Here is a 229,459-nt window from a genome sequence, read left to right on the forward strand (position 1 = left end):
CGGTCAATTTTTAAAAAACTATCAAAATAATGTCATTATTATTTTATATTTGTTACATTTTGCTATTCCTACAATATTTTACTAAAAACTCTTTGAATTATGACAAATATCTTTATATATTTACTAACTTGGCTATCGCCAAAACATATTGATTTGGTACAGCATACAATCTAATAATTTAATTAAAATTAGATTTTTTTGTGACGATCTACATCGAGCTTGCAAAGCAAGCTAACAAGACAAACAATATTGGACAAATATATGTGACATGTTCGTCTGATAAAATGTTGGTAGGAGGAATTGAATTCTTAAGTCACGACCACTTACTTCAACAAGTGTATGTATTTGAGTGAATTCATCTCTCAAATACATATCAATATCAACTACTAACTATAGTATTAGTATTATATTTCAAAAATTCATTGGACTGAATAAAGTGATGCTTGAAAAAATAAAATAATCAAGAAAATGGATGAAGAAATGGTTATTCATCTTTCATTCTTTAACTTTTTTTAAAAAAAAGGAATCATTTTTATTCTTTCGAAAACTTTTGTCACGATCGGACTGAAAGATAACAACGAGAAAATTCAATACATCTTTGTATGTCACTTTTCCTAAAGTTGTTTTGGCCAATTATGATAAATTGATACCTTATCTTGAAGGGTGAAAACGTCTCGGATCCATTTATTTATTTAATTTAAGCTATAAAAATATCTAAAACGTCATTTAATTTTTAAAAATAAAAAGATCTAAAAATTTAAACCATTCTTTATTGCAAAATTCAGTGAAAATGGGGATATACGGGGAATAAAAAAGGAAAAAGTGCATGCAGCGACTTGACGCCAAAAGATCCAAAACGACTTTAAAAGTAGAGTATCCATGTTGGTTGACGGCGGTGGCAATTATATAATATAAAACTAAAACAAAAACTTATATAAGATAATCTCACGGATCGTATTTTGTGAGGCGAATATCTTATTTAGGTCATCCATGAAAAATTATGACTTTTTATGTTAAGAGTATTACTTTTTATTGTAAATATCGGTAGGGTTTACCCATCTCACAAATAAAGATTCGTGAGATCGTCTCACATAAGACATATTCTAAAACTAATGAGTTATGCATAAAATAACGACCATTCTTTATTATTTAATAAGCACTTGCCCTTTTTTCTATAATATAATACGTGAATATTACATATGATATTAGGCAAAAACTTGTGTGAGACGGTCTCACGGGTCATATTTTGTGAGACGGATCTTTATTTGGATAATTCATGAAAAAGTATTGCTTTTTATGCTAAGAGTATTACTTTTTATGGTGAATATGGGTAGGGTTGACCCGTCTCACAGATTGAGATCCGTGAGACGGTCTCACATGAGACCTACTCATGATATTAACATAATATAGTTATACTTTTAAAGTATTTTGATATAAATGTTATTTAAATGATTTTATAGTATACTTTAAAGTATTTGATATAATGTTCATTAATGTTAGAAAATGTTCCTAAATACCACATTTTTTTACACAATTGTTCATCACAAATCAAATGTTAATTTCATTAATGAAAAAATATGCATTTATATAACAATTTTATCTTTATATAATATTAATATTACACTTTTTTTGTTTTTTTTTAAATTTCAACACACACTTTTATTTATTTTATTTTTTATTTCAACCATTCAAATATTAATTTAGTCTCTTCATAATTTGTCAAATTTCACTTTAGTCAATCGATAATGATAAAAAAAATTGTAGACACATACATTGTATGTGCAGAATAACTAGTATAAAATGAAAGTGATACGACCCGGACGAGACATAAGTTGAAACAACGTTTTTGAAGCAGGATACGATGAATAAACAACTCAAATGAAAAACGTGATATTTTGAAGAAAAAAACTACGACCCATTACTAATCCACTTTGTGGTTGGCCCATGGACGTTGGCACCAACTAGTCCTCTTTATAAATTATATAAAAAAACTCAATTCTGAGAAAATTGAGCTTGTGTCACCTAAAAATTATTAACCACCATCGAGCCTAAAATAATAATAATAAAAAAAACCGATTCGAGTCCAAATTGATTAGAAATTGGCATGTGAAAGAGAGAAGGGTGCAACAAAATGGCCAAAATCATGTATACCTTCCTCCAATTTCCTAATCAAAGCACCATTTTTCATCTCAAAATAACTATTAGAAAGCATGATATTGGATGATGAATTGGACAATAATTATAGGTTTGGTAAAGGCATAATTTACCATATTTTTTTTTTTTTACTTTTAAAGTTATTTCCTATAAATTCTCGAAATTGACATCACAAAATCTTGTGAAATCATGCATTTTAAACCAAACTGGGTCCGGTGGTCCTGTGCATTATCAACCATCGAGTAATAGGATGGCAGTATTAGCGTGCGAATTGTACTTGATTGTCACACTCCAACCTGTGTGATGCATCCATGCCCACTCACTCACTCACCCCATTCAATTTACCATATGATTCATCCCACCCAAAAAAAAAAAAGAAATAATTTTGCTGTACTCTTTTGTTTTCCGGTGACATCATCCATCTACTAAAAAAACAATATTTTCTCTGACGAATCTGTTGAAAAGATTTTCTGGACATAGTTTATTTTACTAACGTGGTTTACAGGCTGCTACGATAAGCCTGAAGTTAACCCAATATACACCAAAAAATAACACCTTCGAGTTTAATCGTCATTAAAAATAATATAAACATAATGTCGGATTAAACATTTGTCATTTTACTAAATATTATAACTCATAATACATTCGAAATTTTATTTAAACTACAATGTTTATACAGTCAAACATACTAAATGGTTGTAAAATTTAGGGTGGCTCCCTATCTGAATTTGATGTGTTGCATTCGTACTCATCCATTGATTCAGACAATTATTGAAAATAGGACAGAGCTACAATATATTCATTATTGAAAATAAGACAGAACGATACAATAGTAATACAACATATCCAATTGAGATGATAATGATAATTCACAGTAAAATAATAATTCACAGTAAAATATGTGGAATCAACGAGATGATCAATTGAATATGTTATGTTAAAACATGAAAATGTTATACGAGATATAGAGTGAGTTTCATGTGAGGCCGTATCACGGATCATTATCTGTTAGACGGGTCAGCCATACCCATATTCACAATAAAAATAATACTCTTTGCTTATAAAGTAATAATTTTTAATGGGTGTCTTAAATAAAGATCCGTCTCACAAATAAAACCCCGAGACCGTCTCACACAAGTTTTTGTCCCAGATATAACATAGACTTGACTCAAAAGCAGTATATATACATGATTGATTATTGTAGTGATGTAAAAACCCAAATCATATTAAAAAGTTTATATCTATATTTTCAATAAACAGAATAAATAAGGTATGCTGGTCTCACTCACTACACCTTGATTTCTACAATCAATTCAAACACTATGATGTTAAGCTCTCAAATATACTGTAAACCAAAGTTTTCGAATGAAATTTTTTTTCTGAGTGGAAGAAAATAAAATGTAAAAAGATTTGGTATACGAACTCTCAAAAAAAATATGTGCATCTTTATGTTATTGAATTTACTTATTATTATTTTTTTATAGTCATCATTGAAGCATTTTATGTGTTATCTAAAATACTAAAATGCTGTATTATTTTTTTATAAAATGATTCAACCAACCCATTTTCTATTATTTTAATTTGCATTATTTTCAGATTATTTCCAAAAAATTTAATTAACTTTTAGAAGATTATTTTGAGTGTTTCTGATTGATTTAGAACCAGATTCATTGTAATCTCTCCGTGCTCGGTTTAATTAAGGGTGAAATGAGTCGAGCTACTCGTGAGTAGCTCGAGTATTTTATGAGTTTTCTCGAATAGCTCGCGAGCAACTTGAATATATATATATATATATATATATATATATATATATATATATATATATATATGTGTGTGTGTGTGTGTGTGTGTGTGTGTGTTAAAAAATATATATTTAATCATATTTTTTTTTGTAAATTATAAATTTATTGTACATATATTTATTAATTGTTTTTAAAAATTAAAGAAATCATTTATAAAAAATTGAAAGCGAGTTTTTGAAGCTCGAGTAACTCGATATATTATCGAGTGGATCTCAAAAATTGCTACCTGATCGAATCCAGTTGAACTCAAGCTCGAGTCATCGAATATATTTCGAATATGTTTGATAGCGTCATTGGGTTCAACTATGAATATTTTAAGAACGACTTATTGTAATCTTTAAATTTTTTAAAACTTTGTCCTTCCTATAAAAACATTTTCGAGCTTAACAAACTAGTGCTTTGATATTAGATCGGTAATCATATATACAATTTTTTTGAAATATGTTTTTTTGTGACGGTCTCACGAATCTTTATCTGTGAGACGAGTCAACTCTACTGATATTCACAATAAAAAGTAATACTCTTAGTATTAAAAGTAATACTTTTTCATAGATGACCCAAATAAGAGATTTGTCTCACAAAATACGATTCGTAAGACCGTCTCATACAAACTTTTACAATTTTTTAGTGGTTTATTGTTCTTTGATCTAAAATTTGTTCTATTTAGAATGGAAATGGGTCACCAAATTAATAATATAAAAATTTAGTCCGTGTATGTTTAAATGGGCCGGATGAGGGGTCCAATTAGTAAAGCCCATTTTGCTGACCCATCCGAGGGACTGTTGCCGTCTTAACTGTAAACCTGGGTTTTCCTCTTCCTCTCGTCAAATCTCCAAACTTAGCCCGGTCGTTCTCCTGAGCTGTTATTGAATTTATTTTTAGTTTCTCCCATCTCTCCTCTTTCTTGATTTGTTCGTTGTGTATTGAGCTGGAGAAAGCTGAGGGGAAGAAGAGTTGCATTCCTTGTTTCAACTAGTGGGTCGGTATGCTTCCTTCTTTTCCTCTCTTTTTCATTTCTTATCCTTCAATTTCTGATATGGATTTATCTTTCCTGTTTAATGCCGTTTTCGTGTCGCCTACTTTGGTTTTCGTTTTTTTTTTCTATAAAGTTCAAGGTGTCTGCTTTTGTTTTCTTTTCATTTTTCTGGGAAATTCGGAACTATTCAGAAAACGATTGGATTTTTTTGGATTTAGAATATATCTTTTTGTTTTGGTTGATAGATACAGATTTTATGGGAATAATAGAATTTACTGCAGAAGTTTTAAATTGATTTGACGTTTAGATTTTGAGTGCCCGCTTTTCCAAATTATTAATGTACTAAAGACTGTTTGAGAGGTACAGTAAAGAATTTAAACCACTCCATGTTAACTGTTTTTTGCATTCGAATTACCGTGCGTCAGGAGTTGTCCAAATATATCCAAATACTTCGGAATCACTTTACAATTTTACGTGGTGCAATGATGTGGAATAAATGTCAAGATCTTTGTGCTTTGTGCTAGGTTCTGTTCCTGCCTAGAAGGCTTTAACTATTGAAATATTAAATTTTTCGCAATAATTTTCTGAGGAGATCTTATCACCGATGTGTTATAAAACATAGGCTTATTGGATTGGAAACGACAAATTCTTGGAATGAAATATTTCTAACCCACTTCTGAAGCTTTCGTTTCTTGATCTCAAACATATAAAAATGTGCTTTGATATTATGCAGCTAAAGGGTTTTTTTTTAAGGAAACCACTGTGCATTTCAATTGACTTTTACTGGGGTTTTCTTTTAAACTCACACGAACTTCGCACTTCTTTGAAATTGGAGACAGATTCGAAGGTCCTTTTTTGCAGCTGTTATTTATTACCTCGCTTGTCAAAATTTCAAGCAGGCTCTTTCAGTTTATAAAAGATTACGATAGCCGTAAAAAAAATAGTCTTTTTCTATGTTAAAGGTTGTTATTCGGTTGTAAAGTTGATACGTTCATATTATTCTGTGGGTACATTTATACCTACCAGATTCAATCTATGAATGCCGTTTTTACTCTATGGCGAACTTTTTCCTCCGCATCTCAGCTCAGACAAGAAAATGTTTTAACCTTTTGTTCGTATGTGGTTTGTATGTCTAGTGAGAAGTTTACATATTTTACCTATCTATCATTTGTTTTTATGGGACCTGTGTTCGTAGATTTTCATACCAAATCACACTGAAGCAAGCAGAACATCTATTATTGACAGGATTGCTCCGTAGTTCCTGAGAGTTATATATATATATATTTTTGTAGAACTTCTGTTTCTAAGTTATCACTTGTTTTTATCGAAATCATCTTTATTACCATCATAAGCATAAGGAGGCTATATTGTAGGAAATTTAAATGAGTTTATGCTATTATGTGTTAATTTCAAGAGATAATTTGTGGGGATATTCATATCCTAAAATGCTTTTGAGGTTGCAGACAGCTTTTTTTCTCACTGGAATATCTATAATTAACATTTTCTGGAATATCTATAAATAAGATCGATGCATCACGACATTCAGACCATGCATGGTGTTTATTTAATGTTACAGCTTTCAATTTACGTGCATATGAAGGATTAAAACAGACAGGAAAGAGTATTGGTGTGAGCAAGTACTTGGAGATTTTTGCGTAACAGGTGTAATAAATTATGTGTATTTGAGAAATGCTCAGGCAAGGAATTTATATATTGTTATGAACAACGTCAAACAACAAAATTATTCTTCTATGTGTAATATTGACTGTCAAATATGCACTTTCTTTTACAGAGATATATTAGATTTGTATTAAATTATTTGCTCTTAATGCTTGATTGGTATTGCAGGTGCCTTTATATCTTAGTTTTTTGGGAACCAAATTGGAATCTGGAATTGTGTGAGTTTACTTGAAGGCTGGAGCTGTGGCTACCAGTAAAGCTGCTATTTTGGGGTGGAGTACCGAGCAATTGACTCATCGTGGTCTTATATGTGCAACTATTTTGTTATACATTTTTCTTCTCCTTTGCATTTTAGTACTGGACCGCTGCCTATACATGTACTTAACCTACCTGATGAGCTTTATCTGATGGTCTTTATAGTCGCACATATTGTTCTCCGGCGACATCCACAATCCTACTTCTTGAACTGTGTGCAGTCTGATATTGAGCAGTGTTAAAATATCTACAGGAATCCTTCTCTTGTTAGCAAATACTCGATATGGTTTTGTAGCTAAGAATTTTAAAGGGTGAAAAGATGGCCTTTTATAATGAGGAAGAACAGACTGCGGATTACCTTTTCAAGATTGTTTTGATTGGTGATTCAGCTGTTGGGAAATCAAACTTGCTTGCTAGATTTGCCAGGGATGAGTTTTACTCTAATTCAAAATCCACCATTGGAGTGGAATTTCAGACTCAGAAGATGATAATCAATGGGAAAGAAGTTAAAGCACAGATTTGGGACACGGCCGGTCAGGAGCGATTTAGGGCCGTTACATCTGCCTATTATAGAGGGGCAGTCGGAGCGCTTCTGGTCTATGACATTAGCAGACGCCAGACCTTCGAAAGCATTGGCAGATGGCTTAATGAACTTCATAGTAAACAATGCAGCCTTTAGGACTTCATTTTTGTTTTTGTTTTGTGCGTTGGTATTGTTAGAGATATACTTTATTGACATGCGTACTTATTGGAGTTATATATATTTTTTTAACAGCCCATTCGGACATGAACGTGGTGACTATATTAGTTGGCAATAAATCTGATCTTAAAGATGCCCGGGAGGTGAAAACTGCTGAAGGCAAGTCCTTGGCTGAGACGCAGGGTCTGTTCTTCATAGAAACTTCAGCTCTAGACTCCTCCAATGTATCTTCTGCCTTTCAGATGGTGGTAAAAGAGATCTATAACATTTTAAGTAGGAAAGTAATTCAATCTCAAGAACTCAAACATAAAGAAACTGGCCGGATAGGAAATGGGAAAACATTGGTCATACGGGCAGATGGGGATCGAGAAACAGATGGACAACATAAAAAGAGTTGGTGTTGTTCATCATGATTCATTCTGCAAGGAACACGATCCATTGTTGTCAGAAGCGAGCTGTCATTTCTCGAAAGCCCTTTTCTCATTATCTTAAGACTGCAACTCTACTTGTTTTAATGTTAAAACTGTCACCCGAGTTTACTTTTGTAACTCGAATATCAAGGCCAGAAATAGAAGGGAAAAAACAAATCTGTTTTTCCCTGGAAATTGTAAATGACTTGAAGTGGTTTGAATTTTATTAGTAATGTGAGTGGGTATTCCTTCGATGTATTCTACACTTCCATTTTGTGGTGTTAATAATACTCCGTGTTTTGCTCTGAGTTGGGAACTTGGGCCACTTTAGGTTCTGCTGTCTGGTCCAATTATCTTTGGGCTTTCTGGTTTCTTGCAAAAGCATTTGACTCCCGTATTTTTCACTCATAAGTGATAACTGATAATATCCTAGCATACGGGTATGACACAAATAATATGGAGATAAGTAATATTTTTAATAATAAAATATATATAAAAATGATACTTAATATAATGTTTGATTTGATTTAATTCGAAATAATGTGATATTATTGTTTTGTTTTTTTGAAAATATTAATAATATTATTTATTAAGAAAAATAATGTAATTTTAATTTAATGACTTAATTGATGTAAGATAAATAGTTGATAAATTGTTAAATAATATGATAATAAATCAACATGAGATTAGATTGAATAAATATACGAATAAGAATAGAGCGAACCAAACTTAACTAAAAAAATTAACAAAGAAATTGCTCCACGGTGGGTCCCACTATCTGATTGTTTTCTTCCCTCCATCCAACCCTAAACCTTAGCGGGCCTTCAATGTCCGAAAACCCTCCTCCTGTAAAACCCCATTTCCCAAAAATTTTTCATTCAAAACATATGCAGAGCATTTCATTAATTCATATATGCTGAAGATATCAAAAATGAAATCACTTCTTACACTCAGCCCATCACTCTTCAAGCCTCCCGGGGCCACTTCCTCGCCTTTTCCCCTTTTTTTCCACTCTCAACGATCTATTTTTCATTGCAAGATTCAACCTTTGGAGAATCCCATTTCTTTTCACACGCATTTTGTGGTAAATTCTCTTGCAAATTATTCAAAACCCTCAAATTTTAGTCAAAGTCGAGATTTTTGCTCCGAAGGAAGGGCCCCTGGAGAGATTCACGTGATCGTGGGACCAATGTTTGCCGGAAAAACTACCACTCTTCTTAAAAGAATGAAGTCCGAGAGCAGTAAGGGCAGGTTGACAATTTTTTTAAAATTTTTAATTAGTTCGTTTTGTAGTTGATCGAACTTAGTAACGCACGTTTGTTGCGTGTGTTCCGAAATTTACTAATTTAAGGTTGGGATTGATGTCCCAAGTGCACCTTTTAAGTTTGACTTTTCAATATGTATAGTGGGCTAGATTAAGTCTGCTCATGTGTGGGGTGCTTAGATGAGATTAATGTACTCCTTATTTTGAGATTTAATACAATATTTAAGAATGATCTTTAAAGTCTTATACTTGTGGTGTTTTCGTATGCAAAAGGTATGCTATCTACAACTTGATACCAAAGTTTCTTACCTCTTTATAGGTCTGTGTACAATGCACGACTTAGGTTGTTGCTTGATTTATATCCAACAGGTCATATTTGTCTATGATTCTTGTCGGCATATTTTGGGGTATGCTTCAAGAGGTGGGCAATTGAGTTTACATCCCATGATTGCAGGATATATGCGATTGAGTTTTTGTTGCAGGATAAGATAATGTGGTTTGAAGAATCTTGTGAACATGTCTTTGCAGAATCGCCATGTCTTGGAAAGTTGAGCATTTACACCCTTGAAATTGCCCCTACTGTTGGATATTACCTTTTCAATAGTGTTGAAGCTATTTCTAATTTGGCTTAGGATTACCGATTGCTCAATCAAGGTTTTGAGTTGCAATTTTCATGAAAGAAATAAGTTTGAGACCCCTAGCGAATACTATCAAACCTCGAGATGTTATCGATAAATCATTAAATCTGCTTCTTGATTGCACCTCACTGTTGTTGTGCTAACCCAGTAACTATGCTTTGTCTCAAGCTGCATTATTCTATTACCTTTTCTATGTGTGTATATTATAGGTGTTGGATTCCTCCATAAGAGCAGTGGCCTTTGTGGTGATGCACGTGCAACCCGCAAGAGAAATTCATGCTTAACTATTGGAACTAAACTGACTTTGTGTCATAAATTTTGCCAGATATTTGTTGGTGCTTTATTTGTACTTGTGATGATTTTGCAGAAATGTAGCAATAATAAAATCAAACACGGATACTAGGTATGAGCTAGATTCTATTGTGACACATGATGGAGAAAAGTTGCCATGCTTGCCATTAGCTGTTCTATCGTCATTAAGAGAAAAGCTAGGCGCTGAAGCCTATGAAAAAGTACTCTCTCATTTCTGATTCTTATGTTTCATTTAGTTATGTGAACCATTTGCGTTAAGTTGAATATGTGTAGCAGTTGAATCATTTAATATTTACACCAAATTTTAGGTAAGTTTTTCATCATATGCTCTAATAGTTTTTCAATGATACATCAGCTGGAGGTGATTGGCATTGATGAAGCTCAATTTTTTGAAGATCTACACGATTTCTGTAGCAAAGCTGCTGACCATGATGGGAAGACGGTAATAGTTGCTGGATTGGATGGCGACTATTTGAGGTGCACTTTATTTTTCACGTCCTCACATGATCTTATCCTTTGTTTTAACTTCTGATATTTGTCGAAATTTGTATTTTTTTGGGCTTTGGCAGAAGGAGCTTTGGTCAAGTTCTGGATATAATTCCCATTGCTGACTCCGTGACAAAGCTTACTGCCCGATGTGAGGTATGTGGTAATCGTGCCCTGTTTACTCTGAGGAAGACAGACGAGACTAAAACCAAACTTATTGCTGGGGCTGAAGTGTATATGCCTGTGTGTCGCAATCACTACGTGAGTGGACAAGTCGCAAAAGAAGCTACAAGGGCTGTTCTTGACTCCCAAAACGCGCAGTTCACTTCAGTGATCTAGGACCCGCCTCTGATTTTTGTGGTGGAATCTGGGATCGTACATTTTGTCTGAATCGACTATCAAGGTTGATTTTGCCGTAAAGGTGTGATCATTCGTCAAAATCTTGGTCTCATAATGTATAAACGCTTGAAAGTTATCCTAGTATTGATATATTAAAGATATTTGTAACAATAGCAGCTTTACAAGTGAAAATTCTCTAAACAAGAAATCTAAACTTATTATCTCTAGTGTTTTTTAACCTTCTAAAACGATAAATAAATCATCTCCAAGCAGATGATGTTGACATAGCTCTGTTCTTCCACCCGAGAAACAGAGCACCGTCTGCTTCTGCAACTCTGTAATTTGGGCTATAATCTTTCAACATCTCCTTAACAGCGCCATTAACTGATGAACTCAATGGAATTGGAGAAAATCCGGCCATCATAAGTCTCTGTCTCCACTTACCAAAAAGCTCGTGCCTTTCGACCCGATCAGCACCCTCACAAGCTAGTATATTGACTACGTCCCTTGCCACACAGTTTTCCTCAGCTCTAATCCGCTGACGATCATCCTTAGTATGTGCTGCATTTATGGACTCAAACATGGCCATATAATAATCTAGGGTTTCACAAAAACGTTGGAAGAATCTTGAAGTGTTTGTGTTGGATTCTTGTTCGACTATGGTGACAACCTTTGGTGACAAGCTCTTCACAAGTCTAAGTAGGCGGTCTCTATGATTAGCTGTGCTCACACTCTCATCTGGCATGTGGTGTAGTATGTAAGGGAAATTCACGGCCAAAGCTTCTCCAGGTCGAAAGTCAAGATTTTCAAGATGGACTTCACATCCCGACATAGCTGCGCCATGGAATTCGAATGGTACTCCGCACGAATCCGCCAGTTTTGCTAGCTTCTGGCCAACAAGCTCAAGTCCTCCACCACGAGCATGAGCAGACTGGGAATCATCAACACCTGTGATGCGGATATATGATGGCCTGCCTGGACGGCGTGAAAGGGCCTGAATCATGGCCATCCACTGACTACCCTGAGCAATCTGAAAGTCGATTATGTGGATTCGGTCCTCATTTTCCATAGCTTCCTTGATCGTGACATTGGCAGACGTATAAGCGAATTTCCAGTATGGGCATATTTCATAAAGCACAGACATGTAAGACATTAATTCGGAGCTTGTAGGTTCTTCACACTTTAGCTTCTTGTATATTATGCTCCCAGAGGACAATAATCTTGCCCTGGTCCCTTCTAGCATGTATGCACCTAATCTTTGCAAAGGGTCACCCGATACAGAAACCCTTTTTTCCAGTATGTCCATTAGAGCTTCAGCAGCTGATATTGCAACACTTTGATCAGACAATGAGGCTGTATCAGTTTCTGACACTGTTTCAGCACAGGAAATGAGCAATTGTTTCAGGTCCATTTGGGGGGCCATCTCAAGAATTCTGTCGTACCTAGTGAAAAAAGAAGGTTGTGAGGTAACACCATTGAAGGAGCCACTATCCTCGAAATCTGATTCGGGCCCCAACAGTTCATTCCTCAAAACCCACAGAGCTTGCATCAACTTGTTTTCGTCATCAACACCAGATGACCCACTAAAGGGTGATCCATAAGTATTCTCAGATGAGTAATGAAGATCAGAAAAGTGAGAGTTCGATAACTGGGGAGAAAAAGTGCTCATATTGGAGGAGACACTAACAGCTGAAGGTGAATTGTAGATGGCAGCATAATTGGTTGCTGGTGTAGATTCGAGTGTGAAAAAGTTTTCAGCGTCAGCTTGAAATGAAACAACGGTGTCTTGGCTTTTAATATCCCGGGAGGTTTGCATCTCAAGAGACAGAATCAGTACTGTTACCTCAATTAAACGGATATAGTGAATCTATACTATGACAAATACAGCTCCCGAAAGTTGCCACCTTTATGTTTGAATACGAGGAGCAACAAATCTGCCATGGAGAAAACATAGGATCAGAGATTTTCAAGTTAAGACACCAAGAGGCAGGTTTTAAAAATGACCGATTATATGAAATCACAACCTTCAAAAAAGAAAAGGCAACCGTATAACTCTTGTATTCATATTTTCACATGTACAGGCATACATAGGGCCGGCTATATTTTCTATTGTACCTCCCTCCGTTTGCAAAATAAAATCTTCGACAAGACTCTGTGCCACGTCTCTCTAACGAAAAGTCAACCTAGGTTCGGCCAACACCTTTGAACAAACATGATCCTACCATGGATAAATCAGAGTATATTTTTCATTAAATAAACTTACTAATTGCCTTGTACGGAAGGTAAACTCATTAAAAACAATAATGACACAAATGGGAAAGTTAGAAGAAAATTTAGGTCTTGGATGCCAATTAAGAGACACTATCCATCAAGAAAAACAACGTATTTAACCAACAAAATCCCATAATGGCAAAGATAATAAATGAAACCAAGACATAACGTAAAAATTGACAAAACAAAGAGATCTTCGAAGTCAAAAAGCTGATACAAAATGTATAATCAAGCATTAATCACGCACCAATAATGAAACTAATTAATTCAAGAAATCACGAGATTGGGTCCGCTAATCTTACCTTCGATGGACAAATTGTGCTGAGATTTTGTGAATTTTCTTTCAGACAGAAACCGACATACGAAGGGGGAGACGGGCGGAAGGAGCTTATAAAATTATCGACGAAAGCAACTAATGAATTTTATTAGAATAGAAACTTCCGGTGTATACAAACCAGTTAATGACCCTTCATTTATGAGTTCACTACGTAAATGCCACTGCTAAAACCTACAGGACAAAAACTTGTGTGAGACGGTCTCACGGATCATATTTGTGAGACGGATCTCTTATTTGGGTCACCCATAAAAAAATATTATTTTTTATGCTAAGAGTATTACTTTTTATTGTGAATATGGGTAGGGTTGACCCGTCTCACGGATTCTGACCCGTGAGACGGTCTCACATGAGACTCACTCAACCTGCAGACCCCACCCTTCGCATTCTTTCTTCGTGTGTTCCTCTTCGACGACTATGCATCGTATGATATGAATGGATTTTCCGCAACTGAAACCACGGTGTCTTTCTTCAACTAATATTAGTGTATCTACGCACGCATTATATATATGTAAAATATTTTTATAATTTATTTGATTTATATTTAAATAAAATTAAATATAATTATAAAAAATAGTGAAAGATTACATTGTAATTTTGATATATGAATTAAAAAAATAAATAAATAAAAATCATATCCTAAATAGGAATAGAACCTACAAACTTGATTATTAAGAACTAAAGACTCAATCCGTTGAGCTACATATACTTATATTAAAATTTTCACACTACATTAATATGTATAGTTATTATAACAGACCATAACATCAAAAGTTAATTACTTTATATGTCCCAAATTTAATAAATAATACAGAAGATAGCATAGATGTTAGGTTCTGAAGCAAATTATAAAATAAAATTGTATTCGACTCAAAAGCTTAGAGCTCGACATCCGTGTAAATTATCACATCAGTAAACATATATTTAAGTATACTAAAAATCATTATCTTTTACTAATTAATGTATTTACCTTATTTCTTGGATTAACATAAAAGTAAATCAAATAATATTTATATTGACTACTCATATAAAATTTATTTATTGTATAAAAAGACAGTAATAAAATGTCAAACTAGAATTAAAATTCGACACTTGAATTTCAAGTTAAAAAAACAACAATATAATTATATTTTACTAAATTGTCTTGATTATGCTTGTAATTTTAAAGAATTAATAATTATTAATTTATGACATTAATGAGATCATTGATTTATATAAGAATCTATAGAAAAATTATAATTTTATTAATTAATCAAATTATTAATTTTACAAATTGATCAATTGAGATTGAGAAAAATATATTAATTTATAGATGTTTTAATGTATAAATATAATATCCAAGTACGAATAAGAATTAGAAATCATAATATTATTATTAGAATAATAATAATATAATTAAAATGTTGAAAGTCGTTAAATAATAATTTGGTATTAGTCGTGTTATCGGGATAAAGGAAAGCGCATAAAGAAACATGTCGGAACATTTCCCTCACACTACAAAATAATAGAGCTTCTTTCTTGAATCTTTACAGTTCTTACTGGAATTTAGGGTTCACGAGAGATACCCGAAACTTCTTTGTTGCGCTACTCTATGCTACGCTACAAACTTATTTCTTGTGGTTTCCTTTGAAATGATTGGTTCCCATGAAGACTCGATGTATTTTTAGATCAATTACGCTCGCTTCACAGTTTCGTTTTACGGTGTAAAATTTGTCTGCTTGATCCTTGAAATGGGTCGTTCTCGTGGAAATTTTCATTCTGAAGAAGATCCAAGTCAAAGGTTAGCTTTTTTTTTGGGGTATTATCTTGCTGTTGCCTATGCTAATGGGTGCATAATATCTTTGGTGTTTTTATCATCTGCTAAGATTTATTGCTTTAACTGTCAGCTTTGATGTTTTGTTGTTTGTTTGAGTTATACGGGGATATAGTTTATTTGATTGAATGGTCCTTTGTGCAATGCCACAAATGACGAAGTTAATTTCTTTGTATTGGGATATGGTTTTGTGACTGTGTTTTTTGAAATATAAAGTTCGAAGCATTGTCAGGAATATTTTGTTTTGCACAAAAAATGAATGTGTCGTTCTGCTGTCTAACTAATTAATATCGCTCCTGATTTTCTGCATTATGTGATGCGATGAGGTTTATCCTTTTTCCAATATATCAAGTGGAACTGTGTCTTAGTATTTTTCTATCACTATTCCTTTTTTTTTTTATGTACGGTTTAATCAGTATACTTCTCTTCGATTCTTCAAATACTCGGTGCTTTTTCGCAGATCAAGGAGAAAAAAGAGCGCATCAAGTGGAGAAAACATAGAATCTCTTGCTGCTGGTAGATTGTCTTCTTTAGTATGTTTCTCGTTGAGTAGTTCACTGTGGCTATCTTTGAATGTGATGTGTTAAAAGAGAATTGAGTGAAATGGATCTGGTGGCCATTTATTAGTCTTTTGCCTTCCATGTTTAGCATCTTGTCTTGGCTATATCACTCAGTTAATGATTTGCAATGTTAGGTGACATATATATTTTTGCAGTTAATCATCTTATAGGAGTCCACAATACGTATTTTGGGTCGATGACTAGAAAGTATATTATTGTAGATGACTTTGGAGTTAGGTTTTGTTTTGTGTGATATTTATACAATTTATGTTATATGACGTGCATATGATGTATTAAACTTGTTTATATCCTGCTTTTAATTCTTGAATGCTCAGGTCCGGGTACAAGTGAAGGAAAAAGGGCTTTATACCATTGTAACTATTGTAACAAAGATATTACTGGGAGAATTCGTATAAAATGTGGTGTATGTTCTGATTTTGACCTATGCATTGAGTGTTTCTCAGTAGGAGCCGAGGTTCATCCACACAAAAGTGGTCATCGGTATCGGGTTATGGTCAGTTCCTCATCTGATTTTTTTTTCTATTTTTAACACAAAGCATTCTATATTTTGAAATTGAGGTTACTTTCTTTTGTCATAGATGGTTTTATTAACTCTATTCTGTAAGTACATAGTTTTTATTTCAATGTGCCAACGCTGATAATGCAGTGTATATTTTGGTGCATATTTACTGTGTCGTTTAAAGTTTCTGCTGGACAAACTGCCTACAACATAACACGAGAAGAGTGTAATATATCTTAAATCAGTTTGTTTTTCAGTATGGATATGCTTGTGTTTTTTTCTATCCATTGATTGTTTTCCTTATGATTTTATTTGTTACTGCTGAGTGATGTAGCTGCTCACATTGCTGATGGTCTTTAAAGTGTAATTTTAACAGGACATATTATCCTTTCCTCTCATATGTCCAGAATGGAATGCCGATGAAGAAATGCTACTTCTGGAGGTGATCTGTTATTTCTTTTAGTGTTTATCAGACCCTTTATATGTAAAGTCACACCTTTTCTCTTGAAAATCTTAGCTTTGTTTTTTGCCTCATTAAATGTTCCTTAACCAGGGGATTGAGATGTATGGCATGTGTAACTGGGCAGAAGTTGCAGAGCATGTTGGGACAAAGACGAAGGAAGCATGTATAGAACATTATAGGAATGCTTATCTAAACTCGCCTCACTTTCCTATACCGGTATGATTTCTTACATAATTAAGTTGCTTCTAAGAAGTGTTTTTCCTTCAAGCAGTGCTACAAGATATACATTTATTTCCTCAGGACATGACACATGTAGTGGGTAAAAATAGAAATGAACTCCTTGCTATGGCTAAAGGGCATCTTGATGACAAAAGAGGTCGGTGATATGGGTAGTCCTCTACTTTTCTTCGCATTTTCTCCTTGTTTTTCTTTCTAGCATCGATTAGTCAGGTTTGAGTCCGTCATTCGTATATTTAGCTATTAGGATAGGAAATCGTGTAACACTGAAATACTATGTAATTTGCTTATGTTTTTTGAAACCTACTTGGTGGATTTTGTTTGGATGCAATTCGGTAAAAGCTTGAAAATTTTGTAGACAGGCGAAGGTTAAGTAGGCAGTTGTGTAAGCATTCTTTGTTTAACTTTTGTATGGAATTTTTAAATGATGGAAAGTATGGTAATTATCAGTGTAATGTTTTAAGGATGTGTCAAACTTGTGTTAGGAAGTCTATTCACTACTCGTAGGAGAATTCAACAATTTCTTTCATTGTATGTTAGATCCCCTCTAGGTGGCCGTAAGTTAATATTGTCTCCCATGCATCACATCATTCTCAATTGAGATGCTTTTCTAACAATATAGACTAATAATTTACTTGGATTTCTTTTCCAGGGGAACTTCAGCTAAAGGAGGAATCTCTGTTCTCTCCCTCGAGAGTCAAGTATATTCATCATTTTCTAAAAAATGTTTCAATTATCTTTAAGCACTTCTAATCATCTATACAAATTTTAGAGTTGAAGATTCATACAAAAGCGGTCCTTCAGGTCGTTTACCTTCCACCTCCATGGCAGGTAATTAGAATTATGTTTTAACTGGCAACCAAGGGGCAAATTGTCTTCTTCTTCCTCATTGCAGAAGATTTTCTGAAACTATTAATATAGAAAATTTTACCGGAGCGAAAGTTAAGGCATCCAACATGGCCCACATCAAGGATCAGGGTGATCTTTTAAAAATGGAGGGTGAGTGGCGTGTTATAGTTTTATTATTAGTTCCAATTTCTGGGAAAATTTGCGTTTCTTTCTAATATTCCTGCAGATCATATGTCAGGGAGGAGTTTTGGTGGGAACAAACCAAAATCAGCAAAGATCGAGGCCCCATCTTTACCGGATTCAGGTGGTTATAATGCAAAAAGACAAGAGTTTGATCCTGAATATGATAATGACGCGGAACAAATGTTGGCTGATATGGAATTCAAGGAAACTGATACTGAAGAGGAGCGTGAGTTGAAACTGCGAGTGCTTCGTATATATTCAAAGAGGTATTGTTCGTCATACTTAAAATACCAGAGTTTTTGGCTATCTATACTCTTTTCTAAGCTTTATGAGTGAAATCCACCAATTTGGCTTACCTCATATGGTTAGTGTCTCCCTAGTCACTAGAGATTACTTTTCAGTTTCTTTATGCTGCAATGTTGCATATATTCCCTTACTAATTATGTTTGATAAATTCATCGATTGCTTACAATAAGCTTACGTATCTAATATTCTCGAGTTGATTACTGAGATTAATCTTTGCAGACTTGATGAGCGAAAACGAAGGAAGGATTTCATTCTGGATAGGAACATACTCCATCCTAGTCCATTTCGTAAGGAATTATCTCAAGAAGAGAAGGATTTATGCTGGCGATATGATGTATTCATGCGCTTCCATTCCAAGGAGGAGCATGAAGAACTTCTAAAAACTGTTGTGTCAGAATACAGGATTCTAAAACGAATTCAAGAACTTAAGGTATATCCTATATTCTGAAATGTAAGTCGCTAGCTTTGTTAAATAATGCAAAATACGAGGAATTTTATAAATTATGTTCCAACTCATTGTGGTGTGTTCCAAGGATAAGATTTTTGCATGTGACATCCTAGAGACATTTGATGGACATTGTTTGATGTGCTTCAGAATAGTGGAAGGATAATGACGTAATAAAGTTTTTCAATGGTAGACTATCATTAATCACCTTGCTTAGGTTATTTAGTTGAAATTATGTAATCTTGATAGATTTTAGATTTAGTGAACATATTACATTATTAACTTTTGGAAATGTGTATTCAGGAAGCAAGAGCTGCTGGTTGTCGTTCTTCAGCCGAAGCTGACAGATATCTTGAGCAAAAAAGGCGTGACACTGAAGATGGTGCTAGCCTGAAAGAAAGTTATCAGGCTGGACCAAGCAGCCAGGAAAGTCTGAGTATACCTGTTTCCTCAGATTCATTTGGTGCATATTCGAACACACCATCGGCCGTCCAAGCTAACTCAACTCAGACTGACATGGACATCGTTTCGTTTTCTGCTGCAAATTGTTTATCTGAGTCTGTAAGTCTTTCTTTTGCTGTGATAGAAAAGCAATTTGTCATTGAGCTAGCATGGAGTGTTACGAATTTTTATTAGACTTTTTGAGATTAAAAGATCGATGAATATCTTGAAGTTGGAAATATTGTCGGGGAGAAATCCTTGTTATCCTTGGTCTGCATACTGGAATTGAACTACAGCATTTTTGGTGTTATACGATTTAAAAGATCGGGGTTGTATTGTGTCATAATCTGCTACATGTTTTGGTACTATGGCCGTTGTTAGATACGGTAGTCGGCGAAAGAGAGAGTCATGTGTTTGATTTTCATAAATTACAACTTTAGTAATTAGTGGGAGGGGATTGTTGAGAAATAAAATGGCCTCTATTTTCCTGTATGTATTTATGGGACAAAATGATCATAACTTGGTGTTTGGACTAACGTTGGATTTTAAAAACTGAGTTGCACCACCAACTATAGCTTATACAGTATGGCGATGTGTAGTAGGTTTTACTGAGTTATTAATACGAGGCTGCAAGTCACAATTGATTAAGAAGACCGAAAAGTTGCACAACAAGAGTCTTGCGGCCAAAGTTGGGGAATAACCTTTTACAAGTGTATTTGAGTGTAATCAAATGCACTTGTAGAGGTTTTTATTTTTGTTAAAAGTTTGACCAATGTTTTTTTGTTAAATCAGAGTTGTGGTTTAACCGTGGGTTTATCCATATAATTTTATGCATCGACAGGAGAAACAACTGTGCCACGAGATCAGGTTAGCGCCACCTGATTTTCTTAAACTTCAGGCGGAAATGACCATACAGTTTATGATTGGCAATTTATCCAACAAATCCGATGCTTACTCGTTCTTTCAAGTTGATCGAACCAAAATTGACAGAGTATATGATCTGCTTTTGAAGAAGGGATTGGTTCTGCAATGATATTTCCAGCGACAAGATCAATATATGCTCCAGCTATTGATGTTTTTACAACATGTGATGGTCTATGTCAGGTATCGCCAGGCTAAAAACTTAGGGTTGAATCTGTATTCTTTTACATGCTGTAGGAGAAGCAGCTTAGCAGAAATTCATCATTGCCGTTTCCGTTGATTATAAGGGATGGAAAGAAGAATATTTTTGAAGCTTAATATGCATGAGCTCCTTGCAGACGACTGTGAAGAAGATTGGCAATGTGTTATGTTTTCAAAGGGTGTAGATTGTTTGTACAAATCTTCTATTCTATGAACGGCTCACTTATTTCTTGCTTGGTATACAAAGGTGAATTTCACATGTTACGTTCACTGTACACGTACATGATGTGTAATTTAGTTACGTACGTGAATACTAGAATATTATTTGAAACGAGAGATTGAGTGAGATTTCAATGGATTTGTATCTCTTGTTAATGGATATCCTGAATCAAGATTAGGTTGTACACTTCATGTTCAATTTCTCCAAGAATCCAACAACTCAATAAATCTGTATATTTCCAAGATCAACATCGAGAATATCATGCAAAGTGAAGAAAATTTTGAGAACCGGAAGAAAACCCCATTAAATTACTCGTCATACACTGGAAGCGGTGTGTCTACATCAATGATAGTTTGTCTTTTGCGCAGGTTGTACATCTCATATTGATTGGGCTACGATATTGAAGAATGCGAAGTCCAAAATTGTAGGCCCATTTGTTGCTAGAAGATAAGGCAAGCAAAAAAACAAAGTTCAAATCCTCCGCACCAACACGGCAACACCACCCGTTTATCAATCTGCTTTCTTTCCAAACCTCAATTAACCTTAAAAGAAGCAGACGAAGATGAACACTTTGAGGCTTCAACTCCACTTCATGCACTCAAATCTCCACAATCTGACCATAAATTCCCCAAGAATCATCCACAAAAAAGCCAAGTTCAACCCCATTACGTCTTTACCATCAACTGTAAATCAAAGAACTGGAAGAAAATCAAACCATGATGACAGAACCCTCGTTAATCTTGCTTCTCTCAAGTCCAAAATTCACCCAAGAAATGAACTTTCTGCAGTGACCTCAAAAGGGCGTTCAAGAATCGTGTTCTTTGGAGCAATGTCTTTAGGGCTTGCAGTTTTGTTAATGGGTTTTGACGATCATCAAAAGGCATTTGCTTTGGGTCCAGAAGGACCATTGATGGAAGAATTTTGGGACAACATGAGGAGATATGGACTGTTTGTTTTGACAGTAAGTACTGGTGCTATTTACACTCTTTTGCAGCCTATAGTGGAGCTGCTGAAGAATCCCATCTCTGCTATTCTTATACTGGCAATAATTGGTGGAGGCTTTTTCATTGTTTCTCAGGTGGTGTCAGCTATGGTTGGTTTGAGCGATTTTTCATATGATTATAATTATTAGTTGTGAAATTGCAGAGTACACTTAAATGTTTTTTTATTTAATAATATTTTCCAAAGGAGACAATTTCTATTTTCGAGTTTTTAGCAATCAGGATGGATCTAGGTGGTAATCTACATCTCTATCTTTAGATATTAGCAATGCAGACGTATTCAAGAATTAAAAGAGGACTTGAGCATACAAATAACTAATAAAGTTAAGGAATAAGGAGGAAAGCTCCTCCGGTGCAAGTAAAGAAATTACAGTAGGAAGATTATGTATTGAACTTTGAAGAGTACTAGAACACTATGCCTTTAAACACTGCTCTGCTTCCCCGGGATTACCTTCTGGCTATCATCTCTTGCCATTTTCCACCAAAACTATCTCCTGTTTTTGCATAGAAATGGTTGGGTTCTTTGAATATCTAGTCCTTTGCCACGAAACAATATCATTTCATTTGATCAAACCTAAGGGTCGTGATATGGTGAAGTAAACATGTCTCTATCTTTTCTGTTCCAAATAAACCAACGGACAAGGATAGGAAACATATCATCTGATGTAGTTCTTATGAACGAAGGAGGAAGAAAGTGTCAATTGTTAAAACCTATACATAGGGTGTGTTTTGTTGAGTGGATTAGATAAGGATAGATTAATAGTCAAATATTTATCGTTAAAATTTTAAGATGTTTTAATAATCATTTTGACCCGATTTAAGATCCAATTTTATTAATCAAATAGTTATCTATAAAATTAGATCTTAAACCAGGTCAAAATGATTATTAAAACAACTTAAAATTTTAACGATAAATATTTGACTATTAATCCATCCTTATTTAATTCACTCAATCAAACACATCCACAACAGATAAGGATAGGAAACGCATCACTGACACGCTTCAACTCTTATCGGCTGTTGGATAGAATATGCTCACCGTACCAACTATTTCGGGATCATGATCGCTTGGGAACCTTAACATACATTTTTCTTGCGAATGAAATGACTTTATAGAAACTTGCCACAAACATATAACAACTACTATTTCGGGATAATGATCGCTTGGAACCTTAACATACATTTTATTTACATTTTTTATTTCTCTAATATACAAATAAATCAGATTTTAAAATTATTGGATTAAGCCGGCATTAGTGTGAGGAATACTGTGATGAGTAACTTTTTAAAAGTTCCGGTGCGTCGTATTGTTGATGTTGTGTCGCTTGATCAGGTTGACTAGGTGACCGTAAAAAAATGTCATCAGATTTTATCGGGTAATAATGTCTTTACTAGGATATGATCGACAATAGGAAAATGAAGGGTTGTGTGGGTTGACAATTTAGTGGCCCGCCAAAATAGCGAGTTGCAAAAGCACTAACAGATTGATTCACATCTCTCCGCGTTAGCATAACAGTCCGACTCATTAACACCGTAGTATGTGCATTCTGCGCTAACACAAATATAAAGAAATTAACAACTATAATTTTTAATCTAATAGTAAGCGCTTGATCCTACAATAATTATTCAATTAATAAACGATCACAATTAACTTGATAAATCATATTGCAAATTTTAAAAATATTAAAATAAATTCTATGTTTATCTTAAAATAAACGTCTATTTTAATCATACGTTTGCATCTAATTTCTCAATTACAACACAATATTTTTCAATACATCGACATATCATGAAATGAGTAGGAAAACATGTATTTATCCTAGTCGTTAATTTTCTAAAAAATCACTTGCGATTTTTCTATTAAAGCTGATCTATTAAAGCTGATCTGTTGATATCGATCATTCAGGAATGCTAACAAAAGCTGATCTGTTGAATCCTGAATAGGTTATATATTTAGAAGGAGAAATGCCTCAGCCTTTTCTCTTCTGCCATAGATTTGTGCTTTGGACATCACTAAGAAAGAAAATACATTTCAGATTTTGAAAATTTGATAATTCTTTTAGTTCATAAAGCTTTTGGCTTGTACGCTAGCAATATCCCGTAGGAAATTTATGCCTCCACAATCCATTCTAGGATGATTTAAAATTGATAACTAATACTGGTTTCAACAGCTCATATACCTTATATTGCATTCAATAACAATACAAAACTTCCCTCTGGTAGCAGATTCAGAATAAATTTAGGGAAATGAGTTTGAGAAACACTTTATACCATTGTGATGCCTTGTGTCAAAAGATACCGTTATGATGCCTGTCTAAAGATCCCCGCTGATTTAATGGCAGTATGGCACCAGCTTAAAAGAATTTCATCTAAGCAGCAGCTACCTCGTGGGAACGCCTGGACTCCAACCATAATGTTGCAGCGATCTTTGTCGTCAAAAACCAGCCAGCCTTGTCGGGCGCCTCATGAAATGGAGCATTAAGTTCCTTCAAGTGCGACTCAAAAACACCAGCTAGGCCTTTTTCGGAAAATTTATGTTTCCCATGCCCTGTGTTAATACCGAGCAAAGATGGTAATTCCTCGCCATTTTCGAGAGCTTTGGACAAGTCATTCATCCATATATGGAGTGCCGTCAAAGCTGCCCCTGGAGAAAGGCTTTTCAGATGCAAAGACCATTGTGTTGGAGTTCTAGACATTATATCAGTGTATATTTCAAGTGTAAGCCCAAGGTCTAACAACTCGCAAGCCCTCTCCAACTGGTTTAGATTGACACAAAGATCAATCAAGCAATTGCAATAAGCTTTTTTGACATCACTGCCAATTGAATTAAAGAGCTCACCAGCATCTTTCTTGAAGATTTCTCCTTTAATATCCTCTCCATTAACGAGGGGTTTGACAACATCACTGAGCTTGGGATTAGCCTTCTCAATGCAACCGGTCAGCTTACTGAGTTCTTCTTTCGGGGCTTGATTTATGACATTAAGAAGACACCCACAAAACCTCTCATCAGGAGTTATTTTTGACTCTAACAGCCGATCAAATGTGCGCACAACATCATCTATAAGGCCAGCTTTTCCATAACACTGGATAAGTGAAGTTAAGACAAAGATATTAGGCTCAAATCCACCTTCCAACATTTCAGTCAACGTAGCCTCAGCCTCTTTAACTTGCCCACTGCAAGAATATATGGTGATCATGGAGGCAAATGTCCAACTGTCTGGAGTGCATGTCCCTGAACTTTTCATATCCTTGAAAATCTCCAAAGCTTCATCAGTCAATCCTACATCAGCACAAGTTGACAAAAGAATATTATATAAAATAACAGTCAACTCCAATTGCTTTTCCTTCATCTCTCTATACACTGCAAGTGCATCTTCACCGTATCGAGCTTTGCCATATGCCCGAATTAGTGCAGCATAAGTACCCCAAGTAGGCTCAATCCCTTTACTCAGCATCTCCCGACAGATACTTTTTGCCTGCCACGGCCTCTTGGCTCTCCCCATTGCATCCAACAAAGTGTTATAAACAGTTGCATTAGGTCTAACCCCCAAAGCCTTCATCTCCTCGTACAAATTCAAGCACCCATCAAAATTCCCTGAAGACCCATAGATCCGAATCAAAGTAGAGAAAGTTATGGCATCAAGACGCCATTTCTCACTCCTTGCCCGATCATACAAACTTAGAGCGACATCCACGTTCCCTGCTCTCCCATAAGCATCTATCATCACCGAGTAAGTGACATAATCAGGCTCACACCCAAAAGATGGCATCTTTTCAAACCACTCAACAGCCTCATCAGGTAAATTACAATGTCTAGCACAACTGATTATGGTGGAAAAAGTAACATTGTCTGGCTTGATCCCCCTCTCCAGCATCTGACCAAACAATTTTTCAGCTCCATTCAAATCCCTACACTTCCTAAATATTTTCAACGCCACGTTATACAAAACAACCCGCCCACTAATTTTATATCTTTCTTGAAAATAATTAAGAACCAGAGATGCAATTTCGGTATTCGACATATTATTTAACACAATCACGGCATCCTGTTCGACAATCTTGTCTCCTAGAGTACCTAAAACACTCAATATATCCCCTTCAACTGATCCACAAGAATCCAAGGACTCCGCAACTTTCACTAACGAAGCGTACCTGAAATCAGAAGATTTCTTCCTCAATTTCGAAGCTCTGGGGCTCTTCGGGTTGACCCAGACGTTAGGATTCGATGAAGATATGGCCTTTTCATCTGGGCTGTGAGCATCTCTTGAGTTAATGGCGACTGTCTGTTCTTGCAAAGAAACATGGGTGACGCTAAAGAAAGGCTTCGGGGAGTGAAATTTGAGAGTTTTTGGTGGTGGTCTGAGTTGAAGCAGACTTGGAGTGGAGATAAAGGGGAAGAAGAGATGGATTTCGTGGTACACTGAAGCAGATGTCGGAGCACTGAGAATGTACGCCATTGTTGCTCTGCTCCTCTTTTTCACAGTGTTGGCGGTTGTGTGTGTGTGAGTGCCGAGGTTTTGGATTTTGTTAGCTTATCAAGTCGTGTTTGAGAGACCAAAATAGCCCTTCACAAATATCTATATTTCCTCCAGGCTCTTTTGGAGCTCGAATCTTTGCGTGTGTTGTGTTGTAATTAAAATAAAATATATTTTTTGAAATATATGTTTTAAAATATTAAACGATTGATGAGTAATATATTAACTATTTTAGGATCGTAGTTAATTCGATTAAGTTAACATTATTTATGAAAATTATAATTAGTATAATTTAGAAATGTGAAGACACGAGATTCCATGTACATAAAGTCATGTACAAGCTTTTTACTTGCAATTTTCGAAAATTTGAAGAGAGAATTAAATGAATGATTGATCAAGCTGCAATAAGCTCATTTAGCCAACTTTCAAAATTCATTCAGCCATAATTTCGAAATTTAAACACCTTGACACATATTTCTTGAAATTTGAAAGGTTAATTTAAATACATCATTAGACCAATTGTTGGGTTCACTCGACTCTACCTCTGCGGACACTGCCCGCAAGTGTCGATCCAACGGCTCGGATTTTTCCGAGTCATTTTTTTTTACATAGAAGTGGGCCCAAATCACTCATGTGGAGTGATCTGGGCCGTTCATTGACTGTGCAGGCACTGTCTGCACGAGCAGGTTGAAACAATTCCAATTGTTGCAACATTTCATATCAATTTTGTAATAGCTCATTCATGACTGATAATGACATTAAAATGAGCTGTGACAACCTTAAAATCATGCCTATTAAGCTGGTCTTAGTCCCCGATAAATACCCCAATAATTGAGAAGAAAAATCACACCAACATATCACTCAAACATTGGTATTTTTGAGCGAGAAGAGCAGCAGATTTCGTGCCCCTTTTCTGATCAATTTCGAAGCACTTCAGTGGCTGAAGTTCTGTCCAAGAACCGGGCAAAGAGCCGTTGTCAAAGGCCAAGTAGATACTGCAGCTTTTGAGCATCGAATTCTACACAAGTCCGATAGTTCAAAATCCTTAGTGCTCGACCATTCCAGCAACTTCCAGCCACGTTTAATTCCACAGAAGAGTAAGTGGGCATTCATGTATGTTTTAAAATAACGATGTTTCTGTTCTCAAAAACTCAATCGTAGACTACTCGTTTTGTGTCATCTGATTTCGTATATGTTTCATTCTACGTGATTACTTTTTTATGCTATAAAATCTTGAAAATGCACTGTTATGATTTGAATTAAAAGTGGTTAGGAAATTTCTGAAGCATGATAAGATAAGACTATGTTGCGGTGAGTTATAATAACCGATATATGGTTCGCTCTTTAGAAGAGTAACAATTATGGACTGATCAATATACCATGGATAAAGAAATTAATGACAATGTTTTGTATGAGTTTATGCTTCAGTTATGATATATTTTGATGTCTTCTTTCGAATTCTGTTTGTCTCATGTCTTTAGCATGTTGGGACATGTTCTGCGACATGTCACCTTTGAATTCATATTATATGTATATTTCGATAATCTTGTGTACTATTGGTCTTTACATGCTGAGTGTTTCTCCAAACATTCACCCCCTTTCTTCATTCCCCAAATAAGGAAGAAGATCAATTGGAAGATGATGAATAACACATATGTTGGGGTTTGTGATTTTAGTTTTACGTTATCGTTTTTGTATTTATGTCATGTACTGCAAAAACAATCCTAATTTATGTAATATATTGGCTTTTGCTTGTTCTATGTACTTTATGATTTGTTGTTTCGCGATTTTAAATTGTTAAACTAATGTCGAAGACGTGTCTTAGTTTTGGACGTGACAAGGAAAGAAAAGGCCAAACAATTGTTAAATAACTTTAGCCCAAAAATCAGCCACGCTTTCAAATCCATAATCCATTTGGAAAATCTATAGATAGAGTAGTCATCTCCATAATCAAGGTAGATCATCATTTTATGCTCTAAAAACTCTTTAGTTTGTTGAGTATATATTTTGAGGTGATTGTTGATTTGAGCGACAAAAGATTTTTCTCGATATCTTTTAACATCTCTAAAGTGATTTGTACCGCATAGGACAATTACATAGTTTAATTGTAGAACCACCGAAAGATTGACCGTCCACTTGTCACGTCCTGAGTCTGGGCTCACACATGCGTTACTGCACAATGAGCCCTTATAGCAACTACTTCGTATTCGTTACGTTTTACGAAAATGATTAACCCAAGTTGTTATAGAAATCCATTATAAGCCATTATAAACTCATTTTAAATATTTAATTTTTAAGATGTTGGACAAATGTATTACACCACTTGATTGATTACTTGGATCCACTAATTTCGGATAACATATTTGGTTACGACATCAATGATCGAATGATTTTTTAGATCAATAAAAATTAAATTTAAAATAATTATTTTACGTTGAAATGCGATACTGTGATTTATCGGAAAAATAATAATTAATATTTCAATCTAATTTGTTTACTCAATGTGAAGATGGAAGAATATATAAATTGGGGTCGTATATTAATTTACGTTAGCCTCTTGGGCCCAATTATATATAGTACGTAACCAAATGAAATCCACCAACATGAATGGTAAATTGTCGGATTTCCAACAGAAATTCATGGGCTGGACTCTTTAAGCCCAAAATTTGAAACCCGATTCCTATAAATTCAACTTAATGAAATATATGTTTCTCCTATAAACTATCTATTCTAGGCTCTCCATGTAACACATTTGATTGCATTTTTTTAGCATTGTTATAATTGAGTTTCGAACTCGAAATTATTTGATGAATTTTTTTTAATCACCGGTATTCAGAGATTATTTCCAAGGGATGTCTTCTTAAATTTCACAGCGAACAATTGATACTTACATTACAAAAATATTCTAGCACACTACATGCTAGCTCTATATCAGTTGTTCCTCGTTTCGTCATTGGATTGAAAGATTTGAAACTAAAAGTTTAAAAATTTTCAAACCTAAGATTTAAATTTATTGTCGATGACTTATATTTAATCTGACATCAATGTTTCAAATTTGTAACAAGTTCTAGTGCCAGAGATCCAATTTGTAACAAACTTCTCCACCAATTTAGAAACAATATTTTTAAAAAAAACTATCACGTGTTTGAATATTTTTAATCTCATAAATAAAGATTTAACTTGTTATAATTCCATAACGATGAGCATTGGCAAGGATATGAATCTGATTGAAATATTATTTTAATATTGAAACTTGGACATAACTCAACCATAAAAGCTAGTTCGATAGTGGAGAATTATCCACTCCATATATACAATTCTCAAACACTTTATATAACCAATGCAAGACATCTAACAATATATAATCACCATTACTAAGAACCTATGAATTAAACATTCTCGATCTTCGGAATCGAACATCAATTGCAACGATTCGATAAACGGCTCATTGTGTTGTGATAGCTCGCCAACCGAAACTACATCCTTGAATTTGTTATCTTGGAATATCTTGGGTTCTCACCAGAAACGTACGTAATCTAAGTTAAAATCAAAGATGATGCGTACAATTATTGTTGCATCGATCGTTTTCAAACATCCAATTATAACGTGTGCCCCCCACAGTTCCACTTTAGAAATGCACATACATAAACATAGCTCAGAAAAAATGTGGGGATGGAGCAAGTAGCCGCCACTCACTGCGCTGTCTTTGTTCCATGCGTTTGTCGCTGCCATCCTGACATATTCGATCACGACTTTCATGCAAGTCTTACGCTTAGTGGTGAAGGCAGCCAGGTGGGTCTATTTGCTGCCTGCCAACTACATATTTTTGTTGTAAAACTTACTTACTTTATTTGTATGACGAACATGTTCAGTTTATTCACAAACTGATAGAGTATAGACTGAATACATGCATCGAATGGATAGAACCAAAACTCGCGAAATTCGAGTCGATTTAATCAAAATTGTAGGAAGCTGCATTCAACTTCCAAAAGGTAAAACTACAATTAGCTCGGCCAGCGTTCACCATCGATAGATAAGTTGATGACTGAATCGAATGGATAGGATCACTCTTTAAATCCCCTTTTTCATTATATTTTCTACTGATTCGGGTCAACTTGAGCACTGTTGCCTGAACTCGGCAAAACTCGAAGTGGTTTGGATTTCTGTCAACAAAAGCTAGCTAGTGGTATTTTGATATGAAATTAAAGTAGTTGTATTTCATATGTAGTGAAGTAGCGTTGACAATTCTCAAGTGTAGGATAAACATTAAACAGCAGCTTTATTCTGATTGGTACCCACCAACTGAAAAGTTGGGTTCACAATGTTTAGCACAATTGGTGGGGGGGTCTATTCTGTTGTCGACTAGTCAGATTCCGGACAGATTCTTATCAGATTTTGATCAACTGGTGCAGCTCTGGCTCCTCTTCTTTCACACCAATATGTTATTGAAGTGTTTCTTTCTTGCTGAATTTTAGTATTTGGAATTTGGATTATCAACTCGTCATGTAAATTTTTCTATGTTGTAGATGAAACATCATAGATTAACAACCGTTTTTCAGTGAACAGGAGACATGAACAGCTGTTTAATCAGGAACAATATCCATGCATTGTAATACACATGTTTGCTCATTTAACAGACATTGCAATTTATTGCGGTCAATAAATTCTTTATCTACTTGGTGAACCTTGAGCACCTGGACCACCCAGGAGATCATATCAGGTCATATCCATCCCATCATGTCAAAATCTTTACAGAAAAAGTAGACTTCTCTGCTCAGATAGATTGTCGACCCAAACTCACACATCATCAGTAAATTTATTGAAAATCATAGTCTCAATTTCAAAAGGTCGTATAATCAAGAGCCTAGACTAAGATTCGTTTGATAGCCAATGTACGAACGGTCAGCCCATTTTTTCTTCTAAAAAGGGCATTAAGAACAAACTATGCTGTTTAAATGAAACACACTTGCGGCACGTACTTGTCGTCAGAACTAACGGTCCCGTCTATGTTGTAATAGGCGAACGCTATGGTCCCCCGGTGACGGTGTCAAGGGTCCGTCAGTACCCTGATTGAAACCCGATATACGTGTCGGGTCCTACGTGGGTTGGTACGTGCGACTGCGGTCCAAAAGTGTGTCAGGTCCGGACCACTTGTGGCGCACACACGCCCAAAAGTAGAAGGCCAAAAAGCACAAACTTTTTGCATTTTGGTTATCCCCTATTACTTAGTCCAACGTATTCCACTTTTCTTCCCATGTAATCATGACTTAATTGGCTAATTGCTGCAAAGGAAAATGATAACCAGAAGTTATATTATTGTCAAAATAAATATTCAATATACATAGGGATTATATACTTTAATCAAGCTCCAAAATTACACAAAGTATTAAAATATATATCATTTTTATTGTCTATAAATCTCTCAGTCGGATCTGGTATTTAAAAACTTGCCAAGTGTTGGTTTCTTTATTCACAAAATTTGAATCCCAACACTTGTTTAATAGAAATCGATAGGTAAATAACTTTCGAATTTCACTTCGAGTCACCGATAATCTTGGTGTTGTTAATTTGAGATGAAGTTGAATTCACTTGTGCAATTCTTTTCTTTGCTATAATTCTCTATATATTGATATATATTATATGAACTGATGCCATGAATTTTTTTTTTGGAAAGTGAAAGAAAAGTGTTTTACCTTGCAAAACACAATATTTTTCTGATTTTTTTTTGACATGATTTAGCATAAGAATTTTATTTTTCTAGAATATTGAATTTTTTATATTTTAAATTTGATCTTTAATATTAAAAGAATTTGTTTTCTAATGATGTACTATTTTCTTATCTTGTAGAAATTTAAATAATCATATCTAGATCAACACAAGTCTATATATATTAAAGAATAATTGATGCTCCAAAAGATAAGCAAGATGAGCGAGATAAAAGATAACAAAGATAAAGCTCGGGAGAATTTTCTGAAGAATTCAAAAAGACAAATCTTTGTTGTTTCACTGTATTGTCGTGATGTTTTGGAGACGTTACACGTACAAAATGTTGATTGAAGAATTGTTTTGATGCGTCTTTGAATTTCGGTCACGCATATTTGCATTTTCGTGTTTTGTTTATTTTTGCTTCTTTACTTGTTAAGAAAAATAATTTTTTGTTTCTTCACTAGTATTGGTTTTATAAACTCGATTTCTTTTTACTGATTATCTTATCCTGAAATAGCACACTAATATGTTTACTTGTGCGTGATCTATGTGTTATTTTTAATTAAAGTTATTTATTTGTGTGTTATATTATGTCACTGCATGTTAACACAAGGTATTACATCATTCGAAACAATACTTATATATGATACACACAATCTTTACCGTTATGCTCATAAAAGTTCTTTCAGAAAGATATATATATATATATATATATAATATATATATATATACAATTACCATTAAAATTGTACAACTTATAGATTTGAAATCACCTTGAATTTTACCATCCAAGCAATACTTCATCGATTCAATCACAAAATATAATAATAGAGTATAACATAATATTAGTCCGAATTAATCCTTCCCTCTTGAGTTCTATTGGTGATTAGTACGGATTAAACTAAGGCAAAAACTCGTGTGAGACGGTCTCACGGGTCGTATTTGTGAGACAGATCTCTTATTTTGATATCCATGAAAAAGTATTACTTTTTATGCTAAGAGTATTACTTTTTATTGTGAATATCCGTAGGGTTAACCCGTCTCACAGATTAAGATCCAAAAGACGATCTCACATGAGACTCACTCTTAAAATAAAGGTAGGTTTGGGGGACCAAACAAAATAGGTTATGTTTGGTTTGTTATTGAAAACAAAATCAATTATTATTATTTTATTTTTCATCGTATTTTTCATAATTATTTCACACTAATTTTATATATTTCGAAATTGACTACTCTCTACCGAGCTATCTATCTCATAATTAAAATGTTGATTAAAAAAATTATATTTATTAACTTACTCAATAAAACTTAACACTTTGTTTTTTATATCCTAATAAAAAGATATAACATAACCTTATTTTAAATTAAATAAAGGCCAATTAATAAAGTGGAGATTAAAGAAATGAAAATAAAGTGGAGATTTAAGAAGAAATATAATGATATCTTCGAAATTGAAATATAAAAAAAATCTGGGGCGTCCCAACTTTTTTTTACAGGTTAAAAGCTGTCAAACAACCTATTTTGACAGCTTATAAACTGTTTGCAATTTATTTTATCAAACAAATTACGAGAGCTTATAAACTTTAAACCACCTTATAAGTTATTTTTTTAGAACTTATAAGTTCGACCAAACATCCTCTTAGTAATTTGATTATAAATAATATGCTAATTCTATTAAGTTGAATCAATTTTCATTTTTGTTTTCAAAATTATATATTTTGTATTTTAAAGAATATTTTAATTATATTCATTTTGAAAGATTGTAGTTGATTTTATCTGTTTTGATAGAAAGTAAAAAATAATAATTGATAAAATATTTATTATTATTATTATTTTTTATTTAGGGAAATAAACTACAAAACAAAAAAGTGACCAAACAAGCCGCTAGCGTTTAATCAAAGAATGGCACCTTGCTAGCTAATAGTTATTCTTCTTCTTCTTCCATACTATATATATATAGGTAAGTCACCCACACGAAGCAACAACAAATGTATTATCGTAGAGCAATAAATCATTACTTGCAAGTTTAAGCTCTCACAAACAGTAGAGTAATGGTATCCAACTCCGCCACCACCAAATCCGCCGCCAACGGCGAGGAGGCGGCCGAAGATAGATGCTCCGTGGAGGAGGTGGCGCTGGTGGTGCCGGAAACCGACGACCCGACGCTCCCCGTTATGACATTCCGTGCATGGGTCCTTGGGATAGCCTTGTGCACGATCTTGATTTTCTTCAACACATTCTTCATATACAGGACGCAACCCTTGACTATCTCCGCTATTCTCATGCAAATATTGGCGCTGCCCCTCGGCAAGTTCATGGCGGCGATGCTGCCGAAGAGGACTTTCACGGTGTTCGGGAGGTGGAGCTTCAGTCTTAACCCGGGACCATTTAACATAAAGGAGCACGTGATTATAACGGTAATGGCCAATTGCGGGGTGTCGTATGGCGGCGGCGATGCGTACTCGATTGGTGCCATAACTGTGATGAAGACTTACTATAAGCAGAACTTGAATTTTCTATGCGCTCTTTTAATTGTCTTGACAACTCAGGTACGTACGCAAGTGTGTTGAAATATTTTGCTCGAGAGGTTCTTTAAATGTTTTTCTTTACTACTTATGGCTCCGATCTTGTTCTTGGCGTCTCTTTCTTCTCATTATGTAAAATTTCGGGTAAAAAATCGAATACCTGCTATAAGAAAATGGGTCTAAATCTCTGTCATTTTGAATAATTGATAAAGCTTTGGACTTTTTTCTCATTGTGACTTGAATCCAAGATCTGAAGTCCTAGTAAAGCTTTGCAGTTTACCCTCTAATTCGTTGATCGCAGATAGTGGGATATGGATGGGCTGGAATGTTGAGGAAATACTTGGTGGATCCAGTTGAGATGTGGTGGCCATCTAATCTTGCTCAAGTTTCTCTCTTTAGGTTTGCTTTTGTCTTTAGATTTTTTTGGCTAAGTGTTTCATTGTGATGCATGATTTAATGCTGTTATTTGGTTCGATCCCCAATGCATTCCCAAAAATGATTCAAACTTTATATGCAACTTTTCTTGATAAAATAATAAAATTTTTGTGGATCATGCATATGAAATTTTTGTTTTTAGAAAAACTAGATACAAAATTTTAATTAGAGGCCTGATCAAGACCTCATCAAACTGTAAGACGACGCTGAGTATCATCTTTGTTGAACCAAGTTCAGTGGACGAATGGACGATATTCCCTTTGAAAAGTATGATTAATGAATGGAAAATCAGTTCCAAATTCTCCAACTGTTACATTCCAAAAATAATGCTTATAGTGAAGATTACTCGTCAACTAGTTCACTTTTTACGTAGCAATCCACAAAGAATCAAATACTAGTTGTGCTGAAAAATTGTGTTGTCACGTAACCTTTTGCAGGGCACTTCACGAAAAGGAACCCAAGTCAACAGACATGACAAGAATGAAATTTTTCCTCATATTCATGGCTGCCAGTTTTACCTATTACTTATTCCCCGGATACCTGTTCCAAATTTTAACCTTTTTCTCTTGGGTATGTTGGGTGTGGCCTCATAGTATCACAGCCCAGCAAATCGGTTCGGGATACCATGGTCTTGGTGTCGGTGCCTTCACTCTTGACTGGGCTGGCATTTCTGCTTACCATGGCAGCCCTTTGGTGACACCCTTTTATTCGATTCTGAATGTTATGGTCGGATTCGTCATGTTTATATACATCATCGTCCCTGTATGCTACTGGAAGTTCAATACTTTTGATGCTCGGAAATTCCCCATCTTTTCAAACCAGCTGTTTACTTCTAGTGGACAGAAATATGATACTACCAAGATTTTAACCCCACAGTATGAGCTTAATGTTGCTGCTTATGATAACTATAGCAAACTCTACCTTAGCCCGCTTTTCGCCCTCTCCATTGGATCAGGGTTCGCAAGGTTTACAGCAACTCTCACTCATGTGGCCTTGTTCCATGGCAGGTTAGCTACTTCGGAAATTTACTCTTATCAAGTTCAGAAACGAAAGGAACTAACTTAAAAACGTTGAAGCAGATTTATGTTTAAATATGGTAGTGAAAAAATATATTCTTTATCTTTTTAAGAAAGATGGTAAGCAAAAAAGTGAAAATCATATTTTCTGGTTTTTTTATTTTTGTTTTTCTCAAGTGCTTTCGGAAAATCCCAAAGCACTTGATATCATTTGAAACTCATTCAAAAGCCATTCTTGATGTATATTGTGTAGTGATATATGGAGGCAGAGTAAATCTGCTGTAAAGAACATTAAACTAGATATACATTCGAGATTGATGAAAAGATACAAGCAAGTTCCTCAATGGTGGTACCTGGTTTTATTAGTCGGAAGCATGGCGTTGTCCCTGATGATGTCCTTTGTGTGGAAAGATGACGTGCAGATTCCATGGTGGGGGTTGATACTTGCATTCTGTTTAGCTTGGGTCGTAACTCTTCCGATTGGAGTCATTCAAGCCACCACCAACCAGGTAATAAACGACTCGTTTTTCCCTATAAATCGTAACCTTGTTTTTGGAGGAAGTCGAATTCATACTTTTAGTGAAAAACCATGCAGCAACCTGGGTATGACATAATCGCGCAGTTCATAATTGGCTTCATACTCCCAGGAAAACCAATAGCGAACCTTCTTTTCAAGATTTACGGGAGAATCAGCACAATACACGCTCTGTCTTTCCTAGCCGATCTCAAACTCGGGCACTACATGAAAATCCCACCTCGATGCATGTATACAGCTCAGGTTTACACACCAGAACTCATTTCATTTCTCGAATGTGAAATAATTTATTTCTTTCATAACAAAGTTTCCTCTTTTTCCAGCTGGTGGGAACACTAGTTTCTGGTGTAGTGAACCTTGGAGTCGCGTGGTGGATGATGGAAAGCATCGAGAACATCTGTGACGTTGAGGCTTTACATCCTGAGAGCCCCTGGACGTGTCCCAAATTTCGAGTCACATTTGATGCATCCGTCATCTGGGGTCTCATAGGACCGGAAAGACTATTCGGAGCAGGAGGAATGTACCGAAACTTGGTCTGGTTGTTCCTCATAGGAGCTCTGTTGCCACTTCCTATTTGGATACTGAGTAGAATTTTCCCCGAAAAGAAATGGATTCCCTTGATCAACATACCTGTTATATCTTACGGGTTCGCTGGAATGCCACCAGCAACTCCCACAAATATAGCTAGCTGGATTCTGACCGGAACCATATTCAACTACTTTGTGTTCAAGTACAGGAAAGAATGGTGGCAGAAGTATAATTACGTGTTATCTGCTGCATTGGATGCCGGAACAGCTTTCATGGGTGTTCTGTTGTTCTTTGCCCTGCAGAATGAGGGAAAGATTGTGAAATGGTGGGGATCGAGTCCAGACCATTGCCCTTTGGCTACATGTCCCACTGCACCGGGGATCGTAGTTAAAGGGTGCCCAGTTTTTAGATAAAAAAAAAGGCTTCAGATTATAAGTTTTTTACGAAGATGCAACTAAAGTTCTGTGTCTGCGGCCGGCACACATTTGACGTGAAAGATGAAGGAGATACTAAAACTTCTTGTACAAAAGCTCGACTCGGTTTTGAATAATTGTGGTTCAGCATATCTCAAATCTAAAAACCTTTTTTTTTTTCAGCAGCTACTTACAATATTCTAGAACTATGATGAGTTACTGATAAGATAAGAAAAGCAAATGCATTTGTGAACAAATATACGTAGCGTTCTATTTGAGATTCATGTGGATACATGCACATCAGTAAGAATAGTACATTATTCGATGATGATTTCTATTACAAGTTCCTGTAATATGGATCTTGAGTACTAGGATGAAACTGCGTTGAGTTGCTGTCTCGGACAATGTATTGTTCATTTTGACACTGATTGGTTTGGTTGATTAGATAGGTAGACATGGTTCAATCAACAATCAACACATACACCAAACACTACATGAATTATGACAAGCAATTGCACTATGAAAACCTTTTGTATCCATCATAATAAAAAGGTGATTGATTGGTTATCATTGTAATATTTTGCTTATTTGGAGAGAAGTTAGGGGAGATTGAAAGATAACGTTCGATTGTTTAGGTGAATTTATATTTGATGAATTTCAAATTTAATTTATATTGATATAATGATAATTTTATTAAACCTAAATTTATACTTATTTTCGAGCTAATAAAATAAAATATATATTTTGTTTACTCACATTTTTATTTTAATCTAAACATATAGATATCACTGAACATATCATATTGAGAATATTTGTCATTGATATTCATCTATATTTCGCTTGAAGTCCGTTATATGATAGTATGTTATGTTTTGAATATTTTTGGATACCTTGACTTGGTCTGGCTTAGGTGACATCGAGAGTAGAGTCATATTATCAAACACGGTCCACTGGAGCCTGTGTTAAAAAACGGCTTGTGATTGGTTTACCCGGGCCGTCGCAAGTTCTTGTTATCCATTTCTATAAGTAGCAGGCCCCTTATATTTTACCCTCCCCTCCGAAATTGTTCGCCTCATTTGTATTCACCTTGAGACAATATAACAAACAGGTGATGACTCCTTGCTTATCGAATTCCTTACTGCATTTTTTTTCCCTCGCAACGTACTCTGTTTGATTCGTTGTTTTACCAGTTGAATTCAATATCCGTAGCTTTATTTATCGGGATGATCGTGTGTGCATTCTCGAAATTCACGCACACACATTTTCTTCTTCTTTATGTGTGTCTTGGTGTAGTATACTTGCTTAAATTAGTACAAGGCTGCGACCTTGTTAGTTCCTCCAATTTTGAGTGTGGAACGAACATATTTGAGGTGTTTTACAGCTTCATATCGCATGAAAGGGCGGATTTTATGTTAAGAATTACCATAAGTATGCATTGGGCTTATACTGCGGATATGTTTTTCTGTGCCAGAATTTTCTGGCAGCCTTGCACCAGTAGTAGTGCTTTAGTTGAACTCCTCGATTGATCTTCATGGAGGCATACTGATGAACATAGGTGACCGACAATTTCTCGGTTGGGAACAAATCTAGCAAGCGGACTAGGTCAAGTTATAATAAATGGAAGATGAGTCCAAGTATCGATCCCAGAGAGACTAATATTTAATTACTAGAATTTTTATCACTTAACTTAAGCTAGACGAAATAAATAAAAGATGATATGTGGATTATTAATCTAAGCTTTAAATAAAATAATTGCAATTAAAAACGACGGATTCATATATCAAGGAGGGATTCAAATTCAAATAAATAACTAAGACACACAACGGTACCAAACTCTACTATGTTGACACATGTTAAAATCCAATTAATTATTTAATTTTTGACAATCACGGTGAAATCCCCAATTTTATTTATTAAACGATTCCTCGAGTTAATAAACCTATTTAAGTCTAACAGTCCAATTATTTCTAATTGAATTTAATTAGATTTAAATGCATTAAATCTTCGTGGAATTTCAGTTTTCACCTAAAACCGCACACTGAAACCGAATACTATTTCTAGTCAGTTTAACCATGTGTTGATGATGTCTTTGTTGCTATATTTAATCAATCATCTTCCGAGTCGTGATTAATCAACATACATGTAAATAGTTGATCAGGCTATTAACAAGAAATATTAAACTAACATCAATCAATAATTAAAATCAAGAAAAATAATATAATGAAAATAAAACAAATATCAAATAAAGTATTGTTTGGTCCTATTGTGGTCTTAGCCTAAAGAAAATTATTCCATGAATTCAAAAGAAAAGTGAGAACACATATTTAAGTTCATAGAAGAAAACAAAATAAAGAATGAGTGGAAGGAATTCTCAGTGATTTGTAGTGTGTGTGAGGGATTCCTCGCTGGTTTTGCCTTCCTTCTTCCTCCCTTCTTTTCCTTCTTCCGCGTTGTTCTGCTATTCCTTTGTTCTGCACTTCCGTTCCCTCTCCTTCCTTCTCTGTCTCTCTCTTCTGCACGCTTCTCTCCTCTCTCTTCCTTCTCCCTGGTGTTCTTCTTCCGTGTGGTATTCTGTTCTCTTTCTTTCTCTCTCCTCTGCCTCCTTTTCTGTACGCTTCTCTCCTCTGCCTCTCTCTTCCGCGTTGATATTTTCTCTTTTGTGCGCCTCCTTTTCTGTACGCTTCTCTCCTCTGCCTCTCTCTTCCGCGCTGATATTTTCTCTTTTGTGCGCCTCCTTGGTGTTCTTCTTCCGTGTGGTATTCTGTTCTCTTTCTTTCTCTCTCCTCTGCCTCCTTTTCTTTTATCCTTGCTCAATGGGCCTCCTTCTTTCTTTCCTTCTAAGCCCATGTCAAGCTTAACCCTTGTAAATAAGATTGTAGATTTTATTTTCAAATATGAGACTCAATCTTTATCAAAACTTCAATAATATCAAGATAATAAAATATAAGAATATTTTATTTCTTTTCCTTTGGTATTTTCTTTCTTTGGAGTCTTGTAAATTTATTTTATTTCCAAATTTAATCATTGTTCCTCTTTTATTTAAATCTACAATTATTAATTCAATTAAGCATATAATTAGGGATAAAAAGCCTAGATAAGCACAAATAAAATCCCTAAAAATCTCTATAAGATTTGGGCTTATCAATCCCCCCACACTTAGCCTTTGTTCGTCCTCGAACAAATCAGAGAATAAAAATATTATGAAGGAATACTCAATGATTTACCACAACAAATGACACAATCAACACTTTTCAACCTACCAAATTCCGTCACACTCAATCAAAAGATCACACGTCGAAAATCATAAAATTCACTTTCGTTGCAACTTTAAAACTCAAGCATTCACTAGAAAAGATCAAGATAATGAGACGTGTGTAGTGTGGAAGTCAAAACTCATATTCCTCAAAGGTGTTTTAGTTCAAGGAATGCTCATATTTTCTGGATTTTTTTTTCAAAGAAACTCTCCATAAGCTTATATTTCATATCTTTCTCCACTAAATGTTGGAGGAATATGACCCGGTCAATAGGTCTTTTCAAGCTTATAATGTTAGGCCACGGCTCACGGCTACAATAAAGGTAGGGAGATTCAAAATGAGAGAAAATAAACAATTATTCCTTCAGCGCATTCCTTCATCTCTTATTTTCCTCCTCATTGAATTTCATCATTCCTCCATCTTTTTTTCATCTTCCTTCTACTTTTGTTCATATTCCCCCATATTTTTTTCTCTTCCTTCATATTTGTTCAATCATCAACGACATTCTGTTTTAGGTTTTTCAATCATCACATCATACAACATTCTTCCATCTTTTCTTTTTTCATTACATATATTTTTTTCATCAATCCCCTTCACTTTATTCATGATTTTTTTCAAACTCCTCCAACTTTTTCTTATCAAATATCAACACATGGGAGTTATTAAAAATTTTTAAAGAGCTAAAGGGGTTTATTTCTCTCAAAATTAAGGTAGAGGAATAGTGTATATGCTAAATTGGGTAGTTGATGTGGGATTTTGAAAGAATACGAATGGGGGCTAATTGTATGTCTTTGACACACTCCATTCGATTTATTAGGCTCAAAAGGGGATACTAGGGGTATGAATGATGCATTTGGTAGGCTCGAAAGGCTCAAACGGTCCAAAAATCGCCTAAATCATCCCTAAGTCATTCTCCTCCGTATTTTCGCCTCGAAAGATAATCAGACAAGTTCTAGATTGTTTCTTTTCTTTCTCTTTTTTTTTTCGATTTTTTCTTTTCTTTTTTTTTTTCATGAGCTCTCCTTTTACCAATTCACGATTAATTCATATAAGTATGACCTAAAGTGCATAGATTATGTCTCAAAATATGATACAAAACTAGTTTGTGCTCAAATCCTTCGGCTACAACTACAGCTCATCTCAATCAATTATAGGTGTGATTCAATCTCTCGAGTGATCAAAAATCTAGAAAATCAATTAGTGTGTCATGTAATCACAAGTGCGGTTTCTCAAAGAATAACCAAAGAAAAAAAAAAATTTCATGCTCGAGGATTAAACATTTAAGCACATGCTAAGTGTTGTGAAACCAAATACAAATTCCCCCCCACACTTATATTTACACTGTCCTCAGTGTAATGCTATTCAAAAAGAATATAAAAGTTGGATGTAGAATAGTGAGAGAGCACTTCCCTGACAGTGTTGCTTTCAATTCCATGGAGTGCTACATGGGGATGGTAGAATTCCTCAGTGCTGGAAATCTTTTATTTCAACAGTTTAGCTTTTCCAAAGTCTAAGGCATCTTACTTCATTCCAATATTCCCTACACACACCAAAATCACAGAGAATTAAACTAACAGACTGAAAAAGTAAAAAAAAATTAATAATAAAATAAAATAAAACGAAATAAAATAAAATAATTCACTGGGTTGCCTCCCAGCAAGCGCTAAATTGATTGTCTATAGCTAGATAATGGAGAAGCAGCCTTCAAATAGCGGCTTCCGCCCATAGTAAGTATCATACGATATTACATATGGGTCTTGATTATGTGTGCCCTCAAGCTTGGCATGATATTGACATTGTAAGCTCGTCGCTCCAACAACACTTGGCAAAAATTGATTATTAGGGGAAGAACAATCCAATCCATGATAAAGCTCGTAAAGGATGTAATATTCTTGAGTTTGCGTTGATGGAAATAAAGAATCTGCTGGTGGAATATATGTTAAGACCATATATGAGTTCAAATCCTTCGACTTGTGTTCTTCTAAATCCTCCAACTTCACTTCTGCCTCATCTTTGCGTATGGATTCCTCGAAGAATTCTTCTTCCTTCAGCTCAAATACTTGTGGAAGATCAGATTCAGATGAAATTTCTACATGATTTGAATCACTCTCCAAACCTTTATTGTTTGAGTTGTCATCATTCACCCATACCTGATTGGTCATTAATTGATCGACAAAAATCGCTTCGTCCTCTTGGTTGATTTCGGACACTGGTTGCATTAGAAGCTCAATCTGTTCATCGATGAAACACAAAGAGTTGACCATCTTCTTCCACTGGGCTATGATTTCATCTAAATGTGCACTACGCTCTTCTTGTTGCTCAAATGGTTGGTTTACAAAATCGGGGCAAAATTGTGGAGGATATTGGTGACTCCAACCCTGCAGTGAAGGATCACAATGCCAGTGGTAGTCGAAATCTGCCATATCATTCAACAAGTGCATCGCACTGCTGTATTCTCTATCAAATAAGTGACTACCAGTTGCCAATGCTCCATAATTTACCCAACTTCTTGTTGCCTCCTCCAAACCAAAATAGAAAATTTGAATAAGAGTGTAGTTTGACGAATCGTGAAACCGAAAGTTGTTTGCAAGATCATTGAATCTCCCCCAAGCAGCATAGAATGGTTCCGAGTACTGTTGTGCAAAATTCGTGAACACTCCTCGATGATCCATCTTGAAGTACCTCGCAATAAAATAAAAATAAATCAAATAAAATAGAAAAAAAATTCAAAAAATGTCTAGTATCAAATAAGTAATTTATTCGAATATTAAATAAATTAGTCCCCGGCAACGGCGCCAAAAACTTGACCGACAATTTCGGTTGGGAACAAATCTAGCAAGCGGACTAGGTCAAGTTATAATAAATGGAAGATGAGTCCAAGTATCGATCCCACAGAGACTAATATTTAATTACTAGAATTTTTATCACTTAACTTAAGCTAGACGAAATAAATAAAAAGATGATATGTGGATTATTAATCTAAGCTTTAAATAAAATAATTGCAATTAAAAACGACGGATTCATATATCAAGGAGGGATTCAAATTCAAATAAATAACTAAGACACACAACGGTACCAAACTCTACTATGTTGACACATGTTAAAATCCAATTAATTATTTAATTTTTGACAATCACGGTGAAATCCCCAATTTTATTTATTAAACGATTCCTCGAGTTAATAAACCTATTTAAGTCTAACAGTCCAATTATTTCTAATTGAATTTAATTAGATTTAAATGCATTAAATCTTCGTGGAATTTCAGTTTTCACCTAAAACCGCACACTGAAACCGAATACTATTTCTAGTCAGTTTAACCATGTGTTGATGATGTCTTTGTTGCTATATTTAATCAATCATCTTCCGAGTCGTGATTAATCAACATACATGTAAATAGTTGATCAGGCTATTAACAAGAAATATTAAACTAACATCAATCAATAATTAAAATCAAGAAAAATAATATAATGAAAATAAAACAAATATCAAATAAAGTATTGTTTGGTCCTATTGTGGTCTTAGCCTAAAGAAAATTATTCCATGAATTCAAAAGAAAAGTGAGAACACATATTTAAGTTCATAGAAGAAAACAAAATAAAGAATGAGTGGAAGGAATTCTCAGTGATTTGTAGTGTGTGTGAGGGATTCCTCGCTGGTTTTGCCTTCCTTCTTCCTCCCTTCTTTTCCTTCTTCCGCGTTGTTCTGCTATTCCTTTGTTCTGCACTTCCGTTCCCTCTCCTTCCTTCTTTGTCTCTCTCTTCTGCACGCTTCTCTCCTCTCTCTTCCTTCTCCCTGGTGTTCTTCTTCCGTGTGGTATTCTGTTCTCTTTCTTTCTCTCTCCTCTGCCTCCTTTTCTGTACGCTTCTCTCCTCTGCCTCTCTCTTCCGCGCTGATATTTTCTCTTTTGTGCGCCTCCTTTTCTGTACGCTTCTCTCCTCTGCCTCCTTTTCTTTTATCCTTGCTCAATGGGCCTCCTTCTTTCTTTCCTTCTAAGCCCATGTCAAGCTTAACCCTTGTAAATAAGATTGTAGATTTTATTTTCAAATATGAGACTCAATCTTTATCAAAACTTCAATAATATCAAGATAATAAAATATAAGAATATTTTATTTATTTTCCTTTGGTATTTTCTTTCTTTGGAGTCTTGTAAATTTATTTTATTTCCAAATTTAATCATTGTTCCTCTTTTATTTAAATCTACAATTATTAATTCAATTAAGCATATAATTAGGGATAAAAAGCCTAGATAAGCACAAATAAAATCCCTAAAAATCTCTATAAGATTTGGGCTTATCAATAGGAATGATTTTATGCTTCATGAATTCGATGCTCTGGATTTCTTGTCAAGTGAAAGGCTGGGACATAGTTTTCCTTGTATTGAAATATGTGTGTGTGGAACGGATATTTTCTTGCATAAATGTTTCTTTTTTTAACATAAAAAAGGTTCATTGGAAGAAATTTAAAAAGTTTGGATCGATCCTGGATTATAACCATTTCTTACCATTTTGTGCCATATTAGCCATTTTCCTCGGAGCTTTCTTTCTTCTTTTTTTTTTTCCTTTTTTTGCTTAAGCCATCCACAAACCTTATTTGCCGTTGTTTAGCATAATTTTTTTAGCTTCACTGATCTTTTTACAGGTAAAAAATTCAAAATTTGCGTGGTTTGATCCATCCTTGTTTATTCTAGGAGATCATTAGGAAGAAGAAAGCCATGTGCTCATTAATGCTATACTAGCATTATTATATGAGCTTTACTGTATTTTTTTCTCCTTTTGTGCTTAGGCTATTCATGAATTTAATGTACTGTTCTTTCAAACAGATTTGAGTATCTAGTTTTTCACCAATTTTTTTGACAGCATGCTAAATTTGCGTAATGCTATCTTGAGTCATGTGAAAATTGGGGTCTATTCAAATCGGCGTTCGAATGGAGAATATCTGTATGGCATGTGTAGGCATGTGCAACTGCTCCGTAACCACAGCACTGACCAAGATCAGCTGATCAATCGTGTTATTGGGTTGGTAAAGAAATTTGACAAAATTGATGAAGCTAAGGTAATAAGCAACACATTATTTCTTGTGCTGCTATTATTTTCCTCTAAGGATTAATAATCCAACTAGAAGTACCCTTTATGACATGCTGAACCTAAATTTTGTGAGTGCATGTTTCGAATGATAGGAAAATGAGTAACATACTCTTCATATCACACTTCGCAGGTCACAGAAACGGCAGATTTTCAAAAGGATTTGAGCCTCGACAGTCTGGATAGAGTTGAACTTGTTATGGCTATTGAGGAAGAATTCTCTGTTGAAATACCTGATGCAGAAGCTGATAAGCTTAATTGCTGTGCTGATGTTGCGAAATATATTACTTCTTGTCCCAGTGAGAAAGTTTCGGAGACTTCTTAATTGTACTTACTGGGCAAGTGATATCCAAGCTACGTGTGTTTCTTTGTGTGCTATATTGTCATTGTTGCCGATTCAATGGTTTTTTTCCTTTTTATTGTGTGTGTTTTATTCACAAAATTGAAATGAATTTAATCTTACTTGTAGTTATAGTATATTTGCACACTGGATTTTTGTGTTTGTTGAGAAGTTCCACTAGTGTATCTTATATTCAACCAAACCAACCACACTGTACATCAGTTCTCTCTCTCTCTCTCTCTCTCTCTCTCTCTCTCTCTCTCTCTCTCTCTCTCTCCTCTCCATCTCTCTCCTCTCTCTCCTCTCTCTCCTCTCTCCTCCTCTCTCTCGTCTCTCATCTCTCTCTCTCTCTCTCTCTCTCTCTCCCCATTTCAGGTACACAGCTTGTCATCCTACTTAAAACAACCCTTTGAAGCTTGTAATTCTCTACAACTAAAGTGTCGTCTGCACGAGCCGTGGAATATCTCAATAGGCTCCAACTTTGTATCTTGCTTTCGTTATTCGTCCCCTTCGATGTTTTGAACATCAGTGTATGTTATGTGTCGTATAAGTACGGATACCTTCACCTACGGATATAAGTTTTATTCCTTTGTGTTTCCCTGTAAAAGCTTGTCTGCAGGAAGAACTCTTTGGGAGATGAACGGCTTTAACAAAACATACTTTTTCCAAATTCGGAATTGCATGGAGAATAGATGGAAGATTGATTTGGAATTCTCCATATTTATCTGTGCTACCTTTGGCCATTGTTTTCTTTGTTTTCCTCCCGCTTGTACCACAGAAAACAGCCACTGAAGCACCTGCAACAAATATTAACTCAAGGTTTGTTGTTGTTATATTCCTTTGTGTAATCTCATACTTGAGTTACATAATCTTGGGTGACACACATAAGGTGAAGCCTGTCCATGAGTTTTTCTTTTTAAATTTAAGTTGAGGAAGTGATTCGTTACACTTGAGTCACTGAGACTTAGTTTTAAATTTGGATTATTGTACTAGATGATCTATAAGCTATCGATGTTTGTGTCAATTGAGTCTCGAACCCGAGCTGTTTTAAAATAAATTAAAATAAACTAAAACTTGAAAAGTTGTCACTTGTCGATCACAAGGTTTGGTAGCTTAACGCTCCATATAGAAACCATACTTGCACGTTATTCTTTTGATTAACTTGTTGATGCTTAATTTAAAATAGTATCAACCTAGTAATTATGAAATACTGGAACTGTAATAACGCCAAATGGTTTGGAAATATGACGCCAATAGTTTCGTAGACATATATTTTTTTAAAGATTCTTATCATATCTCGTTTGCTTGAAAAACTAAAAGATCTAACAATAATTAAAATAGAAGATTCGAAATACTTCTGATCAATATCATCAATCCTTTCCCACGATCCCTATTCCCTACTCCTAAAATACTAGTTTTTTTTTTTTTTTTTGAAATATGGTTAGGTAATCTCAAAATATTTGTAAGATTAAATGTAAGCCTTTTTCCTGTATTGATTGAAATGCATTTATTTAGGATAAATGGTTTAATATAATTAGTGAGATACCCTTTTTCATAATTAATTTAGTTTATATTTAAATGAGAATCGTACCATAATTATGAAAAAATACCAAGAGACTCAACCGAAATTTTGAAATAATAAATTCTAAAAAAGGATAAAACAAATAAAAAGGGAGTTGTTCGATAAAATGAATCAACTAAAAGTTGAACCTATTGACTTACTTCTTAGGAAATCTTACATTCTCACTCTATCCACTTAGCTAAGCTACATGCATTTTGTATTAAAAACTTGACACTCTATTAATAATACGTTGGTGTAAGAGTAATTTTAGAATATTAAAAAAAACCCACCGAAACTATATATTCACCATCTCCCTTTATTAATAATATCTGATAATATAGATATAGTAACTTATAAAAACAAAAAGGAAAGAAAATACATGAGGTATTAGCTTCGTAGGATTTGCTTGTCAACTCGGGTGAGGCGTTTTGGAGAAAAGATCAATACAAAATAAAACTACACATGCAGAAATAGTTGAGATTGAAGAATAAACTAACTAACCCGAGACTGGATTTGGATGGACAGAAGTTCTGGGATTTGCAGCTGTGCTTTCATGGCAAAGAAGTTTGCCACTGATCACAACAGTAGAGAGCTTCTCTTCTCCATAACCAGCCCAGTTAATGTTATAATTTGTTCAATATAATTAAATAAGATAAAAAGGTAAAATCCTGATTTCATAACTGCCACATGCAGTTTGTAATTTTCAGTTTTTTAAAATCAAACAACGTGTCTTTTGGCATGTAATTTTTTGGAAGAGATGTCATCAATTCATTGTGGCTTTTGGAGGTGGCTTCTCGGTGACTACAAATAATGCATGTGATTGTGAAAACAATACAAGAATCACAACCTATTTTGAAACCCATTATTTCAACTCAATACACAATTCCAAGTTCTAAATATTTTCTATTGTTACTTGTAGAAAATATTGCAAAGGCTTGTCATATCCCAAAAACTATTTGTCAGATTCCTCAAGTAACATTGAGAAGGGACAAATATAGTTTTTTAGAAAACGTATTCCTACGTGTTTCAAGTCTTCGATCATTTGATTATTTGTTCGTCGGTTTTCGGGATCGCTCTCTACAAGTATTTTCTCAACAATCTAAAAACTATATTTTGTTGCAATCTGAAATTCGTGAAGATGGAGAGTGGAACAAACATGGCAACATTGAAGTTTATGAATCAAGACATGGTCAAACTTGATAGGTTTGATGGTACGAATTTTACGAGATGGCAAGACAAGCTTAAATTTCTACTTACAGCAATGAAGATCTTCTATATTCTGGATCCAAATTTGGAAGAAATTCCAGCACCTACCGATGGAGAAAATAAAGAACTAAGGGCTAAAAGAGAGAAAAGGCAAGAAGATGATTTGATGTGTCGCGGTCATATTTTAAATGCTTTGTCCGATCGTCTTTACGATCTCTACACAAACACCACGTCTGCTAAGGAAATATGGCAAGCATTAGAAAACAAGTATAAAGCGGAAGAAGAAGGTACAAAGAAATTTTTAATTTCAAAGTACATTGATTTTAAATTTCTTGATGATAAACCATTGTTGCCTCAAGTACATGAACTGCAAGTTATTGTTAACAAAATGAGGGCTGTTGAGATCGAGTTACCGGAATCCTTTCAAGTGGGTGCAATCATTGCAAAATTGCCATCTACGTGGAAAAGTTACCGGAAAAGGATTCTTCATAGTTCTGAAAATTTTTCCTTGGAACAAATACAAAAGCATATGCGTATTGAGGAAGAATCCATGACAAGAGATAAGAATGAAAATTCTTATGAAGGCACATCTAAAGCCAACGTCATAAATCAGCCTACAAAATTCAACAATAACAATAAAAGGATAGGAAATCCATTTGGTCCGAAAAAATCCATAGATAAACTCAAAAGGAAGTCCAAGGGAGCATGCTTTGTTTGTGGAAAATCCGGGCATTATGCTCGAGATTGCAGGTTTAAAAAGAAACCAAGTGATAAAGAGGCAAAGGTTAACTCCGTGGAAATGAACAACATTGTGGCAACTATAAGTCATGTTAATGTTGTTCAAGGAAAAGTTCTAGGTTGGTGGTATGACACATGTGCTACAGTCCATGTTGCATATGATAAGTCATTGTTCAAAAATTATCAAGAAATTGAAGATGGACAAAGATTCAAATGGGAAATGAAGGGCGTTCCAAAGTTGTTGGTAAAGGAAGTGCAGTTTTAAACTTTACGTCAGGAAAAACAATAACTTTGATAAATGTTCTTCACGTTCCGGACATGAATCGAAATCTAGTGAGTGGTGAACTTCTTAGCAAAGAAAAGATTAAGGCTGTATATGAGTCTGGAAAATTGACTCTTTCAATGTCTAATAATTTTGTTGGGAAAGGATTTTCTTGTGATGGGATGGTCAAATTATGTACTAGTGACAATGAAATAAATAAATGTATTTCTTCTGCTTACATGATTGACTCTATTTCTTTATGGCATAGTAGATTAGCACATATAGGAAAATCTACAATGAACAGAATGGTTAAATGTGGCCTTATATCTTGTGATTTAAATAAATTTAAAAAATGTGAAATTTGTGTTAAATGCAAGATGACTAAGAAACCATTTCAAAATGTTGAAAGAAATACTCAAACTCTAGATCTTGTTCATTCGGATATTTGTGAACTAAATGGAATGTTAACAAGAGGAGGAAATAAATATTTTATAACCTTTATAGATGATTGTTCGAGGTACACTTTTGTTTATTTAATAAAACATAAGGATGAACCTTTAACATGTTTAAAGTATATAAAGCTTTAGTAGAAAACCAACTTAATAAAAAGATTAAAATACTTAGGAGTGATAGAGGTGGTGAATATTTCTCAAACGAATTTAATTTATTTTGTGAAGAAAATGGAATTTTGCATCAATGTTCCGCACCTCGAACTCCCGAACAAAATGGTTTGGCGGAAAGAAAAAATCGAACATTTGTAGAAATGATAAATTCTATGATTTTAAATGCAAAATTGCCATTTATGTTATGGGGAGAAGCATTGCTAGCTGCATGTCATATTGTGAATCGAATTCCTCTAAAAAAGAATAATATATCACCTTATGAGATATGAAAAAGAAGAAAACCAAATATAAGTTACTTAAGGGTGTGGGGGTGTCTTGCTTATTGCAAAAACACCAACCCAACGAGGACTAAATTAGGTCCAAGAGGAATTAAATGTGCATTTGTTGGATATGCTACAAATAGTAAAGCATATAGACTTCTAGATTTAGAATCTAACGTTATAATAGAATCTAGGGATGTTGAATTTTTTGAAGATTCACTCACTGTGGAAGATAGTACTAAATTAGTTCTATACAATAAATCTCAAGAGAAGATTGTAGATGGATCATAAAATGAAAAATCTACTAAGGTTATTGAAAAAACCTTTGAACCTAGAAAAAGCAAAAGAACAAGGAAAATAAAATATATAGATCCTAATGAGATTGATTCTCAATTAATATCTCTGTGCTTGGTAGAAGGAAGTAGAAAAGAAGTAGTGAGAACAATCCCAATTGTATTACAGATTGAAAGTGATCCTATGACATATAAGGAAGCTATGTCTTCAAGAGATTCTAGTTTTTGGAAAGATGCTGTAGATGACGAAATGAATTCTATTTTATCAAATCACACTTGGGAACTTGTTGATTTACCTTATGGTTCTATGCCTATTGGTTGTAAGTGGGTGTTTAGAAGAAAATATCATAGTGATGGAACACTTCTAACATTCAAAGCTAGACTAGTAGCTAAAGGGTATAAACAACAAGAAGGAATCGATTATTTTGACACATATGCTCCTGTTGCCAGAATTACAACCATAAGAATTTTATTTGCATTAGCCTCTATTCATGATTTAATAGTACATCAAATGGATGTAAAAACGGCATTTCTTAATGGTGATCTCGATGAGGAGGTATACATGGAACAACCTGAAGGTTTTGTTCTACCAAGAAATGAGAAGAAAGTATGCAAATTATTGAAATCCTTATATGGTTTGAAGCAAGCCCCAAAACAATGGCATGCAAAATTTGATAATAGTATTATTTCAAATGGTTTTGTTCACAATACTGTTGATAAATGTCTTTATCATAAATGTTTTGAAAATTGCATCATATTTATTTGTCTCTATGTTGATGATTTGTTAATAGTAAGTAATAACATGAAAGGCATATTTGAAACAAAGAGGTTTCTATCTTCGATATTCAAAATGAAGGATCTTGGACAAGTGGATGTTATACTTGGGATTAAAGTTACAAGAAACAGTGGGGGTTATGAACTAAACCAAGCACATTATATTGAGAAAATGCTTGATAAGTTCAAACATTTGAATATCAAAGAAGCTAGTACTCCAATTGATCCAAGCATCAAACTAATCAAAAATAATGGAAGGACAGTGGCACAACTTGAGTATGCAAGTGCAATTGGTAGCCTAATATATGCATTGCAATGTACAAGGCCAGACATTGCTTTTGCGGTTAGTAAATTGAGTAGGTTTACCAATAATCCAAATAGTGATCATTGGAAGGCTATTGGAAGAGTTTTTGGTTATTTAAAGAAAACCAAGAACCTTGGATTGCACTATTCAAAATTTCCTGCTATATTAGAAGGATATACAGATGCTAGTTGGATATCGAGTGTTGGAGACAATAAATCTACCTCTGGGTGGGTGTTTACTCTTGGAGGAGGTGCAATATCTTGGAAATCCAAGAAACAAACTTGCATAACACATTCCACCATGGAGTCAGAATTTATTGCATTAGCCGAAGCAGGAAAAGAGGCAGAATGGTTACGCGATCTTTTGTGCGAAATACCTTTGACTTTAAAAACTATTGGTTCAATATCAATATTATGTGATAGTCAAGCCACTCTTGCAAGGGCATATAATGAGATATACAATGGAAAATCTAGGCATATAAGCCTAAGACATACTTATGTGAGAAAATTAATTAAAAGTGGAATTATTTCTCTCACATACGTGAAATCTAGTGAAAATCTAGCAGATCCTTTTACTAAACCTCTTACAAGAGAATTAGTAAAATCTACATCGAGGAAGATGCACTACAAGAAATTTGATCAATAATGACAAAAAAATAATGAGGGTACACAAAAGTGGTCATTACAAGAGTTTTTTTAATAAAAAAATCGCTAAATATAGCGACGGATTAATCACCGTCGCTATATTTAGCGACGGTGTTATCAAAACCGTCGCATCTATAAACATTAGCGACGGTAAATTAACACCGTCGCAAATATAGCGACGGTGTTTCAAAGCGGTCGCTAAATATAGCGACGGTTTTTCAAAGCTGTCACTAAATATAGCGACGGTTTGACTTTAATCTGTCGCAAAATTTAAATTAGCGACAGTCGAATAATAACCATCGCTAAAATGAGCGACGTTTTTTAAATTTGCGACAATATTTTGTCAAACCGTTGCTACTAGCGACGGTTTAATCAAAAACCGTCGCACCATTTCTATAAATACCGCCATTTCCCTCTACAACACTTCACAACACTTAAAAATTTTCTTTCTCACACAAATTTACCTCTTCACAAAACACTTAAAATTTTTCTCTATTACACAATTTTACCATATCACTTTAATTTTTTTCACCACTTAATAACACTTAAAATTTTTTACTTTTACATAATTTTACTACTTAACAATACTTAAAATTTTTCTTTTTTACAAAATTTTAGTTTCTATTTTTTGTTTTATTAGATTTATTAAATTAATAAAATTATTATTTTTTATTTTACGAAACAAATTAGCGACGGATAACATAAACAAAACCGTTGCGAAAATTAGCGACGGTCTTCAAAGGTAATCGTCGCTAAAATTAGCGACGGATTATAAAACTGTCGCTTATTTGGCGACGGATTAGAAATCCGTCGCTACCTTTAGTGACGGGACATCATTCCCCTCATTAATTACCTTTACCTACGAGGGCAATAACGACGGTCCACGACGGGAAATTTCCCGTCATTAAAAGTATTTAATGACGGGATTTGATTATGTAGTGATGATATTTCCCGTCACTAAAGGTCCATTTTCTTGTAGTGATGGGATTAAAACTCCTTGATTGAAATAAATTACCAATAATGGCAACCCTACCAAATATTATTATTTGAATAATATAAGGTTCAAAGGGTAAGAACAAATTATTGATTGTGAAAGTATGCAGTATTTTATTAAAAGTGACCCATCTTTGATGAAAAGGTACTGGATGTTACAGTTAGATGGTTGAACATAAATTGTTCTTAATAAGATTCAGTTCAAGAAACAAGTATCTCAATGTAACATAGATACTGGAAGAATCTTACCTATATGAACTTAAAGATGGTGCCGTCTTAAAAGGAAGTTGAGAGTTGCTTTCTGAAAAGTTCATAGAATGGATGAGTGCAAGGCCTATAAAAGCACTGAGCAAGAAACTGGAACTTGTGAAAATGAGTGTTTATGTGTGATTAATTCACCGATATTGTAATAAGAAATTGTGATTCAAAGCTATTAAGCTATCATTAATTTTACATTTGTATTGTGATTTTTTCACTAAGGTGTGATTCAAATCGAAAGATATCATACTGTATTAATAAACACCGAGTATGAGTTGGATGCTAAATTATTTTGAACAAGTGGGGGATTGTTATAATTTGTTCAATATAATTAAATAAGATAAAAAGATAAAATCTTGATTTCATAACTGCCACATGCAGTTTGTAATTTTCAGTTTTTTAAAATCAAACAACGTGTCTTTTGGCATGTAATTTTTTGGAAGAGATGTCATCAATTCATTGTGGCTTTTGGAGGTGGTTTCTCGGTGACTACAAATAATGCATGTGATTGTGAAAACAATACAAGAATCACAACCTATTTTGAAACCCATTATTTCAACTCAATACACAATTCCAAGTTCTAAATATTTTCTATTGTTACTTGTAGAAAATATTGCAAAGGCTTGTCATATCCCAAAAACTATTTGTCAGATTCCTCAAGTAACATTGAGAAGGGACAAATATAGTTTTTTAGAAAACGTATTCCTACGTGTTTCAAGTCTTCGATCATTTGATTATTTGTTCGTCGGTTTTCGGGATCGCTCTCTACAAGTATTTTCTCAACAGTTAACCAACAGTTCATCGACTTCTGTACGCATTCTTCTGGCTGATATCACCGGAGTTTCGATCAGAATCATGAATAAAACAAATGTTGAGAATACCATTGCCGACGTCTTCATGAATCCGTCTGTGTTGTATATAAGCAAAGATGATAATGAAGTGAAAATGAAGTCGAAGCTACTACGTTTTGGGTTGTATATGTACGCAAGGGACGTCATTCCAAATTACGATCTTGTCCTCGATATATATGTTTCTTGATTGAAGACACTTAAGTTTAAGAGAGGGTCTCATGTGAGATCGTCTCACGGATCCTGATCCATGAAACCGAACAACCATACCAAAATTCACAATAAAAAACAATATTTTTGCATTAAAAATAATATTTTTTCATGGATGACCAAAATAAGAGATCTGTCTCACAAATATGATCCGTGAGACCGTCTCACATAAATTTTTGCCTAAGTTTAACTATGGCTTCTCAGTCAGGTTCTTCCATTAGGACCACAAATCTTTAAAATTCTCATGTTGGGATGCTTTGCACTCAACGACGCCTAAGTTGGAAGTTGAGAAATGGAAGGCTAACTGCTTAGGTTGGTGGCCTAATACCCTTATCGAATAAGCCTCGTTTTGTTAAGTAAGCTAAATTTAAAGAACGTCATTTCTTTGGGTAAACAAGCAAATATACAAGTATATTTTTTGTAAGTCAAGCCTGTCCCAACTATTCGTGTAATTTATTTAAAATTAAAATTTTTATTATCAATTTGAAATGAAAAAGTACAACATAGGAAAAAATTCACAATTGCATATAATTAAAAACAATATTTAAATTAAACATTATGAAATATATAGAATATTAATTCACGGATTTGTGTTATATTACGATTTTTATAAATTTTAAATTACATTTTTTATAATTTCATACTTTTATTATTTTGTTCTTCATCTACAATAATTTATTGGTTTTTTTTTGTTATCACAACCTATGAATGCATGATGTATGCGATAATAGTTTTAAATATCACTATTTGACGTGAAATATGAAATATTAGTTAATTGCATATCTTTGTTCAATATAACATTTTATTCTATATAATTACATTTTCCTCAAATTATATAAAAGATTACAGTTATAAATTATTATTATTACTTTTGACGTAATCGCGAATATTCTAAAGATCAATAAAATTGTTGTTTCTCTTAACTATCATATTTTACTTTGTGAATTCCTCTCTATGATGCTTAACTAACTTAATTATCATAAACGCATGGAGTTGGTAAATGTTATCTATGAATAGAAGTTCATAACAATCTCGTAGAAAAATTTAAACCGTCGACTCTGTAAGAGATCATGACAATAAAATTTAGCCCATGAATACCTCACCACCCAAGAGGTGGGTTTAGGACTTCCATTTGATACGAAATCTTGGAACCTGATCAACTCCTAAGTACCACATGTTAAGCATCATGCCATTGCCCATGAACCAATAATAAACAAAAATCATAACAAGTCCTAGCGGCAATATAAAAAAATATAACAAGTCATAGCAAAAAGTCATATCGACTATAAAAAATGCAACAAATCAATTTAGAAAGTCATAGCAACTATAAAAAAAACAAATAGACCAATTAAGAATATTATTTCTTCAACAAAATAATTGATCGACCTAAAGCAAAGTAACAATTTCCAAACTATCAATGTATTAGGCTACTCAATCGATGTCATCTTTTAAGTCCTGCGATGGGTTGGAAGCCCAACTTTATTAATTATTAAGTTAAGCCCAATTTTATTCATAGCATTAAAGCACAAGATATTAGAGCACAACCACTACGCACTCCTAAATTTATAAATAGATGATGAATATCCTCAATATTCAAGATACGCTATCTCATTTTTCAATTTGATCTACAACTTTTAAATGAAATCAATGAACTGTCTACTTATCTGAATATCGGAGTATTTACGTCGGACAACTTTCGACATCCATAACATATGTTTGTGATGTAAGGGATACCCATATATGACTATCTGAATCCATTTATGGGTTAGCTTCTATGAATACTTGAATCTGTTTACGAGTCAGACGTCTACACCTATATAGACACGTTTACAAGCTAGTCGTCTACGACTGGTTGGATCCGTTCACAAGCCAGTCGTCTAAGAAAATCTGGATTCATTCGCGAGCCAATCGGCTATCACTACCTGGACCTATTTACGATGCCACTAAATATTGCTATTTAGTAAACTTATTTGTAAAATTTATTTATTTTACAATGAATTTTTAGTCCAAGTGAATTATAACAAAGTTATATAAATTGGAACTAGGGGGTCCAATTTATTTAAATGTTATACATCAATTAACTCGCGTTGGATGGGGCGATTTGGAGTCGAGGATAAGTAATTCATTTTGGATTATTATATATAATCTCTCACTGTCGGATAATCGATTGCTGTTTATTAAATAACGACATTGACCTTGGACAACTTCGTTTGGTCCGAGATTCTCGTAGCTATGCGAATATTCCCTTTACAGTGAAATTTGATTTTAAGGAAAATAATAAATATATTTGCCAAATCGGCAAAGTACCTTACTTTATAGAAACTTGATTGATTTATTTATTTATTTTAAATTCATATGCATACAAATGTTGAAAATTTTCAATTTGGATATCTCTACAAGTACAAATGAAATGTTTCTCATTAATAATGATAGAATCAATGCTATCATGTTGTATAGTGGCTCGGGTTCGAGCCTTCCTCATCTTATAGTTTAGAAATTATATAAAAAAAAGAAAATCAATACTATCATGATTCATTCGAAAGTCAAAAGACTAGCAGTTTACGACCGACTAAAACTAAAAAAGCAAGCGTTTTAGTTGTTGGGAAAGACTCTCGAACCAATTTTCTTAGTTGTTCAAACACACTTTCTCAATTTTTGAATTGAGATCCAAATATAACAATAAAATAAAAGATTGTCATAAAAAAAAAATAGTTTGGATAGTATGATATGACGAGCCTGTATTAAGAGGTCGGAGTTTTAATCTCTCTGCTTCTATCATCCAAGTTTTGAGTATGTCACACTGAATAAAGTGTAATTTTACTTGGTCAACATGGATTGTAGTTATTGTGTTGATCTTTTGGATTTATTTAAGGCGCACAAAATATTAGAGCCGTGATTTTTTGTATTAAAAAAAATAAAAAGATACTTTTATTTAAAAGACAAGATTACATCACTCATGACGTTGAAAAATGAATTCATGTCTCTTTACTTTTAATAAGCTATAATAGTGGTTCGGAAAAGTCAAGGTGGGGAGGAGAAAATCCAAATCATATTCACCATTTTTCCAGCTTTTCAACGATGTTCTTTCTCCCACTGTTCACAACTTGAAAAGGAACCCCCTCAAAGTACACTCCATCAGATCGACGTAGATTCTGTGTATATATTTATATATTTCTGAAGATCATAAAATGAAGTCGAACCTGATCACGATAGGCGGCAGTGGAAATTCAGGAGTGTCTGATGATGGGTCGAGAGCCCACTACGACGATCGCTTGGAGAATTTCAGCGGCGGTGGAGTGAGCGAGATTGAAGAGGACTTTTCAATTGATATTAGCAGCAACAGACAGATGAATAATCTTGTCACCATTAAGGAAGAAACCGAGGGAAGCTTGTTTTCCTTCGATTTTCATGGGGGCGGCGATGATTCTGTGTATGTGGCGGTGTGGAAACAGAACGAAGAAGCCAGCATGGATGCGTTGACTTGGGCGATGAAGAATACTGTCATCACCTCTTCTACTGTTGTTTTCCTCATTCATGTCTTCCCCGAGACCAAGTTCATTCCTTCTCCATGTAAGAATCTACGGAACACGTAAGGTATATAAATAAATTCCAAATGTGATTTTCTTTTTTCATTTTAACGATCGTTTGTTGGTAGTGGGGAAGCTTTCAGTGAGTCAAGTGAACCCAGAACAGAAGGAGAATTACATGGCCCAAGAAAGAGGCAAAAGAAGAGAATTCCTTCAAAAGTTTCTTAATGTCTGTCCGACCTCGCAGTCTCAGGTACGGATGAACGAATTTGATTTGGTTAAGGATTTAGTTACGTGGGTATTGAACCAGTTCTTAAAATATACATCGTCTTTTTTTTGTTAAAATTTTTTGAATCTCTTTTAGAATATCACAAGTTTCTTGAATTGTATGCTTAACAAAGTGCGTCAATGGAAAATACGTAGGTTAAAGTGGACACCATACTTATTGAAAGTGACATGGAGGCAAAAGCAATACTGGATCTTATTCCCATTCTTTACATTAAAAAGCTTGTGCTAGGTGCCACCAAATCCAATGTAAGGTACAAAAGGCATGCCACAGGATTCAACCACTAATTAATTCGCATTTATACTAAACAAGCAATACTGGTTTCCGGACGTTTTCTAAAATCTTGTACGACTTGTGGGAATTTTAGGAAGATCAAGTCTGGGAGAGGTAATGGAGTGATTGATCAAATACTGCACAACACACCCGAATTTTGCGATGTCAAGATCATATGTGAGGGGAAGGAAATGGCTGAGTTGATGGAGTCGTCTCCTTTATCTCCATCTCCTTCACCCCGATCGATTGACGCGACTCCCAAACTTGTGCAAGATCAACGGAAAACGGAAAATGATTTGTTTGGTTGCGGATGCTTTAAGGTTCGAGAATAAATCTCAATTACACTTCTGTTGCATTACCTTTTTCGAAGTTTTATACCAAATAACAATGTTCACTCCCTTTTGCGCCACTGTACATGAAGCATTTACATATTGTTTTCATCTTTTCTGAAAAATCATTCTGTTTTTATGCAACTTCTGGCTAAATATTTTTTTTTCAATATTTAAAATCCCGATATTAAAATTAAATGATTCGCATTTTGATGACATTAAAGTTTTTCATCAAAAAACATAATTGAGAAGCATACTAATACTAATATTAATACTAATAAATAATAATAATCATCATCATACATATTTCATGTTGCCCCTTTCAATATTAAACTACTACTCAAGAAAACCAAGTTCCGGAATATAGGACAAAAACCTGAGTTTTGGCAGTGATATTTTCCAGTGAGCAACAAAACGAGAAACCACAATGGAATCACACTACCAATGTCTGGCTCACTTGTTAAATGTCACCAGCAAAAAAACATACAGAGACTACAAATAAAATTTGCTCCTACCAAGTCTTCAATTCAACAACTTGCTCAAGAAATAAAGGAAAAATTTATACATAAAGAGTGGCCTGGCCACATGTTTTCTCCACCCCATGCTTCTCAAGCTACAAACGCCACACAATTTTTCAACATCGAGCCCATTTCGAAGGTCACCTTGCAACCACAATGTCGAATAGAAGGCCTCAAAGGAGTAAGAACACTCCTCGAATGATATTTTTTTTATTGTCTCCGTTGTGCAACCTTTCCGCCGAATTCCCAACTTGATCGCCACTTTCCATGATAATAAAAAATAATAGCTCCCCACAGTTTAACTTCCGGCGATACAGATGTCAACTAGAAGAAATCAAATTCAAGATACTTGTCACTTTTCTGATTCTTATCAGCAGCAGCATGACCTGCCTTTTCGGTGGTTGATGCTCCTGGAAGACGCAGTCTGTCAAAGTCAACAGGCTTTGGTATTTCAGGAGGGGTGGCACAACGTATCAAAGCCCAGTTAACTCCTTCAAAGAAAGGGTGCTGCTTTATCTCTGTCGCTCCTCGTTTATATGCCAACCGATGCTGAGGCTCTTTCACGAGTAACCCTCGAATCAGATCCCTAGCAGCGAAACTGACAACAGGAGATTCTGGGAATCGAAGAGGCTGTCCGACGACATTGAACAATGTTGCTCGATTACCTGATCCTTTAAATGGGGTTTTACCGAACAAAAGCTCATAAATAAAGATCCCAAAAGTCCACCAATCCACAGCACTACCATGGCCTTCACCTTTGATGATCTCTGGTGCAAGATACTCATGAGTTCCAACAAACGACATTGATCGAGCATTGGTTGGTTCAGCAATCAGCTCGGGTAATGGGCTAACTTGGTTCCCGATTTCATTTCTGGGTTTTCTATCTTTCTCGGATTTGCTTGAAAAGAGTCGAGGACCAAAGCATGTTGTTGGGACGACACATGATGGCTGGATGCAGGATGGTCCGATGCATGCTGGTTGGGCACAGTACACAGGATTTTTCCGCTGGGGATCTGAGTCAGAGGACGTCTTAACCAAAGTAGGGCTAACAGCACATCGAAGAGAGAGATCAAAATCTGACAGCATTATATGTCCATCGTCCCTGACAAGGACATTTTCGGGCTTAAGGTCACGATAGACAATCCCAAGCATGTGTAGATACTCTAGTGAGAGCAAGATTTCTGCGACATAAAATCTGCCAGAAAGAGAATGACAGAAAAAAATAAATTGTTAGGCGCACTCGCTTTTATATAAAATAACCTCAATCAACATCTAAGGCTCGAGTTCTGCCCTAGTTTCAAGGAAACAGCTTGTGAAACTAAACAATCCAGAAAAAGATAACTTGTATAACAGAACACAACTGTCTTCACAAACACCACACAGGACATCACTATAGACTGCTAAAAATGCTTATTAGTCGCAACACTAGAATGTTTGATACTAGCTGCACTCCATAAAAAAGAGCTTCAACTAAAATTAAACATAGTATAATCAATAAGATAGCAGTCTTCAAAAGGTGGTGGGGAGGAAAGAGTGGCAGAGGGGGCCAACCTAAAACCCCAAAATTTGGAGGAACAAAACTCCACTCAAGAAAATTTAAGATAGAGGGGTCCCTATTAGCCCTTCTCTGACTCAACTATTGTCCCTCCCCTGTAATCTATATAGTTGAGATAATTTGCATAGAGGTTTAACCCGAAAAGTATTCTGAATTTGTCCAATCCAGTACTCAGATATTTTGCCAACAAATCTTTGCCAAATTTTAACAAAGACATAGGGAAGTTGGAAATAACAACAGATTAGGAAGAGCAATGTGCAGACAAAGAGTCGCTCCTCATGCAAGAAGGTGATATAAATGTATAAGTCCCCGTGCAAAACGCTTTATATGGTAGAGATTCCATAAATAAGTAAAGACTACTCAAAGCATTTGATATTTTTTACTTCATTCTTAAATACTATCCACAGCTGTCTTACTTCACTGCTTGCTCAGAGAAATATTTTCCGGGTTGCCTCTGTCTGAGAGTGTGCAGGTCTCCTCCAGGGCAGAACTCCATAACCAAACAAGAAAATTTATCGGTCTCGAAATGGTTATATAAAGTCGGAAGGAAGGGATGGTCCAGGCACTGCAATATCTCTCTTTCTGTCTGAGCTCGAAGAAGTTTCTTACAACCAGCAAGAGATGTTTTATCCATAACTTTCATTGCAAAGTAACTTTTGGTCCCGCTCAACTCTGCCAAGTAAACACTTCCAATATCTCCACAACCTAATCTTTTCAGGAGCCTGAAATGGCTCAAGCCTAACACGCTGTCTCTGGCACGAACTGCTTGGATGGCTTCCCATTGTAAATCATTTGCTTTATGTGGCTTACTGATACTATTCCTAAAGCTGCTATATGTGCTCTCATCGCTCACATCACTACCCGTGCTTCCTCGGCAAATGCTACTCTTTCCACTCTCTGCCAATCGGCCAGATCACTTATTTTGCCACTTCCGCTGGTTTTTTTTCCAAACATTGAACCGTTCTTTACACTTCCCTGTTCGGATTTCTTCTCTTGATTAACAGAAGTTTCGAACGAGCTTTGTATCTCATTAGCCTCAAGATTTACAATTGTTGACACTTGCTCCGATTCAACAAAAGAAATGTTCGAATCAGAGTTAACATATGACAAATGCAAAGATCCATTGAAATCGATCGGCAATGTCTTTGATTTGCCAGTTTGTATTGGGACTGGCTTAATTACGACACCTGAATCTGCTGATTGTTCAGGATTAAAAGGCTCGGAGTTGCTTAATTTATTTGATTCACTCGCATGGTGGATATCAATAATTTTTTGTTGGAATTCCATGGGAGCTCTAGCATCATGTTTTGAGGCCATGTCACAATCACAAATTTTCTAAAAGTAGATTCAACAAAGATTTTCCACAGTTGCGTCAATAGCTATAATCCCCTTGATTAAACACCGAAAAACTTTGCCTCCACCCACTCCAGAAAACCACAAGCCTGTCAAATATTGATTCAATAGTTTAAAAAACATCATAAAACAGCTTTATTCATGCTTTCTAAGATAGACAAATATGTTCGTTCAAGTACTAGTAGAACAATGAGAAGGAATAAAGATTTCCAAGGCAAAAAAAAACAACAAATTCGCAAAACTCAAATTCTGATCTTACCGAAAAACAGAAAAAATGAACAATCAAAACTTATAGATCAGATTATTCACGTTCACTGAGTTGCAACAATTTACCAATTTTAAAACAATCAGAAAACAAAAAATCATGAGAGCCAAATTCTAACCTCAGGGACCACATCCTCACATCCATAGGACCACATCCTCACATCCATACCTCCCAGACAAACTCAAAAGCTCCAAAACAAAGCAGTACACAGCTTTATCAAACATCAAATGAAGAGAAAATAAGAAAAATAACAATAATAAAAGCTTGAAAAAAATAGAGAGTGAAGGCGCAAGTAGACAATACTAGTCAATCACACAACTCCACAGTCAATAAAGACACACTCTTTTTTTTCCCAGGAAAGAGGCTTTTCCAAATTTTTAAATCAAGCCCACTTCCAGAAAACCTGAAAAGATGGAACCGGACCACCACAAAAAGTAAAGAGGCACTGAATCAAGGTCAGCTGCTGAAAATGCAGAATGCAATTAATAACAACAATTAACAGTAGCCCTTCCCATATAAATCAGATCCCCGTCGTAGAATCGGAATTGAAAGGAAAATCCCAACTCACATCCGGAATCACATAGATATTTTCATAAAATACACAGATTCTTGGAGAAAAAAAGGGCCAAAACCCATAAAGTATAGAACTTGGAAAAAGAAAAAGCACCTAAATTTGCAATGATCGGAAGCTGAAGGCTCTAAAGCTTTGGCAGTGAAAAGGGATGTTGTAGAGGGAAAAGAATCCGCCCCCATTGCACTGTATCTAATTGTTGGCTTTGTACCTGTGACAGTACAAAAAAGGGGAAATTGGATCAGTTTAGTTAATTAATTAACATGCTTCAGAATAATAAACTATTTATTAGGCTTTCAATTTTTACATGGCAAAAACTTGTGTGAGACGGTCTCACGGGTCGTATTTGTGAGACGGATCATTTATTTGGATCATCCATGAAAAAGTATTACTTTTTATGCTAAAAGTATTACTTTTTATTGTAATATGGGTAGGGTTGACCCGTCTCACGGATTATAACCCGTGAGACGGTCTCACATGAGACTCGCTCTTTTTACAAATTCAATCCCATTTGACAAAGAATACGCAATGTCTCTATAAATATTAAACCATCCATTTCAATTATTTTTTTCCTCAAACATATATTTCAATTTCTACAATGTTCTTGTTTTCTCCTAATGTTATCATATTAACTTAAGTTTTGGAAAATGTGAAACCATTTTGAATGAATTAAACAAGAACAAAACAAGAAATTTGTTTTTATTTTCTTAATCTTTCTGAAAAAGTAAATAATTTTATATATTTTGTAGGGGTGGTAGATTCGGTATTTAAAAAAATTATTTGTCAAGTGCAATATCGAATTTTTCGGTTTTTATTTTTGCATTTTGTAAAAATAATTTTCAATTGGGATTTCAAAAAAGGTATAAGTTAAAAAAAAATTGGTTGTTTGGAGAATACAGCCCATTTTCTATTTTTTTTTATATTTATAAATAGGACCTTTGTTGTATTGTGTATTTACTTATCTGTTTATTTTTCTAGTTTAAATAAATAATATCCTTTTCCTGCGAAAATATTTTTGGGGAATACTTTTTTAGAGGATTTTTAAATTTTAAAAATGTTTGTAAGACGGCCTCACGTATGAAGACGGATTAACAATTTTCATATTTACAGTAAAAAATAATATTTTTGACATAAAAAGTAATGTTTTTGAATTGTGGCCTAAATAAAATATTTTTCTCACAAAATTGACTCGTGAGACCGTCTGACAAGAATTTTTGTGTTAATATTAATATCTTTTATTTTTACTTGAATTAAAATTAAAGTTAAAAGGTAATAACTGTTTGAACTTTGATCAGATAAGTAAGCTGCTTAACTACTTTCAATTGTGAATAAAATAATTGTTCTAACTTTTAAATGAGATTTTAATAAGTGTTTATTTAGAATATGAAAAGACAAATTTATTTATTTCTATAGTTATTTTTCTCGGATTGATTATATATATTTCCCATAATATTTGTAAAAATAATAATAATTTCAAAAATATTCGTCAAATTTTGAAAAGAATGTATACATTCACTAATGTTTGTATATATTTAAATTTGCACTCGCTAACTTCAAAAATTACAAAAATCAACTATCGATGTGTATCCATCTTACAATTATCCCCTTAATATGAGAAGATATTTATAAAATAAATAAAAAAGTAATGATATATATATATATATATAATAAATTTATAATTCTTATAATATAAAAAAATCAATATTATCGTATGTTTTTATATTTTAAACTCCATAGTATGTATATGTGAATTTTAAAATCAGTTGGAACTATTGTAATTTTATTATTATTATAATTATAATTATTAAAGTATACCAACCAACTTCTAAATATAACTTTATTGAGGGAATTTGTTTCCTGAAACAACATTTAAATATTTCAATCATATTTTCATCTATATTTTTAAATTCAATAATATGTTTATCAATATTTTTAAATTTTTAGATGATGACATTAATCCTAATAAATAATTTGAAACTATAAATATGAGGAAAAAAAAATTTAGATAATTATTCCAACTATATAAACATATAACACGTGCAAAATGCCATGTTCGTGAGCTCATGCATATGCTCATTTATAGACTCGCGAACTCGAACTGACCCGCTTATGTGATACGTGAGCTCGAGCTCAAGATCGGCTTGTTTACTATTTGTATCATGTTAATTTAACATTATTTTATAGAGTTACATTATTGGCTTGAGCTCAATTTAATCTTTAACGAGCTCGAATCAAGTTCAAACTCGAACTCTATTGTAATCAGTTCAAAAACAAGGTCTCTTGACAAGCCGAGTTCGAGTCAAACTTATTTAACATGATAAACGAGTTGAGTTATTCATTAACCTAATAATTTCAAAATAATCAGAACTCATATCTCATGATAAAACTCGAATCGAGCATGAACCTATATAAAATTTAAACAAATCGATCTCGAATCTCATATTTTCACGTCAACTTAAATTCTTTTACTACCATACAAAATTCAAAATTGTACTAGTTTTTATATTATTATAAAAAAGAAATAGATATACATGATTCTCTCCAATCAATTTCCCAGAGACCGTAGAAGTTGGAACACACGTCACTTCCATCCCTACGTGTTGGGCAAACCCAGAAAACGTTGAATATGAACATTACAATAAAAATTAGGACATTTCTAGTAAACATAATACAGCAATAGCTTATCTATATACATAAAAAAAAAAAAAAAATGAATGAAATCCAAAATTTTTTATGCCTATTACTCTAATTATTATTAAAATACAAATACAGAATAACCCAAATATGCCACAATAATCAAGTACGGCCATGCAAATGAAATAGATGGGCTGCTGTTACTGTGCCCGTGGCCTCCGGCAACACCACCTCCTACAACTCCCCTTGCTCCTCCACCCCTTCTGCCGCGAGCGGTCTCGGATGTGAGGAGTAGACAGATCATGATTGTGAACACGAGTATGGATTTCACTGTTTTCTGCATATTCTTGATTTCAGAACGTACAGTTCCAAGATCGATTCGTCGGGTTTAATGTCTGATGGATTTTTTGGAATGCAAATTCAGAAGTTGGCGATCGGTATTTATAGAATGGTGGAACGGTCCTAATTCTTACCCAGAAGCATCTTCGAATGTGTGTGTATTGAAAAATAAAGACCCAGTGTCGAAAAAAATAATAATAAAAAAAGAAAGAAATAGACGTCTGGTTATCAATACGTGTGGTTTGTGATATTTCTCTATACGTCAATAATTGGATGTCGTCAAAATTGAACAGACTGGGAAAACGTCAATTAAGTGTTTTTTAATTCACCAAGATCAAATTAAGTTTGAGTAGTAGTTTTGTTATTTTCTCAAAAGTTAAAAAAATTTTGTTGCTAAGTTTTATATAATTATAGTTTTGATTATGTACTTTCAAATCAGTAAAATTTAATAAATATTAAAATTCAACAAACCTCGTAGTTCAGTTCATCGTAATTATCAGAAGACCTTTCGTCTACCTTATGAAGATTTCATGATCTAGTCAAAACATGTCAAATGATATTATCTTCCCTGAAAATGTATTTTAAGACCGTGTGAGCTCACTAAAAATCATCCATTAGGCCATCTCCAGTAGCTTTTCTTGACGCCAAAATAGAGTAGTGCTACAGTGGTGCACCAAATTTGGTGCAACACTGTAGCAATAGCGTTGGGTTTTTTCTTTTTTTTTAAAAATTTTTGTAATTGTTTTTTATTTTAATTTTACTTAAACATTAAATATTATATAATTAGTTTTATAATCTAATTTAATTCTAAAAATGTATTATTTCAAACAATTAATTTTAAAAAAGTGATTTTTAAAAAACTTGGATATTTTAATTTAATACATAATTCATAAAGATAATATTATTATGTTAATAAATAATTTGTGATAAATTAGTTTTAGTATTTAAAATAGTATAAAATATGTCAAGAATATCTTAATTATGTAATTATAAAATAGTATGATAAATTTGTGATATTTTAATTGTTGTGTTTATAAATATTTTGTGAAATAAATTATTTGTTGTTAATAAACTAGAAACGAATCATGCTTTCTAATATTATAAGCACTTTAAATAAAATATAAAAAATTTGATGGCAGAAAAATGTTTTTTTTTTGAGATTTCAGATGTAATTGACATCTTTCAAATATAATATAATAAAATATAATATTAACTAATGTTGGGAGCTTGTTGAAATGTTGATTCTGTGGTTTCATATATTAATTTGCGAATCATTTTGAAGAATTAAATTATTATTATTATTAAAATGTATTTCCACTCAGAAATTCTTTTTTTAAAAAAATTAATTTTAAAAGAACTTTTAAATTAATGTTGTGTAACTTGTAAATTTCAGTTAATCTATAAAGCAAGTGTGTTTTTGGTATTAAATTATTTTTTTTGTAACTAGTATGTTTTTGGTTTTTTGTACGGTTATCCGTCGATTTTCGGTTTAATCTATTAGTTCGTAATTTTTTATTATCTAATTTTTTTTTATGCAAGTGTAAACATGACATCGAACATACCAGCAGATAATTACTTGGGAATAATTTTGAAGATTTCTACTAAATCAAACAATTTAGTTTATATATCATTTAACGTTAAAATAACAAATAAATCGAACTTATTCAACATAAAAACTTTACTGAATCAAAAGTCAAAGTCAAAGTTTGACTCAAAGTCAAGGTCAAGCACACGGCTTGAGGAGTTAGTCCAAGTTCATGTTGCAAATAATTACTTGGGAAATAAAAAATCCATCAACTTTATTCATTGGAGTCTTTAGCCAAAGAGGTAGATAGATGAATTGAGTGTGTCTCATGTAAGACCGTCTCATATTTTTTAATTTATGTTATTGGTCAATCTTATCGATATTCACAGTAAAAAGTAATACTCTTAATATAAAAAGTAATACTCTAACATGGATGATCCAAATAAGAGATCAGTCTCACAAATATGACTCGTGAGACCGTCTCACAAAAATTTTTTCCAGATGAATTTGGGGGGTAAAGTGAAACTTCCCCCTCAATTTTTTTTTTTTTTAAATTGACCCAACAAATAAAATTTAAATAAGATAAAAAATTAAGAATAAAATATTTTTTTTAAAAGGGTGAGATTAGAAAAAATGCTATGCACAATACTTACAAAAGCTTGAAATCAAGAAAAAAGAGAAGCCCTAAATCAAATTTCTCCATCTCTATTCTCAAATTCTAGGAGTTGCAATTGCAATACAATCTTTCATCTATGTAATTGCTTTTTTGGTGGCTTTTTATTGCACCAAATTAAAATTTATTCTTATGATAATCTTTTGGCTTGTTGAAATATTATATTTATATATAAAAGTATGTTCTTCTGTGACTCAAAGGATAATAATATTTTGTACATCCCAAATCGAATTAAATCAATAATTCTTGAACCCTGATAAATTAGCAAAACGACTAATCTAATTATTAAAATAAAGTGTAACCCAAATATGCCACAATTAAGTACGGCCATGCAAATGAAATAGCCGGGCTTCTGTTACTGCCACCGCCGCCGCCGCCGCCGCCGCCGCCCTCCAGCCACACCACCAGCGCGGCCACCTCTACTACTTGAGCCGCCACTGCTGATACTGCCACTGCCTTTGCTTCCGCTAGAACCCCCTGTTGTGCCACCCTTTGCTGCACCTCCTCCCCCGCTGCTGCCGCCACCTCCACCTCCACCTCCGCCGCTAGGAGGAGCGACTACGGATGTGAGGAGGAGACAGATGATTGTTAACACATATATAAACTTTACGACGCTACGCATGTTCTTGATCTCAGAACGTCCTCCACCTTCAAGATCGAGTTGTTGGCTCTCTGATCCGATGATCTTTGATTACAAAAATAGAATAAGCCGAGCGTATTAATTTATAGAATGAATGATCCCAAAATCATGCATCTCGGGAAATATGAAAAATGAAACGTCTGTCTAATTTAATTCCTGTATTTAAAAATCAAGTCAGCTTAGGCAAAAATAAACGTTTATATAGTCAAAAGTTAAGATTATACATTTTGATTTAGGGAACGAATCACTATCACACAGTTTCCTAACGCGGATATCTGACTTTATCAATAGCTGGCGTGACAAAATTAATGTTTTTTAATGAATATTTATCGATCAAAACACAACTCAATAATTTATGAAGTGTTTATTCAATCTACTTCTAACTACGATCCGTTAAATTGATAAAAATATTGAAGACTTCTTAGTTGGAAAATATTTAAATGCGAAACTAGAAAGGAAAGTGGCTCAGTCGAAATTAATTATTATTCTAAAAAAATAGTAAGTTTTGATAGGGATGTGTCCAACCTACCGTGCTTGATTTGGCAAGTGTTGCATGTGGTTCTAAAGAAACAAAAAAGTAAAAGGAAAATATTGTTCCCGTGAAAATCATGTTAACAAATCGACAAATAATGTAACAGTCGATTGCATGCAACCTAGAAATTGCATGGAAATGGCAGATTGTTTATTGAAGTCAATGCTCCAAAGAAAGTACACCGAGTAGAGGGGCTTCGAAAAGTCCAACGCTGTTTTCTCATTAACCACGAATCCAGAGGCGGATTTAGTGTAGGACGAACGGGGGCCAAAAATTTTAAAAATTTTTTTAGTATATATTAATTTTTTTAAACTAAATATATAAACAGATATATATATATGTGGCCCCCCCTAAAATGAAAGATACGTCCATGTATCTCAGTGGCTAAAGCCAATTATAACAATTGCTCCACCCGATTTCGAAACCTGATCACTACAAAAAAACGGACACCATAGCGACGGTTTTGTTAAAACCGTCGTTTTCGGCGACGATTTGGTTAACCCCGTCGCAATATAGCGACGGGTTTGCAAAAACCGTCGCCGCTCAAGATCGGTGACGGTTCTTGTCAAAACCGTCGGTATATAGCGACGGTTCTTAATAAAACCGTCGCTATTTTTCTATATATACCGCCCTTGTCGAACATTTTCTTAAACGATTTCGTCCATATCAGGTAGTTGTTATACTCTTATCAATTTTTTCGGAGTATCGATTTTTTTTATTTTGTACTGACATTGTTTCGTATTTATCTCGTAGATTTGCTCGTCGATGTGATCTTCCATCTGGTTCTTCGTGGGCTGTATTGCTGTAATTAATTAGTTTGTTCCATCTTTTAATATTTTGTTCTTTGTTTTATTGCTGTAATTAATTAGTTTGTAATTTGTTCCACCTGTTTCCAGATTGATTTCCTCACTATTTCCAGTCATCGGCAAAGCTCCCCGGCGTCTTCTTCGGCGAGCCACCGTCCCGGGTCAGGTAACAACTGGATTCAGCTGCGTTTTTGATAATTATTGCTGGAAATAATTGACAGTACTCACTTATTTTCAGAAAGAAGGTAATTCTACATCCTCTTGAACTTATGGATTATTGAATTCATGTTTGATTTATGAGATTTTATTGTGTTATGATGTTAGTTGATTTAAACGCTCAGATTTTATTTATTGTTTCAGGTGTAGTTTTTTTTTCATAAATAGGAAAATCTGGTACAATTGATAAATTCTTTAAGAGGAAGATACCAAATCAATTAGATTCACCCAACTCTACAGCTCAGTCCATAGCCTCGGATGATAATCTTCCACCTGAGGTTGAGTCTCAAAAGTTTAAAAAGGTTGAAAATACCGGGGTTGATCTTAACTTGTTAGAGCGTGATCCAGGATTGCGTCGACAAATATGGTAATACTCTCCCAATGAGCAAGAGGAAATTCGTCGAACTTATCTAAATCTGAAAGCATTTCAGCCAATACTTTCAGAATACCCACTAAACAAAAACAGTCTTCATCCTCGCAGGTTTCAATCGTCCTGGTATGAGCTTGTTCCTTGGTTAGAGTATTCCCTAGAAAAAGATAAAGCTTTCTGCTTTCCATGCTTTATCTTTAACAAGCCATCTGGATGTCCGAAGCAAACTACATTTACAGTTGATGGATTTGATAATTGGAAGAAGGTTCGAAGTGGAAAAACATGCTCTTTCCAATGCCATATTGGAAAAGATAATGTATCATCACCTCATCGTATTGCAGAAAAGGCATGTGATGATTTAATGAACCAACCTCGATGTGAGAACCGAAAACTTGTATATAATTAAATATTGTAGGGAAATTTTAGCACAAGATTTTATCATTAGAATAATATTTGTATATGGGAAATAGTTGTTGGAAAATCTTTTGTTAAGTCAATAATATTACACCAAGGCATGTAAATTTCGAAATTGAGTAAGGAATATACAAGATTTGGGATATCACACAAATTAAAGAATTTAGGCATGATATGGCAAGGGGATTTCGAAAAAACCATCCTAGATTAAATGCCAAATGGTGAGGGTTAGATATTGGGAAGGTAATCATCAAACTTGTACCAAAACCGTTGGATCTAGCCACCATATTTTTTCAAGCCAAATCAAGGGCCATGAGATCAAGAAATCTCACAACTTAGGTAGATGGATTTTCGAAAAATGGCAAGGATATGATAGCCAAAATTGAGAGATTTGAACCAAAATTAGGCATGATTGGGCTACCATATTGAGCTCCACCCTTCTCTCCTATAAATACCACATCAAAGCCTAGCATTCCCTACACTAAAAACTCGAAAAATCCCTTGCTGAATTTCGAAAATTTCAGCAGCAATCCTAGCAAAAACTCTGCCCGAAAATCGTCCCGAAGTTAGTCTAGAAATCGAACCGAAGCGCTGCCCGGACAAGGAGCGAGGAGCGATCTAAATTCCAAAGCCAAGCAGTCACGTTTCTTTAGCAATCAAATACTGTAAGTGGGCTTATTTTTAAACTTAAATTTCGAATCTAAGGTATGCATGTTTTTTGATTTTTACAAGAAAAATAAACAGTCGAGCGCAATCTTCTTTCTACTCATTTTCTTGTATTGTCATACGATTTTAAACGCACTGTGAGGAGTCAACCGTATATGGGTGGGAATCCCAACCAAGACGTACCCTTACGCGGTGGGGGATATAACCGCTATACGGCCTCGCCCCCTTAGAGGAGTAAAAATTAGGGACTGACGTCAGTAAACCATAGAAGGTCGATAAATTGCAGTGCTTGATATGTGTTTATGCATGGGTTACGAAAATTTTATGCAAGTCATGTGGTATTTTCGAAAGCATACATGTTGTCTTTATTGTGCTCGATATTTCCTCCACTTGCTGAGTATTCCCCAAATACTCACCCCCCTTACGACCCTCCCCAGATAAAAACGAGGAACATGTTGAAGAAGAAGAATCCGAGCAGTTTTGGGAATAGTGAACATTCAAGAACTTGGATTAGTTTAAGTTATTTTATTTCAGTGTTTACGTTTCCGCATTTAAAACTCTGTCGTCTTATTTATTTCGGTGATTGTAAAGACAATTGTTACATTTTCAGATTATGATATATAAACTGGTTTCGGTTTAAAATGTACTACGAAAGGCTTGTTGTTTTCAATTGTGTGATTGTCAACGACGCCGGTGTCCATCCCGAGTTTCGGGGCGTGACATTTAAGTGGTATCAGAGCTGCCAGGTTCATAATCCGAGTGGGAAAAAAATTCGAATTTCAAATAAAAAAAAAAAAATTCGGAAATTTTCGGATTTTCGGCCAAACAGCGCCTTAGCGCGCTGCTGCGTTTTTCGCCGATTCCGGCCGTGTCCGGTAGTATTTGTTTCGATCTCCGTCCTGTTCTAGCATTTTCTCGACGAAACGAACAAAAGCCCTCATTCAATTTCAGATTTCGTATTCAGGTAAAGCCGAAATTTCAGATCTAAGAATCTAGGAATAAACCCTAAAACGCCGAAAATATTTTCGTCCCATTGCCCTACCAATCCTACTCCGATTTTAAATTAATTTTACCCAAACGATACGCAATCCATGGGTAACGTTTAGCATCAATCAATTTTGGAATCTGATCAAGAAATCAAAAACGCCCAATTTCGAGGGAGTGGACCGATTTTGAGCGAGTTCCGGCCAAATTAGGCTGTTTTCCGACCGATTCTGGTCATTCCGTCACCGGTTCCGTGACCCTTACCCCGTCGCCGACATACGCCTCTGCTCCGACCGTACTCCGGCGAGTCAACACGGCGAGTCAACTCGGCCGAGTCAACGAGTCAACCCGCCAGCATGTGTTCTTCAAATTTTTTTGTAGAAAACTCCGAATTCGGTTCCGTCAACTGATCTGAAATCCTCTCGATATACCCTTCGAATCCATATGTTCTTATCTAAACTTTTCATTTTTGGAAAATATCTCGAAAAATCTCTTTCAACGCGTTCTCGCAGTGCTTATCGGAGTTTTATGGAATTTTAGTAAGGAAACAATTAGTATTGACCTATATTATTGGGATTGTATTTGTCTGAGATAAGTTGACTTAAGCTTCTGACTTAAGGTGAAATATTTGATTTGGGGACAATAAATTATTTATGGGAAGAAAAAAAACTAGTATGTGAAAATCTGAGATTAAGAGTTATAATGAGTTTTGGATATTCCAATATAGAATTTGATTTTGGGTCGATAGTTAACTATGTGGGCATTATGTTTGGGTTAGTAAAAATGTTAAGCGCTAACTTTAAATATGTAGGACATTGGAAGATTTTGTGAGAAAATATCATCAGGTTAAGGAATTTATATTATTTTGGGATAACAAGCAGGTTACGACCTTACGTAAATAAAATAAGTTATGAGATATTGATGGGTATCAAGGAAAGTATAGTACAGTAAGTTTCGACTTTTATGGTACTAAGAATGATTCAAAGAGAATGACATTCAATTAACTCATTTGTATTAGAGCATGATAGGCTCATGATCTTGATGAAAGTAAGATTTAGTAAAAGAATAATTATTTAAGGTAACGACTAGGTTATAATTTTTGGGATTTAAGTCAATAAACTATAGATTGATACTGAGTTAAGTTTCAATATTCTATATGTGTTTTAAGTTTTGAGATAGTAATCGGGTTAATTTAAAGATAAGATAAAATTAGTATCAATTCGTATATATTCAGTGCCGACTTGATTCAAATCACTTCGGTAGATTCGACGTCATCCTAAGGATGAACTGATTAGCTAAGAACCGTGCAATAGTAGATGGCCAGAGTAAGAATGTCAAACTCTGAACCCCGAACCAAGAAGAAATCAGGTACCATGGTGATAGCAAGGAACATAAATACATTATTTTCTGTGACCCAGACTTGGAAGCCATACTATTGGGAGAAGAAGTTTACCTAGCAATGGTAAATAAAGTGCAAGAAAGAGAGGAGCGGAAGTTGGAAGATATTTCAGTAATACGAAAATTTTCGGACGTTTTTTTTTTCTAGAAAGGCTTCTTGGAATGTTCTCGGACTAAGAAGTAGAGTTTGAGATAAATTTGGTACCAGTGATGCATTAATCTCCAATAAACTGTACCGAATGGCTCCAGATGAACTCAAGGAGCTAAAATAATAACTCCAATAGTTGTTAGACAAAAAATGGATTAAGCCAAATGCATCTCTTTAAGGAGCCCCGGTACTATTTGTAAAGAAGCATTATTAAAGTATGAGATTGTGTATAGATTATAGAGAACTCTATAAGATCACAATCAAGATAAATATATTTTTCCAATCATAGACGGTCTTTTCGATCAACTTAAAGGAGATACAGTCTTCTCCAAGCTTGACCTGAGGACATGCTGTCATCGGCTAAAGGTCAGAGCAGAAGACACCCCAATGTCAGCATTCAGAATAAGGTCATGTAGGATCGAAATCAAGAGAAGGAGTGTCAGTGGATCCAAGGAAGGTAGAGGCGATTACGGAGTGGCCGAGACTGAAGAACGCCACCGATAGCAGAAGCTTCTTGGATTGGCAGGTTACTACCGGAAGTTTGTCGAAAGGTTTTCCTCGATAGCCGTGCCACTGACGAAGCTCACACAGAAGAATTCAAAATTTATCGGGGATGACGGTTGTGAGAAGAGTTCCAGACATTGAAAGAGAAACTCGTATCTACGCCAGTGTTGATCCTACCCGTAGAAAATAAAGATTTCACTATCTACAGTGACGCATCTAAGGATGGTTTAGGATGCGTACTCATGCAGGAGGGAAGAGTGATTGCCTACGCATCAAGGCAGTTGAAACCGCACGAGCAGAACTACCCTACTCAGGATCTCTAGTTGGCAGCAGTGATTTTGCTTTGAACATTTGAAGACGCTTTCTCAACTATGCCAAGTGTGAAATATTCACAGACCACCAAGCCTCAAGTATTTGTTCATTCAAAAAGAATTAAAAATGAGGCAAGAAGGTGGATAGAGTTATTCAAGGACTCTGAGTTGACAATAAGCTACCACGCCAGCAAGACAAATAAGGTTGTCGATGCTTTAAGTCGGAAAAAAAAACATGGGTAAGATAACCATAGCATCACTATCCGTGCAACCATGTCTTCGAGAAACAGCCAAGTTAAATTAGAATCGAGACATAACACTAGAGAAGTTCAAGAACAAGCTAAGGAAATAAATTCGTCAGAATTTCAAGTGGATCCAGACGGAATCCTAGGGATGAGAGGACGATTGTGTGTGCCAGGCATCGACAATATTCGATAAGAAGTGATGTAAGAGACGCATAAGTCAACATCCCAAATCTATACCGTCAGTACAAAGATGTATAGGGATTTGAAAGAAATTTTCTGGCGAAGAAGGATGAAAATAGACGTCGCCGAGTTTATATTTAAGTGACAAGTATGCCAACAAGTGAAAGTCGAGCATAAATGACTGGAAGGACTACTGCGACCGTTAGAATCCTAGAATGGAAATGAGAACATATTTCCATGGATTTCGTTGTATAATTGTCAAAGTCAATATAGAGTCATGACGGGATACGTATAATCGCAGATAGACTCATAAAATATGTGTACTTTCTACTCGTCCAAAGGAATTATAATATTGACAAGTTGACTACTCTATACTTGGATAACATTATGCGGCTACATGGAGTGCCAACAATCATAATGTCTGATATATATCCAAGATTTGTGTCACGTTTGTGGTAGAGCTTTCAAGAAGCCATGAGAACAAAAGTCACTCTTAATACGGCTTGTCGCCCTTAAAATGATGGTCAAACAGAGAGAATGATTCAAATCCTAGAGGGTTTGATAAGGGCATGTGTCATATACTTCAGTAGTAATTGAAGTGAACATATACCCCTGATAGAATTCGCCTACAATAACAATTATCACGTCAATATTGTGATGACTCCATTTGAAGCCTTTACGGAGGGAAGTGTCGATCACCACTTTACTGGGATGAAGTGGGAGAGAAAGCCTTAGTGGGACCCGAGCTAGTACAAATGACTGTGGACAAAGTTAAAATTGTCCGAGAGAAGCTCAAGACCGACATAAGAGCTGGGCAGATCTTAAAAGAAGGTCGGTAGAGTTCAACGTGGGCGAGAAGGCTTATGTGAAAGTCTCGCCTATGAGAGGAGTTATCCGATTAAGTAAGGCCGGGAAGCTGAACCCTCGATATGTTGGACCCTTTGAAATCTGGGAAAAAGTGGGCACGCTAGCATGCAGGCTAGCACTGCCACCAAACATGTCAAGAATCCACAACGTGTTCCACGTGTCCCAACTAAGGAGGTACATTCCAGACCCAAGTCACGTTTTAGAAGTAGAACCACTCTTGACCGAAGGAAACTTGGGAGAAGGACTGAAATACGAATAAGTTCCTATCAGAATCGTGGACACCAAGAAACAAGTCCTCAGGCGACGCATCATTCCCTATGTCAAAGTATAGTGGTCCAACCACACAGAGCGGGAAGCAACTTGGGAAGTTGAAGAAAAGATCCGTAAGGAATATCCCTACCTATTTCCAGACCAAGCCAACTCAAGTTTCGAGGACGAAACTTCTCATAAGGAGGGAGGGATGTGAGAACCGAAAACTTGTATATAATTAAATATTGTAGGGAAATTTTAGCACAAGATTTTATCATTAGAATAATATTTGTATATGGGAAATAGTTGTTGGAAAATCTTTTGTTAAGTCAATAATATTACACCAAGGCATGTAAATTTCGAAATTGAGTAAGGAATATACAAGATTTGGGATATCACACAAATTAAAGAATTTAGGCATGATATGGCAAGGGGATTTCGAAAAAACCATCCTAGATTAAATGCCAAATTGGTGAGGGTTAGATATTGGGGAGGTAATCATCAAACTTGTACCAAAACCGTTGGATCTAGCCACCATATTTTTTCAAGCCAAATCAAGGGCCATGAGATCAAGAAATCTCACAACTTAGGTAGATGGATTTTCGAAAAATGGCAAGGATATGAGAACCAAAATTGAGAGATTTGAACCAAAATTAGGCATGATTGGGCTACCATATTGAGCTCCACCCTTCTCTCCTATAAATACCACATCAAAGCCTAGCATTCCCTACACTAAAAACTCGAAAAATCCCTTGCTGAATTTCGAAAATTTCAGCAGCAATCCTAGCAAAAACTCTGCCCGAAAATCGTCCCGAAGTTAGTCTAGAAATCGAACCGAAGCGCTGCCCGGACAAGGAGCGAGGAGCGATCTAAATTCCAAAGCCAAGCAGTCACGTTTCTTTAGCAATCAAATACTGTAAGTGGGCTTATTTTTAAACTTAAATTTCGAATCTAAGGTATGCATGTTTTTCGATTTTTACAAGAAAAATAAACAGTCGAGCGCAATCTTCTTTCTACTCATTTTCTTGTATTGTCATACGATTTTAAACGCACTGTGAGGAGTCAACCGTATATGGGTGGGAATCCCAACCAAGACGTACCCTTACGCGGTGGGGGATATAACCGCTATACGGCCTCGCCCCCTTAGAGGAGTAAAAATTAGGGACTGACGTCAGTAAACCATAGAAGGTCGATAAATTGCAGTGCTTGATATGTGTTTATGCATGGGTTACGAAAATTTTATGCAAGTCATGTGGTATTTTCGAAAGCATACATGTTGTCTTTATTGTGCTCGATATTTCCCCCACTTGCTGAGTATTCCCCAAATACTCACCCCCCTTACGACCCTTCCCAGATAAAAACGAGGAACATGTTGAAGAAGAAGAATCCGAGCAGTTTTGGGAATAGTGAACATTCAAGAACTTGGATTAGTTTAAGTAATTTTATTTCAGTGTTTACGTTTCCGCATTTAAAACTCTGTCGTCTTATTTATTTCGGTGATTGTAAAGACAATTGTTACATTTTCAGATTATGATATATAAACTGGTTTCGGTTTAAACTGTACTACGAAAGGCTTGTTGTTTTCAATTGTGTGATTGTCAACGACACCGGTGTCCATCCCGAGTTTCGGGGCGTGACACTCGACATATACAAAGATTTTTCGACAAAGTTAGCTCAGAAACAGTTGCAAGAAATCGTCTTCGGTTGAAAGTTGGTATACATGTAGTTCGGTTGCTTGCACTTCAAGGCGTTCCTTTTCGAGGTCATGATGAGAGCTCTAATTCATCTAATCGTGGAAATTTTCTTGAATTTCTTGATATTGTGGCCTTGTATAATGATGAACTTTCATGTGCAATAGAGAAAGCCCCGAAAAATGCCAAGTACACATGCCATGATATTCAAAAGCAAATACTTCACATGTTCTCAATCCGAATGAAAAATATAATTCGTGAAGAAATTGCAGGGAGCAAGTATTGCATAGTCGTCGATGAAGCTCGTGATGAGTCGAAAAGAGAACAATTGTCTATAGTGTTGAGGTTTGTGGACAGAGATGGATGCATACAAGAACGTTTTTTTGGGCTTGTTCATGTGTCAGATACGACAGCTTTGACATTAAAGAATGCTATATATTCTTCTTTGGCACATTACAATTTGGATGTTCAAAATATTAGAGGTCAAGGTTATGATGGTGCTAGCAATATGAGGGGTGAGTTCAATGGATTGCAAGCTTCGATTTTGAAAGATTGTAAGTCGGCTTATTATGTTCATTGCTTTGCCCATAGACTGCAGTTGGCTCTTGTTGGAGCAGCAAAAAATGTAACTCTCATTCATCAGTTTTTCAATAAATTAACTTTCATAGTTAATATTGTTGGTGCTTCGTGCAAGCGTAATGATGAATTGAAGGAAGCTCACACAGATGACATTGCTCACTTGATTTCTATTAATGAACTTGAGACAGGGCGTGGACTTAATCAGTTGTGCACTATACAACGGGCAGCTGACACGCGTTGGAGTTCTCATTTTAGATCTGTGTCGAGCTTGATCAAGATGTTTAGTGCATCATGTACGGTATTGCTCAAAGTTATGGAAGATGGGCTTCCTTCCCAACGAGCAGATGCAACATCTGTTTATGATGAAATAACTTCATTTGATTTTGTATTCATCTTGCATCTTATGAGAGAAATTATGGAGATCACAGATGTTCTTTGTCAGACATTGCAACGTAAGTCTCAAGACATTTTGAATGCAATGGAGCTAGTGTCATCTACAAAAAAATTACTTCAAGAGCTAAGGGATGACAAATGGGATGATTAGCTTGAAAAAGTGAAGTTTTTTGCGTGGCTCGTAATATTGATGTTCCTGATTTTAGTGCTCAATATGTTGATAGGCGAGGTAGAGCTCGTCGTCATCAAGGCAATTTCACCATTGAGCATCATTATCGGGTAGACTTATTTTATGCTACGATAGATTCACAAATGCAAGAAATTAATGTGCGTTTTAATGAAGATGCGGTGGAGTTACTTATGCTTAGTTCTGTCTTAAATCCTCAAAATGCATGTGACTCATTGAGATATCTGGATATATGCAAATTGGTTGAAAAGTTTTATCCACAAGATTTTACTAGTGACGAAAAAGAGCGACTAGAGATGCAGTTGAAGCATTATGAGCATAATGTAGTTATAGGGCTATACTACAAAAGTCTTTCAACTCTTTCTGAGTTGTGTCAATGGTTGGTGAAGACTAAAAAAGCTGATATATACGACCTTGTTTTTAGAGTGATCGTGCTTGTGTTGACTCTTCCAGTTTCTACAGCTACTACAGAACGATCATTCTCAGCTATGAATATCGTCAAAACTCGGCTTCGGAGCAAAATGGAGGATGCTTTTCTCTCGGATGCATTGATGATATTTATTGAAAGAGAAATTGCTAAAAATATTTGTATTGATACTATCATTGAAGATTTTGAAAACTTTAAGGAACGTCGAATTCCTTTTAGTTAGAAATACTTTTGTTAAAAAACATACGGTTGATGTTTTGTTCAATATAACCCGTAGAATTTTTGTCTTTTCCATTCTAAATTTTTGTTTGTCTTTTGTAAGCGGCCTCCCAATGTCAAAATCCTAGATCCGCCCCTGCACGAATCTAAACGCCAATTACCATGAAGTTTGAAGATTTAATTCTGTTGTATTCTCTACTCAAGAATCCAGACTTTGACTTGACCTGTTCTTCAATCGCAAGCGACCCAACTACTCCACAATACAGTGCAGTTTCTCTCGAGTTCTTACGGTTCTTTTCCGAGTGATCGGCTCTGTTTTCGTTGTCCAAAGATTTCAACTTTGTGGTTTATTTGTAAATTCTGTATGTGAGTTGTTGTACCCAAATTCTTGATCTTTTGAAGCATATTGAGTTCATCTGTCCCATTCAAAGTTTATTGCAAACACTACTATTCCATTCTTGAACACCGCATTTGTCCCCCTTCACTACTTTACCAAGACTGGAATTTTTTTTTTCTGGTGATGGAATAAATAAAGACTCGATCTCTATTTGGTTTTCCGCGAACAATGAAGTTTCTAGTGCGCGTAACTGAAGCAAGAAACCTACCGGCAATGGACCCAAATGGGTGCAGACGTGCAGTGATCCGTATGTGAAACTACAGTTAGGGAAGCAGAGGTACAGGAGCAAAGTTATCAAGAAATGCTTGAACCCATCGTGGTGCGAGGAATTTTACAGTTGATGACTTGAAAGAAGTGCTTCTTATATCTGTTTTTGACGAAGACATGTTCTTCAATGATGATTTTATTGGGGAGGTCGAGTTGCCCATTTCTTGGGTTTTTGAAGCCAAGGACAAGTCCCTTGGCACTATTTGGTTCTCCTTGCAGCCTAAGGATAGAAAGGCCAAAAACATACATTGTCGTATGGATTTAGCTTAATGTTTTTCCCCTCTAAATGGGCATTGTTGATTATGTACTTTCGGATAACTTCTGATGAAATTTCGAATTTTTGAATTAAGGTTGCTAAAATAGTTGTTCAAATTAGGATATGTTTGGTTGATTAATAGGTCAATGGAGAGATTGGCATGTTGAGTGATATACTAGTTTACTTTCCAGATTTTATTTATTTATGATGGATGATGGAGTGCTTGTTCATAAATAAAAAAATGTGATGCTTAGTAGAAGTTCCGATTTAGTTCATCAGCTGATAATTGACAAGTGGTCTATTCTTATAAATAGGTGAAATTCTTCTCACTGTGTGTGTGTCGGATAACAACTCATTATTGGATGTGCCACAATTCGGTGTTTCTGTAAACTTGAACTCGCCAGGAAAGTCTGTAGATTCTCTAGGCTCGCCAAGGAAGTCTTCTCCTCTTAGACCATCTTCTCCTATGAGGTTAGAAGAATCTGTCTCGTCTAGAGAGGAAAAATTATATGAATTGCTCAAATGTTTAATAAAAATGTGGACTCAATGTCCGTCGCTACTGCTGATGCAACTGATGCAACAGAGTTAACCCAAGGTGTGAATTCTGTGGTGTTGGAGACAAGTCGCTTGAAGAAAAATCGTCATCAGTTGATTTTGAAGAATTGATGAAAGATATGGAGATGAAGGACCGAGGAGGCGAAGTTCCGAGTAGCTTATATGGAGGGATAGTTGTGGACCAACTCTATGGAATAAGGCCACAAGAGCTGAACTCAATACTCTTTTCACCTGATTCGAACTTTTTGAAGTCTTCGTCGGACGTACAAGGTTCAACTGATTTGGTAATAGGACCCTGGAAATTTGAGAATGAAGGTGAAAGCCTTAAAAAGCGGTTTCCTATACTAAAGCTCAGAGTAAATTGATTAAAGCTTTGAAAGCTATAGAAGAGCAAACATAATTGAAAGCTGACTCAAAGGCATTTGCTGTTTTAGCCTGTGTGAGCACTCCAGATGCTCCATATGGGAAAACTTTTAGGGTAGAAGTGCTTTACTGCATTGCTCCGGGGCTAGAGCAACCATCCGGGGAACAATCATATCGGTTGGTAATTTCTTGGCTGGTTAACTTTTTGTCAAGCACAGTGATGAAAGGTATGATTGAAGGCGGAGCGAGACAAGGCATAAAGGACAGCTTTGAGCAATATCAGAAGTTGCTTTCCCAGAATGTAAACCCAGTTGACATTAAAGCTATCGGGTCCGAGAAAGATCAACTTTTGGCTATACTCTTCAGGTTGAGAGCCAGTCCGACTGGAAATTGACTGGTTCAGTATTTTGCGAATTTCAGTCTTCTCGACTATTTTCGCAGGGTTATATGTTCTTGTGCATATATGGCTGGACATGAATATGTGCTAGTGGGACGGTTGATTGCTCACAGTTGCCTTAATTGAAGGAAGCAGTTTTGCAGCTGTTGACGCGAGCGGGTTCTCGGTTCCTTATGTGGTATTCACTTGCAATGGGAAAATGAGAACCAGCTCTATCAAGCTCCAGAAATCTGACCCTCTTTGGAACGGTAAATTTTGGATCCTTTTGTTTCATTGGTTGCTAATTGTGCGGTATGTTTCTTTCTAAGCTTGAGATGTATTTTGCTCTTATTTTGTGGTGTCTTGCGCATAAATTTCTGAACTTGATGCGATGGATGAGCCTCCATCTGTGTTGGAAGTGGAAGTTTTCGATTTTGATGGGCCGTTGGATGAAGCTATATCACTGAGATTGATTTCTTGAAATCTAATATTTCAGATTTATCTGATGTATGGATCACTCTTCCAGGAGAGTTAGCTCAAGCGTGCTAGTCAAAACTACACTTAAGAATTTTCTTGAACGATTCTAGAGCTAGCAATGTCGTGAAAGATTATATAACTAAGATGGAAAAGGAGGTCGGAAAAAAGGTAAAATTATTTCCATCTTATGGATTCACTTCACAGTCAAATTACATATTTATTTCTCTCGTTAATTGGTGCATGAATTGTTTGCAGATAAGAGTTCGTTCTCCTCAAACAAATTCAGCATTCCAAAAGCTTTTTAGAGACTTCCCTCCGAGGAGTTTCTCATCAATGACTTTCCTTTATGACTGAAATAAAGGCGAGCTTTGAACTTTTTGCACCACCATTTATTTATGTTTTCGTTTAGATCAGATCGACTTTCTCTGCTACAAGAATTGATACTCCATGCAGTTCATACTTGCTTCGCCTGTGTGTTTTGAGATGTTAAAAGTTTTCATTCATCACTTCTATACTAGTTTCTTTAGGGAGTTGTTCAGAGGGGGTGTAATTGAATTGATCAAAAGATCATGGAACGAGCCGGCATGCGTCAATTACTCTCACACCCTCTGGGATTAATCTGAAAATTCTAATGTTTATCATAGAGAACTATATTGCAAATTCGATAAACATGTATCCCGTTACATAGGAGAAGTGAGCAGCACTCAGCAGAAGTCTGCGCTTCCGGATAGAAATGGTTGGCTGATAGAAGAGGCCATGACTCTCCACGGTTTTCCTCTTGACGATTAGGATTGCTAACTAACTACACGAAGTATCTTTGGCTCGAGCTCGAAAATAACAAAAATTACTGTTAATAATTTATAATTAATCTGATACCAAAATCTCAAGTTTAACTTGTCTAAACAAAATAAAGAAATTTATGGCCAAATCCGCCCAAATCGAAATGATTTTTTTAATCACATGGGCTTGTATGGCAAGCATTATTTGAGATATAATAGATTGATATATTAATTTCAAACTACAATTATATTAGATATATTTGAAATCCACGGTGATTAGTATTGAAATTACATAAATGTGGATTTCAGTCCAAACTGCTACTTTAATTTTTTAAATACAAAATTTTAATTTTTTTTTTTTTTTTTAAAAATTGAGTTGGAATATTTCTGGAACTCAAATATTATTTTGTCCGACTCCGACCACTAACGGCCCTGAGTATTTTGGATCGATAATTGATTGTACGAGAAAGATTCGGTTTGGTGAGGGCCGACATGGGTATCTTAGGCCCACACCACCAATTTTCTCCATTAAAATTCCTCATTGGACATATGGTGCCAACCAACTACCCAATTTCATTTTTCTAAATAATATTCCCTTTCATTATTTAAAATATTCTTTCTGAATAAACTTCTATAAATTAAATTTAAATTATTTTAAGACAATGAAATTTATATATAATAAGATGTGAATAAATTATTTTCTTAAAAAAATTCAGATTGTATGTCTTATGAGGACGGTCTACTGAAACTATATAATGAGACGGAATCGATCCATCAAACGATCACATTTGGTTGAGTAGTGGTGACCCAAAAATTACCAAAACGAAGTTATTATCAAGAATTTACTTGTCTCCTAAAGAATGATGGCAAAAACTGTGTGATATGATTTCACGGATCATATTTTGTGAGACATATATTTTATTTGAATCATCTATGAAAAATTATTACTTTTTATGCTAAGAGTATTACTTTTTATTATGAATATCAGTAGGGTTGATCCGTCTCACAGATAAAGATTCGTGAGATCGTCTCACAAGAGATCTACTTAACAATGATTTCATTTAAAATTAAACTTGACACACACAATGATAGGCATATCATTATGAGCAGAATGATGGGTTCATTCTCATCAAATTGCTCTTCTCTAACATGCATGTTCTGTGATCATAATCCATCCACAAGTAACTTTTCTATCTGTAATACGTTTCAAACTCTTACAAAACGATGATTTCTCGGGTCAAAATCTTAAAACCACTTCTTGAAAATTAAGATGAAACCATATTTTATTCAGAAAAAAGCAAAGGGGGACAAGTAACATCCTAAATTGAGCACAAGTCGAGACATGACAGACGGAATTAAGCCACGCCCACGCGTGTAAGCGCACTAAGAAGAAGAGTGGGAAAATTGGGTGGGCGATGCTTTGGCCTCCAAAACCACCAACATGTACACACAAGCAAATCACCAGATCTCAACTCCGACCAGTCCTTTCAAGATTCTCTGTGTCCAACACAAATCAAACGGTACAGGACAAGACACGTGGGGAGATCGATTGAACCATGACCACGATCATCCTTCCTAGTGGTGGAAACTATGATCAGAATAGTGCCACTCCGGGATCTTCCTATTCTAATGGTGGTGGGAGCAGACAGATAAAGTGATCCCATAAACATAAATCTAAAAACTTCCATGTTAATTTTTTAAGAAATAAATAAACTGAAAGAGAAAGAAGTTTAATCTTTTACGCAATTTGTTCACTTTCAGAGTGTATATACGTATGTGAAGTTATGATATTGAAATCTCAATGGCCCACTTCTTGGAACAATACACTTTCCAAGAAATGGTGGGGTTTGCCCACTTGCAATGCATGCTGGTGTGGGTGAATAAGAATCTTAGGAATAAAAAAGGTTGATAAATATGTATTATGTATGTATACGTAGTTAAAAAGTAGGTTTCATAGTTATATTTCAATGGAGGAAGGCAACTGCCCGTCTGGTTCGATCCAATATTCTAGAAAGATACTGATCTTTTCTTCGTCTTTTTCTACATTCAAGTATGTTATCATTATCTTTCACTTTGATGCATTACAATGTTGACTAAGCCCACAATTAATAAGTATCCACTCATTTGTCATTTGTGTCGTATGTTTTCAGTGGTAGGCCTTTTCTTGATCTCAAACAAGATGACCACATAAATAATTAGCCACGCCTTACTCATTTCCTCCTCCTCCTTTGTCGAATCTGTTTACGGTATTGTTACATGCTTGAAGGTAGGATTATTTGCTTTATTTTTTCGATGCTTATAATTCTGATGATCTCTCCTCTTCCATAATGAACTGTGAAAGCTGAAGCCACTTTATATGTATTTATATGTTATGTTTTTTGTTTACTTGAAAGTAAATTACAATGGTCATGAAGATACTTTGTGAATTTAATAACACGATTCCAAGAGTATGGGCAAAGGGAAATTCTCAACTCTGTATTGGAAATTTGTCGAGTATGCTCACCGATGTCCAAAATCTAGTACCAAATTTAGCTAAAATCCCATGTGTCAGGCTACTGAAACATGGTGCTTTACTTTGCTTCACAGTTTTCTGGTCCAAACGCGAGGTTTTCACAATGCTTAGCTTCTTTGCATAGTTTTCATTTTTTATTCTGTTCCCTTGATACGTGGAAAAGTAACGCATCAAAACTGATGGTGCACTATGAGCCATAATTCTATGGTCTTTATGTAAAGATCCCAAGTACCCACAAACTAAAGGCGAAAAATTTTCATGCAGTCAATAGATTGTGATATGAATATGTCTAGGCACGTAGTGTGTTTTCAGGATTAGGATCTTCGTAGAAAATTGCTTCTCCTACCCAGTCCACGTGCAAATATGCGCCGAATTATTCTGTGCGAGTTTGATCCTATAGAATTAGAATTCTTGGAAAAAGTATGCTTTTCCTTTCTGATTTTTTCTTGTGATGCAGATAAGAGGGAGTACCTGTTCTATTTAACTTCTTCCTCGATACCTAATCAGTGGTGAAAATGTGGTTTTATTTTGTTTGTTTTTTTTTTTCGTAATGAACAAAGTCATAAAGAAAAATCATAAAAGGGCTGGCTTCGATTTGTTTCTTAGAGTTCACTTTCTGCCTGTGCACCAATTCATTTTACGAGTCATGATTTTCTTGAAGGGATAGGTACAAGTTCTATGAGTTTTTGGACTGAAACTTTCATCGCAATCGTGTAATAACTGTTGCGAAAATGAAGTTTATGAAACTGGGGAACCGGCCAGACACCTTCACCACAGAGGAGGCTACAAGGTAAGCAAGATTTTTCTGATGCAGTTGTTTACTGATCATGATAACAAGATGGCACTTGACTGGGGATCGCCATTTTCAGGACCGTTATATCTGATGTACCAAGCGACCTCACCATTAAAATAAACAATATCAGCTATCTTCTCCACAAGGTAAATTTTGTTGGTGGTAAAAATGTGGATCATTCAAAACCAACAAAGATCGCTTGTATAATACTTGTTTCTGGCGTGCCTAGCTACAGTATCCTCTTCTTCCAAAGTGTGGGCTACTGCAACGACTCATCTCAGATTCTGAAGATTCGAGCAATGCAATGTTGAACCTACACGATATTCCCGGAGGAGAGGAGGCTTTTGAGCTGTGTGCCAAGTATTGCTATGGAATCACAATTAACCTCAGTGCCCGCAATTTTGCATCAGCCTTTTGTGCTGCCAAGTACCTTGGAATGACCGAGAAAGTCGAAACTGGGAACTTTGTCATGAAATTGGAGGCTTTTCTCTCATCTTGCATTCTTGAGGGGTGGAAGGACTCGGTTGTGACTCTTCAGAATACTAGAGGGATATACGAGTGGTCAGAAAGTCTCGGTCTCGTTCGAAAATGCATTGAATCCATTGTTGACAAGATACTAACACCTACGCACAAGGTAAGAATCTATACTCAGTATCTGGTGTGAGTGTGACTACGCATAAAAATTTGATTTGGATGAAGCCCTCTTCAGGTTTCATGGTCTTATACATATACCAGACCAGGATACGAAAAAAACCGTCGAGAGTCTGTGCCGAAAGATTGGTGGACAGAGGACATATCATTCCTTGATGTAGACATTTTCAGATGCATAGTTATGGCTATAAAATCAACAAATATGCTGCAGCCACAGCTAATTGGTGAGTCTTTACATGTCTATGCGTGTCGGTGGCTGCCAGAAATCACTAATACAGGACTGAACGAAGGGTCCACGTCTCAAGCAGAAGATCAGGATTCTCCGGACAGGAAGCAGAGAATTCTTGAGACCATTGTCAGCCTGATTCCAGCAGATAAAGGGTCTGTCTCGGTTAAGTTCTTGCTAAGACTTGTTAGCATCTCGAATTTTCTTGGAGTGTCTCCAGTGACGAAAACAGAACTTTTGAGGCTTTCAGGTTTGCAACTCGAGGATGCAGCGTTGGATGACTTGCTGCTCCCTAATCGAGTCTCCACTGATCAAACTTCATATGACGTCGAATTGGTTCAGACCGTATTAGAGAGTTTTTTGAGGCAATGGAAAAGACAAACGCCTACAGATGAAAGCTTGTCACAAAGATCGATTAATAATGTTGGGAAGCTCATTGATTCATACCTGCAAGTGGTTTCAAAGGATGCCAACCTGTCGGTTCAGAAAATGACGTCATTAGCTGAAACACTGCCAGGAATTGCACGTACAGATCACGATAATCTGTACAAGGCGATCAACATTTATCTCAAGGTACTGTTCTAATGGTGTGATGCATAGATTTCAATCAATAATTTTCTCGCAAAAGTGCATATTTATCTATGCCAAAGGCTATAAGATCTACAAAGTTAAAACTCAAATATTTTTTTTACTATAGAACAAATCAAAATATCTCTCTGCGACATTGTATCATCTACAAATGATATAGGTAATTGTAGATACCCAATATCCGTCTTAACCATTATTCCAACCTGCAATCCATGAAAATCGATCACATGGTCTCAACCATAACGCCCCGTCTATAGTTATTAGCAACAATAAAACTCATATTTTTTCGATTTTAGATTAGTCTATTCATCATGCTTTGATTGATTTACTGTACAGACAGCCACCACACTATTATCGATTGTTATTGCCCAATTTTTTTCAATTTAAAAATGTATAAGCATTTCCTAATCTACTGCATTCTGATTTCAAGTGTTCATTCGATAAATTCTTGCTTATAAACTTGACCACAGGAGCATCCTGATCTGAGCAAAATGGATAAGAAGCACCTCTGCCGGATTCTTGACTGCCAAAACTTGTCACCAGAAGTACGTTCACATGCAGTGAAAAACGAAAGATTGCCTTTGAGAACTGTAGTGCAACTTCTCTTCTTCGAACAAGAGAAAGGCAACACTACGTCAAATATAAAACACAGATCATCAGATCAAACCTCAGTTGTCAGAGATGATATGAACAAATTAAAATTAAGTATAGATGATCATCAATTGAGTAAAGGAAAGGATCGTAGAAATTATGATGACAAGTTCCAACTAAGACCAGAACTAAGCTTTAAAATAAGGGAAAGTAAGCTACAAGAAATGAGAACGGGAAGGGAAATCAGAGATGAAGGGATATCTGAAATTCAGCATTCGAATTTGAATCCTCGTGAGAAAGCTCGAGAAAGAAGAATCTCGGGGAAACCTCACAGCAGCAAAGGCAGAGAACGATAGCACACAAGAATCAGCATAGAGAAATCCAGTCGAAAAAGCTCGAGTAAGGAGACTCTCAGCAAACTTAGAGCAAAGGCAGAGAAACATAACACACCAAGAATCTATATAATCCATGTTGATAATTTTGTTGCTTGACAGGCAGAAGGGATCATTCTGAGTTCCGCGTCTGAAATTGTAAAAAAAACACCACATGTTACCCCATTAAAGTACAAATCTATTCATAATTCCTGTTAATTGTCCACCGTGATGTTCTTGATTTTTCTAGAGAATTTGAATTTAAGATTGAAGCAAAAGAATGGCAATTATCACACAGCTATGAATAAGAATAACCACAGCTTCTTTCACAACGGCCATGACCGCAATACAATTTCTTCAGTCTTACGTAGTATAAAGTATTAGGCGAAGATGAGGAGAACCATTCAATCCATTCTCATTGAAAGAGTATCAGGGGCCAAAGTAAAAATGCGAGAGAGCTATCAGTTATACATGATGGCTTGTTTATCAATATGCTAACTACTGTCTAACTGTCTATTAACAAGATAACTAACTATTAACTTATACTTGATATACCCCCCTCAAGATGTACTATAAATGTTTTTGATAGACATCTTGGATAGTAAATTTGAAAGGGTAGTAGACGGTAGGGGCTTTGTAAACATGTCGGCGAGTTGTGAGTTGGAACGAATTGGAAGCAGTTTGATGGAACCATCTAATACTTTCCCGCGAATGAAGTGACAATCTATTTCGATGTGCTTGGTTCTTTCGTGAAAGACTTGATTAGTGGCAAATCGGGTAAGTGTGGAACTTCAACCGATGTTGGAATGGCTGTGTCAATGTTTGGTGGGTTCAATGGCAATGGCAAAACCATGCTAGGAAATGGATCAATGTTGACTGTTGGAGTAATTGACAGAAAAGGAAATGTGTCTTCATGAAATATTACATCCCGGGACACAAAGATTTCTTGTCTCGTGATATCAAGTAGCTTGTATCCTTTAATACCTGGGGGATAACCCAAGAAGACACAAGCACGAGCTCGGGGTGACAGTTTGTCACGATGAGCAGCAAGGGTGGAAGCAAATGCGAGGCAACCAAAACTACGCAATGAAGAATAGTCAAAAGGTTGCTGGTATAAAAGCTCATAAGGTGACTTACTTTGAGTTGTGAGAGAAGGAATCCGATTGATCAGGAAAGTGGCTGTCAATACACACTTTCCCGAAGTTTATCAGGAACACGAGATTGAAAGAGCAGGGCTCGAGCAACATTTAGCAGATGTTGATGCTTCCTTTCGACAACCGAGTTTTGTTGTGGCGTTTGCACACACGAAAACTGATGGACAATACCTTTGTCAAGAAATAATTCTGTGAATGCAAGCTCTTTTGCATTATCAGTGCGGAAAGCTTTGATCCTTTTAAGGAACTGAGTTTCAACCATAACGCAAAATTTTGACACAAATTTATACGCATCGGATTTGTGTTGAAGTAGAAAAACCCACGTAAAACGGGTACAATCATCCACCAAAGTTAAGAAATACCGTTGATTATTTTGTGTTGGAACATGGTATGGTCCCCATACATCGCAATGTATGAGATCAAAAGACGAAGCAGACATGTTATTATGAGCTATGAACGCTAGTCTCCTCTGTTTAGCTAACGGGCAAACAAGGCAAGGTTTATACCTATCAAGACTGTGTGTGTTGTACTGTAAGCGATCCTTTAAGGTGTCCATGACTCTAATAGACGGATGTCCGAGGCGGCTGTGCCATGTTTCCACTGATATATGATTGACTGTATCTTGCTGAAGACTTGACCTTCGGATTTGAGCAAAAGAATCGTTGAGGCCCATGAGAAATGTCATAATGTAGTCCATCTGATAATGTGTGTCCATTTTCTTAACTCCCTCACAAATGCATCGACCACAGCTACACAGTGGACGGAAATTATTCAATTCTTCCCAAAGAGCTTCAAGCTTCGTGAAGTAAACACTTACAGATTGTTGTTCTTGGCGCAAATTGATCAGATCACGCCTGAGTTGAAAAATTCGGGGCCCGTTGCTTTGTTGATAACGTTCTTGGAGATCATCCCATATGTTAGCTGCAGATTCAGAGAAAAGCACGCTTGCAGATATCTCTTTGGAAACAGAATTCAGGATCCAAGAAATTACAATGTTATTGTTACGAGTCCAAAAACTCAGGAGGTTTGAATCCACCTCCGATGGTTTGGCAATCGTTCCATCGACAAAACCGAACTTGTTCTTCACTGAAAGTGCTATTTTCATGGATCTGCTCCAGGATGAATAGTTGTCTCCCGTGAGTGATTGTGAGACCAGCACGAGACCGGGATTATCAGAGTGATGCAGGAAGTATGGACTCATGGGATCGTCAATGGCGGACTGACCAATTGAGCCTGAAGACTCGGACTGATTTCCAGGAGCCATAGATCATTCAGCTTGAAATTGCCGAAGGAAAAAAAAATTAGGGAATCGACGTAATCAGAAATCAATGCGCTGATGGCGACGCCGACGACGATCGAGAAACTTGTGCGGAAGGTTTTGCTCTGATACCATATTAGGCGAAGATGAGGAGAACCATTCAATCCATTCTCATTGAAAGAGTATCAGGGGCCAAAGTAAAAATGCAAGAGAGCTATCAGTTATACATGATGGCTTGTTTATCAATATGCTAACTACTGTCTAACTGTCTATTAACAAGATAACTAACTATTAACTTATACTTGATATAAAGCTATGATTATCAATAATAGAGGTACAAGCTTAACATGAATCCTTGAATAGTATACTATGATGGTACATAATCTAAAGTAAGTTCTAAATTCAAATTCATCTATCTGTGCAGTATTCTCTTTTCTTTTGCAATGTGTCGGTTTTATAAGAAGGAACCCTCAGAACCCCACTCCAGAAGACTCCGATCACACCAGAAGTATGTAATATCCCAAAAAAATAATAAGCAATAATATCATCCTTCCATTGCTGAAACTGAAGCCTGCTGCACCATCAGCAACCCCAACAAGAAATTTGCAACCACCAACCGAAGGGTTCAAGAATGTGACCATCCCAAGCCCGTCAAATTCGCAGCTCTGCGCATTCTGTTTTTGAAACTGGTAGTAGCTGTTGAAGGCATATGATATGTTTCCCTTCTCACCGATATTATTGCAAGATCCCCCATAGTTGAGTGTTGTGCAATCGGCATAACTACAAGCAAGTTTGAAGTGGTTTTCCACGGTAGAAAGATCCCTGGTAGGATTCGCCACACACCATCTAGAAGGAAGATACTGAACATTTTTTGCATTTTTCAATAATCCATACCCAAGGTTCAAAGAATATTTTGCCTGCCCATCGAAAGAGAATATACCCCAGTGTCTCTCAAAGTTTCCGGGGAGTATACTTTTTGCCCCTTCATCAAGCAGACTGAAAAGATAAATATCCATAGGAGGCACACCTGGTCTTAAAGGCGTTCCTTTGTTGCTTAGAACATGATTCACAAGACCCTGGTTGAAGGCCCTCGCAGCACTGTAATTAGCACTAACAGCTCCATCTGTTGGCCAACCCACCTCTCCTATAACGATGGGCATTTGGGCATATCCAAGCTTGCTGAGAGCTGCAACTAAAGTGTCAAAATTACCATCAAATGCATTATAGTACACATTTGATCCGTCCATCACAGAATGAGTTGTACCCTCAAAAAATGCATAGTCTTGAGGAAAATCTGAGTTTCCATAGAGACTTAAAAATGGGTAAATATTCACTACAAATGGCGAACCATTTGAATTCAGGAAAGAGACGAGCTGCGTCATAATTTGGGTAAGCTCGGGCCTGAAGGTTCCTTGTGATGGTAGATTAGATTCATAGGCATCAGCATTGCACGGTACAACCAGCTTTACCATGCCCACAAGATTTGCTTTTGCCAAAGACTGTTGTACATTCATAAGAGCAGGTAAAACATAAGATTGAAATTGACCAGAATAACTAGTCAGAAAAGGCTCGTTTCCTACCGCGATGTACCTGCAATAACACTGTAAGTATCAGCAGCATGAATAAAATTTAAACTGTAAACAACAATGTTGATTCAACCTTTCCACTACTTAAAAATAAAAAAAATATTACCAAACCCCATACACTGCATTTCACCAAACGCGGGTAAAATTTTTTTATCTAAATTTATTGAGAAACTACATGTCCATTTATCCAAGTAAGATAATTCACTTTCAGCCTGTATGCCGAACATCTAGATTTCTGCAAATAAATTTCCCAAGGCAAACCGAGGCAGAGACTTGTAGAGTTAATGAAGAATTGGAAGTGCACATTCCTCGACATATTTCCCAAGGATTTTGAAAACTGCAAGAGCTAAAGCTGATCGAGGAAAATGATTTTCTATCCTGGTAAATTGCCCACTGTCTAGTCTTACTGAATCAAGACAATTAGTTTCAACGAATCCATCTAGAGACATCTTCAAATCATGCTCAAATTATTGCAGCATTTACAATTTAGGACATAAGATAACGAGTTTTCAGAAGGAAAAAAAAACCCTCTTGCCTTCGCCAGAATCAGCGACGCCAATTAGGACAGAAGCAGTCAACAAAAGAACGTACACAAGGAGAAAAATCCAAACTTGAAGACATCAAAGTGGCAAAAAGTAACAAAGCATCAAGATCAAAACCATTCACATAAATTAAAAAAAATCTAAAATCAACTAAAAATACGGGAATAAAAATATACTTGATATTGACACCCCCTTTAACCATGTAACTGGAAACATTCTGAGAAACCCATAAATCAGAAGCAGTAGTAGAAGCACTCAGTAAAGCAAGCATTTCATTTGGGATCCCAACCATAACTTCAATCCCACTTCCCATTAATGCCCGCATCGAAGTTGGGTCGGCATCAAACAGCTTCACTTTGGATATCTTGTTGTCTTTCAATAGATCCACCACCGTCTCCGGCGACATACGGTGGAGTGCCAATGTTCCCCAGTTCACTCCTATGCCCGATTCCACCACCACCGCCACTGCAGACATACAAAACAACAGCAGCAAGATTTCGCCGTAGAAATGGGTTGTTGCCATTTTCAAACGCCGGTCTAGGAATCTTAGAGAGTTCACAGTTCATTAAACGTTAAACCGTATCGTTTAACGACGGCCGGAAAAGCGATTAGCGTTTAAGGTCGTAAAAGAACATATACTTAAAATTTCAAGATATTAAATATATATATATATTGTCTTTAAAAATCATATGAACGACAGGATTTAATTAAAGAAAGAAGATAGAATAGAACTTGGTTAATCGAATTTTCTGGGGCCATAGTGCCGACAATGGAACTGCCAACTGTATCTTACTGTTCGAAAAGGTTGGTTTTTTGATAGATACGATTTGCCATAATGTGCAACCTGATAATGATTTTTAATCCATCCCTTCGATATTAGTCTATCTTCTTCTTTCTCTCAGACGAGCTTGAACTCGATCGATTATATTGATTAAATTCCATTTTAGTATTTCAAATGTGTTCGAGCTAATCTTGAACTCAAAATTTACAATCCAATCGACCTAAACTTGAGCTCAAATATTCAATTTTTATAAGACAAATCAACTAAATTAAGTTCTTGAGAGTCTTACAGATAAAGTTAACAATCATCACTTCTTGAACTAATTTTTTATGTTAAATTAAGTTCAAGTTTCAATCTTAATACGATGATGCTAAAATATAGTTTGATGATCAACAATTTTGAATTTTGATAGATTTTAACCAAAATAATGCAATACTTGTTGGCATTTGCATGTAATTATAATATTATATAACTAGGTCCACTCTGAATCATAATCAAAATATCATTAATGTTTTTGACTCCTTTTATCAATATTTTATCGATCAAATTTATCGTATGGTTTATTGCGATTTAACTAACTAGAAAAGTTTGATGACTATTATGTTAGTCATGATGTTTACCTAATACAAATCGAAAAATTTATTTCATCCTTATAAAAAAAACAAATACCATTAAATTTTTTTCCCGGTGAGATATTATTAGGAATGGATGCTTATTTTAGCAGCCATGTTGTAGTGGGTGCTGGAGTGTATATAGGAGACTAAAAGTGGAAATTGGACATGTATCCATCATATTAATCTTTTTTTTTAATATATATTTTGCTTTGTCCTATTAAAATTTTATTTTTTGAAAATTACAAATTTGAAAATTACAAATGTATTTTACATAAAATGGAGTGGATTAAAAATTGGTCCTCGCGGTATAATATCTCAATTAAAAAAAAAACAATTTGGCTCGATTTTAGTAAGATGAGAGTTTTTCATGTGGGTTCAAGGATATGTTTTCGAATATGTATTCGGGTTCGAGGATTTTTCAAATCTCAGCTTCAAATAGGGACGAGTACGAAGATTCGTCTCTAAACTTGTCCTAATAATAATAACAATAATAAAATTTTTTAAAGAAAAAACTCAAATATCTAACACTCAAATCTCGCCCACGATTCAAACTATCACCCATTCTGCTTCCAATTTATCAGGTTGAAAGAGCATTCGACCTCGACCCAATGTAGCCTAGATTCGATGTGAACATTTAATCTCTGTAGGTCTGTAATAAGAATTTCCCAAGTAAATGGAACAAATATGAAGACGGAGATGAGAACTTAGTTCCTGTGCGGGGACAAGGAATCTCCGGTTAAGAAAAACACGAGTTTAGGATTCGAGAGCGGCCTGCCCCACCCATTACCATTCTAGGATTTAGCCATTTTATGATGCAATTTAATTATATAAAATTTGAGTCTTTTTTTTAAGATAAAAAATACCCAATGTTTGATTGGGCCATGGATGCAAATACTTACGTCTTGACATCAAGATTTATTGGATCGGGCTTTAGTTATATGGGCTGGACTGATCATCACTCTTCCTACTTCCAAGTCCATCTAAACAATGACCCCCGGGTGGATAAAAAAATATTTTTTAGACATTTTTGTCATTTGGAGTACCTTCTCATTTGATAAGAAAATAAATAACATTTTGAATTTATAACCTTTATTTGGAATTGAATTTTTTAAATTTTTTGATTTTTTTTTTGATCGGTAATCCAGTATCAATTTTATTAAGAAAAGTTGTTTCTTGATACAAAATCAACCAAATGTCGCAAGAGGAGAAATAAAAAACAGTGGTAAAAACGAGCACTAGCCACTGTCGGACCCGTAAGTAAATTTTTAACCTCCTATGCGCATATACCGACATATCCCAAATCATTCGATGGATCCTCGAGTGTTTCCACGGCAATCTGAGAATCAGAACACACGTGAACATAACGAAAACCTCTCTCGCAAGACAGTTGCAGTACCACCCCTACCTTTAAAGCCATAAGTTCTGGGTGCCCCATTGTTAGTGCCTTCAAGATCAGCTGCCAAAATGCAAACACAATTCCCATCAGAATTCCGTATAATCCCAGCAATACCATATACAATATTTGTTCCGTGAAGCACCCACGTCCAACCTAAGGTAGCCAGCTGGTGGTGCAGTCTAGGTCCTTGGCGAATCGGATGGGGTCCCATCCTTTTCAACCTGAACATCGCGCCATGCAGTCCAATACTCCCTAAGGTATACATGACTTCCCACATCTGCGGTAGAGAGAAACGTGTGTCATCGGCACTGTGTATAACTGCAGGTTCTGTAAGCAAATCTTTCAAATAAATTCAGATTTTTTTTAAATGCTCTATCGTTCACAGGCAAATATACAACGTGGTACAACACCGAACCTGTTTTAATAGCTTCATGTAAATCTGATTCTTCCAAAAGCCGTGAATAGCGCTGTGCAGAAGAAGAGTGCGTGGCTCGTAGTATCATGACTAAAGTTGCAAAGCATGACGAAGTATTTACCCTTCACTTCAAACTTTCAAAATCTAGAATATTACAACGGCTCTTGCGGGAGGGGAATGCAAGGGACCTCATATTCCACCACATTAGGTAGCAATGTTTCTCTGTCCACCACTTGCCATCCTTGATGAACGCATAATCATGGGTCGGTTCATGCTCGTCAATGAGGTGATATTCTTCTATTAGACGTATAATTTTGATATGTTTAATCACATGTAATATATGAGTGTCACCTCATCTATAGACATGGAGAACATCTAATGTAATACTTTTATTCCAAAAAATTTAATCTAAATCTAAATCAACAAATATGAATGTATGGATTCGAATAATATTCTTAAATTTTACGAATAAAATTAGTATCAGCTACTCTGTCTACCTCAAATCTTTTGTGTTACAAAAAAATTAGTAGGTCTCTTGTGAAACGATTTCACGGATCTTTATCCATGAGACGAGTTAATTGTGATCATATTTATAATAATGAGTAATAATTTTGGCATAAAAAGTAATAATTTTTAATAGGTGATTAAAATAAGATATTTGTCTCACAAAATTAACTCGTGATGCCGTTCACAATTTTTTTTTAAAATAAAATAAAATAGGGGGATCATACTTTCAAAAAAAAGAAAAGCATACGCTAATCCCTAAGAACTAATTGTCCCATGTTAATGTGTATCATATAAGTTTTTTACTCGTGACATAGTCATGTAGAAGAGTATTGACGTCGAAAAGAAATATACGGTGGTTAGAAGTATCCGGCTATAAAATAAACAAAGTAAAAATATTCGAAGACCGATTTTTGACTAAATTAATAAAAAAAATTCAAAATTCAAATTTGTTCAACTTAATTATCGCACTAAAATTACAATTTTTCCCCCTATTTGATTTCTAAAACTATGCATTTTATTTTATCTTTAAAAAAAAATGAAAAGTAGAGGGAAGCATGCATGCACTTACATTGTTCTTGAAATAAACGATGACCCATCATATAATGCAATAATAATAGTGACGAAGAATGTCCTGCTTGACTCCCTTGATGCCAAGTAAGAAACCATCAACTGCTGAATCTTGACAACTTTCTCAGTTGGCATTCAGGGAGCCAGGCAGATCATATTTCTTAACCCGTCCTAATTAGAGATGTCGATAGCGTAAAAATTTGATCGTCGATCTTCCTCGGCCGGCGGGGAAAAACCACCTGCGATATACATACATATATATATATATATAACAAAAGTACATATTGAAATAAACATCTGAATAATTTTTGTCTTGCAAAAAGCCAAATGAGTGGAGTCAGGACCGGATTGATTTGATCGAAGGGAAGGATGTAATTCAGGATGGCGCCGCAAGATTCGTGCATAGAGTTCATGAAATATTATATCGAGGGTTTGCAAAGTTGAAGTTTTCTCTGCGTATATTTATAGCTTAACTTTAGGGTACGTGTGTGGAAGAACTAAAAGCTAAGACAAGTACGAAGGCGGCATTGCATGGATCCTTGAAATAGTCCCAACGCCTCAAGCCAAAGCTGCCTAATTCACTTCAAACAAATCAGCCAACTCAAATCAGAATATTCTAAAAACTTCCTTTATGGATTTAATTTCTAGGATTTTTTTTTTAAAAGATAATATATATGTTCGAGGTGCGGGTACAGCAGAAGATGAGGGCATGCAGCATGGATGAACATGAAAATTATGATTTGAATTTTCTGTTTTTATAGGCAAAATTGGAGTATTTCAAATTATATAAGCGAGGCGCCGATCGAGAGCAATCAATTAAATTGCATAGTAGCGTTTGAAACATAGGACAGTCGTCCTTCGATATGACCAAAATACATATATACCGCGGATCGATACGAACAAAAACTTGAGAGCCGATTCGACGGCGATACCAAATGGGTTGATGGATATATACATACACACACAGATATATATAATTCGAAGACGGTCATCGTCTTGAATTTAGGCGAAGGACGAAACGAGGTAGAGAAGTTTCGAAGAAAATTTTAAGGGGTTTTGCAGATAAAGTTTTATTGTAAGAAAAATTAATATTTTATTTAACAAATGATTTTATTGGTTCCAATGTGTTTATACAGCTAAAATATTTATTTAACAAGATAGTTTTTGTTAATAGGACCGTCTCAAGAATCTTTATCTGTGAGACGGGCAGCTTTACCGTTATTCACAATAAAAAGTAATACTATTAGCAAAAAAAATAATATTTTTCATTGATAACTCAAATAAGATATGTGTCTCATAAAATACGATTCGTGAGACCGTCTCACACAAGTTTTTGTCCTTGTTAATTTCATATTAGCTATTTTTCTAAATTTTTTGTTGTTGAGAGTGATAGATTATGTAAAATTTTAAAAATGTAAATAAATATAGGTTTGAAGATATGAAAAGAGATATTATTTTAGAAAGACAAAAGTTTGATCAACAAAGTTATACAATTAAAGTAAAATTATAATTTTAAATAAGGCTTCATCAAATCAATTAAAAGTTAATAGTCAGCATAGGAACCTCAACTTTAATTCTCCTGTATATATATTCGTGAATGGATCGACTCGGTCCATATTTAAAGTAAAAAATAACATTTTTTAATCTTCGAGTCTGGTATTATATTTTTCTGACTAAATTGACATGTTAGATAGTATCATAAGAATTTTTTTGAAAAGAAAATGCATAAAAGTAAAACTAATATGATGTATAAATGTGTACGTGTAAGTTACAATTGAGAGTTTGAGTTACAACTTTAGTTTTTATTTAGAATTTTGATAATAACATATTGTGTTTTATTAAAATAATCTTTGTTTTTAACAATTTTAAATTTTCAAAACTCTTATCTTGCACAAATTATTTTAATTTGAAATAAAATTTACCTATTACATTATAATAAAGTATCTACAGTTACAAAAAAAATTATTTGAGACGATATTATGGGTCAATTTTGTGAGACAAATCTTCTATTCGGTTATCCACGAAAAATTATTACTTTTTATTGTAAATATGAGCGGGTTGACATGTCTCACAAGAGACCTACTCAGTAAAATTAATGTATATCAGTATTCGGATGTACGCGTTGCGTGTTTATACAATTTTATTTTTTATTTTTTTTGTAACGATAAAAAGGAAAAATAAATGATAATAACACAAAAAAATACAATGATGTTTTTTGTAAATAAAAATCCACCAAATGACAAAAAATTGGCATTTGCGTAATAAATAGCTATCAAAAGACAAAAATATAAGAGTTATGGTATTTTCGTAATTAAATTGTCATCAAAAGACATGAATGTTTCAAGTTACCATTTGTCCAACATTTTTAGTTGAGATTATAATTAAATTATATTAAAATCATAAATTTCTCTAAAGTTTTATCAAATTAATTAAGAATCAGTTGGTAAAGGGTGTTGAACTTTAATATAGTATGAGATGTATAATTACGTTTGATATTATTCTAAAAAATTGATAGAATTTAAATCAACAGTACCATTGGTTTGTGTGGTTAATATATAACTATTTCCACATAAAAGATAATTTAGAAAATTAAACCAAATGACTCAAAATAAATTCCATAAAATGAATATAAATTAATAAATATGTAATTAGAAAATAAATAAACTTAAGGCTCACGAGGTATTCAACCACTATATATTATGTTTTTAAATGCTTTCCAAACTGAAACGAATAATAAAATTATATCATAGTGATCATATCACGTGGATTTTTTCCCTGATAATTAAATTTTAATATTATCTATATAGTTACATTTGTAAAAGATATTGCATCACATGATAATTATTAATTGATATATATGTATGTAATTTGTAGATATAATATATTAATTTTTGAAATTTTAAAGTGGATACATATTATAATTATGAGTAATTTATATATAAAAAAAGCATTACTTATATAAATGGATAAAATATTTTCGTAAAAACTAATTTGTATCACAAAGTTGGACTACTAAGAGTATCAAATTTTATATATATATATATATATATATATATATATATATATATATATATATATATATATATATTATAGATAAAGGGAAATAAATTTTTTGGTCTAGTAAATTATCAATTGATTTGGTTTTGGTCCGCTATATTTTGAATTTTTTGTTTTGGTACAATAACTTTTGAATTTCCAGCTATTTTGGTCCATTTACCACAAGAATGTTTAATTTTAACAAGAACACGCTGATTGAGTAGTGTTAAAGCACATTTTGGTGTCACAATAGTTGATCTTTAATTTCTAGTAGAATGCATAGAAGTTGTAAAATTTGTTTGATTTGTTAGACATTTTTTTTTATGTTAAGCTACTTCTAAATAAATTGATTTTTCTTCAAAATCAAGAAATCTCCCATTTTTTTGCTAAAGTACCTTTAGCCACCATCTAATCAGCATTTTCTGAGGAAAAAAATGAATTTTCTGGTGAATATATTGGCCAAAGTAGCTGAAATCCAAAATTTATTGTTTTTTAGGAGACATAAAATCATCGGTTTTAGATCAGAAATAAGAGATAAAAACAATGGTTATTTTGGAAATAAATAATTACCTAATCTTATAAGAGTAGGTCTCATGTGAGACCGTCTCACGGATCTCAATCTGTGAGACGGGTCAACCCTACTCATATTCATCATGAAAAGTAATACTCTTAGAATAAAAAGTAATACTTTTTCATGGATTACCCAAATAAAGATCCGTCTCACAAAATATGATCCGTGAGACCGTCTCACACAAGTATTTGCCATCTTATAATTAAATTTGTTAGAAATAAAATTTTAGATAAGAGATAAAATAATTATTTATTATGGACAAAAACTCCAGACTATTTCACGAATAAATTTTGTGAGACGAATATTATATTTGGGTCATCCATGAAAAACATTACCTTTCGCGCTAAAAATATTATTTTTTATTGTAAATATTGACATGGTTGTCCCGTCTCATAAATAAATATCAGTGAGACCGTGTCACAGGAAACCTACTCTTTATTATATAGTCTTTGGACTAGAGATATTTGTTTCCAAAAACATAGAAGGGTGCGAATATTTTGATCTCATAGAAGTGATAAAAATGTAACTTTTTAGAATTCGAAGAGTAAATCTTGATTTTGATTTTGATTTTATTTGATAATGCAAATCTTTCAAGTCCGTTCCATTTTATTGCAATTTCACGAAGCAAGTACCATACATAATTACATTCTACTCCCCATACTCTTGATTTCGCCAACTTTCGAACACCAAGAAAATGTATATATGGTCAATCGACAAATCATTAATTGATTAAAACTGTTTTTTTCCATATTCGAAAAAGAGTAGATCTTTTATGAGACGGTCTCAATCTTTATCACTGGTCAACCCTACTGATATTCACAATAAAAATAATACTATTAACATAAAAAATAATATTTTTTCATGAATGACCCAAATAAAAGATCTGTCTCTCAAAATACGACCCGTAAAACCGTTTCACACAATTTTTTACGAAAAAAGCATACAAATTTTACTAGCAGTAATATTAGTTTTGAAAAATTGTAATTTTCATCTTGTATGTCATGTCTCTTTACAAATTTTGTTATATATATCGCCAAATTCAGTATTAATATGGGCGATTGTCTGCGATAGTGTTATGCGATACTACACAAATCTACGTCAAGGTAAGTAAATTTTAATAATAAAAAAAGAACAAAGACAATATGCTAAAAAACAAAATACATATGACCAAAATTACAATTTTTCATAAGCTCGTCCAAATCCTAACAAACCAATAATTTAGAAATACTATCCTTATAATTAGTATAACTATATTGCACAAAAGTTTTTTGTCTCCTAAATTTTTTAATGATAAAATAAAATCAAGTTGTATATTTACATTTTAAATTCATATAAAAAGTGAAGTAAATTTTTAAATATTTTAAAGAATAATTTACACAAAATCAATTAACTTTTCCTTTTTGAAATCAATCAATCAATCAAAAAGATAAAATACACAATTTAAACGAACTCTGAAATCTACCCTTTGTACTTCAGTTGGAGATATATAGAAGACGATGGCAGTTGCGTTAGCAACATGCAAGAATGGCAAATATACACATCGTTTTCCCTTTTTGACTTTAATAATTGGCAAAAAGAGAATTAAGGAAACTTTTGTGAATAATTATAATGTTCATATAATTTCAAATGAATGATCAGTTCTCAGTAATAATTATTCAAGAGAAAAGTGAATCAGTTCAGAGTAATAATTCAAAAGATTCATTCTTTTCTTTTTGTGGGTATCTTTGATGCACAAGTACATGAATTTAGCTTAGCTTGTAACCTCCGGAGGGGAATTGTACGTTCATGAATCAACGTTTTACTAAGATCAGAAGCAACCCATTCAAGAAAAGGTTCATGCATTGGCGCAATATGGATCGGTTAAAATTCCCTAATTTTAGGTCGGAGATAACCATGAACCCTAATCCCTACAAATTCTGAGGCCATTTAAAGATGGCCCATTTCAAGAAAATCGGGTAAACATGAGTTTCTGTTGAGCCATTCGCCAAATCCGTTCTGTTTAGATATTATTGCGTTGGATTATCTATCGTTCTATCTATATCTATTAAGATAAAAGATTTTCGTTACTCTTGAAATTCTTGTTTTTTGAATATAAAAACAAAGGTGTTTTGGAAGCATTTCAGATTGATTTTATTCGATTATAATGTTGTGTGCTGCGTCTTCTCTTTCCAAAAAATATATTGCAGCTGTGCTTGGTTATTGAACAGACACAATAATATAAAGCAGTATCACTACCACAGGCTTTTTACGGTGACAAAAGCACGATGTTATCTGCCAAGTTTTCGTATTTTCTTGCACTGTTAATTCTTTTTGCTGTGTTTCAAGAACCAGCTTTAGCCATCAAAAAGGTGTGCATTGTCCTGCTCTGTAATTGATTATATTCAGTGTTTTTTTCATAATGTAAAATCATTGTCTTCTTCTCAATAATTGAAACTTGCATGTTTATTTAATCGGATATGTATATATATAATATTTTTTTATGTGTGAAGCAGTCTTATATAGTGTACTTGGGTGAACACTCCCATGGTTCGGATGCAACAACGGCTGATCTGCACCGGGTAGTCGACTCTCACCATGAGCTGCTTGCCTCATTCTTGGGAAGGTATTGATTTTGGCATGGTGAAACTGCTTAAATTATCACATGATATGTTAAAATTTCGTGTCCTTTCCTGCAGTAAGGACAAGGCAAAGGATGCCATATTTTACTCATACAAGCGACACATAAATGGATTTGCCGCAGTTCTTGAAGAGGAAGAGGCAGCAGAGATTGCAAGTAAGGAGCATACACGCCTTCATGCATTTGATTTTCTCGCTTTTGTATGCATTTTTTTTTTAAAATTATTGGTTTCTATATGCTAAAAGGCTCGTTTTTGTGTTCAATACAGAACATCCGGACGTGGTATCTGTTTTCCTGAATCATGGTAGAAAACTTCACACAACACATTCATGGGATTTTCTTATGCTTGAAAGAAATGGTGTGATTCATCCATCTTCATTATGGAGGAAAGCGAGATTCGGTGAAGATACCATCATCGCAAATCTTGATACTGGTAAAGCACAGGTTTAATATTTCTTTGATGTCATCTTTTTTGATTGAAAACCTCTTTTTCAAATCCTGCATTGTGCTTTTGGTTTAAAGTTGAGCACAAAATGAATGATTTTTCATGGCTTTACTAGGTGTTTGGCCCGAATCGATGAGCTTTAGTGACAAAGGGATTCATGGCCCCATTCCATCAAAGTGGAAAGGAATCTGTCAGTTTGATGGCAATGATAAATCCCTTTGCAATAGGTACTCTCTCTCTTTATTCATTTAGTTTCTCTAATGAAGATGACGATAATAGCTAGCTAGTAGTACTGCACCATGTGAAAATGCTTCTTTATATCAAATTTCTCAACATATCAATGCATTTTATTTTGCAAAAGTGCTCTTTAATTTCTTTTACTTTCCAATTGCACCAGGATGTGTCAGCAAATGACTTTTGTTGTATCTATGTTTTGTGTCATGTATCTTTCTTCGGATCAATATACACCTGACTTTATTATCTTTTTTTTTTGGGTAGATATTGTGTGACATTATCGAATTCGAGGTACATGACACAACCATGAGTCACAGAACATACTCCTCCCTAATAATCATTCACCCCAAGCTTTTCTTGATAGTGTTTTTTTTTTTATGAAAAGAGCTGTTACTATTTGTCTATGATCCAATTTGACAAGTCAATTTTAATGAATAGCATACTTGGTGAATATTTTTGGATAAAGCGAACTCTAGTGACTATATTATTCTGCTGGTATATTTCATGATTAAAAACTTACCAAATACAATTTTAACAATGTGCCCACCATGAGAAGCAGATATATTACTATCATCAAATGTAACCCATTCTTGAATAAGTGGCAATAAACTATTTTCATTAGCAAATAAATCCTCGGTATCACAGGAAACTAATTGGATCGAGATATTTCAACAAAGGGTATGCTGCCTATGTTGGGAAACTCAACTCTACGTACTATTCGGCACGCGATAATGATGGCCATGGCAGCCATACACTGTCCACTGCTGCCGGAAACTTTGTCCCAGGGGCTAGTGTATTCGGTGTAGGCAATGGAACAGCAAAAGGGGGTTCCCCGAGAGCCCGGGTGGCGGCTTACAAAGTGTGTTGGCCTCCAGTCAATGGAAGTGAATGCTTCGATGCTGATATCATGAAAGCCTTTGACATGGCGATACACGATGGCGTAAATGTACTTTCAGTGTCTCTAGGTGGAGAGCCTGTCGACTACTTCAACGACGGTCTCGCCATAGCATCTTTCCATGCTGTGAAGAACGGACTTGTAGTTATAGCATCAGCAGGAAACTCGGGACCCGAGCCTGGATCTGTGTCGAACGTGGCACCATGGATTATAACTGTAGGAGCCAGCACTCTTGATAGACAGTTCCAGGCTAATGTTAAACTGCAAAATGGCTTGATTCTTGAGGTTAGTTGTCTTGCACAATTTATCTGATTCTCAAGATTTTTTCTCACTTACACGTGAAATCAGGGAATGAGCCTTTCAACACAATTACCACGTGACAATTTTTATCCACTGATTAGCGCTTCAAAGGCTAAAGCAGCACATGCTTCTGCTGAAGATGCGTAAGAATCTCTTTCTGATGAATTTTGTCAGTTAACAAAAGTTAGCTGCTCAAAAACAAACATCCTTCGGTTGTTTTTTTATCCAGGATCCTATGCAAGCCAGGAACTTTGGACTCTAAGAAGGTGAAAGATAAAATACTCGTGTGCCTAAGGGGAGAAAATGCGAGGGTGGACAAGGGCGAGCAGGCCCTTCTTGCTGGTGCCGCTGGAATGATTCTCTGTAATGACAAGGCTAGTGGCAATGAGATTATATCAGATCCACACGTTCTTCCAGCAACTCATATAAATTACACTGATGGTGTAACCGTATTTTCCTATGTCAACACTAGCCAGTACGGAACGTCTCCCTCTGGAAATCAACCTATATTCTCACTTAAAAAAAGTTGCTGCTTTCTTCAATGTTTTTCGTGTTCTTATTATATTTTTTGAACTTAACAGCAATCCGATGGGACTTATTACTGCTCCAAAGGCAGAACTAAACAAAAAACCGGCTCCATTTATGGCTGCTTTCTCCTCCAGGGGGCCAAATACTGTGACCCCCGAAATTCTCAAGGTTTGCTTATCAAGTTTTTGTTTGCCTTGGTGTAAACTATTTCCCCATTGTTCAAATTTTTTGTTTGTTTAATTATGAAATATTCCGTTTCCAGCCCGATATTACAGCTCCAGGAGTAAACATCATAGCCGCATTCAGCGAAGGAGTTAGCCCCACGAGTCTTATGTTCGATAAACGCACAACTCCGTATAATACTGAATCCGGCACCTCAATGTCCTGTCCTCATGTTTCTGGGGTCGTTGGCCTGCTCAAGACCCTCCATCCCGAGTGGAGCCCTGCTGCTATTCGATCAGCAATCATGACAACAGGTACTGATTCAAAATTCTTGTTCTCCAAACTCCATTTCTTGCAACAATGTCCTCAAATTAACTCCATTTTCTCTGGGAAAAAAATACCGCAACAGCAAGAACCAGAGACAACACCATTAATCCAATGATGGATGCGGATTACAGCAAAGCAACTCCATTTGCATACGGGTCTGGTCATATCCGTCCCAACCGCGCCATGGACCCTGGATTGGTCTACGACTTAACCGTGAACGACTATCTGGATTTCCTTTGCGGAAGTGGCTATAATCAAACCATCATGCGATCTTTCTCGGGGGGAAATTACAATTGTCCACACAGATACAGTCTCACAAACTTCAACTATCCCTCCATTTCAATAACAAAGCTAGTGTCGGGATCAATCACAGTGACACGAAAACTGAAAAACGTGGGCAGGCCAGGGACTTATGCTGCCAGGGTGCGTCAGCCACATGGATTTTCGGTTACAGTTGAACCCAGGATTCTGAAATTTGAGGCTTTTGGAGAAGAGAAGAGTTTTAAGGTGCATATACAAGCAAGAAAACCCACAAATGATTACGAGTTCGGAGAGTTGTTGTGGTCAGATGGAAGGCATTATGTGAGGAGTCCAATTGTGGTGACCAGCTCTGGTGATCAGTGAATATAGAGTTACCTGAAGTAAATAAATGTTTAGTTCGGTTGTCTTGTTTATTATTATTCTTCATTGGGAGGTTGGTTATATTGGATTCATTTAGTTTCTAATGAAAAAAATATGTTCCTATTCATCTCATTATTTATCCAAATCACACGTTAACGTGATCTCTCTAAAATAATATTCTTTTCTTGCTCGGGTTTGAGTCAATTTGCTAAATTAATAAGATAATGATTCTTATATAAAGCCGAACCCATTTGGACGATTCATTGTACAACAACAAAAAGAACAGTGGATTTCTGAGATCCCCGGCTCAAATAAGTGTAAAGAGAATGACAGTTTCGAGTTCAAGATATATTTGCATCATATTCAAGTCTATATGAAAATCCAACATGTTTGCGAACGGAATTCACATGTTACACCAGCTCTGGATCCATATTTTCATGGCAAGAAGTTTGATGATGGCCATCTAAGGTCGGCTTTGAGATAATAACTCGAAGGTGCTATGATGCTTAGCTCGAAAATGTTCAAGAATTCTCTTTGTTACCGTCCATATTTTGTTTACAAAAATCGAATGGATATTTTGATTCTTGTGTGAGTAAATTTGTTCGTTCTAAATTTTTTGTGATTCACCAAATCATACTTCTCACAGGAAAATCGAGAGAGACATTTCTTGCAAGAAAATATCCTCGGAAATCACAAGTAAAAGCAATGCAAGCACTACTCCGTATAAGGTGTCTTTTTTTTTTTTTGTCATTTTTAATGTTATACTTTTTCTTGATGCATCTATTTCAACTTATGGTTAATTCTTATGTTGATGGAGAATCTTGATTTTGTCTGTCGTGATTATTGTTTTTTTTTTTCGTGCATCTAATCCCATGGCCCTTTTCAATTCTTGCGGAACTTTGCTCAATATGGCTTGATCCCACAAGTTACAACTCAGGTAGCCGCCGGGAAATATTTACAACCAATGCTCCCATGCCTTCCATTTTCCTTGCATCTCGTCAAATGTTCGCTATGGTAGTGTCACTTGCCCCATCTGACGATGAAAGCAGCTACTTTGCAACCTCGATATGGTTGGTCCCTCGGGGACAATAAGACTGATCCCATTTAACATATTCTAGATGAATATATTGACAATTCTGGGATAATAGGCAGTCCTTTCTGCATTCTGCTCATCATGACCATGTTTATCCAGTCTACCCCTGACCACACAAGTGATCAACCCAGACTTGATGTTATCTCTACCCCATCCTAACCTCGATTCTTGCTCGGACCAAACTCTTGAATCGTCTTCATGCCTCTATTACGGGATACCATCAAACCATTTCTCTAGCACAACATCAACGATAGAATTTCCAAAACATTCCCCAAGAAACCAAGCTTATCTTTGGGTAAGATTAGCCCATCAACCTGCACAGCTGATTTGGTTTTGGTGACAAGCCCAAATGGAGTGGTTGTATCCTTATTGCGTCCCATCGAACATTTGGCCATTGAGACTTGCGCTAACGCCACATCTCCAGTCTTTTCCCTTCATCATATGTCTTCATATTGGAAGCGGGCTGCATTACATGTTAATGATAGCCTATTCTATATTCCGCTAGTTCATCCAATGGAAAGGGCTAAAGAAAGGATAAAGATACTTGAATCCACAAGAAGCCACGAGTCAATTGATCATCCATCCTGCTACCAGTTTGATATGAAAATACCCGTTCATCTTTTCCACGTGGGCTTTGGATTTGGAGCTTCAAATAGGTCTGTTATGCATGAACTTGAAGAATTTCTGGCAACACTATTCGAAGGTGCTATCCAAGTAGTCAGTTGAGGATTAGGGAAAGCGGAAAGCATAAGAATTGTTAGGGTATGAGAACTCAGAGGGTGTGGAGAGAGGAAGGGATGTTCCGCTGAAAACAGATGACTCGAGCATGTAGTGGAGGAATTTAGCTACATAGAAGGCGAAGAAGATGAATGTATTAGAACTGGTGAATTTTATGCCTCATGGCGGGTGCCACCGAAGGAAGGATTAGCGGTGTGGGGAGTTGGGATTACCATGATACTTTCATGGCTAGAAGATCGTCCAAGCATTTGCATGTCTAGAGGCTATAGATTATTTTGCATAACATTTTTTGACTTCATTATTACAGTGTTAATGTCGCTTTTACAATCATGTACCTCAAGGTTGCACTGGGTATGATTTTTATAGTTGCATACCTTTGACCAAATATAGCTTACAGACAGCAATTATGGTACGAACTACATGCTGGTACCTGAGTTGCTGGTATCTGAGATTTTTTCTATCTGATTCTCTTTACCAGCAGATAATCCTGAAGAATGATCGATCTGCTCGTTAGTCAAGAACAGTGAATGTGGCGGCTGCTGGTAAGAAGAGCTGAATTTTGACTTTAGTATCGAATGGGAAAGAATGGTTCCTGGCTCAGAAAATGCTAAAGCAGTGCTCAGCCGTTGCTTTTTCCCTGATCTTTCACTCGGGCTCTCAACTGGAGAAGTCACAGGACAAGTGGAATCTGGGGTTAGAGGCTCATGATAGGACAAGGATTCATCGACAGAGAGGCTCTTAGCTGGAGAACGTTCTCTGACAGGTTTGTTCAGAAGCGGTGACTCAGATATTGAAGCAGGAGTTGGTGGGTCAGTTAAAATTTTATTATCAGAATCTGGGCAATTGTTGCTAGTTCCAGAAGCAGCAACAACAGAGTCTGGCAATTCAGTAAAAACTCCACTGAGACGTTGTTCCTCGATTATCTTCTCTAGGTACTTTCCTTGGGCTTCTATCCGTAGCTGTAACTGTCTTTGCACCTGCACAAGTCATTAACACTCTGATACGACGCACTACTTTCACTTGTCAGTAGATGCCAAAGAAAAAACAATTCTGGGAGCTTTACAAATGCCATCATCTTCCCTTAAAAAAATAGGTAGAACTCAAGCATCTGGGAGGACGCAAAGAGGAAAACTAAGAACCAAAAGAATCAACTCTGGATTGTGGAAGAAGATCAGAGAGACAAAGATTTTATATTTCACAGTGTGTCTGGATAATACGTAGACATTTTAGTCTAAACAAGTGCTTAAAAGTTTAAAGAGTTTCAAATATATCTTTGCTCGGAGATTACTATGGCATTACAAATCAAAATGATGACGCGGAAAAGAAATTTTGGTCCTCTTAAATTATCTCTGAAGGATAATTTCCTCTTAGATAACTGAAGCAAATGAAGGATAGATTTAACCTTACCACGTAGAATTTAAGGATATCCTGTTGATGTATCTGCTAAAGACAAAAGGAAAACAAAATAGGAAATACCTCCAGCTGCTCGTGCAGTCGCTTTTGTACCTCCATCTGCAGCTTCAGTGCTTCGTTTATTTGTATTCCACTACAAGAAAAACATTATCTATGGATCAAATGGCCACTGTAGATAATAGTATGGGAAACTGGAGTTATACATCACCAAGGAAAGAGAATGAGAAACAGTGAGTTACAACTGAAAGTCAGAATTAAAAAGGAAATAGCTAGCAATGATTGGTAAATGACCAAGGTAATGAAACTATAAAACAGTCATCCACAAGATAATCTGAAAAAGAGAACAAAAATGAGGAGGATCTGCTCACGATGAACCATCCAAGCTGGACAGAGTATCTCCAGGTTCTTTCTTCTCGACTTTTTTCCCTTCTAACATAAATCAATACAGAATACAGAAGTAAGAAAAAGGGCAAGTGAGGGTCCAATCACAATCCTAAAAAATCAGTATAATTTATATACAGTACAATAAGAATGTGATAACCTACCATCAGATGAAAAATCTGGAAGGTATTTGGCAAGCCGGTATTTCTGTTTAAAGAATATATTCAGTGCAAGGTGCCATGCAGACAAACTTACACAGATAACACTAGTGAAATGAATTCCGTGGCACCTGTAAGTGGCTTTTTACGTGGTAAATTGTCAACCCCTGAACTCCCATTACTCTGAGAACACCTTTAGGAGTAGCTCCTGAAATACGGTAATAAAATATCAGAAATTTCTTTTAGTTTTTGTAGCGTGGGTGAAGTACGGCACTCTCAAAAAGCCATTTCCCATGAGAATATCTCAGAATATTTTATTAAGCATTTACATCTGCGCAATTATTCAACCTAAACACTGGTGTCATCTATTTGAGTAGTTAGAGGAAGAAATGAGGGCAACAAAGAGAGTTATTTGCTTCACCACTTCAAGCACAATTCATAAGGCGATGCAGATTCCATACTAAAGTGAAAGAATTATAGCAAATAATAACAAACCTTTCTTAAAGGAACTTGCACATAAATGCGTGATTATCTAGCATTTCAATGGTCAGCTGTTTGTGTGGATACAACTGACTATCTTCAATTTGTGTTTTCCTAAATTATTGAGAGTGGTAATACAGTTAAACTAATAAGCTAGAAAATATCAGTGGAAGGTACTAAAGAGGAAATACATTATCCACAAAACCGTCAAAGCTAACTCGTCAAAGTTTTTATGTTTTTCTGTGTTTAATCTCTTTAAATTTATTCCATCCTCAGGGTGTTTGAATATTTTTTACTTGCCCAATTTTGGGGGAGGGGGAGGGGGAGGGGGAGGGTATAACACTTTTGCTTTCTGAATGGGGAAGAAAGCAACTCACTATCTGGCCCGCCAAGTTGTGCTACAGCATCAACAAATTGCTCGTGAAGTTCATGCGTCCAACGAAGCCGCTGCTTAGCTGCCAGTGTTGAATTGTTGTTCATGTTGTTCTCTCCACTGACATTATCCATTGCACTGGCACCACAATTTGATGGATTACCAAAACCAACTGGATTATTATGAACTATGCTTGAGCGGACACCATCGGGTAGGTGTACGGTTCATCAATCTAAGCAGAAGATAAAATCGTCTAAGTCAAAATTTAAATATTTATGAGACCATGAACAGATATGTTATCAACATATATTGAGGTAAGACATATATTCTACCATTTTCCTTCTCATGGAGATAATTGCACTTAAAACAACGCACTGATGATGAAAAGGCAGCATAATATATAATCAACTTGACAATCTTCTCTTGGTCATTTATGTTTATGTGGGACTAAGACCGACCTGCAACCTCAATTCCCCAAATCTGAGATTCCTTTACTAAAAGGAATGGAAGCCTTGTCTATTTATCAACAGAAAACAGGCTTGGTATTCTCTCCTTTCGGGGAAGTAAGCAAGCAACTGGATTCTAGTTATCTTACAAAAAACGATATCAGCATAAGTTATAAGCTTTAACAAAACGTACGTGATCGAAAAACATGTGCAAAATTTTTATTGGGTTATACACAAGATGAGACGGATAATTCGAGAACCAAGACTTCACGGCCGTGCAAGGAGGCGTTGTCCACTTAGTACACTATGCTTCGTATAACATGCAGAAGTGGACAAAAACTTGGCAAAATGCAACGTTGTCATCATCAAAGAAGAATCAAAATGGTGAGAACTGAGAAATCGCTCTTAAATACTAACTTAAGTATAAATCCATTCCAGCAACATAAAACACCACATATAACCATCATCGAAAATCAATGACTGCACAATATCTGTTACGAACAAAAGTCAAAACCTTCCCAACTTTGTCGTAAGCTTCAGCCGACCACCAGTTACACAAATGAAGAGGATCTTCCAAAGCTCAAAATTCAAAACATTTACACTGGAGATTTGGTAAAACTGGAAAACAAGAATAATCCTCACGATGAAATGCAAAATCAAGCACCCTGAAATTCACATATAGACATAAACCTGATATTTATTCTTATTCCAAAAATTTCGGAGGAATTGGAAAAAAAGGCAAGAAATATACATTGTGAAAATTTAGATAACAAAATACAAACAGGTAACTGAAATTACCGGATCTACATAATTCGAATTCGCCGTCCTGTAAATCTTCGAGACCTTTCGAGAAACTACGGATGAACTCAAAGCATACTAAAATCACATGGCAGATGCAAAACTGCGCCTACAATAATCAGAAACATATAACACAATCGATGTGAATTAAGCTGACTTTATGGAAGTGGTGAAATAAGAACAGAGATGGAGCTGATAGGAGAAAGGGGGGGGGGGGGGGGGGGGGTGTGTGTCCGGCGCAAGGTCAAATTTGGAATTTCAGAAAACCGCCCCTTAAATAGAAGGACAAAATTGTGAGAGACTTGCTATTTTTTATTACGGAAATTAACCTTAGTCTCTAGTCGTAGATTTTTTTTGTGTTCAGTTCCTGGATACTTTTTTAGTACCACATTTCTACATGAAATATACCACATTTTGTATGACATAATACCACAATTTTGTAGATATGGAGTGTTCACAAAGAAATGTTTTGATTGAAGATTTTTCACTAACTTCATATTTTTATTAAATGTCCTGCATTTTCTGTAATTTTAATTTTTTATATTATCATTATACGAGCTAGTATAACATCATATGAATGAGTAGGTCTCTTGTGAGACGTTCATGAATCTTTATCAATGAGACGAGTCAATCTTACCGATAATCACAACAAAAGTAATAATCTTAGCATAAAAAATAATATTTTTCATTGATAACCCAAATAAGAGATCTGCCTCACAAAATACGACCAATGAGATCGTCTTATACAAATTTTTGCCCGTACGAATAACTTTACAATCTTCATTTTATGGAACTTAGAAATACATTTGAGATATGACCTAGTCAATATTTTTTTAAAAAAAAATAACATACCAAATGTATTTGATATTTACCAACAGAAAATTACTTTTAAAAAATAATGATTGATAGTGTTAAATAACAAAATACCATGATATTTATAGTCTAAATTCGTGTATACAAATTACCAAGATCTCAGTGAAACTAGGATCATAAGTCCATATCTTCAGTTGAATCGGCACTAGACAATGTCTTGTAAAATATAGGGGTTGTAGATCCCATTATATTTTTTAGTAAAGCTTTTATGACGCTCTTGGTTCTATCACAATTTTTTGGCTTCATTGGACTCTTAAGCAAACCTTATTTTTAATTCAAAATTTTATCATCTTAAGCATGCTTGGCTCATTGGTTGATGGTAGAAAAACTATATAATATAAAAATTATATATCATATATCTAGATAAGCTAATAATACATGATATTAATCATTTGTAGAATTAGTCGTGTCAAATAAAACAAAACAAGAATAAGTAATTAATCAATATTTTGTCATCCATGTGAAACAATGTCTTACAAAATTATTATTATTATTATTTTGGGAGCTCATCGGAGTATACGCTATTATGTGATTTGATTAAAATATATTTATATATGTGAGTATACACAACTTTCCAGTATTATATGAAACAGAATTTAACCTTCTTATTGGTCTTTTTCTGAAGTAGCAAACACGGGTACACGTTTGTTGCAGAAAAATGCATCGAATACTAAAAAAGTTAGAATGGTAGAATATATCTTTTGTAAGATGATCTCACGAAGAGATGGATCAACCTTATCGATATTTACAATAAAAAGTAATACTTTTTCATTAATAACCCAAATAAAATATAATCTCACAAAATATGACCCGTGAAACCGTTACACAGAAGTTTTTACCTAAATGATAAAAGCGGTGAAACATGAACATGAAGAGACATACTCATTCTTGATGTTAAACCATCTTTGATTACATGTTGAGATAAATTAGCTCTCATTTGTTTCTCTTAAACTACTAGAATATAGATGACCCAAAAGCTTGATTCAGATCACTAATGGAAACCAAATACGACTATGGTCAAGACATTTTTATACACCACACCCAGTGATCCCATGAGAATCAACATGTTGCACAATATGCAAATCCGGGGTATAGCCATCCGATTCACACCAAATAAATGATGCATCAGTCGTGTCCTTACTCGGCATTCCTCGCTTCCCCCCTGATGAAGACTTTTCTATCCTCATTCCCACAGGACTCCCATGAGATGTAAGGCAGCTTTCTGTAGAACAATCAGCATGTGGTGGATGAAATTTGGGAGACACTTCTGCTGGGGCATGAGCTTGAAAGGCATCTGCAGATTGTAATGGATATGGTTCAAGTGGATTTATGGGAGCCCGGTTTGCTCCTTTTCCATGGAAACCATCTCCATCATCATTTGTTCCTGCAGATCCAAGAATTTGATCTGCGAGCATTTTGCAGGCTCTTTCTAGCATAGCCATGTACCTTTTCTCCGCGTCTTGACGAATTTGCAGATGTTTTTCAGCCTGTGCAAAATTTGGCAAGGGTTTGATTTTTGAATTTCAAATCTGAAATGGTACGAAATGAATTTTCGGGAAATAAGTTGAAATCAAGGTGAAAGCAATTTAATGTAATTTTCCAAAAATTAAATTAATTTTGCAAGACAAAAAAAAAAAATCGTGCCTAAAATGTTTTGTAAGTGCACTTGCCAATGTATTATGAGGCAGATTGAGATATGAACTTACTTCTACTTGCAAGTGTAGTTTGCTTTGAACTTCCATTTGTGCCCTTAACGCCTCCTTGACTTCATGACCCCTATAACAAATCCAATCTTTGACCGAATTATTAATTGAAGTAAAATGCGCATTTTACAAGCTGCCCAAGCAAGAACACAAACTCTTACTCATTCATGTCAGATGCTTGTATGATTTGGGGAGAATCAGTGGCACGAGGGCTATCCAGATGGTATGAACCTGAGACCCCCATCATTTGATAGATCAGAAGTCAGTTCACTATTTTGATATCGAAATAGAATAACTCTTACTTAAAATGTCAATAATACAATCTCTTTAGATACAAATATCAAAATGACTTGTTCGTTTTTGACTCAATACAGATGTGTTCGAAATTTTCTATTTTTCATCTCCAGTTTGCTCGGGTACTTGGGAGTCAGGATCGAACAGGGACAGAACGAATTGAGTCTATATGGTTTGTCCTTTTTCGCTGAACAAATTGAGTCTATTTATTCAGGGATCGACTAAATAGAATGGAACGATACCATTTATTCTATACATCCTATTGATTTTGTAATTTGACTTTAAAGGCTGTTCCAAAGAATAGAGAACAAGCTGGACCTACCATCTTTAGAAGCCTCACCAAATTCTTTCCCTGATTGCTTCCCTAATCGATATTTCTGCGATGATGTATGGATATCTGTTAAAAAACCTCAAAAAGGCATCACAAACATGCAACTTCCATGGGGAGAAAAAGCAAACTCCATCCGTGGGATAAAAAGATACATAATTAATTAGAAATAAAGTAAAACCTGGAGATGGCTTTTTAAATGAAACAGCGTCAATCCCTTGACACCCATAGCACGCATTATAGCCTTTGGAGTAGCCTCTGAAAAACAGTCAATTTCTAGCAATCATTGTACTGGAAAGTGGAATCCATATCAAGAAAAAACTTATATATAAAAATTGAAATCCACGTACTCACAGAGACTGGATAAAACAGAAAGCAGAAAATATTGGGCATGGCATTCAAGTCCCTCCGAACAGGTATCATGGATCATTTAAGTTCCTCTGGACCAGGTAGACTTTTTTTTTTTTTTTTTATCATCAACTTTTGACAAATGTTTCATTGTTGAAAAACAGAATGAAAGGAGAGATCACTACCAAACTGCTATTGCTTATTTTTCATTTCCTGAGTGGCACGTTAATAAACAGAACAAAAAGTAAGTTATCTCAGCAACAAGCTGAAGTCTTAGTTTGCAATAGAACCAAGCCCGCTAATGGATAGTTTAATAGTATATTCTCAATCCAATAGAGAAACCGAACTAAAACCAACAATAATCGAATCACTCCATTTCATATGCTGCGTGCATCAAGCTTCATGAAGAAGCACTAATAGATGAAGCAACTGATTTTTCAAATGGCATACTGCACTAACTGAACTGACAAACATATGATGACCAAGATTACATGAATAAGTTCAAGTCTAAAAGAAATTTGTTAGACTAATCAAATAACATGCAGATCCTTGTCATACACTAGAACAAGTATACGACTATAGAGTATAAACGCACCCGTAAGCACTAAAGTCAACACTCATTACAAGCACACAATCTAATCTATGAATCAGATAATTCAAAAAAATGGGTTTCCATTAACTTGGGGGAAAAAAGAATGAAGAGGGGAAAAGGGCGCTTACTGCCGGGGCCACCGAGTTGAGTAACGGCGTCGACGAAGCGCTCGTGGAGGTCAGTAGTCCATCGAAGGCGTGGTTTGGGGTCGGATGTAAGGACCAAACACGGGTCCGCGCTGACCCGTTGACCATAACATAAATTGCTCGACACCTGAAGGTTGTCTTGATTCAAAATAGCTTCACGAGATTGAATCAGACTCGGAAACATGGAGGAGAATCGCAAGTAAGCCTCGTGAAGCTAAGAGATCTTGGGAGATGGAAGAAGGCGGTGAGTAAAGAACAGGATAGAGCACAAAACTAATATCGCATTTCAACATATTCACGACTTTGCGCTCTGTCAAGTGTGAACAACTTGTAAGGTAAAGGACGGATCACGAGAAAGAGAACGGTCAGTGGGAGTGAAAAAGTGAAAGAGGGAACACTGTAAAAAGGAAGAACCGTACCAGAATCTCCTCAACACCTGGGAAAGTGGAACTCGTTTTATCCATTCGTTCATCTGTCAAGATTTGTCTTTACCCATGGAGATTTTCTATTGAATTGGCGATAAGATATCACTTGATAGCTAACCTTGGACTCATGATAACATAAAGATCAAAGTCTTATTCACAAGTGAATATTAGTTATGCCGGAAGATGAAATACAGCGATAAAAATTTGTGTGAAATAATCTCACAAATCATATTGTGTAAGATTATCTCGTATAAAATTTTTTAAGATATCTCATAAAAGATATACTCACATTCCACACATCTTGTTTATTTTAGAGACGAAAAAGAAAAAAAGATATTTTTTTTATACACCCACGGTTTTTACATGTACAAATTCTTTAAAAACATAAGAAGGGAAATGAGCCGTACATGACCTACTAGTATCAAATCAGGTGTCCAGGACCAAATTAACAAGTTAATTTACATATCTCGTGCTAGTTACATATGATCGATTTATTTGGTATATAAAATTTTAAAAAAATTGACTCCACAACAAACACCAAATCAACCCTCGTTAAAATTACTCTCTTGATACTGATGGAACAAAATTCAAGTTCGACCGATCAAGGTGTGGATGGAATAATGTTTCCACTATGCGTAGCACAATAAATGACAACACCATTGTCACTACCCACAAAACTGATACATATCAGGGTTGCACTTAGCACAGACCCTGCACTTAGCACAGGTTGTACAACGGAAAAAGCTAATGCGCACATTCACAACTCGGGGGATATAGGCAGATTTTTATTTTAAACCAAGAAGTGGAACTTCTGCCTCTAGTCATTAGTTGGCTTGATTATGGGATGGTACTAAAAATTTCCCAAGACCGCGTGCTTGCCACCATAGCAAAATTTGGACGATTCCTCTCTGACTGGGTGGAAGCCTGCTTGCATCTAAGGTGAACCGTGGGTGAGTTAGTGAGTCAAAAGTTAAGGGTTTTGGTTCCATGTGAATGAGTGGTGGTCGAGTCAAGTGTTCGGCTTCACAATGCCTAGAAGCTTCCACCCACCAAATCCAGCCAGCGAAAATGCCTGAGTATGAAAAGCAAGAGTTAGCTGGGGAGTAAATACATGAGATATCATAAGAAACAGAGCATGCCATCAATTGCCACCAAAAACAGGATTCCTCGAGCCAAAAACAGCTAATACCATACACCCATATACCAACATGGTCATCAATCTTGTTTTACACTAAATCTTCCATCTTCGTTGCAGGCTCCATTATTTTGTGGCATTATTTTGGGAATCAACAAATAGAGAAAGACTTCGGCAGTGTTTGCAAATGGTTGAAAAAAGTGATTATAGACTTTTCCTTTACAAATTTGCAGTATGTAATCATTTTTTTTCACCATCTTCGTTTCATAAGCTATAATACATGAGAAATTATGTGTTACTCTAAAGAATCCATACACCTGACTCCTCCAACTAATGTGGATATAACCTTGAACAATAATGTTCATTTAACATTAACTGCTAGTCCTAGCACTTGAATGTAAAATACGTAGACCATTATGAAGCTTATGGAAACTTTCTGAAAACTCTTGACCACTTTCTTAAGAGCGTGGAGACACATAACGATGCGACTGCATGAAGGTGTAAAGACAACACCATTGATCCATGACCACACAAACAGTATTGTAAATCAATTAAGCTACTGAATGATTTTAGGGTTTCAAATGGTGCATCCACAAATCTATTACTAGTGAGACGTTAAAGTTTCCAATCAAATGTAGCAAACCACGAAGAATCTTTTCTTCTTTGAAAACACGATGCCATTTGTGATATAGGATTCACTAAGCCAACTTAATATATTTGAAGAGGTAAAGAAACAGAACTTTATAAGGATGGGATCCATGAACAATTAAGAAGTAGGCATAACCTCTTCCCATGATTTTCCAGTTGCTTCCAGCAACGCAGCATTGCAAGTCTTAAGATTTATGGAGGAACCCGAAAACATAGAGGCAGCTTCTTCCCAACCCTTATTATGCCCCATACACCTGCACAATATATTTGAATCAAATGCAAAACAAACTTTTCAATAAATTATACTTTTCTTTCACGCAATCACCAGAAGTTTCAGTTTCATTTTACTGAAATGTGGTGCACTAGCAAAAACAGTAATAAAAGACAAATTTCATATAAACATCAATAGCATCCTGGTTTACCAACACAGTGCCAGAGAAGTTACAATCAGCAGAGCTCACATTATTGTAAGGATCTCATCTCCCGAGTATCTACAAATAGCCTGCTGCAGATGCTCGGCTGTTTGCCCATCCATTGCAGCAATTGAGTAAAAGCTTGAAATAAAGTGTACTTTAGCTTCCAAGAAGCCTTGCACTTGCTCCTGCATAATTTTCAATGTCTCCCGAGTCCTCTGTGCATCACTGCATGAATCACAAAAATTGAATGAAGTTCAATTTGTTCATTTCAATAGTTTAAATAGGGAGGCAACCCCAACCTGGACAATATAAGTTCAGGAACCCAGCCCATTTCTTTAAGTTTCTGGGAGAGTTTGACGGCATCAGCTCGTCCGGATTTACTCAAAGGGCGATCATGATCTATACAACGAGTAATAAAAAGTTATACAGCTGACTTATTGTATAATTTTCTAAGCAACGCACTTAGAATTTGTACTTACAATTTTATGATTATCTCAAATAAAAGATGCAAAAGTACGAAACTCTGAAAAAAAATGGAGAACAAGACATGCTTCTCTTGAACATTTTGCATCCTCTTCCAGGAAACCATGATCAAGATGGATTACAGAAATAAACAAAGAGTACATTTCATAAAAATCAAAGTTTTGAAGCCGAAATAAATAGAACCTCCCCTGCTGATTATGTTTTTGCGTCTACCCAAGGTTCTAGGAAATTCAAGTGAAGGTAATCGAGGTACTTCCAAATTTTACACAAACAGCTTTTAGCCCGTGCCGCCGTGCATTATCCACAACTCAAATGCATAATCTAGAACTGCTAAGCACTGGCTTGATTTACTGATTCCGTCATTTCTGTTACGTAAGTACCTCGGAGCGAACGATTCTCCCAGGAACTCTTAGCGTGGCGGAGCAGTATCAGACGGCGAGCAGCAGCATCCGGCGGAGCCTCCGTCGAGATTTGCCCTTCCGTCGTACCGACTGCGACTGAATTCCGTACAAAAACTGTTGATTTTCCTCCGCCTTTGAACAAATGCAATGCGCTGGTGCTACTGAGCGGCATCAGCATAGCGGCAGCACTCATAGCGGACAAAATCAGCAAATGTTTTGGCCGACCAGATATTTCTGCCGACGGTCTCACGATTTCACAATTCCCGGTCCCAAAAGCGATTTTACTAGAAAATGCGTTTCAATCACAAGACTCGCACGATTTTTAAACAAACTATAATTATATCTATAAAAATGATACTTTTTTCGTGATAACTATAAAAAGAAACGTTTTTATCTCATTATTTTTTATTTTAATGTCTTAATTTGCTTTACAGACTAAAAATTGGAATTAATTAATGTCAATAAACGCATATAAATAACACCATTTTTTGGAAATAGATTAAGAAGAAGAAGATCGTTAAAATTACTAATTAAACATTGATAGTGAAGTTAAAGTCCGAGATTGTATATAGAGGATTATTTCATCCTACCCCTGAAGTGGTACATCCAAGGGTCAGAATTTTTTCTGACCCAATTTTTTTTTTAATTTTTTTATTCCTCATGATATCAATCGCAGCCTTGATCTTGTGTGTGGGCACTGCCCCCACACCCAGGATCGAACCTTCCGTATATAGAGTAGGTCTCTTGTACGACGGTTTCATGAATCTTTTATCTGTGAGACGGATCAACCCTACCGATATTCACAATAAAAAGTAATAATTTTTCATTGATACCTAAATAAGATATCTGTCTCACAAAATACGATCCGTGAGACCGTCTCGCACAAATTTTTGCCTTGTATATATCATTGTTATATTTAAGAGTGAACATAGGAATCGAGGGTTTATTTCATCCTACCCATGTGAGCATTGCTCTCATGATAGGATGGATGACCAAGATTTGTCCATGTATATATAGGACCCACTTTTTTTTATGCCAAATTTTGAATTTTTCAAATATAATATATAATTTTTTTAAAAGGAAAATGATACACGTTCTATTGGTCAACTTTTTTAAAAAAATATATAAAATTAAAAAGAAAAATCATTTATGTAGGAACATATAAAAGATGGAAGAAACAAAAACATGGTATATTCTCATACATATATGAACACAAGCAATTTAATTTGACTTTTACATTTTTAATATATGCCATTTAATTTTTATAAAATTTAATTCAAATAAAACAACTCAAACAGTCATCATTTTACAAAATCTCATTTCTTTAAATAATCCCATCATTCTTTAATTTATAATATTTTAAAGAATAAGAACAATAACTAAAAATAAAATGATGTAGTTAGGAAGTTTGTTTATTGTCACAATAATCACACCATCGGTATCTTAAATTCAAGTGAATTGCAAGTTCATTATATTAAGTCAAAAAAAAATTAATTATAATATATTTGACCTTAGTTGAAATATATTTTTCAAATCTTTCTCTAAATCAAATTATTAGTCCGAATCAAATCTTTCCGTCAACTTTACTTTAGAATGAGAGCAACATATCCATGCACCTTCTTTATCTAAAGCGAGAAATGGTCAGGGCTGATTGGCTTTGAAATAAGGCAAAAATTTGTGCGAGACGATCTCATAAGTCATATTTTGTGAGACAGATATCTTATTTGAGTCATCAATAAAAAAATATTTCTAAGAGTATTACTTTTTATTGTGAATATCAGTAGGATTGACTCATCTTACAGATAAAGATTCGTGAGATCGTCTCACAAAATACATACTCTTGTAATAATGACTAAGAAATCACTGAATATTCGGTTTTATTTATGTATTAAGCATGGGTACAAAATCATTAATTTTATACTTCTGCTTAAAAAATTGAATACAATTTACACAAATTTACCAAAAGAATTTCTTGATGATTTTTTTGAATCAAGAGTACATTCACAACTTCCAGACCTCGTGGCAGTCTAGGCCATGATTTATGTATTATTGAGCTTCAGCATTCACCGATGGGTTGATATGATGGAGTTGTATTAAAGTTCCCCTCAGGCTGCACTCTTCCACCTGCAAAAATAAATGTGTCATATTTAGAGTTTAATAGCCTTATAAGCTTGTGCTTCTTCAACTACGAAGCAAGTAACAAACCCTTCTCACAGTCAGGCCGATGATGTATTTAGTTTAATTTATTTTGGAAAAAAGGCATTTTAGAGAAGTAGGGAAAAAATTTCCATGTTAAGAAGGCGTGAATTTCAAAGGAGCCTACTACTTTTTTAAGAATAGACAAACCTGTGATTTACGTGTTTTGGCTAGCAGATAGCAGCACTCTTCGATATGAACTCTTTCTCCACCAACCATCCTGGCTAATTCAGAAATTGAGCCATCCATTTCTTCAGCCTGCGGTGAGAAAAAATGGTTTTGATTTCGAAATCTCATCATAATACACAACATATTGTTGTTTTTTGCTATTTACTTTTCCATCAAACAAATATCCTGGCCACTTAAGTTCCTGCTGTATGCTCTCATTGAACATCATGTTAAGTGCTTACTCCATGGACCATGATTAACCAGGAGGATTCTCCTGACTTCAACAGGAACTACTCATTGTACTCGATTTAGATTCAATTTGATCCGTCAGATCTTGATCTAATGGTTAGATTGCACCCCCCCATTGGTAAACCAGAACCATTGGATCACATCATATCACTTGATCAGATTTGATCTAGTGTGTCCATTTTGAATTGGACGATTCAGATCGTATCTCCTCTTCAAGATGATCACATCCTTTGGAACTGCTTGTCTTGATCTGACGGTCCAGATTTAATCATTGTGGTATAGATTAATCTAGCACATCCGATCATAATCCAATGTCCTGATTGCACCAACTATTGGATCAATACACCCCTTCATCGTGACTACAGATTGCGATCCAATGGTTAGTAAACCGTCGCCAACTCACACGTCCGAGTGGCTCCTAGTAGATCGCCACGAGTGGATAATCTAATAGCCTCAGTTAAAGTACTTAAAGGATGCATAGATCTTACTTTTTCCGTAAATCTCTGAATACGAGAACCTATCGACTCAACAACTTTATAAGCTGAACTCATAGCACTCTCTATCTCCTCAATATCAGCCTGAAAAAGATTACTTCATAGCTTAGTCCATCGCATAAAAGCACCAAATACAAGAAACAAAGATAATTAGTGAAGTGCAAACACTGAAACTATATCTCACCCGCACTTCGCCACTGATTGGAAGTCTGGCAGATGAACTGAGCAATGCATTTGTTATGCCTGACAGAGAAGTGGTATAATCCTCTTTTGTTGTAGACCATTCATCAAGATATGGCATCTAAATCAGAATTACAGTACATGTAAATATTTTACATGAAGTTAAAAATGAATCAAGCAGCTAGAAGATCAGTGGCTTTTTGTATTTGCCGGATGTAAGAAAGCCAACCATGATCACCAATGAACATTGTTTTTTAGCCAGAAGCAAATAAGACAAGGGCCAAAAGACACAAGAAATATGTTGAGCTGACGACATGAAATGATTTTTTTGGCAGATATTTATCAGTGGGAGTAATCTTTCCTTCTAGCTCTTAGCAAAGTGATGAGTAGTAAATACCAAAACGCATGTTATGATTAATTGGATGAAATAGATTGTTGTATAAGCGGTTTGTGAGTTGGAAAGTTGTGAAATAAAGGTTTTCTAAATGTAACTTGGATACAAGATTAGTGAAAAGAAGTTTTGTTAAATAATGCTGACAGAATATCTTTCATAGTATGAAATGTTCAATTAGATGACATAATAAAATTGTTGATTTTGTTCTTACTTGAGCCTCAACAATCGAAGTCAGAGTTTGTATTCCTCTCAATGCTTCAAGTTCCTTGCATTTGCTTTGCACATCTTCACGTATATTTGATATCTCACACCCAAGTGAATAAAGTTTTTTCTGAAAAGAAAGAAAAAGAAGACCACTGATCAGCAAAAATAACATTTGAATTGGGAATTGTCAATTATGCTATGCCGTGAAAGGAATTATGATTCTCAAAATAAGGGGTCAATCTGTTTCCAGGATGGAATAAAAATGGTTTATGAACAAACTCAAATTGATTGAACAGAAAATCTGATTTAGTAGCTAGTACCTAGAATAGAAGGAACCAAGTTCGAATCGGGAACTAAATATGCACGAGCATACCCCACAAGAACATGAACTGGAACCAAACCTCTGATTCAATCAAAGCAGGGGCAAGAATGGCAGTCAATTTTTTCATCACAACTAATTTTTTGAACTGATTTAGTTTTGCCTATTAAGAAACCCTAAGCCATAGTTTTTCAAATGCTTTTGTCGCTCTTGCCCCAACCATGTTCTAAATGATAGTTCTAAAAAAATCTAGGGACGGTTGCAACAAACCTCAGCTTCCTGTTGTTGAGCATGAATGGCGGCCTCTGCTTTCGCATTTGCTAATCGCCATTGCAGATGATGATTACTTAAGATCTTGAGAGAATGAACATCTTCTAAATGATTGGATATCTTTTTTCCTTTCCTGACATCAAGCCCCGACTTAATGCTGAAAGAAGGATGAGGAGGCAATGAAGTACCTACCCCCACCACCTTCAAAGAAGACGAAAAGTTCAACGAACGTGTGCAATCACTCGGAATTTTGCCAGCATTACTAGGATTCCTCTCTGCAGTCCATTTATCCACATCTGGCATAGAAGATCGTATATCAGGACCACTCCGCAGCTTACTCATTGGCACACAGAGGGGTGAGTTTGGACATGAAGAACTGCTCTGATCTGAAAAAGTAACCCTACATGAATCTGAATCATCCCTTGATGTCGAGATCTTAGAAAGCTTATTCTCCATATCAGAAGTCGCCTCTTGCAATAACCTAGCTGCCGCTGAAACCGGCTGTGTATCCTCCACTGCTGCTACCATTAGACGAATTTGAACGATTGACACTGTTAAAAACTTGCCTATATCGAGACCTGAACCATTCTATCGGTGCCGCTGGCGATTGGCGTGTCAGGTCTCGATGAAACCCTAAAAATAGGAAGCTGGTGATCCTCGCCGTTTTCCTTAGACTGCTGCTTCACTCGCTGCGGCTGTTGTTTTCTCTGAAATGTGGAAACACCGAAACCCAAAGATTTATCCATGCTACGATTAGTCTCTGGGATGTGGTTCTCGTCTGTTCGCCGCCTTTGAACGGATTTCGACCGGGGTTGGTCGCGATGGTTCGGGGATGAATTGGGCTGGACGAGGGGAGACATGAAGCGAGAACTAACTTCCCTCACTCTCGGCCGCCGTTGGGTGGGAGGCGGAGCTGGCGGCTCTCCAATCGAACCCGTCGCTGCTACGTCCGTACGGCCCGCCATATTCTTCGATCCTCCCCAAATTCAGAAGCAAAAGAATCCCAATCCAACAACGTTCGATTATTAAAAGTTGAAATCCTCCTTCAACAACGAAAATGGTATGGAACAAAATCACAAAACCATAATTGGGAACTTTGTCACAAACAAAAGAGAACACGATTGAAAAACTAGCCGTTGCAAAATGTTCACCGTGTCTCGACAGATAACGGGTATGTTCCTAGTATTCTATTTCAAAATGTTCGGCCCGTCGACCAGAATCAGGTAATATTCTAAGATCTATATTTTTTGCCTTATTATTATCGTTAAATATAAATTAATCCATATAATAGGTTTTAATATGCCACACACATTGTTTCAAAAAAAAAAAATGCCACACACACGCAATTCATGTACACAATACTAACTTACTGACGCACACGTGTTACAAAACATATGGGTACAATTTACTATATCGAGAATGTGATAAACATATGCTTACCTTAATCAAGCATAGTACAAATCTGACATATTGAAGTTGCTGGCTGATATTTCTGGTTCAACACGACGATATAAAAGACACTGTTCACAAATTACCATACAAAATGACATTTGACCAAAAATAGCAAGGGCCACAGTTGGATATAGAATGTCATCACTTGCCCAATTTTCTGTTGATTTTTGTTTAGGGATTTGTTTTATTATTTGTAAATGCATAAACGTAAGAACAAAATCAAGACCTTACATAGCTAATAATAAGCAAATGTTATAGTCCTATTAGTGAAAATTGCATTCGGAGCACAAACGCCTAATTTGACCATGGCAGGAATGGAATACAAGTAGATGTAATAGTCCTCGAGAAAGAAAATTCAAGAAATTATCAATCAAGACTAACAAAAGATAAAACTTCTATGCTATACAAAATTCAATTGAAAATGGACATCTGTAACCACCATCATCATCTCAACACCTGATCCAACGTGAAGCTCAATACACAATGATACAGAAATTATGTTTCGTAGAGACCTCGAGTGCAGCTCAGCGCTCCTAGGACTAACTTTTCTGTACTAAAATTAACTAATCAATAATTTCATGATGGAAGTATACTTTTAACAGTAAGAAGGTTCTGGTAACCCGACATTGTCGCTCTAGGTCTCTAACTTGAGACGTCATGTGCAACTATGTACTCAAGTTATTTCTATCTCGCAGAATGAATGAGATCAGGATTAGAAGCGAGGTCGCCACAAACAACCTCGTAATGAGTCATTCTATCTTGCAAAATGAGTGAAATCAGGATCAGTCGAGTCAACGAAATGCTCCTCTGCTAGAATCACCCAAAAAATCATCTGTGCAACATTTGAAAATAACAGGTCAAGGTAAAGGGAAAAAGCAAAAAAATAATGTGATGAAGAGTAAACAAATTCGAGTCCACTTCATCTAAATGGGCATACTACTAGATGCCGTGCACAATCTCACTTAATCGACTTAATCGAATCACTTATGCTAGTGTACCTAAACATGCAACATTTGATTGATATTTAAATTCTGGCTCCAAGACTGTAAAGTACAAGCCATGAATGCATCAATGGAGAGAAAAATGATAAGCAGATAGGATCAATGTTGGTGGCTGCTAAGTGATAATAGAAACCAGCAGCAGAGGCAGCCATTCAACAAGAAGATCTCGAGACTCATACAAGTTATTAGTACCAAAAATACAAGAAAGGTGAAGATAATCCAGAATGTATCTTACCATGCTCATCTTCATCACCGCTTTGAGTTGTAAAGAAAGGAGTGAGATAGTTCCGGTCTATCGCAGTAAAAGAAGTAGTGCTGCAAGAATGAAACACGAATTTGACATTACAACAAATTGAAGAAAATAATATAGGCAAAGTTGGAAATCCCTCGTAGCTACCTTTTGTGAAACTCCTTGAGTTTCATCTTGAACCTGTTTCCAGATGAGGATTCCCCCTCGTAAGAAGGGGCTCGGTAACTACTGTTCGTCTCAAAGCTCTGAAAATAAAGAGTAAAATTTATGAAGGATAATAATTTTTTCTAATTTTTTAAAAATGGTTCAATCAAACAAAAACAAATTTGAAATCATGTGAAAAACTTGGAACAACAGAAGGAATGAATTCAACAGATGTGCTTCTAGTTTTCCACCATATGGTATTATGATGCTGAACAGATGTGCTTCTAGTTTTCCACCATATGGTATTTATGATGCTTTCAGCAATTCACCACATGCCATTCCACCTTGTTAAAAATAATGTACAAGTTCTAGCAGACTACTCTAAATGGATTCAACAGGAGGGACCACTCTTCCCTAAAATCAACATATTGCACACCTCGGTTTCCTGAAGTCACGGCTTTGTAGTAAAGGAAACGAAAACAACAGTGAAACTGATGGGCAGAAAGATGATGGTATAGGTACATTCAGCCGAACCAAATCTACTTGAGTGTTTACAATTTTCATTGAAACAAATGCACCAACTTTTCACCTCAAAAGATGGACGAGGGACAGCTAAATTGACATTTTTGACTTACTTCTCCCAATGGGCCATCATGACCCTCACCCACAACTTCTAAAGCTTCCAGCATGGTCCCTGTAGATCCTCCTATCAGCAAGACCTGAAAATTGCAACCACCCATGAATATTAAGACATAAAACGGTTCTTTATATTTATGTGCAAAACTGAGTGCTGGGCCCCATCTACAAGCTAAATTAATTCTAAACATTAAAAAATAAAATTGTGTGCATATCTATGAGCAAAACTGAAAGTTTTTCAGGGAACATCTGCTAGCTAAATCAATTGAATTTATTAACATACAAACATTCCATTTGCAGAGAAATTTATGAAAACAGAATTACCCGCGAGTTTAATTAAACGAAGCTCTGATATAATCAAGTAAGACCTTGGGGGTAACAGTTGGAAGACAAACAAGACACGATAAATTTCATGTTAAACTTCTAAAACCAATTAGGCAGATTACTTTTGAGGAAACTACGCATAGAAATTTGAATTATCATACAAAAAACATGCTACCATTAAGCTTCATGAAAGCAGCCAAGGTCCACCTAAACTAGTAAAATTTAGAACAGAACACTGCACTCACAGTCAAAACAACTATTGCGGTTGTGGCAGTAAAGATTGTCTGACCATGACCATCTGGAAGATCATGAACCGATTGAAGAGCCAAGGCAAAAGCCATAGCCCCTCGGAGCCCTGTGATAAAAGAAAAATCACGAGTCAGAGCAGCCAAAGGGTATCCACATGATCGAATAATTGTTAAACTGGGAGTTACTTAAAAAAGGTGTGTTAGCAGTGTTGGATATGCAAGAGAAATCTGTTTGCACACCACCAATGGTTTTTCAGCCACTCACCACTATACCAAAGTGCTTTCTGATGCTTCATTGGTATTTTCCGATGTGCAGGTCTAACCAAGTTCACCAAATAAGCGCACGAGAACACGTTTGTAGCTCTTCACAGAACAAGTATCAGAAGGTTTAGCAGGAGTAATATAATTCCAACAGTACATTATCCATATATTATAATAAAAACTGCACAGGAGAATATTGGCTGCCAATATGAACATAATGGTGAAGTTGCTAGCAGCAATAAAATCGTTTAAATTTAGAAGGCAAAGCAAATATACCTTGCAATTCCAATGAATAGCTGATGTAAGTTAGAGCAAGTTAAGGAAAATAATAGTGATATCAGTCATCAGATAGTAAATACCAAATTAGCCGCTTATAACTAATACAACTGTGGATACGATTGAGAAAAAGATAAATCCAACATGTGACCAGCTATGTTTTTCCATCACAATATCAAATCCCATGTATATAAATCTGCAAGACAGACCAAAAAAGCAGGCCCAACAGTAGAAACAAGCAAACATCAAACGAATTCAAAGAAACATTAAATGAACTCACAGATTGCTTACATAAAAGTCTCAGCCAATGACGATATTAGATGGAAAAAAGCAGACACGAATTTCTGCGAACTGTCCGACAAGTTTGAGAAACTGTAGTGCTTCATGACCTAAAACATAAAAAGTCCATGAGCTAAGGTCATCTACCAAAACAAATAAACAAGCACAAATTAAAGACCAATAAGGCATAACTACTTAGTTTCACTTACTATTCCCGTGAACAATATGGATACAATTCCCGAGAGGCCAAGTCCTTCAGCTAGCATGTACCTAGAAAATCAAACACAACAAAACACGCGTGAGTCCTAAAGACTCCTAAAAACACTGATTTTGTGAAACTATATGGAAGAATGCCAAAGTGACTTACGAGAAATACGGAAAAAGGACAAATAAACAGCACTCCAAGTTCTGAAGACTGAAAATATTATGATTGCAGTAAGTAGCTGGTTTAATTAGATCTGAAACTTGAATTTGATGCTATTTAAAAAATGTACTTACTTGTCAATATCCAAACCAGCATACTTGAAAAGGTTCTGGGGAGTTAAGGATAAGCAAAATAGGCTATGAAGAAAAGATCATAGCAAGAAAGTGGCGACCCAACAGAAAAGAATTGAAAAAGGATATCAAAGCAGAAGTGAATCCAACTCCAACCCCTGTGGATATAGAAACAAATTACAGTTAGCAGCAATGGATACGAATCTTCAACACAGTGTATAGGAGCATAAATTTTCCAGCTAGAGATACACTGGAAAATTCGCCAAACAAAACTATTCATTGTACAAAAAAGTCATTAACACCAAATATGCCAAGATGATGGGAATAGAACATGAAGATTAATTGAGCAGGAGGAATAAGCGAAACATGCAGCCCTCACAGATGCGCATGGGATAGAGGTTTGAAGAGTTAGTTGAGTAACCTGAGCGGTTTCACAAATTTCAATTCAAATCTATTAATTAAAGTATAAATAGAATTATCGGGTCACATTCCATAAGCTCGCGCTTCTGTAAGAAGTAGTTTCGAGATGATATCAAAGATTGAGGTTAAATGGTCAAAACCACAGTTGCGTGAAATTTAATAACTTTTATTAAATTAGTCTTTGGTATTCCTTGTTTGCCCAAGGCCCAATCAACTTGCATGTATTCAAATTGGGTATCTTGGGTACTCGTTGTAGCCAACCAACACGCACTTGTCTCCTTGGATATTAAAATGGGACATATACTCTCTAGACTTCGAGATATAGGGCATGTTATAATATATATACCATTCTTGAGCCAACTCCGATGAACTCAAGTTTTGAGAAAGATGGTTTCAACAAAAGCAATAAGTTGTTCGGCCACTGTAGGCATAGGGGGGATTAAACAAATAGGTATCACAAAACGGAATCAGTGCCAGTCAGAGTACAATAATTCCTGAAACACACATAAACACATTCATTGGAACTCTTCCTTGGACTTTTAACGCTTAACTAATGTTTCAGCAAAACAAAAGCCATTTTCCAGATTGAGAATTAGAAAATGCCAAGGAGTTCAAAGAATTGACTTGCCTTGTCCATCATGGCGTTGATATCATTCTCATTGACATATTGCTACCAATGTAATTACTCGTAATAATGAAGTATGAGATAACCAACAGTCCAGAAACTTTTGTCACGGCATCAAAGAAAAAAGGCATTTAAGATAGAATAATGAAGGATGAGATTTTGTTATGTATACAAATGAATTAATGAAAAAATCCTCGTGATTTCCTGCCGTTTAATGAATATTTTAACCACAACATATGAATAATATAAGAACAATTTCAATTATGAAAAGGGTCAAACAAATACGAACCTGCTGACATTGAACCAACAAAGGTCTCAAGAAATCTGACCACGACAATGAAAAAATTCTGTCCTGATGAATCATGGCTCCTTACCAAAGACATTGTCCTGGATGTGTAGAGCCAAGTCAATATCATATGCAAGATTATTACACGATGTGATGGAATAATTCAATTTAACAGACCTGTACAGAGATATTGCCATCTTCAAAAGGTTAAATATGCAAGTTCCGGCAAAACAAATCAGTGAATATATAAATCGCCCAATGAAAAATATCTTACTTCCACAAAAGCATCCTCAACATGAAACAAACAAATTATAAATAAGTAGACTTACAGCATCATTTAGCACAGATTCGCCAAAGACCAAAGCATATAGATTCACATCTGTACCAAGCTCCTAAAAATGTCATATCAAGTAGATCTCAATTACAATTGTATCGTACTGAGATATATTTTGATTTGAATTTGAAGAAGCAAAAGGTATGTCTTCCATCTCTAAAATTAGTCAATGACAAAATAAGAACTGATCATTTGTTTAACAGAGATAAAGATGAGACCAAATTAATGATTATCATCACAGAGATGAGCAGGTTACAATCGACATCAATACTTACAAGATTGTAAGTATTGACAGTTCTTTTGCATTCTTAAACAAACAATTTCATCTAAGCCAGTAAATTAACAAACATGTTTACAATAATCTAATGCAAAACTTATTAAGTGCTAAAATTCGGATAATTTAATTCAATATGCATGAGAGATACTGCAGCCTATTACTAAAATGTTGTCTTATGATGAACCTTAATTAAGTTACTCTCATTGACATTCACAAAATTGGCAACTATTTTATGAGATGTCTTTAATGGTGAAGTGACAAGCACAGAAAACAAAATTTGGATGCTATGTGCCTAAAACACCGGGTCACCTGAAATATAGACAAAACAGTTACGGGATCAGTAGCCGAGATGAGAGCACCAAACATCAGACACTCCACAAATGGAAGTTTGTACATTAGAAATGTCACTCCACCAAGATATCTGTAATATGACAGGTTATAGCAAACAATAAGGGCCGTTAGTCCAATAAGCCATATCTCCAATAACTCTCTCTCTCTCTCTATATATATATATATATATATAGATATATATCTTGAGGCAACAAATATCAATGATACTCACACTAAGATGCCCGTGACAACAGAAGCTATAAAAGTTCCAAATATAGCAAATGTGACAATTGCACCAAAGTTAGAAAAGAACGGTTTCTGCAAATAAAATTCAGAATGCATATCATATACGCATAAATTTATCTTCTTCAGTTTCATGATTACTTTCTAAAGAAAAGGAAAAGATAAATTTAAAACCGAAGGCTCACCGGTTGTAGACTGAACCCCGACTGAGTAATCACAAATAAATTAAGGAAATTACTTTAGCTAGCCAACAAATGAAGGTAACGTAATAAAATGGCACTCATTTTGTATAGTTTTACACCGGAAAAGAAAAAGTTCATTTAAAAAGGATATAATATGATCGGGGGCAGCAGAAACAAGAAGAAAAACTCTTCGTGGAAGTTGAACCATGCCCTGCAAAACCAAGATAAACGAAGAGATAAAAAAAATCACTTTTGCCTCCTGAAATTCGAACTAGGGTTTTACAAAGGGGTCAAGAACAAGAAACTGATGATCGCAATAAGACCTGATGCTATTTTCCGTATCGGAAACATTAGCTAGCCCACCGACAATTAAACCTGTGTTCCCAAATCATAAATTCGTCAGACCACATAACACTCAAAATCATAATCAGATTGTACAGTGGTTTTGAAGCGGTTAAGTAGACATGAACGATAACGTAACCGATTAAAAGTGAGGCACTGGCTTCTGGAAGATAATAGAACCGGTGACGTCGAAGGACATGGCCAAGAACAAATGAAAGAACGAGCATCATGATTTGCAGAAGAATCCCAACCCCAGCCGCCTGCTGGTCTTTCCCCGGACTTCCTCGCGGATCGGCCGGAGATATCTGCAGCTCATCCATGCCGATCCCTGATGATGATCAAAGTGAATCAAGGAAAGGCGATATAATTTATACAGTGTCGACGAGTATATGCTTTTACGGGGGTTTACCTAGACTTTTCTTGATCGGAAGATGAATTCGATCGTTTCCAACTTCCTGCAATTTCACGCCCAGTGTCCTTTGAATTTCCACTATTATAGTTTTATTTTTTCGACGTCGCTATAACAATAAATCATACTGCATTGGACAAATTTATGTGGCTTTGTTTGAAAAGTTCAAAAAATTTTGAGAAACATATAAGAATGATGTTATTTCCCTAAATCTACAAGTTGCCAAAAATACCCCTGAATGATTTTGCGAGAAGTGTATCTCACAATATTAGTTAGTGTCTTTGATCATTTTATACTTGATGGTGTGGATGGTGTGTAGTTGATCGACAGCTAGTAAAAGAAGTTGGTGTAACCGACAGGTATGAAACAGAACAAATGATGGTACATAAGGATACACGATTCATTTTTTCTGTTTTATAAATCATCGTACATGTGAGATTGAATTGGAAAAAAAAAGTGTGCTTCATAATCTTCTCAAACTACCGAAAAAAGACGTTCTTTAAAAATTATGGACTTTATCACAATAGTTCTAGACGTTCAGAGCATACAAAGAATTTAATAATAGTACGAGATGTTAAAAAGATAGTTCAAGACTATCTTGGGTAAAATCTCAAGTGATAAACTATAACGACCGAATTATTCTATAAGTGACACCATATCAAGAGATCAGTGGGTTCAACAAAATGCGACATAGGGAAGTTTTTGGGGAATAATGATTTTGGCCTATTGAGAATAAAGATGTGAACAATTCTTGTACAACAAGGATTGGTGGAGGCACTCAAAGGGGAAGAAAAGATGCCAAACTCTCTGAAAGCAGAAGACAAGGATTGAGATCTTGGACAAGGTTGAGATCTTGGAAAAGGCTCAAAGTTTGGATTAAACTTGAGAAGTTATACATGACGAAGTCCCTGGCCAACTATTATACATGAAACAAAGATTATACTCATTCAAGATCCAAGAAGAAAAGAACATCTTAGTCCAGATTGATGAGTTCATTAAGATATTGGATGATCTGAAAATTATTGAGATTAAATTGGATGAAGATGATAAAGCTTTGATCATATTGAATGATATTCTTAAGTCATAAGAAAACTTCAAACATGCAATATTATAGGGCAGAGAACAATCTATATTACTTTGGAAGAAGTGTAATCTACAATTCAATCCAAAGAATTACAGAGAAAGATTCAGGGCAAGGGGATTGAACAAACTTGAGGAGAGATTCTGGTTGCAAGAGGCGGGACAGAAAGGAGAACACCAAGAAACAACAGGACCAGATCGAGATCAAAGTGCACATAAACTCAGAGTTTGAAATAAAAGATTTGGGAGAAGCAAAAAGGATTATGGGGATGAACATAATCAATAACAAAATGAAGAAAAGCTTGTTTCTAAGTCAAGGGTCATATACACGTAAGGTTCTTAAAGTTCAGAATGCATGATTCAAATGTTGTTACCACACCTCTTGGCCAACAGTTGAAGCTGTCAGAAAACCAATCTCCTGCCAGGGAGGAAGATAGAGAGGATATGGAAAGAATACCTTATGCTAGTGGAGTAGGTAGCATAACATATGGAATGATGTGTAGTCGTCTATACGTAGCTCGTGCCACAAGTTTCATTTCAAGGTTTATGGCTGATCCTGGACAAACACATTGGAATGCACTTAAGTGGACATTGAGGTATCTAGAGGGCATGATAAGCTTGGGTCTGTTATTTGAAAGACAAGAGGAAGGTGATCATCCAATTATAGGATATGTCGACTCACATTATGCCGGAAACTGAGATACAAAGAAGTCTTTAACTGGGTATGTTTTCACAGCATATGGTACAACTATCAGTTGGAAATTCATCCTTTAGTTTGTGGTTGCTTTATCAACCACAGAGGCGGGATACATTGCCGTAACAGTGGCTGTTAAGGAAACTATGTGGCTCAAGGGAATTACAGCAGAGCTTGGGATAAGATAAGAGCAGCTAAAATGTTTTGTGATAATCAAAGTGCTATACATTTGGTAAAACACCAAATGTTCCACGAGAGGTTCAAGCACATATATGTTAAACTGCACTTCACAAGAGACGTCATATCACAATGAAAGATAAAAGTTGAAAAGATTTCAGCTGAAGAAAAGCCAATAGACATGCTAACTAAGGTGCTGCCAAGCTCTAAGTTCAAGCACTGCTTGGACTTGGTAAAAGCAGTGGAAATAGACCCGTAAGGGGAAATGGGAAGTAGCCAACCAATTTGGAGACAAGGTAGAGATTGTGAGAAGTGTCTTACGATATTGGTTTCTTTGATCATTTTATAATTGACGGTGTGTAAGTTGTTCAGTTGATGGCCACAACTGATAAGAATGCCCAAGACCAACAGCTAGTAAAAGAAGTCGGGGTAACCGCCTGGTATAAAACAGAACAAATGATGGTACACAAGGATACACGATTCATTCTTTCTTCTTCATCTTCTACATCAAGGTTCAAAAGGCAAGGAAGAACAGTGGTTGAGAAAATAGGGTGATAGTTTCGGTTCTTGGCAAAAGCTTTTTAAAACTTGTTGGTTCAATAATATTGGTGGTTGCTCTCCCGTGGATATGGGTCATTCCGACCGAACCACATAAATCTCTCCCGTCCTTTCATTCTTTATTGATTTTCGTTTATTATCTCAGTTGTTAACAATTATATGTCGTCATCGTGCACGTGAGATAGAGCGAAAAAATGTGCTCATGATCGTGTCAAGCTACCAAAACGTCCTTGAACGTTCGTTGGAAGTTCTGGACTTTATCTCCATAGTCCTGGACGTTCAAAGAATATAAGAAATTTAACAATAGTCCAGTACGTTACAAGACTACTTACTATCTTCGGTGAAATCTCAACGATAGACTACAACGATCGAATTCTTCTACAAAATTCTTCAATTTATTGAAATACTAATAACATATACCATAAACAATCAAGTATCCTTATAACAATCAAAATTTACAATATCTATTTTCAAGCAGTGTTAATGTTTAATTGAAATTACAAGTATTTAATAGATATACAGTTTTTCAATTAAATTAGTTAGATGATCTTCTATTTATTTGCATCTCACTAAAAGATTCATGTATTATTGAGATGATAACAACAACCGTGAGTCTCATGTGAGACCGTCTCTACGGATCTTAATCTGTGAGACGGGTCAATCCTATCCATATTCACAATAAAAAGTAATACTCTTAGCATAAAAAGTAATAATTTTTCGTGGATGATTCAAATAGGAGAACCGTCTCACAAATACGACCCGTGAGACCGTCTCACACAAGTTTTTGCCTAACAACAAAATCAATGATATTAAAAAACAAGAAAACTACAAATAAAAAATATTGTATTTTGCGAATAAGTCAAATAATATTAATCACGAAAGCCACATTACATGAAAATTTTGATACTTAAATTTTATTTAATTACTAAACAATTATTATTATTATTATTATTATTATTATTATTATTATTATTATTATTATTATTATTATTATTATCATCATGATTTCTCTTTTTCATTTAATAAATCTAAATTATTTATTAAAATAAAATTTTGTTAAATACAAAATATAGAATCGAGAAATTGTGTCGAAGATTTTGAGATATCATTACCATGTTAAGATTAAATAAATAACTAAGTTTGCTTTTTGGTATTACAAAAATTAAAAATAAATGTAGAACATGATTAATAAAAAGTGAAATGTTAATAAAAAAATTAATTCAAATTTCATCATTATTGGACGCCTCATTTCCTCCGTATTAATTTGACATTCAAAATATGCATATTTATAAAAAAGAATGTAAATTATTTAATAAAATTTAGATCAACTTGGTTTATTTATTTTTAATCTAATCAAAAGTTGTGTTCATTTACACTGAAAATTTATTAATCTTGATCTTATGTGTTTGGTTATAAACGATTTTTATAATATATATTATTAAATTTTAATTTTTTTACAATCAAAATTTTTCATAAGACGTTGTTGACGTATAAATACCACATCAACATCTCAGTAGAAAAACGAATTAAATCTTTTTTAAAAAAAAGCAAAACGAACAATAACACGAGGAAAAAATATCTGAGATCTAAATCAATAGTTTGTGTGGCATCCATGCTATATATTACTATAAGGAGTTACATGCCAACACGACGATTAGCCGTAGAAAAAGTAAAAACTAAATTATCTTATAAATGTGTGTCACAACGCTGGAAATCGACCCAATTTCCGCATGTATATAATAAATAATAACTCGTGCTCCCTATCACCACTATTCATCGTGTTGGCTCTGTAGAACAGAGCGGCGGTTGCAGATGGCGAATCAACTCTACGGCTACAACCCTAGCAGCTACGGCGACGCCACCACCTCCAGTCTGTACAGCTCTAGATCCATCGTCGACTCCTACCTGCCCGCTGATACTTCATTGCGAGGCAGTGCTTTCAGATTCTTAAGCGCCGACTCACTCTCCGCTGCCGCTGCAGCCATCTCTTCTTCAATGCTCTACAACCCCGACAGCTACTCCACTAAGATTCCTGGTGTATCCGTCACCACTTCGACTAGTTCGTATGCCCCTCCTGGCGTCGATTTGGGGTCTACCATTACGTCCACTGACTTACTTTACGTTGGATTGAAGCGCGCCTCCTCTGATTGTAAGATAATTGTCTCTCTATTTCATTTATTTCCATCGATATTTTCTTTGTGATGGATGACTTGATCTTATGTTGCCATCACCTAATTTTATTTATTTTGTCATACTCTAGTTGTATCGTACCAATCTGTTAGAACGCGTTTCAAATTAGTGAATATATAATGCAGTACTTGTTTAGCTACTTCCTATTTACTCGCACAAGGGGACTTTTCTTGAATGCTCCGAGAAGGATAAATTTAGTGGTTTACAGCAGCTGCGCGCGGCTAATGGTTTTATTTATTTTATTTATCATGCTAAACTATTGGTTGGTTCTACAAATTTGTGATAAATAGAAGAGGAGGGAGAGTCAGTTTGTGTTGAGGACCAAATTTCACCCATATACTATTACATTTCTTTCAGTGATTAGCTCTTAACATCCAACAAATGCAACGACAATATCTCGCTTATCGACCAGCTGTTGATGCTCTGTCCAAAGGTTCATACGAATGAACTGGATAGCTTATTAATGTTATGTGGTTAATCAAAACATAATCCAAGGATCCTGGATACATTGCACGAGTTATATGAAGAGAAGGGAATAAGAGCAAGAGTGTCAAGATTTTCTTCGGGTGTCAAATTACTACTCAAATGATGTTTCTATGTCTCAAAATGTATCTTATATTCAAATAAACATATGTTTAGTAAAATATAAAGAAAAGGCTAGAGTTTAGTGTCGGATGTGTACAACTTCACTCATCAGTGAGTTGCTGGTTTCACAGAGACTTTAAGTTTCAATTGTCCTTCTGAAAACTTTAATCTATTGTCAATGTTAATATGGAAATATGAAGTATATCAATCTATATTAATAACTAGTTGTTTCAAACTTATAATTTGCGAATACTATTATGTAGAGACCTGAGTTCAACAATATCACCAGTCAATAAAATTTCCCTTCATATTTTCTATTATATATAGATAATCTTATTTATAAAGTAATGCATGTAATTGGTTTATTTTTATATGTCTACTATCTACTTAGCACTCTATCATCCGTTGGGTGCCCATAACCCGATTGGGCAGACCGAAGCTTGGTATCCAGCAGACCTTTTAGCCAAGCGCCCTAGATATGAGAGCACAAGCAATTTGCCCATTTATCCCCAGAGGCCTGGAGAAAAGGACTGTGCCTTTTACATGCAAACACGGACTTGTAAGTTTGGAGAGAGCTGCAAGTTTGATCATCCTATTTGGGTTCCGGAAGGAGGGATCCCAGATTGGAAAGAGGTGATCTTTTTGCTGCTTTAATATCTAGCAGTGCTCCCTTACTTAGTTATCATATATCAATTATTTTAAATCCATCTCGATTCCCTGGTGTTTTACGTGGTTACTAGTTAATTTAGTTTACCTTATTACTATATGTGTACGGTACTACTTATTACAACCATACGGTAAATATACTATTATCATACCTCTTAATTCAGAGGTCCATGCAACACACAAGTGCCAATACTTTTTCGGCTTGCTCAAGATAAAGTGGGTTCTACTAGGTTCATTACTTTCACATGTCTGCCTTTTGTATTGTTTGATGCTATTCTATTTCATCACTGGATTAGAAATAAGTAATGTTGGGTGGAGTGGATAGAAAGTGTTACCTCGGGATGTGGTACATAATATCTAATTTTTTCAAAGTAAGATATAAACTGCTTCTCTCTCTCTCTGAATTTGATACAAGTTGATAATTCGGTTCACTTTATATAACTCTCTTTCTTTCTCTTTGAAATTTCATGAGTGTATTGTTATGTTTTCCCTCCTTTTTCGGGGTCGTAGTAAGTGGGAAGTGGAATATGGTACATGGTTATCACATAAGTTCTGGTGAACTTCTTCAACCACTCAATGCTCCACACTTTTTCTATCCTGAAAACTGGGAACTTTTTGTCTACAATAGGTCTGTTTTTGTACTATCCTTATTGGTACTGCAGTAATGCTACATCATTTTAGATCTCATCTATGCCTAGACAACATATATATGCGAGATTTCTAGAATGATACATTGTTATCTTGAACATTGGTTTCTTGAAACCAAATATCGTTCCATGGTGATGGATTCCCCGTGCAAATCAGGGGACCTTATTATACATTGTTTTCTTTTGCTTTTACCCATTTTCATCTAGCTGTGCAATATAAGACTATGTTACTCGACTTAGTTAACTATATTAAAAAGTTAACTTCTTTGTCTAGTGTGAGTTGGTTTAAACACCATAATACTTACATGTGTTTCCATGATGCATGACTCTCTTCACTAAGTGTGTGCATACAAGCATGATTAGAATTAGAGAACTCTGAGGGCCTAATTTATAGATTTTGTTGGGGTTTTCTACTGTATACACTGTACAGCAGGGAGTTGGTCAAGAAGCACTTATCAACCTGTCAATTAATCCAGTTATTTATTATGAATATGAGTTTACATGGATCATGGCTTCCAATGGCTAATTAACTTTGAGCCGACATTTTTTTGGACAAATGAAATAGTTTTTCTTTCAATCGACTGTTTCTTTCTCATGAAATGCTGCATATAATTATTCCATTTTCATGAAAGATTAATCACAATTGCTTTATTATCTTTTCAGGTTCCACTTGTATTAAGTGAGTCCCTTCCTGAGAGACCAGGAGAACCGAATTGTCCGGTAAGCTAATGTATATACTTTTATTACATCATTTGGTGGTTAGGATCCTTACACTTATTTTTGTTTGTTGGTTCAGTACTTTCTCAAGACACAACGATGCAAGTTCGGTGTAAGATGCAAATTCAACCATCCGAAAGAAGCACTCCAGGTAATTCTCTGTCGAGGTTTGTTCCTCTTCAATTTAAATGGGACAATTACTTCTGTCATGTTTTCAACTTATTGCTTTGTTAACTTGATTTTAGGGGGCTCCAGGGGATATTGATGTCTCTGTCTTACCAGAAAGGCCATCAGAACCTCCATGTGCTGTAAGATTTTTCACACAAGATCCCTTGGTGGATATAATGTCAATTTAGTAATTTAATTTGATACTTTTTAACAGTTCTATATGAAGACTGGAAATTGTAAATTTGGTATGACCTGCAAATTTCATCACCCCAAAGGTGTGCAGATACAATCAGCTGGAGAAGAAAATGGTGCTGGGGTGCAGCAAAAAATAGCTGGAGATGGAAAATCGCCACTTTTCACACTAGCATTGTCACACAATTCCAAAGGCCTCCCAATCAGATCGGTACGCATTGGGCAACTGGGATTTAATTGTTCTTTTTTTATTTAATGGGATGGATATCAGATTTGGGTAAACATTTTAAGAGTGTAACAATAATAAATTATGTTTGATGATTATAACTGATGTGAGGGCCCGCTATAACACAATCATGATTAAGTAATATACATAAGAAAATGAGTTAAAGTTTGCTTTCGGGCCTTTAAAAATTTCAGCACGATCTTCTCATAAATAGGACATACGGAAAAATAAATCAAATACTCAAATAATTGACATACACCCTCCACGAACTTAAACAATAAATAAGTGCCGGCTAGATAAAATCACAACATAAACAAACCAAAAATTTCATAAAGCCGAAAAAGCTTGATAATAACATAATACCATTCCAAAATACTCCAAATATATCGTACAACTACTCGGGACATATCTCGGTAAATGTACAACCCCATAATATGTACATATATTATCTGGGAGATGACACCACGACAAAGTACCTAAATACAACGGAGTCTACTCTCAAGGAGCTTTGGTACTTCCTGATGCTTCCTCTCGAGCACCTGAAATCAAACCACATGTATCATCTGTCATGTCCACACATAAAAGACACGATGGCTCTCTTTGGGAGATCAAAACCCCAGTACGAGACATTAAAAAACCACAAAATATGACGTAGAAATGCAATGATGATAAGCATGAATGCCATGAATGTACATGTACAAGATATCAGGAGTTCAATGATCGATTATCAATAATTATACATAATATGTTCGAGCTGGTCCATGCCTCAATGGTCCGTGTCTATGGATATGGATTCACTCTCGATCCCATCGACTATCTAAGTCGAACAGAATCGAGGTGTCCAAAAATCCTCAAGACACAACATAATATCATATAATGAATCTTAGTAACAAATAGACTTAATATGATATGTTCAGTTGTATTGATGTGTTTAACTAAAATAAAATATATAAATATATGTAAACCAAAAAATAATATTTTAGTATTTTGCAAATCAATTACCAACTGATAATATGCAACTCAGCATATAATATCACATAAATCAACAATTAACATATAAATCATACATAGGATCATCATATGCCTCTTTCATAGATTATAAAAATAATTGATCTCTATGTACCTCAACCAAACATTTACCAATAATACAATTCCTCAAGAAAAGAATGGAAATTCTAACGCGGACAAATCACCTGAATATTAAATATAAATGGATTTATTACCATATAGCAATCTCATATCCATTTAAACTCAACTAAAATTCTATGAACTTTGTTTCAGACAATTCTTAGTTTTTAAGCAGCACAACCATGAATCTATATGTAAAGGAGATTTAATAATTATGTCTCAGTCTCACTACAAAGGACTCGAATTATTCTTTAATTTGACACTTCAACTCAAATTGTAAGCTTAGATTGTGAGAAAGTGATACTTCGAAATGTTCGCTTATGTTTTTGCCGATCTTATGAAGTTAAACGAGGAGGAGGTAAACTTCACTCATTTAATATTCAAATATAAATTATATGTCCGCAAAACAAAGAAAACAAAATCTTATGGAGAAACACGTATGAGGGCTCGAGATGACTAATCCGCCCACATCCACATTCACTAATTTAATTTCTCTTATTTAATACTTTTTCTTGTCATTTTGTGAATGAAGCTCACATGTATATGGAAGGAGTTTTATGTATTTTTGTAGTTGACATACACGCGAATACATATATCTATTCATCATGTGGGTGGATCCGTATTTGGGTCCATAAATTAAAAGTGAATAAAATATTTTCAAAGTTAAAATTTAATTCACTATTTTAGGTAATTAACAGGTCATTAGCTGTCATGTCCTTGTAATTGACTTGTGCTGAATATTTAGATTCATCTATACTATATATAAATGTCGATGTCTTTAGTGGTCCGACTTTGTGACAACAATTAATTTTCATAAACAATTAATTTTTATGAAAATACCCTACCCATTTAGATAAGTAATTTTTTTATGTAATTTACTTATAATTATATATCGTCCACTTTAAAATTCGAAATTTCACATATTATCTCTACAAATTACGTATTTACATTATTGTTATCCACATAATAATTATAAACTATAACAATAACTAATATTATAAAAAAGACTACAAGTACACAACGCATGCAAAGTGACACTAGTGTTAATAAAACATGTCATCATTCTTTGCTTTATCAGTTATCACTTAATACATGACTCATGTTGGGATTTCAGATTAGGGTAAACATTTTAAGATTGTAATCAGAATAAACTATGTTCGATGATTATAGTTGACTTGTGCTGGATATTTAGATTCACATGCTACTAAAAATTCTACAGCATGTCATCATTCCTTTGCTTTATTACTTAATATATGGCTCATGTTGGAATTTCCAGTCTACAGCATAGTGATTGCACTATGTCTTTATCAGTTATCACTTAATACATGACTCATGTTGGGATTTCAGATTAGGGTAAACATTTTAAGATTGTAATAAGAATAAACTATGTTCGTTGATTATAGTTGACTTGTGCTGGATATTTAGATTCACATGCTACTAAAAATTCTGCAGCATGTCATCATTCCTTTGCTTTATTACTTAATATATGGCTCATGTTGGAATTTCCAGTCTACAGCATAGTGATTGCTCTATCTCTTTTAAGGTCAAAATGAAATATGTGCTTTGAAAAAATGTTATTATTTGTTATCGAATAAGATGATCAATTGTACCTGATATACAAATTTCTTTTAGGTTACATTTGAATTGATAGATTTCAAATGTATTTTTTGTAGTTTTAGAGAAACAAGATCATAATCTTCAAATCTACTCGCATGTTTATGTAGTGTTCCATATTAATTAAGATGAATTTAAAGTTCCTCCAATAATGGATACATTTGAAATTCATTCTTTTTTTTGGTAACTAATGTGTAAATAAATAATATATAGATTTAAGATTTCACGTATTGTTTCATTGTTAACAATAAAATATAATCGAAATCCATAGATTTAAAATCCATCTATCTGAATGCAACCTTGTTGTTGTGTCAATAATTCGTTTTTCTACAGTATTATAAAATATGATGAATCTTAGAAGTCAAATCTGATAGAATGGATGACATTCACGAGACTGTCAAAATTGTGTATTTGGAGGCTTCCAGAAGCTAAACCTTTTTTCCTTGACTGTGGTTACCTCCATTACTACTTTATTTGAACTAGAAATTTGATTTAGTCTTACCGTCTTTGATCTGATCAAATTTTTATTCCTTCGCTTTGGTACACAATTTGGTTTTTGTGCGCTCACTTTATTTGTGATCATTGTTGATAGGACGGAGAAGATTGCCCATTCTATCTAAAAACTGGCAGGTCAGTGCATTCTTTATCATTTAATATACTGGAGACCTGTCATTTTTGCATCATATACACATCATAGTTATTTAGAGCGCAAGGCGCACTAAAGCGTTAGGGTACCCTGGAGCCTAAGGTGAAGCTCATGCTTTATCGAAGTAAAACGTATTTGACATAAATTTTCAAATTCAATATATATAAAGTATAGTATCATCTAAATCATCAAACTCTTCTCATCCTCCTCACTATATCATCATCATAGGGGGAAGATTATCATAAACGTTTGCATATAAGACTTTTGAACTTTCTGATAAAGACGTCTTGCATAAATGCGTGACAATAGTGTTTTTTTATCATTAAATATCCATGAGCTTTGCTAATTGTGTTTCAAAATTGATTGAGCTCGAGTTAATTTTTATTTACTTACAAAATATTAGCCCGCGTCTTTAAAACGCACGTTTCTGCGCCTCTCAGATGCCTCACGCCTAGGCAGAAGCGCGCACGCTTTAAGCGCTTTTGTTTCAAGTGGTGCGCCTGGGTTATGGGCCCAACACTGTTAATAACTATGATGTACATCTGGAAAAAAACATTCCAGAAATAACCTTTTTTTACTTGCATTAATATCAGCTGCAAATATGGGGCCACTTGCCGCTACAGTCATCCTGAGCGAAATGGTAAGTGGGTTAAATTTACCTTGGTCATTTGGTTAATAGATTTTTAACTATAAAATGATAAAAATTTATGTAGCGTCCCATCCACTCTCTACCGCCATAGTCCCTAGTCTTCTAACTTCTTCCTCGACACATTTCAACATTGGTGCTGTTGCCTCGGCAACATCCCTCCTGCCAGCTTTTGATCCAAGGCTGACTCAAACTATGGTAAGTTAAACTTTTATGTTTTTGGTGGATTCACATGAAATTTTAGCGTGAACACGCTGGAGGTGCTGAGTGTGGGGGCCATCTTTGCGTTTTACACTCTAATGTTGTTTCAGACAGCAGAGTTTGTTTATTTTTAAAACTTTTCTCATTCTTCACATCCTGATTTTTTTGGAATGGAGACCATCAAACTTCACATGTGAAGCTACATTACAATTGCTCATCTTTCTTCTGCTTGCTCTGAGTTTTATGTTATTTGGGATCAACCAAAATCCCCATACATATTTTTAAACTGTTCTGTAAATCTTATGGAATTTCATATATTTGCTTTTTGCAGCTTGGATTTGGGGCATCTGTTTACCCTCAACGTCCTGGACAGCCGGAATGTGATGTGCGTTTTTAGTTATCAAATACTTTGTCCGATATGATTAAGGATATGTATTTCCAAAGTGATTTTTTAAACAATCTCAACCTCGGTGTCCATATTTTTGTCTTTTATTTGAGGTGTAAGAATCTAATCAAGGCAAGGAGAATGATTCAACTATTTTTTAAACAATCTCAACCTTCCTTGGTGTCCATATTTTTGTCTTTTATTTGAGGTGTAAGAATCTAATCATGGCAAGGAGAATGATTCGACTATTTCATTCATTCATTTATGCTAGCTTGTTCATACGTTAAGTTCTAGGTTAAAATATACACCATGTCTTACTTCTTAAACTTCTTGTGCTTGTCCCATAATTCTTTAGAATGAATTATGCACATTTATTCCTGCTTTACATCGTATTATTATTATTTTAAAATTTCTTTGGTTAAAAGTACTACATGAAAACCGGGATATGCAAGTTTGGAGATAGCTGCAAGTTTCATCACCCTATTGATCGGACAGCAATGAAGTTCACTCTTGCTGGGCTACCGAGGAGAGAGGTATTTTTTAACCTATATATCTGTCGAAACACCACATGAATCTTTTTATTGGTCTGTATTAACCTAAGAAGTTAAGGCTGAGGATCCAACAATTATAAGTGATTCCACTTCTCTTACATGTAAATGTATTAGTCATCGATTCTTGAAGGCATGGTTTATTTCTCATTGGGTATTTCTGGTTAGAAGTCCATTGCTTCTTATCTCGACATTTTTAAATTTCTGTTTGTTTTTCATCATTTTCTTTCTCACAGTTCTACTCGTTTCATTAAGAAATGAACAATCTTTCGAGTATGTTTACAGGGTGCTATACATTGCCCATATTATATGAAGACTGGAGCGTGCAAATTTGGAGCAACGTGCAAGTTCGACCACCCCCCTCCTGGAGAGGTGATGGCATCTGCAGAAACAGAAGGTGCCTCAGCTTCTGATGTCGATGGAGAAGAAGTTTAATCGAAGCAGCAGCAGTTGACATTGATCTGAAAGCTTTTTCTTATGGATTGGTTTTGCCAATATCCTGGATAAATGGTGTTGATTATATGTAGCATTGTTAGATGTTTCATTAACTTTGTTGACTAAAGGTTGTTTGGAATTCGCTGAAGCTTGTGTATTTCGAAATGTGTTGATTTATATCAAGTCCAATCACTTGTGTTTTCCGAGTGGCCCGAACCTCGACAGGTTTAAAATGGTGCTCCACGGTTCAGATTCAAGACAAGGTTATTTTGAAAGGATGTTTAGCCTATTATTCCAACACTAATGCACTCTACATGATGGTAACGACCTCCTAGCGATTTTTTATTCAACGATCTAATTACTATTAAACATTTGAAAGTATCAATCACGACCTACAATTATATTTCTATATTATTTAAAGAATGAGTAAGTAGCTTGTAAGGTGGTCTCACGAATCTTTATATGTGAGACGAGTTAATCTTACGGATATTCACAATAAAAAGTATTTTTATGAATGATCCAAATAAGATATCTGTGTCATAAAATATGATCATGAAACCGTCTCATACAAGTTTTTGTCTTAAAGATTTCATCCCAACTTATCAATTATGACCTGACGATTAAATTGAAATACAGATTAAAAAATGGAGTAGCAAATAGCAAAAAGACCATAAATGGCAATCTCAGAAAATTTAGTGAATGAAGACATAAAAACATTAGGATTCCGATCACAAAAAAGCTCAATTGACAAAATACAACTCACTCCCATATCTCTCGTGTCCATAAACCGATAAAACTTATGTCAACAATTTTTTGAAATTATATTTAGATCCAAATTACTATGGTTGTATTTGGATTGAAATATCGAGATTTTATAGAATAGTTAAATGAAAGATTTGAAATACCTGCATATTTCATAATTCAACGGATTCATATTATCAAGTTGAAATCTATAACTTCAAATTCATTCGTCCAAATACTATCTATATTTATTTGGATCTCAAAACCTAATTCTTACTATCGAAGTAGAATCAAATACTATATCATCATTTTTAATATTTTCCCCTAAAATATATTGTTGCTTTTCTACGCTTTCCAACTTCATCTAAATTTTTTCAGCAATTCCTAAAAAATATTCTGTTATGATATACTATTTTTTTAATATAATATATTATATTATAAAATTTATGAAAATACCAAAATTATCATCATCACAAAATTCAATTGATAAGAAATCGTCTTATTACAAAATAATGTTAAACACATTTTTTTATCAAAAATTATTTCTGAACGCATCTCCTAAAAAATTTCCCCAAAACAAAAAAACAAGAACAAAACTTTGCGTTAAATTCCCAATTTTTTTTTCCCGTTATAATTGCAAGCTTATATCTAAATTACTCGAACGGATTTCAAATTATCTCAGGTTGTATCAGGAGAAGATTTAAATTTGATGAAAAATTTGAATACAAGATTTAAACCGACTATATTTTGGTGAACTTGAAATTCATCTCAATGACTCAAAAAACAACTACATGAAATTTGAAATCTATTGCCAAGATTTTGCCAAACAAACCAATTTATTTGAATTCTCTAATTTCAGATTGATTCATCCAGATGCTACCTGAATTAATTTGAAATCCGTTTCTCATATTCTTTCATCAGATACAAATATATTAACCTAAAATCCACACAACCTCGTAGAAGTGTTTCATTAATCAAAACGTGAAACATGAGAGAAATACCACTTTTTATTAGTTAGCAACAAGTTTTTTCACGCGGATATAGATATACGAGCAACTCGATGACTAGACACAAGGTGAATCTGCATTTACGATGTACTGATGTCATCAAGCCATTCTTGATGCTACCATGAAGCACAACTTGATTTAAAATTTCACATCGGCTCACCTTAGTAAAGTTTTGCGCAAAGTTAGCTTCGTGTCTATCTACATCTTTGCTCTCTTAGGCAGTCTGCCTCTCAATTCCTCAGCAACCGCATCAATGAACTCCTCAGTATTCAAATATTGCGCCCTAGTCACTCTGTGAAGAATGCAGCTGCATGTAAGGCGTGTATATTCAAAGAAAGAAAAACATAAACTGCAAACGGTACCCACTTAGGACCATGAAGCAGAATAGCAAGATCCTTGGTCATCTTTCCTGACTCGACGCTAGTAATGCAGGCAGCTTCAAGATTCTGTGTAAAATCTAAGAGGAGGGCATTACTGTCTAATTTTGCCCTGTGAATATGAACAAATGTAATGTAATACTGTACAAAAAACATATCCGCCATAGCAATAAACCAAGAGGTAAAATGAGGTGAAGTTATCTTTTACCTGTGTGCAAGCCCCCGTGACCAGGCAAATATTGATGCTATGCTATTAGTGCTAGTTTCACCTCCTTTTTGATGAACACGATAATGGCGCGTAACTGTGCCATGCGCTGCCTCCGCCTCAATTGTTTTCCCATCAGGGCATACCTATTAAACCGGTAAAATGTTGGAAAGTGCCATCAAATGAAAAGGTATCGGGAGAGTATGATGATGTGGGATTATACGAGTATGGAAGTCATTAAACCTAGAGATCCAAATCCTGCAGAAAGAGAGAAGACAAGTTGTCAACCTCATTGTAGTGAAAACGCGTAATCCTTTAAGAGGAAATATAAATGTTTCTAGGTGTCTCCATTGTAGGTGGAACTGGTCATGAAAATTCGTAGAAAAGGATGTAAGAAACCTTGGGCCAAAAAATCACTTTGAACATCCCCGTCGTAATTTTTGCATGCCCAAACATAACCTCCTTCACTCTTTAGAGAATAAGCAACCATATCATCTATCAGCCGATGCTCGTACCTGTTGTATCAAAAAAGCCTTTAATAGAAAACTTCAACTTCTATTTCTTTCATATACTTGGGCTTACCAGATACCAGTTGCCTCAAACTTGGACCTCCATTCTGCTTCATAAACTTCTTGGAAGATATCCTTAAATCTTCAATAGTTGAAACAGCAGAAAAAAGAGATGCGGGAGAAACAATGTAAACAGTTAAGAGTGCGGCAATGAACAAATTGAAAATGATGATGACAGAGTCTGAAAATTGGAGAGAGCGATAAAAGAAAAGATTACCTTCCATCATACTTTTTGAGAATTGTATTTTTGGTGCTAAGATAAAGTGGCCACTGCTTCTGGTAAGCAGTGTTCATTGAAGCCTCCGCAAAAGCATGAATCGACTGAAAATGAAAAGTATATCAATAATCTCATCATGCAATAACCAAAATAATTTAGTTCCGCGTACAAATACATAAATAAACTCAAACCTCATCAGTGTTATACATGGATAATGCCACACCACCAGAACTTGTAAAGTTGAATACCTCCAGTTCTATGCTCTCATCAGCCGTAGTGGGCTCTGCAATACATTCGGATAGTCACTTTTATTGAGATCCGTACCGTATATTTGAGAGATAGATGACACCAAAGACACAGGTCTTCGTCAGCGCAATAAAGGTGATGCAAAAAGCTAAAACCTATTTTCTGCGAAGCTATTGAGAAAATGCGATTAATTGAAAGTGTACCAAAAACCATTTTAAGTTTTCCAGCTCCTTGAATTACTAGATCAGTAGCTCGATATTGATCACCAAAAGCATGTCTGCCAATGCATATTGGTTTGGTCCATCCTAAAAAAAAATGAAACGTCAAGCCAGAGAGAAATAGCCCTCATTTGAATCACCAAGGAACTCAGAATAAACACCTGGAACAAGCCGAGGTACGTTCTTGCATAGGATTGGTTCTCTAAAGACTGTCCCTGCAGCATGTCAAATTCACAATTCAATTACAATTGGCAAGAAACAAAAATAAAAAGATAAAACTAGAAAAAGGTTTGTCAACCATTTAAGATGTTTCGAATGGTTCCATTTGGACTCTTCCACATATGTTTCAAGTCGAACTCTTTGACCCGTGTCTCATCTATTCAACAAAACAATCAATTTAAGAATGTCAACTTAAGAAGCAAGATAAAAATATAAAAACTGTTCGAAATAAATGTTGCTTGGACATGGATAATGACACGATTTTTTCAGGGAAAAGGAAATCAATGTCATTAGCTATTATTCAAGAATAATGATCTGGTGTTGACTGGCAAAAGTAATAAATCCTAGCCAGATACAATAAATAAATTAAAATAGGCATCAGGTAGAGCAGAATACAGATAATATTGTGATAAAGGCACATACCTGGAGTGATAGTAGCACACTTAACTGCTACATTGTACCTGGAGTTTATTAAAGGAAAATAATAGATTACATGGCTTAACTTCTAATACAAGCATAACCATATACAAAACTCAGATAACCCAAATACAGAAGAGTTGGGAAAAGTTATCCAGTTCTCTATTTTTTCCAAATCTTTTTGGTTGGGGATTCGAATCGGAACAACGAAACATAAAATTTGATTAATACAGAAAGTGACAAAGATAAGCAAGTACATCAGCGATTGTACACATAAATATGAAATCAGGGCACCCTAGGTTCACAATATATACAAGCCAGAATGCATTCATAAAAGTGAAGAACAGGGGTAGAAAAATTAATATCACGAGTTTTCACTTTCTCATACAAGATGAATTAAACACTGATAATAGCTCATGTTCCATTCTAAAATTTGACTGATGATCTTGCATGCATAATTCTGGGAAATAGATTTAGCCCTTTGAAGTATAAGTAGAACGATTTCAAAATACATTACATACTTAAGAGTGGCTTCTGCACTTTCAATTGTAACTCTATCATTGGTAGCATCACGATGAGGAAGACCAAGGTCAAAATACTTTATGTCTAGCTCCAAGAAAGGAAGTATAAGCTGTTAATAGCATAAAATCAATTAGACTGCTGCATAATGATTTTGTTTTTTCACATGGAGAAAATTAGAATAACCACCCAAACCTTTTCCTTAATTAGCTTCCATATAACTCGAGTCATTTCATCACCTGCACCATATTTTTCATTGCAGTCAGTAATCAGTATGATCTTTTTTCTCTGTTTGCACGAGAATAGAAGTGTGTGGATCCTGATGGTTTTGCGGTGACTTTTTAAAAGAGATTTTCCAAGTTTTTTGGGTTTCAATCGTGATAGGACAATTCCATTGAAAAAAAAAAGAACTTCACGAATGACAAACAATCCCGTACGCAACTATTAATGGCTTTACCTATTCTTGTCCGGGAAAACTTCCACCCTATTGCAACTAAAGAGCACGAGCAATAACATAGATCACCACCACCAACAAAGAACTCCGATTTAATTAATTTCGAGTATAAATAATTGTTTTAGAAACGATAAGCTTAAAATTGGAAATTTTCTTTTGAATCCTCATCGCCACCATTCTCCATAGCAATCTACAATGGAAAAAAAAAGAACCCCTAAATCTCCACCACCAAAAGATCCCCTGATGCCCACGTAATCCGACCAAAACTTGATTCAAAGCTTTCAGACATGGGAAAATTGGGTCTTAAACAAGAAAACACCAATACTGAAAGCACGACAAGCGGAATTTTAAACCTCACCGTCCATCTCCACGATAGGATTTTCGACCTTGATCTTTTCGAAGGCCATTGGCTGCTACCGCACTATTTCTTCTTCTACTCCCAAGAACTCAAATTGAAAAGAATTACCGGTAAAGCTGAACAGCATAGAATAACGAATGATTCCTACTTTGTAACAAATGAAAGGACGGTTCATATCCTTTTTATGAGACGACTTCATTTGTAGTTTTCCCAACTTTTACAAAAACATTTGATCTACTAAACTTATTTTTTTTATAAAGTTCTTTGTAGCTTATAAAAAATTATAACTGAAGTAAAAAGATTCCTACTTTTGTCATTCAGATTTATATGATAAATTTGAGTATTCACCAAAAATATATCAATTTATATATATATATATATGATAATAATACACATGATTTTCGGCAGACGAATCAATTTTATAACCGTAATAATAATAGATATAGATATGTGAAACTCTGTACAATAATTTTTTTTATCCATGTAATAAATTAATTTTAAATATATTTATCTTGAATATCTGTTACTCGAAAAGAAAAAACACACACACACACACAAAAGGATACTAAACCTAAGAGATCTTTGCTAGGTGAAATCATATGTTTTTACAAAGAGTGAACCCACCCTCGAGGGCCCCATACAGAGCTGCCCCAAGCCTCGGCGTGAAGGGAGGTAAATCAGGATTATGCACCGGCAGCAGGTACTCAGAGGAAAGGTTGGCTGGAGCAGTTCACCATAAAGGGGAGCCGAGACTCGAACCCTTGCCAACATGGATCAACAGTCCTTCACTCCAGACTCTTACCACACGGCCTATGCCTCTGGGGGCAAATCATATGTTTTTATACCCGTAATAATAATAGATATATGGCAAAAATTTGTATAAGACGATCTCACAGGTCGTATTTGTGAGACGAATCTCTTATTTTGGTCACCCATGAAAAATTATTACTTTTTATGCTAAGAATATTACTTTTTATTGTGAATATGAATAAAATTGACCCGTCTCACAGATTATGATCCGTGAGACGGTCTCACACGAGACTTATTCTAGATATAGATATGTGAAACTCTTGCAATAATTTTTTTATCCATGTAATAAATTAATTTTAAATGTATTTCTCTTGAATATCTCTCACCCAAAAAAAAAATAAATAAATACACACACACACAAAAGGATACTAAACCTGAGAGATCTTTGCTAGGTGAAATCATATGTTCCTATAGAATCTGATAGACAACATAATGTGAAACCAACCTTGTCATCATACAAAATACTCTCCACAGAACGATACAAATACATTCACTCGTCACCAATAACATCGAGATCCTTAGCCTTAGAAATATTCAAAATCAACACAAGGAGAATCAGTAGAGGAGCCTTTACTCCTATCACTTCCAATATCAGCGATCTTCTTGTCCGAATCTTTGCATGCAAACTGCATAAAATCGACAGGTTCAGGAATAGAAGGAGGCAAGGCACTTCTGACCAGTGCCCAGTTCACACCCTCGAAGAAAGGATGTTGTTTTATTTCGGTAGCACCCCTCTTGTATGCGATTCGCTTGTGTGGCTCCTTCACAAGTAACCCTCGTATAAGATCACGGGCTGAAAGATTAACTTGTGGAGTTTCAGGGAATTTCAATGGCTGGCCAACAACGTTGAACAGTGTGGCTCGATTTCCTGAACCCTTAAAAGGGGTTGTTCCATGTAAGAGCTCGTACAAGAAAATGCCAAATGTCCACCAATCCACTGCACTACCGTGTCCCTCTCCTCGGATGATCTCTGGAGCGAGATATTCGTGTGTCCCAACAAAAGACATTGATCGTACATTTGTGGGCTCGGCCATTAGCTCGGGAAGGGCGTTGGTGCTATGGCCTAATCCAAAGTCGGATTTTGATTTTCGATTCTTTTTTGTGGGGAGGAACCGTGGTAAAAAAGTTGATGGCTGCATACAGCTGCGCACTGCATTTTCATTGTCTATGACACAATTAGAAGCATCGATTGAATTTCCGGTATGGACAGATGAAGATTTTACTAGTGTTGGACTCACAAAGCAACGGAGAGATAAGTCAAAATCAGAAAGCATGATATGACCCTCTTCTCTCACTAGCACGTTTTCTGGCTTTAGATCCCTGTAAACAATTCCAAGCATGTGCAGATACTCGAGCGCTAACAAGACCTCGGATGCATAAAATCTGCAGAAAGTCAAATTACAAACAAAACTTCAAATCCATTCAGATCCCTGCTACGCAATCCTCCTACTGATTTAGTAAATAACTATAGCATATATTCAGCGCAACTAAGTTAAATCATTAAATGAACTGATATGCAGGACTTGATATTCGCCGATTACCAAAAGTTAAAACAAATGTTGCCAATACAACTCAAAATTTTAAACCATATAGCAGACTATGCATCATGCTTTAGTTTCTTGTGGTGCGTAGCTAGTCAAAGAGGACATTAGGGATAGCTATGAGCCGTGGCTGCTTAATACAACGGATGCAACAGAGAAAGCGAGAAGACATACAATTAACAGAGATATGTAAAGATTAATAAAATAATCAGGTGGTGACCTAGCAGCTTCCTCCGTAAAGTATTTGTTGGGCTGCTTTTGCCGAAGAGAATGAAGGTTACCTCCACTGCAGAATTCCATGACCAAGCAATAAAACTTCTCAGTCTCAAAGTGCGAATATAATGTCGGTAAGAAAGGGTGGTCAAGAAGACTAAGAATCTCTCGTTCTGTTCGAGCCCGAAGTAGCTTATTTCTACTTGCAAGAGAACCTTTATCCATAACTTTCATGGCATAGAACGCATTGGTTCCTCTAAGCTCAACAAGATAGACGCTTCCAATGTCTCCATATCCAAGCCGTTTCAAAAGCCGAAAATTACTGAGACCAAGAGGAGAATCTTTGGAAGAAGCAGAACTAATGGCATCCCATCGAACATCCCCACCTGTGTGGGGCCTGAGGGGCGTACTTGTACTGTCCACACTGTCGCTACAGCTGCTGCCACTACTCCAGCCATGGTGGATAGTAGATGAGCTAGATGTTACACTAGTCAATTTATCGGTAGCCCCAACTCTTCTTGGGCTGGGCAACGGGCATGGATTTGTCTCATTTGACATCGCTGCCTCCGTTCTTTTAAAATCACTCGGTGATTTATGAGCTGAAGTTGAATTATTTTGGAATTCGGGACCGACAGAGATAGGTTCACATGGTGAGACCCTGCCATGATTGGCGTTCCTCTTCGGCATTTGCTCTGATTTCTTCAAGAAATGAGATGCATTTGATGTAGATGGGCCTGAACCTTTGGAAGCTAGATCCATCTTGCTCGCAGGCTCACTTTCGTTTTCTTCTGTTGGCATGTAATTCAGTTGCATTCACAGAAAAACAAAACAAAAATGGCATTCATATTTCCCACCATTGTACCACTAGAAGAACAATAATAACGAAATGCAAGATTTGATATGTTTGCCAGTTGCCACAAAAAAGGGGAGAAACAAAGAAAAGACATCGAGTAAAAAAAACGTAAGAAAACGCATCAATAGTTTCTTAATAAATATCTTCCATAATTTATAGCCACGCAGGCTCTTGAGACTAAACCAATCACACCATTCTATAAATCTTTCTAAAAAAAAAATATTGCCCCAAATAGATACACTCGTCAAAATTCTTCCACATGCCAGTGCTTCCATTTAAAATCGAACCAAATTTGACTAAAGCTCCCGAGTTTTTCATCTGAATATTATACAGGTCAAATAATTAAAGCATATGATCCCGTGCTTTAAAATTTGTACAAAGATTCCAAGAAATTCGTAAATGAGCTATGGATGAGAAACCCACCTGGCTATCTGTGAGATACTCCAACAACACTTTAGCTACAACGTATCTTCCCCGTACCAAACAATCGTACGTAGAACATTGATTCCAAAAGGCAAAGGCAAAAGAAATAAAAGGGTAGCAGGGATTTTATTAACGGGTCTTGGATGAAATCAACTGCAACCAAGGGCAATGGAACTTGGTCTTCGCCATTGATATAGCTTCTACAGCCATTTCCATTGACGCGTAAGGAGAAGAAAAAGCGGGGAGTATGAAAGGAAAATTGAAAACCCATTTATGAAAGAAGAAAATAGGGAGCAAGAAATCGAAAGACGTGGGGGGAGGTAAGGTAAGGAGAGGGGATGCGCAAGGATCGCCGTTTGAAACTCTATAATTGTGGTCGGACTTGGATTTTATATTTGCTCTTTAATATCAAAAATAAATATGTAAATTTTGTTTATATTTATAATAATAAATAATATTTTTTTATAAAAAACAAATCTTTTTTTTAACTATCTTAATAAAAAATTTATCAAACAAAATTGATTAACGAGACTCTCACAAAAGTTAGCTTCAAGCTCACTGTCTAACCCAGAAAAAGAGACTTGCTAAATGTGCGTTCCTTCTTGTTCTTTTCACAGCAGCATTGAATCAATGACGTTGTGCAGTAAACAATAAATCCTTCAGATTCTCATGAATTGTTGAACGTTGAGAAACTTCCTGTTGTGGATGTGTTTTTCAATTTTCTACTGTCATTTCTTTTATTTTTCTAATGTACATCATCTGATCATGATGATCACACCTTTTCTTGTCGGTTGGTTATCAGTGGCAGTGACCATGGCTATTACCATGTCTGTGTAAATATGGGAGCAGGGATATCTGCAGACAATTGTATACCTCATTTGCAAAACACTTGTACAGTTAGAATGCTCTTAGCGAACTTTGAATATATACATTCCTTTATTCGATTTGCCAGTGCTCCGAGTAAGTTATGAATTTATGATATTGTTAATTGTGTGATCTGAAACGAAACTTTACACCTTAACTCTCATGCTACACTTATATTTTTGGATCTCTTATTTGATTAATCATAGCAAAATTCTGAGGGGTGTGTTTTAGAGATTTTCAGCATTTGCTTAATTGTTATAAAATTCTGTGGGGTGTGTTTCTAAGCACACCCAATGCAAGTATTTTTCTTCAAGGCATCAACTTTTTATGCTTTGCATGTTTTGGCCTGGTGCTGCCTTTTTATGGCTTCATAATTAACTGAATGTGAAACATGAGGTGCTCAAATGGTATTATATGATCCATGACTGAAAATTAATCTAAGACACGTTGATCACGACAGACTAATGTAAGATAAACAAGGCCAGCTAAGCACTTAAAATGCATACAACCTTCACTGATTTTGCCTTGAAGAGTCCACCCACACTTCCATTTCAGTCGTTAATTGAATTAATAAAAGTATTTGATTCTTGAAAATGACCTTCGGCGTGGAAGCATGTCACTTAGCTAGTGCTGCCCACGTTCTCTCCAAACAAATACCAATACATGTATAAAAATAAACTTTGTGCCACTTGCAAAATTATACAAAAACTTGCATGAAAAAAATACCAAGATCTTCAAACATGAGGTGGGTTTTCGTAATTGCTTTGCTACATCTGTTTGCGAAGGCCACGGCCGCACCTGTGATCGGCCGACCGAAGACACTGAAGCCACAGGCAAAGCCACGAGTTGCAGTGCTTCCTGCATCTGCTTACCTATCCCCTACTTATTATCTGAAGTCATGCCCGAATCTGGAGCGCATAATCCAACAAAAAGTGAGCGCTTGGGTTAAAAAAGACTACACCATGGCTCCGAGTATCATTCGTCTCCATTTCCACGACTGCGCCGTTAGGGTAACTGACTCATAAAAAAACAATATGATGTGTGATATATTGTCACAACTTACAATACGAATGAGAGTGGACTAGCAGTAGTGTCAAATGAAATTTACCTGAAAAAGTGAACTTTTAGCCAAAAAAATTTAACTCTTGTTTTTAATGCGCGCATGCATCTCCCTCAAGTAAAATGATGCATTTCCACCTGGATGCTCGAAATTTAATGCATACACTAGATCAATTAACAAAGGGATCGAGTGTAGCTACTACATATTTGAATTTTTGATCGCAATAAATTACAGTAATCATCTTAAAATATTAAAATTTATTGCCAATAGGTATGAAAGTAACTAGTTTTGGTCTTTTGAGTAAGCATTAGACAAATATTTATTTTGCAGGGCTGCGACGCTTCAATACTGCTAAACCATCCTGGCAGCGAGAGGGCAGCAGAAGCGAGCAAGAGCCTCCGAGGGTTCGCATTAATCGACGAGATCAAGGCAGAAGTGGAGCGCCAGTGCCCCAAAACCGTTTCCTGCGCCGACATCCTCACCGCCGCAGCCCGCGACACGACAGTTCTTGCTGGCGGCCCATTCTGGGAAGTGCCGTTTGGCCGAAAAGACGGCCTAGTCTCCCTCGCAAAGGAAGCGAACGCAGTCCCACAGGGCCACGAAAACATCACTTCTTTACTCAGTTTCTTCGATAAACTGGGGCTCACCTTCGTCGATTTGGTCGTTCTTTCTGGATCACACACCATTGGCAGAAGCACCTGCGCTTCTGTGAAGCAAAGGTTGTTTAATTTCAAAGGAACTGGGAAACCTGACACCACCTTGGACTCGAAGTACTCGAATCTACTGAAAAAACAGTGCAGATTCGACACTAATTACGTCAATCTCGATGCCACGACACCAAGAACATTTGATGTAGCTTACTATCAAAATCTTGGCAAGAAGATGGGCTTGCTTTCAACGGATCAATTGCTTTACTCGGACTCGAGAACAGGTTCGTTGGTCACTTTAATGGCGACGCAGCCCGAGTTCTTCTCAAGCCAGTTTGCTGTGTCAATGGTGAAGGTCGGAAATGCTAATGTTCTGACAGGGAAAAATCAAGGTGAAATCAGATTGAACTGCAACTATGTTAACCATTGAAAACATCTCACGGCTACTTTTTTTTTCCTGGTTTTTGTTTTTGTGTGTGTGACACCGACGAACATAAAACAAAATATATATTGTTAAATCATTTTTTTTGTATTTATTATAAAAGAAATTTCCAATAAGAATTTATTTATCTGTTATCATTTTGGAATAAAATAAGCCATAACAAAATCACTGGACACAGTTGTGCATAGCGAAACCACCGTTCATTTACTAAATCTACCTCAAGTTTGGTCTTTTGTGAAACGATCTAACGAATCTTTATCTATAAGACGGATCAACTCTATCGATATCTCCAATAAAAAATAATATTCTTAGCATAAAAAATAATATTTTTTTATGGATGACCCAAATAAGATATTTATCTCACAAAATACGACGCTGAGACTGTCTCACACAAGTTTTTGTCATCTACATCCATACCCATAAATTTATTGATCATTTTTATTATTTAATATATTTCTTTCATTCTCGAATATGAACCATAGATGTCCATCTACCTCAGAACGCTACTGTGAGTCCATACCAATAAAAAATAATGATATGGCAACAGACACAGCCAATGTGTCCAATTTCCAATGAAAAAGACTTGAAATTAATTAGAAAAAACCTAAATCAGTGATCCAACTAGTCGATAACCGTATGAAAAAATTCCACCAAAACTTATATAGTTTGCATAAATTTATATAACCCCTCTTTTATTTTATTAATAATATAATGGAAGTTTGTAAACATGTAATTTTGTTTGTGTTTTTTAAGAATGTAAATGTAGTTCAAGAGAATATAAATAGGTAATAAAAAACATGTAAAAAAATATAAAATAATCTCACGAGTAAATTTTATGATATAGATAAAAAAAATATTATTTTTAATAAATATATAAAAATATTATTTATTAATATAAATATAAATAGAGTTACTCGTCATCTATCATATCGCCAACAATTAAATAGAGTATCCATGTATACACGACCCACAAACTCGACCCGGATGCCACGTTATGCCGACAACGATAAAATTAAGATAGAAGAGTATACGTGTACAGGTCTCTACTATATTATTAAGTTTAAAATATTTAAAATAATTAATTTTTAATATAATAATAATAATATATTATACGAATGCACAAAGCGCCAGCTCAGTATACATAACATATTATATATCCAATCCAAGCTGTCACCTTTTCCACTTTTTGACTAAATTAATATCAATTATTACCCATAAAGAACTGCAGCGCTTCCCACTCCTCGTCTGATTAATTCTTGAAGGGGTCAATTCTGTGTGTGAAGAAACTCCCGGGTTTTCACCCCCTCCAAAGGCTGAAATCATGGCGAAAAAGGCTGTTTTGATCGGCTGTAATTACCCGGGAACGAAGGCGGAGTTGAAGGGATGCATCAATGATGTTAAGCGAATGTACCGATGTTTGGTTGAGCGTTTCGGGTTCTCGGAGGAGGATATCACTGTGCTTATTGATACCGATGATTCCTACACGCAACCCAGTGGTCGGAATGTTCGGGCTGCTCTGCGTAATCTGGTGAATTCTGCTCAGCCTGGGGACTTTCTCTTTGTGCACTACAGTGGCCACGGCACGCGTCTTCCAGCGGAGACCGGGGAGGATGATGATACTGGCTATGATGAGTGCATTGTTCCCTGTGACATGAATCTTATAACTGGTAAGCGCCGGATCTGTATGAATCTGATTGCGTTATTTTGTGCTCTGAGTGTGTGATCTTGTCTGGTCTGTGTCATGGGTTGGTTAATTTTTCTGTTCATTGAAACCGATCGATTTTGTAGTTGTAAATAAAGGAAAACGGGTAGCTGGGCTTCTTTTTATAAGTTCAAAGAACTGGGCTGTAATCATTAATGGAAGACATCCTACAAAAGAAATGTTTTGTTTCGTTATGCTCCAAAGAATTTGATCTGAGATAAATGCTGTGCAAGATGACATTTTTTAATCATAGATCTCAACCTTGATTATGCAACCAAGGGTTATTGACCCTTTTTGCTGATTATATGAATATATTTAGTCTAGTTTTAGCGTTTGGCAGACAAATGGCTATTTGAGTTTGGAGGGTCACACTTGTGTGGTGATATTTTCTTTGGTTCCCTTAGATGATGATTTCAGAGAATTGGTTGATAAAGTACCAGAGGGATGCCGCATCACTATCGTGTCAGATTCTTGCCACAGCGGAGGCCTGATTGATGAGACCAAAGAACAGATTGGAGAGAGCTTCAAGGAAAATAGTGGAGGAGGAGGCGGTGAATCTGGCTTTGGATTCAAGAACTTCTTGCGTCGACAAGTTGAAGATGCGATTGAGTCACGTGGTTTTCACGTATCGCAAGAATTAGGCTTTGGTGGCCACCATAGGCGACACCACGAAGAAGATGAAGGGGAAGAAGAGTCAGTAGAGGGACCAGGGGACGCCTACACAAAGAACAAATCTTTACCTCTATCAACTCTAATAGAGATACTCCAACAAAAAACTGGCAAGGAAGATATAGATGTGGGCAAGCTGAGGCCAACACTTTTCGATTTGTTTGGAGAAGATTCGAGCCCCAAGGTCAAGAAGTTTATGAAGATCATCTTCACCAAACTTCAAGGACATGGAGGAGGAGGTGAAAGCGGTGGGTTTTTGGGAATTGTGGGGGGTTTAGCTCAGCAGTTTCTGCAGCAGAAACTTGAAGAAAATGACGAGGGCTATGCAAAACCTGCCTTGGAAACATATGTTGGCAGCAAACAAGAAGTATATGCAGGGGTTAAGCAGAAGGGGTTACCTGACAGTGGCATTCTCATAAGTGGCTGCCAAACAGGACCAAACATCAGCCGACGCTACACCCTCGGGTGATGCCAGCCAAGCGTATGGGGCTCTGAGCAATGCCATTCAGGCTATACTTTCGGAGTCGGATGGTGAAGTGAGTAACAAAGAGCTGGTTCTGAAGGCCAGGGAGCTGTTGAAGAAACAGGGTTTTACTCAACGTCCTGGGCTCTACTGCAGTGATCATCATGCTGATGGTCCTTTTGTTTGCTGATATGATTGGCTTAGGTTGGTTTTCCAATATTTTGGTTACTTATACGAGGAAAAACTTTTTGGGACTGTGTGTGTGTGAAGGATATTTCGTGTCGGTGTGATGTGCTTGTGTTGCTTCTGTGTTTCGTGGATCAAATGTGCAATAAATATTTGAATACAATTGCTGAGGATGTGTCAAATGTTTTGGTTTGCAGCATTAGTCGCAGCGCCTATACATATACATGCTTTGCATTTCAGATCTTCGGCTCCCCAGTTGTCCTCCATTTCTTATTACGTGTACACATTCCTTTTAAATTTAGATATGAATGTGTTACATCAAACTAATAAAGATTTATATTACTCAATGACAATTTTTTTGAGATGATACATTTTTTGGGTTTTTAATCTATCATTGATGTTTTTGTTAATAGTCGGTGTAGCAGAAAGGATGACGTAGAAAAGAGTTATCATGTACTATAGGATGAATTAAAGTGCATCATGCATGCGCTGAATATTGAAAATTGAGTTAAAGTCATCAATTTCTCAAGAGGCCGATAATGTTTCAAATTTCTAATATCGATATACTAAACTAACAAAGAGTAGCTTATAAACTCACAAAATTTATATTATTCAATTGACAAACCTTTTGTAATGATATTTTTCTTGAATTTATGACAACATAACGTCTAAATCAAATTGTTCAAAGGGGTTGGTACAGTAATGACACACACACACACACACACACACACACACACACACACACATATATATATATATATATATATATATATATATATATATATATATATATTATATATATAACTCGAGGAACCTAGAGGAATTAATATTGATGTCATGGTCTAATTTTTTAAGTATAAAAAATATCTTTCTCAAATACAAAGGTTCTATATTTTTATTTAATTAAAAAATAATAAAATATTTTTTAATAATTTTTTTTCACATATAATTATCATCTCTCTACCACATCTCAAGATTTTTAAATTTCTTAAAATTAATCTTTATTTATACTTTTAAATTTTTGCATCATCATATAAATAATAACATAAAAAACTATTATAAAAGCTATGCTAACATTTTATTATATTGTGAAAAATAAAATAGTTTACAAAACAAATAATTTGCATGTTCAATCACTGTTAAATTTTATTTGTAACAATATTTAATTTATCGATACAGTTGAAATGTTTCGAATTAACAAGAAATATGCTTGCAGAAGTATTTATTAATATTTATTGAATGATCTGACTAACTAGTTTAATTTTATTACAAAAAATATTTCTATAATAAAACAAACCAATCAATCTATGTTTGAAATAAAAAATAATATTTATGACATAAAAAAATAATCTTTCATGAACCATAGCAAATATCTATCTCACAAAATCGACATGTAAGACTGTTTCATTAAATTTTTGTGTTGAATCAAATATGTACTCTCCATTGAAAATGAGATGAATATGAAAATACACTAATCAAATAACAAAACCAAGTTTCAAATTATTACAAAGGATATGATTATTATTTAATTTTAAAATAGAATTATTATAATAGTTAACATGTAAAAGAACTTTATTGTAGGCTTTGGAAATCAGTTCAAATTCGTATAGAAAATTTATGTAGAAGTAACTTGACAAGTATATAAACAAATAGTAAAAATATTATTTATAATTTAGAGAGCAATAACATCCCCTTATTATTATCATCATCGTTGTTTTGAAAAGTTAACATTCACTTATTTTTATATGAATGAAATATAAAGCAAACAGCAGGAGGATCTAACTAAATAGAAATTCATTTTCAGCACAGAATATTGAAAGCATAATGATTATATCATTCCATCCTAATTCTCGTGTCAATGTAACTAAAGAACACTACTATTTCCTGCCACATCCTATTTTGCATTTTATGTAGCAGAAAAAAGATGTGGGATTGTGACTATCACAACCTCCCTATATTTCGAGTACAATAATGCCATGTGATTTACAAAAAAAGGGCCAGTAAGTGTGGCCTAAATAATCAAGCATAAAAATTGTAGCTAGAAATCACTGGCCATGAAGGAAAAAATGACATCTTTCACCAAAGCAACCCAGTAGCTGCTGGCTTCACCGGTGCAAGCAAAATGTGTGGCATAGAACAAAAAAAGATTGATCAAGAGAGCTCGTTAAAAAATGGCAATATAAGTGACGTGTTTCTCACTCGTCAATGTCCTGAACCCAGGAAAGATCTGCACAAACATCGGGATTATAATTATGGCCCATGTATCGATACCTACTCTATCATTTCATTACGCAAGGAAAAAAAATTGCCACAATCTCTGAACTAGAGGACATATAACCTAAACAGAGATGTTCATTTACGGTGAATGGATATCATGTGAAGTAGCTCGGCAATGAAAATCTTGAGCAAGTAGGAAAACCCTGGCCCCAGTACAAACTTATCATAGTGTTCCATCCCCCTCCAGCAAAACAAGAAAAAGAAAAAGAAAATGAGGAACAAAAGGCAAGGTGTGAATGTAGAAGAGTGTCCTCCATGGCTCCATATGACAAGTGTTGGTATAAAAATCAGAATAATAAATACCCCACCATATAAATAAAATTATGTGATTAAACTAGAAGAGAGTAAGAAAACCTTGAAGAACAGATCCAACTGCTGCATTCGGGATAAGCAAACCAACAATCCGTTGACCTTCCGAGGTGGTCTCTATACGCACAACTCGGATTCGCTTGTGGCTTTGGCGAGCCTGAAAAGAAACATGCATCTTTTTAAATTTATCAAGAAAAATATAGCAAAATATCAGTGGCCAAATAGAAGCAGACACTATGAGAACAACCAAATATCTCCAACTCTGTAACTGAAGGTTCGCTTGGGAAAAGGTTTACATAAGGTTAAGGAAAAAAGTCAGTTTTATGCTCAAATCAAGCAAAAATCCCATATAAGTACAAAGAACTCTGGAATCTGTAACACTGCAAGTCCAAGGGAATTATTTTGCAAATCAAGCAACTTTCTTGGCTTAGTTGAGTAACCTAGATGCACCAGTGGTTTACTTAAAAGATGGCACATAAAAATCCTAATAGGAGAGTGCGCACTTCAACAGCTTTGAAGATATAAGAATATAATCCATTCAGTCTACTAAATTAAAGTGATACACAATCTAATCCACTGTCAGATCTTCAATTATATCACCAGTTGCTGCCAATCCATATTCACCTACAAACAAATAAAGAAAGGAACTAAACCAGACATCTTAATTACCTGCTTGGAAAGTGCCTTTTCAACAGTTCCCCAAACAGGAAGAATGAGTCCCCCTAAAATATTCACCTCCTGTACTCTTCTGCCAACAGTGCAGAAATTTCCCAGCTTACAATTGGTACCATGCATGCACTGAAATTGAAACCATAAATAAGCTATGCCACAACTAGATTGGTATAGTACAACAAAATGTAACTCCTGCGAAAAATACATAAACAAGACCGGTTTGGTTTTTATCTAAAGTATCTTTGCGATATATAAATTGAGAGGTATGGAATACAAGAAATAACATGAATCTGAATGCACGCAAGAGGGGTTATTTATTATTATGCCAGCTCAGTATTTGTGTATGCATTTAAATCAAGTCATGGAAGACCAAGATGTAATTCATACATGAAATTATCCTGTGTGTATAACCACCAGAACATATATTTTTATCTCTTTAATATCTCCGAGAAATCATACATCAACAAAAAAGAATTAATATGACAACATATAGGGCTTAAAACTGGTCCCGGGTTCTAGCATCTCATTTGCTTCAATTTCAAGGAGGAGTCAATAATTATGACAAGACACTATAAGATAGCAGTAGCATGCACATTTCAGATTTACCCCATGAGTGGTCCCATTCCACTAACAGTACGTAACTGTTGCAATGTTGCACAACCTTCACAGCCACGGCCTAAATCCTTAATGCTCACTGGCAATGATTGTTTATGAGAAGTAAAATGCAAATTTGGACCATAACTTTAATAATTTTTTTCTTTTAGAAATTTGAAGTCATCGTTGTGTTTGCTATCTATGAAACGAGAAGCCTTCTCTGGTCAAAATTACATTGTGTCGGAAGTTTTTAACTTTTCAACATTCACACATTTGATTGACATTATGAACGGAAACATAATGATATGACAAAATTCAGAGAGTATACAGAACCAGCATTATGTCATCATATTTTAACTAATAAAATGCATACCAGCTTAGATGAAACTTCATATTCATCCTCCCAACCTTTTTGAGCCCTCTCCAGAGCTGAAATTTTTCTGTACTTGTCTTTAAGTTCTGCTAAAGGCATCTCCCTGGAAGATGAAAAAGAGAGGACATCCAGAAGACTGCACAGACACAGAAACTAAGGAAGAAGAGTGATAATATATTATCCAAAACATAGTTACCTGATGGACTCGCCAACTGTTGGACGGTATATTTTGTACATCCCAGAAGCAACACTGAATAAAGACCGAGAATTCACAAATATCAACCCAGCACATTTACTATGTTACTATAAACACATAGCAGATTGCATTTTACACATCAAGCAGAATATTAAACTAAAACAACCGACAGAAGTCACTATGATGAATTCTGAAAGAAAAATGTAGAAGCATGTTTCTGCTCCATGATAAGACAAGCAACATATATCATTCAATGGGGGAACCTCTATTGCGATATAAGTCAACATATGGCTAGGGTTGGATTGCTCGTCAGTTAGGGACATCGGAAGGGATATAAACAAACCAAACCGTTCGCGAGCTATTCGGAGCTCGGCTCGATAAAAAGCTTGTTTGAGTTCGTTTGTTAATCAGTATCAAACCAAGCTCAAGCTCGATTTTGAGCTCGACAACTTAATCAAACCAAGCTCAAGCCTAAGCGTATTCGGCTCGTGAGCTCGCAAACATGTTCGTTAATAGGCTCGCGAGCTCGAACTCGGCTCGTTTAGGTGGACTCGTAAGCTCGAGCTTGACTCATTTGTTGAGTTGACAAATAAAAATATTAATACTAATAAAAAACTTATATGTCTAATATAAAATTAGTTCATAGATATATTTAATTTTAACAAGCTCGAATCAATCTCAAATTCGAGCTCAATTGTATGTTTTACGAGTTCGAAAACGAGCCGACTTCAAGTCAGGCTTGTTAATATATGATAAACGAGCTATTAATAAATCAAGCTCGAGCCCGGCTTGATTAACATGATAAACGAGCTTTTAACGAGTCGAACTCGAGCTTTTCACCAGCTTAGTAATTTCAAGACAAGTCGAATTCTAGCCTGATGATAAAAGCTCGAGCTTGAGCTCGAGCTCTATCAATCATAAACGAGCCAAACTCAAGCCAGATGATAAAAACTCGAATCAAGCTCGAGCTCGAGCTTGGAGCTTGAATTAATCTTAAACAAACCAAGCTCAAGCTTGATACTGTTCGGCTTGGTTTGGATCAATTACATCCCTAAGCGGAACACAGGCAAGTGCATTTTTTGGTAAAAGTGAAGAAATAATTTGTAATTATGACAATTTTTTTTATCAGAAACCATAGTTGTCAAGGGCGCAAGGCGCACCGAGGCGCACAAGGGCTCTGGAGCCTGAGGCGAAAGGCGCAAGACGAGGCGCGCGCCTTACCGAAGCAAGGCGCACATTTTTTATTTTTTAAAAAATATATTTATCTTAGAATAATATATTAAAATATGAAATAATTAAGTCACAATGTCACACAAAACAACAAATAATTAATAAGTTCATAACGATAAGTAATACAATTAAAATTCTTTAATCATCCTGGGCCGTTACGTTTGAGGTTGGTTTGGGCTTTTATATTTTAAGTTACTATTAAAAAAAATAGAGAAGTTGCATTTTCAAAATGCAACTTCTCTGTTACTGAATTTGTTTTTTAAAAAAAGCAACTCAGGCGCACCTAAGGCGCGCCCGAGAGCCTTTCCAAGGCGAGCCCAGGCACGCGCCTGGGCGAGCCTTTGTGAATCGTTGCGCCTGGGACGGCCCCAGGCGCAACGCCCACGCCTGGTGGTGCCTCTCGCCTTAAGGCGAGAGGCGCTCGCCTTTGACAACTATGTCAGAAACTATGATTTAATATATTATAAAAAGTTGTTACAACTTTAGTGGATGAGCGGTCCACATTACATAGAATTCATGCTTCCACAGTAGTAACCCTATAGCATTTTATCATAAGTTAACTAGCAATAGATAAAACTCCAATCTCTAACAAGGTCCGAGATTGTCAGATGCTGAAATTGTGGTATATTGATTGTCCATGTTGCCACTCTGAATCTGATTTTCTCCCATAAATCTTCCCACGACTCTTCTCTCTCCCTGAAGATTCTACAGTTTCGCTCCAACCAGATAGACCAAAAGATGCAATGTACGACTATGTACCAAAATGTATGCAGTCCCTTCCCTTTTAGGAAGTCCGGCTTCATTATGAACAAGTCTCTCGATCCTCTTGGGAAAATCCACTCGAATCCCAAGTGAGGCATAACTTTGTTCCAGATTCTAGTCGCAAATGAACAATGCAATAAAATATGATCTTGGTCTTCGTCAGCTTCCTTGCATAGAGTACACCACTATGGTGATAATATAATGCTAGGCATTCGTTTCTGCACCGCATCACAAGTCTACAATTTACCCAAAGCCACAATCCAAGAAAACACCTTCATCTTTAGTGGTATAGGTACTTGCCAGATGTTAGAATAGTATGTGAAAACATTAATTGAGTTGTCTGAGAAGAAAGAGTTACAAAGAGATGACACAGAAAAAACACCAGAAAGATCACCTAACCAAACCTGAACATCCCCTAATCCCACGCACAACCTAACTGAGTCTAAGACACCTAAAAGGTCACTGAACTCTCCCAACTCTAAGTTGTTTAACCCTCTTCTGAACCTCACATCCCACTGAAAGTTAGATACTCCCTGAGAATCGAAAATAGAATAGAAGTGGTTGATTGGCCTGTTACTCGACAGTGCAAGACGGAAGAGATTAGGAAACAACTCTCTAAAGGACACCACACCCACCCACCTATCCTCCCAAAAACGTAGGAAATTCCCCCCCTTAAGCATCGTGCCAATCAACTGGTGACAAGTCGAGTAAGAACGAGAAATAAACTTCCATGAGCTTCTAAAAGTCGAGTTCTTCACCAACTTTACGTCGCTTCCATATCTTGAGTCCCGTAGATGTTTGCCAAAACTTTTTTCCACAAAGGTTTCTTTTCCACCGCGCATCTCCACCACCATTTGCCTAAAAGCGCCAAATTTCTCATCCAAATGTTCCCCCAAACCAAGACCTCCTCTCTCTTTCGGCTTGCACACTTGTTCCCAACTGACAACATGGGAGTGCATCTCCCCGTCGGGTCCATCCCACAAAAAGTCCCTCATCAATTTTTCCATAAGCTTTGCCATATCAGAAATGTCAATGCTCTTTTCGCTAAAACTATATGACAGATGCCAAAAGGGCACCATCCTCAGGCTACTGCAGTATGGACTATGGAATGAATATTTGACAAACAAAATAATCCTCACTGTAAATTTTCAAGGACTAGAAAAAATCAATTAAATGACTCAAGGCATGGGATTAGCCTGGACTAGGATGGGTGATAAATGTACAAATGACGACAACACGATTGAAGGGAAGGAGAGTCGATATAGAAACCATGATAATAATCACACAAGAAAGAAGAGCTAACAAAGTCAGCTGTTCTTTCTCCCAGCTACCACTATCCCAGCTATAGGCCTACCAGATACATCAAGTGAGAGCGTCGTGTATGGCCAGGAATAGGATCATTGCCTAATGAATTTTATTTATAAAGCATTTCTCATATTAAAAAGCATGAAAATACTGACTCCAGAACAGCCATAACAATGTTCTTGTTCTTGTTCTTGTTCTTGTTCTTGTACTTTTAGATGTATGTAACGATTTACTGAATATTATAATAAGATCTAATAGCCATACTTTTCAAATGCTAATATGAAATGCGACTTTCCCATCCATTCTCTCCTTGATTCATAGAATCCATAGTTACTTGAGCAAGATACATCCTTCTGTTTCTCCACAAGCAATGTGGAAGCAGACTACACATAATGATTAACATAATATTAGAAAACAGAGTCGTGATAAATGAAAGCCAGTAACTCATGTTTGCAAAAGAAAAATACCTCCCATGTCATTCCTCTGTCCAAAGTGAAAGTAAACAGCATGGTGGATGCCCCAGACATATTGTCAACATGAACAGTCTGTCCAATGCAGCTGTTAGTAAACATTATAGTTCTAACTCACAAGAGTGAAAAGGAAATTCAATTACCTTAGGAGTTCCCTGCAATTCAATGGTGTTGGCTTTCATGTCAACAATTCCAGAGTCTAGATGCCCTTCAACACGTGCATTTTGAATGATGAGATCAAGGATACTAACAAATAACTCAAACAGCCTGCAGCAGCATCAATATCAACTGTCATTTCATGTACGTAGGAGAAGCAAAAGCATCACAACCTGACTATAAAACTGCGGACCTATTCTGAATATCGGGTGGGAGGCCCAAAAGTCTGTTGAGGAAACGACCAACATCGTGCATGTCTGAATCAACTATACGCCCAGAAATTTTTCCGGAGTCCTTCCCGTTACCTGAAAAGCATAATAAAGTAGAAAAATTTAACAAAGGCCTATGCCATTTTTTGAGTTTCAGAAGTTTTTTCCTTGTACTTTTCCCATTACAGTAAAGAACAGAAGGAGGTGGATGGTTAAACTCGGTAATTAAGGATAGTGCCAGGCATAAAATTCCACCTATAATGCAAACAGCATTTTATTTGAGCAACAAAAAAAAACGCATGTAAAAAGCCACTATAAAAACAAATATTACAAAATTATATCACGTAACTACTTTGGGCACCATTCACATGGAAGAGAAAAAAGAAAAAATAAGAGTGGCAAAACTAGACAGATGAAGAGAAGCGGATAACTATATTGCTAAGTTATTACCAACAACAGAGTCTCTAATTATCCCTACAGACACAAGAGCAGCTTTTCCCTTCAGAATGAACTCTTGCATTGTATCAGGAGATGTACACCCTGGGGGAACAACAGGTAAGCGTTCCTAATCATTGGAAAAATAAGAGTGTTAAAAAATAAAAATATTTAACGGGTGCAACATGTTGGATATGGTATGAAAACATTCAAACAGACATGTTAAGCACCTGTTCCATGAGTCCTCTGTACAACATCACTAAGGCTCTCTTCCCATAGGCACTATCATAATTATATGTACTAAGAGATGGCCCAGCCCTGCAATGCACTCGAGCCTCAATGTGGATGATCATGGTGATAGACCAATGATAATAAACTCAGTCATTACACTATTGTAAGACAATGATTACCTGCGGTCTCCCTGCGTCAATGCTCCAAGAGATTCGAGTCTCTTGGCAACAATGGATGCAAACCGGCGTTCGCCTCCAAGATTTGTGAAAAGCAACCTGCAAAGCATAACATTAAATCACTGGTCATCAAGTTAGATTGTAGATTATATAATGGCAACCCATACTGTACTTTGCTGGTTAAAAATATCAAAAACTGTACCTGACTATTTACATCATAAGATTTAAGATGTAGTTAAATAACAAGCCAAGAAGTCTAAGTATTCACAACCTTAGATTCAAAAGGGTATGCCTGAAGGTAAGGAATAAAATCAGATTTGATCGTGTATCTCTATAATTAAAGATATAGTTATTATTGATTACGAATCCAATAATTTATGGGATTGTATATTCTGCTTTATATAGAATATGTTTGTCTATATATCACGCGATAAATGATTGTAATAATTCATTCTGAAATATTGGGATTTTATAAATTTTTACTCCCAAAATATTATGTCTTTTCCTCCAATGAGACAGTGCAACCTGCTGTGGGTAAATTGCAGCAGCTTCATTTTCCACATATCTTAAATGGGAAAGACTATCTGAAATGGTCACAGTTAGTCTAAACCACATTGAAGGGGAAAGGCAAATTTAGTCATCTCACTGGTCCTGCACTCAACAAGGACAACCCTAAGTTTGCAGCTTGGGACGAAGAAGACTCTCCTCGTGGCATGGCTATGGAATTCCATGATGCCAGATATTAGCGATACTTGCATGTTCTTAAGCACAACGAAGGAGATATGGGAAAGTGTGAGACAAACATATTCTAAGAAGGGAGATGCTGCCCAGTTTATGAAATTAAAGTTCAGACAGGTCTAACCAATCAAGGTGATAAATCGGTCACACGTTATTCACCAAGGAATTGAATGGCCCACCATTTCAAGAGATTGTTTCCAAGCTGGAATGACAAATATCTACTCACTAGCTTGAGGGGGAGTGTCAAAGATAAGGAATAAAATCAGATTTGACTGTGCATCTCTATGATTAAGGATATTGTTATTATTGATTAGGAAACCCCTAATTTATGGGATTGTATATTATGCTTTATATAGTTCAGGGTTGTCTTTATATTAGGTGATAATTGATTGTGATTATTCATTCTGAAATAATAGGATTTACACATTTTTACTCCCAAAATATTATGTTCTCTCCTCCAATAGGGAACAAATTTAGAGTAAAGCTAACATGTTATGTTCCAATAATTTACTTTCTCTCAATGATATAACCGATCGAACCTAGTCCAAGGTTAGTATGCATGTTGTATCAGAAATACAGAACTGGATCACATATGTTGGTTGAAATTAAAACTTAAAATCAGAATGTCCACAATTTCTTTATAACTGTTAAGCATGTTAGGAGAGGTTCTTGTAGCGGAGAAAAGTTTTCTACCAATAACTTCAACCTAAGCAGAAATGCAGAGTGCTGTGGTTGAGAATGTTCAAATCTTCCACAGCAAATTTTGAAGAATTCACTGGCACATTCTACAATACCGTATTGCCGTAATAGATACAAAAAGAAGATTAGCTGAAAGTCACATTTTCAGTTTTGTTGAACATCACAAAGCACAAAACGGTTACCTGAAGCAACAAATGGCATTAGTTTAAATCGAGGACTATGCAGAAACCCACCTATACTCGGGCGCTGAAGCTTGATTTGACCTGTGAGTTCTTCCAAACTGTTGGATAGCTCGATCTGCGCTCCATGGTAGTTCTAGAGTTAAGTGAACTCTCCTTTTCTGATGTGAGAAGAAAACAATCGAACTCAAATGCACAAATACTATAAAACGAATTGAACTGGTCATGACTCAGAAGAAACTTATGCAATGGAATAAAAATAATAATATGATCACCTGATTGACTGCTCTTCTATCTGCTTGTAAAGAAACACCAGCAGAGCCAGCCTCGGAAATTATAGCTATAAATTTTTTACCATCCATGAACAACTGCTTTTCATTCATATTGACCATTTCCATTGTCACATCCTTCCTAAAGATAGGGTATGGTGAACCAGAGTAAAGAAAGATAATTGAAAACAATCATTACATGCAAGTAAATGCTTACGTGTTTCGTGCCTGATAGGTCACACCTTTCCCTCCAGAAGCCCTGACAAGCATACCCCGCCTCCCCGTTATTTCTGCAACATTATCAGGTCCTCCAAGCTGCGAATACAACAAGGTCAATTAAAGAGAAGATGTTTGGACCATGATTATCTAGAATGGCCATTTTCCAATACACTATTCTACCTGATCAATAATGTCATCCAAGGGATTGTTAGGAAGATCCAATGAGCGTATTATTTCCAGTATTTTCAATTTACGCTCCATGGCTCCTTCATATCTAATTATATTTCAAAATCAATAAATCAGCCAAACAAAAACACAATCCAAATTTATAAGATGAAAACAAGAACACTATTGGCAAAAGTCACACCTTTTCATCACTTCTTCATGATAGGCATGTCTTGCACGTAGATATTCCTCGGTTTTTTCCTTGCACGAGTGACAATACCAATCACTAAGTATCACTTCTTCAATTGGAGGAATTGCACATGCTGGGTGAACAAGCTGGCTGCAGGAGGTACATTGAAGCAATTTCTTCCTTCCCTATAACACGTGGCATGGACAATATAAGTAAACAATATGTTAAAAAAACATACGGAAAGAAATAGGAAATCTTCTCATAATTCAAGAACAAGTAAAAAACGAAAATACCTCTTCCGTGGAGCAAATGTCGCAGATCTGAAACTCATCATCGGATTCAATTTCAGGTTCAGTGTCAGCTGCATTTGACAGAAAGCATTAAACATGAAATGAGACATTGAATCATAGGTCTAGCACAATTAAAGATTAAGGAGATGATGAATGCTGTCTGCAAGTCTGAACACAGCGATGGAAACAATGGAGTTGGTGTTTATGGATGGTAATCCACTGAAAACACAATTTTTAGGTTAACCATATGGGATGCATGAAAAATTTGAAGACTATTTCAAGTGGAACAGAAGTTGTGTGGGTTACAGGCCTATTTTAGGTGCAAATATAAGGAATAAATTTGAAAATTGATTCAGATTGATCTGATATGGTTCTGGGATCATCTTCAATTTACGTTAATTTACCTAGCTTCTTTTTTCAAAAAAAAAAATCAGTATGATAAGCTTATAATTGACTTGTTTGATTGATATTACTATTGAGATTTTCTTCCTACATTTATTTTCTCTAGTCCTCTACTTCTTTCCCTCTATTCTCCTCCTCCAGCATTATTTTCTCCCTTTACTCCTATATCAAGCTGCTAGTGTGGTGTCCCTCCACTCTTAAATCTTTCTATGTAATTATATACTCACGTCTTAACAAGCTTCCATTAACAACCAAAATAGAACCTACACATCAATGGAAGGCGCTACCCAAGAAAACAAAATGTTACATTATGGAATATAAGTATTTTGACCATTAAGCCAAACAAATATAGTGAGCATGAGGCATTAGTTGATGCAGCAACTACGTTCCAAGTCGTAAAAAATGTGAATTTGTCAAACACATTAAAGAAGGTAACTTAAATGCTGGTCCCAAGCTTATGAAAGGAGATATTCAGTCAAGGAAATCTTAGATTACTTTCCGATTGCCACTCGCTTTCTTCTTCACTTTCGTCATCCCACTTGGCAGCTTTCCTCGCTCTCCCCGTAAATGAAACACCTGGCGTTGCCGAGTGTCTCTTTCTTTGGAGCTCTATTACACTTTCCTCTAGTGTCAAATATAAAAATAATTACTTTAGCACATTCAAGAGGAGCAAAACAAATTAAAGGTGTAAGATATATAATGTGTGTGTGAGCATATACCAGGGAGAGGTTCAGGTTTCTCTGGCAGCGGATAATTTTCCTCAACAAATTTCAACAGCAACTCGCGAGGTCCAGATATGAAATCATCAAGTTCAAGACCCTATCTCGTTAAAAACAAAAAAAAATCAAGAAGCTAGTTGGAGAGTTAATCGTGAACCTAAAATTAATAATCTGGGTACAAAAATAAATAAAATAAAATAAAAAACTACAGTTGTGCCAAAAAAAATTTACAATATTTTCCTAACATTGGCAACAATTATAAACACAAAAATTTAAGATGCATGCTACACAAGATTTACTTGCACAACACACTAAAACGAAAATAGCAGAAAACAGGACTCACATATTTTGTTATAGCTTCTTCTGTGCGTGCTTCTCCAGTGCTTTGTAGGCCTATGACCACACATTTATCGTCCAGCAAACCTTGTTTAGAAAGACTTACCACAGCAGGCACCTTAGCTGCCATGCACATGTGTCTAAAGAAGCGCTGCCAAAGTGCATAAAAGAAACAAAGATGAAAGGAAATGAGCTGGCTCTGAAGTAAGGAAAAGTTCAAAAAGTTGTATGCTACTATTTTTAATGCATTAACCTGGTGACTAGCCCAGTATAATCTCCACAACTGACTAGAATTAGGCCGCTCAGTGACAAGAACTGCACTAGCTGAGAGCAATTCCACTCTCAACTCAGCCCAAAATTCTGCAGATCTCTCATACATTTCCTGAAAACAGCAGTTTGTAAGCATGAGGTGGCAAAACAAGAGCTCTAATAAAAAACATAAAATATTCGAAAGGAAAACAGCAACAATTACTCACAAATTTAAAAAAACAGGTGAACATCATCAGGAAGCTAAAGATTTATTAGGTTTGCAAATAGCATTAATAGATGATACTGTTAATGAAATCTAGAAACAACAGAGAGAAATAACATGTTCCTGAAAAGAATTGAAGCATTTTTAACCCATTTGATTTGGTTGCCCCATGTTCAATATAAATTGAAATGAGTTTAAAAATCTCCAAGATTAACAAGGGCTCTGAACAGAATATCCAGCATTAGCAACAAACTTGAAATTAGTTGGATTCTAGAGTTGCAAGATATTATCATAAAACGGTAAGCATGAACAATATCATGCACTCATGCTATTGAACTACTCAATCTACAATTAGCAGCAACATGAATAAAGATGATGCATCTTAAATCCGAATCTTCATTTCCAAGCAGGATGACAGATAATGCCTGGTACCGTCATTTTGGCTTCCAACGGCACTTCAACAACTTCGAACTCCACGCCTTTGTAGCTGAGCGTTCGACAAACATACATCCCCCTAAAAGTCAAGAGTATTGGTCAATTTACGATCTCTCAATACACACATTTTTCCCCTATAAATGTGTTAAGGCAACACCTTGCTTTCATATCCATGGCAACAAGTTCTAAAGCTCCAACACCCCCCTTCTCTATCGCACCTGTAAATCATTAATTAAACTGTCGCTTTAATTTCACACCAATCAGTGAAATATCCTGATGCAAAGATGCGGGCAAAAGAAAATTATAATACATTTAAAATAAATATTTGTGCGACGGCAAATATCAAACTTGTCGGGCACATAATATATGTCTGAATACCAAGAACTGTTTCTTTGAGTGGATGAAACAAGTAATATTTTTTGCCACAACAAAAGCACGAGTTGATCCACATGGAATGATACAGACCACCAATTTGATCAAATGTATCCAAATGAATAATCACGAATGTGCTCTTGAGATCATTGTCATGCTAAATCAGATATACATTTTATTCTCTTCTGATGAGGTTGAGAAGATGGTAAGAAGATGAGAAAACAGTGCCATGTCCTCGCCTACTGGAAATGTGAGGTTTCTTCCCAATAAAATTCAATGTAAAAAGATGAAAACACTGGAAATCTCAGAAAAGTGCTTGGGAAATTTGATTCCAAACAGAAAGTTTGGGAACGACAAAAATAAGTGGATATTGATACATAACAGTAGGTGAGCCTAAGACATGCAAATGCTGTCTCCGAGAACTGAGAAGACCATTCTTTGTGTTTCAGGAAGAAACTATGTGATTGCTATGCAAATTATTCCACCAAAATAGTACATAACCGACACTAAGCACATTCTTGTTGCATTGTATATAAGATCAAACCTAAAAAGTGACGAAAGTCAACAAAAGATGTCCCAGCTCCCCAAAGACCAAGGCGAACCATATAGCCCAAATTGCGAGGTTCAGAAGCACCAGTTGCAGAGCAATAAATGACGCGAGCTTGAGGGAGTCTGGCCTAGAACATAGGAATTCAAAAGAAACACAAAATATTCGTTATCAATAATTATATGACAGTACTATTGCAACTCAATGATAGAAACTGCAGGTGAAAAGGAGAAAAAAGGGATTATATGTGAATGATTAAAGTCAGACTAAAGCCAAGGACAACTGACACGACATCAGAGAAACGCCAACAAACAAAAGTAGCAAGAACTAAAACATAAAGATAGAATGCAATACATGTGATACAAACCCTTACTTGGTCCTCTAATCTAGCTGAGATGGCTTAGCAAAGAGAAGAGAACCAAGTATACTCGAGATACTTTCCATAAAAATCTAAAGCACGAATCAAAAAGGAAAGAGAACACCAATAGTAGCACAAAAACCAAGCATACAGGAAATTTTCAACTTAACGTCTAGAAAAGATGTATTTCCCATATCATGGTAAAATAGCTGATTAGTCAATTATGATGCACGCTTTCGCTGCAAATATACAAGGCATGAAATGCATTCTTTCCAAAACAATATTTTCATCAATTTTTTTAACAGTTACTTACATTTTTATCAATCTTCCCAAAATAATTATCACATTAACTTAGTTTTTCTTCACTTCCCAAAATACTCTATCATTATATGATACTCTAAACAACTATACTCTAAAATATAAAAATATCACACCCCCAATCATTATCCACACACATACATCAGATCAAATATAATATTATAATGCTTAGCAAACCAAATTATCCATGATTCTACTAGTAAAGTAAAATTGCCCTCTCAATATACAAATAAATTTTATTCTCAATATACAAATATACAAAACTCTAAATATGATTTTTTTTATCGCATAAAATCATTTTCAAATTAGATCTCCAAACCTTTCCGCAACAGAAAAATAAAAATTGCATTTAATATTCTAAAAATTACAAACATACAAATTTCACTGAATTAGCTTCCGGCATGTCCCAGGATCATGAAAATGTCATGTCTTACCGGATTATCAATTTTTTATTCTTCGTATGTGTTCCCATAATATAAGATGTTCAATTTATTATAAAAATTTATACAGCTTTGAAAGACATTTATCATGAAATATTATTCAGAAAAGTAAACTATAAATAACCATAGTCTCCATAATGAGTACAAGTTCACCTTAACAGAATCTCTCAAGGCAAGAATAATATTTCTTAGAAGAAGTAAACAAAAGGGGAGCACTAAACTGGACATATATCGACAAAACTTAAGCAACTTCCTCATTTGTTCGGTTCGCTTTAAATTGGGTCCATGAGTTTCTTGCACCGTGTGAGTGAATCATAAAGCAACACGCTAATTAAACTGAATGTAACACAAACTTCAACAGCTCTGTGCAATATCTCTGTTCGTTCAGTTTGATTAAAGTACCAGTTTCTTTTGCTGTTTTCTTCGTCTAGATTGATTGTTAAGGTTAGAGTTTACACATAGAACATTAACTCAGTAGGACCAGTGATGATTTGGGAAATCAGGTGTCTGGGATTTGCAAGTGAAGATGTGGTGATCGGGTAGCAAAACAAGGCCTGCCTGCTACATCACTTTCATCTTCATATTAATAGCACTGGTAGGACAAGTAGCAGAGGGTGTTGGATGAGAAGAATAACTTCACAGAAACTCCTGATGATTTCTGATACTTGTTGCTGAGACTATGATAATTCCCAAGGGCCAAGACCCAAAAATCTTAACAAAATAAATTTAATTATCAGATTCAAGGTACAGAGAATGGTCCAGTGTGAAAATTGCTTTCCACTTCATTAAGACTCTAGACTTAGTAATTCAGGATGCAAGAGAAAGTAAGGACTACTGCCAGCCTAGATCCTAGGCGCAAGGGAAGACGGGATTTATCAATGTGAGGAACTGAGATGTAGATACTTGAGAAAAACTATCACATATTATAAACTAGAACACAACAATAAACAAATATCCATATGTCTAAAATCTAAAATGAAGTACTGTTACATTGCATTTTATCTTGGATTTATCATCCCTACATCTAAGAGAGACTTTCAAGCATTTTAGGCACGAGCTTCACCAAAGGGCTGACAGTAGATTGCAACTAGGCACAAAGCCTGAAAACAGTCACATAAACAAAAATAACTAACATTAACAATGCTGTATAATATTCGGAAATACACAAGCACATCCTCTATTGATTGGCATTTCTTCTTTCTATGCTAGGTGAATTCAATAAGATACCTTGGGGATCTTACATATTACAGGAGCATATAGAAGCTAATAAAAATCAAGTATGTTAATGCACAATGGGTAATGCCGATTCACCTACTTCACAAAGAAATGCTACAGAGGCACCATGAACTGAAGTTAAAGAGAAATCAATGGGTAGGGATTTAGGAGTAAGGAGAGACAAGATCCAAATACAGCTGTGGGCCGAACTTACTAGAATAGAGACAAATTAAAGATGACGAGTACAATATAAAGTCTTAAAAGTGATTCTTAAACACTTCAGAGCATGCAAGAAAAGAAGTGAAACCTGAATATCAAGAACGGCTTCACCTGTCTTTGTTGGCTGTCCTCCAGCTTCAGGGACAAGATTTTTCGCTTTGTGACACTAAGATAAGCAATTAAATATAACATGTATTATGTCCAATTTCCTCCCACCATGTTAGTAGCTTTCTGAACTCCAATGTGTATTATACTCAATATAAGCTACCTCATCAAATACAACTAGTCCATCAAATTGTCCACACCATTGTACGAGCTGATGCAATCGAGAACGACCTTTCTCAGAAGATGCAATGAGGCTGCTATACGTCAAGAAAACAACTCCCTCCTTCACGCCAACAGACTTTGAATCAAGTTTAGAATATGGAAGTTTGTTCAAAGCATGTACTGCAAACAAGAACCAATCAGAACTTCCAACTTGACAGTTAGGAACGGAACACAGAAATCTCAGGTGCTTCAGGTATAAGTAAGTGTATCAGTCTAAATGATGGGATGATTCATTGATGGTATACTGGATCAACAGGAACAGACATAAACATGAATGTTAGGATGGTGGAGGCTAGGCAAGGATATGCTATAGACTACTTGTCAGTCATGACAAAAAATAAAAGAGAGAGGGATGGCAATTTCCGATCACTTGCATCTGCAGTTGCATTTTGTTGTATTCTACAATTCTCCTTTTTCCATACTCCCAATAATTTAAAACACAGGGGATCTATTCATGATATGTGTCATCCTGATAGGTTTGGCCACCTTCAGAGATAGATGACCAACTAATACCAAACAATAGGAAAGATAAAATTTGCTACTATCATCTTATATCGCAGAAAACGTATCATGACATGCAACAAACCACATGGAAAAATGAATCACCAAAATAAATAGAGAATTTAAGCTACCTGGAGCCAGATTTAGTTTCATAAAAATCAAAATGTATACAAAAAACCCAACATTTTTGGTTACTAATTATTTATAAGGATAATCTACCTTCTATACAAGTTGCACCAACATCATCCAAATCTCTTCTAGCATCAAATTTCAAGTCTGAACCAACAGAAATCCACCTGAGCAAGATCGTAAAAAAATAAGAATTTTTTTTACAAATATGGACAATCAACCCTCGGGCTAATGCTATCACTTTATTCACTCAATGATATCTAGCAATATGAATGCGATAAGATGAGTGCTTCTCACTCCCAACGCTTACAATGCTTTTCTTCTCCCATGGTGCCAATTCTCCCATATCAAACCAGCAATTGTTCTTCCTTTACCCACCCCAGCACCATCTCCAAGAAAAAATCCAGCTCTGGCACCATTTGGTAGGTGCTGAAGATGCCTCTGTCATGCCAAAACAATTATATAATGGATTGGGGCGGAAAACCACAGAAGATAATGTGAAACTTTCAACCAACCTGAGATGCATAGACCAATGTTTCAATCTGCAGGCATGACAATGACTTAGAACGTTCTAAATCATCCTTAATATTGAGATCATAAGTGGGCTCAGGAGGCTGTATTGCTGACAAGGAAGATGTCTCCACAATTGGGTCTGGGTGGGGAGGACCAATGGACAATTTTGGAGGTCGCTATACAAAACAGATAAAAACTTGGCTAAGATAAAAGAAACTGAAGCTATATTCAAATCCATAAATTACAAATGGCTCATGATAGCATACATAGTCCATAAATGTTTCTCCCGCCAAGCCACCTTCATCTTCTTCACGCTCTACTTCAATGGCAACCTGAAGGAGATGGAAAAATCATTAATATTCTACATTCTTATGATATTATTTCAATGCTAAATAAATGCTAAAGCAGAAACCTCAAAGTAGATCAATATTATGGACCAACTTTTCCCAACAAGGTTCCACAATGTTCAAGGAGGCTTGAATTTAAATATGGAATATCCGACGACCTAAATAAAAGACTGGGGGTACATAGTTCTGTCCTTCCAATACATGAGCATTCATATGTACTAAGGAAATACCACGATCATCATGGGCATGACTCAACATATCCATGGCATGAGAAATATTGAACATACAGTATATCTGTTACCACATGAAACAATGTGAAGGTCCTTGTCATAATATCCTACCTAGTTACAGCCGAAGAGGGGAAAATGGTATGCAGGTGTAAAATATGCAAGCCAAAGCAGGATAAAAGGAAGATATCAATTTTGAGAACTTTGATGAGAAATAGCTAATATAATTTAAATATTTATATTTTTATCAAGCCTCATCATAATAGTACACTACGTATGCTATATCTGCAGTAGTTTGGCCATTATATTTTTTTAAAAGTATGTACAGAAATAAAATTTGACAAAATGTGTGATTTAGCAGTATAAACCACAATTTAAATAAATCAACCACATGTGCCACTGGCTGTAATTCTTCATGCTCCATGAAAAGAGAAACTGTAGATATATAATGAATTCATTATTTTACGTTTGTCATTTAAATCTCCATCATAAACTAAACTTCTAGGCTATATTTGGCTGAAAGCATTATGTAATTTCGATTTAAGATGGAAAGAAAAATCTATTATTGATTATTCTAATTCCAAATCATATTTTAGAATTTAGAAAAATCTAAAAATGCCATTTAGAAAGTCATGTTTAGGAATAAATACAATTTCAAATTAAAAGTTAATTATCAAAATTTGTTTGCTAGAGTACCATTTCTTTTAAATTATTATCAAATTTTATTACCATCAGAAATGATAATAACGGCATTTATATCATCTCATAACCTAGTTTTTTAACAAATAATTATATATATATATTAGTAGAGATGAATTTACGAGGAAAAATCAAATAATTTAACATTAACTTAAGACAAGTGATGCTTTATAAAAATTGAAGTGAAAATTAAGCATGAAACATGAAAATCATAGTTCAAATATACGTTAATTACTCCAAAAAAAATCCAAATCCCACAAAATCATTTCTGTTTTGATGGAATTTCATAACTCAAAATACGAACAAATCGCTTAATCCAAACTCTCTTTCAGAACTCCATTCAACCAAGCGGTTAAACTAGAGTATCCTATTTGAATCCCTTCCGATTAAATCAAATCCTGGGTTCCATGCCGAGGGCTTCAGTTCTTCCATTTCTCATTTTTCTACATCGAATGGAAGCATTATGAAAGCAGTTGAAGACAAATCATATTTATGATGGATCAAGTATAGGTATACAAAGTTGATACATAGTATTCAATCAAATGCACAAAAAAGGAATCAAGACAAAGCATTCCTTATAGATCAAGTAAATATTATTTAGATTCTAGCATTCCAAACATTTCCTCACTCCACCTGTATGAACTATGACTAGATTTTAAGTTTCATCGTCGGTAGGCAGCTTCCTCACATTGAAAGACATGAGGGCAATAAATAATAGGGAGTAAAGTTTTCTTCTGGAGACATAATTTTTAATGTCGATCAATAATGATAGTCAAGCTAAGAGGAGACCAGAAGTCAGGACTCTCTCAGCCAATCAAGCATAGTAAATTTGGAAGATAATAAATCAAGAAAAGCATTTATTCCTAATTTTATCCACGATCATATCCTTACTTTTCCGAAATTTACTGTATAATCATCATCATCATCATCATCATAGCATATTCCCACTAGTTGTGGGATCGGCTACATTTATATTTGTTCTCCAAACTAACCGATTTACTCACATGTCATCTCTTAAACCAAGATCTGAAATATCCTCCTTAACCACTTTTATTCAAATTTCCAATGTTCTACCACTCCTTCTACTCCTTACATTAACCTGTCAATCTAAGATATGTCGGATTGGGATAGTGTTTGGCTCCTCTTCACGTGTTCGAAATTTATTGCATGATGACGGAAAAATATTACAAATCCAGCAATTGACGAATACAGAAAAAGGAAAATAAATAAAATTTTACTTTGAACACAAGCATTATTCATGCACAGAAAATTCCTAAGAATAAAATGCTTATCAATATCCACATACTGTAGCAGATAATCCACATTTAATCCTTCAACGTAGTAGATACATAATAGTCTAACACTTGTTCCATCACTAGTAGTGGAAAACATTCTCACCCGAGTCTTTTGAGTAGATATAACTTATCCATTTAAGATCACTGATCGAGCTAAACTCTGAAATTGATTAATTCACTTGCTCTAGGTTGATTGTGCATTATCGATGTAAGGTCAAACCATCCATGAAAGTAATAAATATCTTATTATGTTCTGACAGTTCCTAGCTCCAGAATCAATAATTAGGTTCCTAGCATAAAAAGTAATTGTGGTGTCAGAACAGAAATAAGAATCCATGAGAAACTACCAATATTCCACATCTCGGTATGTGTCTCTAAACTACCACACATTTTAAACACACTTTGCTGCACATATACAAGGCTTGTTTTCATTCGTTTAAAAAAATGAAATTATGATTAACATTAACGCAAGTCATTTTTAGTAACTAGTTTTCTAACACAGAGGTATCAAACTTTGGCAGTTTGGCTATCCAATGAAAGTTATTTTACCTTCTTCAATGATTTACTCTTGATCTCTGTTGTATCCACTTTCTTTTTTAAAGACTAAAAGCATGATATGGGGTATAAATGAAATTGATCAAAGTAAAAAAAAAAAAAAAAAAAGAAAACCTCATTGAATTCTTCAGGAGGAGGTGGAGGGGGAGCAGAAGGCAATAGTTGCCCTGTCTTGGAGAGATCAACAGCGAGGCTAATGAGGCACTGTGGGCAATTGAAACGCGACAATCCATGGGGTACATTGAGTAATGCCTTGCAGTTAGCGCACGATAGCTGGATCTTGGAAGGATCAATTCCTTGAGCAGTGGCATTCCTCTGTTGCTGGGACTGCGCTTGAGACTGATTGGCACGCATCAACTCTGGAGGAAGCATCTGGGGTAACTGGCAAGTAGGGCACACAAACTCCGTCAGCCCGGGTAGCACGGTCAGCACCATCTTGCAGCCCGCACAACGCACCTGGCATCCCCCGCCGAGAGCCGCGGCCCCAATCTGTGCCGGCGGTGGTAGAGGCAGCGGCGGCAAAGGAGGGGTAATCGGCGGAGGCGGCAACGATGGCTGCCCCATTCGGTGATGCGATTAAGATCGCGAATTATGTTGGGGAGATGAGAAAAAGTGAAAAATTGGGTGAATGTTGAAGTGAAATCAGGTTTGATTAGGTTAAAAATTGGGGGTTGGACAGAGCGGCAAAATGAACAAAAGTGTGGGATTTGTGTTTGGCGCTGTCTGTGCGTGGGCACGTCCCGAAGTCGACGCTGAATCCTATATATGTGCATGCGTCCACAACGTGATTCAACCGATTCCTCGTACCCCGTCATTTTATTATTTTTATTTTAACCGGTTTTTATTGGATCGAACCGGAGCTGTCACATGAGAAGGTCTCGCGGTTTTTTGTCCATAATACGAGTTAACTTGTTTCATATATTTTATTTTTTTTGAAAAAAACTTGTTTCATATTTAAAGTAAAAAAATAATATTTTTGATGTAAAAAATAATATTTTTTTATTTATAATACGATCTCACATCAATTTTTGTTATATATAATTATAAGAACAAATCTTTGTGTAGGATTTTTTGTTAATTGAAATCTAAGAATATTCTAAAAAGAACAAGTCGTGCGATTATCTTTCGGACGTGTGAAAAAACAATAACTAATTTGTGAACATGATCGAAAAATAAATGATTATTTTTTGGATGATCAATTTATTATTTGGATGTGTGCCCAAAATATGAATGAAATTGAAAGCTAGCTATTGGAACTGGTGCTGTTTGGTTTTATTTAACATTTTCTGATTTTGTGAGTTTTTTCTTTTTCAAAATCATAGTAGAATTAAGAAATAGAGTTTTTTTTTCTATTTCTTTGTATGATAAAGTGGGATGTGATTGAAAAGTTAAAAAGTATAATTGATGATTATTACAAAATAATAAGTAAATAAAAGCATCTTTAATGTGTAAAAACAAAAAATAAATCAAACCTTTTAATTTATTTTTATAGTTTGATATGCTGCATATATATCATATATATTTATGTGAATGTCGATAAGATATCATTCACTTATTAAATGTGTAATTTTTTTATATTTCATCTAAATGAGACATGAATGTGAAATATATATATTATTGTTGTGAAAAAGTAAAAATTTATGGTAAAAAGTAAAAATCTCAAACACTCAAAATTTACCAAACTACACACTTTATAATATTTTTCTCTCTACTCAATTGTGATTTTCTTCATAAATGAGAGATCTATTTATAGGAAATCTTTACACATAATCCAAAAATAAAATACATCATTACCTACATCATCATCACACACTAATTTTCAATATTCAACACCTATTTTTCAACATTCAACATTCAACATTCATATTTTCAACACAAATATTTTTCACATTTTAAATAATATTTCAACAATTATAACTATATATATATTATAATTTCATAAAGTAATAATCCCAAACAATTAGTACCCCACGCTTACTTCATGGATGCATGGTTGTCACGCAAAGGCAAGAATCGCATTCCATGGAGTTGTGTCATTGGCACGTATGTACATAAATTGTAATACACAAAAGAAATCAAGCAACTTCGTCGCTCGTTCTTCATAACTGCCAGTGCTTTCAGGGGCGGATCTAAGATTTCGACACTGAGGACCGCTTACAAAAGACAAACAAAAATTTAAAAGGGAAAAGACAAAAATTCTACGGATTACATTGAACAAAACATCAACCGTGCGTTTCTTAACAACGTACGGTTTTGATAATAACCGTCGCAATATAGCGACGGTTTTGACAATAACCGTCGCCGATCTAGATCGGATCTGGTTAAATCCGTCGCTATATACTAAAAATTTTTTTTAAATATTTTGGGGGGGACCGTGACCCCGTTCGCCCTACACTAAATCCGCCCCTGAGTGCTTTTGCTTTCAAAAATGGGTTCACAAGATTCTTTCTCTACCTGTAAAGCGCCATCGGTAAAAGGCCAAGCACTAGTGATTAGATCGCATGTAAAACTAGAAATTCCCCGTTGTTTCAGTTTGCTTAAAGTTTTCGTTTCTTCCGCTGGTTGATCATCTCATCTCCAAGGCTCTCGAGTTTATATATACGTGTGTGTGTGTGTATATATACTGGTTCGGCAGAAGTAGTGATGATATGGGTAATCTGTTTTCTGCGATTCGCAAGCGGAGCCGGACTGCCGGCGATAGGGTAGCCAGAAGAGGGGGATCGCAAAAGGGGAACTTAAGCTATGGATATATTCCTGATTACTACAAAACCCTTGATGAGGTTTTGATCACAATTCCTCCACTTCGTTTGTTTTTGTCATAGAATCAGCACTTTTATCATTAATCTTCTATTAGAACTTGGAAGTACTCACTACGTACAAATTCGATAAAATGTGTATCCATTCATCTTTTAGTACGTAGTGTCGATAATTCATTAGCAATACACATTTTTACGACGTTCTCAATCTCAATCATGGTATGATATTAACATGAGAAAATAATTTTTTTGGTCTACTATTTTGTCCTTTTTTTTTTGCTTTGGTCCATTATAACTTTTCAAAGTTCGTGTTTTATACACTAATTTTTAATTTTAATGTTGGTTAGTTTAGTGTGATCTAATTGTTGAAATGAAATCGGATAAACCAGAAATTTATTATGTCACATCAGCATTTTCGAGTGACAAAATAAGATTGAAAGCCAAAAAAACAATACATAGCTAGTGTTCATGAGACTGCAATTTGGATGCCACGATGTTCATCTCTAAAATACTCCCAACAGTACATATATATATCATGATAATAGAATCCCATAATATATCAAATATTGGTCATAATCTCGACAATGGTTTTACGTAATTAATTATCAGAGAAATGACAATATAAAATACTAAGTTTAAGTCCACGACCCAACATCAAACTCTCTAAGCTAAGAAATTTTTGTACCACTCTAGTGGAATTGACATTTTTTACTGTGTAGTTTGAGCGCATGGCCTTGTATTCATGCTTTGCACCACACTAGAACCAAACAAACAACTGTTGAGATCTTTATGGTATCATCCAGTGGTCCTATGGTTTTTCCTCTTCAAGCGAACATAATTAATGTTCGTTCAGTGATTGATCACTTATAGTTACTCTTGTTGTCACACTTCCCGTAGTCTCTGGTTCACAGCGTCAAGTTCTCGGCATCGATCTACTAAAGGACTCATAGAACCTGGTAACGACTTTCATGACATGGTTGTTTTAACATGCTAATATGCACAATTGAACAAGTCTTTTTTTTTGTCTGTTTTAAGTTCTGTCATTCACATTTGTATCTGGCTAGGTTTTACTTCATTAGTTGCTTTTGTATCTCTGTATCATATAACAAAATCTGAAGTTCAAACAGTGGACCAACATGGCTGTATATGACAACCAAGAACAATAGGCCGACACGGGTTTCTTAAATCTGTGATAATCGGGTTTGCAGGTCACTCAGGCCTTGAAAGAAGCGGGTCTCGAATCATCGAATCTGATTCTTGGAATCGATTTCACAAAGAGTAACGAATGGACAGGTCAGTAATCAATACACATACACCAATGTCTGAGACGACTCAGTTGGATTTTCACATATTGAAAGCTAACATATCAATCTGCTCATTGAAGGGACGAAATCATTCAACAACCGTAGCCTGCATGCAATTGGCGATATTCCTAATCCATATGAAAAAGCCATATCCATCATTGGCAAGACTTTAGCCCCATTTGATGAAGACAATTTGATTCCTTGTTTTGGTTTTGGGGATGGTTAGTTTGTTTAAATTAGATCATCATCATCATCATGATTAGTCATTACTGCTTTTCTGGATCTTGATTTTCAGAAGTGGCTAATTTGTTAGCAATTAAACGATGTAAATCTTTTTTTTTTGTTTGGCCTCTTTTTCGCCCAAGTATATAGACCGATGATCGAACTCTTTTTTGTCTGTAGCAACTACATATGATCATGAAGTGTTTAGCTTCCACAACAATAACTCTCCTTGCCATGGCTTTGAAGAAGTTTTAGCCTGCTACAGAAGAATAGTTCCACATCTGCAATTATCGGGTTAGTTTCTTTATATTATCTAATGATTTATTTTTACAAAGGCCACGGTTCTTATCTTTCATTATATGTGGTGGATTGTCATTAACTGGAAACCTTCATTAATTATTTCTTGCTATTTTTTCATGTTTCCGATGCTTATTTGTGTTGAAGGACCGACATCTTATGGACCAGTAATAGATGCTGCGGTAGACATAGTTGAAAGAAGTGGTGGAAGATACCATGTTTTAGTTATTATAGCAGATGGCCAGGTACTTTTTGACGAGCATCTCTTCTTCATTATGATACCAAAAATCTAGTTGAAGAGATGACATAATATATTGAAGTCCAAAACTTTTAGTTGAGAAAATAAAACATGATATTCCAGCTTGCCTTTCGGATGGATCTGTGGGTACAAACGAAACAAATCAAACCGAATAGCTTTAGACTTTGGCCGGCTCAAAGCTTGAAAACTGAATTATTTAGGGCTACAGCTTGGCTCGTATCAAAGTGAGAAAGTAAGTTCCATTTAGTCCTCTGATCGAACTTAAATATCAAGCTCTATTAAAGAAAAGTTGTGACAATGGCTAGAGCTTCTCAGCTAGTTTGATATATATTCAACTATAGACAGAGTAATGCTCGCAAACCATCAAAGACGATACTCAAGGCTCGTTGAGCTCGAGAATAAACTTGAATATGTTTGAGCTTGGCTTAATTTCGATATTTTCACATACAAACTGAGTAATATTCATATCATCCTGATACTCACGGGAAATTTAGGGTCCGATCCACGCAAGCGTCACTAATCCAGACACGGGCTTCAAAATTACCCTGGGCCTGAAATCACAAATAAGACCGTTAGGAGGGGGCCAGGAGGGTGTCCTGGCGTAGCCCCTCCGACGCTCAAGTCAGAGACTGAGGATACATGGGGGGAGCAGCTAAGGGTGCTGCTGAAAACAATATAGTGAATCCTATATTATACGCTCAAACCTGGTATTTATAGGAGAACACCTGGGCTTGTCATAGGCCCTTCACCTGTGGGCCTTAGATATGGGCCTGGAGTTTGGGCCAGATCTGGATGGGCTCATTCTTGGGGTATCACCAGTCTCCCCCTCCCGAGTCGAACTGAATCGTAGGTTCGAAGTTCGATTAATTGTGTTGTCCTCGAGTTACCGGGTGCGAGTTGGGTATTTTTCCCCGGATGTTCAGTAGTCTCCACAAGTTAATCCTCTCTCACTTCATTCTCATTTCCTCCTCAAAATTTGTTTTGCTTCTCCCCAACACATCTCCCTTGCTAGCACCACGCCTAACACCCTCGCCTACCCTTCCCAGCTTGCGCCTTCTCGCCCTTCGCTCCATCTGCAACGCACCTTGGCCCAGCACACTCTCGCCCATCACTGCCGTTGCTCTCGCCCCGCCCTCTCTTTTGCCGAGTGCTCGCCTTACTCCGCTTCGCCCCTTCGCCCAAGCCCTCTCCCTCGCCTCAACATGCTCGCCTCCCCTCCCCATAGCAGCCTCGCCTACCCTTCCCAGCTCAGCACACCCTCGCCATCACTGCCCTTGCTCTCGCCCCGCCCTCTCTCTTGCTGAGTGCTCGCCTTACTCCGCTTCGCCCCTTCGCCCAAGCCCTCTCCCTCGCCTCAACATGCTCGCCTCCCCTCCCCATAGCAGCCTCGCCTACCCTTCCTAGCTCAGCACACCCTCGCCCATCACTGCCCATCGATCCCCGTAAACTCTGCTCCCCCAACAACTTTCGCTATCGACTAACCAAACTTTTCTTTTTTTCTCCCAAACTCTGTTCCTCTGCTAGGCGATGCCTTAGCAGGAAAAAAATTTTATTCTCCTCCTCCACTCTGCTTCTCTGCTAGGCGACGCCATAGCAGGAAAATAACAATTCACCACCTCCACCCTCTAACTCCTCTGCTAAGCCGGGTCTTAGCAGGAAAATAAAAACTCAACCTCTCCATCCTCCAACTCCTCTGCTAGGTGACGCCATAGCAGGAAGATAAAATTCAACGCGCCCACCCTCTAACTCCTCTGCTAGGCGATGTCTTAGCAGGAAAATAAAATTCAACGCGCCCACCCTCTAACTCCTCTGCTAGGCGATGCCTTAGCAGGAAAATAAAATCAACACCTCCACCATCTAACTCCTCTACTAGGTGAGACCTTAGCAGGAAAATAAAGATTTCAACACCTCCACCCTCTAACTCCTCTACTAGGTGAGACCTTAGCAGGAAAATAAAGATTTCAACACCTCCACCCTCTAACTCCTCTGCTAGGTTACACCTAAGCAGGAAAATAAAGAATCAACGTCTCCACCCTCTAACTCCTCTGCTAGGTGAGACCTTAGCAGGAAAATAAAGATTTCAACACCTCCACCCTCTAACTCCTCTGCTAGGTGAGACCTTAGCAGGAAAATAAATATTCAACATCTCCGCCCTCTAACTCTTCTACTAGGCGATACCTTAGCAGGAAAGTAAAGATTCAACACCTCCATCCTCTAACTCCTCTGCTAGGTGATCTCCATCCTCTAACTCCTCTGCTAGGTGATACCTTAGCAGGAAAATAAAAATTCAACACCCCCGCCCTCTAACTCCTCTGCTAGGCGATGCCTTAGTAGGAAAGTAAAGATTCAACACCTCCATCCTCTAACTCCTCTGCTAGGTGATACCTTAGCAGGAAAATAAAAATTCAACACCCCCGCCCTCTAACTCCTCTGCTAGGTGATACCCTAGCAGGAAAATAAAGATTCAACACATCCACCCTCTAACTCCTCTGCTAGGCGATGCCTTAGCAGGAAAGTAAAGATTCAACACCTCCATCCTCTAACTCCTCTGCTAGGTGATACCTTAGCAGGAAAATAAAATTCTTCTCATCCTCACATACAACAACATCCACGAACTTAATAGAATAACTTGACTTTATTAAATTTCAACTGATAACATAAGACAAATTCAGAAACGAAATACAGAAAAATTCAAGTCAAGATCAATATTCTCTATGGTGGTAAGCGTTCCCGAGCCTCTTTAGAGCATTTCCCGGTGCATTCTCCAACTTTCATCTCTGCTCCTCTTGTACCTCAACAGGACAAAGTTACCCACTTCTTCCTTTCCCAATCATGTTAAGCTCCACACGTGATCTTTTTCCCTCCCCCCTCACTACCCCTTCATAACACCGACACGCGACTTTTTGGTCCCCGCACAAGACTCCAACTCCTTTTCCCACAGGAAACTTAAGCTTCTGATGATAAGTGGAAGCTACGGCTCTGAAATCCTTCAGGGCTGGCCGTCCTAGAATTCCATTATACGCTAAAAAAGTATCCACCACGGTGAACGCTATCATCTTTGTTATCCGCCGAGGATCAGTTCCCAAGGATAGGGGAAGCACAATCTGACCCAAAGGTGGGATGACGTGTCCTGCAAACCCATACAGCGGGGTGGAGACCGGCTCAAACTCAAATCCTTCCACCTTCATCTGATCCAACGTGCTCTTGAACAAGACGTTCACGGAGCTTCCATTATCAACAAATATCTTTGCCACATCATAATTGGCAATGGTGGTCGTTACCACCAAGGCATCGTTATGTGGAGTCACAACGCTTCGGAGGTCTTCCGGCCCAAAGCTGATGACGGGGTCTTGTGGTAAGCCTGCACCCCTAGATATCTCAAAGTTCTCCAACCTTCTCCCATGTGCCTTCCGAGCTCGCCCACAGTCTCCATCAGTAGCATCCTCCGAGATCATATGAATCATTTCTCTCGTAGGGTGGTTATCCTCATTCATTCCCCTCCTCGGTTCCACGAGCTCCTGAGGGACATCTTGACATCGACCTTCCCCTCTCTGCTCACCCATCCTCTGATTTATCCATGGAGGGCCTTGACCACGCCTAAGGGGCGAGCGAGACCTTTGTCGACTCCTGAATAAGGATCCTTCTCGTCTATCCCGTGAAGGCAATCTAGCACTGCACCCAACCCTTCGCGACTTCTCCCACCTCCCCGCGGGCTCCCTCACCTCCATCACTCCGTCCCGACTCCTATCTAGGGGAACATGGGATGAGAATTGTCTTCTACTACTAGTTCTGTCTTCCTCTCTTTCCCCCGCACCCCTCTTCCTTCCTCCTTTCTCCGCTCCTTCAACCATACTTCCTCCGGGCCGTCTCTCCATCCTTCTGTACCATTGGGCATCTTCCAAGTTTACATATTTCTCAGCTCGAGCCAACAGATCATCATAGCTCAACGGAGGTTTCTTGACCAGCGACTTGAAAAACTCTCCTCCCCTCAGTCCTTGTGTGAAGGCACTTATCATGATGTCCGAGGTAGCCGTTGGTATCTCCAACGCCGCATTGTTAAAACGCTGGACAAATTCTCGCAAAGTCTCGGCCTCTTGCTGTTTCATCACGAACAAGCTCAAATAATTTTTCTGATGTCGCTTACTACTGGCGAATCTGTGCAAGAAAGCCGTAGCAAAATCCTCAAAAGACTATATCGAGTTAGGCTGCAGGGTATTAAACCATTGCTGGGCAGACCCCACCAACGTGCCCAAAAACGCCCTGCACCTGACTCCATCCGAGTATTGGTGCAACAGAGCCGCATTCTCGAATCTTCCCAAGTGTTCCTCGGGGTCAAAATGTCCATCATATTCTCCAACGTTTGATTGTCGGAAATTCGGAGGAAGCCTTTCTTCTAAAATGGGCAGTGAAAAAGGACTTCCTCTCTTGGGTGCCGGCTCTCTGCTTCCCAACTACTGCCTCAACATCCGTATTTCCTTCCACATCTCTCCTATCTCACTAATCTCCCCACTTTGGTGGGGCTGTGTCTCTTCAACTCTGCTCTGGTGGCCCTCAGCATCTTCCTCTCGCTCCTGGCGAGTGGCCTGCTCTTCAGCAAAAATAGACTCTTGATTCCTCTTCATTGCCTCATCCACTCTCCGAGTGATAAATTGACCCAACTGCTCTAGGGTCAAGTTCCCCACATTTTCATTAGGACGGGGTTGCTCGACCATGTTCTCTTGACGAGGTTGTTCTGTTCTCGCCTCCTGATGGGGTTGTTCCTGCCTCGCCTCAACATGAGACGGTTCGGGTCCCCTCTGAGGACGCGATGACGCTGAGTTAACTCTTCTGCTTCCTCTCCTGCCTACCATCTCTACGTCTCAACTCAAACTTCCCACAGACGGCGCCAAGTGATACTCACGAGAAATTTAGGGTCCGATCCACGCAAGCGTCACTAATCCAGACACGGGCTTCAAAATTACCCTGGGCCTGAAATCACAAATAAGACCGTTAGGAGGGGGTCAGGAGGGTGTCCTGGCGTAGCCCTTCCGACGCTCAAGTCAGAGACTGAGAATATATGGGGGGAGCAGCTAAGGGTGCTGCTGAAAACAATATAGTGAATCCTATATTATACGCTCAAACCTGGTATTTATAGGAGAACACCTGAGCTTGTCATGGGCCCTTCACCTGTGGGCCTTAGATATGGGCCTGGAGTTTGGGCCAGATCTGGATGGGCTCATCCTTGGGGTATCACATCCTAAAAAGCTTGTAGGCTAACTTGAATCATCAATGCCATTAGTCTGTCCCCACCTCTCCTCGTCTCTTTTCTTGTATATTTATTTGGGAACACATGTTCGATTTTGAAATCTTTATTTGATGAACCCACTAACTCAATCAAACGAAATTGCTTTGTCTCATCAAGGTTACAAGAAGTCTAGACACAAGTGATGGAAAACTCAGTCCTCAGGAAGAGAAAACCATAAACTCTATAGTCGATGCAAGGTACAAAAAGAAATCCCACTTCTCTGCTTTCTTATTAATTCAGTACATCCTGTCATTCCCCATATTTTATCTTATTCATTTGGAATGTCCTCGATGCAAGTTTCATGTCATAGGAGTTAAAGGGCTGCCAACTTCTTACATTTTATAAATGGCTCTGAGCAAGGAACTGACTCTATTTGCATGTCAAAACTTATTGAAATATGCTGTTTATAATTTGCAACGCTTGCTAGGTCTGAAACTATCAAGAACATTTGTTCGTTATTCTTTTTCTTTTTTTATCAGAAAGCATCCTCTCTCCATTGTTCTTGTTGGTGTTGGCGACGGACCCTGGGATGACATGAAAACATTTGATGATAAGCTCCCTACTCATGGATTCGACAATTTTCAGGTAAGCTATTAGTTGCAAGTTCCATAATGGCTCTAATATTGGGCTCTCATTGTAAGGTATATATAGGATCTGACACGATTCCAAAGTTGCTAGACTTATAGTTACACTGACCCTTCAAGAAGTAATATTCACTTTTCTGCCATTAACTTTTTGCAGTTTGTTAATTTTACTGCAATTATGGAAAAGACTACCTCATCCTCTGAAAAAGAGGCTGCATTTGCTCTTGCTGCACTTATGGAGATACCCATCCAATACAAAGCAGCTATGGCATTTCGTTTACTAGGGTATAGTGCTCTCCAAATTAAGGATGAAAGCTTGTTCACGGTGGCACACCTGGAGAGGGCAAGCAAATATCCGCATCCCCTCAATTTTTTTTAAAAATAATCTAGTTTTATAAGTACTCTTGCCACCTAAAAAAATGTGATCCCCCCCACTGTCACAGATTCAAATTCAAGAATATTGATGAAATGCTAATGGTGCAAATAACAAAAATGACTAAGCTTATACAATATATACAAGTGTTACCTTCTGTACTGACAAGTTTATCTCTTCTCCTTTCATGGTTTACCACAGCCACGTAACTGGTGAAGCAAAGAAAATAAATCCTAAGCCACCACCAGTGGAAAATACTGGTGTGGCTAGGCTTCCAGCTCGACAGCCCAGCAAAACTTCAGCGGCTGCCCAAAATGATCGAAATCAGGTATGCATCATTTTTGCTTGTGTGGAATCATAGGATGTTTGAGTCCAAGAGTTGGCTAGTTCACATCTGACAAACAGAATGATTTACAGAGTAAATTTGGATCAATACACTATGTCCTAATCCAACCTTCCCAGTCAACCTGAGAACGGATGCTGATATGTAGCACTTATTAAACATAGTTCTATAGTTGGTCCTTGACCTTGATTAATGTAGACTCTAAAATCCTTCCCAATTCGTTCATCATTGTTTCAGGAACCTATTAACGTCATTGATAACCAGAATTTCGCTCAATCTATTGCAAATGAACTTTAATAAGTAATTAAAGTGCTTATGGAATTCTACTCACCTTCCTCTTGATGCTGGGAAAGTCGTATTTCTTGACTTAAGCTTTACTTAATTTTAATTATACAAATTTTGTTTGATTTCGTAGGCCTGCCCAATTTGCTTAACCAATAGGAAAGACTTGGCCTTTGGCTGCGGACATATGGTGAGATCCAAAAAGGACAATGTTTCACTTTAGCAAAGTTATGCTAGATTCAAAATCTCTATTAATGAAAGCTTTTAATTGCAGACCTGCAGAGAATGCAGCACAAAATTGTCAAATTGTCCCATTTGTCGTCAACATATCACAAGTCGGATCAGGATATATACTTAATCGTCACCTCTTCAGGCAGAGGGTCCTGATGCCCTTCTGCAAAGATTTGGTGCTTGAACTGTGTTTTTACGTATCAAGGAACAGTAACACATTGTATTTTCGGGTTGCAACCTTTTCACATTTGATTTTTTGTATTATGTAAATAGTAATACTATATGATATATCTCCATTGAAATTTTTTTTGGGTAACACAAGTATACGGGCTTTTGCCTGACTAATCCTAGGAGAGATAGTCGGGTGGTATGTTTTAGTTCTGATTTAGGAACTCATGGCTGAATGTAAAAAATTTACATACTTTGTACACATGCATATATAGTATGCTTGCTTTCGACCAAGTTGTATCACACAATCTTGTTTTAACCAGGAAAGTACACATGCAAATGACTTCCATTTACAGTATTCCTGTCATATGCCATTTTAGAATGGAAAATTGCGAATAACATCAGCAGAAGTGCTAAACTGATGCATTGACACATTACAGTTTAATTTAGAGTGAGTTTTTTTAAACGAACATCAAGTACTAATTGGAAACACACTTCTTCAAGCATATGCACACAAAACTTCAAGTGTGATGACTGGAAAACCTATCTGAAACAAAATATTTGATGTGCCCAACAAAAATTTATGCTAAAAGGGGAATATAATCACTCATCTTTAACCCAAATATGTCAATACCAACGACAACACGAACCTCTTAGCAGTCTTGAGGTTGCAGAGGCTGCACCGTTTTTGCCTCAAATTTCAAACATCACACTGCTATTGGTCGAATTTGCTGGAGAATAGTTCTCCAGATGAAAATGAATGTTTAGCCTTGAGAAATGAATCATTGATCATCCACCTAACAACGAAATATTTTTGGTGTTAAATGAGCCATCAAATGTATGCCAATGCATTATCATATCCATACCAGCCAGTGTATGCTCCATCTTTATCTATGGTAGTATGTCCATTTCAAGAGAATCGATTGAGAAAAGTTCCCATTAAAGCAGCCAGTGTCAAAGGTGCATGAAAAATGAGAGATCTAAACCACTTCATTTCCAACAACCAGTACCAAGCGTGTGCAGATGACGAGCAAACTATAGCATCCAATATCAAATTGTTAAATGTCCCACATTGGTTAGATAATTAACCTTTGAGTGGTATATATGGAATTGGACAATCCTCCCCCCTTGAGCTAGCTTTTGGGGTTGAGTTAGGTCCAAGTTCCAATCTTAACATGGTATCAGAGCCCGGGTTTCACCGTTATGTGTTGGACTGCCTATAATTGGCCACCCGTTCTGCCCATAATTGGGTCATTTGTAAACTCCACGCTCCAGATGTTCATTCATGGGCGTGAGAGGGGTGTGTTAAATGTCCCACATCGGTTAGATAATTAACCAACACAAATGTGTCAACTTTATCAACCGTAGACAAAACTTCTCATTTAGTCACTTCATTCAAACATTTACATACCACATTGTGGGGCTAATATCCGCTTACCAACAAAAATTAAAATAACTGAAAATAGATGAAACCACAAATTGCTCGGGCAGAACTAACATTAATAATTCCTTCATCTCTCGTTGCTAAGATCTTCTTGGGAACCACGAAGTTGCTCAGAGTCTACTTTTGCTTTTCTTGAACTTCAGACCCTATTTGCTTCGGGACTGATTGAATTCTCACGTATGGGTTTCTTGTCAGCGTCTCCCCTTTTAAAGCAGCCACATATCTATCATTTGTATTCTCTTTTCTCTTCAGTTCCCCAAGGAACTCTGCCAGCCGCTCTTGATTAACTTTACCCATCATCTGGCCAACCACACAGTCGTATTGTTTTGGCATTTGCATTAATGCAAATTACAGTAATAATCAACAAGATGGTGATTAAAAAAAAGAACTACAGAGGAGATAACAATTAATCACATGTTTCGTACATTCGCACCATGTTTAATCTAGGTAATAGTTGATTATTCAAGGAATCTAATGCAAAATGAAAAGATCTATTGAATGTCCTCACCTCTTTAATTTGGTTAAACTGCATCTTCTTCTCTTGATTAATACGTATAGGCTATAGCTTCTATTTACAAACTGTTGTAAACAGTCGAAATAAGACACCAAAACTATAAAGAACGAATATCCAGATGCTTGTATATTACAAACCATACAATAGAACTTCACAGGCTACAATCGGCAACAAAATCATGATTCTAAAAAGCTAGCAACAGAAGATAAAATTAACCGGTTTCCAAATCATTTAGGAACTTATAAATCCAGAAAAAAGAACAAGCTCGTCATTTTACAAGCAATGACTGTTCAAGGAACGATCTTTGTACGTCTAAAGCGGGTTCGGTTAACTACTCTGAGCAGGTCAATTCATGGAATCAGTAGAGATCACATCTAAAAATCCAGGTAAAGACAAACTGTTTTGGCATAATTTACAGTTTGATAATTGCGATAAAGTTTTTACACCAAAAGGCGTTAACACTACTCTTTCAATATACGGTCAGAAAACGAATAACCGATCGAATTGAAATAAGGAACAATAGACTGAAAAGGGGATTGAGGGGATCGCGAGGAAGCAGAGCAGTTACCACGGAATCCGGTCGGGCTGAGTTCCGAAGCTTGGCTTCGAGTTCAGGGTTGCTCGAATTGGTGAACTGCATAACGCAATAGCCAATAACTCCCGGAACGACGCCGCACACGGTGGCGAATGCGAAGAAGAAGGGCCTGGAATCTCTCGTCTTCGTCACTAGCCATCTCCACGTTTGACTCTTCTCCCACAGTAGCGACATTTTCCTCTTGGTTTTCCTACTTTGGGAAAATGGAGGATATTTTTATTTAAAAAAGTAAATCTCTTCCGAGAATATTTTATATTATTGATCTAGTCATTGGACAAAGTTGTAATTTTATTTAAAAAAATTTAAATAAATCAGCTTTTTCAAGTATTTTTATTAAAAAAGAGTTGAGAATTTTTTTAAAAAAAATTAATTAGAAACAAAACCCAAAAAAAAAATTCTGATTAAAAAAAATTCTTTTACATGGTTTTATAAAATCATTTTTTAACCAAACACTATAATTTTTTAAAAAAAGATTTTTTTTTCATAAAATGTGTTTAACTCGTTAGTTTTTCCTAGCAAAGACATCTCTTACCCTAACATAAAAATAGTGTTTCATGCTATTTTGATGATGGATTTCCTTCAACGGAAACTCTGCAACAATTTAGCACAAATGATTTTTTTTTTTGGAAACAAAAAATAATAAAAAACTGAGAAATAATAAAATAAAAAAATAAAAAGAAAAATGACAAAAAGCTCGACCCGCTCACTTTAAATTTTTTTTAAAAAAAGAGTGGATCGAACTCTCGAGCCACTCTTCTTAAAATAAAAAATGAGTGGGTCGAGCTCTCGACCCACTCACTTTAAAATTTAAAAAAAAAAAAAGATTGGGTCGAAACTTTTCACAAAAGCTCCACCCACTCATCTCGACCCACATAGGTCGCAATTATCAATAAAATATAATATTAATTATTTCAAATATAATTATAATTATATCACTAAATTTTAAAAATACATATTTGATAATTAATAAGAAAAAAATTAAATAAATCAAATAAAAAAGAATATTCTGAGAATATTTTTTTTAGTAAGATTTGAAGTAGATGTGTTGGAGATGAATATTGTATTTGGTACAGAAACTGCGCTATTTTATAATAGAGTTGTTCTAAAATTGAGTTTTGGGTTGGATATGATCTTAAGTCATTTCTCTGCATTTTTTATTACATCTTTCTTCTACAGTTTCAACAGGCAAACAAGCACACCACTTTCATAAGTTTTTCTGAATCGTTTTTGTTTGATGTTATGGCATTTTCCAGTTTTTTGTTGAATATTTTTAAATGAAATCATATTTATACTTGAAAGGAAAAATAATCTTAGAGTCTAAGATACAACTTGTTCCTTGAAATAAACCTTTCTTTAAATTTAACTTTCTTATTGATAAGATTGCACGAGACATTGAATTAATGTTTTGTCTTTTTAGATATTATATTTACGATAAAGAATTTTATGATATGATATTATTGATTTAAAAAGAGGTTGATTCTAATAAAAATCTTAATTTCAATATCTTGTAGATTTTCTTGTGAGATGCGGAGAATTATAAATAAGAGAAACAAGCCAATGAAAGACACACCTTCTTTGATTTATCACTCTCGTGGCTTTGACTCTTCGCTTGGAAGTTTTTTACGGTTGCTTACTAGTGCACTTTTGCACGTCGTGATCTTTAGGAGAAAAAAATTCACAAGGACATTGTTGATTTAAAGAGTGATGTTGCACGTGTTGCCGTGATTGTTGGAGACATCTACAGACAACACACATGCAAATGTTGGCTGAAGATCAAGTTTTGCTGCTCCAAATTTTGGCATCATGTTTTTGCTTTCTTGAATACGTTTTAGAGTTAGTTGTTTTAGAAAGCATGTTATTTTCTCAACGTGTTGAGAAAATTGATTTTCATTAAAATCAATAGTGCTTGGTTTTTGTAAACTGAAAGTTATTTTCTTTTGATTATTTTGTCATGAGGCACCACGCAAGTATTTGTGCACAATTAATTATGAGTTATTTTAGATTAAGCTATTTATATGTGTTATATTATTCCGCTACATGTTGTGCTAAGTATTACGACATTTGAAACAACATTTAAATTTGATACACACAAATTCTCATATACTCTTTATAATTTATGTCAAACAAAATATACTCAATACAAACAATATTGTTTTGATTGATTTTTAGTTCTTAGGGTCTGATTTTCGATTTATGTTGACTTTTTACATTTTTTTCAGTTCATGTGGACTGTTTTAGACTGAATTTTAGTTATTGTGGACTGGTTTCGAATAATTTTTAGTTCATACCTACTTAGGTCGACTGAGTTTTACTGAATTTTAATTCATATGGACTGATTTCGACTTACCTCACTTCATGTCGATCGATGTGACTACCTTATAGTTCATGTGAACTAGTTTTCCACTTGTTTTCAAGATTTGTAGTAGTGTAGTGATAAAAGTTCCTAAGAAGCACATGTTTGTGTTAAAAACTTGGTGGAACAATTACAAACATCTCTCTTTGTTTTAATTTTCTTTTAAAAAAAACAAACAAACTATCAGCTGAGATTATTTGATCAAATTTTTTTAAAAAAATAAATTTTTTGAAAAAACATGAATTTGGGTGTAATAATTATCTCTTTTGAGGAAATATTCGAACAGTGACGGTTAATTAGGTATAGTTTAAATTTTTGAGTTATATTGTTACCACAAACTATAGTTTTTTTTAATAAAACGTAACTCAAAATTTTAGAGTGTAGCAACTAGCTTTTGGTAAAGTAGTTAAGTTCGATCCTATAATTGATATCAGAGTCAATGCAACATGTTTGATTCTCATTTATTGCAAGAAGTTTAATCATTGAGATTGATATTGCTGGGGTACAATAATTGTCTCTGCTTGGTAGAACAATCAAAACATGATGCTTGAGCCGTTGTACATATTAAAATAATTGAGTTGCACGGTTACAACCATATGTAATATTTAGTAAAACAACAAGGTTTTAATTCTACAAATAGTCATTGTGAAAGACCAAATTATCCTTAAGTTGAGACTATTTGACCAAAAAAACCACAAGACTTTTTGACTGAAATAGAAACAAAAAGAGGCATATATTAAAGGTATATTTGGAGGTAAAAACTTGTGTGAGACGGTCTCACAGGTCGAATTTGAGAGACGGATATCTTATTTGAGTCATCCATGAAAAAATATAATTTTTTGAGTGGGTCTCATGTGAGACCGTCTCACGGATCATAATCTGTGAGACGGGTCAATCATATCCATATTCACAATAAAAAGTAATACTCTTAGCATAAAAAGTAATACTTTTTCATGGATGACCCAAATAAGAGACTCGTTTCACAAATACGACCCGTGAGACCGTTTCACACAAGTTTTTGCCTAATTTTTTATGCTTAGAGTATTAATTTTTATTGTGAATATGGGTAGGGTTGACCCGTCTCACAGATTAGTATCCGTGAGCCGGTCTCACATGATACCAACTCATATTTGGAAGAGCTTATAATTATTTTGAAGTGATTCTTTAGAGACTATAAATAAGTGAATATGATGCAAAAGTATAGAGTGTTCGAAAATAAAAGTGAAACATTGTTACAACCTAAATTTTGAGTGTTGGAGAAAATTTGGTTCCAAACATAATTTTTCGTAAAATAACAACAATATCCTTAAAATATATAACATTTATCTATTTCAATTATCTAAATCTGTGTGCTGACACCATCACAATGTTTTTATATACTTATTATTACATTTTGAATATTTTGTATCAAAATTATTTTATTTTTATAATATAAATGATTGAAAATTTATAAATACTTCCACCCAACTAAAACGAGAAAATACTTCCCACAAACTCTTGTAACACTCCTAAAATGCCTCACTTGTACTTATTCTTCTGGCTTGTTTTGAGGCCCAATATGGGGAACAACCGTATTGGGCTGCCCGATCGATGAGTCGTATATATACTCTCTAGTCAAGCCCAAATAAGAAAAGGCCCGAAGTGTTTTAGTTTCTACTTTAATTATTTGTTATATAAAAAATCTTGATTAAAAATGTATCACATATATAAATAAAACTGTATATTTTACTATTTTAAGAAATGGCCCGAAGTGAAAAATGTATATTTTACTATTTTAAGTAATAAAACTGTAACCATTGGATTTCAAGACACGGAGTGGATCCTCTGTGAAAATATGTTGGTACCAATGATTTTAAGATGATGAAATGTAATTCTTACTTCGCGCTAGATTATCTTACGTAAAATTATATTTTATATTGAAATTTAATAGTATATATCTTAGTGATATTTCTGGAAAAACTAATTTATTTCCCAAAACAACTCTTTCTACTTTATGGCTTTTATGATTATCTGTTTATATCATAAATAATTATAAAAAAAGTTGAATTTTAAGAGACATCAAGGATTTAATCTAGAATTAATGAAATTATTTTTTAAGATTTTAAATTTTATTTTTGTGTGATTAACATTCCAAATGAAATTTAAGAAAATATAGTTTGGATTCTGATTTTTTTTTGTTATTTTATCGTTGTCATTTGATTTGTTTCTTAAGTTCCCCCAATCCTAATAGAATTCCAAGAAGTTTGGCATCAAATTATTCAACTAAAATAATATGTCTGATTATGTTTCCAAAGTGTTAAGTGCAAATTCTTGTTGATAATTGCTTTTAATTTTCTTTTTTCTAAAAATATTATTATAATGAAGAGTAGGTCTCTTGTAAGACGATCTCACGAATCTTTATATGTGAGACGAGTCAACCCTATCGATATCCACAATAAAAAGTAATACTCTTAGCATAAAAAGTAATACTTTTTCACAGATAACTCAAATAAGATATTTGTCTCACAAAATACGATCTATGAGACCGTCTCACACAAATGTTTGTCTATAATGAATTATGTACTCAGACATTTTAAAATTATATTTGACTAATTAAGTTCTTTTCCTTTTAGACAGGGGGGTATATTTGTAAGCCATACTGGCCCTCTTATGCTATACTTGAGACATTCCTTACGGATTCCGAATGATAAATTTATATGTTTTACCTGATATAAATATCGACTCCATAAAATGTGATAATTCTCTAAATTCATGAAAGCACCTCATACGATCAAATACATTTCACTTTATTAAAAACTATAATTGATAGTAGCAGTGTAACTCCAATCTTTCAAATCATGATACAATATATCAAACACTACGTATTGATCGTTCTCCCAACATATATAATTGTTACACTCCAACACTCTCGGGCTAAACAGGGACGAAAAAGAATCTTATGCTCATGCACAGATAAAGATGGAATTGATTACGAGTTAAGGATAATGAACAAAAAAATATACACTTTTTAACTTTAGCGATCATTATATATGTATATATGTATATAAAAGAGAATACGAAGAAAGAGATCTAATAATATGTCGATACATAGCGAGTTGCAAGAACGAGTAGAGAGTATCCAATGAGCACTTGCATGTGTGTGAGGTTGGGATTCACGAAATTAAAACCTGCATGCATGCATGGGAATACGTGCCAAAGGTTAGGACATGATCATCAAAATCAACGACCCAAATACCTCAATTACCCGCATATTAACTCGTATAATTGTGTGCAAGGCTGTAAAAATAACTATTAATGTTGCATGTTAATGGAGGATTTGTGGTTCTTTTGCATGTAATTAATTATTATGACACTGTGAATCTTCAAGAGCTTTTGGTGGCAGACTGATTGGTCTAGCTTTAAGTACTGGTCCTTGCTCACGTAAAGTTAGAAGCTTCATCGATATTTGAACACATGGGAGTGCGTTTTCTCGTAAAAATGTTTGATTCCCATGTTCCTAATCACGCTTTTGCCTTTATTTTTTCATCATCACATCCAGTATGCAATGTAGAATTAAGCTAGCTTTAAAGCCTTTAACGTTAACATCCCCGAGCCCTGCAACTAAAAAAGGTTGTCTTCTATTGTTGCACCACAGCCCTAAAATACCGGTACCTCCCCATTTCTTGACTTCTTTTGTGCTTAGCAGATAAAAATAAAAGACTATATTATACAGTACTTATAATTAACAATGTGATCACATCATTCTTCCACCAATTAGCGATACGAAAGATTGATAAATGGTTTTATCATCGTCACGCTCTCGGATTGAAACCATTTTCGAAAATGAAGGTAGATTAGGTTTCGCGCGCTGTATTTCCGAATTCTGAGTGAGTTGTCTGTGTATTCAAGTGGAAGTTAAAAATAAAAATAAAGTTGCAAGATTGCACCTGATTGCTTAGGTGATACCTAAGGAATATATATATGGAAGTGTAAAGTATAAAAAAGGGCATGAAAGTTAGATACTCTTTGTCCGCTTTCCCCCAGATAAATTCTTGGTCCTATATACCTAGAGTTACTTTTTCTCTTGCATATTGCATTTAGTGATGAACACCATAATTTTAACGAGAGTGGTGATCTTGTTCTTATATTTCCAAAAGTAAAATTCGTATACATTAAATTTACGAAAGGGTTTTGTTATTTAAATTAAATAGAACCATTGTAAATTGAGTGCACAGTAAACGGTGGTCTTGCATGTATATATCTTCTTGCTTTTTAATCCTCACCGGCTCATTATTTTCTTTTCTGTTTTATAATGATGGGGACTAACCAAGAACAACTAACGGAAAAAGCTTTGGTCCAAGAAGATTGTCTCAATTAAGTGCGGCATCATTACATAATGACTCTACAAAGAATGAAAACGACCCACGAGCTAGGATGCTCTATAACTTTAATTGTTTCTCTTTTCTGAAAAAAAGGGAAAAAAAAAACCCTCCTTCTCCTTTCAAATTTAATTTCAAGTTCATTAAACATAGATGGACTATTGAAAGCACTGAAAGACGATATTATATATATAATAAATGAAATGAAATGCAATTCAATGAAGTCGAGTGTTTGCGACGATCTCTAACAAAAGTTATTTCTGGATTTTCCTTCAGAAATCATACATCGGAGAACTCTTGAGTTTTGAATGTTGATACAGTATTGACACCAATATGCTAGACATAATTTGTCATATAACCTAACTTATGAGGATCAAATAATGGAAGAAAAAAGAAGCCGTTCTTGTTTGGCCAACTGCTATGGTTAAGATGGAGAAAGTGAACATATATATATATATATATATATATATATATATATATATATATATATATATTCATGGTACAAAATCTTGTAACAAATTAGAGGATCATGGCATTCATAGTTGCATTAATGATAGTTAAGCAAACAAACTTTCAACTCCTTCTAGTGTTAAGCATTACACTAAATTAAGTACTTGCGGTTAACAGGTAATTGACTGTAACTGTTGTAATGAGGACGTATTCATGAATCACCCGAATGGCGAGTTTCGGCCTTGTGTTGTCACCCCTCCAGCACTGATGGCCTGGTGGTTCATTCTCTCCACCATGTGCCGTGGAGAAGGGCGACTTTCGAGCTTTCCCGTGTTGAATTTCTTCTCCCTCAGCGCTTGATCGCTAGATAAATCAGGCTTTGCTTCATAGATATCTCCCACTGGACCTATATCACTCCCTTTATCAATCGACAATAGTGGTGCAATATGAATTTGGGTATCATTAATACATGAGGCAGCAGCTGTACCCAATTCTTGGAGCCTCAAGTCGTCAGCCCAAACTAAAGGGCTCTTCCCATTGCTGTTACTGTATTGAATAGGCCTCTTTTTGGTCAAGAAACTATTATCGTTGTTGTTGCTACTCGGGATGAATGAGTCAATGGAAGACGATCTCTCCATGGTTGGATGATGAAGCTGTTGTTCCAGTTGATGATCAGTGGTTCCATATATGTTGAGGTCTTGAAGAGTAGGGAAATTCACCGGCTGCCAGAAGTCTTTCATGGCGGAGGTTTCAGTGCCAATGGGCGGCAGCTTGCTGAAGCTCCCGCTAGCAGTAGCGGCCGACGCCATGTTCTCACCTGCTAGAGTTTGGCATGCTTTTTCGAGGATAGCCTGCATGTATTTCCCTTGAGCCTCAATTCTCAACTGCAGGTGTTTTTGCACCTGTAATTATCAGCGTCCAAATAATTTTTTTCCTCTTAGCAATATTTAAATAAATATCATTAAAAACAATATAATATTTTCAGTCACCTCCAATTGTTCATGGAGTCTTCTGTTCACCTCCATTTGCATCCTATAATTGCATGAATGATGGATTTAGGCAAATTATGTAAAAGAAACCCATATATTTTTCATTTTACAAATCTCCAAAACATTATTAGAGCATATCATTCCAGTGGGATCGAAATGATAATATATTGAACGTACTCGTTCATGCTGCGGCCAAGCATTCCAGACGACGAACCGATATTGTTTCGTTGAAGTTCTATCGCAGAAGCTGATCAATCAAGTAAATAATTAAAATAAGAATAATTATTATATTTAAAGGAATAGGAAAACATGTACAGTTAATGTGTGCGCGTATGCAGCCACTTAGTCTCTCACCATCTTTCATTGAATGATCATTGAATTCCTTGTGAGGTTGCTTTCCCAGCCTGAATTTCTGGGGCGTAAAAAAAAACAAGAAACTTAGATATACTCATAACCCTAAACCATAAACGATATAATTCAGAGTCAGAAATGAAATTTTTATAATTAAGGAAACAAATTAAAAATAAATGAGTCTAAACCTGAAGATGGCTCTTGAGATGATAAAGAGTTAGACCCTTGACCCCCATAACTCTCATGATGGTCTTCGGCGTTGCCTCTGAATAATTAATTACAAAGGAAAACAAGAAACAAATCATTAAGAAAGAGCATGATTAAGATAACAAACATGATACTCGGAAAGAATACATATATCATCAAACCTATTTTATTACATATACCAATGAAATATATATATATACATACTATCAGGGCCACCAAGCTGAGTAACAGCATCGACAAATCGTTCATGAAGTTCGACAGTCCACCGGAGGCGAGGCTTTGGATCGGTAGTGAGAACAAGCCCCGAGTCACCTTGAACGCACATGGGACGCTCGTGAGCGTTAATCATGTTCGAGGGTTTCTTCGGATGGAACATTCTCTTTAAGGCACGCACGCACACTCACAAAGACCCTCTCTCTCTCTCTCTCTGTGTGTGTGTCTGCTGCAATGGAATAAGAAGAGATTCAAGAATAAATACAGTAAGGGAGATATATAGAGAGAGAGGGAGAGAAATTTAGGATGGGAAGAAGTTTTGAATGGGGAGAAAAGAGGTTGGGTTTCTCAAATAGAATGCATCAAGCACAAGTTAGACCTAAAGAAGAAAAAAGCGAAAGTAAAGAAAATTTGTATTTATTCAGCCCACCAGCCATCTTTATCAGTCAAGAATTCAAACCCGTTACACAATTTGTTTTATTTTTATTACTTTGCAAATTTAAAGAGACACCATATATTGCCGGAGATATAAAAATGAGTCCATGCATTAACTTGTTCTTTTTTCTATTTTTGTTATCTAGCTTGTCGAAATTGAATCTTAATCATATAGATTCACTTCTTTTTATGTTTTTACTCATATTTCATCGAAGCGCTGACGTAACACCGAAAAATTAGTAACGGCACTCCAACAAAATAGATGGAAAATTCAACAAAAAACAAAGTTACATTAATAATATCCATTTTCGACAAGTTGACAAAAACATAAAATGAGACAACTTATCCGTGCAGGCGATGCGCGCCTACACAAATTGTCTGTACAGTGTCTGCATGGGTAAGGTCGAATGAATGACAATGCATCCAATGAGGTATGTTATTTGTACAGTACCTTTTGTTTATCACGAAAAGAGAATATGTCATTATAATTGTATGGCCAAAAAATTCAATTAAATTAAACCGTGAATGAAGCTTTTTTGGGTAATTTTAATGTGCAGCAGAGTGGGGCTTTTGCATGCAATGATGATAATGTGCAATTGGATGTCACACTTTAAGCTTCAGATGTAGTACTGATTTAGATGTCCAGATCAAAGTTTCGTGCAGTATTGCATTATATTGTATATTTATAAAATTAAAGCATGGTTCTTTCGTGGTACGACCCCTTTTCAGCTTCTTTTATTATCATTGCATTAAATTAATAACCAACAACATCGATCTGCTTTTATGTCAGGAAAATTTGCTCCCGATAGTTTCGGAAACCATTCATGCCGAAATTATTGAGATTCAATTTATAAATCAAATAATGATAAATGGTTAAGTGTAGGTTTCTTTATGAGACGGTCTCATGAATCTTTATCCGTGAGACGGGTTAACCCGGTCCACATGCATCTACAATAAAAATATGATATTTTTGACGTAAAATTAATATGTTTTAATGGGTCAAGTCGGGTTTGAGACATGTCTCTCAAAATTGACTCGTGAGATATTCTCATTGGAGTTTTTGTGAATGATTAAATGGTTGAAAATATGTTTTTTTTAAACAAGAAAAAAACACATTCTTTGTATTAATTTATTTATCTGATCAGAGTACATCTAATTTCAAATTTTCAACTTATTGAATAAAATTAAGGGAAATTGTATTTTTATTCATTACATGTTTGTTTATTTGTAATTTTGATAATTTATGTTATCGAGTTTTGGTTTTGGTCTCATATCATCCGATTTTTTTGCAATAGTCATTTCTTTGTTCGGATCGTTCGAGTGTTGATATATCACTACAAAGATCAGAGACACTTCGGAAAAAGGAATAAATTTGCCAAAAAAAAATTAAATTTAAGGGACTAAACTGAAATTTGATGATAAATAATTCAAAAATTGCAAAGAAACAAATATACAAGATCAAAAATTGTAATTTTCTTAAAATTATTTTGGTGAACGAATTCTAATAAATTATTTTTAAAAAATCAACTAGCTAACATAATTTTAATTAGGGATAATATTTTTTTGGTCCAATAAATTTTATCTTTTTATTTTTGGTCCACTAACTTTTCCAGTATTTGATCTTGGTACAATAAATTTTGAATTTCGGGTACTTTAGTCCTGTTTATCACCGAAATATTGAATTTTCGCAAGAAACGCTGATTTGATGTTGGCTAAAGCACATTTGGTATCACGGTCGTTAATTTTTTTTAGTGAAATTCATATAACTTGTAAATTTTTCTTGATTTATTTAATTTTATATTATGTTAAGTTGCTTCCAAATAAATTGATTTACATCCAAAATCAACAAATCACTATTTTTTTTGTCACAACACCTTTGACCATCGTCTAGTCAGCATTTTCGGACAAAAATCAAATATTCTAGTAGTTGATTGACCAAATAACCGAAATTCAGAAGTTATATTGTATTAAAACTACAAATTAAAAAGTTAGTAGACCAATGCAAAAAAAAAAAAAACGAATTACTGACAAAAAATTTTATGTTTCCCTTTCAGTTAAATTAAAATAGTTTACATCAATATAAAAATATAAGGCTGCAAGGAATTGTTAAATGAAAATAAAATATATGGTCAATATATAGCAAAAGCTAGCTAGTGAGAGAGGAGCATCAACGCATAAAGCGCAGGCCCGGTTTCTTTTTTGGTTCTAAAGCTTGATATCTCGAGTGCTTTTGTGGAATGGAAGATTGTCCTCTCAGCCATATGTGTTTCGTCTCTTCTCCTTCTTCCTACTCTTAGCTCACTTCAATTATATATATTTTTTTAAAGGCGACTTTGGTCATTTTTTTTTTTGTTTTTATTATCTAAATCATCAAACATTACTATTTTTTAATCTTTATTTTGTGTGATAATGATATCACGATGACTTGATTCCAACATCGAGTTCACATGTGCAATGTGCAATATCACATCAACACTCACAATAAAAAATGACGAAAATCGTCAAACTTTACTATTATTTTGATATGTTTCCATTTTTATTATTATTAACAACTGTTAATCATATTGTTTATATTTTTTAGGAATCTAGATGGGTACACGAAGACTACATTAATGATAAACAAGAACAGTTACTCTAGTTAATCTGTATGACCGAGTTTGTTGTTTTACTAAAAGTTATAGTTAGTGGTAATTGTGCAACTCAAATTTTTTAAGTCGTACAACTGCACAGTTCGATTGCTCTCTCAACAAGAACAATTATTTCACTTCAACGATTTATCTCCCAATAATTGCATTCATTGCGATAAATAAGAATAGAACCAGTGACCTTGACTCTAATAGCTCTTGTTACTTTACACAAAAAATATAGTTAACGATAATTGTGCAACTCAAATATTTTAACCGTACATCAGTCCAGACGTCACGGTTTGAATTATTGCACCCCAATAAATTCAACAAGCAATCTTTCAATTTGATGTATAATATAATTTTTCAAAAAAAAATCTTAAATACAATTAAAACTAATTTGCAAATCATTAAAATTTTAAATTTGACTTTAAAAAGTAAAATCTGCCGATAAGTACAATATAGTCCATGTTTTTTGATTTGGCTCCAAAAGGAATAAGTTCTTCCTTACTTGATAATCAAGGAATATATTCTTTCCTCAAACGTTAAATTTTCTTATTAATCATTTACTAACCTCGTCGTGTGGATCATAGTGAGCTAAAATTCACATCAAATAAATAATATTCGATTAAATTCACAATTTACAGTACTACTACTTAATATATAGATCTTGATAATTTGACAAAAATCCATATAAAAATAAGATAAGTTTATATATTATAGTATTCTTCATACAAAACCATATTAATTACAAATTACGTTATAATGTTTTTTGTCAGATCATTAAGATTAATTACTCTAATTAATTAGAATGAAAATCATATATGCCTTAAATGAGTGGGCCTCATGTGACACCGTCTCACGGATGTTAATCTGTGAGACGGGTCAATCCTACCGATATTCACAATAAAAAATAATACTCTTAGCATAAAAAGTAATACTTTTTCATGGATGACCCAAATACGACCCATGAGACCGTCTCACACAAATTTTTGTCATATTAAATTAACCCCCAAATTAAATTAGCTGTCACATTATGAAAGCATGATAAAGAATTAAAAGTTGAAATTTAACTTTTAGTGGTTAATTATATTGTAGATTATTGAAAAGAATGGGAAGGGGATTGATATTGGTATGCGCTAGCTTTGCTTAAATTTTAAGCATCGTGATATGCTTTCTTGAATTTATTCCTAAAACTGAATATATTCCATTTATGTGAATATATATAAGTAGGACCATATTCTTCCTTCTGTATATTTTAAATTAAATAAATTTGATTTTAACATATATATTTTTTCCAATTTAGAAATCAATTTTCACGACAAAATTTAAATGCATAAAAAATTCAGATGAAAAAACATTGAGTCGACTCAGTGGCGATGGGAATCAGATTCCGGTAGGACCATTCGATTTTCCAAGGCTTTCTTTTTTATCCCAAAAGTTCGAAAACGTGAAGTGCTTGTTGAAAGCGTTAAAAACAAAAAGGATTCCCCTCCATTTGCGAGGTTACAATTATTCCACATTTTGGTAGGCTCGTAAATAAGTTCGGTCAAAAAAAATTGAAACAAATTTTCTATTACATATATATTTTCTGTTGTAATTTATAGATTTTGATAATGGGTATAGGGACGGGAATGAATAGGGTATGCTACTACGATCCGAGACACGTATTAAACTGGCTCGGGATTATAAGCAACATACCAAACCAATCCAATATTATACGTGATTAAACTGGTTCGGGATTTATCAGATTGAGTATATAACTTAATTGATCACACCAAGCGGATTGAACCGGGTTGTTGACCGCATTTGAAATGATTTTGGACCGAGTTCATTATTCTCAGTCTAGTTATTTTCCAACTTATTTCAGTTAATTATTAACTAGGTTACAATTATTAAAGTCCAGAGTATCTACAAATGTAGTCCACTAATTAAACACTCCTACCAAAATGGGAAAACAATTTTTTTTTTACAAACTTGTTTTCTTTGGGATTTTTTGTCGACTAAATTTTCAAAGTTTTATTTTGGTGCACTAACTTTTAATTTTTGCCTATTTTGATATGATTCTTGATGGGACACCAAAAAATACTGACGTGACATAAAAAATGATGTCGTGAAATCGAAAAATGCTAGTGTGGTATCGTGAAATGATGGCTTATCAGATATCACGTAAAAAATTGGACCAAAATAGCCAGAAAAAATTTATATACTAAAATCAAACTTTGAAACTTAGTGGACCAAAATCCAAAAAAAAAAAAACCATAAATATAAGAGTACCGTCACTATCAAAAGACATTTCTCATTTTTCTGCTTGAACTCTCTGGCTTTAACAGATTATAATTGAATTATTTTTTGGCTTGTGCATCTATTTGTGTTCGTCGGATAACCTCGGATGACTCTGACGTTTGATCGTGACATAAGTGACGAATGACATTTGTTTTTTAACTGTAATTATATACAAAGATTTAGGTTGTATTTCGATAAATGTATCTAAAATTAGGAATTTCAAATATATAATAACAAATTAATTGATTTGTTTTGGTAAATCAACTTGATAATAAATTTTAAAGCTCAAATAATTATTTTTTTGAATAATTGTAGTAGATTTCAAATTTATCCCTGTCGGCAAATAATGCAAATAGGAAATGCATTTATTGCATTTCCTGTAGTGATCAAATTCATTGATTAAAACATGGGTCGGCAGAAACTTGCGAAAATTTCAGAGGAGAAAACGCGTTTTATACGCGTTTTCACACGGACCAGGGGCTCTATAAATAGAGCTTCCCCCTTCATTCTGAAATCATCCCTTCTTCGAGTTTTCTCTCATCTTATAAGCATTTGAGTGCTTAGTTCTATAATATTTGTGAGGTATTTGTTCTCCTGTATTAAGAGAGTGTGTGTTCTCTTTGGAAACACAGTGAGTGAGTTGTACACCACAAAATATTATAGTGGAATTCTTTTCATCTTGCCCGTGGTTTTTACCCTAATAATTTTTAGGGGTTTTCCACGTAAATCTCGGTGTCCAGTTTATTCTTTATTTTCGGGTTTTATTATCTCAAATTCCGCACGTGGGACCAACAAGTGGTATCAGAGCCTTGGTTTAAAATTTCTTAAGATTCTTAGTATGCTCTGTGGTTGCAGCCTAGACTGATCTTCCACATCAGAAAAGATTTTTCGAGATTTTTTATTTAAGGCGGAATTATTTTGTCCGGTCTACTAAAATTGTCGTAGACATAATGGCGGGAAGGTACGAGATAGCAAAGTTCAACGGAAGCAATTTTATGTTGTGGAAAATAAAGATACAAGCAGTTTTAAGAAAGGAGAATTGCTTGGCGGCTATTGGAGATAGACCGGTGGAGATTACGGATGATGGAAAGTGGAATGAGATGAATGATAACGCTGTTGCCAATTTACACTTGGCTATAGCTGACGAAGTTTTGTCAAGTATCTCTGAGATAAAAGCAGCCAAAGTTATCTGGGATACTCTGACAAAGATGTACGAGGTCAAGTCACTACACAATATGATTTTCCTAAAGAGAAGGCTTTATACTCTTCGGATGGCGGAATCTTCATCGATGACCGACCATATCAACACACTAAATACTCTATTTGCCCAACTCACTTCCATGGGGCATAAAATAGGGGAAAATGAACGTGCGGAGCTTCTACTTCAAAGTCTACCAGATTCATACGATCAACTTATCATCAACATTACCAACAATATTCTTACGGGCTTTCTAAGATTCGACGATGTCTTAACTGCGGTTCTCGGAGAAGAAAGCCGGCGCAAGAATAAGGAAGACAGGTTGGTAACTTCGAAGCAGGCAGAGACTTTGCCGATGATGAGAGGAAGATTCATGGACCGTGACTCCAGTGGGAGCCAAAGACGAGGTAGATCAAAGTCGAGAAGTAAGAAGAAAAATATTTACTGCTTTAAATGTGGCGGTAAAGGGCACTTCAAGAAAGAGTGTACGAGTATCGATAAAATTTCTCAAGGAAATGTGGCCAGTACTTCAGGAAGTGGTGAAATATTATTCAGCGAAGCGGCAACTATTGCAGAAGGCAGACACAAATTTTGTGACACATGGATTATGGATTCAGGAGCGACGTGGCATATGACGTCTCGGAGAGAATGGTTTGATCATTATGAACCAATCTCAGGAGGATCTGTATTCATGGGAAATGATCATGCCTTGAAAATCGCTGAGGTCGGTACTATCAAAATTAAAATGTTTGATGGCACCATTCGCATCATACAGGAGATACGACATGTGAAAGGACTGACGAAAAATCTTTTGTCCTTGGGACAATTGGATGACATCGGGTGCAAAACTCGGATCGAGAACGGGATCATGAAAATTGTGAAAGGCGCGCTTGTGGTTATGAAGGCGGAAAAGGTTGCTGCAAATCTGTATGTACTTTTGGGAGAAACACACAAAGAGGCAGAACTAGCTGTTGCATCAATTGGTTCAGGAGAAGAATTAACAGTGTTATGGCATAGAAAGCTCGGGCATATGTCAGAACGGGGGTTGAAAATTCTCTCAGAACGGAAGCTGCTGCCGGGACTTACAAAAATGTCACTACCCTTTTGTGAGCACTGTGTTACCAGTAAACAACACAGATTAAAATTTGGCACTTCTACTGCCAGGAGCAAAAGCATATTGGAGCTGATTCATTCGGATGTTTGGCAAGCACCGGTTGTATCCCTAGGAGGAGCGAGATACTTTGTCTCGTTCATTGACGATTTCTCTAGGAGATGTTGGGTGTATCCAATCAAGAAAAAATCAGATGTTTTCCAGATCTTCAAAGATTTCAAAGCGCGGGTTGAACTTGATTCAGAAAAGAAAATCAAGTGTCTGAGGACTGACAATGGAGGAGAATATACCAGTGATGAGTTTGATGCATATTGTCAACATGAGGGCATCAAAAGACAATTCACGACGGCTTACACACCCCAACAGAATGGAGTGGCAGAGCGGATGAACAGGACCTTGTTGGACAGAACAAGAGCTATGTTGAGGACTGCGGGTCTAGAAAAGTCATTTTGGGCGGAAGCAGTCAAAACCGCTTGTTATATTATCAATCGTTCTCCTTCAGTGGCGATTGATCTGAAGACTCCGATGGAGATGTGGACTGGGAAGCCGACAGATTATTCTCATTTGCATACATTTGGAAGTCCGGTGTACGTTCTGTACAATGAGCAAGAAAGATCAAAGTTGGATTCGAAATCCAGAAAATGTATCTTCTTGGGTTATGCTGATGGAGTAAAGGGGTTTCGCTTGTGGGATCCTACTGTTCACAAGCTTGTCATCAGCAGGGATGTTATCTTCGAGGAAGATAAAGTAAAGGGAGATAAAAGCACATTGAATTCAGAAACTACTATATTTCAGGTAGAAAATAAGACGGACGAAGGTCAGGTTTCTTGTGAAGCAGTACCAGAGCACGAAGAACAAGAACATGTTGAGTCTGAGGTTTCCAATGTGAGACAGTCAACTCGAGACAGAAGACCACCAGGTTGGCTTTCAGATTATGTCACTGAAAGCAACATTGTATATTGTCTATTATCAGAAGATGATGAGCCATCGAGTTTCCACGAGGCTACTCAAAGCTCGGATGTATCTTTGTGGATGATAGCAATGCAAGAAGAATTGGAGGCATTAGACATGAATAAAACTTGGGATCTTGTTACACTACCACGAGGAAGGAAAGCCATTGGAAAAAGATGGGTCTATAAGATCAAACGTGATGGCAATAATCAAGTGGAACGGTATCGTGCTAGATTGGTAGTAAAAAGGTATGCTCAGAAAGAAGGCATTGACTTCAATGAGATATTTTCTCCTGTGGTTCGGCTTACAACAGTCAGAGTAGTGTTGGCATTGTGTGCGGTGTTTGACCTACATCTAGAACAGCTAGATGTGAAAACGGCGTTTCTTCATGGAGATCTTGAAGAAGAAATCTATATGCTCCAGCCAGAAGGTTTTGCGGAAAAAGGCAAAGAGAACTTGGTTTGCAGGTTGAACAAATCTCTGTACGGTCTCAAACAGACGCCGAGGTGTTGGTACAAGAGATTTGATTCCTATATCATGAGCCTTGGATACAACAGAGTGAGTGCAGACCCTTGTACGTATTTCAAGAGGTCTGGTGATGATTATATTATTTTGCTGTTGTATGTGGACGATATGTTGGTAGCAGGCCCCAACAAAGATCAGGTCCAAGGATTGAAGGCACAGTTGGCTAGGGAATTTGATATGAAGGACTTGGGACCAGCAAACAAGATTCTAGGGATGCAAGTTCACCGAGATAGAAGTAACAGAAAGATTTGGCTTTCGCAGAAAAATTATTTGAAGAAAATCTTGCAACGCTTCAACATGCAAGATAGTAAGCCAATCTCGACCCCTCTTCCTGTTAACTTCAAGTTATCCTCCGAGATGTGTCCTAGCAGTGAAGCGGAGAGGATGGAGATGTCTCGAGTACCGTATGCATCAGCAGTGGGAAGTTTGATGTTCGCTATGATCTGTACAAGACCGGACATTGCTCAAGCAGTGGGAGCAGTTAGTCGGTATATGGCGAATCCTGGAAGAGAGCATTGGAGCACTGTTAAGAGGATCCTTAGATATATTAAGGGTACCTCGAATGCTGCATTATGTTATGGAGGATCAGATTTTACACTCAGGGGCTATGTCGATTCAGATTATGCACGTGATCCTGATAAGAGGAAATCTACTACTGGTTATGTGTTTACACTTGCAGGGGGAGCAGTAAGCTGGGTTTCAAAACTGCAGACGGTTGTGGCGTTATCTACAACAGAGGCAGAATACATGGCAGCTACTCAAGGTTGTAAGGAGGCAATATGGATTAAAAGGTTATTGGAGGAGATCGGGTACAAACAAGAGAGTGTTCCTTTGTTTTGTGACAGCAGAGTGCCTTGCACATCGCAAGGAATCCAGTCTTTCATTCCAGGACGAAACACATCGAGTACAATTTCACTTTGTGCGGGAAGTAGTAGAGGAAGGAAGCGTGGATATGCAGAAGATCCATCGAAGGAAAACATAGCTGATTTTCTGACCAAGCCAGTAAACACTGATAAGTTTGAGTGGTATAGATTCTCAAGGGTCTAGCGGAAACGTAAGCAGCAGGGAATGGCAAGATTGAAAGGATGTGTGGAGATGTGTTGGATTCTCAATCAAATCTCCAAGTGGGAGAAATGTCGGCAAATAATGCAAATAGGAAATGCATTTATTGCATTTCCTGTAGTGATCAAATTCATTGATTAAAACATGGGTCGGCAGAAACTTGCGAAAATTTCAGAGAGAAAACGCGTTTTATACGCGTTTTCACACGGACCAGGGGCTCTATAAATAGAGCTTCCCCCTTCATTCTGAAATCATTCCTTCTTCGAGTTTTCTCTCATCTTATAAGCATTTGAGTGCTTAGTTCTATAATATTTGTGAGGTGTTTGTTCTCCTGTATTAAGAGAGTGTGTGTTCTCTTTGGAAACACAGTGAGTGAGTTGTACACCACAAAATATTATAGTGAAATTCTTTTCATCTTGCCCGTGGTTTTTACCCTAATAATTTTTAGGGGTTTTCCACGTAAATCTCGGTGTTCAGTTTATTCTTTATTTTCGGGTTTTATTATCTCAAATTCCGCACGTGGGACCAACAATCCCAACATACATTCATTTCAAATATTTACATTAAATATTTCCTCAAATCTAAATTATTCTATTTAAACTTTACCTTATTGATTTGAAATCATCAAATTTTCATTTACCATATTTTTATTAAAATAATATAGTAAAATATTATCGTCATTATTATTATACAAATCAAAGAATTGTATTACAATAATCTATTGTTCCCAATTATAATTAAATATATATATATAATAACAAGTTACTAGTACAAATCAATTCCATAACGGATTGGAACCGGATCCTTGACTGGACGGGATAGGGTTTCCGATAAAGTTTCTAAAAAATTAATCCGACTCGATTGGAATATTGTATAAAAAAATTCAACTAATGTTTTTCTTATGTTAAAACTAATATATATATTAAATGAAATAGCTAGTAACTATCGTCTCATCATATTTCGCATGAAAATTATTCTCTCACAAAATTGACAAATAATTATCTACATAAAACTTAAAAATCTTGAGAAAACCATCTACACAATCTTTAATTGATCTATAAAATATTTTTGAATAAATAATAATTTATTTTTCATATGCGCATTGCGGTAAGGCGCACGGGCTTATCTTTTGAGTCCTGCAATCACAACCCCTTGATAGCTCATACGATACTTACATACAAAACTCCCCTCACCTAGCTGTGAAGTATGTGTCTCCCAGATTCGAACTCAAGACTTCTGTTCAAGCCATAAGTACTTATCCAAAGAGAATTAGTACCAATTGAGCAGCCCTCATTATAACACATGCGACACTTACTCACAGAACTCACCACACTTGGATGTGAAGTACGTGTCTCCATAGTCTCGAATTTAAGACTTCTGTCAAAGCCATAAGTACTTGGTCCAAAGAGAATTGATACCAATTGAGCAACCCTCGTGATAGTCCATACGACACTTACTCGCAAAACTCCTCACACCTTGCTGTGTTGTACGTGTCTCCTGGATAGAAGTCTTGGGTTCGAGATTGGGGAGGCATGTACTCCACAGCCATGTGTGAGGAGTTGTGTGAGTAAGTGTCGCATGAACTATCATGAGAGCTGTGATGGCATGATCCAAAAGAGGTAGATCCATGAGCCTTACATTGCGCTTACAAACACTACTAGTATATTATCAAAGAGGTCAGCTCCAACACGTGTCCTATAAAACCCTTTACTCAACCCAATACCTATATAATGTACCGAATATGTCCCAAATAGGATGGACGTGGTCGATTCTGGATTTTACACGAACCTATAATCATCTATAAATAGAACCTCATATTATATAAATGCTAGTTAATTTGATTAATAGGTTTTTCTGAAGGAAATTAGTTTTGATTATTTTGTTTCTGTCGATTTGAATTTATATAGATTTATCTATGTTTGAATAGTCTGAAATTATGTTCAAATAATAATTATTTTATATTTTTATATAATTTTGAGATTTAATTCGGCCGAATGCTTTAGTATCTATTTTATCGGGCTTGGTATAGACTGGGTTTGACTTGAAAAACCCTTTCAGCCCACAGTTTTCATCCTCTGTTTGGGCCTCCATTGTCGATCAGCCCATATCACACACCAGACCTTAAATACAGTTCGGATATGCGGACGAGTATAATGAAAGGGGACGAGTATAATGAATCAATCAAGGGTGACTGTGAGTGAATTTCAACATTTAACGAGGAAGCCAGCCCTCAATCGAATTTCTTGAATTCCAAGATTTGTTGTTCTTTCGTTGAAATCCTTCTTTCTATTTTATCTCCCAATTTGATTTGGTTGTATCTTTTGCATCATTTGGGGCATACAAGTTCCGGTTTGACGAGGAGAAGGTATAATATTAGTTATTAGTCAAGGGAAGTGATGAACGCCAGCACTCCTTCGTCGAGTGCCGGAGGACCTGGATCGGCCGATTCGACTGCGCCCAGGAGGAACTCTAAGCGGCCCAAGTGTATTTTTCCTGTACCCGACCTCTGTGTTTTAAATTTCATTCGAATTTATGCTTCAAAGGTGTTGAACGCTGGTGGAAATCCCATTTTTAGCTTGGTTCTAAGAAAACTCTCTTTGAAGAATCAGTTGGTGTTTGGGCCTTGTAAACCAGTGAATCATATTGTTTTTCTCCTTATTTTGTTTAGAGAAGAAATTATGCCAAGGCCACGGGTATCGAGTGGAAGTCCTAACTACGTGGAAGGCCATTGCAATTTGCGAATGCGATGGCCATTCCTTAAACTCAAAATCCGTTGTGGCAATCGTCGCGCAGTTATTAACCTTCACTTTAGGTTACTTAGTTATAAGATGAAATAAAAGAATTTATCTTCCCATCCTTGTTCTTTAGGTACCTTCCATGAGTTTGGTGGTACCAGTGGACCATGGTGGAGTATTAGAGTTTAATTTAGTAAGAGGAGTCACTGACATAGTGGCATTAATAGATGTGTGCCCTTTGGTTTGGAGGAGATCTCTACCATTTAATAAAGCAATATGCCGTGAGGAGTTCTGGTGTGAAGCTACTACTTATGTGAGTAGTGTCATATGTCAACAAACTTCTGTGGAGTATTTTAGGAGTATTTTAGTTGTCATGTTTATTCTAAAGTATGGAGCTTCAATTTCCGACTTTGAAGGATTGATACAACTAATATCCGACTTTGAAGGATTGAATATAATTGTAAGAAGGTATTTATAAGATCGAGTGATTTCTGCGTTATTGAAATTTATAATTGGTGGTAATTGTACAAATCTTATAAGCCGTGTAAGTGCAACCAATCAAACATGTTTCGATGCTCTTCAACAATAATCTTTCCCAGAGTTTCACTATAAATTGAAACTCCCCGTAGCAGCACCAGCCATCAATTCATATCAATCGAAAAAGTGGCTTTGGTTCTGATAGAAATTATGAATCTGCCGTATTTTTATTAAAAAAACAATAGTTACTGGTCACTGCGCAACACTAAAGTTATAAATCATATAGAAGTTCAAGTGCTATTGTTTCGACTTTTGATTGTTTTTCTAGCATGGGCAATTGTTTCCCAACTGAATTCATAATGATTCCACATTCTTGTAATTTGTCAAAGTGAACTGTAAATCCAAGCCTAACATGTATATGGAAGTTTTTTTTTTATATCATACTTGGACTTCGAAATGGGTCAAAACCCTGCAACTTTGCCAAGATGGCAGGAAGTTAACAAGCGAATTCCAAATCTGTTAAACATAAAAAGGAAGGTCGTTGCCGTCATCGGCAAGATGTTTTGGTTGTCTGATCATTGATGACAATCATGTGAATATAGATAGTTTTGACATCTATAGGATATATTGTATAGACTTATATTTGATAATTTTTTTAAATTTGCTGACTTGGAAATTTTTAAAGTCTAAATTACTCAGCTATGAGAATTCAGATCGATGATGCAGATTTTTTGTCCTTTTCAATTATCGTATCCAGATTCAAGGTTTACCCAACAGGAACTTCCAGCATGCAAGCCTATTCTTACTCCTAAATGGGTAATTCTTTTATGTTTTGCGCACTGCTGTAATTCTTTGAACATTTAGAGATGTCAAGACTACTTTTCGCAAAATTTTCATCTTATGAGAGGCAGCCTAATGATAGTTTTAATGCTTTAGCGCACGCCTCTGACATGTCAGTCAGTCCGAGAAATATATGTGGTATATATGTTTGGAATCAATGCCCAAGAGTTGTATTTGCACATTGCTAGGGCATTAGCCAACAAAGGCTAACCAAAGGTCAAAAACCAACTTAATGGTATATGGGTTTTTGCAAACCATGGTTTTGAAACTCATGATCTTGTCTCGATTATCATGTTAAATCCTCTTTTACCCAATAATGGGTCATAATAGTACTTATAGTTTAATTGGAGAAATTACTTAAATGGTGGCTAAGCTCCTTCACATGAGTTTTGGGTGCAGGTTATATTGACATTCTTGCTTGTTAGTGTTGCCTTTGTTCCCATTGGAGTTGTCTCTCTTTTGGCTTCTCGAAATGTATGTGCTCATTTGATGTCATGCATCCTTATACCTGCCACCTGTCTCTTAATTTTTTTGGTAATTTTAAAATTGTATCTGCTACTAGGTTGTGGAAATTATTGATAGATATGAGACTGTTTGTGTTCCGGACAATGCCCAGAGTGACAAGATCGCGTTTATTCAAAGCCCTCAAGACAAAACCTGCAATAGGATCCTAACGGTGAGTTCCCAGTTGTACAACTCTTTTTTTGAAAAGAATACATGAGATTGACTATTGATCAAATAACATCAGGTTCCAAAGGATATGAACCCACCCATTTATGTTTATTATCAGCTGGACAATTTCTACCAGAATCATCGAAGGTGACAAGATGCAGTTTACTTAATTTTCTCAGTTTTTGGTAGAAATTATGATGTTCTATTGTTTACTTCTTGATCATAGGTTGAGAATCGGTTATTGGTTACATGATTTTTTTCCATTTCTTAAATCATATTTGTTTCTGAGTAATAGGTACGTGAAGAGCCGGAGTGATCAGCAGTTGAGAAATCGAGGAAGTGAGAATGATACAGATGCCTGTAAACCTGAGCACAGTACAAACAATATGCCTATCGTTCCTTGTGGTCTTATAGCTTGGAGTCTTTTCAATGATACTTATGGATTTGCTCGCAACAGCCAGCCTTTGAACGTTAACAAGAGGGACATCTCGTGGAAGAGCGATAGGGATCACAAATTTGGAAAAAATGTTTTCCCTAAAAATTTTCAGAATGGAACTATAAAAGGTGGAGCAACACTTGACCCGTCAATACCAGTGAGACACTAATCCTATTTATAACTATTTCTTTTGACTTGTCTTTATCTGGCAAGCACGACAATTTCCATGTTCATGGTAGAAAGTTTTGTTCTTTCTGTTCATGATGTGAATTTTTTTATTTTTCGGTAACAAAATATGACTTCTCAAGAGGCTAAAAATCTGTCTTGTGGATATTATGTTTCTGTAACAGTTAAGCAGGCAGGAGGACCTTATTGTTTGGATGCGTACTGCAGCTCTTCCAACATTTAGAAAACTTTATGGGAAAATAGAAGTGAATCTCAGAAAAGGCGACAAGATTAACGTGACCGTACAAAACAACTATAATACTTACAGCTTCAATGGCAAAAAGAAACTTGTTATCTCTACCGCTAGCTGGCTCGGAGGGAAGAATAATTTTATGGGTATCGCCTATCTGACAGTGGGTGGATTGTGCTTCATCTTGGCCATGATTTTTACTCTAATTTATCTGATCAAGCCAAGGTGCGGTATTTTTCCCAACCCAATTCCTGCTACACCAAACCTATCTTCTGTCGTACATCTGATTGTTTTACAATGAAGTATCTATTTTTTCTAATTATTTTGATCGCCAACTGAGATTTTAAGTATGGATGATAATTACTATATATATTAGTCCGAACAATATTTGCGGCTTTGCGCTGATTCAAAACTATGTGACTTGAATTTTTTAACATGTTTTCTGTCTCAGGCAACTTGGGGATCCATCTTATTTGTCGTGGAATAGGAATCCAGGAGGTCGCTAAATAGCCTACGAGCTCCGTTGTTTTAGTTCACTTGATTCAACCCCATATCGGGCTAGTCTTCTATAATTCGTACCTACTGGTATCTTATATGACTTGCTACGTGCGTCCTATTCTGAAAAACTTGAGATTGTATTTGTAACCAGATCATACATGAAAACGCATTGAAATGTAAATTTCTTAAATCTTTTATTGACTTTATATGTAGTTTTGGAGGAAAAACTATGTTCTCCTTGGAAATTTCCAGGGCAGGGGAAGATGAATCCACATCTTCAAGCCAAAGTAGACGATCAAATCTTAGTTTTGGAGGAAAAACTACATATAAAGTAATGACAGAGTCATTGACCATGTTTGTTTGAAACTCTCAAACGTAGATTTCTTGTCTTGGATATCATGAAAATTATTTCGACTAAATTTATGTAAAAACTGTTGCTGACGTATAGATAACTTGTTTTTTTTAAAAGACAGCAATCTATCCGCATTCAACACACAAGATGGATCACTGCACCGAGAAATTACGTTTGAAAACAAAACAAAACAAATAAATGATTGGGCAAGATACTATGCTGTTTCATCCTCCAGTTGCATGAGCCGAACACAGAACATGGAAACCGAGTTGTATGAGCCCCAGCCAATTGGCTTTTTTGACCCATCAGCCACCAGCACAATGTCGCCAGTTTTGGGGGTGGTCTGCCAATTATCCTATCAACGGCACCACTGTACACCACAGGGCTGCCATATTTGAATAGTTGAGTCTTTCCCTTTTGCCGCACAATCTTTGCAATGCCTACATACCAATTCCATCAATGAACTTATCATGTGGGAATGGGAACATGATTGGTAAATCACTAACCATTACAAGATAAACCTCATGCCTGCACATAATGGATGATGATAAGAATCGAAAAAACCAAAGTCATTTAAGGTCATCTCCAACCCAAAACTCTATTTAAAGCAACTCTACTTTAAAATAGTACAATTTCCGCACCAAATACAATATTCATCTCCAATACATCTACTTCAAATCTTACTCTAACAAATAATATTCTCAAAATATTTTTTTATTTTATTTATTTAATTTTCTATTAGTTTTTAAATGTATATTTTTTAAATTTAGTGATATAATTATAATTACATTTATATTGGATATACTTAATATTATAATTTTAATAATTGCGATAACATTACATAAATGATTGATTTAATTATTTTAAAATATATTATTGAAATCTATATTATATGAATTGAAATAGAAATAATTTAAATTGGTGAAATAAAATTAATACATGACATTAAATTAAATAACATATTACAAATACAATTTCAAATATTTGAACAACCTTATTCATTCTATAAAGTATCAATTAAAGCATTTCGTAATGCATAATTACTGATTTTGGAGGATCTGGATATGGATCCGGATCCGATTTTCAAATTACTGATGATTTAGTTTGTTTATCTTTTATTATATTTGTATTTAAATTATCTGAATTCGAATTCGTATTTTTATTTTAACTGTGTACACTTGAATGTTTAAATATTACTCAATAAATTTGTGTGTTAGATATTTAATTATAAAATTAAACAGAGCTGAAAATATTGTGGGATAGGTATTGCAATAATGAAAATATTTATATCATTCGACTTTGGTTATTCATGTTTGAAAAGATGCTCCTTTTACAGAGCTGAATTATGAAAAGTGGGATATGTATAATGTGATGCAAAAGAAAATAACTTTGACCCTCCTACAGGCTTCAGTCCTTTAAAACAAGGTAACCAAGCTTTGAAAACATTGAAAAGCATATAATAAAACTTAACTGAAATTATATATTTAATTTAAACACCATATTGATAGTAAATTCTTTCGGTGATAAAAATACACAGAATCCAACTGAACATGTACATCAACAGGATAAAATGTGGCCTCTTCTAAATAAGTATTGCGTTCGGAAGTCTGAAAATCTTGAAGAAAGAAAATCAGCTGAAAAATATCTTAAAGATGCGAAGCACAGCACCCAAGTCATTGTCTTTCTGTGCTACTTTTTAAGCAAGTGAGTTGAAAATAAATTCAATCTCTGGAATGAAAAGAACCATATACCTTTAGGGTAATTAGCAGCGATTTCTTGAAGAACGGTGTTGGTGCCCGCGCCGGTTGGCTGACCTGCCGCGAAAGATAGAGTCCTTGACATCGAGAACCGACATCCAACCACCATTTTCTTCTTTCTCGATCATCTGTCAAAGAAACTAACACATAATTTGCACGTAAATATGTTCATCCACCGCGTCTCATGTTTATCTTCAGAATTTTCTTCCCGTTTTTCCAGGCATGTGATACTATACAGTGAACCGACCTCGTTTCTTCTGGTTTATGGCCAAAAGCGTAGCGCTTTAGCTCTTTTCACAAATTTAACATTTCGTATTCGGCACTTTGTTTTTTCACTCTTTAAAAAAAATTTAAAAAAAG

The 229,459-nt window shown here is 35.6% G+C and overlaps 31 protein-coding genes and 2 pseudogenes across 65 annotated transcripts; 18 read left to right on the plus strand and 15 right to left on the minus strand.

Annotated features, from left to right (window-relative positions):
* Positions 1-4,700: 4,700 nt before the first annotated feature.
* On the plus strand, positions 4,701-8,225 carry LOC140836826 (ras-related protein RABA5a-like). 3 transcript variants are annotated; one of them, XM_073202651.1, is made up of 4 exons: positions 4,701-4,939; positions 6,781-6,913; positions 7,033-7,526; positions 7,643-8,225. In XM_073202651.1, the coding sequence occupies exons 3-4, from the start codon at positions 7,187-7,189 to the stop codon at positions 7,978-7,980; spliced, it is 678 nt and encodes a 225-aa protein (XP_073058752.1). In that variant the 5' UTR covers positions 4,701-4,939; positions 6,781-6,913; positions 7,033-7,186; the 3' UTR covers positions 7,981-8,225. The 3 variants fall into 3 exon arrangements, with proteins under 3 accessions (XP_073058752.1, XP_073058750.1, XP_073058751.1); XM_073202649.1 differs by having other exon boundaries at positions 4,701-4,935; positions 6,781-7,526; XM_073202650.1 differs by lacking the exon at positions 4,701-4,939 and adding an exon at positions 6,549-6,569 and having other exon boundaries at positions 6,781-7,526.
* A 521-nt stretch (positions 8,226-8,746) lies between these two features.
* On the plus strand, positions 8,747-11,017 carry LOC140836825 (thymidine kinase-like). Of its 3 annotated transcripts, none has more exons than XM_073202646.1 (5): positions 8,747-9,228; positions 9,696-9,788; positions 10,247-10,391; positions 10,547-10,668; positions 10,761-11,017. In XM_073202646.1, exons 1-5 carry the CDS (start codon positions 8,891-8,893, stop codon positions 11,014-11,016), a joined length of 954 nt encoding a protein of 317 aa, XP_073058747.1. In that variant the 5' UTR covers positions 8,747-8,890; the 3' UTR covers position 11,017. The 3 variants fall into 3 exon arrangements, with proteins under 3 accessions (XP_073058747.1, XP_073058748.1, XP_073058749.1); XM_073202648.1 differs by lacking the exon at positions 8,747-9,228 and adding an exon at positions 9,252-9,662 and having other exon boundaries at positions 9,724-9,788; XM_073202647.1 differs by lacking the exon at positions 9,696-9,788.
* Positions 11,018-11,149: 132 nt separating this feature from the next.
* On the minus strand, positions 11,150-13,742 carry LOC140836823 (scarecrow-like protein 13). Of its 3 annotated transcripts, none has more exons than XM_073202644.1 (3): positions 13,590-13,697; positions 13,132-13,234; positions 11,150-12,950 (listed from the first exon to the last, which is right to left on the minus strand). In XM_073202644.1, the coding sequence occupies exon 3, from the start codon at positions 12,830-12,832 to the stop codon at positions 11,276-11,278; it is 1,557 nt and encodes a 518-aa protein (XP_073058745.1). In that variant the 5' UTR covers positions 12,833-12,950; positions 13,132-13,234; positions 13,590-13,697; the 3' UTR covers positions 11,150-11,275. The 3 variants fall into 3 exon arrangements, with proteins under 3 accessions (XP_073058745.1, XP_073058744.1, XP_073058743.1); XM_073202643.1 differs by having other exon boundaries at positions 13,041-13,234; XM_073202642.1 differs by lacking the exon at positions 13,132-13,234 and having other exon boundaries at positions 13,590-13,742.
* Positions 13,743-15,094: 1,352 nt separating this feature from the next.
* LOC140836822 (transcriptional adapter ADA2b) lies at positions 15,095-20,952 on the plus strand. Of its 2 annotated transcripts, none has more exons than XM_073202640.1 (13): positions 15,095-15,401; positions 15,895-15,950; positions 16,330-16,508; positions 16,891-16,956; positions 17,068-17,193; positions 17,278-17,353; positions 17,867-17,915; positions 17,987-18,045; positions 18,136-18,213; positions 18,290-18,512; positions 18,772-18,982; positions 19,301-19,558; positions 20,280-20,952. In XM_073202640.1, exons 1-13 carry the CDS (start codon positions 15,352-15,354, stop codon positions 20,469-20,471), a joined length of 1,623 nt encoding a protein of 540 aa, XP_073058741.1. In that variant the 5' UTR covers positions 15,095-15,351; the 3' UTR covers positions 20,472-20,952. The 2 variants fall into 2 exon arrangements, with proteins under 2 accessions (XP_073058741.1, XP_073058742.1); XM_073202641.1 differs by having other exon boundaries at positions 18,302-18,512.
* A 244-nt stretch (positions 20,953-21,196) lies between these two features.
* LOC140836827 (uncharacterized) lies at positions 21,197-21,975 on the plus strand. Its single transcript, XM_073202652.1, has one exon. The coding sequence runs from the start codon at positions 21,343-21,345 to the stop codon at positions 21,910-21,912; it is 570 nt and encodes a 189-aa protein (XP_073058753.1). The 5' UTR covers positions 21,197-21,342; the 3' UTR covers positions 21,913-21,975.
* Positions 21,976-23,795: 1,820 nt separating this feature from the next.
* LOC140836828 (pentatricopeptide repeat-containing protein At4g16390, chloroplastic) lies at positions 23,796-26,316 on the minus strand. Its single transcript, XM_073202653.1, has one exon. The coding sequence runs from the start codon at positions 26,236-26,238 to the stop codon at positions 24,151-24,153; it is 2,088 nt and encodes a 695-aa protein (XP_073058754.1). The 5' UTR covers positions 26,239-26,316; the 3' UTR covers positions 23,796-24,150.
* A 7,606-nt stretch (positions 26,317-33,922) lies between these two features.
* On the plus strand, positions 33,923-37,581 carry LOC140836829 (oligopeptide transporter 3). The gene is made up of 6 exons (XM_073202655.1): positions 33,923-34,511; positions 34,789-34,886; positions 35,360-35,929; positions 36,192-36,447; positions 36,534-36,716; positions 36,797-37,581. The coding sequence occupies exons 1-6, from the start codon at positions 34,014-34,016 to the stop codon at positions 37,412-37,414; spliced, it is 2,223 nt and encodes a 740-aa protein (XP_073058756.1). The 5' UTR covers positions 33,923-34,013; the 3' UTR covers positions 37,415-37,581.
* Positions 37,582-38,384: 803 nt separating this feature from the next.
* Positions 38,385-46,291, plus strand: LOC140836041 (acyl carrier protein 3, mitochondrial). The gene is made up of 3 exons (XM_073201455.1): positions 38,385-38,522; positions 45,525-45,720; positions 45,883-46,291. Exons 2-3 carry the CDS (start codon positions 45,526-45,528, stop codon positions 46,072-46,074), a joined length of 387 nt encoding a protein of 128 aa, XP_073057556.1. The 5' UTR covers positions 38,385-38,522; position 45,525; the 3' UTR covers positions 46,075-46,291.
* A 2,497-nt stretch (positions 46,292-48,788) lies between these two features.
* LOC140837431 (uncharacterized) lies at positions 48,789-49,859 on the plus strand. The gene has a single exon (XM_073203592.1). The coding sequence runs from the start codon at positions 48,789-48,791 to the stop codon at positions 49,857-49,859; it is 1,071 nt and encodes a 356-aa protein (XP_073059693.1).
* An 8,205-nt stretch (positions 49,860-58,064) lies between these two features.
* LOC140836043 (U-box domain-containing protein 33-like) lies at positions 58,065-59,606 on the plus strand. Of its 2 annotated transcripts, none has more exons than XM_073201456.1 (4): positions 58,065-58,633; positions 58,719-58,843; positions 59,014-59,129; positions 59,244-59,606. In XM_073201456.1, exons 1-4 carry the CDS (start codon positions 58,252-58,254, stop codon positions 59,479-59,481), a joined length of 861 nt encoding a protein of 286 aa, XP_073057557.1. In that variant the 5' UTR covers positions 58,065-58,251; the 3' UTR covers positions 59,482-59,606. The 2 variants fall into 2 exon arrangements, with proteins under 2 accessions (XP_073057557.1, XP_073057558.1); XM_073201457.1 differs by having other exon boundaries at positions 59,014-59,124; positions 59,244-59,378.
* A 154-nt stretch (positions 59,607-59,760) lies between these two features.
* LOC140836830 (serine/threonine-protein kinase D6PKL1-like) lies at positions 59,761-64,008 on the minus strand (annotated as a pseudogene).
* Positions 64,009-70,221: 6,213 nt separating this feature from the next.
* Positions 70,222-80,255, plus strand: LOC140837432 (uncharacterized). Its single transcript, XM_073203593.1, has 7 exons — positions 70,222-70,259; positions 70,837-70,887; positions 70,980-71,055; positions 71,128-71,134; positions 71,274-71,472; positions 71,587-71,852; positions 79,168-80,255. Exons 1-7 carry the CDS (start codon positions 70,222-70,224, stop codon positions 80,253-80,255), a joined length of 1,725 nt encoding a protein of 574 aa, XP_073059694.1.
* A 161-nt stretch (positions 80,256-80,416) lies between these two features.
* LOC140837435 (uncharacterized) lies at positions 80,417-80,941 on the plus strand. Its single transcript, XM_073203595.1, has one exon. The coding sequence runs from the start codon at positions 80,417-80,419 to the stop codon at positions 80,939-80,941; it is 525 nt and encodes a 174-aa protein (XP_073059696.1).
* Positions 80,942-81,502: 561 nt separating this feature from the next.
* On the plus strand, positions 81,503-84,041 carry LOC140837437 (C2 and GRAM domain-containing protein At1g03370-like; annotated as a pseudogene).
* Positions 84,042-86,315: 2,274 nt separating this feature from the next.
* LOC140836831 (BTB/POZ domain-containing protein At5g47800-like) lies at positions 86,316-90,365 on the plus strand. 10 transcript variants are annotated; one of them, XM_073202660.1, is made up of 8 exons: positions 86,316-86,457; positions 86,558-86,673; positions 87,377-87,428; positions 87,581-87,709; positions 87,789-87,858; positions 87,942-88,346; positions 88,422-89,162; positions 89,648-90,365. In XM_073202660.1, the coding sequence occupies exons 4-8, from the start codon at positions 87,651-87,653 to the stop codon at positions 90,122-90,124; spliced, it is 1,752 nt and encodes a 583-aa protein (XP_073058761.1). In that variant the 5' UTR covers positions 86,316-86,457; positions 86,558-86,673; positions 87,377-87,428; positions 87,581-87,650; the 3' UTR covers positions 90,125-90,365. The 10 variants fall into 10 exon arrangements, with proteins under 10 accessions (XP_073058761.1, XP_073058758.1, XP_073058759.1 ...); XM_073202657.1 differs by having other exon boundaries at positions 86,558-87,428; XM_073202658.1 differs by having other exon boundaries at positions 86,558-87,428; positions 87,587-87,709.
* A 498-nt stretch (positions 90,366-90,863) lies between these two features.
* Positions 90,864-92,557, minus strand: LOC140837438 (uncharacterized). Its single transcript, XM_073203596.1, has 2 exons — positions 91,329-92,557; positions 90,864-91,218 (listed from the first exon to the last, which is right to left on the minus strand). Exons 1-2 carry the CDS (start codon positions 92,555-92,557, stop codon positions 90,864-90,866), a joined length of 1,584 nt encoding a protein of 527 aa, XP_073059697.1.
* Positions 92,558-92,846: 289 nt separating this feature from the next.
* Positions 92,847-95,527, minus strand: LOC140836832 (glucan endo-1,3-beta-glucosidase 6-like). Its single transcript, XM_073202667.1, has 2 exons — positions 94,856-95,527; positions 92,847-94,141 (listed from the first exon to the last, which is right to left on the minus strand). The coding sequence occupies exons 1-2, from the start codon at positions 95,200-95,202 to the stop codon at positions 93,049-93,051; spliced, it is 1,440 nt and encodes a 479-aa protein (XP_073058768.1). The 5' UTR covers positions 95,203-95,527; the 3' UTR covers positions 92,847-93,048.
* A 9,097-nt stretch (positions 95,528-104,624) lies between these two features.
* On the plus strand, positions 104,625-108,820 carry LOC140836833 (subtilisin-like protease SBT5.4). Its single transcript, XM_073202668.1, has 11 exons — positions 104,625-104,914; positions 105,059-105,168; positions 105,242-105,339; positions 105,452-105,616; positions 105,744-105,855; positions 106,508-107,042; positions 107,106-107,200; positions 107,287-107,532; positions 107,639-107,753; positions 107,848-108,061; positions 108,157-108,820. Exons 1-11 carry the CDS (start codon positions 104,831-104,833, stop codon positions 108,696-108,698), a joined length of 2,316 nt encoding a protein of 771 aa, XP_073058769.1. The 5' UTR covers positions 104,625-104,830; the 3' UTR covers positions 108,699-108,820.
* A 1,970-nt stretch (positions 108,821-110,790) lies between these two features.
* Positions 110,791-114,787, minus strand: LOC140836834 (myb family transcription factor PHL7-like). 11 transcript variants are annotated; one of them, XM_073202671.1, is made up of 9 exons: positions 114,576-114,787; positions 114,011-114,442; positions 113,664-113,921; positions 113,336-113,563; positions 112,610-112,686; positions 112,485-112,527; positions 112,308-112,368; positions 112,003-112,072; positions 110,791-111,503 (listed from the first exon to the last, which is right to left on the minus strand). In XM_073202671.1, exons 4-9 carry the CDS (start codon positions 113,463-113,465, stop codon positions 110,943-110,945), a joined length of 942 nt encoding a protein of 313 aa, XP_073058772.1. In that variant the 5' UTR covers positions 113,466-113,563; positions 113,664-113,921; positions 114,011-114,442; positions 114,576-114,787; the 3' UTR covers positions 110,791-110,942. The 11 variants fall into 11 exon arrangements, with proteins under 11 accessions (XP_073058772.1, XP_073058777.1, XP_073058776.1 ...); XM_073202676.1 differs by lacking the exon at positions 113,664-113,921 and having other exon boundaries at positions 114,292-114,356; XM_073202675.1 differs by having other exon boundaries at positions 113,664-114,356.
* Positions 114,788-116,317: 1,530 nt separating this feature from the next.
* LOC140836836 (protein PHR1-LIKE 2-like) lies at positions 116,318-119,443 on the minus strand. The gene is made up of 7 exons (XM_073202681.1): positions 119,279-119,443; positions 118,842-119,186; positions 117,955-118,031; positions 117,768-117,822; positions 117,313-117,382; positions 117,155-117,224; positions 116,318-116,935 (listed from the first exon to the last, which is right to left on the minus strand). Exons 2-7 carry the CDS (start codon positions 119,041-119,043, stop codon positions 116,477-116,479), a joined length of 933 nt encoding a protein of 310 aa, XP_073058782.1. The 5' UTR covers positions 119,044-119,186; positions 119,279-119,443; the 3' UTR covers positions 116,318-116,476.
* A 374-nt stretch (positions 119,444-119,817) lies between these two features.
* LOC140836837 (uncharacterized protein At3g52155, chloroplastic-like) lies at positions 119,818-122,654 on the minus strand. Its single transcript, XM_073202682.1, has 5 exons — positions 122,347-122,654; positions 121,783-121,882; positions 121,529-121,708; positions 121,204-121,321; positions 119,818-120,356 (listed from the first exon to the last, which is right to left on the minus strand). Exons 1-5 carry the CDS (start codon positions 122,558-122,560, stop codon positions 120,294-120,296), a joined length of 675 nt encoding a protein of 224 aa, XP_073058783.1. The 5' UTR covers positions 122,561-122,654; the 3' UTR covers positions 119,818-120,293.
* A 1,571-nt stretch (positions 122,655-124,225) lies between these two features.
* LOC140836838 (protein ENDOSPERM DEFECTIVE 1-like) lies at positions 124,226-128,085 on the minus strand. The gene is given in 8 exon segments (XM_073202683.1): positions 124,226-124,491; positions 124,714-124,821; positions 125,469-125,558; positions 125,659-125,775; positions 126,260-126,379; positions 126,842-127,348; positions 127,350-127,418; positions 127,420-128,085. Coding segments are annotated over 8 exon segments (1,476 nt in total). The 5' UTR covers positions 127,807-128,085; the 3' UTR covers positions 124,226-124,413.
* Positions 128,086-128,674: 589 nt separating this feature from the next.
* LOC140836839 (sodium/hydrogen exchanger 6-like) lies at positions 128,675-135,566 on the minus strand. The gene is made up of 22 exons (XM_073202684.1): positions 135,386-135,566; positions 135,228-135,279; positions 135,056-135,115; positions 134,908-134,932; positions 134,712-134,797; positions 134,459-134,570; positions 133,868-133,930; positions 133,716-133,735; positions 133,542-133,639; positions 132,337-132,365; positions 132,211-132,242; positions 132,080-132,127; positions 131,922-131,982; positions 131,725-131,822; positions 131,554-131,629; positions 131,434-131,453; positions 131,162-131,259; positions 130,894-131,003; positions 130,324-130,407; positions 129,692-129,789; positions 129,530-129,609; positions 128,675-129,125 (listed from the first exon to the last, which is right to left on the minus strand). Exons 1-22 carry the CDS (start codon positions 135,564-135,566, stop codon positions 129,085-129,087), a joined length of 1,572 nt encoding a protein of 523 aa, XP_073058785.1. The 3' UTR covers positions 128,675-129,084.
* Positions 135,567-139,904: 4,338 nt separating this feature from the next.
* Positions 139,905-149,359, plus strand: LOC140836840 (zinc finger CCCH domain-containing protein 37-like). The gene is made up of 12 exons (XM_073202685.1): positions 139,905-140,313; positions 141,331-141,572; positions 142,916-142,972; positions 143,049-143,120; positions 143,215-143,277; positions 143,352-143,540; positions 146,890-146,927; positions 147,537-147,583; positions 147,657-147,787; positions 148,122-148,175; positions 148,601-148,708; positions 149,009-149,359. The coding sequence occupies exons 1-12, from the start codon at positions 139,977-139,979 to the stop codon at positions 149,156-149,158; spliced, it is 1,488 nt and encodes a 495-aa protein (XP_073058786.1). The 5' UTR covers positions 139,905-139,976; the 3' UTR covers positions 149,159-149,359.
* Positions 149,360-150,362: 1,003 nt separating this feature from the next.
* On the minus strand, positions 150,363-154,956 carry LOC140836844 (isocitrate dehydrogenase [NADP]-like). 2 transcript variants are annotated; one of them, XM_073202693.1, is made up of 16 exons: positions 154,706-154,956; positions 154,089-154,132; positions 153,896-154,005; positions 153,381-153,418; positions 153,037-153,114; positions 152,900-152,953; positions 152,724-152,825; positions 152,466-152,557; positions 152,275-152,378; positions 152,071-152,139; positions 151,888-152,003; positions 151,712-151,746; positions 151,492-151,634; positions 151,273-151,395; positions 151,067-151,198; positions 150,363-150,980 (listed from the first exon to the last, which is right to left on the minus strand). In XM_073202693.1, the coding sequence occupies exons 1-15, from the start codon at positions 154,752-154,754 to the stop codon at positions 151,105-151,107; spliced, it is 1,251 nt and encodes a 416-aa protein (XP_073058794.1). In that variant the 5' UTR covers positions 154,755-154,956; the 3' UTR covers positions 150,363-150,980; positions 151,067-151,104. The 2 variants fall into 2 exon arrangements, with proteins under 2 accessions (XP_073058794.1, XP_073058793.1); XM_073202692.1 differs by having other exon boundaries at positions 150,363-151,198.
* An 825-nt stretch (positions 154,957-155,781) lies between these two features.
* On the minus strand, positions 155,782-158,939 carry LOC140836842 (serine/threonine-protein kinase RHS3-like). 3 transcript variants are annotated; one of them, XM_073202688.1, is made up of 3 exons: positions 158,546-158,939; positions 157,277-158,057; positions 155,782-156,898 (listed from the first exon to the last, which is right to left on the minus strand). In XM_073202688.1, exons 2-3 carry the CDS (start codon positions 158,026-158,028, stop codon positions 156,040-156,042), a joined length of 1,611 nt encoding a protein of 536 aa, XP_073058789.1. In that variant the 5' UTR covers positions 158,029-158,057; positions 158,546-158,939; the 3' UTR covers positions 155,782-156,039. The 3 variants fall into 3 exon arrangements, with proteins under 3 accessions (XP_073058789.1, XP_073058788.1, XP_073058787.1); XM_073202687.1 differs by having other exon boundaries at positions 157,277-158,440; XM_073202686.1 differs by lacking the exon at positions 158,546-158,939 and having other exon boundaries at positions 157,277-158,539.
* A 942-nt stretch (positions 158,940-159,881) lies between these two features.
* Positions 159,882-161,587, plus strand: LOC140836845 (peroxidase 7-like). The gene is made up of 2 exons (XM_073202694.1): positions 159,882-160,419; positions 160,800-161,587. The coding sequence occupies exons 1-2, from the start codon at positions 160,123-160,125 to the stop codon at positions 161,544-161,546; spliced, it is 1,044 nt and encodes a 347-aa protein (XP_073058795.1). The 5' UTR covers positions 159,882-160,122; the 3' UTR covers positions 161,547-161,587.
* A 1,133-nt stretch (positions 161,588-162,720) lies between these two features.
* LOC140836843 (metacaspase-4) lies at positions 162,721-164,751 on the plus strand. Its single transcript, XM_073202691.1, is given in 3 exon segments — positions 162,721-163,225; positions 163,665-164,362; positions 164,364-164,751. Coding segments are annotated over 3 exon segments (1,263 nt in total). The 5' UTR covers positions 162,721-162,879; the 3' UTR covers positions 164,583-164,751.
* A 1,606-nt stretch (positions 164,752-166,357) lies between these two features.
* Positions 166,358-187,895, minus strand: LOC140836846 (protein FORGETTER 1). Of its 2 annotated transcripts, XM_073202695.1 has the most exons (32): positions 187,263-187,895; positions 184,292-184,357; positions 184,028-184,201; positions 183,823-183,953; positions 183,603-183,679; positions 182,824-183,002; positions 182,644-182,721; positions 180,003-180,135; positions 179,244-179,304; positions 179,084-179,165; positions 178,433-178,561; positions 178,187-178,330; positions 177,844-177,943; positions 177,620-177,748; positions 176,726-176,793; positions 176,445-176,617; positions 176,258-176,351; positions 176,076-176,173; positions 175,865-176,000; positions 175,644-175,750; positions 173,977-174,072; positions 173,797-173,884; positions 173,582-173,696; positions 173,116-173,227; positions 172,910-173,033; positions 172,764-172,841; positions 172,561-172,679; positions 169,000-169,053; positions 168,804-168,906; positions 167,834-167,962; positions 167,210-167,321; positions 166,358-166,805 (listed from the first exon to the last, which is right to left on the minus strand). In XM_073202695.1, exons 1-32 carry the CDS (start codon positions 187,710-187,712, stop codon positions 166,774-166,776), a joined length of 3,771 nt encoding a protein of 1,256 aa, XP_073058796.1. In that variant the 5' UTR covers positions 187,713-187,895; the 3' UTR covers positions 166,358-166,773. The 2 variants fall into 2 exon arrangements, 1 of the variants encoding a protein (XP_073058796.1); XR_012119182.1 differs by lacking the exons at positions 166,358-166,805; positions 172,561-172,679 and having other exon boundaries at positions 167,220-167,321.
* A 1,668-nt stretch (positions 187,896-189,563) lies between these two features.
* Positions 189,564-199,604, plus strand: LOC140836847 (E3 ubiquitin-protein ligase RGLG4-like). Of its 2 annotated transcripts, none has more exons than XM_073202696.1 (11): positions 189,564-189,928; positions 191,113-191,197; positions 191,289-191,429; positions 191,611-191,724; positions 191,875-191,972; positions 197,388-197,467; positions 197,750-197,855; positions 198,012-198,139; positions 198,429-198,555; positions 198,986-199,042; positions 199,127-199,604. In XM_073202696.1, exons 1-11 carry the CDS (start codon positions 189,797-189,799, stop codon positions 199,208-199,210), a joined length of 1,152 nt encoding a protein of 383 aa, XP_073058797.1. In that variant the 5' UTR covers positions 189,564-189,796; the 3' UTR covers positions 199,211-199,604. The 2 variants fall into 2 exon arrangements, with proteins under 2 accessions (XP_073058797.1, XP_073058798.1); XM_073202697.1 differs by having other exon boundaries at positions 191,289-191,369.
* A 1,000-nt stretch (positions 199,605-200,604) lies between these two features.
* LOC140836848 (uncharacterized) lies at positions 200,605-202,027 on the minus strand. The gene is made up of 2 exons (XM_073202698.1): positions 201,778-202,027; positions 200,605-200,995 (listed from the first exon to the last, which is right to left on the minus strand). Exons 1-2 carry the CDS (start codon positions 201,976-201,978, stop codon positions 200,813-200,815), a joined length of 384 nt encoding a protein of 127 aa, XP_073058799.1. The 5' UTR covers positions 201,979-202,027; the 3' UTR covers positions 200,605-200,812.
* A 6,961-nt stretch (positions 202,028-208,988) lies between these two features.
* Positions 208,989-211,087, minus strand: LOC140836850 (myb family transcription factor IPN2). 3 transcript variants are annotated; one of them, XM_073202701.1, is made up of 7 exons: positions 210,717-211,086; positions 210,494-210,570; positions 210,309-210,366; positions 210,132-210,201; positions 209,955-209,997; positions 209,453-209,867; positions 208,989-209,371 (listed from the first exon to the last, which is right to left on the minus strand). In XM_073202701.1, the coding sequence occupies exons 1-7, from the start codon at positions 210,886-210,888 to the stop codon at positions 209,184-209,186; spliced, it is 1,023 nt and encodes a 340-aa protein (XP_073058802.1). In that variant the 5' UTR covers positions 210,889-211,086; the 3' UTR covers positions 208,989-209,183. The 3 variants fall into 3 exon arrangements, with proteins under 3 accessions (XP_073058802.1, XP_073058801.1, XP_073058800.1); XM_073202700.1 differs by having other exon boundaries at positions 208,989-209,849; positions 210,717-211,087; XM_073202699.1 differs by having other exon boundaries at positions 208,989-209,867; positions 210,717-211,085.
* Positions 211,088-223,176: 12,089 nt separating this feature from the next.
* On the plus strand, positions 223,177-227,196 carry LOC140836851 (ALA-interacting subunit 3). The gene is made up of 8 exons (XM_073202703.1): positions 223,177-223,401; positions 224,887-224,945; positions 225,369-225,443; positions 225,532-225,645; positions 225,718-225,788; positions 225,937-226,234; positions 226,428-226,717; positions 226,944-227,196. Exons 1-8 carry the CDS (start codon positions 223,314-223,316, stop codon positions 226,996-226,998), a joined length of 1,050 nt encoding a protein of 349 aa, XP_073058804.1. The 5' UTR covers positions 223,177-223,313; the 3' UTR covers positions 226,999-227,196.
* Positions 227,197-229,459: the final 2,263 nt, after the last annotated feature.

The sequence above is a fragment of the Primulina eburnea genome, chromosome 7, assembly GCF_022965805.1.
Source record: "Primulina eburnea isolate SZY01 chromosome 7, ASM2296580v1, whole genome shotgun sequence".
NCBI lineage: Eukaryota > Viridiplantae > Streptophyta > Magnoliopsida > Lamiales > Gesneriaceae > Primulina > Primulina eburnea.

Coding starts and splice junctions, on each gene's coding strand:
- LOC140836831 (XM_073202656.1), top strand. CDS start 87,651: ATGAAGTTTATGAAACTGGGGAACCGGCCAGACACCTTCACCACAGAG. Junction 87,710..87,788: donor ACCACAGAGGAGGCTACAAG/GTAAGCAAGATT, acceptor CGCCATTTTCAG/GACCGTTATATCTGATGTAC. Junction 87,859..87,941: donor TCAGCTATCTTCTCCACAAG/GTAAATTTTGTT, acceptor TGGCGTGCCTAG/CTACAGTATCCTCTTCTTCC.
- LOC140837438 (XM_073203596.1), bottom strand. CDS start 92,557: ATGGCTCCTGGAAATCAGTCCGAGTCTTCAGGCTCAATTGGTCAGTCC. Junction 91,219..91,328: donor GATAAACTTCGGGAAAGTGT/GTATTGACAGCC, acceptor TTCATTGCGTAG/TTTTGGTTGCCTCGCATTTG.
- LOC140836837 (XM_073202682.1), bottom strand. CDS start 122,560: ATGAGTGCTGCCGCTATGCTGATGCCGCTCAGTAGCACCAGCGCATTG. Junction 121,709..121,782: donor CCTGAACTTATATTGTCCAG/GTTGGGGTTGCC, acceptor TGATTCATGCAG/TGATGCACAGAGGACTCGGG. Junction 120,357..121,203: donor CTGGAAAATCATGGGAAGAG/GTTATGCCTACT, acceptor TTTCATACTCAG/GCATTTTCGCTGGCTGGATT.
- LOC140836836 (XM_073202681.1), bottom strand. CDS start 119,043: ATGTTTCCGAGTCTGATTCAATCTCGTGAAGCTATTTTGAATCAAGAC. Junction 118,032..118,841: donor TCAACTCGGTGGCCCCGGCA/GTAAGCGCCCTT, acceptor ACTGTTTTTCAG/AGGCTACTCCAAAGGCTATA. Junction 117,383..117,767: donor TGGTGAGGCTTCTAAAGATG/GTAGGTCCAGCT, acceptor TGGGGGTCTCAG/GTTCATACCATCTGGATAGC.
- LOC140836845 (XM_073202694.1), top strand. CDS start 160,123: ATGAAAAAAATACCAAGATCTTCAAACATGAGGTGGGTTTTCGTAATT. Junction 160,420..160,799: donor TCCACGACTGCGCCGTTAGG/GTAACTGACTCA, acceptor TTTATTTTGCAG/GGCTGCGACGCTTCAATACT.
- LOC140836848 (XM_073202698.1), bottom strand. CDS start 201,978: ATGTCGCTACTGTGGGAGAAGAGTCAAACGTGGAGATGGCTAGTGACG. Junction 200,996..201,777: donor CAGCCCGACCGGATTCCGTG/GTAACTGCTCTG, acceptor GTGGTTGGCCAG/ATGATGGGTAAAGTTAATCA.
- LOC140836844 (XM_073202693.1), bottom strand. CDS start 154,754: ATGGCCTTCGAAAAGATCAAGGTCGAAAATCCTATCGTGGAGATGGAC. Junction 152,954..153,036: donor CATTCGAAACATCTTAAATG/GTTGACAAACCT, acceptor GACATGCTGCAG/GGACAGTCTTTAGAGAACCA. Junction 152,826..152,899: donor CGTACCTCGGCTTGTTCCAG/GTGTTTATTCTG, acceptor ATTTTTTTTTAG/GATGGACCAAACCAATATGC.
- LOC140836825 (XM_073202646.1), top strand. CDS start 8,891: ATGCTGAAGATATCAAAAATGAAATCACTTCTTACACTCAGCCCATCA. Junction 10,392..10,546: donor GCGCTGAAGCCTATGAAAAA/GTACTCTCTCAT, acceptor ATGATACATCAG/CTGGAGGTGATTGGCATTGA. Junction 10,669..10,760: donor TTGGATGGCGACTATTTGAG/GTGCACTTTATT, acceptor GGGCTTTGGCAG/AAGGAGCTTTGGTCAAGTTC.
- LOC140836823 (XM_073202642.1), bottom strand. CDS start 12,832: ATGCAAACCTCCCGGGATATTAAAAGCCAAGACACCGTTGTTTCATTT.
- LOC140836850 (XM_073202699.1), bottom strand. CDS start 210,888: ATGTTCCATCCGAAGAAACCCTCGAACATGATTAACGCTCACGAGCGT. Junction 210,571..210,716: donor TCAGCTTGGTGGCCCTGATA/GTATGTATATAT, acceptor TTAATTATTCAG/AGGCAACGCCGAAGACCATC. Junction 209,998..210,131: donor CTTGGCCGCAGCATGAACGA/GTACGTTCAATA, acceptor ATGCAATTATAG/GATGCAAATGGAGGTGAACA.
- LOC140836041 (XM_073201455.1), top strand. CDS start 45,526: ATGCTAAATTTGCGTAATGCTATCTTGAGTCATGTGAAAATTGGGGTC. Junction 45,721..45,882: donor ACAAAATTGATGAAGCTAAG/GTAATAAGCAAC, acceptor CACACTTCGCAG/GTCACAGAAACGGCAGATTT.
- LOC140836826 (XM_073202651.1), top strand. CDS start 7,187: ATGGCCTTTTATAATGAGGAAGAACAGACTGCGGATTACCTTTTCAAG. Junction 7,527..7,642: donor ATGGCTTAATGAACTTCATA/GTAAACAATGCA, acceptor TTTTTTTAACAG/CCCATTCGGACATGAACGTG.
- LOC140837431 (XM_073203592.1), top strand. CDS start 48,789: ATGGAGAGTGGAACAAACATGGCAACATTGAAGTTTATGAATCAAGAC.
- LOC140836833 (XM_073202668.1), top strand. CDS start 104,831: ATGTTATCTGCCAAGTTTTCGTATTTTCTTGCACTGTTAATTCTTTTT. Junction 105,169..105,241: donor CTTGCCTCATTCTTGGGAAG/GTATTGATTTTG, acceptor CCTTTCCTGCAG/TAAGGACAAGGCAAAGGATG. Junction 107,754..107,847: donor TGACCCCCGAAATTCTCAAG/GTTTGCTTATCA, acceptor TTCCGTTTCCAG/CCCGATATTACAGCTCCAGG.
- LOC140836832 (XM_073202667.1), bottom strand. CDS start 95,202: ATGGCAACAACCCATTTCTACGGCGAAATCTTGCTGCTGTTGTTTTGT. Junction 94,142..94,855: donor AAAGGGGGTGTCAATATCAA/GTATATTTTTAT, acceptor GTGTTATTGCAG/GTACATCGCGGTAGGAAACG.
- LOC140837432 (XM_073203593.1), top strand. CDS start 70,222: ATGGCAGATTGTTTATTGAAGTCAATGCTCCAAAGAAA. Junction 70,260..70,836: donor AAGTCAATGCTCCAAAGAAA/GTACACCGAGTA, acceptor TTTATCTCGTAG/ATTTGCTCGTCGATGTGATC. Junction 70,888..70,979: donor TCTTCGTGGGCTGTATTGCT/GTAATTAATTAG, acceptor ACCTGTTTCCAG/ATTGATTTCCTCACTATTTC.
- LOC140836829 (XM_073202655.1), top strand. CDS start 34,014: ATGGTATCCAACTCCGCCACCACCAAATCCGCCGCCAACGGCGAGGAG. Junction 35,930..36,191: donor GTGGCCTTGTTCCATGGCAG/GTTAGCTACTTC, acceptor TATATTGTGTAG/TGATATATGGAGGCAGAGTA. Junction 36,717..36,796: donor GATGCATGTATACAGCTCAG/GTTTACACACCA, acceptor CTCTTTTTCCAG/CTGGTGGGAACACTAGTTTC.
- LOC140836822 (XM_073202640.1), top strand. CDS start 15,352: ATGGGTCGTTCTCGTGGAAATTTTCATTCTGAAGAAGATCCAAGTCAA. Junction 17,194..17,277: donor CGCCTCACTTTCCTATACCG/GTATGATTTCTT, acceptor TTATTTCCTCAG/GACATGACACATGTAGTGGG. Junction 17,354..17,866: donor GCATCTTGATGACAAAAGAG/GTCGGTGATATG, acceptor TTTCTTTTCCAG/GGGAACTTCAGCTAAAGGAG.
- LOC140836043 (XM_073201456.1), top strand. CDS start 58,252: ATGAAGTCGAACCTGATCACGATAGGCGGCAGTGGAAATTCAGGAGTG. Junction 58,634..58,718: donor CAAGTTCATTCCTTCTCCAT/GTAAGAATCTAC, acceptor GTTTGTTGGTAG/TGGGGAAGCTTTCAGTGAGT. Junction 58,844..59,013: donor GTCCGACCTCGCAGTCTCAG/GTACGGATGAAC, acceptor GAAAATACGTAG/GTTAAAGTGGACACCATACT.
- LOC140836847 (XM_073202696.1), top strand. CDS start 189,797: ATGGGTAATCTGTTTTCTGCGATTCGCAAGCGGAGCCGGACTGCCGGC. Junction 198,556..198,985: donor CCCAAAATGATCGAAATCAG/GTATGCATCATT, acceptor TTGATTTCGTAG/GCCTGCCCAATTTGCTTAAC. Junction 199,043..199,126: donor CCTTTGGCTGCGGACATATG/GTGAGATCCAAA, acceptor TTTTAATTGCAG/ACCTGCAGAGAATGCAGCAC.
- LOC140836851 (XM_073202703.1), top strand. CDS start 223,314: ATGAACGCCAGCACTCCTTCGTCGAGTGCCGGAGGACCTGGATCGGCC. Junction 224,946..225,368: donor CTATTCTTACTCCTAAATGG/GTAATTCTTTTA, acceptor TTTTGGGTGCAG/GTTATATTGACATTCTTGCT. Junction 225,444..225,531: donor CTCTTTTGGCTTCTCGAAAT/GTATGTGCTCAT, acceptor ATCTGCTACTAG/GTTGTGGAAATTATTGATAG.
- LOC140836840 (XM_073202685.1), top strand. CDS start 139,977: ATGGCGAATCAACTCTACGGCTACAACCCTAGCAGCTACGGCGACGCC. Junction 140,314..141,330: donor GAAGCGCGCCTCCTCTGATT/GTAAGATAATTG, acceptor CTATCTACTTAG/CACTCTATCATCCGTTGGGT. Junction 148,176..148,600: donor CTGGACAGCCGGAATGTGAT/GTGCGTTTTTAG, acceptor TTTGGTTAAAAG/TACTACATGAAAACCGGGAT.
- LOC140836839 (XM_073202684.1), bottom strand. CDS start 135,566: ATGGATGAGCTGCAGATATCTCCGGCCGATCCGCGAGGAAGTCCGGGG. Junction 130,408..130,893: donor CCGCAATAGTTGTTTTGACT/GTGAGTGCAGTG, acceptor TGCAATTTTCAG/GTCTTGCTGATAGGAGGATC. Junction 129,126..129,529: donor CGGTGATGAAGATGAGCATG/GTAAGATACATT, acceptor AATGTTGCACAG/ATGATTTTTTGGGTGATTCT.
- LOC140836846 (XM_073202695.1), bottom strand. CDS start 187,712: ATGGGGCAGCCATCGTTGCCGCCTCCGCCGATTACCCCTCCTTTGCCG. Junction 183,954..184,027: donor CATTGGTCTATGCATCTCAG/GTTGGTTGAAAG, acceptor TTGGCATGACAG/AGGCATCTTCAGCACCTACC. Junction 180,136..182,643: donor AAGCCGTTCTTGATATTCAG/GTTTCACTTCTT, acceptor CCTATGTTCTAG/GCCAGACTCCCTCAAGCTCG.
- LOC140836834 (XM_073202679.1), bottom strand. CDS start 113,465: ATGGATAATGTCAGTGGAGAGAACAACATGAACAACAATTCAACACTG. Junction 112,687..113,335: donor ACAACTTGGCGGGCCAGATA/GTGAGTTGCTTT, acceptor ACCGTATTTCAG/GAGCTACTCCTAAAGGTGTT. Junction 112,528..112,609: donor ACGTAAAAAGCCACTTACAG/GTGCCACGGAAT, acceptor TTCTTTAAACAG/AAATACCGGCTTGCCAAATA.
- LOC140836827 (XM_073202652.1), top strand. CDS start 21,343: ATGAACACTTTGAGGCTTCAACTCCACTTCATGCACTCAAATCTCCAC.
- LOC140837435 (XM_073203595.1), top strand. CDS start 80,417: ATGCAAGAAATTAATGTGCGTTTTAATGAAGATGCGGTGGAGTTACTT.
- LOC140836828 (XM_073202653.1), bottom strand. CDS start 26,238: ATGGCGTACATTCTCAGTGCTCCGACATCTGCTTCAGTGTACCACGAA.
- LOC140836842 (XM_073202687.1), bottom strand. CDS start 158,082: ATGCAACTGAATTACATGCCAACAGAAGAAAACGAAAGTGAGCCTGCG. Junction 156,899..157,276: donor TTTACGGAGGAAGCTGCTAG/GTCACCACCTGA, acceptor GACTTTCTGCAG/ATTTTATGCATCCGAGGTCT.